The sequence below is a fragment of the Pteropus medius genome, unplaced genomic scaffold (genome assembly GCF_902729225.1).
Source record: "Pteropus medius unplaced genomic scaffold, Ma_sr-lr_union100, whole genome shotgun sequence".
Classification (NCBI taxonomy): Eukaryota; Metazoa; Chordata; class Mammalia; order Chiroptera; family Pteropodidae; genus Pteropus; species Pteropus medius.
In genome coordinates this window covers 4,238,907-4,527,264 of record NW_024342470.1, presented here as the reverse complement: position 1 = coordinate 4,527,264, position 288,358 = coordinate 4,238,907, and the positions used below count along the sequence as shown (strand labels likewise).

Sequence of the window (288,358 nt, the reverse complement as noted above, 5' to 3'; positions counted from 1 at the left end):
TAATTTTCTTTTTCTGTACCATCTTTATCTAGTTTAGGTATCAATGTTTTATTAGGCTCATAAAAACAAATCGAGTATATAATCTTTTCCTTTTCTTTTGAAAGTTTATATAAGAAAGGTTATATCTCTCTTTTTAAAGGTTGTGTAAACTTCACTCACAACATATGGTGCTTTTTGTGGGAGAGAGATTTGGCTATTAATTCAATTTCTTACATAACTATTAGTTCAGTCAAATTTTCTATTTCTTTTGGAGTCAATCTTGGTAATATATTTTGCTAGATTGGTAATTTCATTTGGATTTTATTAGCATAAACTTGTTCTCGATATTCTCCTATGATTAAAACAAATCTGAAACAATCATTCTTCTGGTTATTATAAGTATCCAATCAGGTTCCTGAGTTCCAAAATAGTTTATTCAAGCAGCTCCTTCCAGCTCATATGTGCCTTTGGTGAAGGGACCAAATCTTAGGGTTCCTAGTCTACCATTTTGTATGAAGTCACTTTGATCTGAGTAGGCCTCACCTTTAAGAAAACTGACGCCAGGAACAAAAATGTTGGGCAGTCTTCTTCAATTTTACTTTCTCGCTGGTATTTCTTGTGAAGTATATCTACTAGCAATAAATATGCTTAGTTTTGTTCATATGAAAATATCTCACCTTCATTTTTGAAAGATGATTTTTTTAATTACAAGATATTTGGTTAATAGGGTTTTTAAAAAAATTTTGATCAGCACCCTGAATATTTCATTTCATGTCTTATGACTGCCACTCTTTCTGATAAGAAGTCAACAGTTAATCTTAATTGGTGTTGTCTATTACATAACCTGCAGTTCTTCTCTCCCTGCTTTTAAGATTTTTTCTTTGTTTTTTTAACATTTTGACTATAATGTGTCTGGATATGTATCTCTATGTATTTATTCTACTTGAAGTTTGTTGAGCTTCATGGATGTGTAGTTTAATGCTTGTCATCAAATTTTGGAAAAATTCAGCCATTACTTTTTAAAAACATTTTGGTCCCTTTCTTTCCCTCCTCTCTGATACTCCCACTATATATATGATGATGCACTTAATGATCTCTCATATTCCTTTGAGATTCTATTTATTTTCTTCCTTCTTTTTCTTCTGTGTTCTTCAGATCACATTCTATCTATTGATGTATCTGCAAATTAGTTGATTCTTTCTTGTGCCAGCTCAAATCTACTAACGAGCTCTTCCAGTGAATTTTTCATTTTGATTATTGTACTTTTCAACTTCAGAGTTCTATTGATTCTTTTAAAAATTTTCTAACTCTTTGTTGATATTCTCTATTTGATGAGATATTGTCATCATACTTTAAAAAAAATTTTAAGTTCGGTTTCCTTTAGTTCTTTGAACATAATTGTAATAACTTCTTTAAAGTTTTGTCTGCTAATTCTATCATCTGTGCCCCTTCAAATGACAGTTTTTATTGTCTGTATTTTTTTGCTGTATATGGGTCACACTTTCCTGTTTCTTTTCATTTTATAGTTTTTTATTGAGAGTGGGCCTTTTAGATTTCATATTGTAGTAACTTGCCTACTTATTGCCTTCTTCCCAAGGAGTTGTTGTTGTTTATTTTTTTGCTTGCTTATTTCTTTAGTGATTTGGCTGAAATAATTATGCAGTCTATTTCCTTGAAGTATACAGCCTCTAATGAACTACTCAGGTTTTCCTCCCTTGTTTTTATCTTTTTAACCTTGATATCTAAGAGCCACTCCTTTGTCAGTATATGTTACTTATTGGTCAAAGGTTATGCTTAAACTCCCATAGCCAGTTGGATTCTTTCCCATTTACTATTAGATGTATGTGGTTTGAAGTCCGCTATCACAATTCAGGAAGTTTATTTTTGTACCACATTCAGCTAGGGGCTGGTAACTTGGAAGTTTCCTCTCTGATCACCCCTGAGAGGGTGCGGTCTTGTGCACCACACATTCTTCCAAGTTGCCAAGAATGAATGTGATTTTATTTTTAAGCTTGGCTTCTTAGGTGTTGCCTCTGGAGCAGAATAGCTTATTGTTCAGTCACTGCTTGGTTGTATTTAACCCTCTTGCTCCAACAAAGCTTCACCTTATGTTGATAGGTCTGTATATGACTCAGGGAATGCTTTCAAGTCTGCCCCATCTTCTGTTCTGATTGCGCCAACATAGGTGCAGCCATGCACATACATATGCCTTCCTGACCCCAGAGTTGACTGTGATCCCAGAAGGCTTCTTCTTAGCTACCTCTTTCCTTGATTCTCTCTATTAAACTTTTGTCAGCTCTGCTGTTTGGCTTGTATAATGAAACTACCAGCCTCCTCTTCATTGTTCCCCACTTGATCTTCCTGGCTTTCACAACCTCCTTAGGCATGGAGTTCTCCATTCTCTGGTCCAACCAGTCAGTCCTCTCAGGCAGACCTGCAGAGTTCTTCTCCATGGCATACCTCTCCCCCAGGTATAACCCCTGTGCCATTGCACTTGAATTGGGAGTAGAGACCCACTTTTATTTTGGTGACACCCCTGCTGTTCAAAAGGACACTGGAGGTAGGGTGAGGGGAGTGGCAGTCTCTTATCTTCTTGGTTGAACTCTCCTGGCATGAAAACTCTGTGCAATGAGTACATGGAGTAGGGGTGATTGGAGCCCTGGTATTCTCAGCCTTCCATGCCTAGGGTGGAGTTTCTATTCTATGACTAAGGGCTGGATGGTCCTCTTGGCCATGTCTGCCTTGAATAGAGTTTCTGCAATACAAAGCTAGTGGTGAGGAAGGAGAGTGGTGGTAGATGAGAAACCCTAGCAGCATGCACCTTCCTGGGTTGAACCTATAACTCCAGACTGAGAAGTGGGAGAAGAGGGATTTCTCATTTTCTTGGCTGCTTCTTAACAACTACTGCTGCCTGGAGTTGAACACCTGAGCTTCCATAACACGGAGCTGGGAGTGAGTAAAGAAGTGGCTGGTGGCTCATTTTTCCTAACAAGATTTAGTAAATATTCTTAAAAGAGTGTTTCTCCATTCGCTGTATGTCTTTAGGACAATTTTCAGAGACTTTAAATTATTTTCTTAAAGTAATTTTCACCAGTTACATTGTTGTTTTGCTGGGGAGAGGGCCCACTGAAATCCTCACTCTGATATTCTGAAAGTCACATCCCCAAAATGATCTTTTAAAAAAGGAAAACTAACAATGATTTTTCTGCTCTGAATCTCTTTCTCCTCTCTAGCAGTTCAATGATTTCCCATTGCTTTTAGAATAAAATCTAAAATTCTTAAACCATCCATCCTGTATCATCTAGTTTATTTCTCTAGCCTCAATTTGAGCCAGTTACTTTCTTACTCTTTTTCCCCTCCGGCCACATAAGGTCTCTCTCCTCTGCCCAAACATGCAGATCTCTCTTCTGCCTCAGGACCTACTCACACTTTCATGTGATTGAAAATCCATGTCATCCTTTCTTTACCTGCCTAATTCCTACTCATTGTTCAAAATTCATTTTAAGCATCACACTTCAGCAAAGTCCTCTCTTTGTCCCCTTCAGCTCCTGTAATACTTGAATTTAATATGAGTTGATTATTATTTAATAATGTTTCTTTTTCTATTTGATTGGAAGCTCCCTGGGGGAATTGTTTTCTATTGTGTGTTCCCAAGGAGCTCAACAAAGACTTGACCAATAGACTGATTGATCTTCTGCAAAGCCTTTACACACATGGAGAGCAATACTGGATTATTCTGTAACATAAGGTAGAGGACTAATACAATGATTACTAATATTTATTTTTAGCTTTTCATCCCTTCACAGTTTATGCAATTGTTCTAAGGCAATTATATTTTGGTCAGGGCATATAGATTCTTTTGGAGTTTAGATGCCCAATTTAAGCACCCTTAACTCAAAGAAGTTGAGTGGGATGCTTCTTCTAGTATCTCCAAAACAAAGGAGAGCTTCCCTCTTCCCTCCTTTTCCCAGATCTCTCTCTGAAATCAAACACAAGGTATCCTGGCTGAAAGGAACTTGTGGAGGCCAACACAGTGGATATGCTGACTCCTATCTCTTCCCTAACCCCTTCTTTCTTTTATTCATGTAGAATTATGAAAACGTGCCTGTCTTCTTTATTGGCACAAGTAGACACTTAATAAATTCCTCTTTTTATTTCTTTTCCAGCACATAGGTAATCATTTTAGTTCCATTACATACTTGTGAACTCTTTGAGTTCCTGCCATTGTTTTCTAGCTCTTGCCCAGGTATTGCTGGAAAATTCCTCAATAATAATCTGGGTTCCATTTGACTCATAATCCCCAGAATGGCCATGCTCATGCCAGTCAGTGCATGAATAATGTTGGTAGTATACCTGTAACAAGGAAAAGAGAAACAATGCATTTGAAAGTGAAATTACTCAAAAGAAGAAGCATAACTCTCTGAGTGCCTTAACAATACCCACAAGATCCTTTCAGAATCTCTGCAAAAGTCACCAACATGTTTTTTACCCTTTTCTAAATAAACGCCCCCGCAAAAAAAAAAAAATGGTTTTTGAATGATGAAAGAACAATACCTGCTTATCCTCAAGGACTAGCAAAATGAGAGAAAATAATTTTCGTATTGAATTTTGTTGCTTTCTATTTTGTTTAATCATCACAAATGTGGCCACTGAATATACTGTTGGAAATATACAGCATGTTATCTTTAGCATGTGTTTCTCCCTTCACTGGATTTTCTAGGGGTAGGAGGTGTCACCTCCATGTGAGTATGGGAAACATCCCAAACAACTAACTTATAAGTGGATTTTTAGAATGCACTGGCTCTGAACTTCAAGACTACTTATACCATACACAGACATCAAAAGAGTAATTTCTTTGGGCTTTCTGAGTTTTCTTTACTTGATCTTTTTCTTCTATTTCCATTTCAAATTATTATTAAATGAAATATAGAAGCCAACTCCACTGTAACAAATCATATTTCTCTGTCACTCAATGGTGCATGCTGTATATCAGTTGCTTGTCATAGTACTTGTCCCTGAGCAGGCAATTATCAAATGAACAGATAGTTGGCTGAATGAATGAACGAATGAATGAATATCACATGGAGCATAGTTGAAAGGATTGGAAATTTTAAATTAGAGAACATTTAGATAAAACTTTATAATTTCTTCAGATATTTGAAAGTCTGTTTTTTGTTTTTCTGTTTACTTTTTTTCTTTTTTGTAAGATTCAACAGATTCATGAGGCAGATACACGCAGGACCAAGACACTGCACAAAAGTTCATTTCAACCCAACAAATACTTACAGAGGGCTTTCTATGTGCCATGTTTGGCCCATTTGAATTACTAAATGGACAATACTGTGCTGCTGCTTTGGGTTGAGTGGGGACCTATGGTAGTGAGGGAATTTCTAGAGAGGGAGCAACCTTGTTGGAAAGTGGAGTCTGGAAACTTGTCTAGAAGCTGAGTTTGCACAGTTAGTTCATTTTGACTTTAATTTTTTTCCTATTTGGAGTGTCTAGGGGAAAGCTAATGACGTCAAACATGTGTGTTGGGGGGTGTACAGTGGAGCCCTGTTTTGCTACCATCACTTATAAGGGTTAATAATTAATACTCTATGAATCTGTCCTCTCAAATCTTTTACTTCTTAAGACAACATGGTTGACTTTGATTATTAGATTAAAGGTCAAGAAGTTTCCAGAAAGAGAGACAAAGATTAATATTTGAGAACTTTTTCCTTATATCTTATTTGTAAGTAATACTCCTCCACATAAAAGCAACTTGCTAAATAATTTTCTTACCCTTGTGAGAAAATGTACTATTTTCTGAAACAGTACAATCAGAGATACTTTTACTTTGTTAGATGTCCTGATTGGGTTTGTTTGGACAATGTGGTCACTACATGTTTAGGTTTGCAAGGAGCCAACTTACAGCCATTGTCTCAGGAAAGCTGAGCCTTTGCTAAAGGGCCTCAGGTGTGCCTTGGCCCACAGTGTTCAAATTAACTCGAGATGTGGGAAGCAGGCTGATGTTTTCTTACTTCTATTAATACCCCAAGGGCCCAGGGAAGGCCTGCAATCTACCAGTTCCAAATGAGAAAGGCAGGCCAGGGAACTGGAGGTTGTCACATGCTGGAAGCAGGGCCAGCAAGCAAAGGGCGGGCTGTGAGCCCATGAGAATGTCCAGGGCAGGATAGGGAGGAAACGTCAGATAAGAGGGCAGGATCCTGAGTGCTCAGCGGCAAATGACTGACACTGAGCAAGAAGGGAGGCCTGCAGCTTAAATACTATCACACGGACTCTCTCTTGGTGTGAGGCCTTATCAAAGAGCCTCCTGAGCTCTGGAAAATTCCAAACCTCCAGGAAGGGGAAATTCACAGTCCCAGGACCTGGGGTCTCCCTTCAGGAGCCATTTGTCCCTCAACTAGCGGACAAGGCCCTGGGATCTAGCCGCCTTTCCAGTCATAGGAACGTCCTGGTTGTCCTCCACCACCAGCCCTGCTATTCCTGGCTTGGGGACTGTGAGCCAAGGAAATGCATGTGCAGTGACATTTGTGGCCACATTTTCCACACCCTATCTGAGGACACAAGGACTGACAAGCATGCATGTACTTGTGGGATTATGACCAGAATATATGTAATTAGAGCTGCCCCAGAAATCTGGCATCCATTGTGGCCAAGCTTTGGGAAGTAGGATCCCAGTTTCTATGGTCCTCACAACCCTAACAGCTGCCTTTTCTAATGCTATTGTCCAAGTTAGGTTCATTTCAGGTGACATTCAGGTGACAGTAGGAACCTGTGATGATGCCAGAGGTTCTGAGGCACCTCTACTGAATACATACTCATGCCTTGATGCCACCCCAACTTCAGTTAGGGTTCTCGATGGCGATGCTTTTCAAAAGTAATATTGGTAGTACAAGGCAATTTTTTGTATTTTAAACTAGTAACTTTTTTTTTTAATGATAATATTCACTTTGGTGAAGAAAGAGGGTGAGGTGGGCACTGCAGGGAGGACTATACACTAATGAAACTTTTATGAAAAGGAGTTTGCCAGTTTGTCTAAGGAACCTTAAAAAAATTAGTTCTGCACAGTCTGAACACACGTATTCTGTCTCATAATGCACTTTGGCCCAGTAATTAAGCAATCTCCTTTAAGGAAATGATCAGCTGTATGGACAAAGATGTGTGATGTTTATCCCATTATTGTTAATGTCAAAATGTGTCAAAATATCAATTCAGTGCCTAATAATTAAATTAATTACATTAAACTTAGACAGTGGAATATTATGCCTCCATGAAAAATGATATATTTAGAGAAAATACAAAGTTCACAGAAAAGAAAAAACCAATCCTCTTAAATACATTAAAAACGCCCTGGTTCACTGTGGGAGGAGAACACTTACAGATATGAATACTAGGTGAGGATTATCAGGGTCGTCTAGGAGGCCCACATACTCTGTATGTGGGAAAATAAATTCTACAACCTTCTTAGAAGGTGACTGACAGACAATAGCTATCAAATTTTAAAATGCGAAAATTTTTGGATCCAGGAATTCTACTTTTAGGAATTCATCCTGCAGACACATTCGCATCTGTCTAATGATATATGTACAAGGAGACTTACTGCAATACTGTTTTAATGGCAAAAGCTGGGAACAGCCTAAATGTCTACCAGTAGAGTATGGGATATATACTCTATGGAACAGCTGTTAAATGTAGTACACTATGCAGCTGTTAAAAAGAATGAGGTAGATCATCTAGTTAATAGTGTGTTACGAAGCTATATCCTAAATATATTAAATGAAAAAGTGTGGCATAAAAACTAATATACTACTAATAAGTACGTGTATATAAATTTATAGATTACCTCAGAAGGGACATAAATAATGTTAACAATAGTGACTCGAGGAATAGGAATGAAGGGAATATTTATTACTTACTTTATGTTATTTCATATTTTTCAAATTTTGTATCATGTAGACATATAACCTATTCAGAAATTACTTTTAAAAAATAAAAATTAAGAGTAAAAAAGAAATATAAATACATTTTTAAATTACTGGGAAAATATAGTATAAAAATAAATGGAAAAAAAACTACCATATTTATGGTATAATTTCATTTGTTTTGGAAAATGTATGTAGAAAAAAGACAGAAAAGAACACTGAATGATAGATAAATTTTTTTCTCAATATTTTTGTTTACTTTTGAGATTTTCTACAGTGACTATATGTATTATTTCTGTAATCAGAACAAAAAGTACACAACTTATCTCTGGTTAATGAGATTAAGGGAAAATTATTTTCTTCTTCATTCTTGTTCGTATTTTTCCATAATGGTTTTGTACTACTTTTAAATATTAAAAAACAAAAAGGAAAAAGAAAAAGCGGGGAGGAGGAGAAGCTCGGATCAGAGTTTCCAGAACTATGCCTGGGGCTTCTGAGCAGTGCCTTGCAGAGTGAGGGTCATCTGTCCCTGGACACTCGTGTGACCAGGCTGGGTTCGGCCCTACTATGACCACCCAGTGACTCTGCAGAGCCAGGCAGAGAACTTATTGTTATTGCTGAGTACCACCGTTTCCCAGTCAATGACCTCTCTGTTCAAGCAGCCGCCATTAGCGCTGCAGAGGGACCTTGGGAGTGAGAAGTGGAGTGGGGAGAGTTGGGAGGAGCCAGAAAAACAGAGGCCAAGGGGGAAAGCCAGGCACATAGCAGGTTCCAGGCTGCAAACATCTGGGACACAGTGCCGTAGGCTGCCGGAACACATCCTGACCATGCTCCTTCACTTTGCAAGGCTGCTTGATGTTTCTTGAATATCTGCCATGCTGAAAGTTTTTGCCTCCTCTGTTTCTCAGAGGGTTGTGCCTGTCATTCCAGATACACCATGAGTGCCTACAGCTGTGAAATTCCTGGCACAGAATCTTGACCCATTGGAATAGCAGTTTTCCTAACAAATAGCCATATAAATGTAGTGTATTAAATTCAACAGTATTAAAGTGGTGGGGGAGGGTGCGGCTGAAGATGGACAATCGGTGGGTACTGAGCTGAGATGGCTGCTTGTCTAGATTATACACTGCCAATCTTCTATTAATAGACACCATTAATTTGTGTATTTCAATTTTTCTAGAAGATGGCTATAAATTATTTAACAAAATTAGTAGATTATGACAATTTTCAGACATATAAAAGAAAAGTGCCTTGAGGAAGGGACACCTTTTTCTAGTTGGTCATATGGGTCAGTAGCAGCTCTGTTAGCAAATGCAGAATTTAAATTTAGGAATCACATCTTGCCTTTGTTTACAAACCAAAACAATCTGTTGAGAAACTCCTGGAGGTTAGTATGGGTGCCTGGAAGGTACTATTAAGATAGTTTCAGATACATATTTACAGATACTGAGGAGGCGGAACCATTCACCTTTTTTGCATCTTGAATGAGCATAGGAGAGGCTGTCAGTTCTGCCCTCACACTTGGATTTCTGGCTTCCCCAGTTATAAGAACTGAATGTTGATATGTGGATTTCAAAGCAATTATTGAGACCTGAGGGCTCTATTAAGCAGAAATTGCTATCTGACTCGGCAAGCTTCAGTAACTTGGTCGCTATGGTGTTTAATCCTGACTCATGGACCCTTGTGCTCTATTCCAAATTGCCAAGCAGAGATTCTGTGATTGACTACATCTGACTGCTCACATCTTTTGCACTGTGTGTGTGTGTGTGTGTGTGTGTGTGTGTGTGTGTGTGTGTGTGTACAAGCATACATGCAAGCTCAGACGTGCATAAGGAGTGCATATTGACTTTCTTCTGAAATTCTTGTTGAAATACTGATACAAATTGCTTTGAGCCACATTCACTTTCAAGGTGGGGAAAAACAGGTAGTTCTGCTGAGACAATTATAGCTGAAATGTGTCAACCACCTTGGACTTCTGTGTTGGGAAAGTTTTAGTAACGAGGGGCCTTAAGTCTGAGAATGGCCCTAGGTCTATCACATAAGGCTTCTTTCTCTCTTTCTTTCCTCTCTGCTCTCCACCTCCTTAACTAAACTATTTGTATGAAAGAGCTGAAATCCTGGGGTTCCCTTAGTAGGGGTTCCCTTAGTACTGTTAATATCCTTTAAGGAGATACCTGAGACTACTTTTCTCACAAATCTCAAGGGGTCACTCTCTAATGTCTTTTCTGAGCAACCTAGAACCACTCTTGAATTCTAGCCTGTATATTTTGCAGGTTGCCAAATATCTAAGAGGAGAAGATGTATCAAACTTCATATTTCCAAAAAGTGAACCCATTAGCCAGCTTCCCTGTTTACCACAACTTTCTTCTTTCCCCATATTCCCTATCTTGGTCCAGTGACTATGAGAGAACCTAGTAGAACTCCAACTACAGGGAGTGTAGTTGAACAAGGGCCCAGCTTCTGTGCTCTGAAACGTATCACCGTGTTTGCACTGAGACCCTGCTTTCCTCAGGCTGCTCCCAGCAATGACCGAGCATGGCAAGGAAGGATACTATGGCAGATCCATTCCTGGGTGATGTGAGACAACTCTTGATGACTGACTTTGGCTTTGAGCTCCTTGATGACCTTGCAGAAACTTCCATAGACTGCATGGCAGTCTGAGATGCTTTTACCCAAACTTTCCTCCCTAACTTCAACATTTGGGGTCTCTTGCATCTGTGGTATGATGGCTCTCCTAGGTTTTTACAGCTCTTTTTCTATTTTCTTAAATGAGAATCTTCGCACATTTAATCCCATCTTGACATCTTTTTCTCAAGGACCCAGAAAAACAACGGTAGTACTCTTAGAGGTAATAATAAGTACTATTGGCCCCTTTCCATCCTGGTAGATTCAGCAATTTGTCCTCATGGTGATAAATACTTATTCTGAATATGGGTTTGCCCTTCCTGCCTCTGGGTCACGGTGTGGTGAGTGGTATGATGAGGGGCTCACATTTGCCAGGAGACACAGCCAGGATCTTCATTTACTATGGAGTATTGACATTCAGACCCTCTTTCTCCAAAAGACACCATTAAGAGACTGAAATAATCAAGTCCACACAATGGGAAAATACGTTTGCAATATATGCATCTGATAAACTTGCATATAGGATATATGAAATCTTATAATAAGAAAAAAAGCAGATAACCCAATAGAATAATAGGCAAAGTATTTGAACAGGCCTTTCACAAAAGACAATATTCGAATGGCCAATAAATATTTGAAAAGGTGTTAAACCGAAATGTAAATTAAAGCCTCAATGTGTTGCCATTAGAAATGGCTAAAATGAAAACACCAGGCAATATGAGAGAACCTAGCAGAAGTCCACCCACAGGGAGTGTAGTTGACCAAGGCTCAGCTTCTGTCTAGGCCCCGTCAAAGTAACTGAGTTAATAAGTAACTGGAGTCAAGTAACCAGAACTCTCACACTCTCTTAGTGGAAGTGTGTATTAGAACAATTATTTTGGAAAACTATTTGACAGTATCGACTAAATTGTATGTACACGTTTTCCGTGAACAGCAATTTCATGTGTACATAAGTTCACCAAAAGATGGAACAAGTGTTCCTAGCAGCACTACTCATAATGCCAAAGCAAGTAATAACACAATTCTATTTGTTAAGTGCTTAAAAGCAAACAAAACTAGGCTAGACTGTTAGAAATCTGAATAGTGGTTATCTTTGGGAGATAGTGGCTGGAACTGAGCAGAAGGGTGGTGTCTGGGGTGCTGGAAAGTTATGTGTCATGATCAGAGTGCTTATTATATAGGCATGCTCACTTTAACAAAACCCATCCAGCTGTGCTAGGATTTGTGCAACTTCTCTTTGTGTATGTTTTGCTTCAATAAAAGATACCAGAAATGTTTACTTTTTTCCTAAATATTTTTGTTATCAAAAATTAGGACATACAGACTGGAAAAATAAAAATTTCTATGAGATTACTCATTTTGAACATTTTAATGGTTATCCTTTTGGCCTTTTCTCTATGTACTTAGATGTCCTCTCTACTCCTCCTTCAGATAAAATCAGGACCATGTTCTAGGTGTTATTTTGTAACTGCTTCTTACAACTTCAAATATATATATATTCAACTATATACATAGTAAATGTCATAACCATTCTCTTACCACATTTAGAGGGCTGCTAGCTGTCCACTGAATCAGAGTTCCATTGTCTATATATGAACTCATTTTTTGTGTTTAAATTGCTCCGTTTTTCAGTATTATAAACAATAATACGATGATATTTCTTGTACCCAAATCTTTGCCCTACATCTGTGATTATTTCTTTAGACTCAAGACCTATAAGTTGAGTGTCTGGGTGTAAAGGGATGTATACTCTTGAGATTTAGATATCTCACAGTTAATTTTTTAACAACCATGTAATAATTTTCACAGAGAACCTGCTTTAAAATGGGCTTCTATCACATGGTCCTTGGCATCCTTAGAGCCACAACAACGATAACAGTAACAACATTAATAATTATCATGGTACCTATTATATCACTTTATTTATTTCCCACCCAAATCCTGGTTAGGTGGGTACCAACAGCTGCCTTTTACAAACAAAACAAGTTCAAATGAAAGACCTTATTCAACTTCTCTCAAAAGAAAGCTGGACTCAAAGTTAGGCCTGTCCAATATCAAAGCCCTCGCCTCCACTCCATGCTGTTTCCCAGAGAATGGCAAGTCCTTTTACTGAGCTGTACCAAGGAACCCAACTAGACCAGTGATTAAGCTATAATATCAATAGTTAATAATGATCATAATGAGGGCTAATGCTCAATTTATGCTAATAGACTGATCAGAAAAGAAATTAGGATTGAGACAGAAAAAGAAAATGAGTCTGGAAGGGTGGATACATGTGGGGAGGTATTCTGAATCTGATGGAAGTTGCCAGAAGATAAAAAATTAAAATCCCATGTCAACCCACTTGTTGATGACATGTCACAAGCTTGTACAAGCCTCCTCAGCCACCAGGGCACCAGGCTATTTGGCCTCATTCCCCTGAAGTAAGATTGATAAGCACATTCCACTAAGACCAGATGTAGCTGGGAGAGGCCAGAAGCCAGTTTATGAGAAGATAGAGAGGGAGTGGAGAGGTCTGTGCAAGCCTCTTGATTGTGGCTCAGAGTTTTTATGAAAGGCCAAGGAACTAAGACTTTAGGGGGTTGTTTCAATGATAATCTGGATCGAGCTGTATCCATTTTTTCATGAAGCTGTTAGGGCTAGCTACTCAGAAATAGCAAGAAAACTTTGCATGTGTGAGGGAGCATGTGTGTGTGTGTGGGAGAGAGAGAGACAGACAGACAGAGACAGACAGACAGAGACAGCCAGAGAATGATGAGCATAAATGAAGGAAGTGCTGTGATTGACAAATTTAGGAGAAACTGGATGTGTATGCCTTTTGATAATTTGATCTTAGATCTCCCTGCTGACTTACATTTTACTATATACTCTGCTTGTCAATTAATAGGGTAAGTAATTTGGACAGGTAAAGAAGAGAGAAAAGGTAATATGGGGGAGTAGAAGATAAAGCTTTGGAATGCTACTGATCCAGCTTCTACGCCAAATTTAGCCACTGGCTAGCTTCACATAAGAGTACCAATAGCTAAGATGAATTCCAAGATATGAGCTAAGTGCATCTCTGTATCTCATTTAATATTCAAAACCACTCCACCACAAAAGTTCTCCTTTTGTCCCTGTTTTATAGAAGAGGAAACTGAAGTTTGGAAGGCTTAGGAAACTTATGGGAGATCTCATAAAATTTTCTATGAGACAGATTTGAACTGAGGCCCATCTAAATCCATGTTTGATTTGGAGAGAATTTTTTAAGCGAGGCCTTAGTTTCCTTTCCTTTAAAGTGGAAATAAAGTGACCTAGGCATTATCTGGAGTTCTAAATTAAACATGGTATTTTAGACCAGAAGAATCCTCAATGAATGTTACTTTCTCTCCCTGCCTAGGCCTTTGAAGAAGGGAGAGAGGATTAAAAAAAAAAAAACACCCTAAACCATGGTAGCTTGGATGAAACTAGATTATACAGAGCACAATGCTATAAATAAGAAGAAGGATTCAGATTCTGCTAAGAGTACAAATGGGATGAAGGACACTGAGCTTCAAACTGCAAATATGTTCACTTGGCTATAAGCTTGGAGCAATGATGATACTGTGTCTGTCAAATGAGAAAATTATGTCTAAAGGACTAAATACTCGCCTTGAGTCATGCTGCTGGCATTCTCTCTAAGGGGCTGAGCATGCCTTTTATGTTTTTATTATTTTTTAAATTGAGATAGAATTCATATAGCATGAAATTCACCCTTCCAAGTGTACAATTCAGTGGTTTTTAATATATTGACAAAGAAATACAACCATAACCTCCATATAATTCTCCAATTCCAGAGTATTTTCGTCAACTCAAAGAGAATCTCCATATTCATTAACAATTACTCCTCATTCCTCCCTCCCTCAGACCCTGACAATCACTGATCTGCTTTATATATCTATTGATTTGCCTTTTCTGGACCTTTCATAATCATAGAAACATAGAATATGTGGCCTTTTATGTCTGGCTTCTTTTACTTAGCATAATGTATCAAAGTTCATCCATGTTGTAGCATAAATCAGTATTTCATTCCTTTTTTTTGATTCAACAACATTCCATTGTATGGATATATCACATTTTGTTTATCTATTCATCAGTTTATGAAAGTTTTGGTCGTTTCTTCTTTTTGGCTATTTTGAATAAAGTTACTGTGAATATCCACATACACATTTTTTGTATAAACATGTATTTTCAATTATCTTAGGTATATATACCCAGGAGTAGAATTACTGAAAGGGTGTTGGATTTTGTCAATGCTTTCTCTATATCTATTGGGATGACTATGTGGTTTTGTCCTTTATTTTATTGATATGGTATTAATAAGTACCATTCAAACCAACCTTGGATTCCGGGGATAAATTCCCATTTGTCATGATGTACAATCCTTTTTACATGCTTCTGGATTTGGTTTGCCACTATCTTGTTCAGGAATTTTGCATCTATATTTATAAGGGATATAGTTTTCTGCAGTTGTCTTTCTTATGAATTCTTTGTCTGGCTTTGGGGTGAGGATAATGCTAGCATTAAAGAATGAATTAGGAAGTATTCCTTTCCCTTTTATTATTGTTGAATTGTCTATTTCTTTTAAATCTGTCACTTTTTAGCTCATATATTTTGGGGATCTGTTAATTATGTTTATAATTGTTTTATATTCTTGATGGAGTGACTTTTTTCTCATTATAAAATGTCCTTCTTTATCTTTAGTAACAGTTTTTGCCTTAAAGTGAATTTTATCTACTGGTATAGCTACTCCAGCTGACTTTTGTTTACTGTTTGATATATGTCTTTCCCATCCTTATACTTTAAACCTATTTGTGATTTTTAATTCTAAAGTGTGTCTGTTGTGTACTGCATATATTTGGATCATGCTTTTTAAACTATAATTCTAATTTCTAATTGGAGTGTTTAATCCGTTTATATCTAATGTAATTACTGATAAGGTAAGATTTGCACTGGCATTTTGTTACTTATTTTCTACATGCCCTATATCTTTTTTGTTACTTTATTCCTCCACTACTGCCTTCTTTTGTGTTAAATAGATATTATCTAGTATACCATTTTAATTCCCTTATTGTTTCTTTTACTGTATTTCAGTGGTTGCCCCTGGTATTATAATTAACATCTTAACTTATAACTTATTGCAATTAATTAATGCAAATTAATCTAGTTTGCATTAATATCACCTTAATTACAACAGCATACAAAAACTTTACTCTTATGTGGTTTCATTACTTACTCTCTTATTTGTGCTTTTATTTTCATATAAATTACATCTTTATATATTGCATGGTCATTAACACAAATTCATAATTATAGCTATCTCTTAGAAAGGAGGAAAGGAGTTCCAAACAAAACACACACCACACACACACACACACATTTATACTGTCTTTGATACTTAACTGTGTAATTATCTTTATCAGAAATCTGTATTTCGTCATGTAGATTCAAGTTACTCTTTAGTATCCTTTCACTTCAGCTTGAAGGCCTCTCATTCTTTTTTTGTACAGCAGGTCTGATAATAACAAATTCTCTCAGTCTTGTTTATATTCGAATATCTTAATTTTGCCTTCATTTTAAAAGCATAGTTTTGCTACATATAGAATCCTTGGATGCGAGTCTTTTTTTTTTTCAGCACTTTGAATATGCCATACCACTGCTGGCTGGCTTCCATGGTTTCTGATGAGAAATAAGCTGTTAATCTTATTGAAGGGGTCTTATAAGTGATACATTATTTCTGTCTTTCTGTTTTCAAGATTCTCTGTTTTCGTCTTTTAATAGTTTGTGATGTAACTAGGTATGAATCTCTGACTTTATTGGAATTTGTCGAACTTCTTAGAGGTATAGATAATATTTTTTCATAAAATTTGAGAAGTTTTTGGCCATATTTCAAATATTCTTTCTACCGCTTTCTCTCTTGTCCTTCTGGGACTCCCATTATTAACATATTGGCACCCTTGATGCTGTCTCATAGGCTCTGAGGCTCTTTTCATTTTTCTTCATTCTTTTTTTTTTCTCCATCCCTAAACAGTGTGAGACAGACTAGAAGAGGATGCATATTATGGAAAATCCTGCTCAGTAAAGGTGTTTACATGCTGACAGGGCCTTCACCTTGTCTGCTTGAACATGATGGGTCCAAAGCAAATAGATACAGAAAGAGTTTCCATTTTCCCTTCACTCTCCTTGAAAAATATCCTTAAATTCCATTGCTCCCTACAACCTCTGAGATTCAAATTCTCTATTTTTAGCTCAGTCCTTTCTTTTGAAGCCTGGGCTTTTTTGTCCAATATTCGAGGTTCAGGTTCAGATCAGTCTGACTCCAAATTCTATGGAGTTAATTTGATTCCAAAGTCTCTTTTCAACTGTTTTTTTCAAATCCTCAACAGAACCTCTTTCACAGTGACTTAGCTCCTTGATGAAGAAGGTTGTGATGGGATAAGATGAAAAATGAGGCAGGTGAGGAGAGCTGCCTGGCTGGGACTGGATAAGAAGCCAACTCAACTGAATTTATAATTTCGTCCAAGTCTGTCCTGGCTGTGCCTGTTCATGCCTTTTGGAAGGTCCCCTTTGCTTTATGTGCTCCTGATTACCAAACCAAGCTTGGCACAGTGGTCTGGAATACTGACTCTGATGAAGGTATAGGTTGAAGCAATTTCACAGAATAACATGAGGAGGGAGTGCTCTCCTTCCCTGCTGCCCACTCAGGTGGCTCTGTGGATAGGCAATGTGGGAAAATGGAAGAGTCATCTAAAAATCCTAGGATACACCCAGTTTAATAGTCTGAGAGCTTAGAGTCATCTTCAACCTCTCTTTTCCTCTTTTCTTCCTTTTTTTTCTTTCTTCCTCTTTCAATACTTTTATTTTTCCTTCTCTCGCTCCTTCTCCATACCTTCTAAATCCGATAGGCATGAATATCTCTCTTTTCTGTTCTCTCCTTTCCAAGCCTCTGCCTTAGTCAAAATCTCATTGTCTGTCCCGCCTGGAGAAAACCTCAACTGGTTCTTAACTGGTCTTTACCTCCAAACTCTAACTCTCTATCCTCTACACCAAATGTGAGAGGTAATTCTAAAACTCGAATACATCCAAATATCAGATATTTTAATATATACATTTTTCAAATTTTTTTAGGTCAAACTCATTTTGATTGATCACAAATGGTCCTTCCTAATGTATATGGTTGTTCTCATTAAATTAGTAATGTACCTTCTGACATCTGGTATATTAAAAACAACTTTATTTTGGGCTACAATGGGCCTATACATTAGATATAACTGACACCCATGGATTTATGCTGGTTATCAGATCTCAAAGTACCAAAGAAGATGCCATCATAATGTAGAGTAGGTAAACTGAGTACACAGCCAATCCCATGCAGTCAATAATACATTTCCAGCCTAGCTGAAACAGAAAAACTCATCTTGTAGCAACTGCTTAAAAGGATATCAGCACACAACCTCTTCCTGTTTGCAGACTATCTTTGGAACTGCATCTCACGCTTCATTTGATCTTCATGGATTCTCTTGGCTAAGAACCACAAAACTCGTTCACCCATTTCTTCTCCTAGGAGTTAACGACATCTTCCTTGTCTGTGACTGTTTCCAGTCTGATTTTGTTTCTGTTCAAGCACCGCATGTCAAAATATCTCAAAGAACTCACCTTCTAGTTATCTTTTGCCCTACAAATATCCTCATTCAAGAGACTTTTCAGGGGAATTCAAGCCTAAAATGTCGGTGGAGGGCCCAGACAGTTTATTGAGTGTTGACTAAGAGAGAAGTAAGGTGTGTGCTGGATCATACTGTGGGGTCTTCATGGACCAGACACAGAATTGACTTGAACCTTGAAGTATATGAAAGACTTGCCATGCAGAGAAGAAATGGGTCATTCCAGCTTCAGGAAACAAAGTAAGAGCTTCTCAGCCATAAGTTGAGATTTTGCTGCATTTGTGTAGCAATGAAGAGGTAACCTGATTGGAACCGTGTGTGGGAAATTTGGTAAAGTAGACAAACATGCAGAGTAGTTTTAGGACTAGTGTTAGGATTCTAGTTCACCATTCCCCAAACTACATTTTTTAGTACACTTGTATCCCTGTAAGTATTTTTTATTGAGATATGATTGACATATAACATTATATTAGTTTCCGGTGTACAACATAATGATTTGGTATTTGTACATACTGTAAAATGATCACGACAATATGTTTAGTTAACATGTATCACCACATATAGTTATAAAATATTTTTGTCTTTTGGTGAAACCTTTTAAGATTTACTCTCTTAGCAATGTTCAAATATACAACAGTATTATTAACTATAGTCACCCTCCAAATATTAATAAATGTCTCCCAATTTTAAAAAACTTAAGAGGTTTTGTGGCCAAATCCATCTGGTGAATAATGTTAAAGTCATTATGGAATGATGTCTAAAAACCTTCAAGTGAATACAATTATGAATCTACAAAAGGGGTTGCAGTGTCTAAAATTTTCCTGTGTTATTTGGTCATGAAGTGTTGTTTTCAGGAAGATTCAAGAAATATAGCTGAGATAGGATGTTCCAAGAAATATAAGTTATAAAATGTTGATCTAATCCAAATGTTTGATCTTTCAAATGTGGCCTTGAGAGAAGTGCTTCCTTAAGGTCATACATTAAGTCAGAGACTGTACTGGAACTAAAATCTAGGTCTCTTGACCCCGACTAAGATAAATTGTGGTGAGTCTTGGTTGTCATATATGTCAGTTGGGAAAAATACTAGATGCTGTAACAAACAAGGCCAAAATTTCAGTCTTGGCTCAACAGAAGTTTATTTTTTATTCATGTGGTAGTCAAATGTGGGAGTCTGTGGCCAGTGGGTGACTTGCTTCCGTGTTGCTAATCAGAAACCCAGGATACTATAATTGTGTGGCTTTGCCATCCCCTGGGGCCGCAGAGTAGATAGAGAAGCCCCATTTGCTTTTTAAAGGCCCTAGCACAAGAGGAAGCATATGGCAGTGTTTAAGAGTATGGACTCCGGAATTAGACTTCCTGGGTTAGAATCCCATCTTTGTGTCTTATTAGCTTTGTTCCTCTATATTGCTCAACTACTCTGACCCTCAGTTTTTTCATTTGTAAAATGGGGACAGTAATAGAACTTACCTTACAGGATTGTTATTTTCAGTAAATGAGTCAATGTATGTCAAACACTTATCTATACCTGTTACACAGGTGCTTTGTAAGTGTTTTCTATATAATAATAACATAAAAAATAACTCCTGCTCATATTTTTTTAGCTATACTTGGCTGCCGGGAGAGCTAAGCAGCTATTTCCCAGTGACAACTTCACACTCTGGAAAGGGAAAGGGGAATTTTTGAATTTTTGGTAGGGAGCTAGCCATCTTTGCCAAACTAAATATTAAAATTTGGATCTGAACAGATAGGGAATGGAAAAGATTTCGAGCAGAGAGCTGATATAATAATAATAAACCACTCCAGATATTTCTTTTCTATCTCAAATATCTTTTCTATAAAATTTGAGTCATTAAAGATAAAACTATATATAGTATTCTAGACTGAATATGTGAATTTATCTCATTGAGAATATGTGAATTTTCAATTGTTATGAGTAGTTAAAAATAAAACAAAACAGGATCCTGGCTAGAATGAAATAATAGAAAAATGCCTTTTCATATACATTATATTTATATAAATTGTATGTGTATATATATTTCATATGCACTATATATACAAAGCAAAATTAACATATAGCTAACACTGAAACTACTGAGGAAAAAAATTTAAATTTTCCAGAGAGAAAACCATGATGATAGGAAATGGATTGTATAGAATCTTTAATTATAGTTTAACATGTATAAAAACTAATGCTATTTGGTGTGCTGAAATAATTGCATTTTTATTAAAAGTTTAAAAATATTTACAAGATATTTCAATAGTCCTCGCTCTACTTCCCATGAGGTCGTACATTTCTCTCATTTAAATCCTGCTATTACAGAAGTAGAAGTTAGTTGGGGCGTCCACGGTATTCTATTTCTCTCTGCAGGCACATGGTAGGATAGCATTTCCCTGCCCACTTTTGAAGTCAGGCATAGCCATGTGATTTGCCTTGGCCAAAGAAACATGAGTGGCCATCATGGATGCCACTTTCAGGCAGAAGATTTAAGTGTGTGATTTGTGATGTTCCCTTCCTTCAGCTGTGGGGATCATGACCAATTATAACCTTTCTCCACCTGCCTCCAAAGAACACAATCCCGCTGTCAATCAGTACTGAACATGCAGCATATGTAAGAAATAAACTTTTGTTATGTTAAGCACCTAAGACCTGGAGATGTTTATTGCCTCACCATAACCCTAACCGAGCCAAACTGATGCAAGATCTATCAAATTGGAAGATGGTTGTTTATGAACCAGGAAGTGGACCCTCACCAGACAAAGAAACTGACCATGCAAGCACTCTGATCTCAAACATCCAACCTCCAGAACTGTGCGAAGTAAATTGTTGTTTATAAGCCACCCAGCCTGTGGTATTTGGTTATAGCGGCTTGAATGGACCAAGACACATGTGTTAGGTGACAAGGGCCTGAACTAGGCTTACTATAGTGGGAAAAAAATGACCGTAAAATGTAAAAGCATTACCCATACCATGTTCTTAAATGCTCTCCATTAGGCTTTAGCCAGCTTTAGATACAGAAGTGACTTATGGATGCACTTGACAATCATAACATCTTCTCAGGGAATGACTTGACTTTGCTTCTGAATACATTTTTAAAATCTAAGGCTAATTATGTTTAATTCACTGATATAGTTTGGTTATCGGTTTATTGGATATTATCTAATTGACGGGATTTCTTCCTATCTTGCAGACTGAAATCTCTTTAACACAATAATTATTACTGAACAATACAATATTCAATTTATTCTGAAAGTAATCATGCTATAATATCAGGCTTTGCTTTTTGTAATCAATGCAGATAATTTTTTCATTATAACAGAAAGAAATACTAATTTCAGGAGCCACAAAAGAAAGATAAGGTCCAATGGAGCCATTATTGGTATAAGCAGCTGATTTCAGATTACTAGCTAGTACTGTTTGCTGAATCACAATAGAGTCAGGTTCCAGGGACATTTGTGTAGATAAAAGTACTGATGTAAAATACACACCTACCCTGAGGGAATTACCGAATGAGCTATGTGCTTCTTAGATATCAGCTGAAGTACAGAATTGGTTCCACTGTCATCTTGGTCTATAGATCATTAGATTGGGGAAAAGCCTTCATAGAAAACTGACTCATCCAATATTCAATATCTAACATCCAAGTTTAGTATATGATCACTTATCATTTCCCCAAATCACCATTGAACATGTTTGGGGAGGTATTAGTCCTTTTGTTGCTGTGATATTTAAAAAATTGCCAAGAGAACTGGATTATGAAAGTCAATTCAGCAAATATTTTCTGAGTACATACTTTTTCCATTTATTATAAACAGAAGCCCTCACTGTGATAAATGTGCTTACTCTGGAAAATGAGGGATAGTAAGTGGGAAAGATATAATCTAAGTGATATGCCTATCTGGTCTCCCTGTACACATTAAAGTTTTAAAATGCTGCTTTAGAATTCAATTGCCATGTCACTTTATTTATAGTTTTAACTTTTTATTGATATCTAGTTGTTTAATTCCTCCAACTTTGCTCTTTTTTCAAGTTTGTCTTGGCTCTTCCCAGCTTTTACATTTTCATATAATTTTTTTAAGTGTGTCAATTTCCCCCAATAAAACATTGCTGACATTTTGATCAAGATCGAATGCAATTTATAGATTGATTTGGAGAGTATTGATGTCTTTAACGTATTAAGTCCTCCATTCATGAAAATGGTATATCCTTCTGTTTACTTATATTTATTTTCATATCTTTCAATAATGTTTTGTGGTTTTCAGTGTAGAGGTCTTGCACATCTTTCATTATATTTATTACTAGATACTCGATGTTTTTTGATACTAAAAAGTGGCCCCCCAATGATGTTGGGTCCTAATTCCTGAAACCTGTAAATGTGTCCCTTTTTGGAAAAGAGTCTTTGCAAATGTGATTAGATTAAGGGTCTGTGGGTTAGGAGATTGTCCTAGATTATCTGGATGGTCCCGAAATGCCATCACAGGTATCCTTATAAGAGAGGCAGAGGGAGATTTGACATAGGCACACAGGGGGAAAAGTCATATGAAGATGGAGCAGAAAGAGATTTGAAGATGCTGGCCTTGAAGATTGGAGTGATGTTAACACTAGCCCGAGAATGCCAACAGCTTCTCGGCATTCTCGAATGCTCTAGGAGAGAATCTGTTGCTCTCCTAGAACAGATTCTCTCCTAGAGCATTCAAAAGAGATGTGGCACTGCTGACATTTTGATTTTTGTCCTAGTGAAATTGATTTTGGACTTATGGCCTCTAGAACTGTAAGAGAATAAACTTTTCATTGTTTTAAGATACTTCTTCTGGAGTTGGCTAGTGTTCCTAGGTTAAAGTGTTTCTAGGTTGATACCTTCATATTTCTATCTTCTCCCGCATCTTGGTCTAGCAAGTCTTCACTGTCTTTTGAGTTCTCCAGTGACTCTAAACAGGTTTAAATATTTTTTTTTTTGAATATAGCTTTTATAGATGTTCTCAGCAGAAGAGTGGTTTTATTATCTAGTCCCACATTGCTCAATAATCTCACCTGTCTTTTTCTCATCTGTATTATAATTTTTAAAAGTTTATTCATTTCCCGAATTATTCTAATATCTCTCTCTCTCTCTGTCTCCTGCCCCCACCCCCAACTGGAGATTGGTGTGTGTGTGAAGTGGGGAGGTTGTTTGTAGAGTTCACAGATTAGGGGTAGCCTGGCCATTTCCTTGAGGGTAAATCAAAATGCCCATATATGTAGGTCCTTTCTCTTGAGCATTGGTACACTCCTGGCTTCCAATGTCCCGAGAAATCTCACCTTTTACTTTGATGATGATTCACATTCCTTTAGTATTCAGGCCATTGCTTCCCCCACTTCCTTGAGATATTCCTCGAGTTGATATTATCTCAGCCAGGGGGGTCAGTCTGACCAGCTCAACTTCTGGCCCAATGTGACTGGGGGACCTGGTCACATAGTTTATAGAGTTGCCACTTTTGCACTGAGGCTAAAGTATTTTTACAAGAAGATATTGAATGACAGGACATTCTAAACATATTCTTCATAAGGTACCTATTTTAGCATCCTGATTTACATTCCTTGAAGTAATTTTGAAAGTGTATTTCCAGAGAAACCACTCCTCTTGACTTGGGTGGGTAGGTAAAACATCATGCTACCTTGGATAATCAGCTTCTTCTTGTCACACTTAAAAGGTTTCATAAGGCCAACCAAAGACACATTCCAGGCGACGGAATATCTGTCTGCTCATGATGGTTAGTACCTGGGCTCTCTCAAAGCAACATCATCTGTGGGAGATGCAGGGGCAATAAGATTAGAGCAGAGACTTCCTTCAGTCTTTAGGTGAATTCCGTCAGTTTCTAATTTACCTGGGGAGACTTAGGGATCAGCAGAGTCCTGCTATCTGTGCATAATTCCCGGTATCAATTTGGTATAGTCGAATAAGAGAGAATAAAATTTAGTCAGAGAGACTTTAATTTGAATCAGAGCCACTTACTAGTTGTGTGACCTAGGGCATGTTATTCAAACTTGGAGGTTCAATTTTCCCCTATCCTTAAAATGGGAGAATAAAGAAACCTTGTTCTGCTCAATTCTGTGAAACAGTAACCATGTTAAACACACAGTAGTTTTTTCTTACACTCTTATGGCTTACATAATTTCAGTGACTTGAAGGCACCTTGTAAAGTTTTCACCCTAGAAGTACAGCTAGGACATTCCTGGATCCAGCTATAGTGTCCATGGAACCTGGGTCATTGACAGGTTGGAGCATCCTACATACAAAAGCTGAAATGGATGGTCTGAGGGAATGACTAGAGAGGAAGCATCTTGTAGAAAAGGTAAATTAAAAGCTGGACAGTCAATTTGTCGATTCAAAGGAGCTGGGTCAAAAGTGAGAAGCTCAGTTGTGTACAATTGGTCTAAAACTTGAAAATCAATCATGGATATAACTTTGAAGTGGGCTTGGAAGGCAGAGTCTGGAGTAATTCCCAGAATCACTAGATATGGCTCCTCTGCTCCAGGCAGGTCATGGCCTGATGGCTTAAAGGCCAGGCCCTGAAATAAGATGGTGTTATAATTTGTATTTTTCTTTCTTCTTAGTGAAAGTAAAAGCCCTCCTCTCTCTTCTCAAATGCAATGCAAACATAATATATGCATTTACATAGATACAAAATACTTTTTTTACATAAATGAGATAAAAATATTTTATATAATAATATATTGGAGATTCATTCACTCAATGAATAGTGATCGTGCACTATTTTAGGTGATAGAGATATAGTAGTAAATAAAACAGACAGAAATTCTTCTCTCCAAAGATCTTTTCATGTTGATAAATGTCATTTATTTTTAACTATGGCAAGATTATTTTATAGTTTATGAGACTTCTATTGTTTACTCTGTCCGAGTCTTGCCTTTGCATTTGAAATGGTGTTTTTCAAGCAATAGTTTTTAACTCTGTTTAAGTCCAATTTATGATTTTTTCCCTTTTATGATTAGTGTTTTTTAGTATTTTATTGGAGAAAAACTTTGCCTATTCCAAGGCTGTAAAGATTTTATCATATTTTCCTTTAGAAATTTAATGATCTAGGCTTTGTATTATATCTGTCCCTTGATTAAGACTTGGCCTGGTCTGAATCACAGGGATTTGTTCAAAACTAGGCAGCCATAGCTCAAACTAATGTCTGAGAGGCTCTTTACCTTTTTGGGGTGGTGAATTCTGTTAGATAAAAGTCTGAGCTACTACTGTTGGCTGTCTTTGCTGCCTGAGAATGAAGCCTATGCAGAAGAAACCAGAGACAAGAAACAGAAAGAAGCAGGTTCCTGACATTGTTTGAATACCTGGACCCCATTGGACCTAAAGCCATATATCCTTGAGCCTTTCAGTTTCATGAGCTAATAAACCCTTATTGGGCCTCAGGCAGTTTGAGTTATACTTATTTCAACTACAATTGAATTTTATGTGACTAATTAACAAAGTAAGGATGTAGCATAACTTATTTAATCAGTCCTCTATGGGTAGACATTAAAGTTGCTCCAAGTTTTAGCTATTATAAGCCCCTTGAAGAGGGCTGAGGAGAGGAGAAGAGTGGAAGAAGATTTGGGATAAATGGAAGGGCTAGGTTTTGAGGAAGATGCAGTGGATTTTAGTGTAACTGAGCCAGAGAGAGGGGGCTATTTCATCAGGCTCTCTTAGAGGACTGGAGACCTCTGCCCAAGGGCAAAGGAGTGGCCAGGGACAGATATGTTGTTCCACAAGCCTCAGTGCCAAATGAGGGGAGAAGGCAGGGGGAAAAGCCACTGCCATTGTGTGTGTATTCCTGAGCCGGGCTCTGATCAGGCCCTTGCCATGCTCATAATCACTGTCGTGGTTCTAGCCCTCTCCACAGATCTCTTCCATCATACATAGCCCTCTGTGGAATTGACTCTTAGACCCTGAAACAAAAGGTCTTTCTGTGACCTTGAATATAAGAATCTTGACAATAAATCTTAAATGTAAGTAATCATTAGATTAACTTTAAACTTTGTGATTCAAAATATGTGACAATGGCATTATTATTATTATTATTATTAATTACTACTATTAAGGCTCATTTGAAAAGTGAGAGAGTTTTCTGGAAATAGAAGGGTGCTTCTGCATAAACTTGAGTCAGAAAGATCTCAATGACTCTACTGGGCTAAAACCTTGGACAAGTTACTTCTTATGCCTTACTTTCCTAATTTATAAAATTGGGATAACAAACACTTCCTTCATATAATTGTTGTGAGGATTAAATGAGATAATTTTTGGTAACATGACACATGGAACAGAGCCAATGAATGGCAATAGACATTATTAGTAAACAAAGTCTCAGAAAAGTAAAGACATGTCGAAGTTTTCATAAGTAGGTTGAGCCCAGAACAGTCTTGAATCCATGACTTCTGACCCTTGTTCTTTCCACTGAACTACATAGCTTCCGAAATGACTTTTAAAAGACCCATCTGGAAGGCACAGACTAGCTTCTCGGCCAGTGAAGGAAGAGTGTGGAGCTAATAGGAGGTTTTTTAATTCTTTTACATCCAGCGCTTGACAATTTTCCTTTCTCAAACATTCTCTGAACACTTGTCTGTTTAGAATGAGATCCTCACAGTCACTGCCCTGAGGCCAACGCAAGACTTCCTACTGCAACGCAGACCTCAACAGTTGTCCAACTTCTCAGAGCTCCGGCCCAGGCTCCCCCTAGCGGCCGCCGCGGGACGTGCCCAGTGCCAACTGGGCCAGAAAGCCCTGGTGCCCACGGAGGAGAGGGGTCATTTACTAAGCCCAGGCAGGACAAACACTTCACAGAACGTATCCAGCTGTGATGCAATGCTTCCCCGGGCACGGGGGAAGGGGTGCAGGGGATGAGGAGGACATTCCTTCTGCTTTGGGATTCCGGAGCTAAAAGAATAAACAGTAGTTGGGGGACCGAGCTGAGACCCTCCAGGAAGAACGCGGCTGAGGTCGGGGGTGCCGGAAGACAAAGCCTTTCATGACCCAGTGAAGTCCTCAGCAGCTCCCTCATGTCCCTCAGGGCCGCGATGCCTTGCCAACTGACTGACGGAACGTTCTCGTCCAATCTGGACCTGCCCTTGAGGGACCGGCTACGAGTTCTGTGCCGCCTGTGCCTGTTCTTGATCATACATTCACACAAACTCCTGTGTCTGACAGCCACGTCTCTAATAGATTTTGGTTGAAGCCTGTGCCGTTTAATCCCCAAGACACTCTATGAGCTTGATTCTATTATCCTAGCCTTAGAGATGAGGATCACACACCCATGGAATGGAAAAATTGGCATTTAAGCCCAAGGCTGAGAACTTCAAAGGCTGTTCTCTTTCCACCAGGCTACCCTGCACTGAACACTGTAATTACTTGTTACCTAAAGACACCATCGATCATAGAACTGAAGAAAAAATCTTGGAATCGCAGCAGAAAGGAAAAGCCTTATTACTCACAGTTCTACTTGTATCTTCTTTCCCTGCTTCTTACCCATCTTCCTCCCTCCCTCTCTTTGGTCTATGGTTTGTTCTACATGTCTTCCTTTCATCTAAGAACCACTGCCAAGCCACAATTTCCTGTGTTTTGTCTTATTATTTAGGGAAGAAAGTAGTGTCTGCTGGCCTGATCTGTGACTCGGAGCCATAATTACTTCTGGACTGTTTGGGTCCAAAGGGCTGGCTAAAGAGCTCACAGAAATGCCACAGCCTTCCTGTTCTTTCATCTCCTTGGTAGAAGTTAAATAGAAGGGGAATAACATTACTGGAGCACTATTAAGTATCATATTTTGAAAAACTATATATGTATCAATTTATATACATATATATATATATATATATATATAAATTTATTCCTCACCACCACTGTTTGATGTAGGTATCAGTACTCTCACTATATACATGAAGAAACTGAGGATCTGAGAGGTAAAGTGACTGTCCAAGGCCACATATCTGGGATACAAGAGCTGAGATTTGAACGCAGTCACTCTGACTGTGATCTATGATCTATCTATCTAGGTCTATGATCTATCTCTTACATTATATTTCCTTCTTGTTAAAAACATTTTTCTTTATAAATCAACTCTAATTAGATATAATTAACTTATATTTTTAAATGTTCTCATTTTAAGTGTACAGTTTGATGAGTTTTAACAAATGTATATTCCCTTCTAACTGCCACCACAATGAAAATATAAAATATTTACATTATCTTAAAAATCCCTTTAAGCCCCTTTGTGGTCAATTCCAGCCCCAGCCCAGGTAACCACTAACCTGATTTCTGTTACTATAGATTAGTTTTGCCTTTCCTAGAACTTCATATAAACAAATCATAAAATATATTCACTTTTTGGTCTGGATTCTTTTGCTCAGCATAGTGCTTTTGAGATTTATCTATGTTATTGCATATGTCAGTAGTGTTTTTCTAAATTCCTGAGTAGTATTCCATTGTGTCAATATACAACACTTTGCTGCTTTATTCACCATTCCTTTTGATGGACATTTGTGTGGCTTCCGGTTTTGAACTGTTTTGAAAAATGCTGCTATGAACATTCGTGTACTTCTTTTTTTGACATGTTTTTTTTGTCTAGGGTAAATACTTGTGAATAGAATTTCTGAGCTACATGGAAAGTATTTAACTTTTTAAGAAACTGGCAAACTGTTTTTCAAAGTGTACCATTTTACACTCCCACCAGCACTATTGGCATTTCAGTTAGTCTCATCCTTGTCAACACTTAGTGTTGTCAGTTTTTTACATTTTAGCCATTCTAGTTCATGCATAATTGCTTCTCATGATTTTTATTAGTCATGTTGAACATACTTTTCATGTGTTTGTTGGATATATATATATATATATATATATATATATATATATATATATATAATCTCTTTTGTAAAGTGACTGTTCAAATCTTTTGTCCATTTTATAAAAATTGGGTTATCGGTCTTTTTCTGAATGAGTTATAGGAGGAGTTTTTAAAATATATTCTGGATACAAATTCTTGTCAGGTGTGTATGTGTGTGTCTGTATATATAGTCACACACATATACATATATAGGAATAAATATATAACTATACATTGTATTTGTGTATATGAAACTTGACTTTTAATTTTAAAAAATGGTGTCTGTCAAAGAGGAGTTTTTAGTTTTAAGTCCATTTTATCAATTTTGTTCTTTTGTGCTTAGTCCTTCTTTGTGCCTTTTTTATCAAAGAAATCTTTTATATAAATGTTGAATAACTATGGTATTCATTGTTCACTTGAAATTAACATAAAATTGTATGTTAGCTGTCTTTTAATAAAAATATATTTAAAAGGAAAAAGAAGAAATCTTTGATGACTTCAAGTTTGCAAAGATTTTCTTATATGTTTAAAAGTTTCACAGTTTTAACTTTCTTGTTATATCCATGATAATTTTTTAGTTAATTTTTATGTATGTTTGAGGTAAGGGTCAAGGTCATGTTTTTCCAAAAGGATATTCATTTGTTCCAACACCATTTGTTAAAAAGATTCTTCATTCTCCATAGAATTGTCTTGGCAACTTTGTTAAAAACAAACAAACAAACAAACAAAACGATCATGTATATGTGGACTTAGTTCTGTACTATCAATTCTGTTTCTTTGATTTATAGATTTGTACTTATAAAATCACATTGTCTTGACTATTGTAGCTTTATAGTAAATCTTGAAATCAGGTAGTGTTAAGTCCTCTAACGTAGTTCTTTTTCAAAATTGTTTTGGCTATTCTATATCCCTTATAAATTTTGGAATAAGTTTATCAATATCAAAAATAGTCTGCTCAGATTTTGATAGGGATTGAGTTAAAGCTATAAATTAATTTAAGGAGAATTGATATATTAACAATATTGAGTTTTCCAGTCCATGAATATGATATATCTCTCCATTTAGATTTTCTTTACTTTTCTCAGCAATAGTTTAGTTTCCATTTTACAGGTCTTTCACAATTTTATTAGATTTAACCCTTAGTAGTTCATCTTTTCAAATGTTGTTATAAACGCTGTTTTAGTTCTTTTTCCAATTTTTCGTTGCTAACATATAGAGATGCAGTTGATTTTTGTATATTAATTTTGTGTCCTGCAACCATGTTCAACTTATTTATTAGTTCTAGTAGGAAGACTTTCAGATTTTCTAGGTCTATAATCATTTCATTTGGGATAAACATAGTTTTACTTCTTTCATTCCAAACTGTATGCCCTTACTCCTCCTCCTTTTTTTGCATTGTTTAGGACTTCTAGTATAATGTTTTCTTGTTCTGAATTTTATAGGGGAAAATATTCAGTCTTTCTCCATTAAATATGTTGTTTGATACTATATGGGTTTGTTCTTTTTTGGTAGATACTGTTAATCAGGTTGAAGAAGTTCTCTTGCTATTCCTAGTCTGCTGAGAGTTTTTTTATATATTGAATGGAGATTGAATTTTGTCAAATACTTTCCCTACATCTATCAAATGCACTATATTCTGTTAATATGATAAAGTACATCAATGTATTTACAAATATAAAGCCAAGCTTGAATTCCAGGAATAAATTCCATTTGATTGTGATTTGCTATCCTTTAAAAATATTCCAGGACATAATTTGCTAATTGTTTTATCGAATTTAGTGTCCATATTCATAAAGGATAGCAGTCTGTAGTTTTCTTGTAATATCTTTGTCAGGTTTCGGTAACGGAATGCTGGCTCATTTTCTATTTTCTGAAGAGTTTGTGTAGAATTTGTATTATTCTTTCTTGAAATGTTTGAATATTGAATGTAGAATTCACAAAAGAGTCATTTGGCCAGAGATTTCTTTGGGTGAAGGTGTTTAGACTATTTGGGCTGCTATAATAAAAATACTATGAATAGGTAGCTTAAACAACAAATATTTATTTCTCACAGTTCTGGAGAAGGGAAGTCCACGATCAATGTGCTGACAGATTCAGTGTCTGGTGAGGGCCTGCTTCCCGGTTCATAGATAACCATCTATTTACTTTGTTCTTACATGGCAGAAAAGGAGAACTCTGGTTTCTTCAGCCCCACATAAGGGCACTAATCCTCTTCATGAGGGCTTCGCCCACATTAACCAGTCACCTTTCAAAGGCCTCAATTTCAAGTACCATCACATTAAGATTAAGCTTCAATATATGAATTTGGGGGGACAGAAACATTCAGTCCGTAGCAGTGTTTAATTACAAATTTAATTTATTTGATAGGATATAGGTCTATTCAGATTTTCTATTTCTTCTTGAGTCAGTTTTGGTAAATTATATTCTTTTAGCAAATTTATCTATTTCACCTAAGTTGTCATATTTGTTGACATGATGTTGTTCATATTTTCTTATCATCCTTTTGGTATCTGCACTACTATGGTTATGCACCATCTGTAGTGATGTTTCCTCTTTCATTCCTGAACTGGTAACTTGTGACTACTCTCTTTTATTCTTGAAAAGTCTAGCTAGAGGTTTTCAATTCTATCGATCATTTCAGAGAGCCAGTTTTTACTTTCATATTTTTTGTCTATTGTTTACCTGTTTTTTATTTTATTGCTTTCTGCTCTTGGTTTTACTATTTCTTTACTTCTACATATCTTGGGTTTAATATGTTCTTCTTTTTCTAGCTTCTCATAGTGGAAGCTTATATCATTGACCCCATTTTTTGCCTATTGATTCAGAGTTTACATTTTGTCTGCTTTATCTTTCATAGTCAGTGCTTTATAAATACTTTCTCTTTTATTGTTCATTATTTTATTATTTTGGAATGTGTCTTGTTTTCTCTACTCTAATTAATCTGTTTTGATAGATTTGATAGATAGAATCATACCTTTTTTCTCTTTGCATCCTACATAAATATTAACATCATGTTCTGCATGTAGTAGGCACTTAATAAATAATTATTAAAAGAGAAAATAATATTTTTGTGTATTTCCAAGCATCAGAAATATATGGAGAGTGGAGAACAGTGGCTTAATATTCCTGTTTGATCATCAGAAGTCAGCTCAGACATCATCTCTACTTGGAAGGAGTCTCCACTGGTGAGAGCCCTGCTCTCTCATTCAGTTTTATTTATCTTGCATGTACTCCTATTGTTGTATTTATGGTGTATAATAATATTTAAAATTTAATTTACAAGTTTGTCTCTCCTACTCTAATCTTAGGGGTTTTTTTTTTTTTTTGACAACAGGGACCCTGTCTTGTTCTTCAGTGCCCAGCACAATGCCTGACATAGAAATCATTCGATAAATGTTTGTTGGGTGAATGAGAGAACAAAAAGCCTTTCTCTGCCTCTGAAGTCTGGTGAAACATTCAGAACATATGTAACAATCTGTGCGTTCTGTTGTGCTATATTTCAGAGAATAAACATGCAGGCCTATTGTATTGTTAAAATACATTTTAAATGGAAAAATGTTCAGCATGTGTTGTAAGTTACTGCTCTCACTCCGAGTAGGGTCCGGAATCAATCAATGTCTAGAACCCAACAGCAAATGGACAACACTGCCACTCCTCCCCCACCATTTCCTTTGTCTTCAAAGAAAATAACTGGTTTAAACCAAACTAACCTCTCCTGTCTTTGTTCTCAGAGATGAGGACTGTTTCACAAAGAAAGGAGGGTCTGCATCTTCACCATTTCAGAAATACTGAGTTCAGAGTAATTACATGACAGGAAATGTCCCTAAACTCCAGCCAGATCAATTTGTTCCCCCTCCCCAGGGCTATTATCACAGTGCCCTTGCCAAAGCTCTCAACAAGTCTTCATAATCTCTTGCATGCTTAGTTCTCTGTGGAGTTTTCCAAGCACTTTCCCACCCATTATCTTTTCTAATCGTCACAACAGCTGCTGTTATGTTCCAGAGGGCACCGAATAAAGGAAAAAGATCCAGCTCTGGAGCCAGCAGCAATGATTCCAGTTCTGTTCTGCCACTTACCGGTGTGTGTGTGTGTGTGTGTCAGTTAGCAAATATCGTCATCTCACCTAACCTTTGTTTTCTCATTTGTAAAATGGGGATAATAATACTTACCTCACAAGCTTCTTAGGATTGTTAGTGCTAATATGTATAAACCATGTGGCATGATATTAAGCACATGATAGGTGCTTGCTATTATTATTGGTAGTTATCATTATTTTCATGTTCTGTAAATGTTGTAATTATTTTGGATTCTTGTAGCAATTCAGAGTGAGATTAAACCAGGTGCTAATGGACATCATATATACCACCAATTTACTGCCTCTCAGCACAGCACAAGACTAAAAGGAACTTAAGCAAATACCACTCTCCCGCTCCCACACACACACACTAAAATGGAACAAAAGGAGGCCCCATAGCTTAAGCAATACTGGGGTGAAATTAAATCTATTCTGGAATCTGCGTAGACCTTATCCTTAAAGTGGTTGCTTTGGAGAATTTGGTACTACTTAATCTGTTTCTATGAGTATAATTTAATAAAAATTGAACTGGCACTTACCCTGTGCTAGATGCTAAGTTTAGAGAGATAAACAAATAGATATATAAGTAACTGAACAGATCTTTGCTCTCCAATAGAAAGCTGTACAAAGTGCATAGAAGATGGAATCACTAACTTTGTCCAGAGAAAGGCTCCACAGAAGAAGCTTAAAGAATTGGTTGTGTTTTCCTCAGATGGTGCCATCACTGAGTCTTACAGGTGTGATGAGATTTTGCGAAGGTCAGCTGTGGTGAGCAGTGGAGTTACAGGGCTTAGCTTGGCATCATGGTCAAGTGTTTGCTTTAGAGCAAACAGAACTAAGTGAGAATCCAAACTCTGTTGTCAATAAGCTGGGAAACCTTAGATAACTTGGCTCAGCACTTTTGTTTACTCAGCTTAAACCGGAGATACCAATAATATCTACTGTGGGGATTTTTAAGGGCTCAGCAAACAATTTCCCATCTCTTCCATATAAGTTTAAATTAATCAAAAGGGCAGAAATTAGATGGATACCAAAATCTCATTCTATTCTAATAAAACTGTATTCAAAAACTTGGTTGCTTAGAAATGATGGGCTTCCTATTCTTGTACCCCAACTTTAAACATACACTCTAGACACAGGCAGAAATAGAAACTGCAGGCCTCTGTCCTGGGGCAGATCTGCTCCACTAAACTTACTGTGAGACACAGCAGGCGGACCAAAATGCATTCTTTCTCTAGATAGGCAGATCAAAGAGTTGTCCTAGGTGTGGCTAAGCGTGTCTAATTCATTTTTCCCAACCAACCAATGAAATGAGTGACCCTCCCCAGAGAGAATGAGGGGGTGAGCAAGAGGCCAAGAGTTTTAATCTAATAGATATCCTTCCACATGAAAACGCAAAACCAGAGGGAGGTTGCCTCTAACACTTACAGTAAAGTATGGTTATGAGGATGAAATATGATGTAATATATACAAAATACTAAGCACAGTGCCTGACACAAATACTCAACAAATGTCAGCCTTTATTGTTGTTGTTATGGTAGTAGATTGGCAGGGCTCAATATATTGTCTGATATCCTCCCATTAAAATATTCATGAAAATATGCAAAAAGATAAAAACTGGAAGTGAAAGAGAAAACCATATGCCAAAGTCTAAAAAGTAATTTCTTGCAGCTGTACTGTTGATAAAGATACACATCCTGCACTATACTCTCCTTTAGAAGGCATGGAACCCCCTTTTGGGCAAGAGTCTCAACTGATCCCAGAAATCAACAAACCCTGTGCAGCTACATCCCTTCTACATTTGAGAATTCTCTACTGAGCTTGACAGAAGTAGTCCTATCTTCTCATTTCCATAAATTCCTCTCCACACATACCCAGAAGCTGTAAGTCTCAGGACATGTGATATATTACATCTTGAAATGAGTAAATAGCCAAGGGAAAACATTCTGATAGAAATGGTAGAGTTCTGGGAATAGTGCGGTGGGAAGAGATGGGGTATGGGTGACGAAAGAAGCAGGGAAAAGGAGGTGGTCTTTTGTGCTCTATCTGACAAAACAACTAATAAATCGCATCTGACCCAAAAGCAGAGATAGGGGAGATCTCACCTCAGTCTTGCTCAGTAAGTTGAGATGATTGCCTGTCTGATCCAGGAATAGGGGCCATGTATATCCACCCCTATTCTAAGTCTACATCTTAAAGAATACTCCAGCACCCAAGTGCACTGGAAGAGAAACCAAGGAGTTACCATGGCCTCTACCTGTTAGGAAAGATTGGGCCTTGTTCAAGGATAAGTCAACAGTGAAAAAGAGCCCTATAAGAATTATAATAGCATAAAAGAAATGGAAAACTATTCTCTAGGCTCAGAGGAAAATTATAGCTCTAAAAATTACTACAGGAGTCAGAAGAGTTTTTGGAAGACATTTGCTTGTTATTTTCGATAAGATGGAAGAAGTCATGATCTCTCTGAAAAGGAATAAGTGAGCTTTATCAGCAATAGTCTGAGATAAAAAGGGAGCTTGCAAGTCAACTCCAAAAGCAAGCCTAATAATAATATCAGGGTAGGCATGCTTTTACAAAATTAAATTTTTCTTGAAGAAAAGATTAGAACAAATAAAACAAACATGAAAAGATCTAAGTCTTAATAAAAGAAATGATTCTCTAGCGGAAGAAAAGGGCAGTGTTTGGCAATCGATATGGTTTGGTTTGTTCCAGTTAACATTATATATATTTCTGATAACTTTTTTGAATTTTAAGGAAAACAAAAAGTTCTATAAGAATCCATGCAAACAAATAACCCCCACCACACACACACAAAACTCCAGATTATCTACAAAAGGGCAAAAATTAGACATCTCTTTGGCAACATTAAATAACTTAAGAAAATAGAGCAATATCTGCATAATTTTGAAGGAAAACATGTGAACCAAATATTGGTCACAGAAACAAGTGAGAGATGAATCTGAAAGAATTCAAGAATGTAAAATTGTAGTACAATAGGATAGGTGATAAGCGTTAAAAAACGGTGAACATTTGAATATAAAAACAACTTTAGTGCCATTTAAGGTTCTGTGAGGAAACAGAAACCATATAGGGATTTCAAATAGAAGGAATTTAATACAGGCTATTTATTATTTAAGGAATAGTCTTTCTGAAGACACAAATAGGGCATTACTTCTCGAACTTTAATATGTATTCAAATCACCTAGGATTTTTGGAAAAATGCAGATTCAAATTCAGTAGGTTTGGGTTGGAGTTTAAAGTTCTGCATTTTTAAGACGTTTCCAAGTAAAGCCAATGCGACTGGTCCATGAACTACTTTTTGAATAGCATGGAAATAGGGAAAGTCGAGGCAACCAGAAATTAGCAATATCAGGAAGCCACAATTTTCCTTAGAGTTGAAGGAGCACTGAAAGGAGAAGTTGTTATGAAAGCCATAAAGCTGTAGCTGGCAACATGGCCAGGCCTTCCTGATGGGAGCTGCAACCAAGAGGGGGCTGGCTATCTGGCAAGATCTAAAATTCCAGTGGAGATGTAACTGCTGCTGGAGACCTACCTAAAGGCAGAGATAGAAAGTAAGTACCTTGGTTTCTCCCTTCCTTCTAATCTCTGATCTTCTGCAGACTTTTCCTACTAGCTGAAACTACCTTCCCCAGCACCATACATGGCCTCTCTGATTCTCAGCTTCTCCCTCTGAGTCATTCTTAAACTTCTCATTCATTTAATATCAACCAATTAAGCTTGATCTCAACTTGGTTCCAATTTCTACCTCTAAACTAGTACAGTCAAACATATCACAAAGAGCTTTCTAGGTGTAAGATCTACCGTTTTAGAAAGCACTGGAGAGGTGTCATAGGGGGTAAGGAGGAAATAGCAAATATAGTTTATATTAATAATAACCATAGTTTTTCTTGTATGTTTATTACACTTTGTAACTCCCACCATTCAGAGTCTTGAACACACCAAGCTCTCTTCTATGTCAAGGCTTCAGCAAAGGCTAATCTCTTACCATCAAATGCTTTTCCCCATAATCTGTGGTTGATTAACTCCTGCTCATCATTTAGATCGTAGTTTAAATGTCTCTTACTAACAAATAGCTCCTCTAACACTCCAGACTAGATAAGATCTGCCTGAAATAATTTCTCATAATAACTTTTCCTTGCTCTTCAATTTCAATGTGAAATTATACATTTGTGTGATTATAGTCTTTGTTCTCTACTATGCCATAAATTCCACGAGGTCAAAAATTGTGTCAGCTTTGTTAAAAGTTATATTTTTCATGCCTGGAAAACTAGTCTAATAGATGGGTGTATCGCTCTATCACATTAGTAAGAAAAAGCAGGTTAGATATTTTGATGGCTGAAGAACATATTTCTGATTTTAATATTTGAGTGCTACTATTGAAATAATCTGATTTTTGGAAGGCATTTTGCTTTGGTAATGAGCTAGTTAATCAGGAGTTTATACTATTTTAAACTTTCATAAGTTTCATCATATGTGTATCCAGATAAAGCTGGCCTTTAAAAATAGATAATAACAATAGTTACCATTTGTTGAACATCAACTCAACGCCAGATACTGTGCTGTTTTGTAGACATTCTTGCATTTAATATTCACAACCACCCATGAGGTTGCTATTATTCCCATTTTTCCTCCCTCTTTAATTCTCACCCTTCTACTTTCACCCCTGACTTATGGATGTTGCCGTATCCCTTTAAGAACTGGATCTCTGAAGGCGGGGCATCTCTTCCCACTCACTCTAGGTGTGCACCCAGAGCCTGGCAACCCTGGGGCATGGCGACCTCCCCCACGCCCGGGGACATGGTGGGTGGCTCCACCTGAGGCACAACCTGGGATCTTCTGCATATAAAGCAGATGTGCTAACTACTACACTATGGAGCCACCCTCTTATTCTCATTTTTTTTTTTCTGTTGAGGATATTGAAACTCAGAGAGGTTGAATGATATCCTACGGCTCATAAGTAGCAGAATGAGGATTAACATTCATGTCCTCCTGTCTTTATCAACCAATGTAACTAACTGTTATAACTTCTAAATAACTAGTTTTAAGTTTAATTTAGTAGGCACTCCTTCCACCCTTTTCTATCTGACTTGAAGGAAAAGTAGGGAAATGACCTAAGCTGTGAATAGCATAGTCGTCAGGGAATGTTCTTACCTGTTGGTGCAGAGGTGTGGCAGCTGCCAAGGAATCCACTGTGAGTATACACACATCTTCCAGCTGCAAAGAGCCAATAAAGGTCTTTGTGGGAAGTTAAGTTCAAATTGGAATCATGAGAAAGTTTAGCAAGTCAAATCCAGCGATGTGCCAACTCGCAAAAGCTGATTGTTAAGCTTTCGATAATTTTGCAAGCTGGTTATTAGATGCCGCCGTGCTTAAAAATTAAATTTTATAAACTTACAATTAAAAATCTTATTAAAACAAAGATAATACAAACTCAAAACTCATCACTTACTAATTATTTTACTACATTTTACTATGTGCTCTTGAGTTGTTTGTATCTATTGCAACAGAATGGTGGAGATACTGCCTAGTGGTGTGCTGCTGTGCTGCTTTTCCTAATTCCGTGTGCAGAGATAAACGCAGGCGGCCTGAAATGGTCCATTGTGTAGTATTTACACCATGGAAATCAGCAAATGCTACAAATCAGCCTCTACCCTCCTGAAAGCTGGTTGCTAATCATTTATCAGCACACCCTTGGTTTAATGCCTGGGTAAAGGGCAAGGTTCAGAGCCAACGTCGAAAGTGTGAGCATCGTCATGATTAAAACTGCCTGCGATTGGGCCCCTCTGTTATTTGGGAGAGCCAGCAGTCAGGGAGTTGAGGATGGGGTTTTGGTAATTACAAATAGAAATGTTTGGTATAGGTATTCTTCACTTAAAAAAGAAAAGAAAAAGAAAATGCTGACAAGAATGTAGTTATGGAGTAGAAATCAGGCGCATAAACTCGATTGGTAAAAACTTTAGGGTATAGAAATCTCATCGTATTAAATAGCTATAGACAGGATAATGGGATTTGTTTTTATTTTAGAGCTGATTAAACTTGACGGTGATGTGCGAGGTTTAATCTATGTTTGCAACTTTTACATTTGCCACATCCTGCTGCTGTCATGCCCTGCCTCATTTTCCATGACTCTGGCAAGCTGTAAGATGTTCGTGTAAATTTTGGAGTGTCTTTGGTTCTTGATATATTTACAAAAGGCCCTAGGATGTGTCTGAAGAAGCTGAGAATTATTTATAACAGACATAGTTAACTGTGATATAATGTGGTGGTGGGACTGCAGTTCGGGCTCTTGTCAGCACCAGAATTTTGGCTGTGCTTGTATAATAGGTTTTTCATAAGGGCTACAATTGACCTTTGGAATCTGATTCTTAGCAACTGGGCAATATGGTAAAGAATTTGAAAGTTTATGAAAATGTTCAATTTGAATTGTTTGAGTGAAAGTTGGCTAGCTTCAATGCCTGGTACATTTTTCCTGAAATGATGTTCTTGATTGTTTAAAAATCTTACTTATAATCAATTACTAAGTAATATGTGCTTATCATAAAAATTCAGATAACATAGACTATGAATATCTTACAAACTCACAACTCAAAACCCCAGAGGTCATATCCCATTAATTAAGAAGTTTATGTAATGTTCCAGAATTTTCTATTCATTAGCACTTACCATATGTATAAGTATGAAAATTAAATGCAAACATATTGCTTTACAATCTGATTTTTTGTTCTTTTCTTTTTAAGAAGTTGTGATATGTTGTCATACCTCCAGATGATTATGTAAATGGATGTGTACATCTCAATGAATGATAATTAAATGTATACCAGTGCAACCGCTACTCAAGTTAAGAAATAGAAAATTGCCTACACCTTAAAAGCTCTCTGTGCCCCTTCATGACCACAAACACTTCTCAGTCTTCCATAGGAAACCATGACCTTGATTTCTATGACAATTGTCCTGTTTTTCTTCACATTTGCACCCTACACATATATATTGCTAAATTAATTTAGTTTTGACTATTTGAATGTTATATAAAAGGAATTACGTTGAATGCATTTTTCTGTAACTTTCTTTCATTCAGTATTGTTAATGAGATTCATTCATATTGCTACATATAGCTGTAGTTTATTTTCAGTAATGTATAATATTCCATTGCATGGATATAAATCAGTTTGTTTAGTCATTGGACTGTTGATAGATATTTGTGTTGTTCCTAGTGTTTTGATATTATAAATATTGCTACTATAAGTATTTTATATACATCTCCTGGTGTAAATGTATAAAAGTTTTTCTATGACATGTACCTAGGAGAGGGCTTGTTGAATCATACGGTTTGTATATATTTATCTTTATTAGGTAATCCAAATTATATTCCAAAGTGGTTTTACCAATTTACTCTTTGACCAGCAGTGGATGAAAGGTTCTATTTCTTCACATCTGTGACAACATTTGGTATTGTCAGATTTGAAACTTTTTGCCTATCTGTAGAATCTTATTGTGGTATTATTTACATTTACCTAATTCCTAATGAGGTTGTTTCTTTTCACATGATTATTGACTATTTTGGTTTTCTCTTTATAAAGTGTCTATTCAAGTCATTTGTCCATTTTTCTCTTGAGTTGTTTGTATTTTATTTAATGATTCTTAAGTATTACTTACATTTTTCATCAAATCTAAGATGGCATTGATTAGAAAATGTGCTACTATTTTATATTACATTAAGAAAAAGAACACTGTCAGTTAAATTATAACTTGCCATTGATGACGATATGCACCCAATTTTCATGATGGTAAATGTGGAAAAATGTATGCCTTAGAAACAAAAAATATACTAAGTACTATAACTTTGCCAGTTATACATGTTGCAAATACTTTCTCCTGATCCATGGCTTGATATTTCCCTTTGTATATAGTTCCTACAATTAACTGAATTTCTAAGTTTTGATGAAGTCAAACTTTATCTTTTTCCTATAATTTTTTCTTCTTTTTTTTCTTTTTTTTATCTTTCTCATCTCATCTTTAATTTACCTAGAATTAATTTTAGGTATGATCTGAAGTAAGGATCCAATAATGTATTTAGCATCATGGCCTATTTGCTTATGAATGAGTTTGATTCTGTGTTCTATTCTCTTCCATTATTTGTCATCCTTTGTGTCAGTATGGTATTGAATTTCCTGTAGCTTCACATCTGTTAGAGCAAGTCCTTCTCCATTTGTTCTTCTTCAAGGTCATTTTGGTTATTCTTGACCCTTTACACACATTTATCACACACACAAAAAATACCTACCAAACAAAAAATTGCTAAAACTTTTGGACTGTGTTAAATTTATAGATAAATTTGAGAAGAAATGACATCATCATAATATTTAGTTTTATGTCATTGGTATGAGATGTATCTCCAATTTGTAGTAGTCCTTATTAATTTCTTTTGATAATGTTTTATGGTTTTCTGAGTATCTTGCACATTTTCTATATGATTTATTCCTGGGTATTATTTATTCCTGGGTATTAAATATGGCTGTTAAAGCCATATTTATGTTGTTGTGGGTTGTTGCTATATATAAAAATATATAAATATATGACATTATATACATTTACATATAATTTATATATACTTATATATAAAAATATAATTCAGGTTTGTATATTATCTCTGTATTTAGTAATATTTTATTAATTCAAGTCCTGCTGTAGATTCCCTAACAAGCAGAGACTGGAGCAAAGATTAAGTGCTAATGCTTTATATGAGAGGTGTTAGACCAGGGTAGCAAGAATGAGTGAAGGGGAAAGTGAGGCAGGGAAGTAAGGGAAGCAATGCAAGGTAACGTCTTACTACCCCAGCCATTGTCTCAGCTACAAAGACAAAACCAATTGCTCAGTGGGTGAGCCTCTCTGCCAGGCAAGATGCCTCCAGGCTGAATGACAACCTGGGTCTCAAAGCGATCAGTGGGGAGGAGGGAGAGAGGGATTTTATCTTCCAGCTTCCTGTCTTTTCTTGGGTGTCAATATTTGCCCCACCGGACGTTAACTTTCCTTCACTTCTGGGTTGCATATTTAGGCATTTTGGCAGCTGTGGGCAACCAGATCCCATACCCTGTGAAGTGGTACTTCATCTGACTTGACAGGTTGTGGGAGGAGCCATTAGACTCTAGGTAAGTGGCTACCCAGACTCAGGCAGCAGAACCACAGAGGTCCTGCATGAAGTCCTTTGGCTGAGGTGGTGAGTGAAGCAGAGCAAATGGCTGAGTCAAGGAAGGGCTGAGAGACTCTGAGGATGGACGTGCATAAAATAGGTCAGTTTATGGGGCTGCTACTTTGTTGTGTGGGTTAAATACGTTACTAGTTGTAAAATGCTTAGAAAACTACCTGGTACCGAGTGAACTCTCAAATACTATTAGCTAAAATGCAATCCAATTTATCATCTTTTCCTCTATAGACACCGATCTTTGTGAAATGCTTAGAAAAGTCTTCTGTACTCAGCTATTATAAAAATAGCATCCATCTGGATTTTATTTTGGCATTTGAAGTGAGGTCAGAATCACGCTTTATGTTTTTCCAAATGACTTGACACCAGTCCAAATACTATGAATTGACTATTCCATATTTTTTCCTTTGCTTTGAAATTTGATTTATAATATATTAAATTTGCATATTTATTTGCTTATTTGCTAATTTACTATTTTTTATTCTATTCCATTGATATATCTATCTATAAATTCTTTTGTACTGTTTTAAGAATTGTAGTTTTGATAATAATATATTATATGACATATTCCATCTCTTGCTCTTTTTTTAAAAAAAGAGTTTTGCTGGCTATTTTCACATGTTTATAATTTTAAATGAGGTCAAGAATAATTTTTTCAGTTCCTTCTAAAAAAATTATGCTGAGATTTTGATGTGAACACATTGAATCTATTGTTTACATTAGGAAAAAAATGTGATGTTGAAATTCACTTTTAAAAAAACAAGATACATCTCTCTATTCAAGATTTAATGTTCATAGTAAAATTTTATAGTTTCTGACACTTCTCAAACATTTCTGGTTACTTATTCCTGAGTAATTTATAATTTCTATGGTTGTGAATGGAATGTTTTTTTCTATATTTTACTTGATTAATGTTTGTATATCTATTAGCTTTATTTTCCATTTTTTAAGCAGATTTATTGAGGTAAATTTTACGGTATCATTGAATTCACCCATTCAAGTGTGCATTTCAATAATTTTTATTAACATTACTAAGTAGTGCAACTATCACCATAAATTAATTTTAGATTATTTTCTTTCCTCCAATAAGATCTCTCACTCTATTTACAGTTAACCCCAGTTCCCTTCCCCAGCCCCAGGTGAATACTAATTCACTTTCTGTCTATGCATTTTCTGGATAATTCATATAAATGAATCATACATTATGTAGTCTCTTGTGTCCGGATTTTTTTTTTTTCATTAAGCATAATGTTTTTCAAGTTTCATCTATGACATAGTATGTGTTAGTAACTTGTCGTTAATGCTGAATATTTCACTGTATGTTTATACTACATTTTCTCTATCCATTCACGATGGACACTTAGGTTGTTTTCAGTTTTGGACTGTTACAAATAATGCTACCATGAACATTCACATAAAGTCTTTGTGTGGACATATGGTTTTATTTCTCTTGGGTAGATATGTAGGAGTGGAATTGTTGGGTTTATGTTTAGCTTTCTGAGAAACTGCCAAACTGTTTTCCAAAGAGGCTACACTATTTTGCATCCCCACCAGCAATGTAAGACAGTTCTCTATTGATTTTAAAGTATTTACTTTGTATATGATTATCTTTTTATTGAATAATTTTTTATTTTTTAATAGTTTTTCTGTTGATGCTTAGATTAGTATATAAGTATTGTAACGATGTGCTAGCATTCCAACTCAAAATATCTGAAGAAAAAAGAGAAATGTATTTGTTTATATAATTAAGGACAAATGAAGTGCCGATTATATAAAACTAGAATTCAGGGCCTTAAAAGGTAATCAGGAGGTCCCTCTCTCAGCTATGCTTCCGAATATTTATTAGTTTTGAACATCTTGACAGATGATGATAGAAGATGAATGATGATAATTTTTCTCCTTTGATTTCATTATGTAATGGATTATGTCAATCAATCTTTTGCTATCATACCATCTTTGAATCTCTAAAATAAACCCCAATCGATCACATTATATTATAATTGTGTATATTGCTGCATTTTATTTGCTAATATTTTGTTTAGAATTTTTCTTTCTAAATAAATGGGTGAGCTTGATCTTCTTTCTTTTGTACTATATTTAACCAATTTGGTTCTTGAAATGTTTGCTAGTAAAATGAGTCAGAGAGTTTTCTATATTTCCATATGACTTGGAATAATTTAAATAGATTTATAATAATTTGTCCTATAGCTTAGATGAAACTCAGTTCTAAACCTATTTGGACTTAGTACTACTTTTAATGGTAGATTTCTTGTCATTTTCAACTGCTTTTAAATTGGTCTATTCAACCTTTCTACTTCTTCAGTTAATGCTGGCAATTTTTATTTTGTTAGGAAATTGCCTATTTCCTGCAGATTTTCAAATTTGTGGCTATAGAGTTTCCCTATGATATTCTCTCTTAATTCTTTTAATTTCTATTATGTCTTTAGTTAGAAATCGGTTTTACCAATTTACAATTCCATCTAAAATATAAAGGATTCCTCTTTCCTTATATCTTCCTCCACTCTTGATGTTATCAGATGATTTAAAAATTGCTAAATTACTGTGTATAAATTTTATCATTTTAACTTCCATTTCCCTGATTATAAATGAATGTCAACATTTTTTCAACGAATTTATCAGTTTATGGTTCTCTCCTACTGCCTGATATGTTTATATCCTTTGCCTGCCTTAAAAACTTATTTGTGACTTTTGGTGCTGGTCAGGATGAAGTAAATCCACTATGGCTTATATTTCTCACAGATTACAACCAATAACTCTGAATGGAATTTTAAAAAGAACTTACTTGAAGGCTGTGAAAAATGAACAATGATATTCAAACTGGGGAGGAAAGTCAGATCAAGATTGTTCCTGAAGAACAATCAATGTGGGAATGAGTTTCCTGGTTTGGTTTCCTCCTTTGTCTCCCTTTAACCCAAGGGTGGCCCCAGTGATAAAACTGTAACAGGTATGAACAACTAAAACTCAGAGAAAACCTTTTCCTTCTCAAAGGGAACAAGGGGATCTGTGCTTTTTTATTTGAAACGAGTTTCTTCTAGGCAGCATGTAATTGAGCTTCACATTTTTAAATCCAATCTGACAATTTTTGCCTTTTATTTAGGGCAGTTAGACCATTTATATATGATTATTGATATGGCTAGGTTTAAATCTACCATCTTCCTTTTTTTTTTCCTATTTGTCCTATCTAGTCGTTGTTCCCCATTCTCTCTGTAACTTCTTTTGGATTAATTGAATATATTTTGTGACTTCATTTTATGTCCTATTTTAGACTATTAGCTATAACTTTTTATTAGTTTAGAAGTTGCTTTAGGGTTTATAATACACATTTTTATCTTATTACATTCTACCTTCAACTGATATTATATTACTTTAGATAGTATACGAACTTTTCAATAGTATGCTTCCATTACTTTCTTCCTCAACTTTGTGCTATTGTCATGTGTTTTACATCTGTTATAAAACCCACATTAACAAGTTATTGCTTTTGTTTAAAGAGTCAGTTACCTTTACAGGCATTTATATAACAAGATAAAAATCTTATATATTTACCTATGTAGTTACTATTTGCAGTGCTCTTTCTTCCTTTGTGTAGATCCATATTTTTATCCAATATCTTTTTTCTTTTGCCTGAAGGACGTCTTTTAATATTTTTTGTAGTGTGGGTCGACTGGTGGTGGATTCTTTCATGTTTTGAATATATGATAAGAGGCGTATTTCACCTTCATTTTTAAATGACATTTTTGCTGCCTATAGAAGAATTCTAGGCTGACGATTTATTTTTTTTAAGTATTTAATAAATGTTGTCTGCTATCTTCTCATTTGCATTGTTTCTGGCAAATTATCTTTGTTCCCCCACATGCTACATCTTAGTCTTTTCTCAGTTTAATTGAAGAATAATTGATAAATAAAATTGTAGGATTTTATTTATTGTAATATATTATAAATCAAAATTGTAGTGATTTGATATATGTATCTACATGGTGAAGGGATTCCCGCCATGTAGTTAATTAACACATCCATCACCTCACATTTTGTGTGTGTATGTGTGAGAGAACATTTAAATTCTACTCTCTTAGCAAATTTCAATTATATAATACAGTGTGACTAATTGTAGTCATCATATTTTACATTAGATCCTCAGACTTTATTCATTTTATAGCTGAATGTTTGTACTCTTTCAACAACCTATATTCCCAGCCCCAGCCCCTGGCAACCACTTTTCTACTCTATGAGCTTCTATGAGCTTCACTTTTTTTTGTTTGTTTGTTTGAGATACACTTATAAGTGATACCATGAAGTATTTGTCTTTTTCTGCTTGTTTCACTTAGCATGATTTCCTTCAGGTCTATTTGTGTTGTTGCAAATGGTAGGATTTCCTTCTTTCTCGTGGCTGAATAATGTTCCATTGTGTATATACTTACCACATCTTCTTTATTCATTCATCCATTGATGGATACTTAAGTTGTTTCCATATCTAGGCTATTGTGAATAATGCGGTGATAAACATGGGAGTGGAAATATTTCTTTGAAATCCTGTTTTTATTTATTTTTATTTTTTGGATATATACCCAGAAGTGAGATTGCTAAATCATATCTTAGTTCTATTTTTAACTTTTTGTGGCACCTCCATACTCTTTTCCATAGTGACTACACCAATTTACATTCCCACCAACAGTGTGCAAGGGCTCCATTTTCTCCATATCTTTGCCAGCTCTTGTCACCTCTTGTTTTTTTATGACAACTCTTCTAACAGGTGTGAGGTTATATCTCATTGTGGTTTTGAATTGCATTTTCCTTTCCTGATGGTTAGTGATGTTGAGTACCTTTTCATGTGCCTGTTGGCTCTTTTTGTATGTCTTCTTAGGAAAAATGTTCAGTTCCTCTGCCCATTTTTGAATTGAATTGTTTCTTTTTTTCTATTGTGTTTTATAGGTTCTCTAAATATTTTAGATTTTAACTCCTTATCAGATATGTGATTTGCAAATATTTTTCCCATTCTTCAGGTTCTATTTTCATTTTGTTGATGTGCAGAAGCTTTTTTAGTTTAATACAGCCCCCATTTGTTTATTGCTGCTTTTGTTGTTTTTGTTTTTGGTGTCAAATCCAAAAAATCATTGTCAGGACCTATATCAAGAAGATTTCTTCTAGGATTCTTATGGTTCCAGGTCTTACCTTTAATCTTTTAATCCATTTTTAGTTGATTTTTGTATATGGTGTAACATAGTGGACCAGTTTCATTCTTTTGCATATGGTTGTTCAGTTTTCCCACACCACTGATTAAAGAGACTGCCCTTTCATAATTGTATATTATTGGCTCCTTTGGCATAAATTAATTGATTGCATAGGCGTGGTTTTATTTCTGTGCTCTCTATTCTGTTCCATTAATCTATGTGTCTATTTTCATGCCAATACCATGCTTTGTTGATGACTATAGCTTTGCAATATAACTTGAACTCAGAAAGTGTGATGTAACATAACGTGTTGTTTCAGTTTATTTTTAATATGGCTGTTTTTAAGTTGTTTTTTTTTTAATTTTATTTTATTATTAGTTTCAAGTATACAGTACATTGGTTAGACATTTATATAGTTTATGAAGCAATCCCCCTGACTGCTCTTTCTTTCCTCTGGCTCTCCACCTAGCCATTACATTAATGCTGACTGCATTCCCTATCCTGTGCTTTCCGTCCCTATGACCGTCTATCAACTACTAATTTGTACTTCTTTAACCCTTCACCCCTTTCTCCCAACCCCCTAAACCCTCTCTCCTCTGGCCATCACCATATTGTCCTCTATATTTGTGTGTCCATTTTTTATTAGTTTGTTCTTTTTGTTCCTTAGATTCTGCATATAAGTGAAATCATATGGTATTTATTTTTCTCTGTCTGACTTATTTCACTCAGTATAATAACCTTTGGATCCATTGAAGTCATTGCAAATGGTAAGATTTCATTTTTTAATGGCTGAGTAATAGTCCATTGTATATATGAACCATAACTTCTTTATCCAATTGTCTGTTGATGGGCATTTAGGTTACTTCCATATCTTGGCTATTGTAAATTGTGCTGCCATGAACAAAGGGGTGCGTAGATATTTATACATTATTGTCTTGGTTTTCTTTGTATAAGTACCCAGAAGTGCAATTGCTGGGTCAAAAGGCATATCCATTTTTAAGTTTTTGAGAAACCTCCAGACTGTTTTCCATAGCGGCTGTACCAATTTGCAATCCCACCAACAGTATATGAGGGTTCCCTTTTCTCCACATCTTCGCCAGTACTAGCCATTCTGACAGATGTGAGATGATATCTCATTGTGGCTTTAATTTGTATTTCTCTGATGATTAGTGACCTCGAGCATCTTTTCATATGTCTATTGGCCATCTGTATTTTCTCTTTGGAGAAATATCTATTCAGGTCTTCTGCCCATTTTTAAAAATTTGTTTGTTTTTTGTTGTTGACTCATATGAGTTCTTTATATATTTTAGATATTAATTCCTTATCAGATGTATCATAGGCAAATATCTTCTATTCATTCTGTTGTCTTTTCATTTTGTTGATGGTTTCCTTTGCTGTGCAAAAACTTTTTAGTTGATGTAGTCCCATTTGTTTATTTTTCTTTTGTTTCTCTTGCCCGAGGAGGTACATCTGAAAATAAATTACTAATGGCAATATTAGAGAGATTACTGCCTATGTCTTCTTCTAGAAGTTATATGATTTCAGGTCTCACATTTAAGTCTTTAATCCACTTTGAGTCTATTCTTGTGTACAGTGTAAGAAGGCAGTCCAGTTTCTCTTTTCTTTTTTTGCTTATATCTGTCCAATTTTCTCAACACTATTTATTGAAGAGACTGTTTTAACTCCATTGTATATTCTTGCCTCCTTTGTCATATATTAAGTGAGCATATAGGCATGGGCTTATTTCTGGACTCTCTATTCTGTTCCATTGATCAATGTATATTTTTATGCCAGTACCATGCTGATTTGATTACTGTAGCCTTATAGTATAGTTTGATATCAGGTAGTGTGATACTTCCTTCGTTCTTCTTTCTTGAGATTGCTGTGGCTATTCGGGGTCTTTTATAGTTCCATATAAATTTTAGGATTATTTGTTCTAGCTCTCTGAAAAATGCCATGGGTATTTTGGGATTGCATTGAATCTGTAGTTTACTTTGGGTAGTATGGTCATTTTAACGATATTGATTCTTCTTACCTATAACCACGGTATATGCTTCCATTTATTTGTATCTTCTTCAATTTCTGTTTTCAATGACATAATTTTTTGAGAACAGGTTCTTTACCTCCTTGGTTAATTTGATTCCCAGGTATTTTATTGTTTTTGATGTAATTGTAAATGGGCTTGTTTTCTTAATTTCTCTTTCTAAAAGTTCATCATTGGTGTATAAAAATGCCACTGACTTCCGAATATTAATTTTGTATCCTGCTACTTTACTGAATTCATTGATCAGTTCTAACGGTTTTGGGTGGAATCTTTAGGGTTCTCTATATAGAATTATGTCATTTGCAAATAACAAGAATCTTACTTCTTCCATTCCAAATCTAGATGCCTTTTATTTCTCTCTCTTGTCTTATTGCTGTGGCTAAGATTTCCAATACAATGTTGAAGAGGAGTGGTGAAAGTGGGCATCCTTGTCTTGTTCCTGATCTTAAGAAAAATGCTTTCAGCCTTTCCCCATTGAGTATGACGTTAGCTGTAGGTTTGTCATATATGGCCTTTATTAAATTGAGGTATGTTTTCTCTGTCTCCACTTTGCCGAGAGTTTTTATCATAAATAGATGCTAGATTTTGTTGAACGCTTTTTCTGCATTGGTCTATTGACATGATCATATGATTTTAATCTTTTGATTTGTTAATATGGTATATCACATGAAATGAATGCACATATTGTACCAACCTTGCGTCCCAGGAATGTTGTTCTTTTTTTTTTTTTAAATATGACTGCTTTTTAGTTTTTTGGGTTTTTTTAAATCACTTGTTCTGAACAATTTTATTATGATGAGTCTTGGTATAGTTTTCTTAATATTTCTTCTGCTTGGATTTGCTGAGATTCTTGGATCCTTGGGCTCATAGTTTTCATCAAATTTTGAAAAATTATGGTCCTTACTTCTTGAAATATTTTTTCTGCTCTCATATTTCCTCTTTTTCAAGGACTCCAATTACAAATATATTAGGCCACTTGAAGTTTTCCCATAGCTCACTGATACCATGCTCATTAAAAAAATTCCCTTTTCTTTCTGAGTTTCTGATGTTTTCTATTGTTTCATATTCAGATTTATTAACCTTTTTCTCTACAAAATCTAATTTTCCATTAATCCTATCCAGCACATTTTTCATATTACACATTGTAGTGTTCTTCTCTAGAAGTTTCATTTTGTTCTTTTTTTATATCTTCCATATCTCCACTTAACTTTTTTTTTTAACATGTAGAATATAGTTATACTAACTGTTTTAACGACTATGTTTGCTAATTCTAATATTTGTGTCAGTTCTGGTTTGGTATCAATTTTCTCATTATGGGTCATATTTGTCTCCCCTTTCATATCTGGGAATTTTTTTTTATTGGATCCCAGTCAGTGTGAATTTTTCCTTGATGGGTGCTGGATATTTTTGTTTTTTGCCCTTTGTCCTGAGACAGTTAAGTTGCTTGAAACAGTTTGATGCATTCAAGTTTTGCTTTTAAGGTTTATTAGGCAAAGCTGGAGCAGTGCTCAGCAGAGAACTAATTATTCCCCACTACCGATACAAGAGTCTTCTGTGTATTCTCCCTCACACTCTGAGAATCATAAGGTTTCCCTGGCTGGTAGAAGCAGGCACCATTCCTAGCTATGTGTGAGCACTGGGCACTGTTACTTCCAAATTTTTTGGATGGTTCTTTCCCCAGCCTTGGTGAATTTCCTCACACATATATGCTTATCACACTCAGCTGAATACTGAATACTCAAGGGAACCCTCTGCAGCTCCCTGGAGTTCTCTTTCTGTGTCTGTATCTTGCAAATACTAGCCTCCTTGGTTTCCCCAGGCTCTCAGCTACATCTCTTCAAGTCAAATATTATTTATTTTTGATGAATTGACCCCTTCATTATTATTAAATGTCCCTCTTTATCAATCACAACATTTTTTTCTTCTTAATCCTGTTATTAATGAGGTAACATCCTTCTAAGTGTTCTACTCAATGCCCTTGAATTATGGGGTTTTCATGCTGGCTAGTGGGACAATGAACTATTTCTGTCCTTGTGTGAGCTTTGGGAATTGTCCCCTCTACTCTTTTGGGTTGATTCTTTCCCCATTCTTGGGTAATTTTCTCAAAAGCGTGTTCTGGTCTGTATTCAGCTGAAGACTCAAGAGTCTCTGATGAACACTGGAACTCTCTCTTGTGTCGTTTCACCTCTCTGGTTCTCTGTCTTGTGAGCTCCAGCCATGTCAGCCTCTCTGTCTTCCAGCTCTCTCTTCTTGACTCATGGTGACTTCAAGCCTCTGCCGCCATTCTCCCTTCCCGTGTTGCGGCCTGGAAATTCCCTCCAAGCAGTAAGCTGAGGCAGTCGTTGGGCTCACTTCCATAATTCCTTTTTCTCAAGTGTCACTGTCCAGAACTGCCAGATGTCCAATATCTGAGAACCATTGTTTAATATATTTTGTCCTCCTTTTTGGTTGTTTCAAAAGGAAGGGCAAATCCAATCTCTGTTACTTCATATTGGCCCCAAGTGGAAGTTCTCATCTTTAATAACTTTAAAAGTATCTATTTTATGCATGCAGACTATATCTAAGATTCTCGGTGATTGTATGTGTTTTTGTGGTCCATACTGTTGTTTACTCATGGTGAATTATGTTTTAAAATGTTTAACATTGTTATTTTTTATTATGAGCTTCTCTTCAGGTTTTGTTTTTTATTTTTTTATTTTTTTCTGTCAGAATCCTTTACAGCCTTTGCTGAAGGTATATCTGTCCAGAGTACTTTTGTGTGTCCTCCTACCAGATTATGTTAATTCAGCTGCACAGTATTCTCGCAAATAAAAAACACTGAAGATGAGCTTACAAAAATATATTAAATCATTGGACATTGTATATAATTATATATACAAAATATATAAAATAAAAAGACATTGGACATCTTTGGTATCCTCAGATCACATAGAGAGTGTAAATTCAAAGTCCAAACCCATGTATGGTAGGGGACTACATTTTTGAATTGTCAAGACAAAAACTTCTTTTTTTTTTTAATCCAGAGCCTAAGAAGAGATTGACAAATTTCTTATGATCCTTACATACTGATGGATAGTTTTTTTCCCACACTATAAGGTGTCGATCTTTATATAGATATCTCATTTCCAACTCCTAGCATTACATGGGGCTTTTCTGTCTTCACATGGGTATTGAAACCCAAATCCCTAGATTACTAAAACTAGTATCTCTTCCTTTCTGCTAGGACCTTCACAGAGTCAGTCCCCATATTTATTGTTCATATTTTCAGTTTCCTCTTCAGTTCTTGGGTGTGGGGATTTCTCTTTACTTATTGTGATGTTAACTATTAAAAGTACATGTATATTCTGAATGACTACATGTTTTCTTTTTGATTACTAGTTAGTGGCAACTTAGTGAGGCTTCCAGCCTTCAGTAATTTGAAGTTAAAAAGTAAGTACCTAAATACATATAAGAGAAAGGATATCAATAAAGATATTATCAGTTCCCAGAGTAGGTAACCACCGTTAGTTTCTTAAAGGAAATGGTGGTTGATTAATGTGACCAGGGAATGAAAAAAGCAAGAAAAGAAGAGTGGGATCCAGGCAGATGAGAGTAGGTATAGTAAAACTAATAATCACCATTTGTTGGGTGCTGACGATGTGCAGGGCACTGTACATGTGGTCTCATTGATCCTCTCTTTAAGGAAGGAAATAGTATTTCCAGGGTCCAGAGAAGGGTAGTGGTGTCCAGGGAATCAGAATGTGAGAGAACTGAATTTAACTGGATCAATCTGCTCTTTCCATTAAAACAGGCTGCCTCCCTTAGGTATATAGAACACATTGGAGTCTTGTGAAAAAAAGAATAGGGAAAGATTATTATTATTCTCTTTGAATGAACAACTTGTTCCTCAATTACTGTTGTTTTAAAGACTGTGCTACTACACATACACATACACATACATATATGTATGTATATACATACATATACACATATATATTTATATATAATATTGATAATGTTGTCTATATCTATATCCCCAAAGCAGTCATTTTAGTGGTGATTCAGCCTACATATGCTATCATATTTGTCTGATTTTGTCAGTGGAAATCAGCTGGATGCCAGGCCCAGATACTCTTGAGCAGAGTACTGTAATTTTTTTTTCTTTTTTCCTTTTTTTGTAAAGGGCTAAATAGAAAATATTTTTGGCTTTGTGGCCCATACATTCTCTTGTTGCAACTACTCAGCTGTGCTCTTGTAGCATAAAAGCAGCTGTAAACAATACATAAATGACTGGGTGTGACCATGTTCCAATTAAATTTTATTCACAAAAACAGGCTGTGGGCCATATTTGGTCCATGGGCTATAGTTTGCTGACCCCTGCTCTCGAGCCTATTCCATGTTTAAATGCCATAATCACATAATTGTATCCATAAACTAAGGCTTCCTCTGTACTTTTGGAATTCTCAGAGGCTGTTTGATTCAGGTAGAGAGAATTTGGATGGCAACTCTTGGAACTCCAGGAAGAGTTGAGAGAAAATAACACGGACTTCTCTGTCACACACCTCTTTTCTTTATTGCAGTCTGACTGTAAAAAGAAACTAAACAATGTTGGTATTGGCCAAAGAGCTTTTCGTAAAGGTAATTATACAATTTCATCGACTTTTTGAATCATTCTTGTCTTCCCAGAGGCTGGTCAGGCTGGTAGAATAACCAGGCTAAGTTGAGTTTTTAGATTATTATATGTTATATAGAGAAGTGTACAAGTTTTACAGGAAGTTTTTTTTTTCTTTTTAATAGTTGGGTTTAGATTTCATTTTAATAGTTTTGTAAGTTTACAAAAAAACAAGGTGGCTGGACCAAATAGTGATTTTTCCAGTCATGATTACCTCTCTTTTGGATGTCATTGATCTTCATTTGGTCAAGGTGTAACAGGCTGGGCTGAATTTAAAATGGAACCTAATGACCTGAATTGACTGCTCAAGAATCTGGGACCCAGAGAATAGATGAGTCCTGAATAATACTGTACTAAGCATTGAGAGTAAAGGGATTCACTTTGCATATGGAATATCATTTACAGAAATCATGATGAATTTTAGTTTGCTTTCAGTTTGGACAAGGACTTTCATGTTTAGCTTGTTTGTTCACTTGTTTGTTTGTTTTCTTCCTGGAGTTCTAATTGCCTTTCTGTTTTTGCGTTGATAAAAGGATAATGTGCCTTCATCTTATAAACCAATCTATCCAGCTTCCATTTTTAAATAAAATTTTCTATTTAATTTTTTGGACATGGAATGTATTCCCAAAGGTGAAATATCAGGAATTCTAAAACAGCCTCCTTCCCACTTTATTCCTCTATTTTCTCAGTTCCCAGAGTAGGTAACCACTGTTAGTTTCTTAATAATCTTTCCATTGAATTTTTATGCATATGCAAGCTAGTGCACATAATTTTTTCTTCCCCTTTTACACAAAGGATAACATAAATTCCTGCGTCTTGCTTTTCACTTAACAATATATTTTGGCGATCTTTTTGTCTTAATCCATAAAGAGCTTTTTCACGTACTTTTATAGCTGCAGTTTTCCATTGTATAGCCATAGTATATTCAATCCTTATGTCATTTTAATCTTTGGTTAATGCCAACAACATTGCAATGAATAACCCCTGTCCATTGATCATTTTGCATGTGCTTAGTATAGGACAAATTCCTAAGAGTAAATTTCTAGGTCAAAGGTTATATCCATTCAAATTCTGATAATTGTTGGGAATTTGTCCTCTATGCAGGCTGTACCAATTAAAACTCCTAATAGAAAGGTATGAAAATACATGTTTCCGCAAATCAGCATCATCATATCATTACAAAATCTTTTGGATTTTTGCTAGTCTGATGGATGAGCAATAATATCTAAGTATAGCTTTAGTTTACATTCTTTTACTATTAATAAATTTGAGCATCTTTTCTTATGTTTTATGAGCTGTTTATATATTTTTTCTGTGAATTTTTCATATCCTTTTTCAATTTTTTTATTAGAGTTTAGTTTTTTCTTGTCTATGTCTAGGACATTTTGTAATCTGGAGAGATTAGCCTTCTGCTCTCCTACAAATTACAAATATTTTCCTGATTTGTCACTTATCTTTTGCTATTTTGGTTATTTAGTAAGTTAAATTTGACTTTGGTTATAGTAGTTCTTTTTTTGTCTTGAAGTAGTTTGTTTTTGTTTGTTTATTTACTTCAGTCAAATTTAGCCATCTTTATTTGAGGCTTTTCGATTTTGTTTCTTAATTAGAAAGGTTTTCCCCATTCCAAAGTCATAAAGAAAATTCTCCACTATCTTTTCTACCTCTTTATGATTATTTTATTTTACATTTCAAGATTTGATTCTTTGAGATGTATCCTAGTGTACCATATAAGAGATGGCTCTAATACAGTCTATCCTCATTATTCACAGATTTTGTAATTACAAATTTATCTGCTTGCTAAAATTTAATTGTAATTCCCAAATTAATACTCTCAGTGCTTTTGTTGTCATTTGTGGACATGCAAAGAGCGATGAAAATTTGAGTTGCCAGCTGAGGCAACTCAAATTTTCATTGGCGGGCGATGCTCTGCTTTCTTTTTTCAACTCTTGTACTGTAAACGAGTTTCCATTTTGTGGTTTACGTAATACCACATTTTTCGCATTTCCGTGCTGTTTGTTTGGTGATTTTGCTGTTGAAAATGGGCCCAACATATACTGCTAAAGTACTATCTAGTATTGTCAAGCACGAAAAGGCTATAATGTGCCTTCTAGAGAAAATATGCATGTCAGGTAAGCTTTGTTCGGGTGTGAGTTATAGTGCTATTGGCCATAAGTACAATGTTAATGAGGAAACAAAGTATACTAATAAGGCGTCGTTACACAGAAGCACACTTGTAGTGGTTAGTTGATGAAAATGTGACCAGACACTTGCAGAAACCTAATCCTGTATTTCTTCTAGCAAAAGTGGTTCAGCATTCGCTAATTTCATGTTGCAGAATCTTTATAGAATATAACTACTGCTGATAAGAATCATCTATATATGGTTTTCGAGATGGCTGCTAACTGCTCCAATAGTTCACCTTTTCTTACTGATTTATCGCCTTTATCACACATGAAAGGCTCATTTCTTATTCTAATCTATTGGTCAGTCTGTGAATTTGTGTATCAAGACCACATGAAGCTTTATAGAAGAGTTTTTCAATCTGCTAAGCATAGTTCCCTCCTCATTTCTCTCTTTTTTAAGAGTTTTCCAGGATATGTTTGTTTTTATCTTTCACATAAACTTTATAATCACCTTATCTAGAAAAATTTATTGGTATTTTTATTGAGTTAATTGACATTCTTATGATAGGGAGTTTTCCTTCCCACTTAGGCAAATCTTTTGTTTCTTTCAGGAAAGTTTAAAAGTTTTCTTCATACATGCAAATTTCTTTCTTTCTTTCTTTCTTTTTCTTTCTTTCTCTTTCTTTCTTTCTTTCTTTCTTTCTTTCTTTCTTTCTTTCTTTCTTTCTTTCTTTCTTCGTAGTAGTAGTAGTAGTAGTAGTAATAGTAGTAGTATTTTTACTACTAGTATATCTATGAGATAATCAATCTCAGAAATCTGCAGGGCATCTATGGAGGATGGGAAAAAAACACGTATTCTGAGCCTTGTTGACATAAAGAATATTTTCACATGAATATGGAATGAGAGAGAAACATAAATAACAAACCAGATTTTATGTGGAGTAAAAGGAATGACATGGGAAGATTAATGGAAATGTAGGAAAGGCTTTATGGATCATTTTACTTATTTTAGTAAACATTTCCAGGGTTTAATTATGTGCCAGGCACTGTTCTAAGTACTTTACAATTATTAATTTAGTCTCACAACAACCCTGTAAGTGACTATATTATCATCATCACCCCCATTTTACAAATGAGTAAACTGCGGTAGGCAGAGAGTTAAGGTTGCACAGCTTGTTGAGAGGGCAGCGGGGTCCAAACATAGCTGACTGGCTTCCATGGCCATGCTCTTAACCAGATGCTGTACTGAGTTATATGGAGAAACAGTTGGAACGGGGACTAGATTATTACAGCCACAAATGTTAAAACACCAATGTGTAGAAAATAGGTAACTTGCAAAATAAATTTAAGATTATTTTTCGCTATTTGAGAAGGATCTTATCGTGTCATTGTCACTGTGGAGACTAAACTGGACTGCAATATGGTGACAGAAGAATCACACTTTATTGGAGACAGACTTCTCAGAAGGGGCAGGGATGAAATGTGGGTCACTTAAGTGAGAATCAATGAGCCTGGGAGTGGCGAAGACACCTGTGGGGGTCTACGGCAGGCCACATGGCCACGGGGAGTCATCAAATGATGCCATCTGTCCCAACCAACAGAAAGGACACAAATGGCACATATAGCCATGACGGGGAGTCATCCCTCTGTATCCTTTCTCAAAACCTCAGATTCAGCTAACAGTAGAATAATTGACAAGCAGATTTGTGAATGATTTTCTCTCCAAGAACCCTAATAAGCAACCTGAAGAAATTCAATTGTTTCTTATTCTGATCAACGAAGAGTGATTGGCTGATTTAGAAGGAAGTTATATTATGTATAGCTATGTTGCTATAAAAATGATTTGATCAAGTGAGCACATCATCTCGCTTCATTAGATATGATGGTAGTCAGATGTGTACTCTAAAATTCAGGGTGGAAGATTCTAAATAGATTAAAAAATAATAGGCATAAATCTGTAGAATTGAAACTGGGTGAAGGAAAAGAATCTAGGAAGATTAAAAAGAGATGGAGAAGATAATTGACATTAATCATGTGCCGACTATGCCTTCATACTTTACATACATATTGTGGGTCAGGAATAGACCATTAAGACAATGAAACATGATAGAAAGCCCAGAAACAGACTCTTGTATTTGTAGAAATTTAATATATGATAAACATAGCACATCAAAGAATAATGTTAGGAACACTGGGTCTCCACTTAAAAAGTTAGAGCCCAAGTTATATCCCAAAATAGGTTCCAGATGGAATATAAGGTTAAACATAAAAATAAAATGTTAGAAGAAAAAAATGGAATATCTTGTCATTGTGAGTGGGAAAGCCATATGTAAAAAGAAACTACTAAATTCGATTATATCGAATTTTAAAAACTTTTGAGTGAAAAATATATAAATGGCCTAGGTGAAACTTTTTGCCAGATCTGCAATAATATTCAGTGTTCCTAAAAATAATAACTAAAAGACAAAGAACCCAATAGAAATAAATAGGCAAAGAAAATGAGCAGGCAAGTCATAGGAAAAATATAAATAGCCAATAATCACTGGAAGAAGCTCAGTGTCCCAGTAAGGCAAGTAATACAAATTAAATGAACAACAAAATATTATTTTTTACTTATATTTTTAAATGACTTGAAAACCAATAACATCCATTATTGGCAAAGGTAAACTTGGAAGCAGCTACTCTCAAACAATGATAGAGTGACTTCATTTGATGCAGCATTTTTAGAGTGAAATGTTCTTTCACTCAGACATAACAATTCATCTTCAAGATAACCATCCAAACAGAGGAACACAGCAATATGAACTCGGCCTTTGGAGCAAGGTTGCTTGGGCTCTGAATCCTTGCCTATGAATTTATTCCCTGCTGACTTTTTGGGCAAGTCACTTAACTTGTTTTTGTCTGAAAACTGAAAAATAGGAATGATAGTAATGGCACCAACCTCAGATGTCTGCTGTGAATATTACATAAATTAATGCATGTAAAGTACTTAGCATCCATAACATAGTGAGGACTCGATGATAACTATTTCTGATATAAAAACACAATGGAGCCAGTATATTCACTGTAGTATTTTTGGTAAAGGTAAAAAAGCAGAAAGTAACCAAAATCATTACTTTAGTGCGGAAAGGTTGAATTAGTACTATTGAAGACCATGTAGGCATTAAAAGAACAAAGGAGACCTGTCATTCATGAGTTGAGCCTTTCCCTATTGAGTTCCTACTATGTGCTATGTACTGTACTAGCACTAGAGATGTAGTTGTGGATAGAACAAAATCTTTTACTGAAAAGGAAAAATCTCCATGAAATTTTGTTCAGAAAACATTTACAGAACAATGTGCTTAGAATGAGTCTATTAATGATAAAAACTAACAACCATACAAAAATCTACAGATATGTGGAATGTAGAGAAAAGTATTTTGAAAGATACTCAACATACTACAATCGATGGCATTTCAGATGGCATGAAATATGGCACAAGAAAGGATTATCTTGGAGGTAGGATCTATGGTTGGGTAGGTATGATGAAAGACTTCTGTATTTATTCTATATGCTTCTATATTATTTGAAACTTTACTAAGAGAATATAAATATGACTTACTTGTGTCAGAAAGCAACAATAATAAACCCTTCAGAGTTTGTGGAGGAGGGCAGTCCAGACCAGGTAAGGACAATTGCAGTCCCATCCTTAAGCTCAGGTAGACAACTTTACCTTATAAATCTTACCTGAACACCCTCTGTTGCTGCCTTGGCCTGTGGACCTTCCTGTGCTTCTGCCTTAGCCATTGTTCTTTCGGTTATAAGTAACAGAAACTCACTCATATTGGCTTAATTAAAGAAAGGGGTGGGGGAGAGATTATTATAAGAATAGATGGGTTTTATAGAATCCAAGATGTGACCAGGCCTGAGCAAAGATTCCCTTAGGAGCCAGAGTTAGGATCTTTCAGGAACTGTCTGGCCACATGTGGTCTCTCTGTTTCCATTCACCTGGTCAGTTCATTCCCTTCCTTCTCTCTCTACAGAGAGGGTTTCAGACTTCTCTATCTACAGGACAAAAGGTGGTTACCCCACTGCTTTCAAATTACATCTCTTCAATTCTAGTGACCAACCAGTGCAAGGAACAACAGTCTCTCTGGATCTCAAATCTAAACTCCTGGGAGAATTGATTTTTTCAGTTTGGGTCAGTTAGCCTGGGGGCAAGGACCAGGATATATGTTCAGACAATGCTGTAGCCAAGGGCTAATTTTATGGCCAAAGGAATGCAGCCTCTCTGGAAGACAGATTATGGGCTGGACAGATGACTTCATCACTATAGCTCATTAATGTCATCTCCATCATATTCCATTTATTCTTTTTGTTCTGATCCTGAAGTCTTCTAAGGTTTTCATGACCTGTGGTACCCACAAAGCCAGGATGCTATTTCTCCCCCAAAATGGTCCCTTCTGCCTGGCTTGCTGCTGGCCTGAAGGTAAAACTTCAGGAACATTAATTAGATAGGACCTCACTAATAAAGCCAGTGACCTACTGCTTTCTCTCTTAGCCTTTGGGGATGGACTGGAAAGGTGTCTTTTTGTAAACATTGGGGATAAGATAAAACAAAGAGAAAAATCAACTCTATTATCTCTCATTGTCTCCATTCCCTCAATACCATGGCCCTGGGATAAAACGAAGTCTTAACCACTTGAGTTACTACTGTGGATTTAAAAAAAAAAAACTGTAATAAGTCATAAATTCCTAACTGGGCAGGTCATGGTGGGGAGTTACATCTCAGGCATATAATTTTTAGTAAAAGGGTTATCTTTGCCTTAAGCAAGCCCTGCCCATTGTTTCTGTGCATCCAGGTTAACACCCCTTTATAATGCCTCTTTTCAGACCCCTTCTTCTAACATGTAACCACCCTCAAGAAAGTATATAATCTTAGCTATCCTGTAATCCAATCCCGCCTTGCTTTCTCCCACTTTCGTGTAATCTTCCTTACACCCCTTCCTTAATTCCGAGTGCATAAAAGAAACTGCAAACTGTTATTCTATGGAACAGTTAAGATCTTGCTCCCTGGCATATATCATCAGTTTGGCTTAAATAAACTCATAAAAATTCTCTCCAGGTTTGGATGTTTCTTATGTCAATACTACAGAGAACTCTTCTCAAGTGCTTACCATTCCCTGGTACCAATGGCACCGAGTAGGACAGGAAAGCAGAATGTGAGGCTCCCTCCTCATGTTGGGAGCATTTCTCAGTATGACTGGCACAAGAGATGTTCGAGGTACACACAGAAGTCTCTGCGTGGACGACTCTAGGCTCAAGCTTCTTTTTTAGTGCGATGACAAGAGTTTTTTAAGTATCTGCTCTTTAGGGAAAAGCGTGAATATCACATTTCTAATTTTAAACGGAAAACCCTGTTTCTACTACCATCATCGATCAGATGTGACCTTTTCTAAAAACTGGAAGGAATTATAATACAGGATTCTAGTGAGTTCACCAGGTCTCTAGAGTACGTTTTAAACGATATAAGAAAGTACAATGGAAGAAAATAAAACTGCATTAGGTTTGAGTTCTCTTTCATGCGGAAGGACAGAGAAAGCTGCAGTGGTAGGAAAGATGAGAGAAGAGGAGATTGGGCAAATCCCTCTGAAGTCATTTTCTTGAGCATGAGAGAAGATGAAATAAGTATAAAGATCAGCTGAAGAAGTAGGACTCCTTGATCGGATTCTTATAATGAACTCACATTCGTAGCACTGCTATAAGTGGCCCATCCAGCTCAAGACCTGGGCAGCTGTAGGAAAGAATTAGACAGTGCTGATTCCAGTCTCTTGGAGCAAGGGCGGAGACTTTTCTGGTCCTCTGCAAAGCCTTCTTGGGCCAACAGTGCTCCATGCATTTTTCTGAGACTTTGGATCATTTGCAATTTGCCCCACAACTCCCACACACTTGCCTCTTAGTGTCCCAAAGCTCTCAGTGCTGCAACGTTCCCATAGGAATGTGGATGCCTGCCAAACGACCTCATGAACATTCCATTCATCTCCTTGGCTGGTTGTTTAACTGTTTGGATCCCAAATTCATCCTGAAATGAATGGCCAAGCTTGTTGGACTTTTCCAACAATCATGAAGAAAAACAGAAGATAAAACAAAAGAGAAATATTTATTATTCATATGATCCCATCTGAAAAGCAGCTATTTTTAAAGGTAGCCTAATGAAAACCACATTCTCCGGTTCTCCTTGTTGTGAAATCATCTTCCACCAGAAAGGCATTTTGAAGTAATGAGGCTTTGTGAGGTGTGACTAAAAACAATGTGACTAATTTTTTTTTTTAAAAGCAAACAGCAGAATACAGCCATCCAAATGAAGGTTGTTGTCTTCCAAGTAATCTCAGTGGGATGTTATCCTGCAGTTCCAAGATGCTCAAACATGTGTAAAATTCATTTTAGGGAATGACTGGCCAAGTCTTGCTCGCACTGTTGTGCTTTCTGTTTATCATTCATTCAGCATGTATTAGATACCTTCTGTGTGCCAAGCACTCTACAGGCCCTGGGGACAGAGTGACGAGGGAGATGCGATCTCATTGAATGTTTGATGGAAGAGGCCCTCAGGGGTCCAGTGGAAAAAGTTAGACTGACCTGAGTTTGAATCCCAGTTCAGCCTGTGCAGGTTGTGTAACCTTAGGCAACTTTCCTAAACTCTTTGAGTCACAGTGTCCTCATTTCTAAAATGAAGATGGTAAACTATACTTCATAGGATTGCTTTGAGGAGAAAATCAGATGACGTGTGTAGTAACCAGCCTAACAGAGGCTGATACAGAGTAATTGCTCAGCAAATGAGAGTTCTTGTGATTACAATTTTATAAATTATATAGCTAGTTCAACCATCTTTTTTTGGACTAGACTCTGAACGAACTTTTGAAAAAATTAATCATTTTATTATTGTGAGTATAGGTAATACAAGGTACAAAATTCAAAGTGTACCAAAATTAGGCGATGGAAATGGAAACTTCTTCCTTCCTTTGCCCCTCTGCCACTAATTCCCCTCCCCCAGAGATAACCAATATGACCAGGATCTTGGATGCTTCCAGATTTAACTATATCATTGGAGATGGGTCCATAACAACACTTGGTTCACATTGCATCATTTTTTAAAATGATTATATGGCATTCCATCGACTGGATATATCATAATAGATTTAGCCAGTCCCTTATCGGTTAACATTTGTTTCTAATCTTTGGCCATGACAACAATGCGGCCAACACCCTCCCTCCCTCCCTGTGCTTAGTTTAGACTGAAAATGATAAAGTCCGAAGACATACGATAGGCTCCCAAGGCAGCTCTGGGCAATATCATTGGAATAAGGCAACTGGTTGGAAGCAGATAATGCCGATCTGATTGGATACATTCTGGATTGTTTTCTCAAAAAATATCTCAAAGATTCCTGGAATATTCATATAACTCCTCAAATGCTACCTGCTTGAAAAGTACAGAGTCTACATAATAATATTACAAAAATGGTGGCATTTTAGTTCAGACATGTCTGTCTTAAAACCCTGCCAAGATACATAATAAATAGACGAGGTTTTCTCTGGTTGGCATTAAAGAATCAAGGATGCAGAGATTCCAGACCGACACTCTAGAAGCAGCTGCTAAGAAGATTCACACTCCAATTTGCTGCCTCAGCTTGAAACAGTGAAATGTATTAAAATGTGCCACATCAGTTAACACGGGTTCTATTAAATGAAGTCTGCCAGTTTGGAAGGAGGACAAGTGTTCCTTGGTGGCCATCTTTGCGGATGTCCAGGCCTGCACAGACTGTGTGTGGAGCTGAATCGAAGAGAACCTATATGTGAGGTGCTGGCACAGTCAAAGCACAAATAAAACCTGGGGTTTAGCCTTTCTGGGTGAATACTTATTTCTGAATCATGAGAAAAGCACACATGGACAGAAGGCAGGAGGATGGAAGTCTTTCTAAGAAGTCTCCTCTGTCAGAGGCGCACGCGGATCCTCAAATGAGCCCCATGTAAATGAAGGCCGGTCCCAGCGACATCTTGAGCCAAAGAAAATTCTTAGTCGGAGTTGAAAAAATGTCAGATAAATAGTTTCTCCTTGCTTCTCAGCAGGCCCCAGCTATCACTGCAATCCAGATCTGGCCTCTGAGCAGTTCTGGCAGGTTTATCTTGGACCAGCTGCTGTGATGAAATCTCAGTAATTCCAGGTTTCCCTCAAATCTAGACTGAGCCAAAGGCAATCTGGGCTCTAGCATCCGGCTTACTTCATTGCCTCTCTTCAGTCCCTTCTCAGCTTTCAAGCTTCTGATTTTTTGTTTGTTTGTTTGTTTAACAGAGATATGGGGTGGTGGAGAAAACCCTTCTAGTGCAGCCCAGAAATCTGGAAAATGTTTATTTCAGGTTAATTCAGGAAACCTGTATGGAGCTCTAGTGAATCCATTCAGGTGGGCTACATGGTGTGACACTGACTAACATGGAGTATATATCTGACAATATTCCAGGCTATGTACCAGGCTTCCTAACAAAATATCTCATTTAATTTACCAACAGCACTATGAGGCACTTATTATTACTCCTATTTTCCAAAAGAGAAAATCGAGTCTTAGAAAGGTTGAGTCTCTTACTTTAGGACTCAGAGCGTGTAAGTAGGGCTATCTGGATTTGAATCTGGATGTAGCCTGAATCTCGGGCCTCTGCTTATTCTTGCTATGCTACAGCACTGTCCATAAGCAGCATGGCCTTATTTAGAGTCTAGGACAAAAGAGTGGGATAAGAAAAAAGAAGGTGAACGGTAGGTAAAAAAACTGAGACCCAGATGAAAGAATAGAGAGGTAGGGCGGTAGAGTATACTCACCTCACCCTCAGCCAAGCCTCTGAATACCTTGTGGAATCTGGGAGCCCAGTGGGAGGTTGTGTTGTGGATGAAAAAGGGGTTCTATGGAAAGTAACCTCACAGGATGATGTGATCATAAGTTCCTAACTGGGCAGGTCACTGTGGGTAGTCTCACCCCAGACATGTAACTTCTTTAGTAAAAGACTTATCTTTGCCTTAAGCAAGACCTGTCCATTGCTTCTGTGCATCTAGGTTTACATGCCTTTGAAATGTCTCTTTTCAGATGGCTCCTTCTAAAGTGTGATCACCCTCAAGAGAACACATAATCTTGTTAACTATCCTGTAATCCACTCCCCCCCCCACCCACCTTGCTTTCTCTCACCTTCATGTGATCTTTCTTAAGTCCCCTCTTTAATTCCAAATGCATAAAAGAGACTGCAAACTGTTACTGTCTGGAGCATTTTAGATCTTACTTCCCAGTAACTGTTCTCAATTTTGGCTCAAATAAACCCATAAAAATTGTCTACAGGTTTGGACATTTCTTACATTCCCAAGATTATTGACCAAATTTCACCAAAAGTACTTATTTAAGGAGAAGAACTTCCAGCAACTAGCACAGAGATTGAGGTGCCCCCAAGGGAGAGCAGAAAACTTCCTAAATGTCTTCAGTTTAGAAGTAGTATGTGATCTAAGGGGTTTAGTTCCAGACGCGATGGCCCAAGGCGCTGAGAGACCTGCAGTGTGACTCACTGGAGTTTAGGGAGGGATGTTTATTCAATTTCTTGTAATTCCTTTAACACAGGCTTCGTGGGCTAGATGGGTGGCTCGCTGCCTCCCCACCCCCCCTCCCTGGATTCTGGGCTCCCAGGAGGATGGGGCCAAGTCTGTTTTAGGGCACAAAGCATCCTCAACCCAGAGAAGATGATGAATTCTGAGCAGAGCACACCTCAGCAACATCCAGCAGTTTGTGTTGGTGGAAGAGGAACAGGGATTCTTAGTGGAGCCAGTGGGATCCTGAACTACAGCACGTATCAAGATGGATGTTTCTGAGCAAAGCTGGCCAACAAATGTCTTTCATTTTTGCCTGTGGCATCTTAGAGCATGTTCTTTGGATCATGCCGAGGCAGCGTCAGAAGGCCCAGAGATAGCAGAAGGCTGGTGGTAACAAAAGTCTGACATTCAAAATGGAGGAACTGCTGGATTCTGAGAATGACTCATCGGTGATTCTGACCTGAGGACAATTCATGATCTAAAAATTAAAGAAGCATTCCACTTCCCTGACTGTCAGTTCTCTCCGGCTTAAGTCTCCAGCTGAGAGAGGGGAGACACTTTAATCTTTGAATTATTTTGTTAGAAACTTAATGTGAGGCATTAAGAATCAGAAGAAAATAATGACACGGCTGAACTTTGCATCTCTTGTTAGGGGAAGGGCAATCCCCACTGAGCAGAGCACAAAGGACAAGGAGAGACGAACAAAAATTGGTCTTATGACAATAACTGTTGAGACCTACATATCCCTATACTGGCTTAACGTCATGTTTTCTTTTTGTTGTTTGTTTGTTTGTTTGTTTTAATTGGTAAGATAGAACATTCAGTAGTGTGAGAGGCACAGAGAACAAGATTGACAGAGAGCATGGGCTCAGTTTGTTCTTGGGTCTGACACCAATGAGCTATGAGAATTTGGGCAAGCCATTCTTGTCCTTCAGTGTCACCTTCTTGTCTGCCAAATGGGATACAAAAAAATCATCCTGAATCTTGACCATGAACATTATCTATCTTCCCCAAATGCTTAGCACATTATGTATGCTGTGAATCTTAGTTAATAATAACAACAATAATATATAATAATAATGACCAAAAGATATCAGATTGTAAGCTCAAAGGTTGAGACTGCCTTGCTCATTTTTGTATGCCTAGCACCTTACAAACTGCTTGGCACATAGTAGGCAATCCTAAATGTTTGTTCCTGGTTTGGTTAGCACCAGCTACATGTAATGTATTGTTCTAGATACTTTTGGGATTATATAAGTGAGTGAGATGCTGGGTAAAGTCCAACAGACAAGGATTCAAATCATCTAGTTCTCAATCTCAGTTCTTTTCACCCATATGTCAGAGAAAATAGTATCCAGCAAGATCAGAGATAGTAGGTCAGCTCTCCCCAAACCATTCTCCCCCTTTTTTCTTGCTGACAGAACTCTAGTTGTATTTAGGGCTCTGTGCAGCCTCTTTGTGACTCAGGGAGGCATAATAAATCTTCACTGTTTCAGGCCAGTCATTCTGGTGATCTCATTCCCTTTGCCTGTGATTGGCCTAAGTATGTCCATGAGGCTCAGTCCTAGCAAAGGAGACATGAAGGAATGTCACTAAAGGATGCCAAGAAAGATTTCTTTGCTTAAGAAAGAGGAAGAAGACACACAGGAAAAAACGAAAACCTGTTTCTTTTCCAATGGCTATTGTTGAGGCTCCATGTGAAGCCTGGAGCAGAGGCAGCCATCTCAAGCCCATGTGGAGAACTGCCAACCCCCCTGAGGATGGCAGAGCTGAAGACTGGAAAGAACCTGGGTCCTTGATGACATCATGGGGCCACTGAATTAACCAGCACTGGACTTCTTGTTATTAGATGAATTTTTCTTACAGTTTAGGCCAGTCAAGTCAGAACTTACGCTTTTGGTAAGTGAAGGCAACCTAGATGATACACTTCATGGGCTTGTTGACGCTGCTTCCCCTCACTTCCCTTTATGTCAGTCATGTGGGAGGGCTCCCTGCCTTGCATGGGAAATGCAGTAGTTTCTTGCAAAGTCTGGAATTCTCTGCTCCCGTGCTCTTCAGAAGGGAACTCTGAGAAGCCATCGAGGGAGTTCCTTACAGAAGCAAGAGGCAGCATGGGGCACTAGAAAGCAAGACTGCGGACTTGGAGGTAGAAACCCTGAGTTTGCTCCTGGCCAGTCCACGGCGCCCTGCAGCTCTGACTGAATCACATAAGCTTCTATAACCTTGGTTTTATTACCTGCAAAATGAGGATAAAAGTAGCCCCTACCTCAGGTTAAGGATTAGATGAGAAAATGTCAAAGTGCTTTACTATGTGAACTCCTATTTATAGACAATTGCACTGAAGAACGACCCAAAACAAAGAGCAGAAAAGGAAGGCTTGGATTTACCTTATGGGACACAGAAATGAAATATTTGTTGGGAAACGAACAATTCGGGGAAAATGGTGGTCTTCTCCGGAAACGATTTCATGCCCTCTCCTTGCCAGCTTTCCCAAACAACATAGTTCTTTCTTAGTCGTTCTGAAGAGCAGTGCAGCTGAGAACAGAGGGAAAAAGAGGAGCCCCTTGGACAGTGGCCTGTAGCCCTGCAGCCATGAACTATTAATAGCCTGTAAACCCTTGGAGTGGAGCCCCAGCCCCTCCCACTCTGGGGACAGCAGAAGGGTCAGAGTGCTGCCTGACATGGTCTCAGAATACTGGTGACCCTGGAGTTCACCCAGTTAGGGAATTTTTTCCTGCTAGGCTGGGCCTGGCTGGGCTTTCTTCCCTCAGAGACCCCAGCCTGAACTGCTAGTCAGGTTCACATTCTGCAGGCATTAATTGACCTCCTTCTGGGTCCTCCTCAGGCCACACACTAGCTGCCTTGACACACATGATCTCATTGCAGCCTCACAGCAATGAGCAAACTATTTTACAGAAACAATCCAGCTCAGAGAGGGGTCGTGACCTATTCAGGTCATTCAGAAAGAAATTTGGTCCCAGAATCCCACCCACCTGTCTCTAAGGCAGTGTTCTAATATTTGTGTTACACTGTGAAGGCCAGGAGACTTCTGGGCCTTCAACAAGACCATCCATCTCCCTTGTCACGTTAGCAAGAAGAGTAAGGAGCCTGGGGTAAAGTGTGAAAGAGAGCAAGGACAAAGCCAGCCTGGAACTTGGACTCTGGGTCAGAGGAGCCGACATGCCTATCACCACTGCTCTGGTGGGTAGGGAGCTAGGGACTCAGGGAGCAGGCGGGGTCCCCCTTGCCTTCTCTTTGCGAGGTCACACCTGATCTTATCACTTCCAAGCTTAGAGAATTTTAAGAGACCCTCTCTGGTTTCTGAATATAGGACAAAGGTAGTCCCGTAGCTTGACATTCAAGGTCCTTCGCAACCCAGCTCCTTCAAAATTTCCCTAGTTTGTGTCTTCTGTCCCTATCCAGACCTATTTACAGGTTCCAGGATAGTCATTTTGAGGGCAAAGATTGTGTCTTAGGCCTTTTAAGACCCCCCGGCATTTAAGAGCAGCTGAGAGGCTCAGAAACTTCAGAAAGAGCTGTCACTCTTGTCAACTGGGTCCAGACAGCTGGAATAGGAGGAGTGGGACATGGGCTGAGGAGTCTACAGACAGAAGAAGACCCAGACTGCCCATCTGACTATAGGCCTGAGTTCTGGAGATCCTGGGCCTGGGACGCTTGTCCTTCTCTCATTTAAAATGTGCTGGGGCCTGGGGCCTTGGTACTATCTTGGGCATTGGATCCAGACTACTTCCAGGAGTCCTCTGATGATTTGGGCCCAAATATTAAACCCTGAGTGTCAGTCTTCCTGGCTTCGGTTGGCAGTGCATCTCATGAAGAAATGAAAGCATAAATATTTACTGAGAATCAGCATAGGGCCAGGATGTATGCTGGGAGCTGGTGTCCCAGAAATCACATCCAGAGAAGAATTAGTCTACCTAAGATGTCACTTTTTTCTGACAACAAATAGGAAACTTTGTTGGTTAACTCTCTTGAGAACCAGTCCCATGAAGCTTATAGATTGATTCTACCTATGTTGGCTCTTCTCATTGCCAATACCTGGAGCTCTTGTAAGGGCAACAGAGGATTTTCTGGGAATGATCTCACACTAGACAGTGAGAATCGTGGGTGCGGGGAGGTCTGAGAGTTGTTGGGGGAGTTATCTCTGCAGGACTCAGGCAGAATTCCTCTCCTTCCAGCTTCCATCATTCTCAGCCTTGGATGTCCCTGCAGAGGTTCACTGGGATGCCCTTCCATGGACTCGTAGGGAAGTCTCAGCATCTGCAGTGATTCAGTCTGCTATGAGCACAGTCTTAGTGAATTAGTTAGCTGGAGGTCACTTCTGTCTAATCAGTCTGCCCTGCAAGTACCACTCCAAATCCAAAAATGACTTCAGTCCCGATGACCTTGGCAGACAGAGTTTTGGGGCCCGGAGGTCTGTGTTCTCAATCCCATTCAGCTATACTCCCTCTGGCTGCAGGGCTGGGAAGAGGTAGCCCTTCCTCTGCCTTTGATGGGAAGAGTCATTTCTCTACAGTCTTCTCTGCGTGCAGCAGTTTCTTGGGGAGAGCCGTAGGCATGCGGCACTGCTGTTTGATCACACCACACCCTTGGGTGCATATGGTTTTCCACATTCGGAGTCCTCATGGAAACTCCTTGAAGGGGAGATTATCTTCACTCCTATTCTGCAGATGAGAGAAGGAGACTCAAGGAGAAGCTGCAACTAGTGGCAGAGCTGGAAATGAATCCAGAACGACTGGCTCTGCATCCAGAGTTTTGTCCTCAGTACACGGTTCACGTCCCTTGTTCAGCTGAGGAGCTGGCCCCTCACCTAGAGGAGAGCACGTGCTCAAGGGACTCCTCCATGCCCAACATGCCTGTTACAACCACCAGGCACCTGGAAGCCACTGGATGCCCTTTGAAGGAGTATGTGCTCCTCAAGACTCGATGAGCCAGGCCCGGGGTACCTGGGGCTTTGGCTGGTACGTGCTTTGGACCACGAACGGTCCTCTTCTGCCTTGAGGCTGAGTCACTCTATGGTCTCATGTTACTTGTCTTACAGCATTTATGGGGTTCTTGGGGACTTTCTCCTGCCTTCCTTCAGGGTGACTGGTCTCGCAGGCAACCCGTCTCCTGAAACACGCTGAGCTCACTTGCTTTTTCACTTTTATTTTCACTTCTCACTAAGTCCATGCCTTTTTCTTCCATGTCCTGTGTTTCCAAGAAAGAAAGAGCCCTATTTAATGAGAACTCTTTGCATGCCAGGCACTGGGACACATCATCTCCTCGAATTTAATTCTTATAACAAGCCCGTGAGAGGGTATTCCCATTTTCACAGTTCAAGATGGTAAGACAAAGGGATTTAGTATCTTTCCTTAGCTAGTAAGTGGCAAAGTCAGAATTTGAACCTGGGCCTTTTAACCAAACCTTTCCCAAATACCCACAGTCCCCTAAGGAAGTTGGTTCCAACTGTGGCGGCGCCTTAAACTAAAACTTAAGCTTAAACTCTGCTATGTCTCCTGACTGGCTCTATCAAACTTCTCCAGAATTTTCTGTCCCAGGCACCCTGGTCAGTTCTTTCTAGTGATTGTAGTTGCTGAGAATCCTAGGCTTTGAGAGCTGAAAGGGACTTCAGAAGTCACCTCATCCTTCTCTTTTGGAGCTTGAATCTCTTGCCCAACCTCACGGCCTCTGTGGAGGTAAGCAGGACCGAGACTGGTTTCTTCTTTTTGTGGAGCTGAGGTAATGTGTTCAGAGAGGGAGTGCTGGATATTCTCTGATTACTTCCCAGACCTGCTTTCAGACTTTCTCCACCGGTCTGTGTGCCCCCTGAGACTGCAACAGCTGGGCCACCTTGGCCTCTGTCTTCCCACTGGGAGGCCTTGGCAGGACAGTCAAGGAAGGGCCTGAGGAGAAAAAGGGAGCATTTATCCCCCGGTTCCCTCCCTGGCCTCGGTTTGGCAGTAATAAGTAGATTCCTCCACTGAAAGCCTTGATTCCTGTTTGGTGGCCCTTTCTTATAACGATAGATCTTACTGGGTCACCATCAGAGCCCTCTGCTTCTGCCCCTGGAGTGGTACCAGTTGTCCAGTGCTACTCGTCTCCAGTGCTTCATCATCCCTTGTTGCTTTCCTCAACCCCGCCCTCAACTTTGAAAATAGTCCCTTTGTTAAATTCTCATTAACAGTCCCATTGTTAATCTTTCTAACTTTTTTTTTGAGTGTTCCATCCATTTCCTGCAGGACCCACCTAAGACAGAGGTGAAGTGACTTGCCCAAGGTCTCTCAGCAAAATCACAGGGGGAGCTGATTCTTGAATGTGGGTCTTAGGGCTCCTCGTCTGATGATGCACCTCACGGCGCTACTGGGCTGTCCTGCTGTCCAGCTCAAATGCTTCTAAGACTGACCACCTTTACGGCTTGTCTCTTGCATGCATTCCTGGGTAGACCATTGCCTACCTTGGGTCACTTTTGGGGGACTTTTTCTTGGCTCTTCTCAGGCCAGCGTTACTGAATACATGAATACCCCTGGGTCTAGACCCTGCACTATTTGCCCTGGCTTCACCTTCTTCAGAACTGCTGGCCCACATGCAATTCAGTCCTTTAGTCTAGGGTCAGAGCCCAGCCCTTGAAGCCTTTATGTCCTGGGGCTCAGCCCTGAATTCCAGAACCACTCCCCGCTGCCTGACATTGGATAGTGGACACCATACCTGCCTAGGGGATTGCCTCTTCCCAGATACACCCCATCTAAACCTCATCTGAGTTTCAGAAGCCATTTAATGCCACCTCCCCCTGGCCACCCTCCATGGTTGGGCTCCTCTGCCATCATCAACAGTGGCTGAGTTCTGGGAACTCTATCACTTTGAGGAAAACATCATCCGGAGGGCAGATTTTGGCATCCCCTACCCCGGGCCCCTGGAGAAGGAAGCCAAAGCTGGGCACGATGTCAGAACCTCAGTCAAGCAGACTGGACTCAAAGGTCAGCAATAATTCCTTTGGGAAATACGAGTCACAGGCAAGGAAACTGAGAAATTCAGGTATAGTAGGGGAATGGTGAGAGGCCACTGCTCAGATCCGTAGCCTCTTAGGACTCAGCCACTGGGCTTGAGTAAAATAATGTCATTAGGGCACTGAGGGTCCCCCTGTGGGCTCAGAGCCTTAAGGAACCTGAACTTACAGGTAGAAGCCTCATTGCCTGAGGTACACAGGGCCCAGGGGTGTGTGTGCTCACGTGGAAGCATTGCAGATGGGCCCTCAGGGGCCGGTAAGGCCTGCCCTCCTGGTTTTCCAACATTTCCCTTTCTCCCCTCTGCAGAGGTGGCCCCCTCCTTCTCCATCCTAACTGGTATATCTTGAGGCTTTTATATGCATACCTCACCCAATGTATATCATCCTGGAAGGTTTCTTCTGCCTCCTCAATGAGCTATGTCTTGCTTGAGTCACAACAGTTTTGACTCAGTCTAGTGTATAGAATATGTGACACATTGCTGTCACCTTTGGGGACATCCCTGGGGAATGGCAGGGCATTTGGCTTAAATCCTCCCTCGACAACCTCTGGCATTCTTAGACTGCCCTGAGGAATGAGTGGGATCTTGTTCTGCAAAAGGAGTGACTTTCCACGGGGACTGCATTTGGGCCAGGGCCCGCTGAAGCCTGGGAGCATTTGCCTCTTCCACAGAGGCCCTGCCTGAGGATCCTTCCCTGAGGTAGTAGGGGGACAGGACCCACGCAGGTCTCGTATGTGTCACAATCTGAAGACCCCGTTTTCTCCAAAGCACTAGAGGCGCTGTGGCTGGTGCAAGAAACACAGGCATGGGAATCACGCAGGCCTGAGCTGGAATTTGTACCCACCCCTGCCAAGCTGTGCAACCTGGGCAACTCATCTCTCGCATCCGTAAAATGTGAAAGGGATTACGCCTCCCTCAGAGGGTTGTTGTGAAGATTAGGGGAAATGTTTATATACAAAGTAGATGTTCGAACATTTCAACAGTTTTAATATCATCCCACAAAAGTGGAGGGCAATGGGGTCCAAGGCCCCCGGGGCCCGCTTTACCACCAGTCAGCACTGCAACCTTGGGCAGCTTGTTTCCACCTGTGAGCTGGTGAGGCTGGATGAGATTATTCTCAATGCTCTGAGCATCTAGACCCATGAGTCTGCCTTCTTTTTCCAAGCGGCTACAGGTGGGGCTCCTGGGAAGCAGGCTCTGAGATGGAGCTTTATTTGCCATCACGAGGCGTACAGGGCACGATCGCAGGAATACCTGTGAGAGAACAAGATACACCTGTTGGGAGCATAGATTCCAGAACCAACAGCTGTGAGGGATAATGCTTACGAGGGAGTGGGAGCAGGCGGGGGAGAAGCTGAACTGTGAGGCGGCTGCAAGAGCGGCCTCAACATTCTCATCTGGAGCTCTGAGGATGGGACGGCCCTTCTGAGACATCCTGGACGGAAGCAAGGTACTTGCCTTTGTACCCACATAGACCAGTCATTGGTCCCCTGGGGAGAATGTTTAAACTAGGACCCAGCAGTTTTCTTGGCAGAGGCTGATGTCAGAGTGTGAGGCAGCTGTGGGGAGGGAAGGGAGGAAAAGGGCAGGGAAGAGGGCCTGGGTCCTGAGGGGTTCTGGCTGAGCACCGTAGCATCCACTGCAGAAGTCCTTCCCACCTCCTGGACCTTTCTAGAGGAGGGACTTGGTCTGTTGGCGTCTCCGTCTCTAGGTGCTGACCTGGCGTTCCCCAGTGGAGGAGAGTCAGTGTCTGTCCATGAATACTCGCCCTCTGCCCAGGGCCGCCAGAACTTCTGAAGGCAAAAAGCTGAGGAATCTGAAGCATTTATGACTTAGCAGGATTGTTCCCAAACTGCAGGCTTCTCTAAAGAGCCTTCTGGATTTCACTGTGTTTGCTTCTCTGCTCTTAGAACCTATCCAAGGGCTGCCTGGGTCTCACTTTTCAGAGCCACCGTCTGGCTGCAGGGTCTGTGGGCCTCTGAGGTTGGCTGGGTAATGTGTGGGGGGTTTGGAAATCTTGCCACTGGCCCAGAGGTGAAAAGCACAGAAGCTGGAGTTGGAGAGGTCCAGCCCTTTCCAGAGGGTCATGTTGCCAGCACTGGGTGTGTTTGCTCTTCTCCCACGTGGCTTGGAACTACTCTCAGCACCTAGGGGAGTGCTTTTCTAGAAGAGAACAGAAGTTCTACCTGAGCAGAACAACATTCTTCTAGTAGGTGTTTCCTTCTCTTGAGTTTGGTAGCTACTACCTTCCGATAGATTCTGCATCCTGCCTCTACTCCCGGTTGCAGCCAGTTGTCCCAGGAGTGGGCCTCTGACCTAAGCAGGGCACACAGTTAGCATTATTAGGCACTTATCTGGAGACTTGTATTGGTATCTTAAGCTATAAATTCTCTGCAGCACCACAGTGACAAATAACTTTCCTTTCTCTATTTCTGCCTCCCTCCCAGCTCCGCTGCAGACGTCACTAATCAGTCTAAGAGGGAAGGGGGCTGGATTGATTAGTAATTTCTGCCACAGGTATGTGAGGAGCAGAGTAAGCATGCCCACTTTGGTCTTATGCTTGTAGGAACAACAATAACTCACATCTGCCGTGGAGCTTTTGGTTTCACTGAATGTCCACAGTGACACACTCATTCAGTCCTCTTGACAAGCACTGGTTATAGATTGGTCCCACTTGGTCTGGGATGGTTGTTATCATGGTTAGAGCCGTTTCAGAAGGGAGGCCTGAAGAAGGTGAGGTGAGGAAGAGATACCTTCTAAGTCAGGCAAGCAGAACCAAGCTCAGTACTCAACATGTGGCAAGCCCCTCTTAATCGTACTACAAAGAGGCTCAGAGAGGTGAAGCGACTTGCCCAATAACACACAGCCAGGAAGTACCAGGGCTGGAACCCAGGTCCTTTGTTCTAAATAGAAGTTTTCAGGGGTTCCTCCTACACCTGGAAACTGTGCTTGTGCTCTCTGCTGGGTCCGTATAACTCGACTCTGACACACTGAGAAACTCTAAGAGAAGAAAATGGTGGTTGTGTGTAGCTTGCTTTCCTTTTCCCCTGGAAATCCCTTTTGAAATATGATCTCGTTGAGTTATTGTAAATGTACCTCCATGCAGTGCCTTTAACTTTTCAAACAGCATTTGAGCGGAGGCCAGTGTGAGTAATCCTGGGCTGTGAATGAAGGAGGCAGTGGCGTCTGTTCGCGCGTGGGCACAGGCTACGCCAATGGTGTGCTCTTAGCTGGGCCTGCGCTGAGCCGGGGCTGCTGTTATCGCATTTCTTTGGTTTCTCATCGCTGGGTGCACTGATATTCCCAGCCTCAAAGTCCCTTACTGTGAGGTGGGAGGAAGAGGGGGTGGGGTTCATGGGCAGGCAACAGTTAAGGAGCCCTGAAAAGTTTTGATTATTAAAGACCCAGAGTCTAATTGGACATGTGGCAAGCCCCTCTTACATCTCACTATGGATGCTCACTTGGAGCACCTGGGCACTTGGATGACAGCGCCCTCTTCTCTGGCTCTCTTATCCAGCTCACAGGCCTCCTGCCTCCACCCCTGCCCTGCACCTGCCATTCCCCAGTGGGGCTCAAAAGGCTGCTCTGGCCAGTCCCCTTTCTGAGCCTGTCAGACCAGTCAGCCTGCTGTGAACAGTGCCACCTCTTCCTGATCTCAAGCCTTGCTTGCTGCCTGGGCTTAGCTCTACCTGGAGTGCTCTTGTCCCCCACTCCCGCCCCTGTGAGGTCTCAGCAGTTCTGGCTGCTTTACTCGAGCTCAGTATTGGTCAGCTGTCGCAGCCCCCAGCCCATCTAGGCTTTTTCCCTCCTTCCAGCCACATGCCTTGTGCTCTGCCAATCTCCTGTTTTGCTGAAGAGGAAGTGAGGCTCCCTCAGACATTTACATCTGTGCTTCTTCTCAGAGCACCCCGAATAACAAAGTGTTTGTTAAGAAAAGACATAGAACATATATCCTCAAAAGGACACCTGTGGAGTTCTGATAAACTTTTCTTCATTCAATTTCAATTTCCTGCAGTCAGGTAAGGAAAGCCCCACCATTCCCCTCTGCCAAACTATATAAATACATGAAGCAAAGTCAAGAAGATGTACAGTATTTGAGATATTAAAAGGAACACTGGTCTACAGTTGCAGTCAAACCTCACTGGCATTGCTCTTGACCCTCATCTTTAGCCTGTATGGCCTGAGGTGGCCTGGATTATAGGAATACGGAGGCAGCAGGGACCTGTGGAGAGAATCGAGACTTCTGAGTCCCAGCTGGAACCTCTTTGAGTCCATAAAACGGGGATAATAAAAAGCACTTACTTGAGACGTTGCTGAGAGGTCTGTAGGAGCCAACACTATGCCTGGCGCATGGTTGGAGTCCAACAATAGTTTGTCTAAAGCCTTTCCTTTATTGCTAGGGCTCATCACTGAATCACAGCCTCTTGAGCAGAAAGGGGCTTGGAGCTGAGTATTCTGGAGAGGGAGTATCTGTCATTTTGCCAAGCACCAGTTACGTAGGACACAACCAAAGGGGGTCTGATCCCAGAGATGAGATTAGTGGAATTCTAGCAGGGATTCTGTTAGAAGGAGTCAAGACTGAGCAGGAGCAGCTCAGTTCCACGTGGAGTCTGAACTGGGGGTCAGAGGAAGTTAGCAGGGCTTGAACATGACTAGAGCATGCACACATGTGAAAGAGGCCACGTTTGTTTTGTTCTCTGCAGTATCCTTCTGTACCTAACACAGTGTCTGGAACCATAGGCAATGTTTAAATATTTATCGAACAAATGAATAAATGAATGAATGACAACCTTATCAATCAGAGCCTTGTTGTTTTAGGAATTCCATTTAAAAACAAGGCAAAGAAGAACAGCTGCTGGCAGGAAGCAAAGGTTCCAGTCTGACAAACAGATGAATCTGCCTAGATGCAAAGAGTTAGTGATTGGTCAGGCAGAAGAGAACTGGATGTTAGAGGCCTCGAGCAGACAAAGGTATTCTGGTCTGTGGACAGTGGAAGCCACTAAAGGTTGTGAGAAAGATGTACCGAGTTCAAGAGGTTAGAACCTGAACCCTGGAGTCAGGCTGCCCAGGCTCGAAGCCCAGCTCTGACACTTATGAGTCATGTGACCTGTATCAAGTCACTAAATCTCTGTGCTTTCAATTTTTCATATGTAAAATGAAGATGAAATAGTACCTACTTTCATAGTGTCGTTGAGAGGATTAAATGGGATTATTTGTATAAAGAGCAGTGTAAGTGTTCAGTTAGCACCACTGTTCGTTATTTGAGAGGAGTATGAGATTATCTGAGCTATGTTTCAAAAAATTTAAGCAGGGAACATGTGCAGGATGGATTAATCCAAAGAGAAATTAGTCAAGAGGCCATTGTAATATCCAGGCATGAGAAGATGAAACCTAAATTAGGGGAATAATTGAGATTCTGAAGGGCTGGGGATCAATGCAGAATAAGTGGTTTGTGAAAAAGCAATCAATAGAACTGATCGACTGTGTTGGAGGAGGCAGGAAGGGAGCAGAAAATTCCAAACTCCCTCGTGTGTGTGAGAGCGAGGGTGCCTGGGAGATGGCGCCTCTGGACGAGACAAAGGCTGTCCAAAGAAGGAGCAGGTATGGGGAGGAGAAAAATTCAGTTTGAGGTGTTGGACTTGGGTTGCCCATTCAAGAGATGTTGTGACACTGGCCATGCCCAGCTGGATGGGTGGGGCATTGGGGCTGGAGGGAGAGCAGGCAGTAGTGGAAGCCAGGGAAAGATGTAAGGAGAGAAGTATGGAGGATGCCCCCAGGAAGCACTCACCTTTGGGGGTTGGAGGGAGGGAAAGAGCCCATCTTGGAGCAAACAGCAGCAGCCAGAGGGTGAGAAAGAAGTAGAAGAATGCAGTGTCTCTGAAACTTGGCAGTCAAGTTCCTGGAAGGAGACGATGGACAGCAAGGTCAGATGCAGCAAACAGGGAAAAAGGGGCCACGGCCAGTCCAACAGATAGAGAGCTAACCTCTCAGAGCAATGTCAGATTCTGGAGAACAAGAAGCAGGTTTTAGGGGGCCCATGATGGAAAGGAGAAAGGGAGAAAATAGAATCATTATGAATCCGTATTTTTCCAAGACAATATCTTAAGGAAAGAGTGAACTAGGGCAGAATATGGAATTGCAGGGAGAACTGGCTCAAGTGCAAGGTTATTTTCATCCTAGAAACTTGTATGGTTTTGAATGGGAAGTTAAGTTGCTGGAAGAGAAGAGAAACTTGAGTTTGCAGGAGGATGAGGAAGCTGGTCCTAGAGGAGGCAAGTGGAGGAAGAGGAAGCCTGGGAATTGATGTGGAAAGAAGGTGAGGGGCAGTGAGAAGAGATGCTGAGATGCTGTAGAAAGAACATTAAACAAACAGCTTTGATTTCTTGGTAAAGGAAGAGGTGTAGACATAAGGGTAGAGAAAGTGGGAGGAGGGGCATGGTGAAAAGATAGGGAATAGGTGTTTGTGGAGATGAAGTCCATGAGAGACGAGAGAAGACTCCCAGAAGCCAGAAGCACCCAATGGCAATTAAAGGATGACTGAGTGGTTAGCTGGTGTGTGTCTATTATATGATTTTCTGCAGCAATTCCGTCTGGGGATCAAGAGTGGTGATACCTACCAGTGGGGCTGACCAAAACGTGATTGAGAGAAGCAAAGTAACTTTGAGTGTGAGCACAGAGTCAAAATAGCTGGCAGTGGAACCCAGACTGGACTTTGGGGTCCTCGATGACTATTTGGAATCTGTGGAATAAAGACAGTGATTTTCTGGCAATAAGTAAGGCTTTAGAGAAATGACCGTAAGTCACCATTTGGCTTTAGGGTGAGTCGTATGGTTTTTGAAGCACCAAATCTGTATGGAACATGAAGTTTATGATCCTAGAGGCAAATGCCCCTAAAGTTTACAGACAGCTGGGGCTGGGGTATTTTTTGGGAGAATCTAACACGGACCTTCAAAGGCATCTGGTGCTATCTCATGTCACTGAATTATTTCAAGTGAGCTGCATCTGTCACCCCCATTAAAATGGAAGAATCTATTTGGGAAGGGACCCTGAACTGTCTGATCCCATTTTGTGCATAGAATGGGGCTGAACCCAGAGCAGGCATTCCATAAACATTCCCTGACTTGACTGCATTCTGATCATGAACAGTTTGGGGGCCTGCCCAGGGAGTTGACAGGGATTCTTTCTGTCCTTCGATGTTCGGTGTCCCAGTCATTAATGCTAGGGCAGGCCCATGCCACCATGGGTGAGGACATTTCATGTGGGGATTGGAATCATCCTGAAAAAGAACAAGAGAGAAATCTCTCTTATTGACAGATTGCACTGAAGGCGTGCAGGTCAGAAAGTCATTTAACCTATAAGCAAAGATGCATGGGTGGGTGAGTTTTATAAACTAATCTGGCAGGTCTCCTGTTTAGAGTGGTTGATGGTGAGCTTGGTCTCTCACAGGCAATGACAGACTTGGTCATGGGACTGGGCAACACACATTTCCAATGCGGACTAGTAGGACATTATGAGAATTAGCTGAGAGAACCAACGATGCAGGAAATACAGCTTCAGGTGCTGCGCAGAGAATGTATCCCTTCTCCCCTTTGAGTGCACTGCATCAACCAGAGACTCCAAACGTGAAAGAGATGAGCGGTCTAGGGCCTCAGTGACCCAGCTTATGCATGCTCACTGGTCACGACCTTATTGTCCATTATTTTAAGGCAAATGTCCCCAGTTTCACGAGAGTTTATATTCTCCAATATCATGACAAATAAGGAAAAATGGGGTAACTTCTGAAGCTCAAGTGGAAGAAGGCTTCCTCCTAGGAGCTGCTTTTCAGAAAAATGGGCAAATGTTTGCCAAGGGCAGGCACTGTGTCTACGGGCAGGTGGTAAGGCCATTGTCAGTTTCCAGGAAGACACGTAAGAGCCTGAGAGTCATGCAGTGCCAACCCTGCCTCCGATACTGAGAAAATGTGTAGCAAATTACATATCTATTGTCCTGTCCACCTCAATAAAACATGGCACTCTTTAAAGCAGTTACCTTAATGACGTTTGTGTGTCTTGGAATGCCGCCCTGGGCTAACAAATCACATCTGAAGATGTGAAAACATAAAAATCGATAAGAAGAGATGAAAAGTCTGTTTCACTGATAAAACATCATTTATCTCAATCATTGGGACTTCTTAAAATTTCCTAAGTGCCCTTTTAAATGCCAGCATCAAAGCTAGTGCCCATGTGTGCGCAGAAGGCCTAGGGAGTCAAGGCAGGAATATGGACTGCTCAGGCCACAGAGCCTGCTAAGGAGAAGCATCTTTCTGGGGCAGGCGCCCACTGGACTGGTTTCCAACCAAGGAGTGTCCAAGTGGGGCTTTCCAGGGATATTTCTGGTATTTCAAAACTCCCAGTGAAAATAATATACCTTCCTATAAAAGATATTTCTCAAGACACTAACTAAAGCATAAGTGACCCACTTTTAGTAGGCTTTATATAACGTGGTAGGCATTATAACAATAATAATTCATGCTAATTAATGTGAATTGCTAATTAATGTGAACTGAGAAAATGAAATTATTCCAAGAAGCCTATACTTGCCCTGCCCCTCCACCCAATCAAATCTTCATAGGGATTAAACAGCAGAAGTCCTCGATGGTGAGAAGGTTGGAAGCACTGGTCCCCCAGAATTGGCTTTCGTGCTACTAGTTTTCTCTTTTTCTTTGCAGCCTCATTCAGTTTTGAGGTTCTTTTAACTATTCCTAGGGGACCAAAATTTGGAGAGGTTGGAGGTGGTCTGGAAGTTCCTGCCCTCCCAGCAGCCCCAGGGAGGCGGAGTGTTAGGGCTGCCCAGCAGGCATCATCTTTGAAAGCACATCTATGCTTCCAGGCTTGAGAGAAGGTCGGGGGTGAGCAGAGGCTTAGTCTCTCCTGGTCTCCTTTGCTCTCCAGCCACGACCATGGAATAGATGGGAAGGGCAGTCTCAGACTTCCATATTGCTGACACAGCTTTCTCCAGTTTTCCTACACATTGGCCAGAAGGCTTTTAACATTGATTCCCATTTTTCTTATAATAAATTCTGCAACCTCTGATACCTCTGATCTGATGTTTCTTCTACCCCCACTCTTTGTACTCTAGCCATCCTGACTTTCTGCCACCTCCTCCAGGGAGCCAAGTCTTTGCCTGGCTTGGTGTCCTCACCTGGGCTGTTCTCTTGAAAGGCAAGCTCTTCACTTGAGTAACTCAATGATTCAGATGTCATTTTAATATAGCACTTTACCAGAGACCTCTCTTGACCTCAAAATTTAAATGAGAACTCTTTCATAGTTTTGTGTACTTCTCCACAGTAATCATCGCAAGTTATAAGTATAGTAGGTCCTTAAATAACATCGTTTCATTCAACTTTGTTTTGATCATATTGATAAAAAATCGTTTCCTGCCCAGGGCCACTGACTATGTGGAGTTGGCACGTTCTCCCCAAGTCTGCATAGGTTTTCTCTGGGTACTCCAGTTTCCACCCACATCCCAAATATGTGCACCTCAGGTGAACTGGTATGTCTAAACTGTCCCAGTCTGAGTGAGTGTGGGTGTGTGAGTGACCTTACGGTGGATGGGCACCCTTCCATCCACCAGCGTGGGTGGGTGCGCGCCTTGTGCCCTGAACTGCTGAGATGGGCTCCGGCCACCTGCAACCCTGAACTGGAATAAGCGGGTTGGAAAATAATTCTTTTATTTGTTTTTTATTAATCTTTCTTAAATGTATGTATAGCTCACCTTTATTTCGATGTTTAGTATTAGAAGTGTTTGAGGTCTTTATTTAGAAGTTTGGTGATGTTTTTGTGACCAGAAATATGACGTAAGAACTTAACTCTCATTTATATCAGTTAACCTAGGGTAAAATTGGTTTTGTTATGTCATTTTGCCTCAAGTTGCAGTTTCCAAGAACCTATGGACATTAAATGAGGACTTACTGTATTATCGATTTGTGATTATTTTCCATGCATCTTTCCCATTAGACTACGAGCCGTACGTGTGAGCTCCTAGTCTCATAGATACAGTCCACCTAACAACACATGGTAGACACTCGGCACATACTTTATATGGCTAAATAAATGGATGAGTTCCACGGGGTACCATCCGGCAAATTTCTCAAGAGGCAAACAGGTCCTGAAAACTTAAACTGCATATCATTCACCATAACCCAAAGGAGGCCAAACACGTTTGGGATGTGCCCTATTCTGTCTCTCCTTAGAGAGTCACAATATACATTAGTGTAGGGGATTCTGAGATGGGCTCCAATTAGAAAACAGAGCAAAAAATAAAACCAAAACCATAGAGAGGTTTTCTTTATTGTTTCCCAAACTTAACTGAATGTGGCATTTTTTTTCACTGAACATCTATTAACATTCTGCAGAATGGACTTTAAGAGATGCTTCATGGTGGCTTCTTGCCTGAGAAGCCTGAAACTCTCAAGATTGTCAGGTTTGGTGTGGGGGGTTGTTCATCTTGCATTGAGCTACCCTCACGGTTGCCTTGCTGTCATCATGAACACATAGTCACATGTGCAGTCACCACCATAGTAAAGCAGGAGCATGAGCAAAAGTTGGAGCTAGCTTGTGTTTATATTTTTCAGGCAAAAGAGAGGGGGAAGAAAAATTGAAACTTGGCGTTGGCAGACTTAATCTTTGTATTATGACAGTGAGCAAATCATGCATAGTAACTTGTCTTTTGCTGAGGCCTAAATCTGCAAATATTGAGAAGCTGGTGTGAAGATGTAGATCCTTTGGCTGGTGTGTCCACTTACCACCCAACATTTACATCTCAAAGCAGTTCTCTTGTTCTCAGTATCCACAGCAATTCTCTTGAATTTTCTAGTAGACTTAGATGAATTTTATGACAGGAGAGCGCATGTAATACTAACATTAGTGAAGATTTTAGGACCTCTCTCTTGCATATCTAGGATGTTTTATATAGGTAGGCTTCTTGAGGTGGGGTTTGTATTATAAGCAGTGTATCTCATTACTTTTGGTCAGCCCCTACTTAGGCAGGGCAGAAGTGCTTGACTTACCGACTCCATCTAGTCTCATTTTCCAGTGGAAAAATAAATTAGTGATAATTTGGGGGGAGTAGATTATGTATACATTTGCTCTAGCACTGGAGTATGGATAATTCTTATTTGAACCACAATGTATACATGTCTTAGAGTCTAGTTATTGGAAAATTACAGCCCCAGGATACCACCGATGCAAATAAGTTTCAGTATACTCCGTAGGGTTAACCAAGCAACCACAACAAAATGAATTGATAATGATAAAGCTAAGCTAACAGTAATTCATAATTAAAAAGTACCGTAAGAGTAGCAATTACAAATCACAACCAAAGCGGGTGACCCTGATGATGTGCCGATAAAGAGTCCTTCTCCCAGATTCTGGAAATACCTCCATGTGTGGAATCAGAGCCTTCTGATCAAGGAGATGGACTCTGCATAGTGGCTGGGCTTGCAACAGAATACTGTAGGGCACTTAGTCACCCTGAGTGCTCTCTTAGTTACAAGTTAGTAGCCCTAGCAATATGTACAAATGAAAACTTAAACTGCACACCATTCACCATAGTAATCCAAAGAAGGACTTAAAAATTTTTTTCAGTTCAGGGCACATGAGAATACCTCTGGTAACACACCCCCTCCCCACCGCCCCAATAAGTCTCAGTCTGACTTCTGAAATCGCTATCTAGGCATTACCTCTCTTTAATGAAAGGTAGCGCTTTCATTTCCTGGCTCAGGCAGACCAGAGATGGTCCTTTGGATTTACAGAGTGCTCAGACTCTCATTTTTAAAATGTGAAAGGTTTTAATACCCAGTGTAAAATAATCTCCAAGATATAACAAGTGAAAAAGCAATGCGCCTGACAGTATGTATAATATGCTATTTATGTAAAAAAAACCAAAAAACAAAAAAAAAACACCCAACAATTTTATATGTATGTCGATGCTTTTTATGGCTGGAGTATCTCTGGAAATGAATATAAGAAATGGATCAAAATAGTTGCCTCTGGGGAGTATTTGCTGCTGGGGGAGGGGAGGGAGGGAGATTTGTTTTTCACTAAATACCAATTCATGCTTTTTTGATTTTGTACCATTTATGTATCAACTATTAAAATATCAATGAATTTAAATTTAGAAAAGAAAAAAACAGCCTATAAAGGCAGGATTTTTTTTTTTTTTTAAGAAATGTGGGTTAAATTTGGTTTATTTATTGTTCTGATGTCTTTTCCCCTTTCAAAACCATGGTCAAGTATTGAGCAGGGGAATCTAAAGGAAAACCTCTAAACGAGATGACAGAGTTTTAAAACCAGGCCCAGTCCCTGGGATTCTGGACTGAGGCTAAGACTTCAGAATTGAAACACTGTTTTCTGATAAACTAGACCTGTCATTAAAAAATCTTCCAAGTGTCCCAATGTGTTTTCATACTATGTATATAAAGCACAAAAAGGAGTGATCTTAAGAGTACTTGTTAGACTGTACATTTGCAGCTTGAATATAAGAAAAAAGACAAAACGAGAAAATTCGTACAGCAAAGCATGTTTAAATGAATGCATTCTTATTTCATCCTGCTTTAGTATTGCTCAGGGAGATAAAGCAATGACTTGTCTTGATTTGCCATCAAGAATATAAAAGAGATCAAACTAATATTACACTAGTGTTTCCTAATGAGAAACATATTTCATTAATTACATAAAAAATAACCATATCCTTTTACATAAATTGACATCAGAGAATACATTGGCTCTATATCGTAAATGCTCATCACACTGGGTAACAATTCTTTCTTAGAGCAAAATATCCAAAGAAATACTTAGTATCTAAATCTCCTGGGTTCCAAGATAGACCATAGAGTAAGAAATGTTTAGGAGATAGAAAGAAATGTTTTGGACAATATGGGAGGCCTAACAGGGATCGATATGAATTCGTCAGACTAGAGAGGGGCTTTGTGCAATGGCCCTAAATCAGTGACAAACTAACAAAATATGCCAGGCTGTGTCTATCTGGCATATTTGAGACGATTCTATAAGGATCTATCAGTAAACGTTATTAATTATCCCAAGGCCTTGGTTAATTTACAGACTGTAAACCCCATAAGCCCCATCACTCTGAGGGTGTTCCATTATATGTTAAGTGTGTAAATATTTTCCCCATGCTTCTTGTCCCCCTAGGAGCCCCCACTTTAGCCCCTTTCCTATTCCTACAGGACCTGGAAGCCTGGGACAATAGAGCCTTGTATTTCAAAGTTGGGTTCACAGAGAGGGGATTCAAGTCACCACAAGCCCGCAAGTAGCCCACGCAAGGAAACCGCTGCTTGGCTTGGGTCTGAACAATTTAAGTTTTTCCTCGCCTGAATTAGTCGGTAACTGCGTGTGGGCAGACCTAGCCAGAAACAATCTAAATGATCAATTACAAGGTAAAAAGGAGTTCCTTTCTTTAAAATTCAAGGGTCCCTGCTGAAGAGCCCTACTTCCTAAGCTATGCTCACGTGGGCCTACGCCCACCTCTCTATGGTGCTGTAGTGTATTGTACATTTGCCTAATGATAATGAATTGAGTACTTATTTTGCAGGAAAATATAGGGCACTTCCATTACATGCAATCAAGCAAAAAGGCTGTAAAATGTGCCACTCCATTAATTTTAAACAGAATCCTTCCCAAGTGTCACCCTGAAACCAGAGTATAGGGTTATTACAAATCTGAAGGAATTAAGAGTAATTTTCATTTGTACAAAGGAGCTGAGGGACATGACTCCTGTCACATATACGCTATTAATTGGGTTAAATTTGATTTGCCAATTTTAGTGTGAATCACTAAGCCTTGACCTGGCCTGGCTGGTGGTGGGGTTAGTGGGTTTGTCTTCTTTGTGGGTGCATGTGCACATATACAACTATAAGACATGCAAAGAATGTGATGTAATTGGCTACTTATTAACAAAATATGTCGTTCAAAGAGGAAAATGCCAACTTCTGGCAAGTCACTTAACCTCTCTGGGCCTCAGTTTCCTCATCTATAAAAAGGGCATTATAATACCTGTTTCAGAGGGAGTTGTGAGGACTAATGAGTTTGAGTACATCATAGCACTTAGTGTGGTATCTGGAAGATAGTTTGCACCCGTTAAATGGTAACTATTATCTTTATTTTCATTTTCTGTGGGGGTCTCTTGGGCCTAAGCTGGTTCCCAAACCACAGTGAGGGAAATCTGGACCCAGCACCAGGATGAGAACGACTTTGCTAGGCCACTGCTGGGTCATGACGTTCCGTGGGTCCAGGAGGTGTGGGCCAGCCCACTGAGTTACTGATCATTTCCTTCTTAATTCGGTTCCCACTGTCTCTGGGTTGTAGTTGAACTCGTAGGAGAGCACAGAGCAGGAGACAGAAATAAGCAGGTTAAGGAGGTTTGGAGGACAGTCCAGTCTGCCCCTCATTCCACGTTCCGGTACTTGGTAAAGAGGTTGTACAACACTCGCAGTGTGGATTTCAGGTCACAGTTGACGATGTCTATATAAAAACAAACAAACAAAAAAACACAATGCTTCAAGTGGGGGCACATGGCCCAAAGTTGGCATCCGTTGTCCTTTTCTATCCTCCACCCACCTGTGTGTCCATCATGCTCCTGGGGTGGGTGACTACCCCTCACCCACAGGACATCATTTGGTGCTCTGGAAGAGCTCCCTGTCCTGCTGGAAGACAGGAGCATCCCCCAAGAGACGACCAAGGCAGAGTGTTGAAGGATGGGCGCTGAAGTGTGCAGTGAGAATTTGGAGCAGGGGGATAGTGAAGGGCAGAGGTGCTGGGGTGTGGGTCTCACCTCTCAATAAAATAAAGCAGGCTCCAGAGCATGCAGCCTTTGCCCTGGAAACAGAATCTCAAGGCAAGAGGGGTGCTGACCCTGACCCCCCAAGTCTCACCAGTCCATGGGGCCCCTCCACCACAGAGGTGGCCATGAGTGGTTGGAAGGAGGGAAAGATCTGAGGCTACAGTGGGGTAGGGATAGTGATTTAGGACTAAGCTGCCTCTCTCATAGGAAGGGAGGATCTCTAAAGGGCACAGACGTCCACCTGACAGAGTACTCAGTAAACGTACATCCTCAGGAGGCAGCTTCAGATTAAGGACAGCAAGGAAGCTGGATTTAAGGCTGGGAATTGGACTGTAATTTCAGGAGTTTACTGTGCATTGCCAAGCGTTTATACAACCATTTCCTCCGTTCCCTCCCTCCCTTTTATTTAGTGGTCATCTTGGCTGCCCCTCTAACCCTCTGCCAGCCCCTCCGCCTTCTCTTTCCCCCACCAAGGCCCCCTCTCTGCTCTTGTCCTTCTGTACTCATTCCTTTGGAGGGCCTCACAAGAACCAGAGTACAGAAAACTAAAAAAGGAACTCTTCCTACTATTTAGGAATGCATACTAAGGTAATAAAATTATAAGAAAAAGCAAAATAAATAAATAAATAAAAGCCTGCTGACTATATAAGTCAGCAGAGTGGTTATCTTTAGGGAAGAGATAAAGAATTATGTTTAAAAAAAAAAAAAAAGTTGAAGGGAGCTCTCAGGAGCTGAGGCGACTCTTCCCTGAGCAGGATGGTGGTTGCACTGTGGATCACTGGGTACCATTTCACTAACCTGCACACTGCACATTTATATTTTATGTACCTTTCTGTAGATGTGATATTTTTCACAATAAAAATGAAAAAATGTTATTTAAAAAACACCTAACTATGCAGGAGGTCAGATAAGGTAAATGATGTAAAAGAAAATAATAAACGGGATTCAAGGCAGAAGAGATCAGGCGGAGCTGCTGAGAAAGGCGGGCTGGGGGAGATACCGGGACTCCAGCAAGGCCCTGGTGCAAGGAATAGGTATCCTTCAAGACCACGCAGAGTGGAAGCCAGTGGCTTCATCAGGCTGGGCTGTGGCTCCCAGGCCTTAACCTAGAGACATTTGCAGCTTTGGCTGCCACAGCCAGGTACATGCAGGCCCCACTAAGTTGAGCACCCATCGGGCTATAGACTGAAGGCTCAGGGCTGGGGAACCTCCTTAGGGCTTCCCCCCACCCCTGGGCCGCCTCCTATATGCCCCTCCCTGGCCTTATCCCAGTTGCAGACGGACTCTGTTCCACCCCAGCTGGGCTCGGATTCTGTTCCAAGCTCTCCTACTGGTAGACCAGGGACCATCTGAAAGGTCTGGAGCTTAGCTTCCCCTTCTGCTCTCATGTTGGTTCATGCATATATCTGACCCTCCACCTGGGGTCCTGCCCATGGCTGAGCCCTTCTACCCTGCCCTGCTCATGCTGAATCACTCCTGTGCCCCGAGGGCTGATTCCTGTCCTCTCCTGACTGCTTGATGTTGAGTGTTTCTTAAACTCCACTCAAGTCAAAGATTAGGAAGTTACTCCAGGTAGAAACTTCTAGAAAGGCAGAAAGGAGAAAAAGTGAGCTCACCAAGGGAGTGTAAAGGAGAAGGCAGGGTGGCACTGGAACCACAGGAACAGACTCCCTAACTGGGCTCCCTAAAGCCTCTTGCCCTCTCCATTCTGCCCACTGTAGATGGACTTTTCAGCCTCTGGGTATGGTTGTGTTTCCAGGGGACTTCAAGGTACAACAGAGCTTTGAGTGTCAAATGGCATAGCAGAGAATGCGTTTTCCTGAACTTAAAACCATTTTGCCATGAAAAATGCCTCTACCGTAGCCAATTTGATTTTGAAACGCCTTCAAAGAATTACCCACATTGGCACCTTTTATAAAGTCTATAGCTATTACTGCTGACTCTCCTCCCCTTCCAGAAAGAAGCACAGAAACCAGAGAGAGTGCTGGAGTATACTTTTCACAAAGTACAATTTCACAAAATACCATTTCAGTTCTCCTTTACGTGCTAGAAATCTTCAGCATGGGCATGATGCCCAGGGTAATAACGAATAAAACAGATGTTTTTCCATTGACATTGGTCAGGATGTTTCATATTAAGCAGTTCAATAATTGCACAAGAAATATTATCTATATCCCAAACTATCCCTATAGGTGAATCGATACTGGGAAAACTGTCCTGAGGGAAATGATGTCTGAAAACTGAAGTATAAGGAGTACTTCCAATCTGTAACTAGAAAGCTTCATATTAAGCAGCTCAAGAAAATAAGCAGAAATGCTGGCCAGAACTCTCCTACTATGTCTCTTCTCCCCAGCAGCAGGGTGCTTATCATCTGGCCGCAGGATATTCAGAGTCCATTCCTAATGGCTTTAGGATGCTAGAGTGGCCTTGCCAGGGACAGAGCCCTGAGAGGGACACCAACCTTGCTAGAGGTCCTCCTCTAGCAGTGACTAGGCACTTAGAATAAGGGGTGGCTTTTGTTGGCTAGGGCTGATAATTATTGAGTTCTGGGATGAGGCATGAGACAGGGACCCAACCAACATCTACACAATCCACTTCTCTCGTCTGAGTTACCTGCTTTCTCCTCCAACTTTTATAAGTAAAGGCATTCCCACAACATACTGTCATTAACCCTTTCCTTTACAGCTTTCCTGTTGTTCCATACTTTCTCAGCATGTTGGCTTCCAACAAGTGGAAGACTTCCCATTATATAATCACAGTCCTGATCTTTCCCCCACCCCCAGTTCTGCCTGGTCCATGCCTAGGTGTCAGCCTCAAGGTTTTCAAAGCTGACATCCTTATGTCTCTCCCCAAGCTTAATTTCCCTCCTGGGCTCCCCAGTGCTGCTGATGGTGTCCTACATCTAAACATCCGTTCTTCACACTGCCTTCCAAATGATCTCAATGGAACAGACCTCTGAACATGCCACGCACCTGCTTAAGAATGTTCCATGACTCCCACTGCCTACAGAAAAAAGTCCAAACTTTCTGCCTTGGCTTTAAGTCCCTCTAGGGCCTAACATCGGCTTGCTTTATCCTCATCAACCATTACTCAATTCATACTCTTAATATTTCAGCCAAATAGGTAACTGCTTACATTAATTATTAGATGTCAGGCATCATATCTAATTCTGTAATGTGCATGTCTCCAGGAGTTCCATTTTTATAGACATGAACAATAGGCTCAGGAAGGGTAAGCTGCCCAAGGTCACGCAGCTGGTGGGGTAGGGACTAGACCTAGGGCTGTATCACATGCTCTTTCTGAGTCCCTCTCCATTCCCCAGTGAGGACTCTTACTCTCACCACTATCCTGTTGCAGAAGCCTGCACCTTTATGCTTTAAAAATTTTTTTCAGTTACAGTTCACATACAATATGTTAGTTTCAGGAATACAACATAGTGATTAGACATTTATATAATTTCTGAAGTGACCACCCTGATACTTCTAGGACCCATTTGACATGATGCATTGTTATTACAATGTTATTGACTATATTCTCTATGCTGTACTTTACATCTTCGTACTGTATTATAACTGCCAATTTGTACTTAATCTCTTCACCTTTTTTCACCTAACTCCCTTCCCATCTAGCAACCATCAATTTGTTCTCTGTATGAGTTTCTGTTAATTTGCTTTTTTAGATTCCACATATAAGTGAAATCATCTGGTATTTGTCTTTCTCTGACTTAATTTCACTTAGCATAACATCCTCTAGCTCCATTCACGGTTTCACAAATGGCAAGATTTCATTCTTTTTATGGCTGAGAAATATTCCACTGTATATATGTACCACCTCTTCTCTATCCATTAGTTTATCAAAAGACCCTTGGTTGCTCCTTTGGCTATTGTAAATAATGTTGCAATGAACATAAAGGTGCACATATCTTTTCAAATTAGCATTTTTGATTTCTTTGAATAAATTCCCAGGAGTGTAATTGCTGGGTCACATAGTAGTTCTATTTTTAATTTTTTGAGGAACTTTCATATTGTTTTCCACAGTGGCTGCACCAATTTGCAATCTCACCAACAGTGCATGAGGGTCCCCTTTTTTCCACATCCTCATCAACACTTGTTAATTTATTAATGATAACCATTTTGACAGGTGTGAGTAATAGCTCATTGTGGTTTTAATTTGCATTTCCCTGATGATTAGTGATACTGAACATCTTTTCATGTCTGTTGTCCCTTTGTATGTCCTCTTTGGAGAAATGTCTATTCAGGTCCTCTGCCTGCTTTTTAATCAGATTTGTTTTTTGGTGATAAGTTGAAATCAATTCCTTACATATTTCGGATACTAACTTCTTATTTGATGTATCATTGGGAATAACCTCTCCCATTCAGTATGTTGTCTTTTCATTTGGTTTCCTTCACTATGCAGAAACTTTTTGGTTTGATGTAGACCCGTTTATTTATTTTTTTCTTTTGTTTCCTTTGATTGAGAAGAGATCCCCCTCCCCCAAAATATATTGCTAAGAGCAATGTCACAAAGTTTACTGCCTATGGTTTCTTCTGGGAGTTTTATGGTTTCAGGTCTTAAGTCTTTAATCCATTTTGAGTTTATTATTGTATATGATATAAGAAAGTGGTCTAGTTTCATTTTTTTGTATGTCTGGTTTTCCTGGCATTATTTATTGAAGAGACTGTCTTTATCGTATTGTATATTCTTGCCTCCATTGTCACAGAGTAACTGACTATACGGATGCGTATTTATTTCTGGGCTCTCTATTCTGTTCCATTGATCTATGTGTTGGTTTTTATGCCAGTGTCATGCTGTTTTGATTACTATAGCCTTGTAAGATAGCTAGATAGCAGGCAGCGTGATACCTCCAACTTTGTTCTTCTTTCTCAAGATTGCTTTGGCTATTGGGGTCCTTTTGCAGTTCAATATAACTTTTAGGGTCATTTGTTCCAGTTCCATGAAAAATGCCTTTTTTTTTTAAACTTTTTAAAAATTAAGTTTATTAGAGTAACATTGGTTAATACAATTATATAATTTTCAGTTGTACATTATAATTTGACATCTATATATTCTATTGTGTGATTACCACCCAAAGTCCAGTTTCCTTCAGCTACCATATATTTGATCCCCTTTACACACTTCACTATCCCCTATCCCCCTATCTTTGACCCCCTTTAACCGTCTACCTACCTCCCCGTCCCCAACCCCCTACCCTCTGGTAAGCACTAGTCTGTAGTCTATGTATCTCTGTTTGTCTTGTTCATTTGTTGCTTTTAGGTTTATATCCCACATATAAGTGATATTATATGATTTTCAACATTTTCCATCTGGCTTATTTTGCTTAGCATGATTAGTTCTCGGTCCATCCATGTTATTGCAAATGGCAGTATTTCATCTCTTTTTATGGCTGAGTAATATTCCATTGTATATATGCACCACAGCTTCTTTAGCCAATCGTCTATTGTAGGACACTTTAGTTGCTTTCATGTCCTGGCCATTGTGAATAATGCTGCTATGAACATCGGTGTGCAAATAACTTTTTGGATATAATTTTCAAGTCTTTGGAGTAAATACCCAGTAGAGGGATTGCTGGATCATATGGTAGATCAATTCTTAGTTTTTTCCATAGTGGCTGTACCAATTTGCAGTCCCACCAGCAGCGTATGCGGGTTCCTTTTTCTCCTCATCCTCTCCAACATTTGTTATTACTTGTCCTTTTGATTATAGCTATTCTAACAGGTGTGAGATGGTATCTCATTGTGGTTTTGATGTGCATTTCCCTAATAGCTAGTGATATTGAGCATCTTTTCATATATTTGTTGGCCATTTGTATGTTCTCTAGGGAGAAGTATCTGTTCAGGTCCTCTACCCATTTTTTGATTGGATCACTTGTTTTTTGTTGTTATTGAGTCGTATGTGTTCTTTGCACATTTTGGATATTATGCCCTTATCAGAGGTGTTGCTTGCAAATATATTTTTCCATTCTGATGGTTGTCTCTTTACCTTGTTGACAGTTTCTTTTGCTGAGCAGAAGCTTTTTTTGTTTGATGTAGTCCTATTCATTTATTTTAGCTTTTACTTACTTTGCCTTTGAGGTCAAATTAATAAAATCCTCTTTAAGTCCAAGGTTCTTGAGTTTCGTTCCTATGTTTTCTTCTAAGCATTTTATTGTTTCAGGTCTTAAATTTAGGTCCTTAATCCATTTTGAGTTAATTTTGGTGTGTGGTGATAGACAACAGTCTAGTTTCATTCTTTTGCAGGTGGCTTTCCAGCACCACTTATTGAAGAGGCTTTTCTTTCTCCACTGTATGTTTTTGGCTTTTTTTTGTCAAAAATTATTTGTACATATAAATATAAGTTTACTTCTGGACTCTTGATTCTGTTCCACTGGTCCGTGTGTCTGTTTTTCTGCCAATATCATGCCATTTTGATTACTGTTGCTTTGTAGTACAATTTGAAGTCAAGCAGAGTGATGCCTCCAGCCGCCATTGGTATTTTGATAGGGATGACACTGAATCTGTAGAGTGCTTTGGGTAGTATGGACATTTTAATGATGTTAATCCCTTTCCATAAACATGGTATACGCTTCCACTTGTTTGTATCTTCTTCGACTTCTTCAGTGTCTTATAGTCTTCTGAGTAGAGGTCTTTTACCTCCATTAAATTTATTCCTAGATATTTTAGTCTATGTGATGCAATTGTAATTGGGATTGTTTTATTCATTTCCCTTTCTGATAGTTGGTTACTGGTATATAAAACTTCAACTGATTTCTGAATATTCTGTATCCTGCTACTTTACTAAATTAATTTATTCTAATAGTTTTTGGTGTAATCTTTAGGGTTCTTTCTATATAGCATCATGTCATCTGCAAATAATGACAGTTTTACTTCTTTTCCAAATTGTATGCCTTTTATTTCTTATTGCTGTGGCTAGGATTTCCAAAACAATGTTGAATAAAAGTGATGAAAATGGACATCTTTGTCTTGTCTCTGATCTTAAAGAAAAAGCTTTCAGCTTTTCACCATTATGATGTTAGCTGAAGGTTTGTCATATATGGCCTTTCTTATGTTGAGATATGTTCCATTTATCCCCACTTTGTTCAGAGTTTTTATGAATGGATGTTGAAATTTTTCAAATGCTTTTTCTAGATCTATTAATATGATCATAGAATTTTAATCTTTCATTTTGTATGTGGCATATCATGTTAATTGACTTGCGAATACTGAACCAAACCTGCAACCCAGGAATAAATCCCACTTCATTGTGGTGTATGATCTTTTTAAGGTACCATTGAGTTCAGTTTGCTGATATTTTGTGGAGGAATTTTACAACTACATTTCTCAGAGATATCGGCCTATAATTCTTTTTATTGTAGTGTCTTTGTCTGGTTTTGTTTATTAGGTTAATACTGGCCTTGTAAAATGAGTTTGGGAGCCTTCCTTCCTCTTCAGTTTTTTGGAATAGTTTGAGAAGAATAGGGATTAATTCTTCTTTCAATGTTTGGTAAAATTCACCTGTGAAGCCATCTGGTCCAGGACTTTGGTTTGCTGGAAGTTATATTGATTGCTGATTTGATTTTGTTTGTAGTTACTGGTCTGTTTAGATTTTTTGTTTCTTCCTAATTCAGTCTTGGAAGATTGTATGTTTCTAGGAATTTATTTCTTCCAGGTTGTCTGAATGTTATTTGGCCTCCATGTGTTTGCATTTTTCAGTTTTTTTCTTTTTATTTCTAGTCGCATATTACTGTGATCTTATTGGAGAAGATGCTTGATATGATTTCAATCTTCTTAAATTTATTAAGGCTTGTTTTGGGGCCTAATGTGATCTATCTTGGAAAATGTTCCATATGCATTTGAAAAGAATGTATATTCTGTGGCTTTGTGGTAATATATTCTAAAAATATCCGTTAAATCTATCTGGTATAGTGTGTCATTTAAGGCAACTGTTTTTCTTGATTTTTATGTCAATGAGGTGTTAAAGTCCTCTACTGTTACCGTATCACTGTGGATCTCTTTATGTCCATCAATACTTGCTTTACATATTTAGGTGCTCCTATGTTGGGTGTGAAAATGTTTACAAGAGTTATGTCTTGTTGGATTGGATCCCTTTATCACTTTAAAATATTCTTTTTGTCCATTGTTACAGCCTTTGTTTTAAAGTCCATTTTGTTTCACAGAAGTATTGCTGCCCGGCTTTTTTGTTTCCATTTGTATGAAATGTATTTTTCCATACCTTTACTTTCAGTTTGTGTGTGACTTTCAATCTGACAAGGGTCTCTTAGAGGCAGCATATGTATGGGTCTTGTTTTCTTATCCAATCAGCCCCCCCGTGTCTTGTGATTGGAGCATTTAGTCCATTTAAATTAAAGTAATTATTAATAGGTATGTCGTTATGCCCATTTTATGAATTGTTTTCTGAATGTTTTTGTAGTTCTTCTCTATTCCTTTCTTACCCTCTTGCTGTCTTCTCTTGTATGCTGATGACTTTCTATAGCGTTATGTTTGAATTCCTTTTATATTTCTTATATAGCTATAGATTTTTTGTTGTAACTATGTGTGTCACATATGCCAAGCTATGTTTATAGTGGTCTGTTTTAAGTTGATGGCTGCTTAAGTCCGAAAACATGCTAAAATCACTACAATTTTTACTCACCCTTTTTTTATGTTTTTGTCATTCCTTTTTACTTGTGTGTGTGTGTGTGTTTCTCTTCATCCTTTAATTTATTGTGAAATTACACATGATCTTCCTACTTTTATCTTTTAACCTTTGCACTAGCTTTATAGTTAGCTGATCTGCTGCTTTCACTAAATGTTTGCCTTTGTCAGTAAGAATTTTTTTCTCTCCTATATTTTCTTATTCATATGTTTAATCTTTTCTTATTAAAGAAGCCCCTTTACTATTTCTTGTAATACTGGTTTAATGGTGAACTCCTTTAGCTTTTTCTTGTCTGGGAAGCTCTTTCTCTCTCCTTTGATTCTAAATGATAGCCTTGCTGGGTAGAGCAATCTTTGTCAGGGGTCTTTGCCTTTCATCATTTTGAACATTTCCTGCCATTCCTTTCTGGACTGCAAAGTTTCTGTTGAGAAATCAGCTGCCATTCTTATGGATGCTTCCTTGTACGCAACTTCTTTTCTCTTGCTACTTTTAAGGTTCTGTTTTTAACCTTTGACATTTTAATTATGATGTATCTTGGTGCGGGCCTCTTTGAGTTCATCTTGTTTGGGATTCTCTGCGCTTCCTGGATTTGTATGTCTAATTTTTTTTTTGCCAGGTTAGGGAAGTTTTCAGTCATTATTTCTTCAAATAGGTTTTCAGTCCCTTGCTTCCTCTTCTCTTCTGTACCCCTATGATGCGAATGTTGGTATGCTTGATGTCCCAGAGGTCCCTTAAACTAGCCTCATTTAAAAAAAAATTTTTCTTTTTGCTGTTTCAGTTGAGTGTTTTCCACTACCTTTTCTATCAGATCACCAATTCAGTCCTGTTTCATCTAATCTGTTGTTGATTCCCTCTAATGTATTCTTTTCAGTTATTGTATTTTTCATTTCTGACTGGTTCATTTTTATGTTTTCTATCTGTTTATATTTCCTATCTTTTTGTTGAAGTTATCACTAAGTTCATCTATTCTCCCCCTAAGAGCACTGAGCATCCTTATAAGCAGTATTTAAAACTATGTATCTGGTAGATTGCTTGTCTCTATTTCATTTCATTCTTTTTCTGGATTCTTATTTTGTTCTTTTATTTGGGACATGTTTCTTTGTCTTCTCATTTTGGCTGACTCCCTGTGTTTGTTTCTGTGCATTAGGTAGACCTGCCATGTCTCTAGGTCTTGGCAGAGTAGACTTATATAATATGTGTACTGTGGGGCCCAGCGGTGCAGTCTCCGTGGTCACCTGAGCTGAATGCTTCAGGGGTGTCCCTTGGGTGTATCGTGTGTCCTTTTCTGTTGTAATTGAGTTGTGATTGCTGTCAGCACATCAGTGGGTGGGACTGACCCTCAGGCTGGCTGTGACAAGCTGTTGTGCAAGGGCTGACCCCATGGAGTAAGAGTCATTTTAGCAAGGCTCTGATGCCAGCCGCGTCTGCACTTTGGGTATGTCACATGTAGAGCTGGTTGGGAGGTGCTCTGGTTGGTCTAAAGCTGCCCATCAGGTGTATTGGTTTTGGAGCTTCTTGGAAGGGGTACCAGTTCAGGTAAAGTTCAGCCACCACTTGTACTTCAGCCCCTCTATCTTAATCTCCAAACAAAAGTCCTACACGATCCTTATGGTTTAGCACAATTATCAACATCTCCATCAAACCAACCCCCACCCCAGACAGAAGCGAGCATCACCTCCTCAATTTTCACACCCTCTTAGTTGCACATCTTTCATGGCAGTTATCAGAACTGTCCTGTTCTGGTGACTGGATACATCTTTTCTCTTCCCTGGGTGGCTGCAAGTGCCTTGAGGTCAGGGATGGCCTACCCCTCTTGGCATATCATGATCTATGGGGCCTCAGGCCCACTGGACAGTTGGCAAATGAGCCCCCTCTATGTGGGGGTTTGGGTAGAGGAGCTTGGAGCAGAGGCAGCAATGAGGAGTGAAAGCACACAAACCCTACTTGTCCACATGCCTTTGAACACCTAGGAAAGTACAAGCAAAGGGCCCACACACGACATTATTAATGTTCCAAATTGACATAAACAGAAAATGGTCTGTAACACAGCACTGACGCACTAGCACGATAAAATGGAATATTTCACTCAGTGAGTGGCACAAAATAAACATCCGTACCAAGAAGACTACTGAAGATACATGCCTCCTACATGCACAAATGCACACATAGCTCCAAGTGCCAGCACAAGAAGGCTGCTGGAGCATTTTGTTCCTTGTGCATTTTTTTTCAGTCTCACATTTTCAACCCAAACCCAACAAATCATTCTTGGACAGAATTGGAGTGGGCACAGGACAGGAAAGGCAATTATGCTCAGAGCAGAGCTGCCAGTGATGCCTCCTGCAACTTCCCCCTCCTGGCTGAGATACTGCTCTGTGGCAGATCAGCACTCTGTCCGGGGACTGAAGATCCTGGAAATCGGGCACAGGGCAGTTCCTGAAGCAGCACCTCTGACCTGTGCCATGTCTGCTCAGCTCTTCACCTTGTGATCCTATGCAAGGGATTTCAGATTCTTTTTCATCATATGACTATATGATTTGCAGCTCAAAAAGGATCTCCAGGACTAGGCAGTTGTGCCCCGTCCCACCTTTTCCTGAAAATGGAAAAGCCTTCAGGAAAGAAACTTCTCTCTGCTATCAAACATGAGCCTTGCCCTCTGCCCCAAAAACTCGCATTCAGGAAAAGGGTCTCGTCGTCTTGTCATAAACCCAAGGAAAGGGCAAAGTACCTTCTGGCCTTGGTTTTGGCTTTTCCAACCCTCCATCTTGCATGAGCTCAAAGGCAAAAGAGACATTCAAGACCTGAAAAAAGAAATGCAGGGCATATATCATTGCACACTTATTCCTGGACCTTTGGGGCTCCTGGGACATGACCCTGGGAAGTGATAGAGCCAGCACTGTAATGAGAGGGGAAGAGGCTGAGCTAAAACGAGGCTCTAATGTGAAGGAGAAACGAGGCTACCAAAATGAGTAGGCCATGCAGAGTGTGAGCTGGCCAATCCCAGCCTGCTGTTGGTGAGCACTCCCGGAAAAGTTCAAAACCCTCTTCCTGTCCTATTGTGTTCCTATGACAACTGCCAGGACTTTAAGGAATATCAGTGCATGCAGTTGAAAGGATGAGATAGTAAGACATGGTTAAGAGGCAGAGAAAGGCTTCTGCTTTGGACCAACTGCCCTTTGTCTCACATGTAGGCTGTGGCAGCCTATGAGAGGCATTAGGTTGAGTGCGTGTCTTCAGGTCTGACCAGCCCTGCAACCACTTTCCCTGTCACCCCTAAGGAGAGATAAGGCAGAGCTATGGCACCTGGTAGGAACATATGGCTAGGGAACCAGGGCCAGGATGATCCGTAGTCTGCTGTTAGCTCTTTCCTAGCTCCACTACTCATCAGAATGGGCCCCTCATCCAACCACTGAAGACCCTGGACAGACAGATAGGAAGCTGCTCTCTTTTTCCCAGATGGCCCCAGCATAAGTGTAGGCAGATGAATCAGGGCAAGTGGACTAGGACCTCCTTTGACATCACCTCCCCTTACCTTCTGTTCAAAGCTGTCCGGGGTCAGGAAGAAGCTGTGCAGGGGCACGAAGTAGCCCTCCAGGAGCCCCATGAGCAGCACCAGGTATACCCCATCTGCAAACTGGAGGGAGGAGAGACAGGTGAAGGCACTGGACCCCTGATTCCCAACCCAAGCCCCGCCCTGGGGGCTCGTCATTGTCCATGCTAATCCCTCAAAGGCTACACCCCCAGGCAGGCCACTGGAAGGGGGTGAGGGCCAGTGGCCAGAGATAGGAAGGTGTGCACTGCAGCAGGCCTGGCCCATGTCTGGCTGGTCCAGATCTCAGCTGATGAAGCATTTTTTGAGCACTGACCATGCATTAAGCCCTGATCTGGCATGGGGACCACAGAGATGGGTCAGGCGTGGCCCCTGCCCTTAAGGAGCTCACAGTGGGAAGAATGATGTGGAACAAATGCAGCAGCTACTCTGATGGAGGGAAGCATGTTGGCCTGTGTGAATGTGACAAAGGTCACTCCCTTCCGCTGAAGGCAACAGGAAAGGCTTCTGGAAGAGGCACTGTCTGAATGGAGATCTGAGGGATAAGCAGGAGTTAGCTAGGGAGGGACAGAGGAAGGAGGGAAAGGGGATGTCCAAGGCCAATGGCATGAGGCTACTAAGGGTGACTTTTGCTTTATGAATAGAGAAAGAACTCTAGTGTCATGTAGGTCTGGACATTTTCCTTTCTCACCTCTCACTTTATTATTGCTTGAGAGGCAGTAAAACGTAGTTGTTACGAATGTGGACTCTGGAGCTAGGCTTCCAGCTCCACTAACTGGCTGTGTGACTTGAGCAAATTATGCAAGTTCTCTGTGACTCATTTTTCTCAGCTGTAAAATGGAGATGACAATAGTATAGTATCTACCTCATAGGGTTATTATCATCAGGACTAAGCCAGTTAATATTTGTAAAGCGCCTAGAACACTGGCATGTAGGCTACACCTAATAAATATTAACTATAGCAGGTCCTCGAAAAACATCATTACTTCATAATGATGATGAGAAAAAACAATTGATGACTGGCCAGGGCCCCTGTCTGTGTGGAGTTGGCGCATTCTCCCCATGTCTGTGGTCTGTGTGGGTTTTCTCCGGGTACTCCGGTTTCCTCCCACATGCTGAAGATGTGTATGTGAGGTGAACTGGTGTGTCTACATTATCCCAGTCTGAGTGGGTATGGGTGTGATGTGCCCTGTGATGGAAGGACATCCGGTCTACGGTGGGTTCCTGCCTTGTGCCCTGAGCTGCTGGGATGGGCTTTGTCTACCTGTGACCCTGCACTGAAATAAACAGGTTGGAAAATAATTACTTGTTTTTATTTGTCTTCCTTAAAAGTACGTATAGATCAAATTCATTTCAATATTTAACATTAGACGTGTTTGGAGTCTTTATTTAGAAGTTTGGTGATATTTTTGTGACCAGAAAGATGCTGTAGGAACTTAACTCTTGTTTATATCAATTAGCTCATGGGAAATTGGTTTTGTTATATGCTGTTTGCTTAAAGCTATAATTTTCAAGAACCTATCAACAATGTTAAGTCAAGACTTACTGTATGACTATTACTATCCAGGAAAACAACAAAGCAATCAGGACACAACTTACTGGCTCTTGTTGACAAAGCACAACTGTGTGCTGAGCCCTATCCCTTCCATCGAGGACAATAGAGTCTGGACCAGCTGGGAACCTGGTCCAAGGGACAAGAGATGCCTAGACTAAGCATAGGGATGCAAGTCTTCTGCTCAAGAGAAGGCAGAAGGCAGTGTGTGTGCACTTGGGGCAGGCTTTGTGGGGAGAATGGAGGCCTGTGAGATGAGGAGAATTTGGAAGGAGTAGGTGTTCAGGTATGGAGGATGGCCTGAGCAAAGATATAGAGGTCAGATGCATATCTGATATTCTAGACCTTTCAAAGGAGGCAGGGCCACTGAATGTTTGTGGGCATAAACAGTAGTTGCTAGGGTTTGCAAGAGGCCATAATTCTTAGAATTGTCTTAAGAAACTTAAACAACAACAACAACAACAAAAAACTAGCCTACATTGCCTGGAATGTGGATTGGGCCTAGAGTCTGAGCTCTGCTGGGTGACTGGCTGGTGGGCCTGTGGCTCAGCCTTTGTTATGGGCATCTGACCCTGAGCACAAACTTGACTTGGGAGCAGCTTCCTCCCTGCTTCCATCCATCTGGCCTTCAACTCAGGCAGTAGGGCTTGAGCGTGACTCATCCCAGGCCACCCCGGGATGAGAGAGCAGACCCCAGCATCTGTGTCAAAACCAAGGAACTAGTTAACTGGGCCTCATTCTGGCTGAGGCTTGACTGGATCGAGAATAAAAGAATCCAATCTGTCAACTCAGGGGAGGACCTTGGGTTAGGGTCAAGGTTAGTCACAGCTCTGAGTGCCACTGGCTTAGACCGCTCCCACCCCTGACTGCTCTTTCTGATGACTCGATATTAACGCCGCAGACAGACACCGCACATGCTTGGCAGGGCCTCCTTTTGTAGTGATCCCTGAAATGAAAGTTCCAGAGCCCATTCTAGCTCACCCAAGGAAACATCACTTTTCCAGAGCATTCTCTAACTCCTAGAAGAGTATATAAAGCTCATTTTACAGAGCATAGACACACTCAGACATACAGCTCAGGCACAGACCCAAGAATTCCTTTTTAAAATAACAGGAAGTGCCCATGTGCTCAATAGAAAACCACACTTTAGAAATTCATCACAAATGAAAGAAGTTTGGGAAACGGGATACATTACACAGTCTTAAAGTATCTCCCAATGAAGATTAGTTATAAAGTATGTGTGTGTGTGGGGGGGGCTTTACAGTAGGGAGATCTGGTGGACACCAACTTACTCAAGTGATCAAAGTCATTATCACCAGTAGTGGGACTAATGGACAAAAGTGAGAAGAATACAGCATTGCTTAGGTGGTGGTGTTACTGAAAATACATAACCTGAATCTAATTCTGGGGGAAAAAAATTTAGAGACATTCAGTGAACCAAATGGCCTGCACTCTTCAAAAATAGCAATGTCATGCAAAAAAAAGCTGAAGATCTGTTCTATAATAATAATAGTAATAATAATAATAATAATAATAATAAAAGACTAAAGAGATATGACAACTAAATGCAGCATGTGAGAATATTAGGACAACTGGCAAAATTTGAATATAGAGTGTTTCCTTGAACTATATATATGTCATTGTCAAAAGTAGCCAAATGTCAGCAATTTCACAGTTCAACCTAATGTATTATATCGATGTTAAAATTACCAGAATTTAGTCCTTGGATTGTGATTAAGAGAATGTACTTGTTCTTTAGCGGTTCGCCTGAGTGGAATAGAATATCTTTCCTCCTGGAAAAGCTTCAGGGTCAATGTGGAAAGCTCTCCTGGCAGTGCAGGGACAGGGAACTCGGAATGGTGGCTGTTGAGCAGGACCTTGCCCCTTACCCTGCACTCACAGCTGTCACTCACCTGGGTTTCCAGTTCCGTGACCTCCAGGTTCAGTTTATTCAGGTGCTTGTTCACGAAGGTGATGAGAGTCTAAAAGAGAAGCATAGGCTGGTGACTGAGATGGAGGCTCTCAGCAGTGGCAGACCCTGGAGGCTGCCACTGTGACTTCACCATGAGGACAAGGACCTGTGTGATCACAGATGACAAGGCCCAGCCAAGAGAACTCATTGTGCAGGGTGATCACTGTGTTGAGCTGAGTGAGGATGAGCAGCTTATGAGGTTCTTCTGCAAAGTGGCTTGAGTTCACAGGAAAGGATGGTCTTCAGAACTTGCGGTCCCATACACTATGTGATTCAAATGACCAGTTTTAGGACTCTGAAAGGAGCAGGGAATCTTGAGAGAGCAGAGTGAGAGGTGGAGTGTCTGGGCCCAAGGGCAGGCGGCCGAAGGAAAATTAGGAAGGGGGCCAGAGAAGAAATGACTCCACTGAGTCCCTCCTCTGAAACCCCGCCTAGGAGGCAGGGATGGCTGGGGGAGGTATCCAGTGATGAGACAGGTAAAATGGACATCGAGCAGGAAAACCCCGTGGTGGCAGAGATCCAAGTTTCAGGAAACTTGCAAGCTGCAGGAATGGCTTTTCCTAAAATGTTTTGCTACATCTCACTCCCTCACCCCCATGCCTCCTTCCTTCTCACCTTACCACATTGAGCTTGTCTGGTGCATGGTCGAACAAGGTGTCGAAGGCATCACGTTCTGAAAAAGAGGGAAATGTCAAGTGGAATACAGAGTTGATTCCTGGTGGGAAGCTCACCCCAGGTCTCAGCCACAAGCCTTTAAAGGTCATGGTCAGCTACGGATTCCTTTGGAGTATGAGGCTGTGTTGGGAACTCCGAAAGCTAGGTTTAGGGCAGAGATTTGGGAGTTGATTCTTTTTCTCTCTCCCTCCCTCTCTCCCTCCCTCCCATTGTCTATGTGTCTGTCCATCCGTCCTGTCCACCGCCTATGTCAACCCTCTTTTGAACTGCGGTTGGGGCCTTTGTCAGGCACTTTGACTTGGAACTGGTCATTTCTTTTCGATCTCTGTATTTCATTACATCATAATTTAATCATGGTTCTAAAGTGTTTCTGGAGCTTTTTGTAGGACAAATGTTATCCAAATATCAAATCACTTCACCTCCTAAGTTTCAAAACCAGAACGACCAAGACAAACTTCTTGGTAGAACACGTAGGTAAGCGGATGGGGCATCAGGGAGCCCGAGGACAGGATGTGAATGCTGCCTCCTGAGTGATGTCGTCATTTCAACTCTTTGTGTCTCAGCTTCCTCTTCTCTGAAATGCCATCTGTGAAATGAACCTCCCCAGGTGTGTTATGAGGATGAAAGACAAGAATGTATGTGTTTGTGCTCTGTAAACTCTGAGGTATCTACCAACTTGAATTGTTGTTGGCATTATTGGAATAGTTCAAAATATGATCTGTAGTAAATACAGGATCATAGAAAATAGCAAAGCCATGCCTCCTGCAGGGTTTCTCCTTGCTATAGAGCCCATGTTCTCTGAACTGAGAGGTGAAATAGTGGAGGGGATCTGAGGCAGAGAATGAGAAGAGTCTCTAAGAGGAGGCTGGGGCTGGGAAGGTCTGTGGTCCTGGGGCCTGCCTTTTCCTCCTCTTGCACCGATGGGTAAATCTGAGACTGCCAGGAAGCTGATTGAGATCTCTGACATTCAGACTTTATAAACAAACTCAAAGTTCTGGGAAATGGGAGAGGCAGGAGGTGTGATGAGGAAAGAGGGGAAAGGCAGCTTCTAGAAGGGCTGGGCAGAGTAGGGAGAAGGGACAGTTCAAGCATCTAAATACACCTCCTTCTTTTACTCCCACAATACGCTTAGAGCAAGACTGCTCTGCAAATGCCCAGAACCCGTCAGAAAGCCCGGCAATGTCAATGGTCTGGTTACTTGTGAAAGGACTGTGCAGCTGTGGTTAGTTTTCCTCTTCCCACCAGTAAACTGACCCTCCCTACCAAGTGGCCCTGTCACCGGGCTGGTGCAGACACACGCAGGAAGCAAGCTGAGTGCCTGTTCTTTCCAGCTGCTGCAGAATTAACTAGACCCCCGTGGCAGTCACTAGCACCAGAGGACAATCTTATGCAACTCACCATGCCTTCCGGAAAGAGCCCTGTAGGAAAAGGGGAAAAAATTTGTGAATCTTCTCTCCTTGCCCTTGGTTAAAGAGCTCAGAAAGCTTCCTTCCTCGGCATTTTATTCTGCATTGTCTTCAATTACCAGTGGTCTTTACCACATTACCTCCTATTCTCCCCTCTGCTCTAGCGATATACTAGTGTTTGCACAGAACCTAATATAAGAAATACTTAAAGGACCTTAAATAGAAATCACACTGTTGCTTATAGTTGAGAAAGAATACTGGACTCAGGAGCTCAAGATTCCTAACCCCGTTTTAGGAGCAGAGCTCAAGCACCACCCCAAGGTGGAATTTCACTGCCCAGACTGCTGTGGGCATCTGCTTAAGGAGATCAGGTTTGTCTCCTGTCTGTCCTGTGATATCCACCAAGCTGCATCTGCCCTTGACCCAGGATAGGTTTTCTTAAGGAGGGAAGAAACTGGAACTACATTCACAGTAGTGAAGCAGTAAAGTACTAAGAAAGAGCACAAGCATTAAAGACAGATTACTTAGGTTTAAATCCCACAGAGCCATTTGCTTGCTGTGTGACCTTGAGAAAGCTACCAAACCTCTCCGGGCACCAAGTGTCTTATCTCTAAACAGAGGACAATAATGGTACACACTTCAACAGCATATTGTGAGCATTAAATAATTTAATATGTAGAAAGTCTAGCATAATTTCTAGTGTATAGTAAATGCTCAATACATTTTTTCTCAATATGTGTTTGGTTCTTATACTGGTTTATTCCAACTGTGCATCTGTCACCCATGAAATGACGTGCAGGTAGTGTACTGGAAGGAATAATGCATGTGGAGTTAACTGTTGGATGGACCAGTGATGGTCTCTTTCTCCACCTTTGAGCTGTGGGGTTTTAGGAGGGGTAATCATTGCTTCAGGTGTTTTTTATGAACATCAATAGATACAAAAGTGCTTCATAAACGGTACCATGCTATCAATATAGGAGTTCGCAACCACATTTATGTCTATGGGGCAAGATGGCAGAGAGAGATGATAGAAGGCATAATGAGCAGCTGAGAGATTGCTCAGAAAACCGAAACTTCATGTTCCCTCATTTGGGAGTTGCTCAGAGGCCACACTCCTCTCAGATATGTCTTCCTCTTTTCCAGAAGGTGAAATATAGGGTACGGACAAGCCCAGCAAAGGGGAGGGGAGGTGTGGGGGAGGACAGTGAGGAATTCTGCTCCTCTCCTGGCAGGGCTGAAACAGGGCAGCTCCCCTCTCACCCCTCACAGAACCAGGGCCAAGAATTAGTGTGCCTTATAGATCAACCGTCCCTTCAGCTGCCAAGACTGGGCCCTGGAGTGACATGGAGGCTGCCTGACGGGGTGTCCGCAGGCCATAAACTAGGCATCTGGGGAAGAGTCACTCCACACGTCTGTCCTATCCTGGCCCCGAAATGCCCATACCTCTGGGCCCTTTATAAGGCATATGCACAGTGTGGTCCAGACAGACACCACCCTGAGCCCCCATGAGCCACAACTGGGGAGGGGGAGTGTGTTTCCTAGAGACTAGATAAGGCTTGGATGGTGTGGATCAGCTGTGATGAGGAAAAGCCAGAAGGGCAAGGGAAAGGGGGCAAGGCTGTTACCATGTTGGGTCCTTGTAATCTCTCTGGTTAGGAAAATGCTCCCCACTTCAGAGATGACGAAACCGAGGTCAGAGAGGTTAAGGGACTCACTGGTGAGTAAGTGGCAGCTTCTGGACTTGAACTCAAGTCAGGCTGGCTTAGAGGGCTCTGCTTTACTCATTGAGCTCTTGTTCGAGGGAACACAGAGGGAAGGCGGGGGAGCAGAGGATGATGAAAACGAATTTGACTGTCTGTGCATTTGGCCAGGGCTCAGGTCTGCCCAGCGATCTCAAACCCATACTCAGCAACCTGCTCTTTTTGCTTAAGATCAAAACCTGTCTTCCCCATGGCAAATCTCTTATGTTCTGATATTCCAATTTCTTAATGTAAAAGAAAAAAGAAAAAAGAAAAAAAAACCACTCTGAGGTAGGGGCTTTCTGGGTCATGGCACATGACCAAATAAATCAGATTCAGAAAAGGAAGAAAAATGTCCTTTTGAAGGTTAACAATTTAAATTCAACTCCATGTTTATGGCATGATGATTTCATGCTGGTTGGCTTTTGGGGGTACTTTTTTCCTGGAGTGCCACAAAATTAGAATTTTTCAATCACTACTAATTCTCTCTCCCCACTTCCCCACCCAAGTTTGTACCTTAAGCATTGAGAGGCATGTTTTGAATGCATGGAAAAGGCTAAACTATAATCATTGGCTGAAGTCTAATCCCTCTTGCAATCCCAATAAATGAAAACTAAATATCAGCAAATGGACGAATTTCGGAGAAACATCTGTGTTCCATTACAGAATCGCTGGCAACAATGGTGTTGACATACTCTGTGTTACCAGTTATTTCCTCTTGGATTTGCCGAGACTGGAGGATTCCTTCTCGTTTCTGAAACGGGGGTGGGGAGAAGGATTGGGAGGAGGAGAGAAAAATATGCTTTAGTAAAATACAACAACTGATTAGCATTCCTGACACTGAGAAAGTTACTGGTGTTTAAGAAATGACCCTGGAGACGAGAGACTGCTAGAAGTGAACCGAGGTCTCTAACTTCCCGGGTCTGGACCGTACCATTCGTACTTAAGTGCAATTAGTGTTTAGTCCAAACAAGTAGGCTGTTTCTTGGATGGTGAATCTTTTCTTTCTTTATTGGAAGACATTCTGCTGGAAGCAAACTGTTTGCCTCCTGGAGTAATCTGCAGAAACCAAATGGAAATGAAGGCCAGGGTGTGTCTGCCTTCCAGCTGGGGCCACAGAGGGAAGCTGAGAAACACATTTAGCTGGGGGCTGGGGCGGACCAACCGAAGCCAACTTGGATAATTCAAATAGAGGGAGAGTTTGTTTGTTTGTTTGTTTGTTTGTTTTTTAATGATAAATATGGGAGCTTTTAAATAAGTAGTACAGTCCTCAGGTCACTAGTTTATCCTTTGAGAAAAGGTTAAGCACTTTGGAAGCCCCCCTACCAATCCATCCATCCACACACTCATCCATCCATCTGACATCTATTCCATCTCCTCCTGTCAATTCATCCTCTCTCCTTTATTTCATTCACCAGTGCCTTCTATGTACAAGCCCTTGTGTTAAACTTGGAACGAATACTATGGAATATATGACAGTTTCTGGACTTGCAGAGAGGAAGTGCTGAATGCAGGATAAAAGCAGGTACTTTTAGCTGGGATGGTCAGGGAAACCTGCTCAGGGGAAGAGTCCTTGAGCTGGAACTTATAGGACACATAGGGTCTAGCCGGTCACGGAGGAGAAGCCATTATGGCCTGAGCAAAAAGAGAGCACAATGTATTCAGAAGGCCGTTGGGAGGGAGAGTGCCATTAGTCAATGGGGAGTCAGCTAAGTGCTGGTTAGAGTTTAAAATTCATTGTGTGGGTATGGGAGCCACTGAAGGAGTGTTAGCATTCAGGAAGAATGGGTGCGAGGAGGAAGATTAATTTTATCAAGTCCCTTCTCAGTCAGGTACCAGACAGAGGACAGTCTGGCATGAAAAACAGTGGTCAGAGCAAATTCATCTTCCACAAGGGCTGAGGAGTCAAGAAGGACTATTCCAAGCTCTGGTGTCTCGGCGCAAACCAGCGTTGACTCCACCAGCCAAAACTTCCAGAATTTCTTTTCACATTCCCAATAGCCACAGAATCTAGTGTCCTAGCAAAATACTTTTACAGAAGGAAAGGTAGAGCTGGATAAAGGCCAAGAGTATATCTGGAGTAGATTAAGAAGAATGGACTATCAAAGCAAAAAAGGAAGGAAAAATAGTCATTAAAGGCAATCCAGTGAGGATAAATCAGAACTTTTTCCAAATTCAGCTTTTAACATATGTAAAATTTTCACATGGGGCTAATGGAATCTGTCCCTGTCTTGTGAGGCTATTCACAGACATAAAACTTCATCTTCAACTTCATGCAGAATTAAATGCTTTTTTATACAGAATGGAAAAGAAATCTGGGTTAAATAACCCCTCATACAGCATCCAGATTCACCTCAATCCATTATTCGTTCCCTAAAGAGTTCTTTCTATAGCTCAGTGACTCACAGCCAATTTTGAGTCCTGCTTCTGTGCCTGTTTAATTTGATAAAGCAAAACACCCCATAAAACCTGATATACATTGATGCCATTTTATGTAATGCGTCCTCTTTCCCACCTCATGCTAACAGAACTGCCTACAGTAGAAATTAAACCAGCCTTCAGATAGCCCATAATTGAGCTCAAAATAAGGCATGAGTCGTGGGTTTGCAGTGACCACTGTTTCAAAATAGGAGCCACACCTTTTTCTAGTTCAGATCTTGAATCGTAATTTAAAAAAATATAACGGATTTACACATTGCTTGGTAAAAATAACACAAGCGAGACGGTCTGGATTCACCAGGAAGATGCCTGTTCCAGGATGCTCTGGGCTGGCCACATACATATCCACAGCAGACATCAAATGCTTAGCACCATGCCTGACACGGTGGAGTGCTCAATAAATGAGGCCAATTAGTCTCTTTCAGTCAGCTGCACTTAGTGTCTGACCCACATACATTCTCATTGACTACAGGCTTCTGATAGCCCTCTCTACTTCTTATCTCTTGGCAGGCAGGCCAAGGTGTCATTCCTTTTATACCCCCTTGATGTTTAGCATGTTCAGAACCCAGAAGGTGTAAAAAAAAAAAAAAAAAAAATACTTTTTCGTTAGGGCACAACTAAGCAACTGATTGAGCAGCATCCCCAGGTCTTCTTCCTCTCCCATTAATATCTGATCCCTGAAAAACTCGGCTCAAAGACCTTTTGTCCTGGAAACTGGCCTGGCCTGCTCAAGCAAAGCTTATCAGCCTTCCAGGCTCTTCCTCACCAAGGGACAGCAGAACTGCCGTACGATTCTCTATTCCAGAACCCTGCATAACCAGGGAGCTGCTTATGAGGGGAGTTCTCCCTTGCAGTGTGTTTATTTGGAAAAGAACAGAAACAAGCAAACAAAATGATGACCTTTTGCTAAATGGCATAAAGTTGGAAAATAAAATTGAATTTGAGTATCTAATGGGGTTAGGAGCAGAGTGAGGTAGTCACAGGGAGAGTGCACACCCTCATTGTGGAAATTACACAGCCATATGTGAATGGAAATTCCATCCAACAATCTGGAAAAGATGACTTGAGATCCCAGCTGTGCTTCTCTGGGCGGGTGAAAAGTGACAGTTCCCCTCAATACAGGCATGGACAGTTGGGGTGTTGGGGTCTCGGTCTCTCTGTCTCTCTTCCTGTCCCGACTCACGCGTGCGCGTTCGCTCCCTCTCTCTCTCTCTCTTGCACATGCACACACACTCTCACATACAGAGATATCTGTCTCTTCCCAATACCTGTGTGTCATTTAATCAAAAAATGATTCCCTGTGGCTTGCAGGGCATGTGCATGCATGCACACACACAGGGATACATCTTTCCTCTTTGATCCTACTACACACACAACACACCATGCACCCTCAAATATACATTACATAGACACCCTCCTGACAAAAACATGTAAACCCTAGGCACATGCCCACACAAGGCTATATCTCATACACAAACACATACTCTTCTACCCTTTGTATACTTATCAGGGAGGGACAAGCTCACATGCATCGGTAAGCTCACTCACATGCCTCCCAACGTGTAGCACACCCAAGGACACTCAGCATTCTTTCAGCTGTCCTTCTAATAAGCTACCCAGTGTGCCTTAGCTCTCATAGGAACTCAGCCTCTGAGACACCCGTTTAAGTGTTCAGATATTTGTAGTGATATATGTCTTACCTGGACCACAACCACTTGGATGGAAACATGGTCTGGGAGTCGGATTGGTGCCCTGAAATACTGGGAAAGAGCAACCAGCAGATGCAAGATGGCTACCAGGCTCTTGGCATGAACAGCTGAAATAAAAGGTGATTGAAAAATTAGAGAATCTTCTTCGAGGTTCTAGGCAGATATATACAGATATCCAAAATGTAGCACTCCCACACCCATTGCCCCTTTTATCCCACCGCTAAGGATCAGGGGATACACTTGGTCATCATAGCCCTCATCCTAGGCCCCCTCATTCTTGGCCAGATCCCATGGAGCTGCTTCTTGGATCACGTTATTGCTGGATTTCCAGTGTAGTGCCTATTTCCTCTAACCCAAGGTTTTCATAGAGACCCTGACAACTGCTGAATTCTGGGTTCAGATCAGTTTTCTACCACCTCTATGTTCTTGTTCATTCTATTCTAATAACCATGGGCATGTCTGCTCTGCACCCCCCTTCCCTTTCCACTACTACCTGTGTCCGAAGGCTCCACCCAAAGCAGTCCCTCAATAAATGGACACTGCGTCAGAAACACTGGATCCCTTCCTAAGATCCCTGGAGGAAGGCACGAGAGACATCTAAAGGGCTTTGTTGCTCTCTTGAAGGCCATGTGTGGTCAGCGTAGGCAATGTCCCTTAGGTAATAATGGGAGAAGATGTTCATGACCCAACTGGCCTCTACAGCTACCGAGCAATGTGCTGGATATAAAGTCATTTACGCTACAGAAGACTGGGCAACTACAGGGTTGTAGTTTTCTCAGTAGATGAGAGGAGAAAAAGACTGATGTAGTGGGGCACGCACATGGTCGGGCAGACTGACTTGACCACTCTACCATTTATTTACTGCCTCATGACCTTGGGGAGGCCACCCACGGCCTCTGAGCCTCCATCTGCTCATCCTCACAAATGGGCATAACCATTCCTGTGAAGAAACGTATGTTGTAAGAATTTTCAAAGATAATGTAGGCAAAGCTCTGAGCCTGTAGCAGATGCCTAGGAATGGTTGATCTTTTTTATTGTAATTTATGAGAAAGTGCCTAGCATCTAGGCAATTAAATCACATCAACTTTCTCCCCTTTATTTTTCATAAAAGGGAAGATTCACCAGATACTTTGCCTGCCTTCACAGTCCTACAAGTGTCATGGCTCTTCATTACAGGGGGCATTTAAGGAAAGAACAACAATAAAAATGACCATTTTGTGTACTTAGCATTAACTGGGCCCAGTATTAGGCTGTTATTCTGTCTGCCCTGGGATTGATGAATCTACTTTAACAGAAGCTTTGAGAAAACACCGAGAAAAGGATATGAGTCAGAATTTCCTTGGGAACTCATTAGAGTTTCTTGTTATCACCACTACTTCAGAGGAGGTTTTCTACTGACTATGAACAGCAGCTCAACACCACCATCAAACAGCAGTTGATCTGCTTCTAACTCCACCTCCCAGAAGTTTTCAGTTCTGGGCTTCTGGGTGTTGTCAAAAGTTTCGTCCACAGTTAGAGCCTCAAAAAAGGCTCCCGGCATGAGACCGACCCACTGACGTAGTGTGCTCACCGCAGACAGGCAACGTCAGCTTTGCCCTTCTGATCAGAATTGCCACACCATCGGTCCAGTCACTGAGAGTTGTAGGACATTTGCTACCTCTCCTTTAGCGACAAAACATAATGCTAGAAAAGCTGTGGTCAAAAAGGTTGTTCTTACACACTGGTAACATTGTATATCATCTCCACTGTCTTGGTGAGCAATACAGAGCTATTTCGTAAGAACCATACAGAGGTCAGACACTTTCAATGAGTGCTCTGTCCTCCTGGGAATTTTTTTTTTTTCAAAAGAAATAATTACACAGTTTCTCTCTCACACAATACTACATGTACAAAGATGTGAATTATTGTGTAATATATTATTGCTGAAAAAAAAATCTCAAAAACACTATGTCCAATAGCAAGAGGAGAGTTTCGACTAGTGGTTTTCAATTTTTTTTTTAAGCATAGAAATCCTTTGTTTTAAAAGCCATTAGGCAAAACATGGAAAAAAGTAAAACTCCTCTGGTCCCTGTGTCCTAACTGTAGCTCACCCACAGCTGCTGCTCCTCGCCACCTTTATCCTGCGGGAAAGACAACACAATGTCCTCAGAAACTGCCAGAGATGATAACAGGAGGGATGGAACTTCCCCCAGGAGCTGTGCCTGCCTCATTCCTTATGGAAGAAACCACTGTGCTTGTAAACAGGCCCAGCATTTCTGGAAGCCCTGAGGCATCACAGGGAGCTAGCCATTGAGATAATTACTCCCTCCGACCTAGTAATTCATCTCAGTTCTGGAAATCTATGACGGAAATAATTCAAGACAAGCAAAAAGAAACACAACCTACGACATTCAACTTGGCACTATCTGGTATTAGCAATAGGCTGGCAAACATCCTAACGGAATCAACGTCAACGCAGGGTTTAAGTTAACTATGGGATATCTACCCCATGAAATAGAGCAGCTATCAAAAATAACTTCAAAGTCCACATGGGAATACAGAAAATACGTACGACATACAATTAAGTGAAAACAAAACACAAGATGCATATGGCTTCATCTAATAAAAATATGTATTGATACGGGTAGTGGGCAAAAAATGAAACTAGCCAGATGAGAGTAGTAGTAGAAGTGATTATTTTGCTCATACACATTTCTCTATGAGAAATGAAAGTAAACACGAACCAAGCAAATCAGTCGAAACCAATGATGGTCCCCATGAGGGTTTTAAAAATTTCACTCTTCTCCCTCAGCCCTTCCCAAATTGGGTCCCCTGGTAGGTTAAAAGGTTTTTTTTTTTTTTTTGGAAGGGTTCACAGAGATGGTCCATAGTCTAAGGAATAGGAAATAGGATCAAACAAAACTAAGCAAGGTCCTTCATGAGAGCACTTTAATCCTTATGACTTTATGCTTTAATGCTGATGACGATTGTGGATTTCCAAAATGCAGATACATTTCTCAAACTAGTGATTAAGCCCCCTTGCCCCGCGCCCCAACACCCCTATCCCACTGAACACTAGTAGCATTCCTGGGGTACAGGATGGATAGCATCTAGGGCCCAGGCCATGGCCTCCCTACTCCTGCCCTTATATGTCTCCCTCAGCAGAAGATGCCCGTTCCAAGAGCTGTGCTGTGCAAGGCAGCTTATCATGCGGTACAAGCAAAGGTATAATTATGCTTAAGGAGGTACTTGGTGTCTTGCCTCCAATGTCAGATGTTAGAAACCTGCTGAAGAGATTGCGACTGGCAGCTACTGGGCCTCTAAGTTGAGAGGTGAAGATTCCTTTTTCTTTCCCAATTTCGAAAGGCGTTTTTATGGGGAGGATATGTCTATTTTAAGCTGTATAAATTGGATGCAGTAAGGTATAGTATTGAATGCCTTAATACTTAAAGGCAAAGAACACAATCTAAATCATTTTATCTAAATTCATATTTTCATCTATTGCAAAGAACAAAACAACTTTGGGCTTTTTAAGATAACATGTTGTCAACCTGCTGATTTAATGTGGGTTGCGATATGGAGTCATTAAGTCTGTATTAGACAACCAGGCCCTTCAGGAAGCAAAAGAATGAATGGTTTATGCTTTCTGAGATCCTTGAGCTATAGTAGCTGTCAAACCTGAATTTAAAAATCCTGTTCCAGTACCTACAATATCCACCATATCTTTGCTTTCCTGGAAAATGAAGGGGTGAGAAGAAGGGCGTGGGCTTTGGAACAGAACCATATCCTTGCTCCCCAGCTTCTCAGCTGCCTAAATGTGGGGATCTCAGCTTTCTCAAGCCTCTGAAAGCCGGAGACAAAGCATTTTTAACAGGTTGTCTAGAATGCAGAAATATCTCAATGAATGAGTTTCCTTCCCTTCTCAACCTCACAGGAGCTTGCTACAAAAAGCCTTTTACAGAAAAGGTACCCTGGGTTTTGACGTTTTGTTATTTTTCCCAGAGCTATGTAGGATAAGTTCTCTCTGTGTGAGATGCGTTCTTCCTTAGAAGGATAAATGGGTTTGCCCCCACGCAGAGACTGCCAGCTTCCCGGAAGGCTTCTTGAGGAAACCTCACGGTGGGGATCACAGCCAGCATTTAACAGACCCGCTTCTCTTTGTGAAACTCACAGTCCACGTTCCACTTGATGCTTCTGGGAGGAAGTTTCAGGGTTTCGTTGATCTTCTCCAGGACAGTCTGCAGCTTTTGCTTCTGAGCAATCTCTGACTGGGTGACCTCAGCAACGTTCAGCTTCTCACTCTCAAGTTTCTCTGGGGTGACAAGGGGAAAACAGTTGTTATCGCCAGCCACAGACAACCCTGACTCTTACGCACGCACTCACATATTTACTCACTCAACAAACAGGCACAGGCATACCTCGCTCTATTTGAGCGTTGTTTTATTGCACTTCACAGATGTGTTTTTTCATAAATTGAAGGCAAAACCCTCCATCAGCAAAAAGAATATGACTCTTATTGTGGTGATCTGGAACCAAACCCGTAATATCTCTGAGGCATGCCTGTATGTCAAGGACACTGCTCTCCCCTCCTCGTCTGACGGTGGCACCGGTGGCGCCAGTATTGTGAAAACCTTGTGATTGTGTCTTGAATCCCTAAATTATAAGATCCCTTAGAAGAGGAGCATTTAACCTAGCCTGTCATATTTGAACCCTTTTCTATCATTTTGGGGTTTTCCCTCTTCTTTTCAATTCTGCCTTCTCTAAGGACATTTCTGTGCTCCAACTGGATAGCCTTCTGTCCTTCCCCTGGGCAGTGTTTGTCCTTATTCAAGGCATTTTGTACATTCCTTGTAGTATAATGTGTGTCATGCTAAACCATATTTATCTGTTTTAAGCACCTTCTTTCCTTTAAAACCCACCTAAAAAGTAACTTATTTGATGTGCCTATGTCATTAATTCTAAGGCACACTTTTTTTCATGTTTTAACAGCTCTGAAATCAGATTGTCTTAAAATTGATGGTGTTCTGCAACTTCTGTCAGACAGAAGATATGAGTCTGTCACTGCTTTCACATGTGTGTGTTTGGTCATAGCTCTGCATAGTGTGGTCACCGCCATGTCTCAAGCCTACAAGAACACTTTCAAAAAATGGAAAACAAAAATTCTAATCAATAAGAAAGCTTTGTGTAATACTTTTTTTCTCTTTTCGAGCGGTACTTATATAATGGTGTATTTTAAAATCAATGGTTCTTGTATGCAGTGACATAAACCCTTAATAGTTAACATGATTAGACTGTGTTTTGCTTTCATTAGTCTAAATTTCTATTTTTATCTATTAAAAAGAACAACTTTGGACTCCATAAAAGGAAATATGTTGTCTTCTATTAGATTCACCTAATTCACCTTCCACAACTCATTCAGGATTAAGAGAACTGATGCTCTGAAACATATTTAAAATCATTTTCTCTCACTTTTAAGGGCTGTAATACAAAGTAATTAAACTTCACCATATATCAGTGATTCCCCTATTGCTTACATTACTTTATTTTTAATAGCTCTAGTTTATCCAAGTTGAATGCCCTGTGGGTAATACTTTGGAGATGAGTTTGCCCACTGGAGAATTTCTGTAGGTTCTTGGATTTAAGAATTCTTTTCGGTACTTTAATAGGATGATCTCGAGCTATTTTCTGTGACGGCCTGAAATGTTATCTTTCTCTTTAGTTGCTTAAAGCCATCATTCTTTATTTCTAAAGTTCAGGGATTTAACAGGTATATATCTAAATGTCTTCCTCTTGAATATTAAGCCCTGAAGAGACCCTGTGTGCCTTTTCCATTTTTAGGCTGTGAATTCTTATCTTAGATCCTCTTCTATTGAAGAAATGATGAATTGTTTTCATCTTACATTGCAACTACAATTTTGGTACTTTGGTAGAGACTGCCCAAAGTGCTAGGTTAAGGAATCTTGCAAAGCTTTGCCCTCAGAGAGAAAGACTGGTGGGACGGGTTAGTGATGGCTGTCTTCAGAGTGAGCAGGGAAGGTAGGGAGGGGAAGAGTGGCAGCAGAGAGCAGTTTTGTTTTGTTTTTTTTGCTAGCCCTGTTGTATTATAATATTACTTATGAATTTTCATATTTATAACCTGCTGGCACTGGACTTCTTAGAGTAAATAGCTTAGGCCTCTGAGTCTGTTTTCTAGGTCAATAAATTTTGTTTTTTGCACTGTTGGTCCATTCCGCTCTCGTTTTTTAAAAATTGGATTTTACACATTACTTACTGGAACACTGTTTTTCTGTTTCCACCAATATTTTTAAGTAGTCTATGGTACTAAAAATTATAATGCATTCTTCCTAAAATTAAAATCTGTGTTTTTCCTTTTTTGGCATCTGGCATTGTTTATTAAGAATGGTTTTTATCACTTTGCTTTATTTCTTTTGCATTACTAATTTTTTAGAAAATGTAATTCCTTTTTTTTTCCACTTTAGTTATTATGCTTTGGCTTTATATTTTTGCTGTAGGATATCTTATTTTCGGTATTGACATTGGTAATATGTGGACGTGAGGAGAGAGAATATCTTGAAGTAACCCTGATTAACAGTTTTAGATGTAGCTCTTCACGCTCATAACACACACGCAAACAGAAAGCGTCCTCACTCTGTTAATGAAAGTCAAATTACCGTGTATACATTTTCCTGCTAGTTTTTTTTCCCATTCAAATCTATATCATAAGGATCTTTTTATGTCAATATATGGATATAACTCATTCTTTTTTTTTTTAATTTTTGTACCGTTGACCACTTTCACCCATTTACTCCCTCTCCCCCACGCCTTGTTTCTGGCAATCACCAATCTTTTCTCTGTATTTATGACCTTCTGTTATTTTGTTGTTAGATTCACCATATAAGTGAGCTCATATGGTATTTGTCTTTCTGTTTAGCTTATTTCAGTTAGCATAATGCCCTCAAGGTCCATATCCATGTTGCTGTAAATGGCAGGATTTCATTCTTTTTTATGGACAAATAATATTTCATTGTATATATACATCACATTTTTTCATCCATTCATCTATTGATGGTCACTTAGGTTGTGCCCATATCTTGGCTAATGTAAATAATGCTACGAGGAACATGGGGGGTGCATATATCTTTTCAAGTTAGTGTTTTTGTTTTCTTCAGATAAATACCCAGAAGTGGAATTCTGGATTATATGGTAGTTCTATTTTTATTTTGATGAACCTCCATATTGTTTTTCAAAGTGGCTGCACCAATTTACACTCCCACCAATAGTGCACGAGGGTTCCCTTTTCTCCACATCCTCACCATTTCTTATTTCTTATTTTTGGTAACAGCCATTATAAGAGGTGTGAGGTGACAGCTCATTGTGGTTTTGATTTGTATTTCCCTAACAATTAGTGATGTTAAGCACATTTTCACGTACCTGTTGGTCATCACGTACCTGTTGGAAAGTGTCCTGTTGGTCAGATCCTCTGCCCATTTTTTTAGTCCACTTGCTTGCTTTTTTGCAATTGAGTTTTATGGATTCTTTATATATTTTAGTTATTAACCCCTTATCAGGTATATAATTTGCAAATACTTTTTTAGTATGTTGTCTTTTCATTTTGTTGATGGTTTCCTTTGCTGTGCAGAAACTTTTTAGTTTTATGTGTCCCACTTGTTTCTTTTTTGTTTTGTTTTGGTTTTGCTTTCAGTGTCAAATCCAAAAAATCATTGTCAAGACCAACATCAAGAAACTTACTGCCTTCCTCTGTTTTCTTCTAAGAGTTTTATGGTTTCAGATCTCATGTTCGAGTTTTTAATATGTTTTGAGTTAGTTCTTATGTATGGTGTAAGGTAGTGGTCTAGTTTTATTACATGTGGCTGTTCAGTTTTTCCAACACCACTTATAGAAGATAATGTACACTCTTGGTTCCTTTGTCATAAATTAACTGACTATGTAGGTGTGGCTTTATTTCTAGGCTCTCTGTTCTGGTCCATTGATCTCTGTTTCTGTTTTCATGCCAATATCATACTGTTGTGACTACTATAGTTATGTAATATAGTCTGAAATCAGGGAGTATGATGCCTTCAGCTTTGTCCCATCTCGAGATTATTTTTGCTATTCAGAGTCTTTTGTAGTTCCATACAAATTTTAGGATTTTTGTTCTATTTCTGTGAAAAATTCCATTGAAATTTTGATAATGATTGCATTGAATTTGTAGATCACTTTGGGTAGTATGTACATTTTAACAGTATTAATTCTTCCAAGCCATGAGCACAAAATATCTTTCCATTTATTTATGTCTTCATCAATTTTGTTCATCAGCGTATTACAGTTTTCAGTGTACAGACAGGCCTTTCAATTCCTTGGTTAAATTTATTCCTTGGTGTTTTAATCTTTTGATGCAATTGTACATGAGACTGGATTCTTAACTTCTCTTCCTAATAATTATTAGTGTATCAAAATATAGCAGCTTTTTATATATTGATTTTGTATCCTGCAACTTTACTGAATTTGTTCATTTGTTCTTAATAGTTTTTTGGTGAAGTCTTTAGGGTTTTCTATATCTTATGTCATCTGCAAATAGTAGTTTTATTTCTTCCTTTGTGATTTGGATGCTTTTCTTTCTTTTTCTTTTCTAATCAAGACTTTCAATACTATGTTGAATAAAAATGGCTAGAATGAGCATCTCTGTCTCATTCCTGAATTAGAGGAAAAGATTTCAACTTTCACCATTGAGTATGGACTTGTTATATATGGTCTTTATTATATTGAGGTACGTTCCTTGTATACCCACTTCATTTGAAGTTTTTAACATAAATGCATATTGAATTTTGTTAAATGCTTTTTCTGCATTAAGATAATCATATGATTTTTATTCTTTATTTTTAATGTGGTGCATCACATTGATTTTGTGGGTGTTATATCATCCTTGCATCCCTAGAATAAATCCCACTTGATCATGGTGTATGGTCCTTTAAATGTATTGTTGAATTCAGTTTGCTAATATTTTGTTGAATACTTTTGACCTGTAATTTTCTTGGCATCTTTGTCTGATTTTTGTACGAGGGTAATGCTGGTTTCATGAGTTTGGAAGTGTTCCCTCCTCTATTCTGGGGAAGAGTTTGAAAAGAATTGGTATTCTTTTTAAATGTTGGTAGAATTCACCAGTGAAGCCATCTAGTCCTGGGATTTTGACAGGAGGTGTTTGATTATTGATTCAATCTCCTTCCTATTAATTGGTTTGCTCAGATTTCCTATTACTTCATGATTCAGTCTTGGTAGATTGTAAGTTTCTAGAAATTTAATTTGTTAGGTTGTCCAATTTGTTGGCATATAATTGTTCATAGTCTCATATGATACTTTGTATTTTTGTGGTATCAGCTGTAATGTCTCCTCTTTCCTTTCTGATTTTGAGTCTCCTTTTCCATGCCCACATGCTCCCTCCTGCTCCCTCTCTAGCTCCCATCTAGCTAAAGTTTTGTCAAATTTGTTTATCTTTTCAAAAAAAGGTCTTAGTTTCATTGACCTTTTCTATTGCCTTTTTAGTTTGTCTCTATATGTCTCACTCAAACATAGGAGTATCTTTCTACATCAATACATCAGTATAACTCATTCTTTTATATGACTTATAACTTAACCATTTCTTTATAGATAGTTATATCTCTTTTCCTATTTGTAATAAAGTTGCAATAAACATTGTATGTGTATATACCAACTGATTATTGTCGATAAGAAGAAAAGCTTTGTTTTCCTTGAATACAGTCAGCTTACCAAATTCCTTTATTAGTTCTATTATTGTTTATTTGACTCTTTAGCCTTCTTTGGGTATGCAAATAAGATAAAACAGTTATCTCTCTTTTGGAAGCTTATATCACTTATTTAAATTTTTTGACATTTTAAAATAAAAGATTTACTTGAAAATCTCTTCTGCTATTCTTAATTCCCTATTTTTAAAATATGTGATGCTCATAGTTTAAGAGATCCACTCAAATATTCCTATAGTTAAATAGTAATTTCACTCAGTGTTGCTAAGGATTTAAAGGTGATTTATTTTTCAAGACTCCTGGTTTTCCTCTTTTGTTCTTTATTAGGCAAATTACACCTAACGCTATGAAAATTTTCTATTGTGGAAATTTTAGTCTTCCAGGAAATTGTTTCTCAAGTTTCCATAGTTCTGAAAATTGTTCATCATTAGTTTAACTTGTTATAAAGTAGTAGGCATTATTTTGAAATAGATTGCTTTTTAGAAAATTTTCTCAGGTAGAATGATTCTGTGAATCTTTCAGTTGTTTTTAAAGTTAGCATCCAAATATCCTTTTGGAGAGATTATTTTCAGAAAACAATGAAACAATATTCAAAAGTTCTTAAGTATCAAGACAGGGAAGAATAAACTCAATTACTCTGGTAAAAGAACTGAGATGTTCTAACAAACAGTTGCCATATAAATACTACTTACTATATTAATAAAACCAGCTCTCAAAGTACTAGAATACATAAAATCATCTTTCCAGGAGTGATTCCTGAGTTATTATATTTTTGTTTCCAATTATATGGGGAGGGTTAGTTAAAAAAAAAAAATTTTTTTTTTCACTGCATCGTGGTCAGAGAATTTCTTCTATGTAATAATTTGTTGAGACTTTGTGGACATTGTCAAATTTTGTAAATGTTTCATGCGCAGTTAAAAAGAATGAGAATAATCCAGTTTGGGGTACAGCTGATTAACTGTATTGTCCAAAGCTTCTCTATTCTTTATAAACCTTTTTCTTAATGTGTTATTAAGAGAAATATGTTAGAAATCTATCATTGTAATGGCAGATTTGTCGTTTCTTTTTTCTTTTTTAGGTAATTCCGATTGTCATTTTTTATTTTTATATATGATGCACAAAGGTGCATTTAGGTTTAAAATATCTGTATTTTCCTGGTAACTTTAGTCTCAAGAATATGTAGAAACTCTCTGTAGCAATGCTTTTCGCCTTAAAAATCTGTTTTGTCTGATATTAAAATAGTCACCTCAGCTTTCTTTTAATTAGTATAAGTGTAGTATGTATATTATTTCCACTCTCTTCTTTCAAACTTTGTGTCCCCATATATTAAGATAGTCTCTTGTAAATAGCATATAGCAAGATTTTGTTATCTAGTCTGGCAATCTTTATCTTTTAAATGGATAAAGTTAATTTACAATAATTAGGTTTATCACTATACTTGCATTCACTTCCACAAACTTATTTTGAACTTTCTATTCTGCTTTTCAGATTCTTTACCCTCCCTTGCATCATTACCTCCTTTGGATTAAAATTTCTATTCCTTCTCATTTCATTTTCTCCTCATTTCTAGGGAGGTTTAACACACTGTTTTATTATTTTAGTGGCTACTCTAGAAAATTTATCATGTGTATTTAAGAGAATCTTAAGTTAATTAGTAGTTTTATCAACATACTAAAGGACCTCAGCATACTAACTCCAATCACATTCTTTCTGACTTAAAGTGCTATAATTGTCTGGGAATCTGATTCTATCTTAATTATTTAAATTAAGAAATTAGACATTATTGTGATTGTTTTATATTCATTCAAATATTGCTTCGATCTACTCACCATGATAATCTTTGCTTATCATTTTTTTTGTTGCATTTCAGATCTTTCTTTTGGGTTCATTTTCCTTTTTCCTGGAGTACATCCTTTAAAAATTCCTTTTAGTGAGAGTCTGTTGGTAGTAAACCCTGTGCTTATGCTTGTTTAAAATGCTGTCATTTTCTAATTTTTTAAAACATTTTTTTCTAGGTATTAACTTATAAGCTGATAATTTTTTCCCTGAACTTTGAAGATTTCATTTCAATATCTTTTGCCTTTTACTGTTCCTAATGAAAGATAGCTTTCAATTTGTTTTTCTTTTATAGGAAATCCATCTTTTCGCTCTGCTTTGAATCATTTATTTGTCTTCAGTGTTCTTAGGTTTCATTATGAAGTCTCTAGGTATGGATTTGTTATTTATCTTGTTTGGAATTCCCTGAGCTTCCTGAACCTGAGAATTCATATATTTCATCAATTCTAGAAAATTCTCATTCACTATTTCTTTAAATATTGCCTATATTCTATTTCTGTTTCACTGCTAGAATTCGAGCTAGCTATATGCTGAATCTTCTTAGAATCTCTGTCTTTCAATTCTTTCTGTTTCCCACACTATTGTCTCTCTACACTGCATTCTGGGTATTTTCTTCAGCGCCATCTTCTAGTTTACTCGATTTCTACTTCAGCGGTGTCTAATCCATTGAGGTTTCTAATTTCATTATTACATATTTTTCATTTCTGTAAGTTCTATTTGGTTCTTTTTCAGATATACCTGCCATTTTGTTACTTGTTCTTTTTTTCAAAAGCCTTTTAAAACTTTTACTTTGACATATTAAACATACTTTATATTCCATAACTGATCAATTGCTAATATGTATAGTATTTGTGGGATGAATCTACAGTTCATTATTTCTGTTGATGCTTCCTCATGGTGGCTTGCTTTTCATGCGTGTGGTGATTTCTAATCTTGAGCTCATTTTCTTTGGAATTTTATCTTTGGGAGTTCTCTTTGTGGCCTTGGTTTAAAGTTCATTCTTCTATAAAGAACATGTTTCTGCTTCTGCCTTGAGGAGCGCTAATAAACTGGGACAACTTTAAACTACATTTTCAGCTTAGGGCTTTTAAAGCCAAATAAGTAGTGTGAATCCCAATTCTAAATCTGTGTGAGAACAGAGATTTGATAAGGAATTATCAAGAGCAGACTTTTTCTACTTTCTGTTCTACTCATACCATAACTCTCTCTCTGTGGGACAAGATTTTCTAGTTTACTCACAGAAAGTGTTGCTTTCCAGAGACTCTGGCTTCACTCAGGAGTCTCTGATCCAACCCCCTTTCCTGCTTAGTCTCTATCCAGGCTTTGTCCCTTGACTCTGTATGTGTGACTCAATAAATCTCCAGCTATAAGCCTTTAGGAATTAGCACCTATCTCACTGGATTTACACTTCCTTGTTTTTGGCATCAGAAGAATTTCCTTCCATACCAGTTTAGCCTTGCAATACAAAAATGTGTTTTTAAAGACTTATACAGATTTTTTTTAAGTGTGCAGTATCAAGAGAATGTGAACATCCAGTTAGCCATAATGTTGAACACGAAAATTAATTATTTTCCTGTTTTATTACATTAACTAGTGCATCATCTAAAATACTTATAATGGTGGTGGTAGCCATCATCTCTGACTTGATCCTAATACCATATGTTCACTGTTAGGTTTTGTATAATGGTCTTTATCATATTTAGGTAGTTTCTTTTTCTTCCTATTTTACTTGGGATAGCTGTTGAGATAGATCAAGTGTTATCTGACATTTACTAGTAGATTAACTCTTTTAAATTTACTGAAATTTACACATAAGATTCATAACATACAAACATGGAAAAATTCATGCTGTGAAAATTGTCTCCTCTTTCCACTGTAGTCCGAAGTTACCTAGTCCTATTCTATGGAAACAGTTTATTGTGACTATTAACCAGAGATATTCTCGGTATATTCAAGCATTAGATGTATCCTTTAATACACACACAGTGACATACTACACACCTAGTTCTGCACCATGCTTTTTTCTTCATTTTTTAGAGAGCTTCTCTAGATAAATAAGACTTTCATCCAACTTTTGAGTTTTTTAGAGATCAGAAAATGCCTCCTCCAGTATAATACTAGTAGTATACATTCTCTTCAACTATCCTAGAATCAATGACTATTATAGTGCTGTACAAAAGAACTTACTGCTATGATGGAAATGTTCATTTCTGTACTATCTACTTCTGGTAGCCACTAGACAAATTTGGCTATTGAGTGCTAGAAATGTAGCTGGTGTGACTAAGTAAATGCATTTTTAATTTTAATTATTTTTAATAGCTACATGTGAATGGGTACTGTCTTGGACAGCTCAGCTGCAAGGTTGTATAGGCCACCTTCCTGGTTTTACAAAAGATTGATATGTGCCACAGAGAAATATATTAGTGGTAGAACCAGGATTGAAACTCAGATCTCATGTCTTTCTCTTCATTCCTCTTACAGTTTTAGCATAGCTGTTATTTCAGCCTAAGTACTTTTTGGTATAAGAAGGCAACTCTCAAAACCTTTCAAGATGCTGCTCCTCCTAGGATTCATGGAGTCATTCCCATTTGACATCCACGACTGGGCATCAAACTGGTTTACTTTAGCTGCTCATTTCCTACATCACTAGGTTCTCTTAAAGCTTTTCCCATCTATACTGCCACTCCTCTAGTTTGACACCATCATTATCTCACAAGGAGATACTGTGCTGGAGTTTCCTCCACTGCCTCTGAGCAACCCTCCTCCTGCTCCTAGGTCATCTTCTGAAAGCCCCATTTCTGATATTGTCACTTTGTTCATAAACCATCAACAGTTACCACTGCCCACTGAATATAGTCTAAAATCCCTAGTTTAAGGTCCTCTATGATGCAGTCTCATTTTCTTTCTGTAAAAAAAATTTTCATTTTAGAAGGATTTTAAGATTTACAGCAAAGCTGAAGTGATAGTTCAGAAAGTTCTTGAATCAGTTTTACCTATTCTTAACAATTTACATTACTATGGTACATTGTCACAAGTAATGAATGGACATTGGGATATAACTATTAACTAAACCTCATATCTTATTTATGTTTCATTAGTTTTTCCCTAATGTCATTTTTCTGCTCACACCTACTCATCATTGTTCCCTCAGTCTCCTGTTTTGTGATACTTTTTCAAACTTTCCTTGTTTCTCATGACCTTGACAGTTGTGAGAAATATTTTGTTTTTCCCATGATTACACTGGGGTTATGGGTTTGGAGAAGGAAGACAACAGAGGTGAAGTGACCTTTTCATTGTACCATATCAGGGGTACATGCCATCAACATGTGATGTTAACCTTGATCAGCTGGCCAAAGTCGTATCTGTTCAGGTTTCTCTACTGTAAAGCCTCCCTCCACTCCATACCCTAATCATTGGCACCAGTTACTAAATGCAGTCCACTCAAGGGAGTTAACCTCTACCTCCTTAAAGGGGTTGTAACTACATAAATTATTTGGTATTATTCTGTTAGGAAGCATTGTCCCTTCTCCTCTTTTATTTATTCAGCCATTTATATCAATATAGACTTAAGGATATTTTAGATTTGGGGTTATAATCTAATACTATTTTTTTCCCCTCAAATTATTCCATCTTTAGCCATTGAGAGATCTTTCAGGTTGGTCCTGAACACTTTCGACATGCTGCCCCATAGATTTTTTTTTTCAGAACCTCTTTTTGTAACTTCAAGATGTTCCAGGCTCATCTTCTATATATCCTACTCTAATCCTAGTGTCTGCCACTTCTTCAGAAGCCCTTGTTTCTATCATTGGAGAACAGTGTTAGAAACCAAAATCTGTGTTGGGTGTTATCTTCTGTGTAAGCCACACACCCCACTCAACCAATCCTGATGATTACCTACCCACTTGCTCCTCTCTACAACACTCTCCCTTCACTCACACCAAAATCAGCAAGGACTTACCAGCAACACCTGTGCTGACTAGAATGTTCTTGTCCTTCCTCATCTGGCTGAGATTCTTCTCTTTCCATAAGGTCCCCATGTGCCCACTTCCACGGCACCTTTCCTAAATTTCTACTTGATATACCAGGTTTTGAGCTACCCGAAGGCAGCACTGTGACATGTTTACCTTTATATCCCTAAACTCAGTAGTTAGCATATAGCAAATCAAATGGTTGTTGCTTAATAAAAAATATTGACTAGATTAAGGTCGGTGTAAGATGATCTCTCTAGGGTCTATCAGAGAGAAAGCCACACACACATCAAAATGAGACAAAAATCCTTCCTGTAGAATCTTTAGGCCCAAGGGACCCTTTGGTCTCATGCCTGAAGATATCCTGTTTCAGCCATATGCTATTGTGAAAACCAGAAAGAATTGCATTATGACTTTCATCACTCAAAACAGGCCTTTTCTGTTCCCAGTATGTGCACATGTTCAAAGATAAGAATCAGTTGAATAAAACATACCATAAGGAAACTTACATAGATGTCCCAGGTCAGAAAACCTTGGTAAGAAACACGCGGGGTTTCACGTTCAGTGGCCCACGTTTGAAAGAAATGATTATCTGGTGTAGGGTTTTTTTTTGAATCCTCTCTTGCCTGTCTCACTCAGTTACATCTATCTCCAGGTGTTGGGGAAGCAAATATAACAAGGTGACCACAGATGCAACTGCACAACTGAGAGGTTGGGAAATTCTGTGACTTTCCTGTTAGCACCACAGGAGAAGAGTATATCCAGAAGGAATTGAGGATGTTGCTTTTATCAACGCCCTGAGGTGACTAATCCTGGGATAAGAAATAAGGTGAATTTTTGGCATGGGGTAAGAACTTCATTCTGAGGTGCGGAAAGGGCTGGAGCCATTGCTATGAGAGGGTGGGAGTGAATATTAAAAAGAGGCAGAGCAGTGTGGCCAGCATCTGATTTTTCCCTGGCAGCATCACAAGTGGTACAGAGAAAGCCAGGGTCAGCAGGAGCTACCCCTAAAGCAGAAGTTGTACCGCTGGTATTTCTAGATGATGATACTGCCTCTTCCTAGAGCTCCCTGGCCTGCAGCTGCAGACAATTCCTAGTACACTGTTAGTTCCTATCTTCAGCACTCAGGCTCTCTCTTTCCCTACCAGAAGTATAAACTAGAGGTTCTTAATTCCTACACAGACAATCCTTAACCATAGGGTGATAGGAGTCATAGAAAAATGCCCCTGCCTCCCTCTTCTGGGAAGGTGATTTTTGAGGTGTGTCGTCACTTGGTTTCTCAGAGGGATCCCTGCAGGACTGAGCCCTGGTTACAAACACAGAGCTGCTATCCTTATCAGTACACTGTCAACTAGTGTTTTTCTTTTCCCCTATATTCCCCACTTGATTGTACTTAAGACTACCTCCCATATAAACTTCTACCCAAGTCCTTGTCTCAGCATCTGCTTTCAGGAAAACCTGAACTCAGCTCTGCTATCCCAGGGCAAATAGGAAGACTCAGAATAGAGGCAGCAGTGGGAAGCTGTGTTAGGCATCTCAGAAAGAAAGACTGGAGGAAGGCTGTTCCAGGAGAACCTCCTAGATATGCCCAGGGACTCTGAGAAGGGCAAGCAGAGTAGACACTGCTGCTGAGCAAGTAGCATCTGGCCAAAGGTGAACCAGGTATGACGCTGCCCTCACAGAGCTCCTGATCAGAGAACACCCAGCCAGTGTTTTTCGGCCAAGTTCATCTATCACTCAGGGATGCTCACCTACTCAGGCTTTCACCTAAACACAACTTCCACCAAGAAATCCTTGCCTCAGCAAATTGCTCATCTCTAGATTCTGAATCTTTGCTCCATGATGCTATCAACACGGCTTCCTGGACTCCAGATCTTGCTACATAGATATGACTTGATACAGCTGAACTTCTGGAGGTAGCTACACCTTTTTCATTTTCTTCTAAGTTCTAGCGGTTCATAGTTTACTAATCCCAAATTCAGAACCCCCTCCTACTCTCCAGGACCAGCTCCAGTACAATTTGAAGTTAAATTTCTGGAAATGATCATACCTGATTCTTCTACCAGATAACAGTACCATACCTATGCATAAATGTTTGTGCTAAAGGGAGCAAGTTAAAAACACTAATAACTTCTAGTCAAAATGGTGGAGTAAACACTGTGCTTACCTCCTCCTATGACAAGAAAATTATAACTAAGGATATGAAGCAGCAGTACGTCGAGACTGGTAGGATGGACTGAATGGACAGGTCCCACACTCACATGGTTAAAAATTGTGAGGGATATCTTGGTTGCGGAGGTCCCCAGTGAGGAGTGAGGGGTCTAAGCCTCACATCTGACTTCCCAGCCCAGGACCTAGCATTGGGAAAAAGAGTTCCCATAACATGTCTGAAAACCAGCAGGGATTATGTCTCATTGAGACAGAGGCCTGCTAGAGCCAGAAGTGCTCCTCCTGAGGGACCTGCACATTAACTCACTCACTTACAAACTCACTTGCTCTGGGCTCTAGCACAGGGGCAGCAGCTCAAAATGCCAGAAACATACAGGAATCACCCTAATTAGCTTCAGGGTGAGGGGCAGGGGACGGTACAGCTCTCCCCTGAAGTGCTGGCAGGTGCCATTTTCCATCACTGAGCTCTCTTCTCACCCAGTCAGCCCGGAGCAGACAGGTGCCAAATCTGAGCTCTCCATTAACCTAGCTAACAACATTTTCCCTGCCCAGGTGAATCCCTAAAACCCTGCCCCACCCTAACTTGTGTGCTGGATCTGAACCTCTTCCAGAGATTCCTCCACACAAGCGGCCTGCCTCTGCTCATGCTGTGGACTTTCCGAAATTCTCTCAAATGTTCACAAACCCCAAACAGGCAGCAGTTAGCCTCGCCATGCCCTGTACCTTGTGCTAAATGGCCCCAAATGCAGCAGAAATGGCAGTCTCAACTTATATTGTAAATCCCAACAGGTGGCCACAAACCCAGTACAAGTGGTAGCTAGCTTCACGGGATCCTAGGCCTGGCACAAGAGGCCGCTGACCATAGCTTACACATAAGAGGCCTCAGTAACCAGCTTCAGAACACACCATAGCATCACCCAACCAGCTTTGCAAGTAACACACACAAAGGATGGACTAGGCTGGCACCAGAGCCCTGCTAAAGCAACAACAACTCATCCATAGTAGTCATTGCCAGATCTCGGAGCCAGTCAGACTGAGAGTCAACCCCACCTACTGACAGGCCAACCTCAATCAAAGCTCTACAACAGGAGGACACAAAAGAGAGGCATCCTTGGAGCACCTGGATCAGGTGACCAGTGAGACTGTGCCCCACAGGACACCTACTACCTAAGGCTACACTGCCAAGATGGGAGATGTAGCAGATCTAATATATATAAATGTAAGGAGCCAGCCAAAATGAGGAGACAAAAAAACATGTCTCAAATGAAAGAACAAGACAAACCTCCAGAAAAAGAAATGGAACAGAGACAAGCACTCTACCAGATAGAGTTCAAAAGACTGATGATAAGGATGCTCAGTGAACCTGAGCATTGAGCAAGGGGAAGAACAGATGAACTCAGAACAAAAAGGAAACATAGAAAGAACCACTCAGAACTGAATAACTGAAATAAAGAACAAATTAGATGGAATTAAAGGCCGATTAGATGAAGCAGGGGATTTTTCAGCAATTTGGAAGACAAAGTAGTGGAAAACACCCACTGGAACAGCAAAAAAAAAATTTTTTTAAATGAGGATAGTTTAAGGGACCTGTGGTACATCATACGGCTACCAGAAGACGATGAAAGAGAACAAGGGATTGAAAACCTCTATGAAGAAATAGTGACCAAAAAAATTCCCTAACCTGGCAAAGAAAATAGACCTGCAAGACCAGGAAGTCCAGAGGCCCAGCGAGATGAACCCATAGAGGCCCAAACCAAGACACATCATAATTAAAATGCCAAAGGTTAAAGACAAAGATTGAATCTTAAAAGTAGCAAGAGAAAAGCAGTTAGTTACACACAAGGGAGTGCCCATAAGATTATCAGCTGATTTATCAACAGAAACTTTGCAGGCAGAAGCAAATGGCACAAAATATTCAAAGTGATGAAAGGCAAATACCTACAACCAAGATTACTCTACTCAGCAAGGGTATCATTTAGAATCAAAAGAGAGATAAAGAGCTTCCCAGACAAGAAAAAGCTAAAGGAGCTAATTCCAACCAAACCTGTATTACAAGAAATATTAAAGGGATTTCTTTAAGATTAAAAACATGAATAAGAATATACAGGAAAGAAAAAAATTCTGACAAAAGCAAACAGTAAAAGCAGTGGATCAACTAACTATAAAACTAGTACAAAAGTTAAAAGATAAGTAAGAAGATCATGTGTAATTACAACAATAAACTAAGGGAGAAACACATGGACAAAAGAAGTGAAAAAGAATGACAAAAACATAAATGTGGAAAATGAGTGAAAATTGTAGTGATTTTAGAATGTGTTTAGACGTAAATGACCATCAACTCTTAGATGGCTATAAACACAGCTTTGTATATATGAAGCAGATGGTAACTACGAATCAAAAATTTACAAGGGATATACGAGAAATAAAGAGAAAGGAATCCAAACCATCAACACGCAAGAGAGCAAGAGAATAAGAAAGGAACAAAGAACTACAAAAACAATCAGGAAACAATTCATAAAATGGCCATAACTACATACCTATCAATAATTGCTTTAAATTTAAATGGGCTAAATGCTCCAATCAAAAGACACATCTGACTAAATGGGCTGAATGGATATAAAAAAAGAAAAAAAACAAGACCAACATATATGCTACCTATGAGAGACCCACTTCAGATTGAAAGACACAAAGTAAAGGGATAGGAAAATACATTTCATCCAAATGGAAACAAACAAAAAGCCCGAATAGCAATACTTATGAGACAAGATGGACTTTAAAATAAAAGTTGTAACAATAGACAAAGTATTTTATAATGAAAATGGGATCAACCCAACAAGAGGATATAACTCTTGTAAACATTTACACACCTAGAGTAGGAGCACCGAAATATATAAAGCAAATATTTTTGGATATAAAGGGAGAGATCCATGGTAATAGAGTAACAGAAGGGGACTTTAACACCCCCGTTGACATCAGTGGAGAGATCGTCCAGACAGAAAATTGACAAGAAAGACAGTCACCTTAAATGACACATTAGATCAGATAGATTTGACATTTTTAAAACATTTTACCCCAATGCAGAATACACATTCTTTTCAAGTACATATGGAACATTTTCCAAGATAGACAACATGTTAGGCCACAAAATAAGTCAATAAATTTAAGAAGACTGAAGTTATATGAAGCATCTCCTCTGATCAGAGTAGCATGAAACTAGAAAGGAATTAGAAGAAGAAAATTGAAAAACAAATACGTGGAGCCTAAATAACATGCTACTAAACAATAGGTTAACAAAGATCAAAGAAGAAATCAAAGATACTTGAGACAAATGAAAATGAAAACACAATGATCCCAAATCTGTGTGGCACAGCCAAAGTAATTCTAAGAAGAAAATTCTTAGCAATAGAGGCCTAACTCAATAGACAAGAAAAATCTCAAACTAACATTATACCTAAAGGATCTAGAAAAACAAGAACAAAGCCCAAAATGAGTAGAAGGAAGGAAATAATAAAGGTCACAAAGGAAATAAATGAAACAGTAGAAAAAGATCAATGAAACCAAGAGCTGGTTCTTTGAAAAGATAAAGTGGAGAAACCTTTAGCTAGACTCATCAAGAAAAAACAAGAGAGGGCCTAAATAAAATCAGAAACGGAAGAAAAGTGACAGCCAACACCACAGAAATAAAAAGGATTATAAGAAAATACTATGAACAATTATATGCCAACAAATTGGACAACCTGAAAGAAATAAATTCCTGGAAACATACAATCTTCCAAGACTGAATTAGGAAGAAAAAAATTTGAACAGACCAATAACTACAAACAATATCAAATCAGCAATCCAAAAAACTTTCAACCAAAGTCCTGGACCAGATGGCTTCACAGGTGAATTTTACCAAACATTCAAAGAAGAATTAATACCTTTTCCTCTTAAACTATTCCAAAAAATTGAAGAGGAGGGAAGGCTCCCAAATGCATTTTACAAGGCCAGTATTACCCTGATACCAAAACTGGACAAAGACATGACAATAATGAGAATTATAGCCCAACATCCCTTATGAACATAGATGCAAAAATCCTTAATGGTAGCAAACCGAATTCAGCAATAGATTAAAAAGATCATACACCATAATCAAGTGGAATCTATTACTGGGATGCAAGGTTGGTTCAATATCTGCAAATCAATCAATGTGATATACCCCATGAATAAAGTGAAGGATAAAAATCATATGATCATATCAATACACATAGAGAAAGCATTTAACAAAATCCAACATCTATTTATGTAAAAACTCCCAGCAAAGTGGGGATAAATGGAACTTACCTCAACATAATAAAGGCCATATATGACAACCTACAGCTAACATCATACTCAATGTTGAAAACCTTTTTCTTTAAGATCAGGAAAAAGACAAGAATGTCTACTTTCATGACTTTTATTCAACATAGTATTAGAAGTCCTGCGCACAGCAATCAGACTAGAAAAAGAAATAAAAGGCATCTGAATTGGAAAGGAATAAGTAAAACTGTCATAATTTGCATTATATATAGAGTACCCTAAAGATTACACCAAAAAACTATTAGAATAAATAAATTTAATAAAGTAGCAGGATACAAAATTAATATTCAGAAATTGGTTGCATTTTTATGTACCAGTGACCGACTATCAGAAAGGGAAATCAACAAAACAATTTCAATTACAATTGCATCACGTAGAATAACATACCTAGGAATAAATTTAATGAAGGAGGTCAAAGACCTTTATTCAGAAACCTATAAGACATTGAAAGAAGAAATCGAAGAAGATACAAATAAGTGGAAGCATATACCCTGCTTACAGAAAGGAATTAGCATCGTTAAAATATCCATACTACCTAAAGCACTCTACAGATTCATTGCAATCTCTTATCAAAATACCAATGGCATTTTTCACAGAGCTAGAAAAAGTGATCCTAAAAGTTGTATTGAACCACAAAAGACCCCAAATAGCTAAAGCAATCTTGAGAAAGAAGAACGAAGTTGGAGGTATCACGCTGCCTGATATCTAATTATACTAAAAGGCTATAGTAATCAAAACAGCATGGTACTGGCATGAAAACAGACATGTAGATCAGTGGAACAGAATAGAGAGCCCAGAAATAAACTCACACCTATATGGTCAATTAATCTATGATAAAGGGAGGATGGATATACAATGGGGTAAAGACAACCTCTTCGATAAATGGTGTTGGGAAAACCAGACAGATACGTGCAAAAAAAAAAACAAAAAAAACTAGACCACTTCCTTAGACCATATACAAGAATAAACAAAATGAATTAAAGACGTAAATGTGAGAAGACCTGAAACCATAAAACTCCTAAAAGATACCATAGGCAATAAACTCTGTAACATCAATCTTAGCAATATTCTGTTTCCTCAGGCAAGGGAAACAGAAGAAAAAATAAACAAATGAGACTACATCAAACTAAAAAGTTTCTGTGCAAAGAAGGAAATCATCAATGAAATGAAGAAAACCTACTGAATGGAAGAAGATATTTGCCAAGGATGCATCTAGTAAGGGGTTAATATCCAAAATATATAAGGAATTCATTCAACTTATCACCTAAAAGCAAATAAACTGATTAAAAATTGAGCAGAGGACCAGAACAGGCATTTCTCCAAAGAAGACATATGAATGGGCTACAGAAATATGAAAAGATGCTCAACGTCACTAATCTTTAGGGAAATGCAAATCACAACCACAATGAGATATCACCTCACATCTATCAGAATGTCTATCATCAATAAGTCAACAAACGAGTATTGTGAAGGATGTGGAGAAAATGGAACTCTCGTGTACTGTTGGTGGGATTGCACATTGGTGCAGCCACTATGGAAAAGAGTATGGAGATTCCAGAAAAAATTTAAAATTTATCTTATGACCTGGCAATTCCACTTCTGGTTATTTATCCAAAGAAATCCAAAACACTAATTTAAAAAGATATATTCATCCCTATGTTCATTGCAGCATTATTTACAATAGCCAAGACATGGAATCAACCTAAGTGTCCATCAATAGATGAATGAATAAAGAAGTTGTGGTACATATATACAGGGGAATATTACTCGGACTTAACAAAGAATGAAATCTTAACATTTGTGACAACGTGGATGGACCTAGAAGGTATTATTCTAAGTGAAACAAGTCAAAGACAAATACCATATGACTTTACTTATATGTGGAATCTAAAAAACAAAATAAGCAAAACAGAAGCAAACTCGTAGATATAGGGTACAAATTGACGGTCGCCAGGTGGGAGAGGGGTTGGAAGGATGGGTGAAAAAGGTGAGAAGGATTAAAATGTGCAAGTTGGCAGTTACAAAATAGTCATGGGGATGTAAAGGACAGCAAGGGAATATAGTCGGTAATATTATAATAACTATGGTGTCAGGTGGGTACTAGCCTTATTAGGGTGATCGCTTTGTAAATTATATGAATGTCTAATCACTGTGTTGGACATCTGAAATGAATAACATATTGTATATCAACTGTAATTATTAAAAAAAATCACTACTAATATGCCCAGATATTGATTTCTAAATACCATTTCTAGTAAAAGAAACCAGGGCTCCTTGGAGAAGTAGTTTGATTCCAGGGCCAGAGTAAGTAAAACATAAGATGAGCCTAGAATGCCTTATGATGCCAGAAAGTAAGGAAGAGCTTAAAAAAAAAAAAAAAAAAGGAGAGACAGCATGTTGAAAGTGTCCAGGGGCCAACCTGGAAGAGCTTACAAGGGTCAGAGCTGGAAGTATGTCAGCAAAAAATGAATAAGGATACTATTGGTTTAAGATGTAAAGTATAAAATAAGAATCCTTGTGTCCATACTATTAGAATAAGTAAGTGGGGAAGAAGGGACAACATTTCCTTAAAGAATTCCAATCGATAAATGTAAAAGGAATAAGGAAAATAGAAAATCTCCCCTAGACCACCACATTAATAATTGTGGCAGACATGCACCACCCATTTGCAATTAGTGGGAGAAGTTTAAGAAGAAACAAGATATTTGCAGACTTAAACTACCTCTCCCCCAAATCAATTAATTACAAAGAGAAAAACAGTAACTTTACAATGAAGAAATCTGGCAGACACCATCATAACCAAGTGATTAAGGTTCCCATCACTAGTAATAAGATATTAATGTTATGTGCTCCCTGCTATGCTGCAATGAGAAGGAAACATCCTTTCTGTGGTTTGCTTCCCCAAAATACATAACTTTAATCCAATAACCATTTTCTCTTGTCCAGACCTCTGCAGTGGGAGAGAACCATGCATTCAGGTGCCTGGTGGGCAGTGAAGAGTGGAGTCTAGAAATCGGAGCAGAGGTTTGGACAAGAGAAAACATGGAGGACAGTGAGAAGTCCGAATTCATTCAAGTTGAATTTGTCCCTTCAACACTATGATCACCCCCGAATTCTCCTTTCCCTCCTCCCACAGCCTTACATTTTTATATAAACAGCTGTGAACCGATACAGAGATACATACCTCACAGAGGTGACAAACACAGAGGCCATACATCCCACAGGCACATACTCTCACATACCTGCACCCAACCTAGAGAGGGATACACAGAGGAACACACACCCAGAAGTCACAGTGGTACACATACACAGCTCCATAGGTCACAGAGATCCATACACATGTACTCACACACATACACATGTCCATGGGTGACAGGTATACAAACCCATACATGTACCACCCGCCACACACACACACACACAAGTAAACCTACAGAGGCCACAAGTGCACAATTTTCTAAAGCAGGTGAGGCATGTTTTCTAGTATAGTGTAGTCTTTTCATCTACCAAGCTGATGACCCTCTACTGCTGGGGGCAGCAGACCCACCTGGTCATTGAGACCCCTTCTGCAATTCATTCATGTAAAACAGATTCTGAGAGGACATCTAAAGGCTCCACTGTTTTCCCACACTACTGTACACAGTCCTATTCCAGTCTAGGTAAACCGCTGTGAACTGAGAACTCACTAGGAGTAAGTGATCCATCTACCTGCTATTAAAGAAATCCACTGCGGCATTCAATTCTCTTACCAAAAAGCTTCTGCAGAACTTGTCCATCATATAAATCTTCAGCCAGGTCTTTCACAATGATTCTTTCTCCAACCAACACATCATTAATCCAGTCAATTAATACCTAGAGAGAGAATAAGAGTCACAGGGTATTTTCTTAGAGACCAGCGTTCTTATCCTGGACAATTAAAAGCTAAATAAACTTCATATTTTGAAAGCAGCAGAACTATCCATATGACCCAGGCTGTGGACAAGTAGCCTTTAAGTGTGAGCCCCAATGGTCCTGATAATTTTCAGGTATAAGCTCTTCTAGTGCTGGTGGCACTAGTGTCCCTGCTAATATATTCCGGTTCTCTACCAATCCTTACCCTAATGGCAAGCGACATGCACACAGTGTTTGGCTGTGTGGCTTCGTACTGGGCAAGGTATGGGCTTTGGAGTTACACAAACTAGGATTGAAACTCCAGCTTTACCCCTAACTCTGTGTGTGTACCTCCCTCCCCTCTCTTCCATTTCCTTTTTTCCATCCTTCCATCCATCACCCATCCATTCACCCAGCATTATTAATACCTGCTACATGTCACACGCTGTGCTGGATCCTGGGGGTACAATTATGAAAGAGGCAGTCTAACTCCTATAAATTCACTGTTTAGAAAAGACAGAATTATCATGGGGTAACTAAATGACAGAACCAAATGCAGGGACCAAGGCAGCCCACAGAGGGGCTGAGCAATAGCACTGGGGTTTATAGAAAGCTCCTTGGAGGACGTGACCCCATTTTGACCCCACTCTGAAGAGTGGTTGGAAGGACCTACATAAGTAAAGGCACAGCAGTGAGAAGTGGCAGAAGCAAGCACAGTGTGTATGGGGAGACACCACAAGCAGGTCTGGTGTCCACATGTTGCTAGGCAGGGGATAATCTCAGGTTGAAGAGGCAGCTAGAGCATGGAGACCCCAGATACCACCCCCAGGAGTGTGGGCTTCAACCTGCAGTTGATGGGAAACTGCACATAAATTTTGAATGGGAAAATGACATATTCGGATTTGCATTTTGAATGAACCACTCTGGCATCCACAGTACCTTTTTGTCTTAAGTGGAGCTTGGAGAAGTTGAAAAACATGGGATGAAGAAATAGAAGGAGGATGAAATAACACTTTTTGAGGGGTGACCACATGCCAACCCCTGTGCCAGGTGCATCATGCACAATATTTCATTTAATCTCATTTATTTCTTTTTGAATTCCATCTCCTCTACTCAGCCGTGACCAAAAACAAACCAGTTAACTTTTCTGAGACTTAGTTTTGTCATCTGTAAAATGGGAATGATACCGATTCTTACTTTACAGGGAGTTTTCGAGGGTCCTTGAGAAAAGCAGTGAAAGGGACTGTGTGACCCTAGCAAATGTGAGCTTATTTGCACAAACTTCTCTGATGCTTATGATCAACATAACTGGTTAGGCATTTTTCATGTCCCACTTTTGTTAAATTTTAGATGTCCATCTACTGGACCTTGAGCTGCCTGCAGGCAGGGACTGTCATGACTTTACTCTCTGCAGTGCCTTGTGTGGCGCCTGTACAGAGCAGGTGGTCTATAGACACTTGTTGAATCTGGGAAGCACCAGAAGCCCCTCCTAATTTCTTCTTACCTTCATCAGTTCTTGAAGTTTGGGGTCGCTGCGTGAGTTTGGATCCACCATCGTTCGCACTTCATTCTCCTCTTTAAAAAGAAAAGGAAGTCAGTGGGGGTGGTTCCACTTGACGGCATCAGGCCACCCCAAAGAACAAGAGGCCCACATACCCAGCATCGTGTCCTCAGGGTCCAGCTCAAAAGGGATCGGGCTGAGAGGCAGGTTGATGGCGTTCATGCCCTCCTCTTGAAGCTCTGACACTGCAAGGAGAAGGAAGCACAGTCACATGACAGCAGGTAAGTGGATCTCTAACAAATATGTTCTATACTGATACTGAGAAATAAAACCATGAAGGTTCGGTTTCAGCTGTTGCTTTGCCTGCAATTGATCCTCTACCTCTTCTTGCTAAAAGGACCAAACTGTCCCTTTCATCTCACCTTTTCCAACTATCACTGCATTCCCTCGGAGAAAACGGGAGATGTCTTCCTTCTCTCAGAAATGATCTCAGAATAAATGGAAGTGAGGTGGGCATTGACATCTTTCTTAAGTCTGCCTTTTGCCTCCTTGCTTGCTTTCTGGTCACGGCTGTTGACTGGATGAATGAGGTCACCACGTTAAGGCTACATTTATGTTGTAACTCATTTCCATTCTCGGTTCAAGCCTTCTGTGACCTCTCTCCTGATTTGGCTTCCCTGAGGATTTTCTGATTATACTACCTCTTTCACCCCACCCCAGCCACTGCTTGAGAATGTCTCAGTCTGGCCTCTTCCCTGGGCTCTGGTCCCGTCCCTTTGGTCGTAATGAGCTGTGGGCCCCGGGGGTGGGCACCTCGCCTCTCTAGGCCTGTTTCCTCAGCTGAACACGAAGAGCTCAACTGGATGACCAGCAAGTTTTTGTAGTTTCCAAACCCTAGAAACCTACAATGCTACTTTCCTCAAGAAAAATAAAAATAGGTCAATGACCACTAAAGACTCCCAGCCTGATCCCTTCCCTGCACCCATCTCCCACATGAAGCATTAAAAAAAAAATAAAAAAAAAAAATCCTACCACAAAATCAGAAGACTAGTTGTGCGATAGACACTGCTGAGTACTGACCTTGGATTACCTCTCCGAAAAGCAGTGACTTAAATCCTCTCACCTCTATTCAATTCTAGTTTGGATAATTACTTTTCACCAACTAAGCATAAAAAGACCATTTTCTCTGAAAGCGTTGGTCAGAAAAAGGTTCTTAAAGAGCTACCATGGCAGCTGCAATCAACCTTAATAGAAACAATGTCCCATCTTTCCATTTTATTCTATTTTTTATTGACTCTGGCCTCACCGATTGCCAGTATATACTTGCAAGAACTCTTAAGCACAAGGCAGCTGCTTACAAAGAGTTCTTTCATATTAGCAAACTCACTGATGGTTGCAGTTGGATGGAGAATGAGATTGCCTAACAAAGAGTGAAACACAGTCTACCCCAAAGAGACACAACTCGCATTATGAAGCTGGCATTTAGTCCCGTGGCTGTGGGCCCTTGACATTCATATGGCAGATCAGCCAGTCACCGTCTTGAATCTCCAAGTTCACAAACACCGACCACTCTATATAATTCTCCCTCATAAAACATAATGAAAAATATAAGCAATACCTTCAAGGCTTAAATGATTCTATAAGTATAGGACTGCATTTGTTTTCTAGCAAAGAACTGATTCCTTAGACTTCTGTAATTTCTTCTAATATTCCTCGTAGGACTGGCAGCTTCTTTTCCAGGCTGTTTCTCACCAAGAAGCAAGATTTCCATTACTTAACAAGCACTGCTGTGCAAACAATGGGCAGTGGAAATAAGGTTACGCTTAAAGGTGGGTGCAAGACTGGTCTTACTGGATAGAGAATAAATTAGCTGCAGACCAGGACCTTCTCTATCTGCATTCTCCCCCAGGTCTGTGCTGTCTAAGATGATAGACATTAGCCATATCCGGCTATTTCAACTTAAATGAATTAAAAATTCAATTTCTTAGTTGTACCTATCACATTTCAATTGCTCAATGGCACACATGTAGCTAGTGGCTACCATACTAGATAGCACAGATGTAGAAGGTTTCCACCATCACAGGAAATTCAACTGAATGGTGCTGTCCTAGGTGAGCTCATATATCTAAAGGCTGATGTTCACATTTAAATCTCCAGCCTAGACTTGATCCTGAGCTTCAGGCTTACTTGATGTCTCCTCTCATGTCTACTAATAGAGGTTTTAAATTTACACGTCCAACACAGAACTCATGATTTTCAATACCCTCACTCCCACCATAACAACAATGATACAAGACTGTTCTTCCCCTGTTCTTATCCTCCTTAATAAATGGCCCCACCATGTATACAGTGGTTTAAGACAAAATCCGAGGAATCATCTTTAACTTTTTTTTCTCATCTTTTGTAGCCAATGCATAGGTAAGTTCTGTGAGCTCCATCTCCAAACCAGGACCCAATTCCAACCACTTCTTACTACTTCTACCACTACTACTACTTCAGCCTGGTTCAGGTCATCTTTCACCTGGACAACCAGAGCTACCTTCTAACCTATCTGCTTTCTGATGCATATTCCCTACCTCTGTCTACTTTGTATAGCAAATCAGAACGATATATAAAGACATAAATAGGATCATACATTCTCATGCTTTAAGACTTCCCGTGGCTTCTCATCACACTCAAAATAAAACCCCAGCTCCTAAGACCTATAAGACTCTCTGATTAGCTTCCTGTCTCCCTCTCATTTTATTTTCTTCAAGCACTCATGATCTGAAATTATTATTTACATGTCTATTATCTATCTCCCCCCACCAGGAAATAAGCTGTGGGAAGAGTGGCCCTTTTTCTCTTATTTACTATTAGATCCCCAAAGAGGAGCCAGACTTCCTAGCTTCAAATCCAGAATCACTAGCTATATGATCTTGGGCAAGTTCAGCAGCCCCTTATACCTCAGTTTCCTTATCTGCAAAATGAGAATGATAATATTGCCTACTTCTTAGGGTTGTTAAGAAGATTAAATGAGTTAATACTTGTAACACGCTTAGAAGAGTCCCTGGTGCCTGGTAAGAGCTATGTAAATGTATGCTATTATTATTAATTAAAACACTACCTCATGCACAGTAAGCACTTAAGAACTATTTGTTAAATAAATGAATAATCAAAACTGTTCAGATCATCCTTCAATAGCACAAATTACGAGTTGAAGCACAATTTGCCAAAGCAGTACATAGAGTGCAAAGAAGGATTTCAGCTTGTCCTCAGGAAAAAAATTATATTTTGGTCTGACCCTGTGTATATGTGTGTGTGTGCACATGTGCGTGTGTGTACATTTCGGAGGCAACATTTTCAGCTTATGTTTTGTAAGGAGAGAAAAGCCGCATCTCTCCCAAGACTGTTGTACAGCCAGAGCCAACTTGTGACTATAGAAATATTTACACCTCTAACATGTGACTAGAAATGCAATCTTCACAGCCAGGACTCCTAAAGGCAGGTCTGAAAGGGATCTTTTTTTAACGTGAAGATCATTGTTAAAAATGTTTTCAGAAACCCCCAATCAGAAACCCCCAATCAGAAACACTCCCCTCTGTCCAGCCTCTTTAATTCACTCAGAGAGACAAAACAAGCCCGAAAAGAAAAGCTGAGATGTGTTTGCAACTGGAAATGTTTTTTGCAGGAAATGATTTGGTACAGGAACATCATTCCTGTCCCATTAACTGCTGACTCCGAGCCAACTGTTTGTAAAAGTGAATATGCAAACTGCCCAGTTCAGGCCTGGCCCCTGCCCCATGAGGCCGCATTAGTGGCCACTTTCCCAAAACAGCCCGCCTGCTTTGGAGGTTTCATTTCTATTAAACCAAAGCAGGAGCCAGCAGAAGCCCCTCACCAATCCTGCACTCTGAAAAAGAAAGAGCTGCAATTGAATTTTCTCGGCATAGAATATAAATATGATGTTTATCCCTCGAACCTCCTCTAACAATCTAAAACTAGGTCTGAATGTGCAGCCTTTGGTGTCTCGCAGTGCCATTAGTCATAACTTAATAAACAGATTAAATGCCCAGCTGAAGGTCGGCTTGGGAAAGCAGGGTGATTGCCTTAACTCCTGAAGCGCTCGCCATGAGAAACGGGGCTTTGGCTTTTTTTGGAAAATGAAGTCTGGCTCTGAGTCCAGCTGTGCAGCAGAAAAAGTACATGGATGGGCTTTGGAGTTTGAAGGGGCTGGATTTAAATCCTTCAATTTTTATCAGCTGTGGGACCTTATATGAGTGACTTAACCTGAAATTCAGTATAAAATAATTCTCTATGAAAAAAGGATGGATATAGCTGACACTGAGGGTTTCCTCCCCAATATTTATTTTACTCTTTTTCCCTGCTGTAAGAATCATCATTTTGTTCCAGTGTATATCCCCTCCCTCCTTTGCCTCTATGTGAGATGCTGATTGGTTTAAGCTAATCATGATAATCTCAACTTCTTTAGCAGTGACTGGCTCAAGCATTGTCATATGATACAGTTCTCACCAATGAGCTGTGAGGGGAAAGTTTTAGACGCTTCTAGAAGTTTTCCTCCATTTTAAAGAGAGGCCCATGAATGAGAACAAATCTTTCTCCTTCTAACCATTATTGTATCAGGATGTTATGCCTGGATTTGCTGCAGCCATTTTGTAGCCATGGGGTGAATCAGCCCAAAGAAAAAGCTAATATATAAAGTTGGCAGAAAAGAAAGAAAGAAGGAGGTTCTTGCTGATACTGTTAAGCCACCATCCCTAAAGCCACCCTAGCTTGATATGTCTTGTTACAAGAGATATATTAATTTCTCTTATTGTTTAAGCCAGTTGAGTTGGCATTTTCTGGGATTTGGATTCTGAACTCCCCAAATGATACAGTGGACACCAGGATTATAAAGTTCATGGATGAATACAGTAGATCTGTAATGAATGATAATTTTCCTTTTTTCCCATGAGAAACAGAATAGCTGCAGGCATCTCTTACATTCCAGAAATAGGTATAAGGACTCGAACACCAGGCAGAAAACAAGTACAGAGGGAAGAACAGACAGAGGATTCTAAGAGTGTAAAAGGGTCCATTTATGCAAGGCCAGTAATTTCATTCATTCAACCAATAAACATTACTGGGCACCCTCCTCTGAAGCAGACCTTGTGCCAGCATGGGAGATAAGGCTGTGGAGATTGGACATGGGTCTCCCTCAATCTGCTCACAGGTGAGTGAGGCAGGCACATAAACACAACATGCAGTATGCTGCACTCAGTAGTGAGTGACATGCAACTGGAGGGCTGTGGGGGCTCAGGAGAAACAGGCTGACTTTGGATGGGAAAGACAGGGAAGGATTTCCAGAAAGGGGGACATTTGAGTTGAACTTCAAAAAACATAAATTTTCATCTGACACAGGTGCCTCACAAAAGGCATGCATATTGTAAAAACAGCAAAGTATGGAGAAACAGGGCATGTATTAGGAGGCTGGTGCTTATGTTTGAGCACCAGGAATGTAGGGAGAGCGCAGGGGAAAAGTGGGGAAGGAACAGAGGGGCAAATAAGTAGGTGGGGTCCAGAGTGTAAAGAACTGTGAACTTATCTATTCTCTAGTACTCCCTGGACCATGCTCCCTGTGTCCACAGATAAAAACAAACAAACAGCATACCAAGGAAGGGCAAGAGAATAGCCAGGATGTTTTTTCTCCTTCAGTGCAAGTGGGGCCCAATGAGATATTTAGTCTGTTCTAGATCCTTATCAGGATTTGGATGATGGATTTCTGGTCTTTTTGAATGCTAGTAAAGCTCCCTTAATTTCTAAATGGCTCAAGGGCTGTCAAAGAAGATCTTGGCAGCTAGAGAGAACTACATTGTCTGATAAGCAAATCTCAACAATTTTTTCTTTATGTGAAAAATTAACCTGAAAGAACATTTACCAAAAACTACAGCTAACATCATACTTAATGGTGAGAAACTAGATGTTTACTCCCTAAGACTGGGAACAAGGCAAAGATATCTCCTTTCACCATGCCTATTCAAAATCATACTAAAAATTTTAGCTAATACGATATAAGAGAAGGAAATAAAAGGTATACAGGTTGGGAAGAAATAAAACCATCTTTGTAGATGACATGATTGTAGAAGATCCCAAAGAAATGATCAAAACAAAACAAAACCCAAATTCCTAGAACTGGTGAAGTGCAAGATACGAGGTTAATATACAAAAGTCAATTGTTTTCCTATACACTAGAAATGAATGATAGGAATTAGAATTAAAAAAAAAAACATTTCAGTAGCATCAAAAATGCAATACTTAGATATAAATTTAACAAAATATGTACAGGGATATGCAGAAAATTATAAAACTCTGATGAGAACAATCAAAGAAAGTCTAGGTAAATGGAGCGATTTTCAGTGTTCATTCATTGGAAGGCATAATATCGTTAAGATGTTACATCTTTTCAACTTCATTTATAGATTCAATGCAATCTCAGTCAAAATCGCAGCAAGATATTTTGTAGATATTGACAAACTGATTCTAAAGTTTATAAAAAAAAGGCAAAAGACCCTGAGTAGCCAGCACAATACCGAGGAAGAATAACAAAGTTGGAGGATTGACATTATTAGACTTCGAGACTTACTATAAAGCTATAGTAATCAAGATAGTGTGGTATTGGTAAAAGTATAGACATGTAGATCAATGGAACAGAATAGAGAACCCAGAAACAAACCTGTACAAATATATTCAACTGATCTTTGACAAAAGAGCAAAGGCAATTCAATGCAGTAAAGACAGCCTTATCAACAAATGGTGCTAGGAAAATTGGGCATCCATATGAAAAAATTTAATGTAGACATAGACCATACACTTTTCACAAAATTTAACTCAAAACGATCACAGACCTAAATATAAAACACAATACTATAAAGTTTCTAAAAAGAGCATAGGAGCAAATCTATGTGATTTAGGGTTTGGCAATGAGTTTTTACATACAACATCAAAAGGACAATCGATGAAAGAAAAATTGATAACATGGACTTCATTGAAATTTCTACTCTGCAAAAGATATTGAGGAGAATGAAAAGACTAGCCATGAACTAGGAGAAAATATTTACAAAACACATACCTGATAAAAGACCTGTATACAAAATATACAAAGAACTCTAACTGAACAGTAAGAAAACACAGCTAAAAAATGGGCAACAGATCTGAACAGACAGATCACCAAAAAAGATATACAGATGGCAAATAAGCATATGAGAAGATGTTCAACATTATTTGTCATCAGGGAATGACAAAACAACAATGAGAGATCACTACGCACTTAATTTAAATGGCTAAAATCCAAAAGATAATACCCAATGATGTGAAGCAACAGGAACTCTCATTCATTGCTGTTGGGAATGCAAAATGGTACAGCCATTTTGGAAGGCAGTTTTATAGTTCCTTACAAAGCTACAGTCTTACCACATAATCCAGCAATCATGTTCCTATTGACTCAACTAATTTGAAAACACATTCACAAAACACCCTGCATGTGAACGTGTGTAGTAGCTTTATTCTAAATTGCTCAAAACTGGAAGCAATCAAGATATCCTTCGACAGGCTAACTGATAAATTGTGGTACATCCATATGATGAAATAATATTCTGTGATAAAGAGAAATTAACAATAAAGCCATGAAAAGATATGGAGGAACTTTAAATGTACAATTCTTAAGTCGAAGAAGCTATTCTGGAAAGGCTACATAATGTATGATTCGATTATTTGACATTTGGAAAAGGTGAAACTATAGGGACAGTATGATCGCCAGGGGTTTGGGGGCAAGGTTGAATAGGCAAAGTACAGAAAAATTTTAACATGTTGAGAATGTTCTGTATGATACTACAATTGTGGATACATGATTGTATGGATTTGAACTTTGTGGTGCAAGAAGTAAACCTTAATGTATGTAAACTTAAAAAAGTCATTTAGGAGGTTGGAGATTCAAGGATGGAATGTAGATGTGATGATAGAATCTAACTGTATTACAAATGGATGAGACCACCTCATTGAAGGTTAGAGGAACAGTGCTGACCTAAGCATCATTGGAAATAAGTGGCGTCTGTGAAACCAAAGGCAAAAGGAACTGCACATAAGCACTGTATTCTAGTTAATAATTTCACATGGGGGTATGGGTTAACAATTCTGATATTGCTATACATGTATACTGGAACTGAACAATTAAGTAAATGGATGGTGGTTGGTAGAAACCAGGTTTCTCACTGTTAGACTAGGAGGTTACAGGGAAGCAAGTGGAAAGGCTAGGATGATCCATGTGGTAATAGATTAGAGTTGGAGACATCAACAAGAACTCATATTTAATATAGGTACAGATGATTACATATAGAAATATTTAGAGATATGTGTTAGTACTACGGGTTAGTATACACATATATGTCCTTGCTGTTAGCTAAGAAGGCCTAAAAGAAATGACAATCCAATAGCAGTAAACATAGCTAGTACCCGGACCTTGATTTCTAGTAGATTTTTATTCGCTAATAAAAGGAACCAGGCATCCTTATAAAAATGGCTGATTCTATGACTAGAAAGGAAAAATACAGGAAATATACAATGTGAGTCTGGAAACAGAAAGTAAGGAAGCTGAAACAATTTGAGCAACAAAATAAAGTAGTATTGGATTATAACCCAAACCACAAAATAAGTATCCATAAATCCATACTGATATAAATGACTGAGTAAACTAATAAGTGGACAGAGGAGACACATCTTCTTTGCAGAATTCCAAATAACTTATGTAGATCCTGTGCCCTCAAAGAGAGAGAACATAAACCCCCACTCTTTAAATGTGGGATCTGCAGAGTGACTCCCTTCTCAAGAGTGCGATATGGAAAGGAGGAATGAGAGTAACTTTATAGTAGAGAAACCTGACAAACACTACCTCAGTCAGATGATCACGGCCAACATCACAGTCATAAATCGTGGGATTTGATGAGATGTGATGAAAACAGCACTTCTGTGATCTTCCTTCCCAAAATCCATAACCCTAGCCTAATCATGAAAAAAAGCATCAGACAAATTCTAGTAGTGGGACATCCTAAAAAATACTGCATTAGTACTCCTCAAAATTTTCAAGGTCATCAAAAACAAGAAAAGTCTGAGAAAATGTCCCAGCCAAGAGGAGCCTAAGGAGATGTGATGGCTAAGCATAATGTGGTGTCCTGCATGAGATCCTGGAACAGAAAAAGAACATTAAATAAAAACTAAGGAAATATAAATAAACTATGGACTTTAGTTAATAATATATCAATGCTGGCTCATGAATTGTAACAAATGTACCATACTAATGGAAGATGTTAGTAAGAGGAAAAACGGTGTGGGGCATATGGAACTCTGCATTATCTTTGCAGTTTTCCTGTAAATTTTAAACTATTGCAAAAATAGTCTATTTTTTAAAAAAATCAACCCAAATTTACTATTTTTCAAACTACACGTAGTGTTCACTGGGGAGAAATCCATGATTTTAAGGAACACATATGTTCTCTTCCATCCCCAAGGAGACAGAGGTAATTTATCCACATCAGCTGAGCCCTATGGAAGCATTTGTACAGGAGGCAAAACACAAAGACCATTTCAAAGCCCTACAATGCAACTGTATACATTCCCAAGTGAAAGCCAGGTTTCTAGGAACAAGTGCATGGTTGGTTGTTTGTTTCCAGGGCTGAGAATGGGAAGACAGGGCTTCCTCATTACTTGGAGGTCAGGTAGGGTCATTTCTGCTTTCCCAAAAAGGGTTCTGTCCTACCATCTGTGCAACCATCACTGAAGGTACAGTGCTCTCTTTAATAATCATTAATTTCTGGAAATGATATCTATCCCTGGTCCCTGATTAGGGTCTTCACACCATGGACTTTTATATTAGTTTTCTATTGCTGTAGTTACAAATTACCATAAAGTTGGTGGCTTGAGACAGCACAGATTTAATAACCTTATGGTTCTATAGGTTAGAAGTCCAACATGGGTCTCACTGGACAAAATCACTTTGGTGGCAAGGCTGTGTTCCTTTCCGAAGGCTCTAGGTGATGATCCATTTTCTTACCTTTTCTAGCCTCTAGAGGCCACCTGTATTCCTTTGCTTGTAGCCCTTCCTCTGTCTTTAAACCAGCAATGGAGGGGAATGTCAAATCCTTCTCACATTGCATTACTCTGACAGCTTCAACTTTTAAGTACCCTATAAGTACATGGGGCTACTAGAATAATCTCCTCATTATAGAGGTTACCTCATTAGCAACCAAAATTTAATCAGCAACTTTTATTTGCCTTTTCCATGTAAGATAACATTCACAGATTCCAAGGATTGTGACCTGGACATCTTTGGGGGCCATTATCCTGCCTATAACAGCCTCTCTGGTTAAGGGGACAAGTTCTGTTCTCAGTACTCATTCTTGCCTACAACATGTGGGTTCCTTTTTCTTCTGTGTGAGATTGCCAAAAGAAAATGAAAATCTCAACCCTCTCCACCTCGGCCTTTAAACCAGAGGAGTCTTATTACTTTTAACTAAAAGGATACTTGATTCAGCAGCCATAGTACACGAGCATCAGGTAAACATGGGAGTCAGCCCATGGTGGCCTCAGCAGACTGTCAGGGTCTCACCATACTCCCCTCTACTTGATACAGCTGTTATGCACCAGGCTCTGACATCTAGCCCTTGGAGTGAAGCCAAAAAAGGGAACTTAGAGGCTAGTGTTGTAATGAGAGCTGACAGGGGATCTACAGTCCTGAGTCTTATCGTTTCCATGAGAGTCTTTGTCTTGGTCAATTTTATAGTCTCTGCAGAGTTGGAAGGCTGCCAAGGCTGGACATTTATTCATTGTTCAGCCAAGCACATGATTCAACTGCCCTCCAATTGCCAGTAAGCACAGAGGGAGATGGATGTGCCATTGGCTAGCTTTGGGCAGTCAAAATAATCTGCATTGAAACATTGGTGGAGGTCTCAAGTAAACCATGGGAGTTTAATTAAAACACTGCACAGGCACAGAGGGTCTTCACCAAATACATTACTGTTCTTTGTCTTTTGCCATTATCTCTTTAGATTAAGAACCAGAACCATTTCCTTGGTTTTAAAGGTCTGCTCCTACTTAAGCAAAAGATGGTGTGGATATGCCATCCTGGGAGTCTATAACAGAAAATGCCAAGCCATTGTGCATATGTGTGCATCTGTGTGCCTCCATGTACCCTAAGCACTTGTAACAGCCTTGAGGAGTACACAGAGCTTGATCTGGGATGCTGGCTAATTATGTGTGAAGGGTAGCTACAACGAACGACCAAGACAGCCAATGTAGAACTGGCACTATTTCTTCCATTCATAAACATGTGTGGACATCTCTGGTGCCAGGGGCTGGGTCAAGAGCTATGGATACAAATATAAACAAGTACTTCTTTTCTGGGGTAAGTAGGTTCCTGAAAGGCAGCCTCTGAGTGGCCCTCAGAGCCCGGCACAGTGCCAGGCATACAACAAGCACTCTATAAGTGTTCAGAGGATGCTTTAGTTAGAGGAGGGAGGGAGGGGAAAGACTGGTACAGAAACTGCAATGCAATATAAGGACCTCCACCCAGTTCTGAACCAAGTCCTGAGAGCAGAGTGCCTTTCTAAGGTAGAAGAAGCAATAGAGGAGCATGTGGGGGATGCAGAGGCCACCAGAAGGCCAGTAGGGCCCCAGGCACCCGGTGTGCTTGGATTTATCTTTGGGTATCACCTGAGTCAAGTGTCTTCATTTCATTCTCTGTGGCTCTTTGACCTTCCTGTCTATATCCTCATTTATAAATCCTGAACAGCCGGTCACTTATTTTTGCAGTGGCTCACTGCTGCATAAAAAATGCCACATCAAATATTAGTCCACTTGAATTCCTAAGTGGTGGCCTCCATTGAAACAAGGGCTCTGGGTGTAGCTGGTGAGTGAGCACAGCATTGTGTTTTGTTTGGATCAATTCACTGGTCTATTCTGGGTTTGTCTGAAGGTCTGTCAGTGGTTTATCCTGAAGGAGTACAGTTTGTGTCAACTCTTGAAAACGAAGGATGATGATGGTGGTGAGAGAACACACGCACTGCACTTCCTTTGTACCAGGTATGTAGATGTGGCACTTAAAAAAAAAACTCATTTAATCTTCCAACGATTCAATAAGTAGGTACTACTATTATTCCCATTTGACAGATAAGGATACTGAGGCTCAGAGAGGTTATGTAACCTGACCCAGGCCACACAGATAGAGTGAAAGCCAGATCTGATCCCAGGCCAGCTAGCTCCAGGGTTTACATCCTTAACACTACACTGTATATTGTTTCAGTTTTATATTAGAGCATTTTTTTTTATTATTATTTATGCCTACAGCACCTGGTCTTCCTAGGTGGTCTCCCATCCAAGTACTAACCAGGTCCAACCCTGCTTAGCTTCCAAGATCAGACATCGGGCTTCTTCAGGGTGGCATGGCCATAGACCATGGACCATGACTCTACTGGGGTGCAAACTCAGGACCTTCTGCGTGTAAAGCAGACGTGCTAACCACTATGTTATGGAACCACATCCTATATTAGAGCATTTTTAATGACCATGTCTAAAACATGGCCACTTCTGCATTCCCACATATGGCCAGAAGGTCTCAAAGCCAGGTCTCATGGGGAAGAATCTTGTGTATGCTAAGTCCTATGGGTTGTCTGGTCACCCTATTAGGGCTCAGCCTCTGTAAGGACGGATTAAAAAGGTGGTGATATTTGAGCAGTATTTCTGTTTTTTTAAGTAATGGCTTGTTTTATTTCTGGCTAGAAAAGAAAAACATGCTTATTTAAGATAACTTTGAAAATATTAAAAAAAAACTAAGAGAAAATCCTACTGCTTAGAGATAAAATGTTAACGTTATATTTTTTACAAGATTTTCTGTTTTCTACACACACACGTGCACACACACAAACATACTGGATAAACATATAGCCTTTTATAATAGTATGTAATCTTATTATCTTTCCGTATGCCACCAAAAATATCACTTTCAATGGCTTCCTCAATCTCTCTTGAAGGTACGCACATATGCTACTTAATCGTTCCTTAACAGTGGGACATTTAGGTGGTTTCCAATCTTGGGGAGAAGTGGCTGAGTCTGGAAGGTTGAGTCAATTGCCAGCCATGGAAGAAGCAAATGAGAAGGGGTGGGCTGCAGAATCCTGTTCTTCAGATTATGACACTAGGCCGCTGCCACTCAAAATACACATTTCCTTAACCCCGACTCTGAGGTGCCCGTGCTGGAGACTTGGCGATGAGCAGGATGTGAGTCCTGGTCCTGACCCTGCTCAGGTCTAGTCTGACAGGATGCCAGGCAATGGTGGGTGGGCAGGTTGCTTTCACCAGAGCACAGCACGATCTTGAGGAAACTTCTGAAAACAGGGGACAGGAGGTAACCCGAGCTGATCTCCTGCCACCAGCCAGGCCCTATGCCAAGGGTTTCTGTTTATTATTCATCACCTACAATACTTTTGGAGAGGAGACACCTTCTTCTCGGGGACAGAGCTGAAGTTTTAGAACTAGTTCATCACCACACCATCGTGATCACGGTGCTGAGAGAAGCCTGGGACTCCTTCATCTGATAGAATGAGGACTTGTAAAATGTGCTCATTCCCTTCCTCCTACTCTTAAACACTGATTGAGCACCTGCCGTATGCCATACACTATTCTAGGAAATATCTAACCCTTGTCCTAGGAGCTCAGTTCTATATACCTAGAGTCTGAGTGGGCTGTGGGCTGACACAGGCATGGCTCCAGGTGACAAGGGAGCACCAGGCTAGCCTTGCACTGCCAGGAGGGACCACAGAGGGCTTCATAAATAAGGTGGTACGAGACCCTTTTGTAGACAGGACAGATCTCTGTTCTCTCCATCTCACTTACCACCATTTGTAAATATACATCTGTATGTATATCTGAAGACCTCTGTCTCCATTATTTTGAGTGCTCCAAGAGGATTGAGGCCTTGCCCACCACTGCACTGCCAGGACCTGCCACACAATAAGTGCTTAATGTGCATTTACTGAATCAATCAATAGTGTGGCAACGCTGGGCTCTGAGCAGTCCTCCCCTTCCAGCAGGGTTCCCGGCCAAATAAATGGCTCTACCTCCTACATCGGAGCCAAACACTAAACTTGGGTGGGTCTGGGCTTTAAGAAGAGAAAGATAAGGAACTGGAGGCAGTAAAACAGAGAATAGAGAGAGAAAAATGTGTGCTAGTTCTGAGTATAAGGGTCTGAGTCACTTAGTTGGAAGCATTTTTACTTCCTGTCCCAAGCTGGAAATCTGGGGACCATCACATTAGAAGTAAAAATATGCTGCCAGACATTGTGCCTCACAAGAGCCATTGCAGCGCCCTGTTGTTTTGTTTTGTTTTTTTCTAAACCAACAATCCATGTTGACAGCAAATCTCTACAGAGGACCTATTAAAAGACATTGTAGAAAATCGGAGATGCTTTAACTGTCTGTCTGGCATCCTGCTGATTGCATGCCTGACACTTTCACTGTAGCTTCCTTTTGTACAACTTCCCATTTAATTCAATTCCATGGATAATTATTGAGTCTTGACTATGTGCAAGGCAATGCATCGGGGGCCTCATTCCAGTTTCGTCTTCCAGGCCCAGAGCATAATTTAACTTATGGACAAAAATTACCACGCACAACAGAAGCATAGAGTGACAGAGGCCACCAGAAACTGTACAGACTATTTTAAACAAAGTAAGTTTTTACCCATGTGAGCAAGTGTGGGATAGCTGGTACCATGCACTTATTCATTTGCTTAAATAGTCATTAAAAGCACTGCCGAGCAACTTTACTGGCCCCGGCCTGTGCTGGATCCTGGGGTCAAAGGGATGAATAAGACTCTGCCCAGAATACAGCATGGTACCTTGTGGGAACCAAAGCAGTATCACTTAGCTCATCTGGCAGTGGAAATCAGAGAGGACTTCTTAAAGGAGATGCTTCATTTGCTTCTTAAAGTAGAAGCAGGAGGAGTTCGCCAGGGAAAGAGGGAGCAAGACATGTGAAAGAGCTGGCATGTTTTGGGGAAGATTGCTAAAGATTAATGCTTCTATGGGGTGTCAAAGTTAAGCCAAGGGCTAGAACACAGAAAGTGTGGATTTAATCCTGAAAACAATGGGAAGCCACTGAAGGATAAGAAAAGCAGAGTTATGTGAGTTTGCAGGATGCTGGGGAAAGGTTCCCTAGTGTTCCCATCTAAGCAGAAGTCTTCCTGGGATGGGACGTATACCGGCATAAGGCAATCTGAGCTGGCCTGGGCTCTGGCCAATCCATGGGAGATTTTGGATTAATCTCAGCTCTGCCTCTTACTTAACTTTCTTCCCTTCTGAATAAGAGTCACAATCAATAAGCTCACAGGTTTGTAAAAGTGTAGATAACATAATACAAACACACAATGCCCAGCCTAGTAGGACATGCCTTAGTAAGCTTCAGTAAGCTGTCAGTCTACCCTTCCTCACATTTCCCAGTGTGTGTGTATCAGCACCAGGGGAGAGAGGGATTGCTCAGAGATGATCTAATGAAACAAGAATGACTTTGGCAAGCCAAGAGAGCTCAAGAGCAAAATTAGAGAAGACTAAGAAATTATGACCTATCCCCTTGTCTTGGGTTTCAAATAGATAGAGAGGATAATGATAGAATAGAAAAAGGCCCATGAAATGTTTTACAAAGCAGGACATTTTGGAGCTAGTGGCATGGTTGGAGGAAAAATATTTTATGGATGTTATGGAGACTGGAAGGTGGGACCTGGAAGAAGGTGGGTACCGCGTGGAGATGGCAGTCAGGGTGACAGCGGTGGTGGTTTCAATGGGTAGTAGTGCTGTCAGTCACTAGTGGTGACTGGTTTCGATGAATTTTCGTAGGTGGAGAAACATGGTGCTCAATACCCATAGCACCTAGATTGCGGCATCTAAATAATGATGCCATCTTCCATTAAAAAGAATCAAGGCTCCTTGGAGAAATGGATGATTCTAGATCTGAGGCAAAAAATATACAAAATGAACCTGAAACAACTTATTGTCAAAAACCAGCAAGTTATGAATTTCTTCTAGGTCAGGTCGTATCAAAGAGGCTTCTACTGGCCAAAGACAGAAAAATTAGAGCACCAATAAGGATAACAACTAAAATGGATTGAAACACATTGAATATATTTAAACTCACGAGTTCATAATGATACTAGAAAAAGAAAAGAACACCTCTCTCATCACCTCTGGAAGATGCTAAGAAAACCACTCATTTTGAAAACTGGTAAATAAAAGAAAAAAGCTAATATTTTTTCCTGTCATTCTAAATCAAATAGTAACTGTGGCTGACTAAATACTTGAGGGAAAGTTTATCTTTACAAAGCATTTTATCTAATAAATGACGATGTAATAAATGAATTAGGATATAACCATTTGGAAACCCCTAACGAATTAATGTATCTAGGCAATGATCACCAATGGCTCCTCACGAATGAGAAACAACCAAATGTAATGCCTCCCCTTGCCTCCTACCACCACAGAGACACACTGCCACCAGTCCTAGAGCTACTTACCGATTTTCAGGAAATGCAATTATCAGAAGAACATGTTAACTGACACCATTAAGATACAACCAGCAAAATATAGACTGTGGGACACTCTCTAGATTTCTTCAATAAATATATTTCAAGGAATACATGGACCACATTTTGATCCTGACTCCAACAAATTGTAAAAATGATAAATGAAATCATCAAAATTAGAAGACTAAATAGCTGAAGATGTTAAATTACATTTTTGTCTACATGTCATATAATTGTGCTTTAAAAAATAATTCTTATCTTTAAGAGCTAGAACTGAAATATGTATACTGAAATGATATGTCTGGAATTCACTGTGAAAGAATTTTCTGGCAGGGGCTGAGGGTCAGATGGGAGGTATAAATGAAACAAGATCGGCCATGGATTAATCATTGTTGAAAAGGGTGATGGGTTCATTGAGGATGTATTACACTATTTCTTCCTACCTTTGTATAAGTTAGACATTTTCAACAGTAAGATTTTGATTTTTTTTCATGGTATTTAAGAACTACATTCTGAATGAGGGGAGCAAACCACAAGCTTGTTTTGTAAAATGAGACAGATCAAGGAAAGAAACTAAGAACAAGGTCAATCTGGAAAAAATAATGCAACTAACGTGGTAAGCATAGACTAATATTCTTAACATATAATGACTTCATTATAAAAATCCGTAATAACAGTCTACCAAAGCTCCTAAGGTGAGTTAATAAAATACATTAAGTGGCAATTCGTATAAAGAAAAAAATATATATATAAGTAACTAGTAAATATCAAGGAAAGTATTCCTCACCATTGGTCTCCATAGAGACGTAAATGAAACAATGAGATGCCTGTCAACAGCAGCCCAGGACCCTCTCAGCACCTTTCTTCCCTCGGCGTCTGCTCCACCCACCACCCCAATCAATCAAAGGGCAAACACCAGAGCTGCTTAGGAGCAATCCAGGAGTCAAAACCTCTGGATCTCTTAAAGTCTCCTGCTTTCCTCCCAGAGTTGCTATTCTCTCTGGCTGGGATGTTCAACACAAATGCCTTCCCAGGGGTGCAAATGAGTGAATTTAGGGGTTTAAACATTCATCAGTTGGGAATTGGCTGTTAATCTGTGATGAAAGCATGGTAGACCCGAGGGGGTTCCGGGGAGCCAAGAAAACTCACTCACCATGGCCATCCCTTGGGCTCCCATGTGGCTGAAATTTCCTCATGGCCACCCCTACTCCTTTATTAGTTGTGGTCTTTTCAGAACTGCGATCAAGGAGCCCAAACTGTTGTAACCTTTAACCTGTAAACTCCACGGGGAGGCATTTCAGCCCAACCATAAACCCAAACAAGTGAATTTTCAAACCATGTTTAATTTTGGTAGAAACTGAGTGGAAAGTCTTGCCAAGAACTTGCATGTGCATCAATCAAAAGCCATTTCGATTCCTGTCTTAATCTATTTATTCCAAACTATTTGGGAGAATTGGAAAAGCCCATTAAGCATTACCGATTATGAGCTCTTAAAGATATCTGTCCTGTTCATATTGCTATCACTAATGAGAATTACAACACCCTCTCTGCTCCAGCATAGAGTAGAAGCTAGGTGATAAGTCTTAGGAAAAGCATTTAGCAGGCTAATAGCTCACAGAGGCCAAAAGCTTCTTTCTACGCTTTCAGAATGCATACTTAGATTTAGCATTGAGTAAATGCAGAGGACAGCAAGCAGTGAAATTAGGTAGAGCTTTGCTTTCATGAGTCTTTCGTCCCTTTGTTTCTTTGTTCATCTTCACCTCCTCCCTCCATCCTTAAACATCTTACACACACACACACACACACACACACACACACACACACACACACACACTCCCTCTAAGCCTCCCTCCCTCCCCAGCTATCTCTAACAACAGAGCTAGGCTAATGCAGGTCAGGACCATATTAAAAAACCTTCCAAAGCAAGCAGAATGGGGAAGGCACCTACCATCTCAGAAGCCGAGACACCAGGGACGAGCCAGAAGCTGGCCAGGGCAACTCCAACAGAAAATTGCTCCCACGGTAGCATGTTCGACTTTGCCCAGGCTTTGACCTACCTTTAGGGCAAAGTGCCCCGCAGCCCATGGTCTAGGATTTCAGCCACAGTCATGGTATCTTGTGCCCAGAGCTGACCTCTCCCTGTGGTGGCCCACACCCTTCTGCTTTCAGGCTAATTTTCAGAGGTCTGGAGGTCTGCGAAGCTATAGGATCTTTTCAACCGTTTCCTGAGGAGAATGCTGCCTGCTCGACACAACTGTCAGCTCAGTACATCGGTTGAGAACAAGTGGCTGCCTATATAATTTAATATGATGCCACATGAGACTCATAGACCGGCTGCAAAACAAGCAGGATTCTGCCTCTTGCCTCTTGGCAACTGGAAATCTGGAGTTCCTGCTTGTTTCTGCTCAGCCTAGGTATATACCTCAAGTTACCTGTCAGAGCTGGGCACAGGTAAAGATTGGGCTGGGTATTTTTAAGGGGTCAACTGATGGGAGCCACTGAGAAGTCAGTGTCATCTGGGGGGATCTAAAATTTCTTAATCTACCCACAGATTCAAGGTCATAAGCATCTCCTCAGGCAGAGGGGCAAGTTATAGTTGCAGCTGGGTGACTCCAGGCAGCCCTGGACACATAGAGGCTATGCTGTGAGGACATAGCATAGCCTTTTCTCAGTTATGGGGGAACCTGTCCTTTCAGGACAGATAACCTAAACCTGTAGTTAGATGGTGAAGATGTGAGGGCCTCTATATACACATTAGAGGCATGAACTTAGAATTTTAGGTATGTGTTAAGGACAAGATAAACTTTCTTATATTTGAATACTCGTCACTGTGATCCTTTGGGTTTGTTGGCTGGTTGGTTTAATGCAAAGCCCTGCTGGGGAGGAAGGCCCTGGTACTGTGCACCTGTTTTACTTGTAGATAAAGCAGGGAAGTGACCTAGTACCAGCAACAGGCTAAAGAGACTCCTCAAACACTGGGACCAGTTCACCTGTGCCCTGACGGAGTACCCCTGCGTAGACCCAGGATTGGTTCCCAAGATGCCAGATCTTGGGGCATTCAGCAGGGATGTCCACTACTGTGGTAAGTCCTCCAGGACCCTCTGCCAAAATCACCCTGCCCCAGGGGTGGGCAGAAACTAGGCAAGGTAATAAGGAAGATGGTCCTCCCGAGAGTCAGTCCTAGGGAAAATCTCTGAGCTGAAATGAGGCACCACACCATTCTTACCTCCTGCTCCAACTAACCCCAAACACCAAGGTATAGATCGTGCTGAGAGACAGTGCTGCAGAGGTGCTCAAGGATGCTCAAGAGCCCAGGAGCATCAGATACCTAGAAAGGGCTACAGATGCATTTTCCCAGACGTGGTGCTTTGTGCACTCGAATGAAGGGAGTGGGTTAAGCTCCAGAGATTGACCTAGACCCTCCTCTTCAGTCCCCTCTAGTGGGCTGGCAGCACCAGTGATGGATGAGGTTATGTTGTTATTTGGGGTGGGGTGGGGAGTGGTGAGTAGCAGCAGGGAGAGGAGGGCTATCTGGGGAACACTTTCCCTTTTGGAAAAAGGTGCTACTACTCTAAGGCTCTGCAGACCACCCAAAAGCCCTAGGAGAAACCCTGGGACGTAATTACTATGCTACCCACGAACATTTGAAAACGGAGCCTTTTCATAACCATCAGCTTTCTACTTATCATCTAAGAAGCATCATGTTCTTCAAATAGCCAATACCCAAAGTATGGAAATTCAGCTCACATTTTTTTATTAATAATTATTATGTGGCTGGGATTAAGGTGACCTTGCACACATTATCTCATTTAATCTATGGGATGCAGAATTTATAGAAGTGAATTTATGTCATACCTGCTGCCTAACAGATCAGAGCATGTAAAAGAGAAGTCTAGAAATAGCACTGTAGGACTGGACTAAAAGGTTCTGATTCACAGCAAAGGAAATTTAATTAAAGTATATAATGTCAATTACTGTCATTTATAATCATATTATACCTCCCCAGAAATAATACAGATATAAAAGTCTAGAGTTACCTGCATGTTTGATGTAAATAGGATGAAATTATCTAAGTTCTGAAAATGTCCAGATATCAGAAGGAAGAAAGTATCTCTACCTAGTCTCATGTGTCATCAAATTTCATTAGCAAAGGACATGAGCATCCAGCTACAAGGAAGCCCATCCCTCCTCTGAGAACAGGTCATAAAGACTTTCAAAGGTGCCTAGAAATCTGGGGTTTAACAGGTCATGATGTTTTTACATTCTGTAAATAATCATTCATTCCCTGATTGTTTTCACAAAGCCCAGGAGAGGCCAGAGAGCTGATGCTCTCACCCCATCCCGATCACTTTTTGGATTCTATATGGTGATAAGGACCAGATCATTTCATGGGGTAGCTTCGATGTCCAGGGGAGGGAAGGAACCACAGGAAAGCACCAGGGCAGAGAAAACATGGCACAACTGCCAAGCCACAGGTAGGTCTTAAAAGGTGGGCATCTAACACCAGACTACTTCGTTCCGTTGTCCCTTAATCACTTTTGGAGTGTGCATTATTGCCAGATCCTGAGCTAAATAGTGGGGTCACTATGGAGAGCAAGAGAGCAACAAGGTCCTTGCATTCTTAGGGTTAAGGTGCATGGAGGAGACGATCGCTAACTTTAAAAATTTATAAATTCATAAATACGAGGTAAGCTCCACCAAGTCCTAGTTTCTGCATATCTAAAATGGGTTAATACTAAGGAATATCTATTCTGTGGGGCCACAGCAAAGATGAAATGAGGCAATATGTACAAAGCCCTTGGCTTAATACAAATCAATAAAAATTGTACAGCTACAACTATTATTATGCTTACTACTAATGAGTGGCTTCACCAGTTACTAGTTCTGTGACCTTGGGCAATTTTATTTAACTTCCTCACATTTCAGGTTTTCCATCTGTAAAGCTGGATAACAAAAATTCTTAAAGAAAAAGATCGAATGAGTTAATATGTAGAAAGTGTTTGGAGTTAATATATAGAAAGTGTTTGGAGTTAATATGTAGAAAGTGTTTGGAACAATGCTGGCACACAGTTAGAGTTTGATAAATGTTATTTGCTAGTAATGATTATTATTTTGCTAGAATCTTAAAATATCATATCAGCTCATGATATGCTCACACTCTAGCCCAGGGTTTCTCAACAGAGGCACTATTGATGTTTTGGACTGGGTAAGTCTTTGTTGTAGGGGGGCCGTCCTATGCATTGTAGGGTGTTTGGTAGTATCCCTGGCCTCTACCCACTAAAAGCCTAGAGCATCAGCCCTTGCCCCCAAACAAGAGACACCCCTGGGCCCCACAGGACACCTATTACATAAGGTCACTCTGCCAAGACCTGGAGACATGGCAGGTCTACCTAATACATAGAAACAAACACAGGCGTCAGCCAAAATGAGGAGATAAACACTTCCCAAAAGAAAGAATGTGACAAAATTCCAGAAAAACAAAATGAAATAGAGACAAACAATCTATCAGATGCAGAGTTCAAAACACTGGTTATAAGGGTGGTCGATGATCTTAGGGGAAGAATAGATGAACTTAGTGAGAACTTCAACAAAAAGATAGGAAACATAAACACAGAGATAGAAAACATAAAAATGAACCAGTCAGAAATGAAAAATACAATAGCTGAAATGAAGAATACATTAGATGAAATCAACAACAGATTAGAAAAAAAGAGAACATCAAATTAGCAATCTTGAAGACAAGGTAGCAGAAAACATCCATCAGAACAGCAAAAAGAAAAAAGAATAAAAAAAAATAAGGGACCTCTGAGACAACATTGAGTGTAGCAACATTTATATCACAGGGGTGCCAGAAGGAGAAGTGAGAGAGCAAGGGACTGAAAACATATTTGAAGAAATAATGACTGAAAACTTCCCTTACCTGGTGAAGGAAATAGACATACAAGCCCAGCACGCACAGAGAGTCCCAAACAAAATGAACCCAAAGAGCCCATACCAAGATACATCACAATTAAAATGCCAAAAGTTAAAGACAGAGAGAGAATCTTAAAAGTAGCAAAAAAGAAGCAGTCCTATAAGGGAACTCCCATAAGACTGTCAGCTGATTTCTCAACAGAAACTTTGTAGGCCAGAAGGGAATGGCACAAAATATTCAAAGTGATGAAAAGCAAGGACCTACAACCAAGATTACTCTATATGGCAAATCTATCATTTAGAATCGAAGAGGCAATAAAGAGCTTCCTAGACAAGAAAAAGCTAAAGGAGTTCATTACTATTAAACCAACATTACAAAAAATGTTAAAGGGATTTCTTTAAGAATAATTTTTTAAAAAAAGAGATAAAAAATATGAATAAGAAAATGTAGCAAAAAAATTCTAAGACAAACACATAATAACAGCAGTGGGTCAACCAACACAAAGCTAAGTACAAACATTATAAAGCAAAGGTAGGAAGATCATGTGTAATTACAACAGTAAATTAAGGGATACACAACACACACTAAAGAAGTAACGACCACACACACAAAAAAAGTCAAAAATGTAAATGTGGAATGGGTGAGAAAAAATAGTAGTGATTTTAGAACTTAAGCAATCATCAACTTAATAATAGATGCCTATTAACATAGCTTTATATATATGAAGCATATGGTAAATAAGCACAAACCAAAAATCTAACAATATGTAAGAAATAAAGAGAAAGGAATCTAAACACAACACTATAGAAAGTCATCAACATACAAAAGAAGAGAGCAAGAGAATAAGAAAGGAACAAAGAACTACAAAAACAATCAGAAAACAATTCGTAAAATGGCCATGACTACATACCTATCAATAATTGCTTTAAATTTAAATGGGATAAATGCTCCAATCAAAAGACACAGGGTTGCTGAATGGATTAAAAAAAACAAGACGCACACATATGCTGTCTACCAGAGACCCATTCAGATCGAAAGACACACACAGACTGAAAGTAAAGGGATGGAAAAAATATATTTCATGCAAATAGAGATCCCCCCTAAAAATAAACTGGGGTAGCAATACTTATGAGATAAAATGGACTTTAAAGTAAAGGCTGTAACAATAGACAAAAAGGGTATTTGATAATGAAAATGGGATCAATCCATTAAGAGGATATATAACTCTTGTAAACATTTACACACCCAGTGTAGGAGCACCTCAATATGTAAAGCAAATATTGATGGACATAAAACTCCTATAAAAAAACATAGGCAACAAAATCTTTGACATTGCTCTTAGTAATTTTTTTTTTTATATATGTCTCCTTGGGTAAGGAAAACAAAAGAAAAAATAAACAAATGAGACTACATCAAACTAAAAAGTTTTTGCACAGAGAAGGAAACCATCAATAAAACAAAAGGACAACCTACTGAATTGGAGAAGATGTTCATCAATAATACATCCAAAAAGGGATTAATATTCGAGGAATTCATATAATTTAACACCAAAAAAATAAAGAATCTGATTGAAAATGGGCAGAGGACCTGAATAGACATTTCTCCAAAGAGGACATACAGAAAGCCAATAGACATATGAAAAGATGCTTACCATCACTAATCATCAGGGAAATGTAAATTAAAACCAAAATGAGATGTCACCTCACACCTGTCAGAATGGCTATCATTAATAAATCAATACAACAAGTGTTGGCGAGGATGTGGAGAAAGGGAACCCTCACGAACTGTTGGTGGGATTGCAAATTGGTGCAGCCACTATGAAAAACGGTATGGAAGTTCTTTTAAAAGTTAATAATAGAACCACTGTATGACCCAGAAATTCCATTCCTAGGAATTTATTCAATCTCAAAAACTAATTCGAAAAGATATATGCACCCCTACGTTCACTGCAGCATTATTTACCATAGCCAAGATATGGAAGCAACCTAAGTGTCCATTGATAGATGACTGGATAAAGAACATGAGGTATACATATACAATGGAATATTACTTGACCATAAAAAAGAATGAAATTTTACCATCTGCAACAACATGGAAGGACCCAAAGGGTATTATGCTAAGTTAAATAAGTCAGACAAAGTCAAATACCACATGATTTTACTTATACGTGAATGCAAAAAAAAAAAAAAAAAAAAAAAAACTAAACAAAGAATACCCCAAATTCATAGAGAATAAATTGATGGTTGCCAGATGGGAGGGGGTTAGGTGGCTGGATGGAAAAGCTGAAGGGATTAAGAAGTACAAATTGGCAGTTATGATATAGTCATGGGGATGTAAAGTACAGCAATGTGAATTTAGTCAATAATAACTTTGTATGTATCAGGTAGGTAATAGACTTATTGGGGTGATCACTTTGTAAATTATATAATGTCTAATTGCTATGTTGTACACCTGAAACTAATATAGTATTATATGTCAACTGTAATTGAATAAAAGGAAAAAAAGTGATTTAGTAGCACTAGCTGTGGTAGGCAATATAACGGCCCCTCAAATATTTCCATGTCCTAATCTCCGGGACCTGTGAATATGTAATCTTACGTGGTACAATGGACTTTGCAGATATGATTAAGTTAAAGATTTAAAATGGCGAGTTTATTCTGGATTATCCAGGTGGTCTCAATATAATCACAAGGGTACTCGTAAATAAAGGAGAGAGTGGTAAGAGAGAGAGACATGCTGCTGGTATAGAAGATGGAGAAAGGAGCCTCAAGCCAGGAAATGCAGACAGCCTCTAGAAAAGGATGGAAAAGGCGAGAACGGATTCTCCCCAGGAGCCTCCAGAAAGACACACAGCCCTGCTGATATATTGAATTTAGCCCAGTCAGTCTCATGTCAGATTTCTAACATTCGGAACTAAAAGATAATAAACGTGCCTTTTAAAAAGCAAAACAGAACAAGACAAAAACTTTTGTTCATTCCCTAACACCAGGATTGGTCTTTGTGATGGGTAACTGGAACCCTACTGGGTTTCTATCCTTTTTTTTTTTCCTTTTATAAGTTTTCATAATATACATGGCATCTACTTTCAGAGCTAGTGACTGAACTCAGAGCACTCACACAAACGGTCCTCAGACTCCTCTTCCAGGTTTTTTCTACTATGAAACTTCATCTGTCAAGTGCTTTGCGGAAGGTCACACAGAAAATGAAATGTGGAATTCCAAATACTCTCAAGGGGTCTGCATACAAGTGCTTATTATGCCTTTACAGGAGCTGCTGCCCCAGGGAGCAAGGTAGCAGTGGGACCTGGATTTCCCAGACAATCAGAGCACCCAAAAGAATTCGGACACTGCAGGGCTCGGGGTTTGTCAGTGCACTCCAGCCCCTCTGTCTCGGCTGGGGACATGAGGTAGGCCAGAGACTGAAGAGTCGTATATACACCAACCCTTACTAACTACACATTGATAGCAGGGACACAGTGTACAGTATTTGCAAATTTCACATTTGCACAGTGAACTCTCTCCCCCTTCTCCTGTTATTTTTAATACATCAGCATTTAAGGCTTTGAAAATGCCACAAGAATATACAGTAGAGATTGTATTGGCTTTCCCCTGCACTTGCAGGTAACTAGATTGATCTTTATGTGAATGAACGTGAAGCAATTTTATGGTTGAGTATAAACTGCTACATTTGAGAATCCGAGTAACACATGGAAAGACCCTCATCACCTGTTAGAACCAGGCATCTGGGCATTCATGGGTCACATTTAGGAGAGAGAGAAAAGAGACAGAACAGAGGGTTCCTCAGCCAGTGAATATAACACTATACTGGAAGCAGCCACTCATCCCATACAGAGACCTATCTAAAGAAGCAAACGGCATTTACCCCTGAGACATTCTACAGACTGTAGGAGTCAGAGCCATGTTCTTATTTTTCTCATTATCCTTATAAAAACCTGACTACGTTTAGAATGTCTAAAATCAATAATAATGAAACAATGAGCCAGAAACCACAGAATATATTTTTACCATAACTGATGAACTGCACAATTCAAAGTCTTATCTGATCCTTATGATTAGACAAAACTAGTTTTCACACGTGACTATAATTATTACTGCCAAAGTTTCATTGTATTTTTGTCACTTTACATTTAAAAATAAATCTTCCCTCATATTTACAAAGTGAACATATTTGATATTTTAATGATACAGTAATACTTATTAACCCTAGACAATTATAACATATTAAAGTCATCACATGGTTGTTGGTAATTTGGGTTAAGTATAGGTTAAACTATATTGATATATATTCTTTTTCCCTAATGCTATTTCCTTGAGAAATATTTCTAAAAGTGAAATTGTTGGGTCAAGGTGAATTGCTTTTGCAATCTATTTTACATATCATCACACTGTTCTCTAGGAGAAAAAAAGATAATTTATAATGCCTTCTGTAATGTATGAATATATGTGTTCCCACAAAGTCCGAACCCATGTTATATTTTATACTTCTATCAGAATAGGTGTAATATGGTAACTCAAAGTTGTTTTAACTTTAATTTATTCCATTACCTCCCTGGGATTTGTTTATAGTGAATGTTTCTCTTGTGTCAAATATCTACTCATATCCTTTGACCATCTGTCCAATGAAGTCTTAATTGTGCCCTTTAAGATTTACATAAAACTCTCCCAAAGTGTCTAGATATTAAGTTCTTAGCTGTTATGTTTATTGCAACTATTTCCCTAATCTGTTGCTTTGCTTTTTACCTTTCAGTTTTGATTTTCTTTGCACAAATAAAGGTGGGTTATTTTAAATGTAATCGAACCCATCAAACTTGTCACTGATAATTTTTTCAATTGCTTCAATAGTCAGAAAATTGTCTTTTCTCAACAATTGAGAAAAGTATACCATTAAAAAAAATTAGCTCTTTAAACCATCTGGCATTTGTTGTGGTATAGGGATACAGTGACCATATTTTCTGAATCAAAAATTGGAACATGTGATCTTACAAGTGCCAGTATTCTTATGGGCAAAATGGGGCAGAATATTTGAAATCGAGACTGTCCTAGAAAATCGAGGACATATGGCCTCCGTATGTATGGAGCAAGCTGTTATTTTAAAGGTACAGTTCCATGCCCTGCTTTTCTTAGCTCCTGTCAACTCTAAGCAACAGAGTATTTTTAGCCTGAGACCCACCTCACTGGAGTCCTGAGCCCAACCCCACTAGGCAGGACGTCAGTAGGGTTAGTCTCACCAAAAGGAAGGGCCCAGGATTAGTCATGTTCAAAAGCGCAGTGTTTGCCCTCTCAGACTCGTCTCTGCCTTCCCCACCCTGCTCTCTGTACCAGAATGGCTACATCCGGAGCACACTTGCCTTCTGCCTTCAGCTTAAAGTAGATCAATGGGAAGTGCTCCCAAGAAGACAAGAGAGAGAGGAGCTTGGGGTATTGATTTCTTGATTCCCTTGCTGTGGATTCACCATGACCAAAGACTGTTTATTGCATGGCTCTCCTCACACCACTTTCTCTGGAATTCGGTAACCACTCAGATCTAGGAGTGGTAACAGCTCCCCTGGGTTGCCAGCCCAAGGATGGAGTATATGTAGCTTACTTCTTTTAAATACGCCTTTTATTAAGCTGTATTCGAGTTGTACGATTTGTGCGTGCAGGGATCCTGACCATATACCCAGGATCCAGGCTGCCTCCGTGCACAAGAACACATGCAATCGCAGATAGTTTTCCGCCGACCCTATTAGCAGTGGTTAAAAGTCTCGTTTTCTTCTACAAGTAGAGCCTTTCCCTAGACCACAGTCTACCTGACAACTTTGCTAGCTAGGCCCTTCCTTGGGGGAAAGGACCTCTCAGCTCCACTCACTGATTACAGGGCTGCTCAACCCTAGACAGACCACCAGGCACTGCAATCTAACTGCTCATAGGATCGTGAAATCCTGAATTCTCTGTCCTGGTTTTACCCTATCCTAGCCTGTACTCTCTTCCCTCAGGCCATGGCTAAGGTCTCAGAATGCCTCAGCGTTCATCTATGTGGCAGCAGCCAGGGGCTTCTTTTTTCAGGGGCAATCAGAATGCCAGAGACTAAATAACATCTATAAGATACACTGGCCTGAGTGTCATTCTTCATAAAAATTCATTCAGTTATCATAAGCACTGAGTGGTAATCATCTGAACTGCCTATTCCTGGTCTCCCATAGATCCTCTAGCAGGGACCCATTTCATCCTGGCTCTTGAACTTGGGCTCATGGTGCTGCCTGGTGTACTTTGAAATGCCTCCTCTTTCTACTGGCCCACCTGTTACCGAGAACACTGCCTGGTGCCCTATTAACAATACAGATTCCACTTCTGCCATGTCCATACCACTTGGGGACAACACTGACATGCCCACTCTATGGGGAAACTGTGAGCAAAGAGAAGCCAGGGAGCAGGAAATTTAAACCTGTCTCCTTGCAGTTGTCACACAGCCCCGGAAGTGATGACCTTTAGGTTCAACTCAATAAGCACCAATGGAGCCAGGCTCAGGACCATCCAACCATTGCTGAAAAGGATGAGACAAACAGGAATGAGATAATGAGACAGTAAACTTGGGGCACAGATAACAAGGAAGTGATGACCCACGCACATGAGATTTGGTAAGGCTTTGGAGGGGAAGCAGGCCTCCATCTAGAACTTGAAGGCAGCAGAGAGGAAGCAAGTCCAGAAACAAGGCCTTAGGGACAGGAATCAGCAGCAATAGTGACTATTTGGAATCACTGTTGGCTGAGGGCATTGGGGAGGGAAAGCAAAAATTATACTACACCTGCTTCCATCCCACATCAATGTGCTCCTGACACCCACTAGACTTTATCTCTGAATCTCCAGGGGAATTCTAGGGGACTCGTAGAACAGGGTTGAACAAGAGCAGGCATCAATAAACACTTGCTGAAGAAATGAATGAATAACACTTAACTTTGTTCAGCCAAAAGCCAAGAGTTCAGCTTTCTATTTTTGAATCCTACATCTCCAGGGGGATCTCACCCAAGACAGGAAGCTGTGTCACCCAGAGATGGATGCTTTTAAGAAGTTAAATCAATAAGCATCATGAAACACCTGGATACATCTTCCTAATGCCTATGAAAAATGCCTTTCTTTTTTTTCATTTAGGGGCTGTGGCAGCCCTCTGCCTTCTACCTTCACATAACTCCAGGGCAGGCTCTTGTCCCCTCCACAGGTCTTCAGACTCATACTTGGCATCTGGTTTCTCAGGGATCCTGGTGAGTAGCTCCTAAGAGCTCTGCTCTCAGGCTGCATAACTGAGAACGCAACTGGTGTACCTACGTACCCCTGAGCAGTATGGGCTTTCTGTCTTGGGCCTGAGGCTTCTGCCCTACACAGTGGCTGACCCCTCTTCTCTTTTTAAGGCAGCTTCGAGATCCTAGTGTTAACAGTTATTGGGCCTGAAAACACGTCTATCCCTGCATTTCTATACCTGTCTTGGGCTCCATGTCTTTTTTCCTCAGGTATTGACCATCCAACCATTCTGAGAATCTCGATGCCTTCCTATTAAATAGTACTAATACAATAACTTACAATTGCTTAATGAATTACAAAGCGTACACGTCTTATTTAATTCTATAACAACGCTGCTACCTAGGTATCATGATCTCCAAGTGACACTGAGGCTCAAAAGTGCCAGGTCCCCCCGCAGCAGCACCAGGCACTACCCAAGGTCCAGGACTCCTTATTTTCATTTATAGTTATTGCCTTCTTATTTCTTCTCACTCACTCTAAAGAGGAGGATCAAGCCATGCTGATGATCTCCTGTCCCATGCTATTGAGTTGGTCTGTGCATCGAAGTGGACTAGGCTGTGAGGGGTGGGGCCCCCTCAAACTCTGAGCCTCTCTGATTCTATAATCTCACAATCTTTCAACCTGCTGGCGATTTTCCACAAAGTAAGCTTCCCCTCTCAATTCCCAACTTACCACATGCTATGTTTTGACACTCAATTACTACTATACATTTTTTGAAGCTGGGCAGTGAACTGGATAGCAATTCCATATCTCCGATTTCCTACAGTGTTCTGGAAAATTGTGTTACATCAGGCAAATGGAAGAGCTAACAGCAGCGGGGGGAAAAATCATAAAAATGTAATCGTTTTTGTTTCATCCTGCCTCCTCAGCAGATTTGGTCAATGACCTCTCTCTGAGTCATGAAAAGCTTTTAAAACTTGCTCTGATTTACATGTGTAGGAAACAAAGTTTACGTCTTGCATTTTTCTTAAAAAAGTTTTTTTTTTTTCATTCCCAAACCATAGTTTATTCCCTTCAAAATGGAATTTCTTGATAATACCTCAGGATGAAAATATACATACATAATAGCTTTTCGGCTTCATGGTGTGGATTAACCAAAACCACTCATTTCAACAAGAGCCTGGAGGCTTTAAGCCAATTACCCCAGAATGTATTCTGTGAGATTTAGCTGGGCGGTCCTCGCCTCATCAATTAAGTCATGGGAAAAGGCTCAGGATCGCCAATGATCTCACTTGGAGAGTGATCTGCAAGGAAAAGCATTTTTTTTTTTAAGTTTTCTACCAGAGTTTAGAAGCAAGGGGCTATTTTCATTATTTTTGGCATCTGAAGTAGGGCAGATGGTCTAATCCTTAGCGTCTCTCTATATTCTCAACTCTATTCCAGAGGAAAACTGAAGAACCACAATTTAGCACAGGTCACGAAGACAAAGTTTATAACTACAGCCCGCTCCCCACCTCAGTCCCTCTACTCCCCAAGGCTAAGCCTCTGTGGATTATGGCCACTGATCTTTAGTTACAAGCAAAAGACCCTACCCTCCTTTCAACCTCGCCTCCCCAAGCTAATTAATTAAAGGAGATTAAAAAAAATAATGGGGTATCAGAATCCTAAAATGGTCCCTCACGTTTTTCTCTCTTAATGCTAGGACTATGTGAGACAATCACATGCCCTGACGATGTTAGGTTACAATGCAAAAGGGATTTTGCAGATATCATTTAAGTTATTGGCTAATTGACTGAGTAAGTCAATAGATAGTCTGGGGAAAGCCTAACCTAATCACACGATCCCTTTAAAAGCAGAGTTTTTTCCTGCTGGTAGCACAAGAGGCAATCAAAGAGACTGTGGGAGGGATCCTATGTGTGGAGGCTCTCTGTGGCTGAGGTGGATGGGGCCACACGGCAAGAAGCTAAGAGTGGCCTCTCGGAGCTGAGGGTAGTTCCTGCCAAAATCCAGCAAGGTAACAGGGACCTCAGGCCTATAACAGCAAAGAATTAAACATCCCCAACAAGCTGAATGGGCTTGGGAGCAAATTCTTCCCCAGGGCCTTCAGAGAAGAGGCCAGTCCCGCCAGCATCTTGATTCTGGCCTTGAGACCCTGGGCAGAGAAGCCAACCCACAAGACTTCTGACTTACAGAACTGTAAGATAACAAATGGGTATTACTTTAAGCTGCTAAATTTGTGATAATTTGAAAAATACACATACCCAGACAACTCAGCGGGCAAAAGAAATACAAATAAGGTCAGGCCACAAGAAGAAGAGAGAAGCCCCTGGCAGCAAAACTTTTTCCCCCCCTTTCAGGGACACCTGGAATCTCTCTCCCTTCATCTCTTCTGATCTTGAACAGAGTCCTGTGCTTATATGTGAAGAACATGGCTGTCAGCCCCAAGCCTGACTAATCCCACAGGGCCAGGACCTATCACCAGCCAAGAAAATCACTGTGTCCTTAGTTCGGATTCATGAGAAGCTGAACACTGATCATTTATTCAGCAAATATTAATTGAGCACATACAATGTTTTAAGAATTGTTCTGGGTACTGTGGGGATAGAGGAAAGAACAAGAAAAACTCCTGCTCACAGGGAGTTTACATCGTAGAGAAGGGGAGAGACAATGAAAAGGCAAGCAAACATATGTGCTATGTCAGCAATGAGTCATAAAGGAAAACAGAACATGGCAATGGGATAAAGAGAAACAAGAAATGCTATTTTTAAATAGGTGCTCACAGACCTGGGGGAGAGGGGAGCATATGAACCAATATTCGAGTGAAGGAGCCAGATATGCAAATAGATGGTGGAAAAAACATTCAGAAAGGGAAAACAAAGTGAAAATGCTTTGGGGTGGCAATTTACTTGGCTTGTGAAGGGAGCAAGGAGGCCAGTGAAGCTGAAATAGAGAAAGCAATGGCAGAACAACAGGAAATGAGGTGGGAGTGGCAGAGTGGGCTTATAAGCCATGGTATGGACTTTGGAAAACCACTGGAGAGTTGACTACGAGGTAGTGACATTGATTGGCTAGTCTTAGGTCAGAGATCCAAACAAGGTCTAAGGCCTGGCCTTCCAGGCCTGCCCCTTCAGCTGGCCTCTGGGTTCCCAAAGAAGGGAGTGATGGCTGACTTAGGTTAGTCATCTATTTCATGCCCCCATTATAGCTAAGAGCAACATTCATTAATTCTGTCATATTTCAACCACCTGCCAAAGTGGAAGCCTGAGAATGAAACAAAAAGAGTGAAGCCTACAGGCAGTATGGATCATTGGTAGGTGATGCAGTTAACAGCTTCTGTTACCAAAGGCTCTTCTCTGTAGAGAGCTGGGCCCTCCTTCTATCGTCTCCATTTCCTTAAAGAAGAATCAGCAGAACCACTGGCCAAGGAGTGGTCCCATTCCCTGTCATCCTTGTGGCCCAAGAAAGAAGAATGAATGAGACCCCATTCAGCTCAGAAATCAGAATTGGGACTTCCAAAGAGTTATTGTTCACAAAGAACCTCTGGGATCAGAACTAGTAGAGTCTCTTTTGCCATACCCAAACCTGTCCACTCTCCATCCTAAATACAGTCTTACTCATGCAGCCTCTTTCCCAGAGACATGAGCCATTCTAGGCTGCACGGTGCCTACCCTAACCCTGTTCTTGCTCAATCTTTCTCTGAACTGGCCGAACAGATCCCTAACCCTGAACTGCCTCTTCTTTTCTCTTTATTCCTATCCTGGTCCAAGTTTTCATGAAACTGATCTAACAAACATTGATTAAGCATCAGCCTCAGAACATTGTGCAAAGCAGGAGGGATTCAAGCTCTGGGTTCAAATCTTGATTCTGCCACTAACTAGTTGCTTTAGTTTGCACAAAACAAAAATAAAAAAACCCTTAACTTCTTGAGTCTCTCCATGAAATGGAGACAATTATACCTATCTTGAAAGAGTGTTCAGGGGTTAGGGATAATGTAAGTAAAGTCTGTAGCATGAAGCTAGGCAGAAAGTAGGCCCTTACTAGGTATTTATTGAATAAATGAATTACAAGGTTTGAAGTATATTTGATAATTGGATATTGATGAAGAAACTATGATAAATGCTTCAACAGAGGTATAAGGAAGCAGAGAACATGATGCTCTTTTCTTCTATTCTCTCTCTCTCTGCCTCCCCAGCACATTCTCCACACAGGCTGCTCGACTGTTTCTGTGCTTCAACTTCCATGTCTTCCCCACACATCCTACTCATTGCAGGTAAATGGCCTCCTCCTTCCCTAAGGAGATCTGAATATCAAGCATGGTCTTGAGGCTTTTATCTTCACCCCTGCATATCGTCTCTATATCCACCCTGCAAATCCACTCTCTAAATTCAATTCTATCCACGTGAATGAACCTTCATTGACCATCTGCTGTGTGCAAGGTAATGTGGATACAGAGGTGAAAAGCCATGGTCTCCACTCGCAAAATTCCTATTCTAGTCGGGGAGACCAACAAGATGGCCAGTTCAGATTGCACTATGACGGCAGCAACAGCGATGTGTCCATGGTACAGGGGCAACATAATGGCTGATTAACGCCTGGTGAGGCTTGGGAGTTTGGGGGGAGGTAGAGAAGAGAAGGCTTCTTGGAGGGAGGGACCCAGAAGTTGAGTTTTGAGAATGAATAGGATCTTGCCCAGCAGAAGAGGGGAGAGAATGTCCTTCCTATACCTCTTCTCTTCCTTCCCAAAGACCCTATAACTTTCTCATTCCTCCAGCAGAGTGTTTCTCAAGCAATTTGAAGAAAAGGACCAGTTTTTTTTTAATTTCCAAAACATTGCAAACTGATACTTTGTAATATGTGATATATTACTTTAAAATGTTAATATAACAAAGCATACAAAATTGAAGGATACTGATCACATGGTCAGATGTCAGAGCAATGGCAAATTGCTATAAACGTTTCTCCTCTGGTGGTAATGGTAGAACAATGTGAATATACGTAATGCCACTGAACTGTAGTTAAAATGGTAAAATGTATGCTACGTAGATTTTACCACAAAAAAAGTTTCCTTCATTTTTTATAATATCCCTGCACTGCTTCAGATTAGGTTCTGGTTCCTCCAACAGTCTGTCTGATATCCTCTGTGGCCCCATCCAATTAAAAATGTCACACACACACACACACACACACACACACATATATATGTGTATACATATATATATATGTACTAAACTAATCTTCCTAAAATATTGTTTTCACCATGTTCTCCCTCTAAAATATTCAATAGATCCTTGGGACATTGACATCAATTTTAACTTCCCCACCCAACTTTAACAGAAGCCTATAACTGTATCACTAATTACTCACTTTATACTAATACGACATTTTTACTCCAGATGGCCAAAGGTTCTCCAAGGCTATTGTCTCATCTATTCCAGCTCACACTTGTCTCTCCATCTCCTGAACTTCTGCTACCCAACATCAGCGACACCTGGTTGAGAGAGTGTTACTGTATGGACTCTAATTGCATTGTGCATGATCAGGCTGAAATAGGGATGGGTTCTGCTCATTCTCTTCCCCACTCTTGATGCTAGTCCCATAAAAGAGGTTATTCAGTAAGTTTTGGTGAGTTGTCAAGTTTGTCAGGTTTATAGTTAGTCTAAGAGAATATCACTATTCGGCTCAATTATCCTACAGAATTAAGGCTAGCAAATAATGTCTTCCTATTATGTGCATTATCCCTAATCCTTGGAAGAGAAAGATAATATTATCTATTTTGCATTTGAAAATATTGAAACCCGGCCAGGAGAGAAGCCAATTGCCCAAGGTCACACAAATGGTAAGAAGAGAACAGAATTCAAAATATAATGTCGAACTCTAAACCCCACACTGTTTCAATCATACATTCCAGGTTTTGAAATGGCAACACTTCTCCAGGTTTTAGGAATGTCCTATTCATCATCCCTGATGGCCTATGAGAATTCGAACACCCAATATGGCAGTTCAAACCCTCTGCTAACACCATGAGCTTACCCACCCAGAGCTCAAAGGCGCCGATACTTGTTATCACCAAAAAAAAAAAAAAACCCAAACACTTTTCAATGCTGGGACTCATGCCCATCATCTCAGAAACAGACTGTTAAGCACCATCAGTCATCTGGGGTGTTTGGCTTCCCATCTGCGTTGAATGAGGAGGATGTTTTCAGAAGTGGCCTTTGGTGTGGTCAACCGTCTTTGTTTCTTCCCAGGGTCAGGGTCTTGTTGCAGGATCAGGGTCTTGGCAAGAGTGAGAGGACAGGAGGCAGATGATACGAACTCAGGGAGCAATAATTTTTACATAGAAAGAAAAGGGGAATCAGAGGGGGAAATGAAACAAGTGTTCGGAGAGAGGGGGAACCTTGAGAGATGCCTCTTGCAGCTGAGGAAGAGGAATACTCCAAGAAGCAGAAGTTGACGAGAGATCACGGGAGATGAAGAAAGAAAATCTGGGAATTGGGAGGTCACAGGTAACCTACGCTGGAGCAATTTCAATGGGAGCAGAAGCCAGACTGCCGTTTGGTGCATGAGCGGAAGTGAAAAGGCAGTGCTAGAGATGAGTTTTCAAGACATTTGTTAAATAAGGGAAGAAGAGCTGAGCAAGAAGGGACGGGGATGTGATACTGGGGTTGGGGTAATGTCAGAAGCCAGGCGTTTGTCCCAAGTCATTTAGACAGATTAAGTGATTATCTCCAGAAGCTCTTAGCAGGCCCCTAACAGGATCAGGAGAAAAACATCATGAGTTGATTCTGGCTGGGGACTGCTCAGTTGGAGCAGTGAAATCACAAAAGGGGTGGCATAGGTTGGAAGAAACTAAGGAAGCTGGAGAATGTGGCTGAAATAATCTACAACTGACCAGGCTAGATGGGGAAGGGGGGGACTGAGGATCTGGGAAAATCAGAGGGTCAGGAGCTAGAGGCTGATGAGCACATCTTCGTGGGAATTACAGAGCAGCAGAGATGCTGAGACGGAAGGCTGTGGTCAGAGATGAGAAGCTCGGAGGACAAGTGTTCGTGATTCCAGAAACGAACGTGGGAGCTAAGTCATGTGGTAGAGTGGACGGAACAGCCACAGAAGCAGAGAAGACGGAGGAACTACATGGCTGCGGGACAGGTCAGTGGGGAGGCTGTCGGGTTCACCAAGGAGGACTGGAGGAGTGTGTGACAACTCCAAGTGCCAAAGTCCTCAGTGAGTGCAAAGAAGCATCCAGGGGTTCATAACAGATGGGAGTGGGCTGATCAAGCACCTCAGCTTAAAGAGGAGAGGTTTCAAAGGGGTTGTGGGGGATGGTGAACTTAAAACCAGGGAGGCATGAGAAGAAAGCAGTGTCCCAGGAGACCAGCCTAAGTTTCCAGGAAAATGTGTGAGAAATGGATTAGGATGTCCCATGTCAGAGAGTTTCTTGACAGTAGAGACAGGACACCAGAGAGCGCCTGGTGGAAGGGATAAGTAGGGAAGCCTGGCAAGAGAAAGGACAGCTGAACTGGATGAGAATAAGACAGAAAATACACGTGACCAGGAGTGAGTCCCATCTCACGTTGGGCCTCGCATAAAGGGAAGGCAACCTAGATGACCACACTGAGAAATAGCATCCGTTTTCCAGAGGTCTGGAGCAGCCCGTGGGTAATTCTGGCCCTCACTGCCTCTAGCAGACCTGAAAGCAGAGGTCTCGTCACCTGATTGTTGTTACAGCCACAGGCAAGTGCCACTGAGAAGGATGAGAGGCAAAAGTCAGTGGTGGCCTTGGCAACGGTGCCCAGAACTGAGGAAAGTGGAGAAGAGGGAGTGAGTGAAAATAAAGGGACTTCATAAAACCTAGTTTATTACTTTAGTGGGACAATACTCCTCTGAAGGTTTAAAAAGGCATAAATGACTTTATAATCCTAAAAAGCACGCTGTAAAGGAAAGCATAGGCCTGTCTCCACAAGCTCTTTGCTACGCTGGGCCCATTCTGGGTAGTCAACTCTTTTGTAAACTCAGAAATACATTCTCAGAAATAACGAGAGCCTAGTTCTAACTAATCTGACCCAGCCTGCGGCTGAGATAGCAATCAAAGAAACGGGGATGCAGAATTTATCCATGTTCCGCAGGCTGTAAAACGCCACTCACTTCTCTCCTTCAGGGAACGGAGGGCTGCAAAATTGCTCCACGCCAGTCTGCTGGCCTTGCCCCCTGTCTTTCAAAACAAGATGGAAAAACTGCTTACGTGGTACAATATTTTAACTGGAGGGCACTTGGAAAATCAGAATTCGAGGGTAGCCTGCACAAGTCTTGAGGCTGAGTTTATGAAAACACAGAACAGAGGGCAAAAGGTGCTCAGACCCGAGCCATCGAGGTAAGGCAAGCTATTTCTCGGCCTGCCTCCCGTTTCTCTCTATTTTTATCTGCAGGATCAGGCATGTTGGAGAGAAAAGAGGAGGCCTGGTAACAACAGCTTCCCCGTCATTCTTGGTTACTTACATCTGTGGTCAATTTTCCACACTTTATTCCATAAAAGGTAAACGAGGCACGGTACTTGCAACAGGATAATCTAAACAATATGAACCATGTTACTGTTAAAGACCATCTGGTTGATCAGGCTCAGCCCTCGACTTTTAACTCCTTGAGGTAAGAAAGATGCCAAACCCAGAGAGGCCGAGGCCTCCTTTCGTCTTTTACTCCCAAATCTTTTCCTCCCTTTTCAAGTCAATTAAAACAAAGACCTCTAAGTTCTCTGCCAGCCCTAATATGCTAGGCTGGCTGCCGGGGAAACTCTGCGAGCTTTGTGAATGAGCAACTTGCAAATGCTTCTACCAAACGCCTCTTCTCTTAAAACGATAAAGAAACACAGCTTAAAAAAAAAAAAAAAAAAGAAGAAGAAGAAGAAAAAAGAAAGAAAAAAGAAAAGAAAAAGCCCTACGTAAAACCCAAACAAAAATACTCTCGAGTGCTGAGGTTGTTTCCTTAATTTCTGTTTCTCCTACATAAAGCCAAGGGATCATTTACATAATTTTAATTTTAAAAAGCAACCGACACCAGTGAAGACACAGTAAGCCCATGCTTTGCTTTTATTTGGGCTTACACATTTTCTGGCCATCTGTTGTTCAAGAAAGTTGCAAACTCAAATAAGAGATGGGGAAACTGGAAATCAGATGGTGTTTTTCATCTTTTGGGTGGAGGAGCCAATGATAAGAGATTCCAGGAAAGTCTCAAGTGGGTAAGGTCATCACAAAAATGAGACTTGGCTTCCCTTGTAAGGTGTAGCAGTTCCACCTGCAGAAGGAATTCAGCATTTGACCTAGAGGTTCAAGTGCATTTTACTCTTCAAGTCAGTCATTAAGAACACTAGCTTTCCCCAGCAACCTCTAAGGGTATTAAAACCTTCTAAAACAATTTAATACACATTTCAATATTTTAAAGCACTCCTTGCAGTATTCCATTAAGGAATCATCTTCCAATATCACAGCCAAAACAGAGCCCTCATTTCTAGCTAACATGTCCTTTGTATATAACCACAGATCAGATCTAAACTGTCAGTTCTGTGGAAAAGGTTTTCAGAGGTCAAGGTAGAAAACAAGCTCAAATACAATGGCTATGCCAGGCTTCAACGATAACGCCTAAAAACAACTGTGCTAGAACTACTACTAATTTCCGCTTTGAAAAATGTTCTGGAAAATCTCAATGATATAAATGGGTAAAAAAAGACATATAAGCCCAAATGAAGACCAGCTGGCATAATACACACATGATGGTATGTGGCACTTAGTTTGTTAAACCACTTTAACTTCCAGAGGCCTAAGTAAAGCAGTGGTTTTTATTTTGCTTTGTTGACTTGCTAAATACACTGCAACATCTTTCCTTCTTCCCCTATCGTCTTGCAAGCTGCCCCTTCTGGATGCACAAGTACTGAGTTGAAGGAGTTAATGGTCACCAGCAGAGCCCTTGGGAGACAAAGCTTCATATCCCATGATCATAAATCTCTTTCAAGGGAAGTTTGAACCAGGACTCAATTTTACTACAGCTCCCCAAATTCAGCATTCATCTTCAATTAGATAAAATGACATTCACCTCTATTTATATTCTCATTTCCCAACACATTTATCTCCTGAAATGACAACTGGAAAAACTTGCTGTTCTAAACATGCACATTATTTTTTTAAAAAGCTCCTGAACCAGGCTGAATAATTTAATTAATAGGCCTTTTATTGGAATTCACTTTTAATATAAATTCTTAAACATCTCTGAACAATGTTTTCAAAGCAACAGCAAGAAAGAAAATGAGAGAGGGAAAAACCTACGATTCGATCATTACTCAATTGTAGTAGCGATTTCACAACCCAAAGCAAAACAGGAAAAAGTTCATGTTAACTGGAAAAATGACTTTATGATTGGATATCGATCACAGTACAGCTCCTTTGCAGAGCCCTTTCCTTTTGGAGAAATAGGTTCCATCTCTTTTATGATTTTGGTCAAAGGGACAGGAGAGCCCAATGTAAACTGGTAGCCTTACCTCTGTGAAGACCGGGGGAAGCTGAGAATTCCCAACAACTGCTGGATTCAGATGAGTGCTCAGATTCAGAACCCACAGCAGATGAGAAAAAGTCCCATGGGCAAATTAGGCACTTTGACTAATTGCTGATGGCACAAGGGGAGCAGCAAGAGTCAGGGAAGTCGGTAGAGAGTGAAGAGGGGCATCGGCCTCAGCAGAATCAGGACACAGGCATGACAAGGCCCAGTTGGGCAGAGGGTGAGAGTTTGGAAGGTCTAATATTAGATAGTGAGGCCCTAGCATGGGACAGAAGGATATGTCGGAGTGGGTGAGGGCACAAAGGATTTCATAGGAACCAGGATGTGGGGATAAATGAGTGAAGCCACCTGGGAACCAGCCAAGAACTGAAAATGCAGAGCAGACACATTAGAGAAGGGACCTTGGGTTCTGAAGACCCTCTCCTGATTCTAAGCTGCTGAGTTTTTCTCTATTAAAAGATGAACCCCACAGCCATGTGGTGGGCTTGAACCTTCTGGCCAGTATCTGGAGGTGGGATGAGCATATAGGGTATTTTGTGGCTCAAACCCTGTGATTGGGAGGACGTAGGAAAGAGTGATAGTCAAAAGATTAACATGGGCAACATCCAGGCACTGTCCAGTCAGATGTGGGAGCCAGTATGGAGTCACCTGCTATCGCATGATTGTGGGAGGGCCTAGCAGGGCTGGGGAGAGGCAAGGTTGCCTGCAAAGGTGGGGGGCACTGGTGGGGATGGCAGATCAGCTATTCACCAACTGGTGCAAAAATAAACTGCCGTGGGTCAGCCAGGGGAGTGAGGCAGACAAGTTATTCCTGCCTCCCACTTGGCAGATTTTTCACATCTGTGTGAAAGGGACATTACTTAAGAAGGTAAAATAAGGCCGAGGGTGGAGCTAGGGGAGCTTGCTTTTGTCGAATTTCTCAATAAAAGTTTGCTTTGCTGATTAAAGTTTGAGCTTTTGATAACAGGAATTGTGTCTCCTTGTTCCGGTTGACAGACAAGAAGGTCACCACCTCTCAAACCTGTCAGGCAAGTTTGGGGTTCTTTTAAGAGGCAGGACAGGAGGGAACTTTTGCAGAACACTGTAGAGTAGCTAATTTGACAGCTAGCCCAAGCGCTGTTTATAACCATCCTCTCCCACCGCCACACGAGATCGTGCTTTCTTGTTTTTATTTTTAAAGAAAGATATAATGGACATAAATGTGAAATGTAAAGTTATTAGGGAATACACTAAATGTCACGATTAGGGTGAGTAATGCAGTTTAGGCAAGACCCATGTCAAACTCCCCACAACACACTTGGTATCAGATTCAGGAAAGAAATGAGGCTCTTGAGAGTTTTCCTGCTGGAGGCAGTATGAGCAACTCAGACCCGTATAGCTGGGAAGGGCAAAGTGACAAAAGTACAGAGCTCCTCGCCCAAAGAGGAAACTTTTACTCTCATTAGAAATGAAGACAATGGGTGTGTTGGAGCCGGCTCCTACCAGCTGTAAATTATTAAATTTTCAGAATTCATTGAGCTGGTTGTTAAAAATAGCCATTATTAAATTTTCAAACATAAACTTATAATTAAATAAATTATGCTTAAAAACAAAAGCGATGAATATTCAAAACTCTTCACTTAACTCTGTTATCTATGCTCTTGAGATTATTTACACTTCCAGGATCTGTATGGTAGAAATACTACCTAATGGTGTGCTACCTTATCTTCCCAATTCCACGTTCAAAAATATAACAAAATTGGCCATCGTGGGAGCATTTACACCATGGAAATCAACAAACACTACAAGTCAGGGCCTGATTTCTTGCTTTGTTGATTATCTACAGTTAAGAAAGTGATGGAGGAAATGTCAATAACGCAGATTAAACTTTGTAGTCATTACATTGTGACTAGCATTAAAAAGAGGGAAATACTCTCCCAGTATTTGAAAACTATTTTCTGCTTCAGCAAAGGTATTCACGTAATTGGTAAATGAATAAGTTCTGACATACTTAGTGCTGAAGCTGAAAGAGATTTCAGTTTAATAAATATAATACGTACAATGGTGAGAAGCAGTTTAGGAGATCACATATCAGATGTAATGACAATAAATGTATTGGGAAAGAGCAGATTGGGATGAAATTCTACTAGTCAAATAGTGGTTATAAACTGCAACCACAGGTTAACTATGCATATAAGAGCTCAACAAAAACCAACAAAAATATTCTGAGAATCAATTGGCTCATGAAATTTATAAGAAAGAATATTGGATATTTTATTATGATTTGTGGATTGTGTGCTACAAATCTTTTGTCAGTAAAATTTAAATTTATATATGCATTCGTACACATACTTTTATCTAGAGAGCCAGTCATTGAATATTTACCAGCATACAACTGCAAATTCATGTCTTGGGGAGGGGCTTACTTTCCCCATTCTCACTGGCAAAGGGTTAAAGGGTTAGCACGTCTTTTGAAACTCTGAACCCGATTAGATTCTAGATTAATATATTGTCACACTCTCCCTACCAACCCACAGAATTTTCTCCTCCCCTAAATTCCTGAAGCTTCTGTTTTTATTCACTTGGCCCTTAGCAAATGCTACCCCGGTATTGGCTTTTCAATTTACAACATTTTTAATTTATGCCCCATCTCATTTTAGGACAAAGGTTAGTCTCAGAAGCTTTCTCCATGACTTATATAAGTACCTGCATGGAGTGAATGCTCAAAAATGTATTCATTCAGCCAATGGGTCAACATACATTCATGGATTCTGACCTCTGCACTAGACACTTTGCCAATTCAAGGATTCCGAGATGCATGAAGAACCCGCCTGTCCTCATGATCTCACAGCTTCATGAAGGTGATGGTGATGTGATGATGACAGGGGTTGCTAAATACCAAATACGTGCCAGATGCTATGCCAGGGACTTTGCATACATTATCCAGACATATTAGTATCTGTGAACACGTGGCTGACAATCCAAAGAAGGTACGTTGAGACTGTGCCTTGGTCTTCTCAGCTCTCAGGACCTGGCTCTGTCCTGGCTTAGTAATGTTGAATGCATGTACGAGTGCATGAATGAATGAGAGAATGGCCTACTATTAGCATCTAACTATCCATCCTCTGTTTCTTCTCTTCTTCCTTCCGCTTACCCTACTTTTCCTTCCTTCCTTCCTTCCTTCCATATGAAGGATTCTATATGGGAAAGGATACTGGAGTGCCTTGAACCTGATACATGAAAGTGAAATTGCTTTCCTAAAACCTGTCATAATCTGGCAATGCCTAATGCACATGGCTTTGAGACTCCACCTCTGCCCAGCTTTACTGCTCCCTTTCCACCATCACTCTGTAATTTCCCAATCCCCTTTAAATTGGTACCATTTAAAGGGGCTGCTCATTCTTTAAGAGAGGTCCCATAGGCCGGTAGTGAGCCCTGTCCCAAATGTTAGGAGACTTCTCTCAGGATGAAGGAGGCTTGGAGAAGGCAATCGTGAGGTGGGAACTGGCAGCCACATTCGAGATCTACTCTCTTGTGCCCTTGTCACACACCTGGACTGGACATAGTCCCCACTCACCCAAAACTAGCAACAGGTTTCCTTGCCTCTCGGTTAGACAACCTAGTGGAAATTGACTTCTAACCACTGTCATTCACCTTTTCTCAAGAGAATAAAAGTTAGTGACATGGCAGCTTTATTTGAGGTTTTTACCTAAAAGCTTACAACCTAAATTCACCCACAGACGTTTCATTCTAACACTATTCAGCCCACTTGATAATCCACATAATGAAAGTTTCCAGACAATTTTTATGCCTTTATGCTCCAAAATTTGTTTTTTAAAAATGTGTCTGTTGTGGTAGAAAACATTTCTAAAGTAGATTAAACCCATCCCTGCTCTCTGCAACAGAAAAGGCTGAACACAAGGTAACCTTTGCTTCCAGTCCCTCAGGACCATCTGTACTGCTGGTAATTGTCGATTTGGGTTAAAATAACCATGTATTCATGTCAATGGTTTTTTCTAATTTAGGAAGGGATTTGAAAAGGGCCATGAAGACTGGTGAGACTTCAACAGGCAGGGAAAAGAGAGGGGAAGAAAGGAAAAGAGTAGGCCCCATGGAGGACAATAAATCTCATATAGGATTTCATGACAATAAAGTTTTGACCACTTTCACTATCTCGCTCTATTTAAGCAGTTATCTGTTTCAGCTTGGGTAGCTAATTTAGCAAGAAGTTATAAATTCCAAACAAATGACATGTTTCTTTTATAATTATCATATTTCCTTTCTCACTTATTTTCTTTCCACTGCATCAATTAAAACCAAAAAAAAAAAAACAACTTGTTTTATTAATGTGATTTGTACTTCATTTTTAATCCAATTTTTATTTCCTTTTCATGCTGTGCTTCTGCTGATTGCTTTGTTTCTTTTCTAAATTCTTTAAAATGAGACCTCCAAGCCTTTTTAAAAAATCTAAATAAATCATATGTATTTATTCCCTTAAATCATGTTTCCCTCTTTGCCCTGACCTCAGAATATCAATATCTCCCCAGTTACACAGCAGCCCCTCATAGCTATGACCTCTCACCTGGACTGCTGAAAGAGCTTCCTAATTTATCTGCCTGTTCCTACACTGCCTAATTCCATCAGCCACTCAGTGGCTGAGTGATCTTGTGGCAAGGACACCCAATAGTTAGAGCTTGGGCTCTGTAGGCTCAAGACAAATTAGTTATATAGTGGCTTTTTCACAAACATACTATGTGACCGCAGACCAGTTGTTTAATATCTCTGGGCCTTGGTTTCCTCAACTGGAAAATGGGCATATTAAAAGTATCTATGTCATATAGATGCTCTGATTATTAAATAATATATGTATATTACTTGAAGCAGTGCTAGGCACATATATTGGCTTAGAAAAATCTCTTAAAATGTACACCAGATTGATTTAAACCCAAATACCCAATCCCGGATCATAAGTGCCCTTTGGTTCTGGGCCTGCCTTAACCCATGTTAATTCTCCCTCATTCCCTGTGCTCCAGTCACACACAGGCCTCTGGCTGTTTCTCAGACTCATTAAGCTCTTTCATACCTCAGGGCCTTTGCACATGTTATTCCTGCTGCCTGGCTTCTTCATTTGGCTCTCAGCTTAAATGTCATTTCCTAATCTAACCAAGGCCCTGCCTGACCAACCAGACTAACTTTAATTTTCCATATCCTCATCTTTCTTTATAGTGCTTAGCACAATTTATAATGATATATTTGTTAGTTTACTTGTAGAATACCAGTTTCCTCTACTAGACTGAATACCATGAAGCCAGGGACCATGTTTATTTTGTTTAACCCTGTATCTCCCACAGCTAGCACGTGGGTGCCACTCAGTAGTGATCTGTTGAGTGTGTGGAATTAGTGGCCGAATAAACAAACCTGGAAGATGAGTATGGTCCTTTGTGGAAACTCTTTTGCCTTTTTTCCAAATAGGTTATACCAGTTTACTACAGCTAGTAAAACCTGCCTTGGCCACAGATTTTACTGGCTGTGCCTGGTAATGAGGTAAGAGTCATTAATTTATCAACATACTTATTCAATAAGTATCTCTTAATGTCTGCCACATTCTTAGCACAACAAAAGAAATAGAAAACCTAAAATCCCCCCCACCCAATTTCTACCCCTACAGGGATATTAGACATATGAGATATACATAACAACAGAAGATAATTAGATAATATGACAAGGCTGTGAATAGTTATTTGCCAAAAAAATGACACACTCAAGGAATACATTAAGATGAGAGCAGAGAGAAATCACTCAGGGAAAATCACAAAGACGGGAACTTTGGGTGGGTCCTCAGGGTGAAAGAGAGGTGAAGAGGAAAGGGACATTCTCTGCCAGGGAAACTGGGAGTTGGGAAGAGGATAAGGTCAATGTATTGGGTGGGAGGATGAGAAGACTGACCTGGTGATTCATGTTGGGGATGTACAGTTGGGGTTAACTGAGGGGTGGAGGAGAGACTTGAAGTATCGAATGGGGAGGGAATATGAAAATCCTCATTCTTTCTGATGGCCAATAACACGTGCATTTTGTCATCTAGCATGTCACCTAGTGCTTTACAGGAGATTTACAATCAACAGTGTAATTATGAACTAATTATGTTGAATTAAAAATTAAAAACATGTATAGACTCATGTCAGAAGAACTATTAGGGAAATTTCTGCCCCTTCCATACATTTTTTTTTTCTTCCATACATTTTTAAAAGAAGCCCCTAATGGATTCTTAGGAGAACATCTCCAAATTTTTAAATACCAGTTATATAAAAGGTTTCAAAATATAGAAAAGATTGCATGTTATATAACTCATATTAGGAAGTAAATAAAATCTTGATTTAAAACACCTAATAAGGACAACACCGAGAGAGAGAGAATTATAGGATTATCTTATTCAAAACTATAGTTTAATAAATCATCAATAATATCCTATAAACAGAAAGGGGAAATGTTTCAAAAACAAATAAGTATGAGTTACCCTACAAAGACAGAAATACATGGGGAAATTATTAGGATAGTTCAACATTTAGAAAAAAATCTATTTTTAAATCTAAGAATTATTTTGGTGGATGCCGAGAAAGCCATCATTAACATTCAACATTAACTCCATAAGAACGCTTTGAAATAGAAAGAAGTTTATTCTTTAAGATAAAAAGATTATAAATTTAAACCTGAGTTTCAATATTATTTTTAATGTGGAAATCTTAGATGAGGGTTGTCTATTAATATTTTCAGCAATGATAAAAATACTTATTCCTTCACTGTCCAGTATAGTAGCAACTAGTCATGTGTAGTTATTTTGTACTTGAATGTGGCTAATGTGACTGAGGAACTGAATTTTTATTTTATTTAATTTTTAATTTATTTGAATTTAAATTGCAATAAGCAATGAGTAGCTACCATAGTGAATAGCACAATCCTAGAGCTTCACTTTGCAAACACAGACAGAAGCCAAAGATGCTCCTATCCTATAGCACGCCTTTTGGAAGTAGTAGTAGAAAATACTCCAGGACAAGAGGGGGAAAAAATAGAGAATAAATATAGGAAAAGCAGAAATAGAAATATCACCTTTTTTGCAGATTATGTAATAGTGTAAATAGAAAATGCAAGAACAACCAAATGCATATCAATGATATAAAACTAGAAAAGGCAATGAAACCTAGTGCTGCTCCCAATACTAGAAAAAAAATAAATAACCTTGAGAATTTATATATCTAGATATTTAGTAAAGTAAAAATTATAAAATTGTAATGGAAAAAAAAAACCTAAATAAACAAAGTTACATCCATTGCTCTTGATTTAGAAAATTTAGAGTAATAGCAGTAACATTAGTCCATAAAACAAAAAATAGATTAATATAAGAACAATTAAATTCCTGCTAGAATGCTCTAGGATATAATAAATCACTGGCAAAATTAATAAGAAAAAATAAATACGCAATAACACCAAAGAAGATTGGAGGAAGACATAATAATCAAATTTAAAGATATATTATAAAGTGATCTTTATCAAAACTGAATTTCACTGGATCGAAGCCAGGACAAAGTCTCTAATAAAATAGTGACTTCAGAGATGGATTTAAGCACTTGTAAGTCCTTAGGATACAGCCAAGAAACAAATGAATCCAAAAATCTAACAATCACAATAATGAATGAAGGAATTGCCATTTAATAAATGCTAGTGGAACAATCTGGTATCAATATGAAAAAAGTAGATTATATCCATAACTGATCAAATAAGATAATACTTTCCAAATTGGTCAATAAACTAATTAAACACAAAGAACATTTTTAAAAAAGGATAGTATGTTTATCCCAGCTGTAGCAGAGAGATAAATTCATGACAATTGAAAAATAAAATAGTATTATAAGGCTGGAGGAGAGTAGATTCAAATATTTCAAAGTCTATTTAAAATCTTCAGTAATAAAACAAATACAAAGAGGGCAACATAGTTTTAAATTATGATAAATATGATACTTATAATCCAAAATAGGAATGAAATCCTATATTGTGATATAAACATAGTAACATAAGTAATGAAACCCTATTTGCCAAATGGCTAAAGAAGGAAAAGAAAAAAGGAGAGAGAAGGAATATTAATAAGTGGCAACTCTGTGCCAGGTATTTTATATATATGCATTATGCACACTAGAAAATATACCTGATAAACCAACACGTGGGAAGATGTTCAGTTTCACTGATTATCAAAGCCCTTATCTGACTGGAAAACCGTCCAAATACAGGGAGAAGTGAGGTTAAAGGAGCAGCATCTGGCTTCCACAGCCACCTGGTAAGGCTTTGAATTCTATCGATAGATCTTGAGCTACTCAATCAAGAATGCTGCAGGCCTGACCTGTTCCAATATTTCTAGATCTTAGATTGTTTGACTTCAAAAGAACATAATCAGAAAAAGATTTGATCGGCCCCAATAGTTTTTGAATGCATCCTTCTGGGTTTTCCCTTTATTTTATGGATTAAGGAATGGAGTATACAAACTCTATTTGTACAATTCCAGTTGAAGAATTTAAGTCATTGTTTTCCATGAAAATACATCAATGGCTAAAAGCACTATGACTAGAGCATTGCCAATGAGAGCTTGATTTGTAACTGCCCTTGCAATCACCGCCAGCCTGTCCGTAAAGCATGGCCTGGGCAGTTCAATATCACTGAGTTGAGATATGCCCTGGTGGATATCCTAAGACCCTGTGAAGTCCATTTCAGTGAAACCATTCTTTAATTACTGCAAAAATAGATTTTAAAAGGAAAATTAAAGAGAAAAAAATCTCTTTGGGGGATTCATCTGGTATTTAGACTCACAGAGAATCTGATAAATGTCATTGGGAGTCAGCACATTGTATACTCTCTCTAGGAAAGTTCATTCACTCTCATGGCTTACTGGCCACCCACCCCCTCCCACCTCTCCCCCCACCCCCCAACCAGAGTTCTAATCCTGTGTGTTTGCCTTAATTCTCCAATAGGATATAATGTAAACACTTCTATATGGGACAGGGGAGTCTATAATCCCTCTGTTACCATGCTTGGATGTCCTAATCTGAGCCACTGTTTATAGCTGGGTCAGATCCTCAGTAGCCCCTCTTGCCAGCCCACCTCCTTGCTCTATCCCACGTCAAGCAATCCATAATAGCAAGCACAAGAGTCCATCAAGATATAACACAGCAAATTCAGGGTAGTACCACCTCTCCGAGCTGACACAGATTGAAAAATATAAACAAAAAGTCCTAAACAGGTTGATATGAACAGATGGTTGCTTGGGGCAGGGCGGCAGGGGCGGGGAGCATTGAAGGAAACAAGAATTTAAGACCTCTGGCAGCTAACTCCTTCCTTGTTTGCTGGGAGGCAATAGGGTAGTATGAAGGGCACAGGCTCTGGAGCCTACTACCTGGACCTGAACGTTGGTTATGCCACTTACCAGCTGTGTGACCATGAATGAACTGCTTTGCTGGGCCTCAGTTGTTTCTATCAATGGGAAGGATGCTGGTCCTTGCCCCATAAGATTGGTAAGAAGTGATTTAAGGACTGTAAAGTGCTTAGAATAGTGCCTGGCACTTCGTAGGCACTCAATATATGTTAGCTATTATTATCATCCTCATCATCCACTAAGCACAAATCTTGGGCTCTGGATCTGAGCCCCCAGAACAGGCTTGACTTCAAGCAGATAGGATGGGTAAACAGAAGCAAAAATGGAGAGAAAAGATACAGACTAGCAGGTCAGGAAACCATCTGGTAGAAAGAGAACAAAACAGGCACTTTATTGGTAGCACACAAGACTGGAAATCCAGAAACTTCCACCTCCATGGCCTCTCCTGTGGTCTTAGGTTCTGAGCACCCTTCATGCTCCTTCCTCCTTAAGGTCTAGTTGTCATGTAGTGGCTGCTCAGCCTGTGGTCTGACTTTCCTGCTTTTTCAGAGTTCTTATCAACGTGCATCTTTAAAATAACTCCCCATGACTAGAGATCATTTGAATAAGACTCTTTGCCCCTCTGAAACTAAGACCAACTAGCTACAGCCTTTGTTTTCTAGATGAGGATGTAAGGAAACCACTGAAGCAGAATAAATTCATGACAAAGCTGGGCCAGCGCAGTGCTCTCTCTAGCTGAACTTCCTCTTGGCCGTGGAATTGTCTTCAGGTAATACTGCTGTTTTAAACCTGCTTGCCTCAGACTTTTAGACTCCCCCTCACCCCACTCCACCCCCCACCCCCCGCCGAATGCCCTTCGGGGGTTTGTAGCAGCAATCTTGACCGGGGTTTTTCTTGCCAAGGTGCAGTTCTCTCCATTTTTAAAAAATAAATAACAGAAACCGAAGGACGTGCATAGGCTTCGGATACTCCTTCCCATGCTCTTTAGCACTCTTATTCCTCCTGTTCCATTGCCTACTCTGGCTGTGCCGACTCATTGTCACTGGAACCCCTTACAGGGAAGGCTGAAAGGGACTAAGAATTTAGCTCTGCAGTCATTTCCTTGGGTCTCTGAAAAGCCCTCTCTCTCTTAATTAGCAGCCTCAGCTTCCTCCCCGTCCTGCTTTTTCTCCTATACCACTGCAAAATCCATTTTACCCCAGTCAACAGAACCTCCTTTTTCCCCAGCCAGGAGAATTTACCAACTTCTCTGCCTAGATTTCAACCCAATAATCCTTTCCCTAATGCACACCACCTTTTTTCCCCCCTTAGATCGTCAAAGGCCCATCATTTCCCCATTTCTCCTAATTTTTTACTCTTATTTGGACTTTTTGGCTCTCAAACCTTTAGAGCCCTTTTTTCTGCCTCAAATGGTATCTGGTAATACAGTACTCTTAGGCTTTTTCTCTTGATTTTAGGCTGCGATCCAATCCTAAATTGCCTTCCCTTAGTTATACTTTATTATCTTTTTTATTAAGTCTCTCTGCACTGCTCAAGACCATGCAGAGTGGTGGCTTCTGTCTTCATGTCTTACTTTCCACACAAAATGGGTAGAATCTGTTTTTCCCCCTCATCTTACCTCAACTAGAGATTACTTTCTAAAGAACCCCTTGGTTGGTTATGACACCAAAAAGCACAGGCAACAAAAGCAAAAATAGGTAAATTGGACTATGTCAAAAGTTAAAACTTCAGTGCATCAAAGGACACAATCAACAAAGTGAAAGGCGACCCATGGATGGGAGAAAATATTTGTAAATCGTATATCTGATTAGGGGTAATATCCAGAACACATAAAGAACTCCTAATAATTCAACAACAACAAAAATACCCAATCTGCCTAAAAAAGGGGCAAAAGACTTGAAAAAACATTTCTCCAAAGAAGATATGCACATGGCCAATAAGTACATGAAACGATGCTCAAATCACTAATCATTAGGGAAATGCAAATCAAAATCACCATGAGATACCACCTCACACTCATTGGGATGGCTACTATCAAAAATAGAAAACAGCAAGTGTTGGCAAGGTTGTGAAGAAATTGACTCTTGTGCACTGCCAGTGGGAAAGTAAACTGATATAGCAGCTAAAGAAAACGTATAATGGTTTCTCAAAAAATTAAAAATAGAATTATCATATGATCCAGCAATTCCACTTCTGGGTATATACCCAAAAGAAGTGAAAACAGAGACTTGAATAGATACATCTGTGTTCACAAAAGCATTATTCACAATAGCCAAAAGGTAGAAGCAACCCAAGTGCCCATTGACAGGTGGATAAATAAAATGTGGCATATACATATGATGGCACATTATTCAGCCTTAAAATGGAAGTAAATTCTAACACATGGTACAGCCAGCGTACACCTTGAGGACATTATGCTAAGTGAAATAAACTGGTCACAAAAAGACATATTCCAAGATTCCACTTATATGAGGTACCTAGATAGTCAAATTCGTAGGGATACAAAGTAGAATGGCGGTTTCCAGGGTCAGAGGGGAGGGTGAATGGAGAGTTGTTTAAAGGGTATAGAGTTTCGGTTTTGTAAGAGGAAAAGTGTTCTGGAGATTGGTTGCAAAACAGTGTGAATGTACTTAAGATTACCGAACTGTACACTTAAAAATGGTTAAGATGGTAAATTTTAGATTATGTGTGTTTCACCACAATTTAAAAAACAAAATAACACCTTTTTCACAGCCTGGTTACTTCACTAATTCACTTACTAACTTGGGCAATTTATTCACTCTCTCTATGGTTCAATTTCCTTATCTGTAAATGAGATTAGTTAGTATCTACCTCAGAGGCCATTGCGATGATTATCACACATAAAGTGTTTATAAGAGTGCCTGGCACAAAGTACTGTTCAATAAATGTCAGTTATCACAGCAGTAATAATAATCATTACATGTGAACAGAACTATTCAAAGCAATTTCCTATGTTATGGCATTTAGTCTTCAACCCCACCCCCACCTCCGCACCTCCACCCCCAATAAAGCTGAAATTTTACAGATGAAGAAATAGAGGCTCAGGGAGGTTAAGTGATCTGCCTGAGTCACAAAGCCAGTGGGTGGCAGGATAAAGATTAAATTTGGCTCTGATGAGGTCCAGTTGCCTTACTGAGAAGTAAGCAATCATCACCCTGGCTCCAGATCAAGTCAGAACTAGAGCTTATGTCCCAAATATGAACTGGGGTCGGAGAGGCTGTGGTAGGGATGGCTGAGAAGCTTGGCTCAACTCCAGGCCAACAACCCACCAGCTAAAGCATCCCAACTGTCTTTGTCCTCCTCCCACACCCATCCTGCCCCAGGGATGAGACCAGCTGGATTCAACAAAAAGAACACAAGACAAAAGGGGGATGCTGGTCTCAGAGGTCACCCCAGCCCCCAAGCAAATAGAAGAGCAAGATCGAGAGGGGAGGCCTGTGGTCAGGGCCCGCCAGGCATCTCACCATGCCCAGACTGAGGGAACAATGCCTGCGTCACCCAGCCAGAGAACAAAAGCCCAGGTAGATGGCCTGTGCTTCCACCTTGGATGCTCACGGGGCCCATATCAATCTCCTTGGAGAATTTCTGAGAATGGGGCAGGAATTCAGTTGTGATTTTTTTCAGGGCCCAGAAGGGTGTGCCAGCAGGAACCTACGAATGGCTTGCACTTTGGAGGGTTTTTTCCCCCTTGCAAATAAATGATTTCTTCTCCTCACCCCATTGTAAGTCTTTTAAAACACTCAAGCTGGCCTTGGGTGACCTATGGTCACTTCTCATCAGAATCTGGTAGTGGTGGTGTCTCCAATGCAGAGGAAATGACACCACCCCATCAGAAGTGCCTTGCTGCCCACCGCCCACCCCAGAACTGCTAGAAGGGTCTCCGCTGCCTCCAGCCCTCCAAGAAGAATCAGGTCAGGCTATAAGCAAGAAGAAAAGCTTGACCCTTGAAAGAAAAAGATCCAGAGCAGGATTTTGAAATTTGGGAAAGTTTTTTCCCCTCCCAACATCGCTGTAATTACAAACTTAACTTGGGTCCTTCTCAATGGAGAAAAAACTTAAATAAATCCGCTCTCACGGTGAAAAATCCTCCTCTCCCACCAATTGTTTTTTATATTAGGCAAGTAATACATATTCATGGTAGAAAATAAATTAGAAATTGTAGACAGAAAAATTAAAATCACTCCAAACCCTGCCTCCCAGATTTAATCACTGCTAACATTAGGTATAAATTGCCAGACTTTGTTCAATGCAAATATAAACATATAAATTTATGTAGATATACATATAAATATGTGTAAATGCTCTGAGTTTCAATTTTTTAACATACTGTGAAAATCATTCCATGTCAATAATATAGAACTGTACTGTATTTTTAATGTTATAGTAATATTATTATATGATATACCATAATTTATTTAACTAGTCTCTTCTTATTAGGCATATAGTTTATTTCAAGGTTTACATAAGTATAGATAATGCTATTATCTATATAGAGTTTACACCCTTGTCCAATTATTTCTTCAGAATAAATTCCTAAAAGTGGAATTGCTGGATCAAAATGTTTTTGTGATATGCGTAAATCTCCCTAATCAGGCTTTTAAATTGATATACAAGTTTCCTTCAAGTGACAGACCTTTGCACTGTGCTTGTAATCTGAACCAGTCCTTGGTTTTCTCAAACACAGTTCTTCATTATAAGTAGTTCCAAAATAAAACTCCTTAAACTCCTTGTCTATGAGCTCATAAATGACTCAGTGGCATTTAAAAAAATACACAATTTTATTTTGACTTCAGGAATCTACTAAACAGAGACCCACATGACAGATGTATCAGGATACTTGCCACACAAAATATATTTGTGCAAAATTAGACTTAATTACCCACCTTCTGATCACCCTTTATTACCTGCCCCTCCATCCCTCTAATCTTCCCCACTTCCTTCTTCCTCCCTCCTCCCCTTCCTTCTTCCTTCCATCTTTCTTCCTCTCCCTTTCTTTTCAAAATTGCTTCCCTTCTTTCTTTTTCATTCCCTCCCTTCTTTTTCTCCTCTTTTCTTTCTTCCTATCGCCTCCTCCTTCCTGAAGCAGTAAGATCCTTCCTTGAAGCAGACAGTGCCAGGGTTGGGCAAAGGCTCCAGCTACACAGAGAGCTGTATAAGCTGTCTGTGAAATCTTCAGTTTTTGGTATTCATTATTTAAGTTCTGTGGAAATGGGTTAGCTTTGAAGTCTACTGACTCATCCTTCTCTTTAACTTCTTATTTCCTGTAAATGATCCATTAGTTTTTGGCAAGGTTCATGTCACATAGCATTCCCATCACAAGGGGCTGTTCTATATAACCCTGGATAACTTTAACACTGACTTTTGTCGTGGAACTGGAAGCAATATGGGGACATGTAGACTCCGCTTTCTTACAAGTTGCTTCAACCACCCCTAATGCTGCCTTGAATTAATAATGTGAAACACATGCTCCATCTGCCTGCTAACTGGTGACAAAGCCATTTATGTTCATGATGGTGAAAATTATTCTACAGATGAAAATTTTTCTAAAGCTAGTTACATAGGCTAGTCAGTCAGTTTCACCACGGGGGAAAAAAAAAGTGAAGACTAGAAACATTTCTTCTAAGTTTTCAAACTTTTTGCCCCTAATAAGGCATGCACAGATGAGCGCCAACAACTAAGTGGGAAAGGCCGTGTATCTCTTCAAAGATCCAGGGAGCTATGCAGCTCTCTTGTAGATTTCAGAGACCAAATAAATCAATTACAAAGCTGCTTCTTTAAGAAAAAAATTAAGTTGAGCTGAAAAAGTACTATTATCAGCAGAATGCTAAATCTTTCTCTCTTTTTGTCTCCCCTGGCTGACGGGAGCAGAAAGATAACCCTTTGATATCAGAGCAAATAAAAGTTTGAATTATTGACTGTTCATGTTAATGCTAAATTTTACTACCACCATATTTCAAAATGAAATTATTCTACATCTATGCCTCGAATTAAGATCTGTGATAATATATATTGCAGTCCAGAAACTGTCTTAGGACCAGATGATGTAAAGGCTGATACCCCTTGAGAGTAAACACTGGCTGTTGTTTCTCATTGGCTAAAACTCTCATCTTTCCAAATAAATTTCAGTATTGATGACATCAGAGAGTGCTGCCTGATTATCAAAGCACATTTGGGGGTGGAGGGCAATGCCACTTAATAGTCGAAGTGCTTGGTACGTCTTAAACGCAGAATTGTCAAAACAGCTTTCTCCTATGATTTGCTGAGATGAAAGGCCTTGGAGAAAGCTTAGCACTTAGCACACAAAACTTTACTCTCTTCCCACTCTGTCATCTTGGAATCCTAGTTTCAAGTCTCTCATTCCATCTTTGCTCCCATGGGCCCTACAACGCCTTTTGGGAGTACTCACAGATTTCCAGTGCCCAAATACCCATTTGTATAAGTACAGCCAGCAGCTCACTTGTCAGAAGTAAACCCTCTTCCCAAGTCCCAAAGTCCTCAACACTGCCCTCCTGCCCTCAGCACATCATTCATCGAGGGGGTGGGGGATATGGGAAAAGCAAAGAGTTAAGCCAGCCCACCAGTGCCCAGGGAGGTTCCTGTGTCCAGCCTTCCATTCTGAAAAGAACAAGGCCCTTTCTCATCTGTGGTATTAGTTCCTCTGACATAACAGGAAGATGCTTCTCCCACCCCCCACCCCGCAAAAGCCTTCATGTAGCAAAGCTTCACCAGCTTCCACCAGGCCCACTAATGAGAGTTTTGTTGACATCCATCAAAGACCAGCCACACCCCACAGAACTCCTCTCCCACCCCATAAATGGATTCGCTGGCCAAACAACATTAAGAATCTAATTCCATTTTTAAAATTACTTTTCACAATTCCTTTCGCTTCTTTGTAAGGACTCGTTTGAATATATTGTCACTTTCTAAACACAAACTAGGGGACAAAAAAATTCTCGGCAGACACAAGTCAAGAAAGTCTAGCCCCTTCACCCCCGCCAAATCAGAGCATTATGCACATAGAAAGAACATGATGCAATAAAAAAGCCTCTCCAAACCCTTTCTGATATATTCTCATTTAATCTTGCAAATCCTTGATGTTCACATTTTAATTGCAGTTTTAGAGCCTTAAATTCCTCCAGAGGTGTTAAAATACACAAGAATTTGAAGCATTATTTATTATCGACTTGAAGCAAAAGAGAAGGCATTTCAGACCTCTTAAAATTAACATTTAAACCACTCAAACGCCTCAGAGTCTGCATGCAACATAGCTAACTAAGTCTGTGGGATCTTTGACTGGAGAAGTAGGCTGCTGTAAAATGTAAATAACTCATTGGCATCTCTAGCTTTTTGTTGTTGTTGTTGTTTTAATTTTAAAATTGGAGCGTTATTATCTCTTATTTACTAGAGTAACAAAAACTGCCAAAGGGAAAATAAACCACTTCTTTTGGGATGAAGTTGCTGACAAAGGCTTGACAAAGAAAAATAATTCAGGGCTCCATCCTGGCACAGGGTGAGTCTTGGAGCACGGGAAAGTGAACTTGCTGACAATGTGCCGGGCGCGACCACCACCCTGTGATCTGCAGAAGCCTAGGGCCTGGCCGAGGGCACGGTGCATACCCAGTCCTGAGATCCTTGGTGGCTTCTAGAGGCACGCAGGTGATCATATGAGACAACAGTCCAAGGGGTTTTGCACATCCTCCTGTAGTCATGGTTTTGTGCAAAAATTGCTTTTCTCTACAGTTACAAACTTTCTCCTGTTTAAGAAATCTGTCCATGGACAACGAATGTCTTTCAGCCGGGGGCTCGAGCATTCTCCACGTTTGGGTCTGGGCTCTGTCGTTTAGCATTCTTGTCTTCAGAAATGGTGGGCAGAGAGCCCTTGGGACAGGGAGCCACCGGTGCTAGCTTACCTGATGGGCACCTCACTTGATCACTATTGCACTTGAGGGGCCCAAACAGAGGAGGGGTGTGGGAGGGTCACATGCAGTTGGGTTAAAACCCTTAGAAGGAGACTGCCTCTTAAAACATGTGATTTTAGACGTTCCAGCTTAACTTTGCTTTTAAAATAAACTATCGAAGTCCTTTGAATATGAACAGTATTAAATTCTAGCAGATATACCTATGTATTTCCATTTGTTTATCATGATTGCGAGGAAGCTCATGACCCCGGAAGAGTAAGACAGTATCATTATTATTAATGATATACTTGTAATGCTTATAGATTTCTTTCTCTTGTGATTATCTCTTTCCTTCCCTTGGATCACAGTTATGTTTTATGACTGGAAACTATTTTAGATCTCTTCGGGTGTGTTTGGGTGATTGATAAGAGTTCAGGTCTTGAAGCCAAACAGAATTTGATTTCCAGCCTTGACAAATCACTTAATGGGCCTGAGCCTCAGTTTCCCAATCAATGAAATGGAGCTAATGTCTCTGTAGGCAAATGGGCAGGAATTACACTACTAATTCCCTTGGACGTCCAAAGACAAATGCCTGGCCCTGGCATACATCTCTACCCCAATGCCTGGCATGGAGTAAGTACCCAATGTGGTGTATTGTGATTATTATTACTGTTAATAATATCGGCTGCAAGAACAAAATAATAGATGTTATTGACCCCAGAGAGCAATTTTTAATTCAAGCTTCATTATCTTAAATTAACTCCTCATAGAATTCGAAAAAGCCCTGAGATTTTGGCTCTAACTTCTCAGTAATAATTTTGGCTTTAGGAATAGCCATTAAGAGTTTCTGAGCCAAAGAGAACTATTATCGCTGAAGTGGAGGTAGAAACTGGGAAATCTGAACGAAGTGAAGGTCTCTGGCAGCTGTAACAATATCATTTGCTCCTGCAAATATTATTTCTTGGCTATCGGTATCTTTTGTCTTGATTTCTGCAGGCAGAGATCTCTGGGGGAAAGAGACTGTCCGGGGCTCACATATGTTTTCAGAACAGGCTGGTACATCTGTCCTTGCTACAGAGCCTGGCATATCAGTAGCAAAACAGACCTCTCTTCTGACACACTTTGTGGATTCTGCCGAACCTATGGCTTGTTATAAAAGCCACCTCTAAGACTTCCTCTGGGGCTGGGCTGATGAACTGCTTCCTAGAGCCCCCTGGTGGCCCTTGCCATGTTCACGCCACATTCTCACACCCCATTGGGGCAGGGAGAAAGAGGCTTTAAAAGATCTACCCAAGTATTCATCGCTGGGGCACCCCGTGTTCTTAGGACAAAGGCAATATGCCTCGTGTTAAGGCTAGTACAGAAGCAGCGCTTCTAATGTCAGAGTCATTCACTAAGCATTTCTTGAGCACCTACTGTATGCCAGGCCCCACACTGGGCATGAGGAATACAGAGAGGATTATGGGTCAGTCCCTGCTCTCAAGAAGCTTCCAGCCTAGAGGAAGAAGCAGAGACGTGACTCGAAAAGGACAATACAAAGAGATGTGCCAAGTTTTATGGGAATCTTGGGAAAAGCAACAGTCTCCTTAGGGGAAGTGGGTAAGGGATCGGGGAAGAGGAAAAAGTTAAACCGAATCTCTGAATCTTCCTAGAGACCAAGAGTGTTAGCCAGGTAGAGAAAGGAAGGTAGACATTCCTGGTAGAAGGATCAATATGTGCCAAAGCCCAGACCTATTCAGGGACCATGAAGAAGCTGGGGTGCTCACGGCAGGGCAAGCAAGCTGTTGAAGTATGCAGGACAGACTGAAAAGGACCTGGTAGGCCACACCAAGGAGCATGGACTTCACCTTCCCCATTGTGATTTCCCAAGCTGTGCTTGAGGCTTCCCATAGACATTCGATTCTAATTTCATGGATGCTGAGGCTATGAGAAAACTGTAGTAGCTATCCATGATCCACTGACTTCAAATTGCTGCACTCAACTCCAGTCTAACCAGGAGAAAAACATCAGACAAATTCCAGTAGAGGGGCATTCTACAAAATAACAGCACTCCTGAAAACTGACAAGGTCATCAAAAGCAAGGAAAGTCTGAGAACTTGTCACAGCCAAGAAGAGCCTAAGGAGATGTGACAACTGAATATAAGATGCTATCTTGGATAGAATCCTGGAGTAGAAAAAGAGCATTATTAGATAAAAACTAAGGAAACCTGAAAAAGTACAAACTTTAGTAAATGATTCTATATTAATATTGGTTCATTAATTATCACAAATGTGCTACATTCAGTTCATATAAGATATTAATAGCAGAAACTAGGTGCAGGGCATATGGGACCTCTCTGTACTATGCTCATAATTTTTCTGTAAATCTGTTTGAAAAAAATTCATTTTTTAAAAAAAAATTCTGTATTCATTCAAACAGCCAAACTATTGTCCCTGATGGGCTTTATGATAATTAATGTTATAAGAACTTTAAAAATTTATACTCTAGTAACAATATCAACATTTATTGAGTATCTACACTGGGCCAGGCACTCGAAGTACTTTATGTGCCTTGTCCCATTTGATCTCCACAACAGTCACAAACTAAGTACTGTCAGCACCCCCATTTCACAGATGAGGAAAGTGAGGCACAGAGCAGTTAGATAATTTGCCTGAGCTTATATAAATGGCAGAGCCTGGATTTAAACCCAGGTTCTGCTGCCAGAGTCCAGATGCTTAACGACTTAAATCTACTTTATTACCTCCCGACTTTCAATTTTATATACTGATATTTCACTGGAAAATGTTCTGTACTGATTTTCTTTTTAACATTTGCAACCACAGCTACATATCGGGTGAGTAGGAGCAGGTCAGAGCTGGCAGCCACAGTGTGAAGGATGGGCTGGTGCAGGCGCTGGGTCTCAATAGCAGAGATTTTTCTACCAATGTCTCCAAGAGGAGCAGGAGCATCCAGAGAAAATGAACTTCCTTAAAAGGATAACCCTTTCTTAGCCCCAACCAATCAAACTCTTAAATGTGTGCATGGCCCGGGCCTGCCTCCAGGAGCTCTCTGTCTGCAGACTCCACAGATAGGACCTGAGGTTAGTAAAGGAAAAGTGAGTGTAACCCAAGCCATGGAGCTGGAGTGGGCCAGCTGCGAGCCCCTGCCAGGGGTGCGGCCAGGTCTCGGAGGGAGTACTTCCTGTGGGCTGGGCCCTGAAGACTGGGAAAGAGCACACCGGGGGACTTTCGGTGGGGCCCAAGGCCAGCGCAAGGCAATCCCACTCCTCACTGCAGTCCCTGTGCATGAGTCGCTCAGCCAGAGGGTACTGGGGCTGAGAACCCAATCTCTTACCAATACCTCTGTAGCTTCTTTTGCCTTCTCAGGTTAATGAAAACCAAGTCTCATTTCACTAGTGTGCTTGAGAGGCTACTATATGCCACCTAGAGGTATATCTGGAATTTGGTACCACTAGAGGTTACAGATAACACCAGCAAGTCTCCTAGCTGGTCAACTTACTAAAAGCACAGATGCTATTTTTCATAGCCTGGCATGTAGTAGGCATCGATTCATAGATGGTAAACTAAACATATTTTAAAATTCATGGGTCATAGGTCATATGGTAACATACGAAACTGGATTTTAGAATATTTCGTGCAAAATCCTTGTACTTGCTTCCTATGGCTGCTGTTACAAATTACCACACACTTAGTGGCTTAAAACAACATAAATTTATTATCTCACAGTTCTGGTGGTAGGGAGTCAAAATTGGTTTCACTGGGCTAAAAATCAAGATATTGGCAGAGCTGTAGTCCCTTCTGGAAGCTAGGGGAGAATCCATTTCCTTGCGTTTTCCAGCTCCTATTGGCCTCCTGCATTTCTTGGTTCGTGGCTCCTTACACCATCTTTGAAGTAACAATGCAGCTCTCTGAACTTCTTCCATGATCGTGTCTCCCTCTCACTCTCTTCTGCCTCCCTCTTGTGATTACACTGCCCCTGCCCCTCATACTCTCCCTATTTTAAGGTCAGCTGATTAGTAACCTTAATCCCATCCGCACTCTTAATTCTCCCTTGCCAGGTAAGGTAACATATTTCTAGGTTCTGGGAATAAGGGCATGGAGATTTTGGGGGCACCGTTATTCGGCCTATAGCAAACTTCATCTTTAAGGTCAGATTATAGGATAACCATTCTTTCTCCAAAACATGAAAACAATAATTACTACTTATTATATACCAGGCATACCACTAGGCATCTTACGTACATTATATAATTGCATTTAATGTTCAATGAGGCAGGCACTGTTAATAAAACAGACTGTGTCACTCATCTGGCTGAAATCTCCTACTAGTTTCCCATATGTCCTTGGGAAAGACTCACAGCTTTATGATGGCCTGGTTAGGTCCTATGGAATTTAGACTTGGCCCACCTCCCAGCCCCATCTCCTGCCAGCCTCCTCTTGACCTCCATGCTTCAACCATGTGGGCCTCCTTTCAGTTCCTTGAACTTCTGTGGCTGTATTTGCTGATACCTCTTTCTGGAACATTCATCCCCAATATCTTTACATAGCTGGCCCTCCTTCATTATTCAGATCTCTATCCTATTCTGTGCTATATCCCCAACTCCTCAATAGCGCTTAGTATACAGTAGGCACTCAATGTATATTTATTAAGTGAACAAATTTGAATTATGTTAAATGAGGAAACAGTGATATTGCCAAGTTCACAGAGCTGGTCAGCTAGAATTTTAATGCAGAATATACTCTACACCTCAGCCTCTTAAGGAGCACCCCGACCCCTAAGCTCCCCATCAGAGACCCATAGTCTAGCTGGGAGGCACAGGAATGAAAACATTGGGTCCAGCTCTCAAGCGATCCCCTGGCTCAGAGAAACAGTGACACAGGCCTGCCGACCAGGCTGCCATGTCCTAATCAATCAGCAAGCATAACTGAGTACGGTCTTTGTGTTCGGCAGGGAGGGCTATGGGACAAAGAGAGGACATGGTCACTGCAAACCAGGAATTTCCAATCAAGTCAAGGAAACCAGTCTGAAACATTAAACAATCAGATGTACCAGGAGGCATACGATCCAGGGTTCATTACTATGACAGGAAGAGCAACAGGGCAACACATGTGAGAGCAAATGGGGGTTGCAGTAGCTGGGTTTAACTAGCGGGGCCTGGGTGGGAGGGGTGGCAGGGGAGTGCACAAGCAAAGGCACAGACCCTAGTGTTGGCAGGACACGTGCGGAAGACAGTCAGTAGAAGATGCATATTAGGAACCAGAGGAAAATAAAGTCAGGCTAAAGTCAGACTCTGGAGTCCCTAAAAGCTGGACTGAGGAATCTATACTTTATCCTTTAAAAGGATGGAGAGTCCTGGCAGGTTCCTGAGCAGGAGAAAAGCCTGTGTTTTAGGGAGACTTATTTTAGTAGTGGAAGCCAGCCTGGATTGGACAGCAGGAAGACCTGTTCTTTACTAGGTAAAGTAGGTGCTAAAACAGCCTCCAAGCACAAAACACCTCTGGACTGCGAAACCTTCTGTCAGGGCTCTATTCTCTTGGGTTAAAAGTATTGCCCTCATGCTAAGGGTCTTCAAGAGGGCTGAAGGATGATACTCTGAGGACGATGCAGAAAGAACTGCTTTCCTCTGTGGTCATGATCATTGGGGCAGCTAGGAACACCTGGGAGGGTATTAGAAGCAACCAGGAGGAGAAAAAAATTGGGATTTGTGACCTGTAATGAAAGCCTAAGTAATCCCCTCTTCTCTCACCCCCAAAGTGAATATTTAGTTTCCTGATTTTAGAAAACAATTTGAAAGCTGGCTGGAAAGAAGTTTTGATTCACTGAGAAAGTTTTAAATGAAACGTTTAAAAATATCCCTTTATAGTTTATCTCTTCTATGCTTCAACTCCAAAGAATAAAAATCTATATTTCTATGGCCTTTCCCAAACATCAGTTCTACTTATAATGCCCACGGTAGGAAACTACTCACATGCTATTGCTATTTTTCCTGAAAACACTCAAGGTAAAATCGAAGCTTTCGAAATAAACCTTAAAAAGGAAAAAAAGGTTGGTTCTAACTTCCAAAGGAATTGATCTCTCTGTATTCTAATAATCAGATATACAAATTTGAAACATCAGAATTTTCAGCCCACTTTGCTGTCATTTGTGGGGAACTTCAATAGACGCCATGGTGTTTTCCTATGGGCAACTGCAACAGCAGCCCTGAATACCATTGTCCTAATGGGTGATGGAGAGCCCACTGCATCATGGATTCCACAGACTGAAATCCCGACCAAGCTCACCACATTAAAGAAATATTTAAAAATTCCCTGCAGGGCCTCTGAAGAACCAAATAAGGGGCATCAGCCATGAGCGAGCCAGCCAGCAACAACAATCTGGAGAGCATTATAACAATGGCACCAATATTGGAAGATTTTGTCCCTTCTCATTATATTCTTTCCTGCTCCCGTCATAGACAAGAGAAACAGGAGAAGGAAGTAGAGAAAGGATGAAAGACCACACCAGGCCCACCACCCACTCCCCGTAGTCCCATTGCAGGGGCCCAAGTCTTGGGACAGGCTGAGCAAGGAGAAAGAGAAGAGCATAGAACTCGATGAGAAACTGAAGTTTCGATTTCAGGATTAGACCTTCATATCTATAAGTGAGTCATGATTACCGAAATGAGGCTGTCTTATAGCTGGAAGAGACTGGAAAGTTGTGAGATGCGTCCAAGATGTCACAGAGAATATTTTAAGGAGTTGTTTAGGAGGAAAAAAAGGTTTTTTCCTGATTGAATTTCTATAGAAGTTAGCCTATTCAGTAAATTTGTTATAAAAAAAATTTTTAATAGACTATCATTTTTGGCTAGCAATTTAACAAAGATGAAAAACAAAATTAGGCCCAGTTTTGACGAGAGTGAATAAACAATTCTCTCTCTATACTTTCAGTATGTCTTAATCTATTCAGATTGCTATAACAAAATACCATAGACTGGCTGGCTTATAAGCAACAGAAATTTATTCCTCACAGTTTGGGAGGATGGAAGTCCAAAATCAAGGCACCATGATGGTCAAGCTCCCTTCCTGATTCATAGCTGGCGCCTACTTGCTGTGCCCTCGTATGGTGAAAGAGGGTCGAGATCTCTCAGGAATCCCATTCCTGAGGGTCTCCTCATGACTTAAGCACCTCACAAAGGTCCCACCGACAAATACCATCACATCAGGAACTAGGTGTTCAATAGATGCATTTTGGGAGGATACAAACATTCAGACTATAGCATGGTAAGATTATAATTCAGTACAAATTCTCTTGGGCAGTGCCTCTCAAACTGTAGTATGCGTACAAGTCATGAGGGAGACCTATTAAAATGCAAATTCTGATTCAGTAGGTTTAGGATGAAGCCCAAGAATCAGCATTTCTCACAAAGAACTGTAAGGATTACAACTTGAGAAGCAATGTCCTAGAGAAAATTTGGCCATGTATATCAAAAGCCTTCAAATCTTCCTAACATTTGACCCAGTAATTCTCCATTAATGATATATTAATGATGATGTAATAATACATAAAAAGAAAATGTACCCAAAGATTTTTATCAGAATATTATATCTACGGTAAAAACTGGATACAACCTAAATATCTAACAACAATGAAATTTCTAAATAAATCATAGTAAAGCCATTTGGTGAAAAAACAATGTAGTCATTATTTATCAAGTTCTTACAAAATGCTTGATGCTATGGAAAACTATTTGTGATACGTGAAGTAAAAAATCAAAATTCAAAATTGGAGTATACTATATGTGATGGTCAGTTTTGTGTGTCAACTTGGCTAGGTTACAGTACTCAGTTATTTAATCAAACAGTAGATGTTACTGTGAAGGCATTTTGTAGACATGATTAACATCTTTAAGGAAAGATGATTACCCTCTGTAATGTGGGTGGACCTCATTTAATCAGCTGAAGGCCTCATGAGCAAAAACTGAGATTTCTCAAAGAAGAATGAATTCTCCTTCAAGACTGCAGCATCAACTCCTGCCTGAGTTTCCAGCTTGCTGGCTTACCGTACGGATTTTAGGTTCTGTTTCTCTGGAGAACTCTGATACACAATATGAGTCCAATTTTGTAAAAACAAAGCTAAAAACATACAGAGATGCTTCGCGACTTACAATGAAGTTACATCCCGATAAACCCATAAGTTCAAAATATCATGTCGAAATGCATTTAATACACCTAATCTACCGAACCTCATAGTTTAGCCTACACTATCTTAAATGTGCTCAGAACATTTACATTAGCCTACAGCTGGGCAAAATCATCCAATACAATGAATACACTGTAGAGTATGGGTTGCTCCCCTTCGAGATCATGTGCCTGACTGGGAGCCGTGGCTCGCTGTCACTGCCCAGCATCACAACAAAGTATCCAACTGAATATCACTAGCCCAGGAAAAGGTCAAAACTCAAAATGCGAGGTATGGTTTCTGAATACTACTTTCACATCACTATAAAGTTGAAAATTGTAAGTCGAATCATGGTAAGTCAAAGACTGTCTGTATGTGCATAAATTACATCGAAAAAGCTTGGGTCTCATAACTGAATATATAGTATGATTCTAACTTCATTATTGAAATATTGAATATGTAAATAATAAGAATTAAATATTAACAGTAAAAAAAATTGTTTAATTTTTCTCTTTATACTTTTTTTCCTAATTTTTTCCCCTATCGGCATGCTTTAATTTTGCAATAAGGGAAAACATAATTACAATATGATTTGAAATCAGCAAGTGATTTCAATGTTCACTAAAAGGTATGCCGTGCAATTATAGGCAACCTGGAGAACACACCTTTCTTTACCATATCACCTGCTACTCCAATCGAAACTGTATTCTTGGCCTTGCCTCCAGACCCACTTTTTTCATATGTCCCATTCTGATTCCTGTCCCTTCCCTCCTTCACTCTCTTGAATGAAAAACCCATTAAATGGGCAAGGCAGTGACTTTTATTATCCCTGTTTTATAAATGAGGAAACTGAGGCTAAGAGGGTTTAAGTGGTTTGTACATAGATACCCAGCTGGTAGTTAACACAGCCCAAATTCCTTCCTTTGTAAACCATAAGACTAGGCACATGTGAGTGATTTTCATTAATGTTCCCATATGCACCATGTGAAAACCATGGCAATTGTACTGTGAGATCTTCGACCTGGCCTTCCACGGCCTTCCTCTGTGACTTCACACGATGGCGCATTAAACTCCAGAAAAGGTGAAGATGGCCAGGATCAGGTCTCCGGACCAAAAAGGCTCTGGGCTCTGTTACATGTCTGAAGCACCCCAGCCAGAGCTCCTGATGACTCGAGCTCCACAACTGGAAACCAGCAAGGCCACCTACGATGCCCAAAATGAGGCCAAAATCAGCACTTTCTTTCCACTCTCAGCAGTCTGTAGTCTCCACCTAATTACCGGCGCAAGGCCCTGGCCAGCTGCCAACCCCGTGCCCACGAAGGGATGGCTCCACTGCAGAAGACTTAGGGTCCAAAAGCAATTACCACTGCCGGCACTTGCAAGTTCTTGCATTGGGCTCCAGCACCGAGGACTTTCCCTCTTCCTTCCCTCTGAGCCTGCCCAGGCTGAGCGTAATCTCAAACCCCTTTAGGACTAGATCCTTTTCCTGGGGCCCTGACACCCTTCTTGACATCCCCAGCGAGATGGACTTTATTATACCAACAACCCTGTAACAAATGGGCTGATCTCCCCAAATCATGACCCCTTCTTCCCAAGCACTGGTGCTCCAGAATATCCTGTTGTAACCAGCAACCCTAAGACCCAATGGTAATTTAGGCTGGAACGATACCCAGTGTTTGCTGAACAAATGGATAAACATGCAATGCATTGGCCATAACTGAGGTCCCAGTAAGTGTCCTTTCTAAGCATCCCCCAATGATTAAAAAAAAAAAAAAGAGCCATATTAAATAGCGAGCCATCTCGGCAGGTGCCTGGGGTATAAGTTTATAAGAAATGCTAAAATATCCCTGGAATAAGTTGGATATATGGTACCAGTTATCTCAGGTTTCCACATATTGCTTCTTCCATAACTGATAAAAGTGTAAATTGGTCCCGCTTTTGTCAAAGAAGGTAATGCGCTTTGGTGGGAGGAGATAAAACAGGCACAGTCCTCTCTGAAAGGTAGTTTAGGTAAAAACGTTTGTACTGCCAAATGTGCAAGTTGCAAGGTGTCACTTGGGGCCAGGCCACCAACCCCAAAACCAGCCAGCTGATAGGAACCTGAAGTTATCACGTACAGGTCAGTTGGAATGCTGAAACCAAACTAACCCTAAACATTAGAGCTATTTAGTGGAAGTATGTGATGTCTTGGAGTAACTAAATTTTAACTCCTTTACTATATTCTACTATATTCTCCAAGATGTTCCTTAGTTCAGAAATTCACATGAAATAAACACATGTAGCCCCTTATTTAGACTATAAAGAAACAGCCTTACTAGCTTTATCTAAATATCAGTTTCTCCCCACCCCACAACATAAATGTGGAATACATACTTCAGGTATTCGGCCTGATACCATCTGGGTGTCAGAATCTCTCAAGGGCAGTTCATTGCTCAGAGCACTGGTTGGCACTGGGAAGGTGAGGGGGCTCCTATCACCAGCATGGGAAAGCCTCTGGGAATCAGCCCCCCTGAGGGTCATGTAGTGTCCCATCACCCACTAAGGGACTCATTGGGGCACCTTCTCTCCATCCGGTGACCTCAACACCAGGCTGCTCATGAAAAAACTGGAAAAGCGAGAAGATTTCTCCCCACCCCTCTCTGCTGTTATGATTAATAGATATGGCAGAGGAAGGGGAGGAGGGCACAAAGAAGGCAGAGTGGAGTGGGGATTTCACAACGAAACCTCGGAAAAGAGAGGGAGCGAAAGGAAACGGAAAAAGTGGGCAGGACCTTAGAGCTGCCCCACACTGGCCTCTGCAGAGAGGGAGGGAGAAGGCTAGTAGGGTTGACGAGGTGCTTTAACATGGGGTCCCCAATCCCCGGGCCATGGAGTGGTACCGTGGCCTCTTAGGAACTGGGCCGCACGGCAGGAGGTGAGTGGTAGGCAATAGAGCAAAGCTTCATCTGTGTTTGCAGCCGCTCCCCAGCACCGGCATCAGTGCCTCAGCTCCACCTCAGATCAGCAGGCATTGGATTCTCATAGGAGCACTGGTCCCTGGTGCCACAAAGGTTGGGGACCGCTGCTTTAACACAAAGATTTAATGAAAGAGCTAACCACAGGGTATAGAGAGAGATTGAGAAATACTTGCTCAGCTGTGCCAAGTACATTACAGAAAAATTACCATAAATATCAGAAAATGTATACAGGTTTCTGGGACTGAATTGAGGCGCAGAATGGAAACTCAACAAGTGAATCACAAAATCAGGTATTAAACTTTCAGATAAAAGGCCAGAACCAGAAGAGAGATAAGCTCCTTCTTAGATATATTTCTGTATTATCTGCAACAAAGCAGAATGTACACATCGACATCTCTTTGAAACTAAGAGGAAGGGAAATAGCTCATCACTTCACATTTATTGAGAGCTTATTATGAACCAAGCACTGTTCTGACATGCATTACCTCACTGTCTCACACCATGAGAAAGGTACTAGTATTGCCCACTTTCTAGAGAGAGGGGGAAACTGCAGCACAATAAGGTTAAGTGATTTTCATAAAAAAAAAATCATTGATACTGATAGTAAGTGACACAGATGGTAAGCAAGAGCAGTCATGTAGAATTTCTTGTGACTAAAGGAAATAAAGGGAAATTAACTGCATAGTATCCATCAAAATTAGTTAACACGTACTGAGCCCTTACCCTACGAGCTATCCACTTTGCTGCTCCACATCCAGTGTCTATCACAGTGGGGTTTGGCCAGTGGATGAGGTCAGGATGTTTATTCCCAGGCTCCCTCTGTGCTGGGCCATGAGTCGGCAGTGACTGTTGGGATCTTCTCTGATAGCCACAGCTTTCTCCCTAGCTGCTGGTCAGTACCCTGACCCTTTGCCCCTTAAGGCCTATGAAGAGTAACTGTTCCCTGCTGTTGTCAGCCTTGGGGTGCTTCACTACCCTTGGTTTCTTTCAACCTCACCCATACCTTTGTAAAGACCACTTCACTACTCTCTTCAATTACTCCATGGAGAGTGCCAACTGTTCCCACCAGGAACCACACTGATACATGAAATTCTGAGCACTTTACATACATTTTTAATGCCTACATTAACCCTACTAGTTGAAATTATCATCCTTATTCTATAGTTGAGGAACTTTAGAATTATAATGGGTTGACTAACTGCCCAAAGTCACATAGCTAATTAAGTGGCAGAGTCTGGATTTGACACAGAAAGTTGTACTTCTGTGTCTATACTTAACTCCTACGTGATATTGCCCCTCTAATCTAAGTTGTATAAAATGTCTTCAACTTACTGGGCTGTCTTGATCTATTTTAGTAGGAGGAAGAAACAATTCTAGTGCCATTTAAGACTTGACTTGTGATCATGGTTTCCCAATCCTTATTGCTCCCCCAAGGTTACTGGTCTGCTAGTGGGTAGAAAGGAGAGTTAGTGGTGAATAACTACATTTCGAAAACCAACCCTTATAAAGTATGGGCTGTCATTCCCATTCCTCAAATGAGTCTCTATTTCAGTACAACAGTCCCCAGCTTCTTAAGATTCGTGACCGATGTGAACATCGATGCCACAGAAGCTGGACTGGCTTCAGCATTTTCCACTGTCTATTGTGTGCTACAAAACACTATTTTGTAAAAGGTTAATGGAAACGTCTTGAAAAATAAGCTCCTATAGGTGAAAAAATGTTTTGGAGAAAGTGTACACCATACCTTACTTTGACACTGCTTTGGAAATTGAGTGCATTAAGCCTTAATAAGAGAAAAAAGCTCCTTGAACCCAGCTCTTCCCAGACTAATTTGAACATAGCGTAGTTTTTTTGTGGACACTTATTAGTAGCTTTCTAAATACAATTAGATAATCTTTCATTCTAAATTCCTTTAATGTCCACATATTTTTGCTAGTTATAATTATTTGCCTATAAGGTCGCTATATATTCCAATTACGGTCTTTTGCATTGCTTGAAACTATCTACTGACCCAGGGAGGGGACCTGAGGCTTGCTGGGGTGGGACGCACCACAATGAAATACGCCGGTGGTACCACCACCGCTACACTCCACCCCAGCACACACTTTGAAAGGGTGCGCTTCGGGGCATTCTGAGAAAGCACTGTCTTATTAAGAAGTATCTCCTGCTGTTATTGAAGAGCAAACAAGCCCTCAACAAGTCTCTGTAAGGAAAATATATGTCAACATTTAGTGCTGGACTCCAGCCCAAGCTTTCCTCATCACTCCTCGGGCCTCACTTTGCCCACATTGCTAGGATAGCACACAGCACACAAAGGATATGGTTAAATATTTGTGTTCTAGAGGCCTCTAGAATTTCTTAAAATCATCCAGATTTCAAAAATTCTTCCTACTTTCCCCATACTTAACAAAACTACATCAGAAATTCCAATGCACTCATAGTTTCCAGAATTGATTAATTCAAGCTGGCCTGTAATACTTACAAAATAGGCTCAAATCATATCAGAGAAAGAGAGAAAGAGATAAAGAAAACAACACATCTACCTATCTATCGATCGATCGATAGAGATAGAGATATATAGATAGCTGAGGAAATAATTGGAAATAAGAAAAGTTCCTGTCTTACTCTATTCAGGCTGCTATAACAAACTACCATAGACTGGGTGGCTTAGAAACAATAGATATGTATTTCTCACGCCTCTGGAGGCTGGAAGTCCCAGATCAAGGTTGGTTGTGTCCTCACCTGTGGGAAGGGAAAAATGGCTCTCCCTAGAGCCTCTTTTATAAAGGTACTAATCTCCTCCAAATCACCTCCCAAAGGCTCCCACTCCTAATACCATCACCTGTGGGGTAAAGACCTCAACATTAAAAATTTTGAGAGGATGCAGACATTCGAACCATAATAGTCTCACATACTTGCTACATTATTGATGCATAGTATTTGGTATGAATTCAGATGGGTTTTTTGTGTGTTTGTTTTTTTTTTAAAGATGTGGACCATCAAGATCATAAAAAAGCAGATCTGGCAAAAGAAAAAAGGGGAAGGACCTAGACAATGGAGATACCACACATCAGCGGTCCCCAACCTTTTTGGCACCAGGGACCGGTGTGCCTTTGAGAATCTAATGCCTGATGATCTGCGGTAGAGCTGAGGTGGTGGTGCTAACACTGGAGAGCAGCTGCAAATACAGATGAAGCTCCATTTGCTCACCTCCTGTTGTGCGGCCTGGTTCCTAATAGGCCACAGACTCATATTTGTCCGAGGGTTGGGGACCCCTGCCATACATCAATAGGTACAGACTTTATATATGGATTTACTTGGCTTTCAATCTAAAGTAGTTTGAAATCTGTTCAAAGGAAGACAATTTTATGCTCATGTCCAACTGAGTATAAAGCAAAAGAGGAAATATAAATGGCTACAAGCATGGAAAATGTTCAACCTCACCAGTAATCAAAGAAATTAAAAACAATTAAGGTTGTTTCCATTAATTAAATTATGATAATAAATGCAGAAAAGGATGTAGCTAAACAGGAACTCTCATAGACTACTGCTGGGAGCATACATTGGCACATCCTTTTTAGAAATTTGGTAATATCTATCAAGAAATTTAAAAAGCTTCATATCGTTTTACCCAGGAATCTCATTCTAGGAGATCTACCCTATGGAAATAATATTAAATATGGAAAAATACTCTAAAACTGTTTACCATCATATTTTTATCAGTGCAAATAACTGGAAATACACCACAGTCCAAGACAGAAGGAATAGTTTGGTAATCTATGGTACGTCTTCCAGATGGAATATTATTATTATTATAGTCATTAAAGATTATACTCAATTGTTGTTTACCGTAACATTGTAATGAGAAATGCAGTGAGAAAGAAGAAATGTATATATAGACTAAAAATAAAAATACACATAGAAAAATACTGGAAATAAATATGCTAAAATATAAACAGTGTTTGTCTAGGTCTGTGCTAATCAGAGTGTAATTCACAGACCAGCATCAGTCTGTGAACGGTGTGTTACCTGTCTATCACGAGAAGAAAATAATTTCATAGTATACGTTTGGAAACTTTTAGCAATTTGACATTGATGCAACTTCCAAGCGCATGTTCTATGAAACTGTATAACTGAATAGGGTATAGATAAGCTTAAATGTCATCAAACTTGAGAGTCACAGGTTATTCAAGTTGTACTGTAGTTGCACACAGTAGGACATCACAGTCCACAAAGGAATAGAAATAAAAAAGCACTGGCCCTTCATCTAGACCACTGGTTACGTGGTAGCACTGTAGATAAATACTTTTATTTTCTTTTATATTTTCCAATTTTTTTTATAATGCTATATTTCTATTATAAGAAATGTCAATATAGTTTTTTCTTAAACACTAGCAGAAAGAAAAAAATAAATGCCACTTGACTACTATATTTTTTAACTTTCCTACAGAAATGTACAAACATTTGCTGAGAGGCAAGATGATATACTGGTTAGGAAAATAGATTCTAGAGCTGACAACCTGGGTTTGCAATCCTGGCTCCACCATTTACTAACTGTGGGCTCGCTGTTCAAACTCTCTGTGCCTCAGTTTACTCATGTGGAAAATGGGGATAATAGTAGAATCTATCACATAGCTACTTATAGGATTTGACAGAATTAAATAAGTCATTATACATAAGGCTCTGGAAAACAGTAACCTCTACAGAAATGTTCACTATTATTATCACAAATCAGGGGCAGTGGTGAGAGCCACAGCCAGACCATATTTCTTAATCTTTTATTAGAAAAATCGATCAAGAGGAACAGCAGAAAAGGTAGTTATTACAAGTAATATTAAGCGCTTTCTGTGTGCCAGGTTCCATGATAAGCACTTGACATGAATTAGCTCTAATTATTAATAACCCCAGAAATTGGAACAAAATTCTCTTCGCTTCTATTTCGTAGAAAGGAAAACTGAGGTTCAGAGAAATGAAGTGACTTGCCCAGGGTCACCAGACTATTAGGTCTGTCTCTCTCCAGGGCACTAGGCTAGGCACTAGAGGACAGGGGTCCCTGGAGGCTAGACCTTGAGATCCTTGAGAGCATAAATGTACTATGCCTTGTTTCCTGATGGAGCCAGGGTCACCAGCCTATTCAAAAGATCTGGCCAAAAGAAAAAAATCCAGGACTCACTGGGTCCACTTCACCTAGGCCAGCAAACAGCAGCTGGCCTTCCTCCACAGCCTGTGCGGGGTGTTGCTCCTACTAAGTGATTTAAGCACTGAGGAAGGCAGCTCTTGGAATGTAACAGGAAGATACAGGGGCTCATGAGTCATTCTGCTGCCCCTCCTTACCACAGTCCTGGACACAAATTATCTTCGTCATTTAGTTTTCTGCTCCTGGTTGGCTAGGGGTTGATGGAGCAGCCATCCCTAAAAGGAAGTCAGTCTGTTAATAAGTCCCATCTTCCCCTGCCAAAGGACTAGAGGCAAAAAGAAGGTCACTGGCAAGACCCAGCTGTGTCTGGGCCTGGAGGAATTCAAGGAAGCAGAAAAGTGCATGCTGGGCTTGTGGAACACTTAAGGACACTGGCTTGGGGATGCTCCTCCTCCAATGAGAAACCTGGGCCCTCTGCAGCAGATAGGGTCCATTCCAGGAAAGTGTGAAACCTCTAAATGTTTATCCTTAAAGCTAAAGGGAGAAAACAAAAGTCCTCCTTTCAGAGAACAGGGGCAGGAAGCCTGGGAGTGGGGAGACAGTTAAGAACACACAGGATTTTGCCTTGTAATCCAGAACATTCTGTCTGTACCAGAAGCCTGAGAATTTGATGCCTAAAAATTTGTGGCCAAGGAAAAGCTTTTCCAATAAAACTTAGGATTAGGATAACTTTTATTTTCTACCCTCTTTTCATGACTGAATTCTTAACAAGAAATAAGAGTTTTAAAGTTTGGTTAGGCATTTTTCTTCCCTCGCGTTTCCTTTTTGGAGAGCAATTTGGTAATACCCAACGAAATTCAAGCCTAAGAAATTTTTGACTCAGCAATTCTACCTATAAGAATTTATTGAACAGATAAACAGGTAATGAATGTTTTACTTGTTTGCAAGCACGTTAAATGCAGCATTGTTTGGAGTAAGAAAACACTACAAAAGAACTTAAATGTTCACTGATAGAGAACTGGTTAAATTTAACTATGTCATATCCAGACAATGCATAAAGTGTTTTAAAAATGAGGTAAATTCATATGTGAAAGATATTCAAGACAAATAGGTAAGGGGAAAAATATAAACTGCTAAATGTTTTTGACAGTTGTATAATACAAAACAACTTATATGCTTGCAAAACATTTCCTATATTATGCTATTATTGCTACTTATACGCTATTATCACTATGATTATTGCTATTATAATAGGCTATGCTATTATCTCTAAAGCCTGAGAGTAAGAAAGTGAAAAGGGGCCCTATTTTACATTTCTGGTCTCCTCAAATTTTTTACCATAAACATCAACATCTTTAGCTAGATTAATAAAAATAGACGCGATAATATCACTAGCTAAACGTAAGGGGTAGGTTCCATGAAAGCAAAGACACAGCTTTTTCTCTAGGACCTTGGCAGTGTCTACCAAGGGATCATATTTACTGAACGCCAGGCCCTCCTCTAAACGCTTTACAAGTACTAATTCCTTTCATCTTCATGACAACAACTCTGTGAGGTGGTCCTAGTAACATCGCATTTTGCATATAAGGAAGCAGGAGCTCAGAGAGGCTGATGAACATGTGTGGTGGAACCAGGCAGTCTGGTGGGCTCCAGAACCCAGACACCTCCCCATCAGGCTGCCTCCCAGTAATGTTTATTGAACAAATGGACAAAGTAGAAAAACTGCCAATACGTTTTAAGACTAGAAAAAAGTGAATAATTAAACAGTGACTACTGTACTGTTTATTCATCACTGTTAATTATTACTGACGAATGAAAAACAAAGGCTACTCAGAAAAACAAGCCTGTTAAAGTGGGCAAAGCACTGGACTTTAGGACAAAGAAACTGATTCAAATCCCTGCTCTACCATTTAGTAGCTGATAGACCTTGGGCAAGTCACTGTACTTCTCTGAGCCTCAGTTTCCTCATCTGTAAAATGGGGATGACAAGAACTCCTGGGGTTACTGTCGGGATTAAATGTGACATCATATATGAAAGCCCCTAGGTGCTTGACATATGTTGGATATGTGTAAAAATGGGAAAAGATGCTGAAAATGGAATAAAGTCTGCTCAGAGCATCACCAAGAGGACCCCATCTTTCTCAACCAGCTGACTTTTAAAAGTGAATTGAAAAACTTATATTTATATATATTCCAATAATCTGAGGAGAAAATCAGGGTTTTTAATTGTTCTGATCTTGCCTCTAGAATATTGATTTAGGACATTTAATACCATCTCTAAATGCCAGGCTTAATTTGCATCGGATCAGAAGCTGGGCTGCTGAATGTTGGCTGTTGATTTTAGGCAGGGACTTGGGAGAGCCTGCAGCCCACCTCCCTCCTGGCTAGAGGCCAGCCCAGAGCCAGCTTCACCTGGGACTCAGAACTGGCTGGCTGAGGAGGCTGAGTCTTTGATGGATTTTCACTGTTTAATTAAAGTGCAGCTGGGGCTTGGGGCCATGCTGTACCTTTCAGTAAGCTATTCATCACAGGTTGCACAACGAGCCTGTGCTGAGAACCATTTGGCGAAGGCAGAGCCCAGACTTTGGTGGGGTCTCTCCCTTGCCCAGGAAGCCTGTTCTCCTCCCTTTTGGAGGCCCCCAGGGCTCATCTTCAGAATGTCAGTTCTCCAGGCACTAAATGCTGACCCCAGGGGTATCTCAGAATCAGAATTCAAAAACTGGCCAATGGCAACCAAACAAAGTCCCTAAAGATTCCCTTTACAAAACATTCCAGGCTGCTAATCTGTTCTTCAGCAAACATATTCCATGCTCTGAGCCCACCATCATTCCACTTAGCACCTAGGGGGCTAAAGAAAGTCCATTCATTAACATCTGATTCATCAAAGTCTTCTTTTTTATAATTATTATAGAAAATTTCAAATATATCCCAAAGTAGAGAGACTAGTACGACAATTCTCCATGTACCCACCGTCATTCTACGACAATGAGCAACTTGTGGCCTCATTTGTTCACACCTACACCTCAACCCCTACACTGCAATATTTGAAGCCAGTCCTAGACATTTTATCACACCATCCATAAACATTTCAGTATGTGTCTCAAAAAAGATAAGGACTATTTTCTTATTTAACATAACCACACCATCATTCTTACAGCCTACAAATTAACGATGCCTTAACGTCATCAAATCTCCAGTGAGTGTTTATATTTTCCTGATTGTCTCATAAATGACTTACAGAAGTTGATTTGTTTGAAGCAGGATCCAAATAAGGTTCTAGCTCAGTTGTGATTTGTACTTTTAGTGGCTTTGGCTTTCTTATCTGCTCTTCCCTTCGACCTACACCTAGCACACTGGTTTCACGAGAGGGTGCTCAAAGCCCAGAGATACCACTCGCGTACAAGGCCGTGGACACATAACCAAGCTCTCTAGCTCTCTGCTTCAGCTTTCTTACCTGGAAAATGAGAATAAAAATTCCCCATCTCATGGGGTTATTGTGAGAATTAAATGAAACAGAAGATATAAAAAGCTTAGAGCAGTGCCTGGCACTGAGTGAACACTCAATTAATACTAGTTCTCATGGTTATTCTTTTCTGAAAGACAAAATTCCTAGGCACACCATCCAAGCAACCAGAGTTATATGTGGGAAGAAAACTGAGTAAAAACTCGTGAAATTCTCCACATTTTTCTCAGACTTTGAGCTACTGTTCACAGCAAGGTGGTAGAATGTGCTAGTTAAGAGCAAGTCTCTGGAGCCAGACTGCCCAGGTTCAAATCTCATGTCTTCCACTTGCTGGCAATAGCAAAACAATGCATGTATTTGCCAAAACTCATTTCCTTTCCCTCTGGGCAGACAACTAAACTATGTTTCCTGGCCTCTCTTGCACACAGGTGTGGCCACATAACTAAGTTCTGGACAGTGGTAAGTAGGCAGAAGTGATATACATCATGTCTATGCCTGGTCTGTAAAAACCTCCCACTGCAGTCTTGTTCTCTCTCTCACACACTGGCTGATCAGTAAGGACTTAAAGAACCCAGAGGAAGGCAGAGCCATGAGATGAAAGGGGCCTAAATCCCTTAATGACTACATAGAATACAATCAAAGCAAAGATGATGCCATGGTTCTGCTATAAGCAAGAAATAAATTTTTATTATGTTACGCTCAAGAGAATTTAGGGCTTATCTGTTACAGCACCTAGGGTTACTTTAACTAGTACATTAGCCTTGACTTTGGGCAAATTATCTGTCCTCTCTGACCTTCACTTTTCTCATCTGTACAGGGGCAAAGATGCTAATGATACCTATTTTGTGAGGTTGTTAGGAAGATCAAATAAGTTTACATAAAGCACCAGTTATATTGCCTGGCCCATAATAGCACTGTGTAAATGCTTATCCCTTATGTCATTATTACCGTTGATGTTATCATTATTATTTGAAATGTCATGATATATCAAGACTTTCCACATTTCATTTAAATGTACAAGTTCTAAATCTTTACTATTTTCCTGGTATGATTTTTTTTTTTTAACAATTTGCAGCTAAAACTATATTCCAGCCAAACAACTTCCAATTTAATAATGAAAGCCAGTGATATAATAAGATTATGACAATTTGCTTAACAGGAAATATTTCAGGAATACAGTCATTCTGCAAAATGAAATGCGCCATTATAATACAAGATGCAGCAAGTCTCCAGTGCTCCCAGCCAATGTTAAAAAAGTGGAAGAATGAGACTTCCTCAGCATGCACCTTTCTGCGTTAGAGGCCAGGGCTCTCATCACGTTTAGGACTGAGGAGATGTGCACTAAACTCTATGGAATCTAAAATCCCAGTGCCCAAAAGATCTATAAATAGCCAAAAGCACATGAGAAGGTGTTCAACATTATCAGTCACCGGGGAAACGCAAATGAGAACCACAATGAGATACTTCACACCCACTGGGATTGCTATAACCAAAAAGACAGACTACAGCAAGTGTTGGTGAAGATATGGAGACATCAGATTCCTCATATACTTCTGGTGGGAATGGAAAATGGTGCAGCCCTTTGGAAAACAGCCTGGCAGTTCTTCAAAATATTAAACCTAAAGCTACCATATGACTCAGCAATGCCACGCCTGGGTATATACCTAAGAGAAATGAAAACATACGTCCACACAAAAACTTGTACTTGAAAATTCATAGCCATATTATTCTTAATAGCCAAAAAGTACCAATAGTCCAAATCCAAATGTCTATCGATTGATGAATGGATAAACAAAATGTGGTATATTCGTATAATGGAATGTTTTCTGTCATAAAAAGGAATGAATTACTGATACATGCTATAATATGGATGAAACTTGAAAACGCTATGAAAAGTGAAAAAAAAAAAGTCAGTTATAAAAGTCCACATAGTGCATATCATTTATATGAAATGTTCAGAATAGGCAAATCAAGACTATAGATTAGTGGTTACTTGAGAGCAGGGCAATGGGGAAGGGAGGGGAGTGATTGCTAATGGGTACAAGGTTTCTTTTTGGAGTGATGAAAATGTTCTAAAATTGTGTCATGATTGCACAACTGTGAACATACTCAAAAAAGTCACTGAATTATACTGTTGAAATGGGTGGAATGTATCACAATAAAGTCACACTATTTTTTAAAGTGTACACTCCTCCATAAAGACCATCTTTCCTCTGGACTTGAGCTGCCATCAGAAATTGGAGCACATTCCCACTTCATCAGAAGCCTTTGGGAATTATATGCTCTGTGTTAAAACCGAGGTTCGTCTGTGTGTGTAAGTGACAATGCCATGATACACACATGCTAATGAGTCAGAAGCTCAGGAGAGAGGTCATGGCTAAAATGTAGCTTGGGACTAGTGGTTACCAGAGGGGAGGGGTGGGGGAGGTAAATGGGGTAAAAGGGGTCAAATATGTGGTGACAGAAAGAAATCTAACTATGAGAGGTAAGCACACAATGTAAATATATATATGCCTTACTGTTAAAATGTACAGCTGAAACTTACCAGATTTCGTTAACCAATGTCACCATAATAAATAAATAAATAAATAAATAAATAAATAAATAAATAAATAAATAAATAAATGATAAAAGTGTAGCTTGGGGAGTTACCAGCACATCCAAGTAGCAGATGAAATTGTCATCCACGCTCCTATGAAAGCTGACAACCCATTGATACCAATCCTGCACAAATACAACCACCCGATACCAGAGATTCGAGCTTTTTTTTTCTCCCCAAGGAGCATAAGCTAGACTATGAATCACACTTCCCTGAATCAGTAATACTGAAAGGGCTACGTAACTGGAAGCCCAAATTACTTAAATTGATGTCATATCATTTGAAAAGCTGACATTCAGGCCCTACAAATTGAACGACAATTGCCATCTATCCAATTCATGGCCCTGGACTCCTGTTACCCACCTGCTCTAACACCAATTTAAGCAATTCTGAACTTTGATCTCCATGGCAGAATATCTCTGATTTATTGAAGTGTCAGATCCCAACTGTGCTAACATCCACCCCTGGCAGGGCCATTACAAGGTGTGAAATCTGGGTGCCCATCACCCCAGCCACGTTCAGCACAGTGACAATCAGAAGGAACAAATCAATCTGCCTCTCCATAGTCATCATGGAAGCCTTGTAATTTACAATAATGACAGGCATGGAGGAAAAACGGGCAAAAGGATCATTCTGTTCTCCAGGCACTTAGGAATGTGTTGGAGGGGCTACTGAGCCCCTCAAGAGAGGCCTTGCAACCCTCAGCCAAGAGGCAGTTGCTATGCCTTGCTAGAGGCCAGTATCCTGAGTTGCTTTAAAATGGAATTGTGTTACCCTCCTTCTGTGGTCTGCAAACAGCATCAAAACTGTCGGTTCCTGCTGCCCCTGATTCTCCCAGCTTTCATGATTAAGTACTTGTCCTCTGCAGGTCTGTCATAGGGAGCCAGGGATAGTTTAGCCTTTTGGTAAATAGGAAAACCCCTCCCCACTAAAGAGGAAAGTTTATTTACACGCCTGGAGTGTAAGGGGATGAAGTGAGAGGCAAGACCTAGGTTCCTGTGTGAGTGCTGGCAGCCTCCCCCACCTAGCTCCCCTCAGTGAGCCAGTGAACCCTAAGTCCACGCTGAGACTGTAGCCTGCCATGGCCCCTCACCTACTCAGCTGCAGTCCTGATTTGCCTGCTAAGTTCTGCCAGCTTTTGTCCCCAGGGCCCTGAATCTGAGAGTCCAACCTAGACTCAGATGAGCCTGATTCAGGACTCAGGCACCCAACAGATACCAAAAGTCTCTGTACCCCACCTCCTCTGTGCCTGCCTCACCTGACCTGGACTGTCCTAAGCAGACCCTCTTTCTGACTCCTCTCTCATTTCTCCTCCCCACTGGGGCTCCGAGCCTGCCCCACAGCCAAAGCCATGTTGCCCAAGACAAAAACTGCTTTAGGAACAATTGTTTTGAATTGAAAAGCCAATGTAATGCTGCAATTGGTAGATTCATTATTCTCCCAATGAATGTACCTTGTAAATCGAAACGAGTGGAGCTCCTGCTCCACTGAGCCCCTTGATGTAATCGGGAGCCCTGCCACCTGGGTTTATGTCACTGAGGGAGCAGAAACAGGCTGACAGCCTTGCCCCTTTATAGTCCAACATCATCATCACCAGGAGACCTCCTGTGTTTTCATCAATAGCATTATTCATGGCTCCTCAATGTCAGGCTATTTTTCACAACATAGAAGAGGGGAGTTGCCTCTGGATTTTAAGAGATAAGGGAATGAGTGAAGGAAATGGGGTATGATTCAATGATGAAATAAATACCCTTGACACATCACTCCCAGGGAGGGTGTTTGCCTCCATGGGCGACTCCCCAGAAATACTCCCTGCGGTGCTGGGTGTGATAATTACCTGCTCCAACAGGTTCAGAGCCATTCTTAGGAGACAAACACCTGACTACTGACTCCTAAGGCAGATTGAGGAAACTGAGCCCCTGAGGCATCAGCCCAACCTGCTGTTAAAATCCAACTGAAACTCAGAAGGCTCCCAAATCCTGTCCCTTCTCTTGTCAACCTGGCTTCAAGCATGTGTCTCCTAAGGGTCCCTCAACCCTGTGAAGCTAAATGTGTCTACTGCAGTGATTAGCCTGGTGTCTTGCGATGCCCTCGCATTTGTCTGTGGTTATCAGGTTGTGAGACAAGTCAAGAATTCAGAAGTTGGGAGGTGGGGAGGAAGTGGTCAAGAGAAGGAGGAACTTCTTGACCAAATCTCCACTGGGCCTCGCTTGGGAGTGGTAAGAACTCAGCGGGACAGGGGGTGGGGACTGTGACTCCCAGGGGAGCTTGAAGGATGACTATTCTCAAGATGGCCATGCCTGGGACCTGTTGTAAGAAAGAGCAGGCACCAGGTATGACATGTGGGGCCATAAACGGACGGAAAGATGGCCATGAGAGAATGTTCTGAAATAAAGATTTGCCTATACTCTGTACGTGTTACTACTAGGCTGGAAATGTGCCGGCCCCTGACGCCTGAACCTCCCACCCACCCACCCCTGTAGGTAACTTAGTGCTGCCAGCCAGGAGCAAACAGAAACCCTCAGCCTAACAATGTTGGTTTTAACTAGGAAGACTACCCAGACTCAAAAGCATACGTTTTTCCCTAATTATCAATTGTAAATCATTGACAGTAAGCAAGCCAATTGTGAGCCTTTGACTATGTAATTGCACTTCTGGGGCTCCAAGCAAAGGAAATTATTCTGAGTAATTGGGGGCGGGGGGAGCTTTAGGCAGCGTTATTTCTAGAAGGAAGGGGGGAAAAGAGGGCTAAAAGAAATGCTTAAGTAAACCATAAGACACTCATTCAATTATGCACCTAAAAAGTGTTTGAAAAGATCTGCAATAACATGAAAAATATTTACCTTATAATACATGAAAAATGATACAGAATATTTATATACACAGTATACTCACAATTATAAACCAGGAAAAAGTTATAATGAAGAAAAAGAACAGAAAGAAAGAAATCAAAATTCTAATTGTGATTTGCCTTTGGGAGCTGGAACTTCATACGACTGTTTTCTCTATTTTCCCATAAATCCCACAAGCATGGGTTAATTTTATAATGGGAAAGAAAAAAGTTTTTATTTAAAAATATCTCATGCTAAGTGATACGGCTCACTCTTCTTTTCCCCAAGAGAATGTGCAGTAGTGGTTCAGAATACTTCCGCTTAAGCCAATTAAGTCCTCTGCTTCCTCCACCCAGGGCATAACATTTCCCTAAGGCTGGTTTGCAGAGAAGACAAATGACACTAGTCACAAAGTTTGGTTTCCCTAAGACTTTGTCAGGCGGGTACGTTCCAAGCACACAGAATTATCACTTAGTAAACGCTAACAGAACTAGGTTTTAGGTGAGTCCTCTAGTGAGCCCCACACCACGCAAACATGAGTCTCAGGCCTGAGCAGAAAAGAAGCAGCTGCAATAAACAGACGCGAGGCAAAGCTCAGTGAAACCGTGGCATCAAGCCATTCTCTCCTTTTGGTGGTTCTTTTCTTGGTGTTTTGAAGGCGGGGTGGAGTTCCTGTGCGGGGGCTCTCCCGCGGAGGGGTAATGATAGTGGCCTTGCCTCTGGCTCATTTTCAGTTTTCCTTAACTATGTACTCAGTGAGGAAATGAAGCTGAGATGTGCAGGGGAGAACAAGGGGTCAGCGTGAGGGAATTAAAGGAATTCTGAATCTCTCTTGTAGAGTTTCAGTCTGCTCTCTTCTCTCATCTCCCCCAAATGTTGCAAAGAGGCTGTTTCACTTCAGTCCTGGTTCACTTAAGCAAGCTAACGTGAATATGTGAGACGCCGTTTCCACAAAGCAAGCTTTTCTGGATGAAACACAAAGAATGCTGGCCTCTACACTCAGCCTCCTCCCCACCTTTGACCAGCGGGCCTCCTTGCAGGCTCACTGCTGCCAGTGCATGATTGGTGCCCGCTGATTCTAGGACCCAAACCTCTGGTCTCGGAGGCCTTTGTGTGTTTGTCAAACAACAGGGCTGCGAAGTGATAATGTCTTCCCCAAAAGAGTAGATTCCTGGAGGGAGGGAGGAGGCAGTTTTTATTACACACACACACACTCCCCCCCTCCCCCAAGAAAATGAGGAATCAAGGGACCAGAAGAGTCATCTGAGGTTAAAGCAGAGTTTGAAGTAACCTGGGGACATCCTTATTTCTTATTCAGTAGGAATAAGATGCCCATTGATGATTTGGGCAGTTAATAACCATTTTGAGGGCATCTGGTAAGTACCCGGTGCTGTGCTAGGCACTGGGGATACAAATGAGAGCAAAACAAACACACTCTTGTCCTCCTGGAGTCTGCGGGGGGAAAAGGAAAGGGAAGGATGAGGTCCAGGGCCCAAGGCGGAGGAGGCCTCCTTGCCCTGGGCCTCGGGCGAAGCCCTCATTTGGATTTCTCAATGATTTCAGGCTGTGGAACATAACTGAAAACAACAGAATGTTTACAGGTTTTTAAAGTATTTTATTTTTATTTTTAAAAGTCTTTTAAGTTGCAGAGCTTTCCCCAAATGTGTTCTTTTTTCCCTGTAACAGTGAGTAAAGATTTTTAGATGCTTACAAATGTTTACATGAGGATCTCATCCCTCCTCCTGTACTAATGGCTAAAACGTAATTACGAACTGTGCTTGTTAACCAAATAGAGATATTCCATGAGACAAGGAGACCGATTCCTAATACGGAGGTGTCCTTGGGCCAGGGCCCACTTATCCTGGTTTCCATCTCCTCCTCCCGACACAGAGGGGCCTTCATTAGTGGAGGAAAGAAAGAGGTCTTTGTGATGATGTCATTCCCAGACCACCCTACACAGACAATAAAACTGAATTTGAGAGAAGCCTGGTGAAATGAGAATGCAGAAATCATAGAATACCAGAGCTGCAAGGGCCCTATGAGGTTATTTAACCTAATCCCCTGATGTCAGAAATGGGCAAAGGGGAAGAGACTTGTCTTAAATTGTACAATCAGTTTATAGTGGGCTATTTTCACCAAGGTAAAAATGGGGAAATTCATTCCACAGAAATGCCAACATTATTATGGGTCGAATATTACAGGAGGCAGGAGGGCTACAGGAAGAGGGCTTACACCCACAAATGGCTGCAGGCGATGTGGCCAGTGCTACCACAGAGGCAGGGACAAGGTGGTGGGGGGCCACAGAGAAGGAAGCATCTCACTCCTCCAGGCAGAGCTACGGAGGGCATCAAGCAGAAGTGGATATCTGAGTTGGATCTTGATAATGGAATAAGAACTTGTTGTATGGAGAAGGGGAGAAGATCATTCCAGAAACATGGAACAGCATGTGTAAAGGCTAAAACATGTGAAAGAACACGGTGAATTTGGGGAATAAAGAGTGGTTTGGTATGGTTAAAATGGAGGCTTCTTGCAAGAGAAATAGCAGAAATTAGACTAAGGATCAATCGCGAAGGTCTCGAAGGCCACACTAAGAAGTCTGTCCTGGGGGGACATTATCTTTGTGTTTTAAAAGATGACATATTGGCAAACGGATGAAGGGTGGGCTGAACAAAAAAGGGCTAGAGATAGACTAGTGGGGTAGATACTGCAATATCCCAGGTAGAAAATAAAGATAATACTTTCTTCAAAAAATAAACAATCGCAATGAAAACAAAGAGTACTCGTGGGGCCTGAATTAAGGCAGCAAAAAAGAACAACAACAACAAAAAGAATATTTTGACACATGAAAACTATGTGAAATTTAAATTTCGGTGTCCATAACTACAGTTTTATCGGACCACAGCCACACTTGTTCATTCACCTATCATTTATGGCAATGAAGGTAGAACTGAGTAGAGACCAGAGGGCCAGCAAAGTCTTAAATATTTACTTTATGCTCTTTAAGGAAAAGTTGCTGACCTCTGAAATAGAGGTGGATGGTCGAGTAATAGAGCAGATTCGAGCATATGGGGCAAATAATTCCACTGAGGGCATGCTGAGTTTGAGAATTCTGTGACATATCCAGATGGTGGAAAGATGCATCTATTCTACAGGTAAAGAACTGGATTTGAGAAACATCAATGGGTAGATGGGAGAAAAAGAAACAGAGGGCAAAGCAAATGACGTCAGAACCCTAGGAAATGCTGCTGAGGGGGCAGACAGATAAGAAAAGCCTGAGAAAGAGTCTGAAAAAGAGTCATCAGTGACACAGGGAGTAAATTCAGTGTGGATAAGGTCAAGGGAGAAGAAAATTTTAAGGAAAAAAGAAAGTCGAATAACGTCAAATGCCACAAAGAGCCCAAGTGGAATCAGTGTTGAAAAGGAGACAGTGGGTTTGGAGGCCTTAGTCCACGAAGCATAAACGATGGGAACGGAAGGGACTCTGCTGCTGGCTTCCAGGACTCCACACTCTCCCGGTTTTCCTCCCCTCACATGGGTCACTACTTTTCAGGCTCTCTCGCTTATTCCTCATCTCCCAGCTTCTAAATGTTGGAAAGCCTTTGGGCTCAGTCCTTGGACCTCTTTCTTCTACTTTCTATCCATATCCCCTCCCTTAATGATCCCATTCAGTGTCGTGGCTTTAAATACACCTACCTACACACCAATTGGGATATGTCTCCAGCCCAGACCTCCCCACTCCCAACTAGATCCCTAAAACCGACTGTGAACTCAACATAGGAACTAGACGTCTAGTTCCTATGAACTCCAGCTTTCTCTTAAAAACAAGCTCTTCCTGCAGAATTCCTCACCTTAGCTAAAATCAGTTCCATCATTCCTGTTGTTCAAACCAAAATCCCTGGAGTCATCTTGATTCTACTCTCTCATCTTCCACCCAATCTTTCAGTAAATCCTATCCACTATACCAGGGGTCCCCAGTCCCCAGGCCAGGAACCGGTAGTGGTCTGTGGCCTGTTAGAAACCAGGCCACACAGCAGTTGAGCAGCAGGCAAGAGAGAAGAAGCTTCATTTGTATTTCCAGCTGCTTCAGCACTAGCATCACTGCCTCAGCTCTACCTCAGATCATCAGGCATTAGATGCCCATAGGTGCACCCATCCCTGGTGCCAAAAAGGTTGGGGACCACTGCACTATACCTTCAAACTATATCCAGAATTTGATGCTCACCCCCTCCACTGCTACCACTCATCTCTAGACCATGACCATCTCTCACCTGGATCATGATGGCATCCTCCTAACTCGCCTCCCTTCTTCCACTCTTTCCCCCTCAGTCACTTAACACCATCAGAGCAATCTTATTAAAGCTGAAGTACGGTCATGTTATTTTTCTGTGCAAAATTCTCCAAAACCTCCCCATCTCACTTGGAGTAAAGGCCCTGGTCTCACAATGGCCTCCAGGGCCCTACACAACCTGTCCCACCCTCACTAATTGCCACCATTGTCCATAGTTGTGTTCACTCTCTCTTCTAATAACAGCGACCTCCTTGCTAGTCCTCAACACACCCGGTCCACTCCTACCCTTTGAATTTGTTATTCCTTTCACCTGTAACATTCTTCTCCAAGATACACACATGGCTGTCTCCCTTCCTTCCTTCAGGTCTTTACTCAAATACACTCTTCGCAGTGAGGCCTTCTCTAGCCATCCCCTTTAAAATCGCCAACCATCCCTCATCCCACAACATTCCATCTTCTCTTTTCCTGCTTTATTTCACTCTATAGCACTTGTCACCACTCTACCAAAATACACATATTTTACCAATTTATCTCTTTATTATCTGTTTCCCCTACTAGAATGTAAGCTCCAAGAGGGCAGAGAGTTTTGTCTGTTTTTTTTCCCACCGCTATATTCCAGCACTTAGCACAGAGCCTGGCACATGGTAGGCACTCAATAAATAACTGGAGCAAGAATGGGAATAGCGGATCAGGAAGCGACTAGGAGATAAGAAAGGGAAAGCCAGTATAGACAACTCTTCCAAGACCTCTGGTAAGTAACTTAAGAGGAAACCAGTATCAGATTTTCTTCAAATAGGAAAGACTCAAGCATATTTATAGAATGTTAGGGGAATAGATCAGCATGAAAAAGACTGAGGATATGAGAATAAAAGATATCTGGCTATGCCAAATCTGTGAGAAAGGGGAAATGAATGGCCTCGGGAGAAAGGAGAGAAGGGATTTCCTTGGAAGGGACTAGGGCAGGGAGGAGTGTGAAAGGAGCGGTGTAGATAGGGGCAGGGAAGGAGGGCAGTGAAGAGAAATTGAACGACCTCATACCAGGTACTCAGTTTTCTGTCTCGAAGTCTTGGAAAGTACTTGAGTGGTGAGGGTTTGAGGAGGCACTTTGCAAAATGAAAATTCAAGCTGATTAGGAGGAAAGAGAAGGATTGCTCATCCATGCTGAGGGCTCCACTCTAGAAACCATAAGTCTGTTGCAGAGTTTGGAGATTTCCCCCAGTGATACTGGACAGCCAGTGTGAACCAAAGTGATAAGGATCCTTATAAAAATTATTAAGTTAAAGCCCTTACTAAACACTTCAGGCACTGGATGAAATGTAAAACTCTGAAGGAGAATAAGTAAAGGGTAAATGACAGGAATAACCATTGCTGCTGACCTAATTTAGTGCACCTTCAGCTGGCAGATGCAATTCAAGATGGTGTTCTTGGAAAGACCAAGTCTCAAGGATAGATCTAGAGGAAGGAAAATGAAAAGTAGCCTTTTGGCAAATGGACTCTGAAAGGCTAGTCTAAGAACCTACACAGGAGGGCCGTGTATGGCATAATCGGTGACTGGAAACCCCAAAAAGACGACCCACAGAGAAAAACAAAAGCCTCTTAGCTTCAACTCACTAAAAGGGGCTAGATATTTTTAAAATGCTGAAATGTGACATTTGGAAACCAGAGGATCTGACTTGCAAGGAAAGATCCCTAATTTCCTAAGGGACCTAAATAGTGCTTAGATGAGCTGCATACAGTCATAGGCTACTAGCCTGTTTGTAGACCTGTAGAATCTTCTGCAGTCCATAATGAAAAAACTATTTCAAAATTTAAAGACTATATAAAATCGAGCTATCAATTTTAACAGCTATTATTATTTGTGCCATGCTACGCATAGCACATACTTTATCTAATTTAAGCCTGGCAACCTCCATTAAGGAAGCAATTTTTATTCCCATTTTATAGATGAAGAAACAGAGGCTTTAAAGGATTAAGGAACTTGTCCTAAATCATAGCAATAAATAAAGAGCCAGATCAAAAATCAAACCCAAATGTCTCTACCAAAGACCATGCTTTTAACCTGTATTCTCTCTTGCTCTCCAATGCTATTTTTTCTTATGAAAACACTACAGTGATGACAAGTTTTAATGTAGTCTCATGAAATTTATAGTCATTCTGTGATGTACATCATAGGTGTTCTTAGGAAGACATATTGTTATATGAAATCATTGACCTAAATATTCTAACATATATTATGTCTTTCTAATCCATGTCCTACAATGGGACACAATAGGTATCAAAATGAATGAATGGTAGTCCTTGGGCCCAGGAGAATTCTATGCCAAAGCACCAAAATAATCTGTGGACAGACCAACATCAATGATCTTGAGGAATCGTGAAGAATGGGAGGTTCTAGAATACTAGCGGTAAAGTGGAGGAAGGTAGCTTCTGCAAAGCACAGAGCTGAGAGATTATACAGAATCCAGAGCAAGATCTAGCCGTATTGTTACTGAAGTGATGGTTAGTAGGCCCCTGACAAAGTAAAGCACTGATCACTGAGACGCAGCACATGCTCACTAAGAACAGGTCATTTCAGACCCACCCACTGCCTTCTTTGACCTTGGGCTCACAGAACTACTAGGTGCAGCAGCAAGCAGTTGGAGCTGAGTGATGGTGGGCCCCTTTAAGAGAAGCACATGCTCTTCAATTCACCCATTTACATCCCCTGGATTAGCTAACAGACTGAATGACAGAATAAGGACTTAACAGTTAAGTATAACAAGGATTAAAACAAGATCTTGCACTTGGTTTCAAAAACCCAATAGAGTAAATCTGAGATAGGGAAGGGAATGCTTGAGAAGTACCAAACAAAAATATCTTTCGGCTGATAGCAAGCTCAATGAGTGATAACAGTATGATATAGTTGGCAAAATAAAGAAAAACAGCCTTGACTGCATTAATAGAACATGATGTCTGTGCTAGAGCAAAGGAGGTGACAGCCCTGTTCTAACTAGGACTAGCTGGACGGGATTACTACTGTACTATGTTGACTTCTGAGCACCTTGCTTTGAGACGATCTGCTAGCTATTCTCCATTGCCCCCACCCCCACTCCCCACTATCATTTATTCTCTGCACTGCTCTGTCCCTAAAGGAGCTGACCCCTACATACAACATCACCCAGATTCCCTTGCCCTGGTGACTTCCCACTGGGTCTAGCCAATTTTAAGTACCAGAGAAAGATTCCGGGCAAAAAGAAAGAGAACACGCAGTCTCTCTTGTGCCATGTCTCCCTGCTCCACCTTCACATTTCTGACACGTGTCCCTCTACAGCTGCAGTTTGTCAGGCAGCCTCTCACAGCTCCGGCTCTCAATGGGTTCCGATTTGCTTCCCTTGTCCCTCCAGGTCTAGGGGTGGTAACAGTCCCCTGCCACCACTGCTAGAGCCTACGTTCCTCATCATCTCTTGGGGCTCCCTTAACTCTGCCCACACTTCTGTAAATAGTCCTTCCACTACATCGTTTTCAAAGTCCCAACTAAGTTGACCTCACTGAAAATGAAGAGATAGGATGTCAGTGTGCCATAAAATCATGTCTACGAGGACCAGCTATAGGAACAGAGGATGTTTGGCCTGGTGAAGAAAAGGCTGAAGGAGACAGGCTAGGCCACCTGAAAAAAAGTGAAGGGCCACCAGCAGACTCATTCTCCTGGCTCTTGGAATAGAATAGTAGTAGATACAAAAAAGACCAGCTTTTTACTTTTACAATAAACTTTTCTAAAGAGTTGGCAATGGTGGTGTGAGTATTCCCAGTAGGTCATGAGCTTTAAAAATTGAGTTGCCCAGTCTTAAACGAGAGAGCCCATATCAGGGATACTGAGGGGAAAAAGTTAAAAGAGTAGTCTAGAAAAGGAATTTCTAAGCCAGGATTTGCTACCAACTGCACATTACTTAATGGTTTGCCAAAATAACCAAATAGAGGGTGGGGGGACATTTTGGGGTATATGTTTTGCTGCTTCTCATTTCAATATAGAGAATGGAAGGCTAGTCTGTTGTGTTAAATTTAATAATTCTCAACAATGAAATTTTTAAAATTCTTTTTTATGCTTTAAGATAACTCAGGAACATGAAACTTATTTTACATCTCATATCACAATCTTCAAAAGTGCTATTCCTACACCAATGAGCAGTCTATATATATTAAAAAATGAACCAAGCAACTTCTATCTACCCATCTTTCACTACTCCTTCTTCAGGACCGTGACCACGTTTTTCAAACCCAAAACCAGGATGCGAAATCTGCCCTTTAGACAAAACATTTCCCACGCAAGCTCTTCTAGAAAAAAATAAGATCGCCTCAATTCACCTGGGCGGGGGAAAAAGGAAATGGTTTTTGCAAGAGCTCTCAAGTTCACAGAAGGGTCATAGTCATGATGCAAAGTGTGTGTGTGTGTGTGTGTCTCATCCAGGTTTTCTCTTGGGGTGAGAGTTTGTCATCCACTACACAGCAGGACCGCTAGGAAAGCCAGCTTTTCACTCATTCATTCGACAAACATTTGATGTTGATCTACTCATTAATACAGCCACACCGGGCCCTGGGTATGGACAAAAGATCTAAAGAGGCCAACGCTGCATCTGGACTTCAGCAGGTCTGGGAAACGATCTGATTTCAAAGACCAACGAAAGGCAAAGAGTGACGGCGCCCAGAAGTTTCAGTAGAAACTTGAGAAACGCCAGCCTTCGGGCGCGTAAAGGGCGGGGACTTGGGGCCTACAGGAGGACGCCGCCTCCAGGCTGGCGGGCCGGGCGCCTCCAGGGTCCTTGGGCCAAGCGGCCCCGGGACCGAGAACAGGCGTTCCCCGGTTCCAGGCCCGGGTGGCCCCAGTCAGTCGCCGCAGGGCCCTGGAGAGCAGCGCGAAGGCGACCACCAGCAGGGAGGTGGTGGTGGCCCGCGGGGCGCTCAAGGCCCCGCCAGACACAACGTTCCTGGAAGCGCGCGCACGCGTCGCCGCGCCCCCCTCGGCGCGCTCCCGCCGGCCTGAGCCCTGGCCCCAAGGCCCCCGGTACCCGATCTGTGCGGCTCGCGCTGCAGGGCCATACTCACCCTCCTTGGCTTTCTTCCTTCGGGCCAGAGTCCCTCCGAGTTTCCCTAAGAAGGAGTCATCTTTTTTCCTGGACGGGGGCGACTTCGGAGTGGGGGACTTGGGGACAGAGGGCGACTTTTGCGGGGAGGTGGCCATGGCGGCGGAGCGGGCAGCTGCGGGCCGGTCGGGACGCGGAGCTGGCGCTGGGCTGACGCGGCGGACGCGGCGGGACTGAGGCTGCGGCTTTCCAAACGGAAGCGGAATTATTCCAAGCATTTAAGGCAGCTCGCACTCGCCTTTCCCTTCCCTCTCTCCCTCCCTCGCGCCGCCCTCCGCCCTGCGAGGAGCTGCGCGCTCGGGCCCTCGCCCTGGCCAGGCCTGCGTTCCAGGTCCCTTGGCTACCGGTAGCAAGGGGGATGGATACCGCAAATCCGCCCCTTGCAGAACGTGCGGCCTTATCTCGTGTGTGTGAGACCCTCCAGCCTGGGAGCCTCATTTCCCCTGGCTCTGCACCCAGCACAGATCCTCACACAAATCAGGAGTTCAGTGACTGCTGAACCGAACCCACCTGTTACTCTCTCCCACTGTCTCCACCCGGCTACGTGTTGAGGTGCTTGCACTTCCCCTGCATTTCTACCTGTACAGTTACTAGGCCCAGGTTTTGAGCCTACGAAAGAGAGTGAGCCATCTGGGAAGAAACAAAGTGAACCGAAACGTGTTCAAGCCCCACCAACTGGGTACATCCGACCATTCCTGCATTTATCCGTAGCTGTGCCATAACTGGGCACACCCACCCTCCTCTTCACCCCACTCCAAGACTGAGAAGTTTGTAATTCATGAGCACAGGGCCAAGGCTTCTTAGAGACATCCCTATTTCTAGCAGCTCAAAGATTTGTGCAAAGGAGGATCCCAAATATTGGTGGAAATATGAATGGGAAGGTACAACAATCGGCTCCTGTGAGACCCCTGCCCCAAACTTATCCAGCCCGAGTAAAAGCAACAGAGTGACAACCAGACTCATTTGGCATAACAGAGGAGTCTCATGGTGGAAATGACTAAAAGGCACATTTTATTGTGCTTGCCCACTTTAAGTTCTCACTTGGACTCTTCTGTCTCACACTCACACAGCCCCTTGGCAGTGTGTTTTCTCCAAGTAGCTACAGCTGATTGACCTGACCCAAAGGACTGCTAATACTTGACTGGAGAGCAGCCAGATAGTCTCAATCAAGAGTCTGAACCAAGCTAGAAAGACTTGTCAGAAGTTGAGTTCTCAGTGATGATCATGTAGACTTAGCACCGGGGTGTCCATTTTTTAGCCACATGCATGCTGATGAATAGAGAAACAAAAGAATGGGGCAAAGAAGTGTGCTCAAAAAGCCATGTGATCTGGGTAATGAAAAACCATGGGGAGTAGCTTCCTAAATCTTGAATCTCTTCCCAGCGCCCACCTGCAGTTCCTCAGAGGGCCAGCTGTGTGTCCTTCTGAGGACACGTTCCTAAAGCCTTTTAATAACCCATCTGTCTTTACTTGAGCTAATCAGAAAACTAACAAGCAGCAATTTGAGAATAAAAAAGATGGTCAATAGATTCAGCAGAGTATATGTTCATTTTATCCTCGCTTACGAGTCCTACTTTTATCTTTTTTGAAAATAATACTTTAGCTGGTGCCTCTCACCTGACAGAAAGCAGGGAAATCATGATGACTGCTAGAACATTTACCCAGGAGCTGTGGAAGAGTATGACAACCACACTCCCCTCCCACCACTCCACTGATGAATCTTAGAGATGTTGAGAAGCCAAAATAGAATTGTATTCTGATTACATCATCAATTATTCTTGTTCAGGGTATTGGATACATAAGCCCATCTCCCAAATCTGACCTCCAGACCTAGGAACTTTGTCAAGGAATCGTGAGAAGCACAGCTCAATAACTGTGTGATCTTTGGCAAGTTTACTCCTGTTTCTGAGTCTCTATTTCTTCATCTACAAAATGAAGTGGTGGAGGAGAATAGTGGTTCTCAAACCTGTTGGTGCATCACAATCCCTTAGGGAGTTGTTACAAACATTCCCAGGCCCCATCTCTAGAAATTCGGATTCAGTACAACCGAGAGGTAAAACCAAGACAAGTATTTAACAGGAATTACATCAGGTGATTTTGATCCACGTACCTAAGCTCAGTCATTCTTTATTCTTCACCAATTACTAATATCTGTGTACAGGGCTTAGGTCCTAAATACGGCATGGGTAAAATTATACATAGAAATCTCTTAAATCGCTCATGCATACTTTTGCATACACAACACTCTTCAATAATTTTTATGCATACTAAAGTTTGGAAGCAACTGAACAAGACTAAAAAGAACAAAGGAAAGTCTTGATCGTTGAATTCTGGATCCCAGAAAAAACCTGCAAAATAAGCTGCAGAGAAGGCAAAGCTAAGTTTATCGTACACCACGGTAAGGAGAATCCTCCTGCCTTCTCAGTCTTAGTAACATCTTGGACTGGGGAAGAGCAGGGGCAAAGTATGAATATTTATAAGGTTTGGGGATCTGATTTAAGGAAAGTCTTTCAATGAGGTGGTGCTTAGTTAATTTGGCTAAAGATTGTGATTAAATAGTTTAAGATTAATGAACACAAGCCACAGCTTTCAAAGAGTCTTCGAGATTAGTCTTTTAAATTCTATATATTGAAAAATTTAAGAGTTTTATGTTCATTTCAATGAGATTTGAGGGGAAGTTCTTGAAAAGAACAATAAAGTCATTTGTAACTTTTATCTTTTATCCATACTGTTGAATAAAGTCATGTTGATAAAGGGTGGGGAATGGTAAAGTCCCAGGAATGTAAACTATGAATGGTTTCCAGGGTCTCTGGTATAATGCAGACGTCTTGTTATGCAAACCTTTCTGCCTCTAAGATAATTATTAACCTATCTTGATAAGCCAAGGGGGAATGGGTGGTAAATTATAAACCAGTGCTATTCAAAAGGTAGTCTGAAAACCAGTGTTGATCTGTAAACTGTGTGCTATTCATCCTCGATGATATTAATATAGAAACTAAGAGTGTTTCGAAACTTTTATAGTAATTTAACAATGTAACTTTTTATTTGTTTAATTTAATAATAAAAAGCGGAAGCTTATATTTTGAATGTCTTTTCATTTTATTTTTCTAACATTTATTTTTTATTTTATAAAAATATTGATCCTTCACCATAGATTGGAAAGCACCGTTCTAAAATGCTCATTTTCTTACAGAGTTTACATACTCTCTTTTGAGACTATGTTGGTCCTTATGGTTGTGAATTGACTTGGTTTTTATTCAGGAGACTAAATGAAATAACATATGGGGGAAGCACTTTGCACAGGTCCTAGCCCTAAAGGAGACTGAATTTAACTCTAGTTTAAACAGGACACACATTGCACATGGTTATTCGACAAAATGCAGAGAAGAATCTGCTCTGACTCCCTCCAATCTAAACTGGTATTTGCAATTATGGCCCCACTGATCAGTTGCCCCTCTTGTGCTTGGTCATTAGTCTCATCTTACCCGACGCTTAAATGATAAGAGCTCATAAGTTAAATGTGTGTTGCATGAGAATGCTGAATCTCTAGGCCAGAGTGTGCTTGAAATCTAGGCCTAGACAAACTGCACAAGGAGAGAATCACCTCAGGTTCTAGGCCTGGCTCAGAAGCTGGGTGACCTTGGACAGATCTCTGCCCTTTCTGTACTTTCATTTCCATCAACGGTAAAGCAAAGACAAGACAGTACCATATGATCAACAATTTCAATCTAAGTTACACCCCCCAAAAATGAGTACATTTGTGTGTCCACCCAGATACATGTTCTAGAAAGTTCACAGCAGCACCATTCAATTCCCTATTAACAGTTGAATCGATAAATAGTGACAGTCACACAAGGGAATATTACACAGTGATGAGAACGAACAATTTGTAACTACAAGCAGTAACAGGAATGTATCTCACAAAATAATGTTGAGTGAAAAAAATCAGGCACAAAATAACAAATACTCTATCATTCTACTCATAGAAGATGAAAGACAGGCAAAACTAATCTCTGATGTTAGAAGTCAGGATAATGATTAGCCTTGGGAGGGGTAGTGACAGGTGTAGGCCAAGAGGGTGGAAGGCATGAAAGAGGCTACTGGAGCTGCTAATGTTCTCTCTTGATCTAGGAACTGGTTACGTTATATTCATTTTGAAAATTCATAGAGCACGCACTTAATAATGTGAGAAATTTTCTGTATGTATATTGTTCTTCAATAAAAATTAATAAATGTATCACAAAATCGATTAATTTATAAAAATAAAGCCATGGGACTACACGCTCTTTAGGGTCCCTTTTATCTCTATGATCTCCTCTAACTTCCTGGGTGATCCGCATCACTCAAAAACCCATATGTACTAAACAAGTCCAGTTCTGTTCCCAGACCTTCCCTTAGGAGACCATTTTTCTTGCTATAAACACATACTGCCCTCAGCCAGCTGGCATCGTTCCAGTCCTGGTCCTGTCATCTTCCCTCAGCAATTCCAACAGGCGAATTTTGTGATTTACAAGGCAGGATCATGTAGTGGTGAAGGCTTGCCATTTGAATCACCATTCTGCAGCCAAATATCCTATAATCTTGTGCAAGATATCTAATCTCTCTGCCTCAGTTTTCTCATCATCATGAGAACAAATGAGTATTTACTTCATCAGATGACTACCAGGAGGACCACGGTAGTCAGTGTAAACAAACGACTCAGCTAAGTGCCCAGCAGATAAGCATTCATTATTAGTTTTTCATTTGAGACTCATAAATGATATTATCATTACCTCCATTTTATAGATAAGTAACTTGGAACCTGGAATGTTTAAGTAACTTGCTTCAGATTGCATAGCGAGTAACTGAAAAACTAATATTACAAACCCTAGGATCTGTTCAACAAAATATCCATAGAACCCACACTTTTCAGCTAGGATTATGGTCTCTTAGAGTAAAGAGGGTATTTCCCAGCTAGGTGCAGTCATATGACTAAACTTTAACCAATGGGATGTAAGCAAAAGTGTTATAAAACAGCTTCCAGGAATCTTCCTAACAAATAGATAGAAAATGGCTATTTGACTTTTTGTACAGTCAGATGTAAAATACAGGCCAACCTTCCCACTGAGAACAACTAGAAAAACTGGACAAACCTAAAATAAATCTGCTTGAGAGCACTGGAAAGCTAATTAAACGTGTAGGACCAAGAGCTTGCCAAAGGAGGAACTCCAGAGAAGTGAGCTTGTCACTTGGAACTACTTTCCGCTAGGGCATCTGCCACTTTCTGAAGAGGCAGCTGAGAAGCTGAGAGATTGAGCTGGGAAGTTGCCACCCTCCTAAGGATAAATAGACAAAACTTCAGGTGCCTCTAAACCGAGGGCCTCCAGTAAGCCCTCCTTGCTTTGGTTTGGGACTACAAAAGATTCCACTCTAGTAGACAAAAAGTAAATAAAGGCACTTGCAGAAAAAAAAATACAACTGAGGGAAATTTTTAATAGCAGACCCAAACAAAAGAAAGGAAATACTAAAGTGTATGGCAGAAGGAAAATCATTCCAGATGGAAGCTTGATGACACATGGAAGAATAAAACATAAATAAACAGGTAAATATATGGGAGTATCTAAAATAATATTAACTATATAAAATAATAATAATGTCTCATAAGGTTTAAAAACATAAATCAAATTAAAATACACAAAAGCAAAAGTGTTTAAATTGGGAGGTAAGTAGAGTTAAGTGTTCTATGGCATTGTCTGGGAAGAAGTAAAAGTAACAATTTATATTGGACTTTGATAAATCAAGAAATCATGTTGTAACCTCTAGGGTAACAATTAAAACAATAGCAAAAGAGTACCTATAACTACTAAGATAATGGAGAGAAAACTAGAGTCTTTGTATTCCATTCAGATTTCCTAAGTTGTCTTTGTAATCTACATCTGTCATATTTATTCTTTTGTATTCTGTTTACTTTTTATTTTGCCTCGTTACTTTTTTCTTAAAAACCCAGGATAGAGATAAACTAAGCATCTCAAAATCAAATTAAGAGAAAACTCAAACTCTTCTGGAAGAGGCTTTCACTGAGGAAAGTGTCACATTTCTCAAATGTGAATACCACCTGTTATGCATTGAACTGTGCCCCCTAAAAAGAGATGTGTTGAAATTCTAACCCCAGAACCTCAGGCTGTGACCTGCGTTAGGAATGGGGTCATTGCAGATATAATTACTTATGTTAAAATAATGTGTTAAGTCATATTGGAATAGGATGGGTACCTAATTCACTAAGACCAGTGTCCTTAGGAGAAGGGGAAAATTTGGACACAGACATACACAGAGGAAAGATGATGTGAAGACACTCAGGAAGAAGATGACCAATGGAGTGATGCTGCCATAGCCAAGAAATGCCTGGAGCTACTAGAAGTTGGAAGAGGCAAGAAAATATCTTCCCCTAGAGGCTGGGGAAGCAGCATTGCTCAGCAGACACCTTCATTTTGCAATTCTAGCCTCCAGAACTGTGAAAGAATACATTTCCATTGTTTTAAGCCACCTAGTTTGTGGTACTTCGTGATGGTAGCCCTAGAAACTAATACACCGTCTAAGGAACAAAATAGGAGGCTCCGGCAGATCATAAAGATAAAGAGGGTTTTTCAAAGGGTCTGGATCCCAGTCAATGATTGGAGGTTATATAACTACATCAAAGCAGCAAGGGTGGGGGGTTGTGGAAAAAAGCCAGCTAGATACTCTTGAGGACCTCCTCGATCACTGAAAACAAGGTGTGCTCTTGGAATGAAAAGAATGTGTGAAAGAAGCAATAGCTCTGGGATGAGAATCTTAAGTGAGAATTCTCACTGCATGCCCCCTTGGGAGCTCTGAGATATTAGTAGAGGCCTTTGAAGGCCAGGCTGCCCATGAACATGTCCTTCAGGAGTCCTACTTGCCTAGACTAAGGCAGCCAAGATGGCAGGGTTGGGGTAAGGGAGCAGGGGCTTCTTTGGGTGGGCAGAGAAGGCATTGGGGCAGGAGAAAGTTGAATGGCTTTAGTTTTATGGACTGAGGGAGGGGAGGTGTTTTTGAAGTTCACACAAGATGATGCCATTCAAATGGCCTCTGAATCAGACACATGGGGGAATGAGTCTCAAGTTCTTTGAGGCCGGTGACCTGCTTACCTCTCCTTCAGGCGTCCAGTAATGAGCTGTAGACATTAGTAGGGGGATTTCCTCACCTGCGCATGAGAGCTGAGTACCAATTACATGTTGAGGTGAAGCTCTAAGGTCAGTAGCTCCTAGTGGAGTTGTCTAGCAGAGGAATGGAGAACACTCCAGAGGAACAGCAGCAGGGGCGAAGCTTTTAAGAATAGAAAGGAGCAGCTGTCAGCTACTTCACACCCAGCCAGGCAAGAGTACCTAGGGTCCCAGTGATGCTATTGGTCCATGTCACAGGCCACTGAGATTACTCCAAAGGTCTCCCCTTCCCCTTTCCCAGACCAGAGTGATTGGAGGAGCACAGTCTCCTTGTCATGTTGTAACCCACCTTCCTCTCACACCCACTTCCAGATTCGTGTGGCCTGGAGAAACAAAAGTCCTCGCTTCCATCTTTGCTGGGGAAGACATTAGGGTGATTCCTACCTCAGATATTTCCTTTCAAGGAGGAAGGTCAGAAGTATTACGCCTGACAATGAGATGCAACCAAATCACCAGGGCCAGATGGAGTCTTCAGGGTGACCATTGGCCAAATGGGTCTCCAAGAGACTGCACATCTGGTTGGCAGAGGCCAGTTCAGAGAGATTCCAAAAAGGTGACAATGCTATGAGAAGCGTATTTCCTGGCCTAGTTTACTGCTTACATTTCCCCTCATGGAAACGGCCCATTCTTACCTGCTCTGAGATTTGAAGTGTTTTTTGTTTTGTTTTTGTTTTTGTTTGCTTGTTTGTTTCTGCTCTTGGAATTCAAACAGTTTGAAACTCGCCATAGTCATTCCAATTAAAAATTTATGTTCTAGCCATTTCCATTTTAAAATCGCGCTCTTTCAAGGAACCCGTGAGAGTGGAAGAGGGAGGGAGGGAGAAAGAGAGGGAGGGAAGATTCCCCCATCTCACAAATGAAGATACTGAGGCACAACTGAGTTGCGCAATATCATCCACTGTGCAGTGGCAGAGCTGGAATTCGAGCCCTGAAGTAGTGACTCAGTTTACTGTGTATACAATGATTATACTGGTTGAGTTTTGCCTTGAGGTATTGATTTGTTTTCAAATTACGTACTTATGGTTGTAGGACTACTCTATACACACATACACAATTCCCTTACATGCTTATGATGGAAACATTTTCTATTATTCTGGGAATGGGAAGGGAATTCATGTGCCACTGATACATTCGAAGTCGCTGGCGCAGTATCAGGTTGTTTTAGTTTCACACACGACCACAGGTAGCATTTTTCAGTGACTACTGTCCTGCTCCCCACCCTCCTTGCTCCTCTACCCCACCTCTGCTCGATCTCCCTAAGGGCCTGCAGAAGTCGCCTTACTCTCAGCTGGTCCCCAACACACTCCTAGATCCTCCCTCTCTCATGCCCTCAGCCCTGTGCTCTTGCTTCCCTACCCCTGGGACTGGAGGTTTAATTATGTAATGTCATGCTTCTCAATTTGGGGTAAAAATGTACCTCGAGTGTCCACGGCAGTGTGTCAGGGGTACTTGGTCACCCTGAATAAACAGCAAGCAGTTTCCTAGAATATCATGTTTATCAAAAGATTTTCGTGAGGGGTGATGGAGGTTAAGTGATTTAACTGCTCTAAACGATTGTTTTCATGTTAGAGCATGTGAGGTGGTACAGAAGGAAACACAAAACACTGCGAAATGGCAGCTTCGGCTTCTATACCCAGATTTCCCCTGAGTAAGGCTCTGCACTGGTGTCTTGGGGGAGGGTGGCAATGGGAACTGATCTAGGAAAGGAAGGGAAGGAACAGGTAAGCACAAGGAACAAGTCCAGGTGGGGACACAAAGCAAAGCCATACAGCCTGTGGGTCGAGGGCCCAGGTTCTAGAGAAGCCTCTGTGTCTCAGTCTTATCATTTCAAAATGGGGTAATGTTGGTCTTAAGGGTTTTGCTTTCAGGATTAAAAGAAATAATAATGCACGTACACAGCTTATGCCAGCACCTGGCAGGTGAGGGGAGCTGAATTCACAGGATCCATTACCATCATCAGGGTCAGAGCTTCTCGGGGGAGCCATGACGGCATCTGTTTTGCTTGTTGTATTTCTAGAAATGAGTTGGGAGAGGGAGTGAGCATGAAATTACCAAGTGTGCCCCGAAGGCTGAGGGATGGTGAGTTGCAGCTAACAGATCCACTAAAGACTGAGAATCTGTGACTCTGTGAGCAGGAGGACACATGAGCCCCAGCATGGGCACAAGTAAAACTCACAAAGCACCATCAAAGGTAACTGGCCTTTCCTTGGCACTTTTCCTTGGCATGTTAGCGCTTCCAAAACAGGAGCTCTCATCTGCAGTTATGTTTACTTTTGGTGGATGCTCAATGGAAAAAAAATGAATCGTTTCAAATATTCTATGAGCAGACAAAAGCTTTCAAACAATGGGGAAACATGGTGTGCAATGATGAGGACCAACCACTTCATTAATCTGATGTGGCAATTCTGGTGTATTATGCACTCACATTTCATGAATTTTCATGCACTGGGATTAAAAACAGAAAACAACAATAACAATAAAAACTGGGGCCTAAAAGAGTGTGAGCTGAAGAAGAGGCCAGTTGTGCGCAGATGGGAGCATCCTCGTTGAGTGAATAAAATACAAAACCAGGTAAGTAAAGAAACAAGAGGTGGAACTAGGCTAGGCTCCACCTCACTCCTCCCCAGTCCCAAGAATAGCTTTCTTTGTTGAGAGAATACACCTGAGGTGAGCTTGCTTCACTCCTCCTCCACTTGAATCCAATTTGCTGGTCAGGTAAGTTCTTCCAGGTGCCCCAGTGGGAATAGAGCCTCCAACGTTAACTCACAGACTCCCACATGAAACCAAAGCTTTGCCCAGGTCCTTTCACTGAAAAGAGAGAAATGAAAAGGACGCTGCTCTCAGGAGGGCCAGACGAAGGCCGCTGGAAAATGTTTTGATTCCTTAGACACAAAACCATTTATTTGGGGTTCATTTGAGTATTTAGAGCAGTGTACATGTAACACATTTCAATCCACGTGAATGGTTCCCAATTGTGGGAGCAAATTAATCTTTTACAAGGTACTCAGCAGTGAAGTTGGAAGATAAACAGTAGGTGAAATAGTACACGCTCCCCTGTATGTGAACTGTCTTATTACATAAACTCCTACACTGGAGCTCACCACATCCAATGACTGCCAGCCACTCTGTTGATGCGGCAGCCCCAGCTGCCCCCTGCCACCTCTCCTCTGCTGAGGGAGTTGTCTGATCAACCACCTGGGTGGGACATGCTGCCATTTTCAGTTTGGAAGGGGAAAAGCCTATAAATCTGCTTCCTGGGAAGACAGACATTGCTGAATTGTTATTGGCCTCCAGAATGCAGAAAACATCAATTTCATTGCAGCTCATCAGAGCTGGAAACACCTGCCACTTCCTTTCTCAGTTGCAATTAACATGCTGCATCTCAGCATTGATTCCAAGCAGCCTAACACTGCCAAAGTCAAGGTTTAAATGAAAACAGTACAGCCTGATATTATTTTTCAGTTTTAAAAACACCAACTTATTCGTTTTTATTGCTAGAGAAGCACAATAGTTGGAGATACGTCTTTATACTTGAGATAAATGTGAGTAGAATAAGTTCATGCTTATAATAAAAATAGTTCTTTATCTTTGTATTTATTTGGGAGTGGTATTTATCTGAGTGTGTGTGTGTGTGTGTGCGTGTGCATGCGCGTGGATGCACGTACAGAAGAACAACATTCTTTCTATATCCCAGCACCTAGCACAGGGATGCAGAACCCCACGAGGATTCAAAAAAAAAAGTTTATTAAACGGATAAATAAATGAGAGTGAACTTAAGAACTGTCCTTTTGGTCCGACTTATGTAAAATTCTGAATTTATAACTATCGTGAGCCTTTGGTTTAACTTTGAAGCTGTGAGAGACGATGAAATATGACCTGAGGCTGGGGCTTCATGTCTCATTCAGAGTCCTAAATTGTTCAGACTTGATGACAAGTGTTCCTTCATGCGACAGTAAAGGCTGTTTTCATCATAATCCTACTCATACTGTATATAAAGAAACTGTCTTCAAATTGTACAATATTATAAATTTTGAGGGTTTTGGAGCATTCTCTATTGTGAATAAGGAATGGAATCATTTAAAATAGCTCAAAAACTACAATATTTGTGTCCTTTTGGAAATAATCATTGAAATAGTTTTTATATACTGGTAAAACTGAAAGTTAGTAGATAGATGACTATACATATTACTTTTTACATATTGATAAAACATAGATAGATAGATGAGAGACAGACAGATAGATGATACTTGTACATATTAAGTAGAAGCCTGTTAAGTATGAGGTTTATGTTTTAATTTGGCCAGATAAGACATAGTTTTAAACCACAGAACATAGTCTTTGGAAGAGAAAGTGAAAAAATTGTTTCTTTCACCTATTAACAGAATACTAGGGCCAAGAACCACCTCCTTTGTTGGCCGTCTTGGGAGAATCTTTCTTTTAGATGGAAATAGAGCAAATTAAAATAAGTGGCAATTAATTCTGTTGCACAATAACAAGCCAGACACTACATATTTGAGCATCATCTGTTAAATGTATGCAAGCATCCAATTGTATACTTTTTTATAACTGACAGAAAAGACTGAGCTTGAATATTTCTACATATTCTAGAATGCAAACTGAAAATGAGTTATCATTCTCGTGGATCTTTTGTCTTACCTCCAAATGCCTGATGCTTGAAAACATTATTTTGACTCTCTCCATAAATCTTTAATACTATACGACTCACTGCCCCAAACATCTGGGTTATTTGTATATTAAATAGCTTATATACCAATATCAGAGTGATAATAGGTCTTCTCCAAATTATAACACAGAAAAACAAGAATTATGAGGAAATCATGTTAGCAATTTTCACCAAATATACAGATAAATAAAAACAGATAAATAGCCATAAGTGGCAGTTTTCATAGCTAGATGATAAGGATGGAAGGATGGAAGGATGGAAGGATGGATGGATGGATGGATGGATGGATAGATGGATGGATGGATGATGACAGACGATGGACCTGATAGATAGATAGACAGATAGACAGATAGATAGATAGATAGGATAGATAGATAGATAGATAACAGATAGGCAGATGCCTGTACATATTTCCTAATAATAGAATTGTACACTAAAAGACCTAATTTTAAAAGGAAGGAAGAAGGGAAGGAAGCAAAGGAAGGAAGGAAGGAAGAAAGAAGGAAGGAAGGGGAGGGAGGAGGAGGAGGGAGGAGGAGGAGGAGGGAAGGAGTGTGGGGGAGGAGGGAAGAAAAAAAAGAAAAACAAAGAAAGAAAAAAGAAAGAGGAAAAGAAGGGGAAAAAACCTACAACCTTAGGAACTTGGTATATCATTGCAAGGTTGTGTTTTAATACCCCCCAAAACACTGGCTGACTTGGGAAATCCAGTTACACTTCTAATTTCCAGTTTGTCAGCTGGCCAGGCTGGTGTACGCTGACAGCATCTCAGATGGAAGTGGTTCGTGGGTCAATTTATATTGAGGAAAGTTAGGTCTCCGGTCAGATCCAACGATTGCAAAGCACCTTTTGTCCAATAACACATTTAAATGCTTGCAGAAATGAGAGAGGCCCAAGATACAACAAAGAGGTTCTTCAGTCTGCCTCTTGTCAATGTCAGCCTGAATCTTCAAAGAATCCCATTGAGGGAAAACAATAAAATACTTTATGACAACAGATTATCATTTGAAATCTTTTTGGTTCCATACGAAAACATCCAAACACCCAGGAATCTAATGTCAGTGTACACACTCCACCTTCCAGCTTTCTTTGCACATTGAAAGTGTCGTAAAAAATCCATGACCCAATTTGGGATTTCGTAAATGGGATCACTGCCCTCAGCTTCACCATGAAGTCAGAAGTGGTTCTGTCCTTGTCCTGTGGGGTTCCTGAGCAACTCCTGCAGAGCATCTCAGAGGCTCTTCTCTGTTTGGATCCAAAAAGGCCACCACTGGGACGTAACCCTTGCTTGGATCACTAGTGTGTTCATTTTTAGTAGCAGCACCGACCTCATCCATATTTTATCAACAAATGAGTTTCCCTTTTTGCCATTACCAACGATTATAAAACAGCACTTCAAAATTACTCATTTTCTAAAAACGCTTTTCAGGGCCATAAGGACAGTGCTCTGAGAATAAAAAGCTTTTCTAAATCAACAGTATTTGGTGAAAACTAACGATCCTTGTGGTATGAAGTTAAAGTTTTATTTCCTTTTTTTCTCTTTTTAATAAAATTAAGGCTCCAATGTTCTATTAAACTCTCATTGCTTATGTATATTATATTAAGGCTTATAAATACACCTGGTAAATTAAATTCACCCTGGATTGAATTAACACCTGCTATATGAGTTATTTGCTTTATGTAATCAGTAATCTCAAGGTTTCTCCTCTTTCTCTGGAAACACAATTTAAATATTAACCTAATCTTTAAACTGCTGCTGCTTCCTTCTGACATTTGGAAACCAGTCATCCATGTAAAAAAGGCAAATATGGATATATTAACGAAAAGGCAGCTTCTTTGAAATCTCAAGATGTGTAACTCAATGAATTGGGAAGATAGACGGTAAAAGCAGCAGGAAAGTTAATCTCTCTGTCACTTTCTAAGGAAAACAATGCTAGTCATCTGCCAAGGTCACATTCGATTGGAGAGACCTGCTAAAGTTGACTGCCAATTTCAAAAGCGTCTTTATATTTTCTTCATTATAATCTCTGGAAGGATCTGGAGCAGCTGTAGCAAATATGAGAGAATTTTAATTTTAAAAAACATATTGCAGTAGTGTATAACTTAAGTTGCAGGTATGACAAATCCTGCAAAAGGAACTAGGAGTGTGTGAGGAACTAGGAGTATGTGAGGTGTTGGCCATATCCCCTCCTTGACTTGCTTCAAGGGAGAGGGCCCCTGTGCCTGCTCACGTCCTGCTCAGCTGACAGCCCCTGGAGAACACGAAGCTTTCAAAGTGCTGGTCTTCAGCCTTTTCTTTTATGCGTTGCTCCTCTAAGGAATCCACAAGTTTGTCCCTCTGCTCAATCACTTGCATCATCTTGGTGAATATTTCTCTCTCCTCACTTAGATCTTTCTCATCTTTCTGGCTCTCTAAAGGAAAAAACAAAGCAATAACAATAACAAAAAAAAACACGTTGGTCCTCAGGTAAGATTTGGCCCCAAGAGAGGTCTTAGCCTGAGCATTCTTGATTGTTTTGGACTTGTTCTGCCCTTTAATTTCCACAGAGAAAATAAAGAAATGAATTGAACACCAGGGAACTGCCCTCGAAGCCACAGATTAGAAAAGTGGGTGCTTTGTGCTGCAATCAGCTCAGTTTCCATCTTGAGAATACACGTCAAGTGACAGGGGAGGACCCCTTTGTGAGAAAAAGAAGTTAATACCAGCCAAGCCCTACCAAGTTCTCCAACCTCCCCTCCCCTGCAAAAAGAAAAAAGAAAAAAAAAAAAAGAATAAAAGAAACCCACAAAATGTATCTGAGCTATAGCAAGAAAAGTTTCTAAGTAAGCTATCTGCACCGATGGCTTCTATTGCAACAATGAGAATCCTTTTTTTCATTTGCAGTTAATGACAAATTGTAGCCCTTTGGGTAGAGATCAGGCAGAAGCAGATCTCTGGCCAATAGGTAGATGCTTCCAGACTGTGAATATGCTTTCTGGTTTTGTCTTTCAGAGTAAGCTGCCTTCTTCCTGAATAGCTGGGAGCATCCAATTGCCTGGGGGAGGTAAGATTGTTATAAAAGCAAGGGCAGGAGTAAGAAACAGGTACTGTAGTAATGACTTTCTGACATTCAAAATAGAATTTTAAAGCCAGATTTAAGTCTTGTCAACCAGATTATTGCCTTGGGAGAGGACTTCATAAATTCCTTTAGTGCTTTCCATCTAACACACCGGGGCCTGGGCAGGGAGCCCAACACAGAGTAGAGAAGGTGCCACTGTCTGTCAAACAGGCTTAGCTCTGAGGTGGGGTCATATGACAACAGAGAAATAAAGAAGCACCATTCCCTTTGTACTTCATGTTTTATGGGAAGGCGAGAGCCCTGTCTGTGCTCCGGTCTCTCCATTCTGGGTCCTAGAAGCCCCCATGGCAGCAGAAAATGTCGTATCAGTTGATGGGAACACTGGGGACCCAAGGACTCTTGCCCTGTCCTTTGTTTGGAACTCTGGGAAGAAGCCAGCAGGAAGGGCGCTTTATGTATAAACAGGGGGCAGTGCTTTGTGGTTGGGCAGAGAAGTAGGGTGTGAATGTGGCTCCCCAGATCTTGATCTGCTGTGTGTGGCATGGGTAGAGCCTAGAAGTGTCCACTTGCCCCAGAGCTGCCAAAGGCAGCTGGCCAGTGGGCCTGCTGTGGGGTCGCCTTTGATGAAGAATGAAGTGGCCCCCCAGTGGACACTATACTGTAAAATGTCTAGCCAAGTTGAAGGGAGGACATGCTGAGGAAAGTCTGAGTAAGCCAGGGAACACCACCAGGCACCAAGCACATTGAGAGAATGGCAGGCTGTGGATCACACCAGCCACACACCTTCGCTGCAAATGCCAGCAGAGTGGCATCCTGATGACGGGAGACAACTGTGTGGGGACTCAACGAGTCAGCGCAACCCACACAGATTCCTAATGCCAAAAAGTCCCACAAACCTGCCTCTCCCCATTACCTGGCAGTCTTCTTAGGGACAAAAGCAGAAGGAAGGGGTGGCCATCTTCAAGACTGAACATTTTCATCCCAAAGAGACTACGCATTTCCTACAGGGACTGTTTAAATCATTGCATCAGACTAAGTTTACCAGAGAGGGATAAATAACATTCTTTTTCTTTCTTGCTAATTAATGGGATGAAGCTTTTGTGGAAGATGAGCTCAGGTACAGACAAAATGAAGAAGCTACTTTTTTTTTTTTGTATACTTGAGAGGAGTAAGAAAATGTATGACCATCACTCTTTAATAAGTTTTTTTTAGAAAAAAGAATTGAAGGTGGCTAATAAAGTCTTGGTGGTATTTATTTTACCAACCTGAAACAGAGCTAATTAAAAATTTTATCAGATGTATTAATCAGATACCAGTTATATACTATGGTTTGTTAATTTAGAAATATCCCAATTTTGGTGCTTGTTATTCAATAATTAACATAGAGAAATTTAAAAATTCCTCTCTGAATTTTGGCTTGTCATTGATGGACTAATCTGAGCCCTTTCCAACAAATATAAGATGATATACACCACTTTCCTCTGTCCTGTGTAGTGCAGCTCTATACAGATTTCATTAGAAAAAGAATTCTATTGCTATAAAGAAAGAGTCTACAAATCACTGCTATATGGGAAAGAACAAGAGCCCTTGAATCTATGGTTGAAGTTCTCAGACTTAGTTTTCTTATCTGTAAAATGGGGGTGACATATCTAAATAAAAATATTCATTATGATGACATCTAATATTTACTAAGTACTTGCCCCACAGATAGGTGCAAAGTTTGGTCCATGAGGTATAAAAAAATTATTTCACTTATTCTTTTAGACCTAGGTCTTAATATAAGAAAGCCATGCCTGGGTCTAGACCCACAAATACACAGGTGAAAAACAGCGTAAATATGCTTAGCTGGCTAGAGCCAGTGAATATGTAAGTCAGTATATCATGTCAGTCGAGTTTATTTCAATTTTCTGTCCTTCGTGGCGGAAACAGTTTTCTCACGTGTGATGCCCGGCCCGGCCCATGCTGAGAAGGACGTCTCCCTCACCATCACCTCTCCCAAAGCACCTGTGTCGTGGCCTTCATCGCACTGTGCTGTAACTGCTTGTCTGGGTGTTGGTCTCTGTAGTGAGACCACAGGGCAGAGTCGACCTTCTCTCTGTGCCAGGCCCACACTAGATTCTCCACAAATATTTGTTAAATGGATGGATAAGTGAATGAAATGTGAATTAATGACTTTGTTCCTTTGCCACTGGGATGGAGCAAGGTGCTGCCTTTATAGCCCAGGGAACAAAGCTAAATGGGGACTTGCTGGGCTGGCAGTGGTGGGCAGAAGGGAGGCTGGCTTGGTGCTTTTTTCTGACTCCGAGGCCGGAAGGACATTTCGCTCTGTGATTTGCAATGGTCTCTCTTCGACTATCTTTCTGGGGAAAAATGTCTTAACAAGGCCCCCAAACATATCACCATACTCACCTTCCTTGAGCATTTTTTCTCTTAATTTCTGCTCCAGTCTGCTTTGGTGATCTTCCAATTCTAGTTCTTGGGCCCTGGGGATGAGAAATGTTTAGACTTTGTAAATTCTAGAGGTTTGTGTAGACACATTGACAAATAAGCCCACTGACAGTAGCTACTGCATTCTTTTTTCCTTATTAAAACTGCGATCTTGAAATATCTCTAAACTAAAAGTTTTACTGCTGCTGGGGCCACTGAAGGTGCCAAGAAGGATTGCTGAGGCAGGCTGAACTCCAGAGATGATGGGGAGTAGCTGAAAGTTGTGATGTGACCTCAGCAGGCTTTTGGAAGGCCACTCAGGCCACTCTTTAGGGATAGATCATGAGAAAATGACTAGAATAATCTGGAAAATGAACAATGACAATTTGAAACTCCTCTCTCTTTTAGGGGCAACATCACTTTAAGTGTCACCTCTAACCACTCCCCAATCTCTGATTGTGGTGGACAAGAAAACAAAAAGGCAGAAACAGGAGTGTGACATTTTATCCAGGTGGAGGCACTAACACTCAGACAACTATCTGGTTGTAGGATAAATGGATAGAAGACTCAGTGATGCTTTCAGTCGTCAAGCCAGAGTGCTGGGGACTCAGTGTTTCCACTGACAAGAACAACAAAGTTGAGAAAAGAAGTTAGTTCTTGGTGAAGGTCAGTTAGGAACTTCTTGATCTTTCAATGCCTACAGATATCCCATGCATATCACAGTGTGTGAGCTCCCCAACACCAGGCCATGTGGTAACATGGGGTCCTCAAAGCTTTGGGAATGCAGCTCTGGAGTCCTTGGGAAAAAAGATGACTGCAAACAGAGGTGTCAGGGGTCAGAGGTGATAAGAAGTCAGGTGATTCCTAAAAGGGAGATTATAGAGAAAGAAAAGTTTTGAAGGCAGAAGTTTGGGAATGCTTACATTTAGAAGGTAAACCAAAGAGGTGGAGCCAGGGGAAAAGCAAGCAAAGGTTAGAAGGATAAAACAAGAAACGCAGCATCACAGAAACCAAGAGAGGAAAGTTTTGAGAGAGAAGAGAGAGGGCTACAGAAACACTGAAGAGCTGAGGGCTGAAAACTAGGTCTCCAGGTTTGACATGGTGGGGCCTTCCCTTCCAGCCCCACATGCTGCCGGCACGTGTATCTTCTATAGTGTCAGGATCGCTTTGCTATATCCTATTGTTGCTGTCATTATTTTTACTACTTCTACTACTGCTTGGGCCAAGGTCCCTGCCTTGTTCAATATCCTACCTTTTGTTATTGACACTGAACTTCTTTTGGCCCAGTGTGGTAGCCAATAGAGTTGAGGCACTTAGATTTCCCTTTAAGAGAGACCTTTCCGGGAGGAGTGTAGTGAGCTGACTGCTACTGCAGAAGCCGTTCAGTGTCATGCTGGAGCCCATGCCATCCCTGGGTGGGTCCCCGCCAATGACTGAGGAGAGCAGAGGTACTAGAGCTGAGCCATTCCTGCCCAACTTTGGACTCTTTGCTCTGGTGTGCCCACTGGCCTGGCTGAGACTTTCTCACGGCTGCACTGCCATCTGAGGCTCCTCGTGCCCAATTCTCCTTCCTTTTAGCCCTTTTACAGGTATCGGAGCTGCAGTGGGTTCAGAAGACATCCCTCTTACTCCTGCTGCCTTTCCCTTTCATCCTTCAAGCCTTTCCCTAACATATCTCTTATACTTCTAACTCTGTCTTGGCATTGGATTCCCAGAGAACCCAGATGGACATTTCTCTTGTTCATCTATCTTCAAACTAAAACCTGTCCTTTAACAGAGCTCCTCCCTGCCTTTGTCTAGCTCACATGCCTGAGTTCTCTTTGGCCTCTTTCAGAGAAGAAAGTTCCCTCTGCAGTAGTAACTGGGGAAGCCAGTCTCTGAGCAGCAGTAACACCAGCCAGCGCCTCCCTGACTCTCCCAGGGAGACCCTCTGCACTGACTGCTCCTTCTACAAACCTTCATGGAGCTCTTGCCATGTTTTCTCATTACTATCGTGCTATGTTGTTTATATGTCTGTCTGCCCTGAAACTATGAGATCCTAGAAGATGGGGCCTGTGGCCTTTTTCATCATTATTTCCACAGTACTCAGCACAGTTCCTGGCACATAGAATTTGTTTGATACATTTTTGTTGAATGAACTTGATAATTTGAACCTGATTCAAAGCAGATGGTATTGTTGTATAAAAAGGGCTTTGTAGTCAGGTGGACATGAACAAATTATTTAGTTTCTTTGAGTCTCAGCATGTGCATCAACTTCAAAAATAGTGATAGGAAAAAACAATTACTACAGACGACCCCCTCTTCCCCATTCCTGGCATTTTCTTCTATGTCAGTGGAGCTCAATGAGTATAACTCCTGGCCTCCTCCCCTAGTCTCCACTCTTACTCATTTTCACCCCAAGGGATGTAACCTTAGGAAGAATGGACTAGGTAAATTCAGCCCACACCCTTTCTCTCCTGGGATCAGCCTGTCTGCAGTAAACGTATTCTCGACTACTCTGAGCCTTGCCATATGTCTAGGATAAGATTTCTCAATCTTAACACTATTGATATTTTAGGCTGGATAATTTTTAGTTAGTCACGGGGAGAGGGTGTCTTGTGCATTGTAGAAGGTTTAGTAGCCCCCCTTAGCCTCTGCTTGCTAACTACCAGTAGTACCTGCTAGTTGTGACAACCAAAAATGTCTTCACATATTGCCAAATATCCCCCAGGTCAGGGGTGTGTGTGTATGTGTGTGTGTGTGTGTGTGTGTGTGTGTGTGTGTAGGCCACACACAAGACATGTAGGCAAAATAATCCCCAGTTGAGATTCACTGGTCTAGGGTAAAAGCCTTGCCCTTAAGAAGCAAGTGGGTCCATAACCTTTTGCGACTATATAGGTATGTCTAATTCTGGGGTTTGGTTAGTGTCATGGGTTGAATGGTGACCCCTAAAAGATATGTCCATGTCCTAAACCCTGGAACCTGTGAATGTGACCTTATTTGCAAAAGGGTCTTTGCGGATGTAATTAAGTTAAGGACCTTGAAATGAGAACATTCTGGATTATCTCAGTGGTCCCTAAACACAATGACAACTGTCCTTATAAAAGACAGAAGAGGAGAAGACACAGATACACAGAGAAGGCTGTGTAAAGACAGAGGCAGAGATTGGAGTGATGCAGCCACAAGCCAAGGGATGCCTGGAGCCACCAGAAGCAAGAAGAGGCAAGGAAGGATTCTCCCCTAGAGTCTGCAGAGGGAGCGCGGCCCTCCTGACATCTGAATCAGACTTCTGTCTTCCAGCACTGTGAGAGAATACATTTCTGTTGCTGTAAGGCACCCAGTTTGTGGTAATTTGTTATTCTAGCCCTATGAAAATAATATAGTTAGCAAGCCCACCTGGGCTCTTAAATTTAGCCACGCCATTACTGGTAATCGAGGTGATTTTTTTGATATTCCATCTATTGACCTGGTTGTCTTATTCCTTCCTGGTTCAGAACCCAGCCAGGGGAGAGGAATAGAATTTATGAGACCTCTTCAAAGACCGCCCCCCACCGCCCCCGCCCAAGTTACCTCTCAGGATTGGGATGAAAACGATATGAGACAGCATAAGCAAAGACACTCAGTAAGGAACTTCGTTGCTTTATATTAAATATTACTTTTATTTCCCTCCAGAATGGTGACTTTTTCAGAATGTGTTGAGACTCATCTCTACATTCTGATCCCCAAACCAGGCTGCTACCCCTCATTCAAAGAGGACAGTCCGACATATTTCAGTCCTTCAATCTCTTAAAGACACAAGGAAGTGCCCAGGCAGCTCTCACCAAGCCTTTCTTGTGGTTCACACTCAGAGGCCAGACATATGCTTCCATGTTGCAGGTGACTACAGGTCGGTGCCCCCGGTCTGGGTGACAGGAATGGACTGAAAATACTTTATCCAAATGCCCTCCAGCTTCAGACCCATTACCTTAAATCTATTTTAGCCAAAGGACTCCACAGAGAAAATACACAACTGAAAATTCTCTGTACTAATGCCAGCATGATATGCAAGACATCAAATATCAATTTGCGTCAATCACAATTCTGTATGCACAGGAGAAAAAATCCTGGGACTGCAACCTGGGAGGCTGAGCCACCCCACTCCCGCCCCCTCTGCCTTTAGGACTCACTGTTATCTGTGTTGCCTTACTTACATGATCAGTAGCTCTCGTTCATATCGCATTAATTTATTCTTCTCCAGAACCAGCTTAAACCATTCCTGCAAAAGCTGTGCTTCATCCTGTGTGCCTGAATCTGCTTAAGAAATCAACAGCAAATGGGTTAGATTGGCGTTTCTCTCCACATGATCAAACTGCTTTGGACTACTTTAGCAGACCATGTTTGTAGGGAAAAGGGCTCAGCGGGCGGCAGCCCCCTGACGGCCTGTTGATGCCGCAGGGTCATGGGCATGAGAAATAGAACCCACCTGTGCATGCTCCATGGGAGGTCCCCTTGGACATTCAGAGCACTAATACTTTAGTTCCAAGGTCATATACCCTTGATAATGTCCTGGCATAAATGACTCTTCTGCCTATTTGTATGTTCTCCGTAAACCTTCTGTTTGTGTATTACATCCTTCACTAAAGAAAATTCTCATAACCCTGCTGGCTACTAACTCCTCTTCCTTTTCCTTCCCCTAATCAAATGCCTACTGAGTGCCCAGGTGGGTTGTGGCTCTCTTTCGGGGCAGAGAAGCTCATACCACATTTGCTCATTAAAGAGTGACAAGTGGCATTTAGATTTTTTGCAAAAAGAAAAGGCAAATGATGGGGAAAATGTTATTAGCTTTGAGACTCATAGGAAGAAAGTTGTATCCATATATTCTTATAATTTAGATTATGACCTCTATTAAACAGAAGAATAACCATGAGAAAATTGGCACTCCTTTTAGATACTCAATGTTAGATGCTAAACGTATAGATATTAAAATGTTAAAAATCTGGGCATATTTGAGAAGTAGCAATATTGAGATGGCTTTCTAGTATTTCACCCTGAAATGAGAACAGTCTGTCTGTATTGCAAGTTTCACGGCCATTCTAGAAAGATATATACTGGAGGGTCCTGTAGGCAGAGGGGGAAACAATGCAGACAGAAGATATTTGTTACTTTGGGCAATTGTTTAATCTCTTGGAGCCTCTGCTTCTTCATTGGTTAAACTGGATAATAAGACACACAGGCAAAATAATAATAATGAGCTACTGTTTATTATGCAACTATTATGTGCCAGTCAGTGGGCTACATGCCTTACGTGCACCATCTCATTTAATCCTCACAACAAACTCTCAAGTAGGTTTCCTTATTATCACCACTTGATAGCTATAGAAACAGAGGTTTAAAAGGTTAATTTGCCCAAGTTCACAGTAAGTGGCAGAGCCAGGGTTTGAACTCAAGTGAGCCTTATCCTACACCCACACTTTTCACTACTTGTGTAGCATGCCCTCCTCTTTCTCCCTCCCTCCCTCCATTATCCTCCTCACAGGCATGTAAGGTAAATAATGCCTCTAGCACATTGTGTTACATATAGCAAGTCACCCATAGAAAAGAGTTCCCTTTTCTCCCTGTCTCCTTCACCACCTTTTTACTGGTAAGAAAAATGGGTCCAGAGAGATTTATATGCAATGCCCCAAGTTATATATTTAGTTAATGTGCAAACAATGCTACAGTGCAGGTCTTAACTTATGGTGAATTCATTCATTTGTCATTTATTCATTCAACAACGCCTATTTACAAAATAGGTGTTGCATACTGCCTTAGGTACTGGGGGTACAGTAATAGATAGTGCTACATATCACAAGAAATTTGGAGATAGTAAAGCACAGGACCTGCTGAAAGGGTATTTATTGTTAGGTAATCTTTTGGATCAGATGGACCCAGAGAAATAGAATAAAACAGAACATTAGAAAACAGTCACCACAACAAAGCAGCAAAATAAGACTGTGGAAATACAAAGAAGGGAGGGCTTTCCTGGTCATGGCATGAGATTGAGCTTCCTGAAGCAGGTGGTGTTTGAACTGGGATGTTGAAGAATGGAGAACACTTTGAGAAGAAATAGTGATGGGAGAGGACTTTTTCCAGAAGAGGGAACAATATGAGCAAAGGCAAGGGGATGGGCCAGAGACAGAGATGGTAGAGACAGAGATGGTTAAGGGCTAAGGAGGTACGGAGGGGTGGGAGTGTGTGACGATCTCATTGTAGAGGCCCTTGAACATCATGCTCGGGCTCACGTACTTTATGCTATAGAACACAAAGGGACGCTTTGTATTCTATAGAACGTGAAGGGTTGAGTAGGAGAATGATATATAGAGTTTACACAGGAAGGATTAAAGTGGGGAGAGAGGAGGGAGGGAAATAAGATGTTATTCTTTCTTAGGTTTCTTGATTGACTGAATGAATGAATGAATGAGTGAACAAACTTATAAACATGTTGAGTACCAATGTCTCTGTGGTGCTGAGGGATGAGAGTAAATAAGCATTAGTTCCAGCTCTTCAGGAAACTAGGAACTTGCAGTCCAGTGAGAGAAACCAACACTATATGGCCAAATGGAATACAATGCCCCTCTGTGCTATGCAACACAGAAAGGAAACAACAAATCTTGGGTGGAGGCAGTGTGAAAAAAGCCTCAGAAAGGAGACTGAGTGAGTCAAAACAGATGAGCAAGAGTTTTCTAGAGAGAGGAGGTGAAGAACAAGGCATTCTAGGGCATTAGTTTTTTAATAAAAGAATGAAGTATATTGATTAGAGATCATATATAACATAGATGTTAAGAGCATAAAATTTAAACTCAGATCTGGAATCAAACTTCCATTCTTCCACGTGCCACCATGCGGGCCTGAGTACTTAGCCTTCCTGAGTCTCAGTCTCTTCACTTTCATGAAGATGCCGTGGGACTGTTCACACAAAGACCTTAACCCAGCCCTGGCACATAGTATAAGCTCAATAAATGGTAATGGTCATAATTCAAATTATAAAACATACATGGTGGAAGAACCCTTAGGGGCCATCTGTTACAGCCATGGAGGCACACAGCCTCCCACTCCTTCCACTGATGGCAGAATTCCCTGCTGTCCGAGAAGCTCACTGCAGGGTTGTGAACTCTAAGTATTAGACACTTCTTTCTATTCGTCTTTGATGGGCTAGCTGCTAGGCAGAGTCCAGTTTTGTCCTCTAGAGGAAAGTAGAGAACACATACTACATATTTGACACAAAAGATATTCAGACATTTCAAGACAGGTCTCATGAACTACTGAACTGTTCTTTTTTCAGAGTCAGCACCTCCGGGTCATCTATTATTTTGTCATAAAAGGGCTGCCCACCTCTGCTTGCCCTCTAAGTTTCCAGGATGCTTCTTAAAGAAAATGCAGAATCAAAATATCCACAGCCTAGAGTAGAGAGACTCTCTTGAAGCTTTCTGTGCCCTAGGATTGCAGAAGTCTCTTTAGCAGCCATGTCTCCAATGGGCTGTTACTAACTTGCAAACGAATCTCATCTTCCCACACAAGTGATGGTGAAGTCTGATGACTTCATGTTCTATTTATGCAACTGACCTTTTTCTTAACCTAATTCAAGGCTTTATATGAATCTTCTTGTTTATTTAGTTCCATCAAGGGGAAATCTTTTGAATATTTTATCCATCTGACACATTTCTCCTAGATTTGAGATTTCTGCAAAATTGATAAATGGGCATGTTGTACCTTGATGCAATATTGAAAAACAAAATTTCAGATGAACCTAAGAACAGAGCCTTCTGGCCCATTAGAGACCTTCCTCACCCTTTGGGTGACACTGTTCTAGAGACTCTAGCCCACATTTCTATGTCTTATCCATTAGATCATTATAGGAAACTTTAGTAACAAAATAATTTCCTGAAATAAAGTTTCACAAATGTCTGCCATGTCCACTGGCACTGTAAACTTCACAGCTCCACCCAGAAAAAAAAAATGACATTTGTTTTTCACAGCTTCTCAGTAAATACCAGTGGTTCCTTAGTAATCTCTAAGTGTCTTTGTAAATGTTCACAATTTCTTTAATAATCCTTTCTAGAATTTTGACAAAGATCAGAATTCATGTATCTTTCTCATGTGAAAAGTAGAAAATGTATTCATCTCTAGTCTTTAGGCTCTGGAATTCTACATGGGTTTTCAAATACTGAGGTTATTTCAACACCAGGGGATTAATTCAGTTTATTTGACAAATTCTGACAGTAATGTCACATCCAAGACACTACTCGATGTATGTATCATCTTTCACCTGAGCTTAGAATCCTGAATTCATGCTCTCCCGTTTTTCTTCTGGATAGTTGTTTAATATCTCTAGATTGAGGACCATTTGCCTTGAGAAAGAAAACAGAAAAGCTGAGAGTTGAAAATCCTGCTTTTCTCCATCACGTAACATGATACCATCTGCTTCAGCACAGGGCTTATCCTTTCCTTGTTCCCAGTCCAAAAGAAACAGCACTATTTTGCTGTCTTCAGAGTATTTTTGTTGTTTTTCAGATTCAGCCTCTTTGCTGCATTATACCCACAGGGTCCAGCCAGACTTTTATCCTGGATTACATGTCCTTTTTCAATCTTTCTTATGTGTACTTCTAATCTATCAGCAAGTTCCCCGTGTAGTCACACTGACAGGTTGAATTGAATTAATTTTCCTTTACAATGGAATAATTTGCAATTTTATAGCCTATAGTTCATTTTTTCAGAGTCTTCCTTTCCTCAGTAGTCAAAATCCCTTTTGGGGATCTTTGAACATGGACTCCCAGGAAATCTGCCTTCCCAAAGCATTGGGTACAGGTGACTGTGCCCAGGCTTGCCTTGCTCTCAATGCCAGTAGTGCACTGAGACTTTGCTCCACGATTTTCCTTAACTCACTACCATCCATCAGATAGCTTCCTTATAGGTCCTGATGAAGCCTAGACCAGTGTCACCTCTCACTGTAGATGCAGTAGAGTGGAGTGGCAGAGGGCCTGGGCTCTGAGGTCAAACTGACCTGGCTCATCCAGTTATGAATGTGTCAGGTAGGTAACTTCACATCTCTCTGCTTCGGTTTCTTCCTGTGAAGAATGGGGATGATGATAGTACCTGCCTCATAATTGGTTATGAGGATTAATGGAGATGATGCATGTAAAATGCTTACTATAGTGCTTGGCACATAGTAAATGTTCAGTAAACTGTACCGTTATTACTATCTTGTTTCTTCCAGTGTCTAGTTCTATATAGTTCCATGTGGATTACTTTCTGTTCATCTTTAAAACTCTGGAGTATAATCCTTGACTTGATTACACATGCCTAAAGTTTATCTTGTAACTTCACTTGAGGTTAATAAAAACTCTTAAACAATTTTCTTTTCTTTTCTTTTCTTTTTTTTCTTTTTTCTTTTTTTGCCCCATGTAAATGAAAAGGTCCTTGGCTGGCTGGATCATCAGCACCTGCTTGGGAAGAGCCGAATATGCTGTGCCTACATGGATTGTTGGCTCAGCCATGTCTCCATCTGGTTCTGTGGCTGCTGTTGAATTGAAAGCCCTTCCAGGGCAGAGATGTGACTCCTACATCTGGGAACCAGAATGGTCAAATGGTGCAGCCAGAAGGCCAGCAGCCCCAGGCTGTGACTACAATAGCTCAGTTACCTAACCCTTACTGCCACCCCTGCTTGAGTCCACCATCCACTGGTTCTTTATTAGCTTCTGTGTCCTCATATCGTGCTTTTTCTTAGACAAAATACAAGGTTTCCACTTGCTCAGGTGAAGCAAAGTAATCAAAACTCAACACGAAACAACTTTTTATTAATGAAATTATTTAAATTGACTGTTTTTCTCTAAATGAACTTCCAAAGATATGAAGCAAATTTGGTTGCTCCCTACTGAAATTCTTCAATAATTCCCCACAGTCAAGTTCAAATCACGTAGCCCGACAACACTTAGTCCTTGCTTACATTAGAGCGACTAACACTTAATGGGCAATAACTCTTTTCCCAATGAATAATAACAGAATAAATGAACAATCTATTCTTCAAAGTCATGGCTTTTTAACCTTTTTGTTGCTGTTGTTGGTAATGCTGAATACTTCTCTGATTATGTATTGGTGTGTGGTTTTCCAAGTTGGGTCTTGTTTTGCTGTCTGGTTTTCAACTATCTAATTTGTTAGATGTGATTCCCTACCTCCTTAGAGTCTGTAAGAAGTCCTAATTTGGTGTTTGTTACAATTTTGTCAATACTCTCAAAGTCTTCATTGATGATCTGGGGCATAAAAGGTCATGAGAGTAATTGCAGTCAGAACCTTTGGTACATGGTGCAGGGCACCTCCCCTCGACTGGCTGCGTTTCAGCCCCTGTCTCTTATTTCCTGGCCTGAGGTCAGCTCTTAACTCCTGTGTTTATCCATAGGCATATTTCATTTAAATCTCTAGCCAGGCCTTCTGTACCCAGCGCTCTGGGTATATTGACCTCTCTCAGGCACCTTACATATGATGGTGATAATCCAGAAAGCTGTACTGTGGGCCTGGCCTGATTCAGTCTTGGCAAAGCCAGGATGCTGGAAGGCAGCTTGCAATTCCATTCAGGGAGCCAGAGGCTATAGCTGAAAAATAAAATGTCTAGTCCTTCTTTTGTAAATACTTTTTTGTTTTGTTTTGCTTTTAACTACATATCTATTTGTTATAAAGTTTTTCTTGCTTTTGAATTTCATTGAAATATCATACTGTATGTAGTTTTCTAAAACTTGTTTTAAATTTCATATTATGTTTCTAAAATGCAGCCATGTTGCCATTCATTTTCACTGCTGGGTATATAATATTCAGTTGTATATAACACAGTTAATTAAACAATAGTTTATCCATTTTCCTGTTAAGGGATATCTAGTTGTTCTTAGTGTTTTGTTATGAATGATGCTGCTGAGAACATTCTTGTATATGTCTTCTGGTCCAGGTGGGCAAAAGTTTCTCTGGATTATACACTGAGGAATAAAATTGTGGAGTAGTAGGGTAACAAATGTTCAAGCATGAAGCCAAATTGTTTTCCAAAGAGTTGTGACTCTTTACACTCCCACTAACACCAAATAAGAGCCTCTCTTTTTCCTTATCCCTGCAAAATACTTAGTATTATCACATTTTATAAGTTTTGATAATTTAAATAGTTTCTCATTGCAGTCTTAATTTACACTTTCCTAATTACTAATGAATATTTTACTGTGAAATGTGTATTTATATCATTTGCCTATTCTTATATTGAGTTCTTGTCTATTTCTTATTGATTTGTAGGAGTTCTTTACATATTCTAGAACACTGACTCTTTTTTGGTTATATTTGTTGTCAATATTTTTTCTGAATTAGTGGTTTATCTTTTCTTGACAGTGTTATAGACTACCAACTTGAGGTCAACAGATTCTTAACTTTTCAGCTTCATTTTTTATATTAAAGCTTTTAAATCTTTGTGAAACTGATTTCTTTGTATGGTGTAGGGTAAGGCTGAATTTTTCTTTTTTTGGGGTATAGAAAACCGATTGTCCCAGAATCACTGATTTCCCGTGATCTATAATGCTACAGCAGGCTTACATCAGGTTTTCAAATATGTAAGATTATATTTAGGTCTTTTGGTGGACTTCAGTAAAGTATTAAAATTGACTTCATAAAGGTCGTGCACACTTTTCATTAGATTTACTCCCAGGCACCTTATGTTCTTAATGTTAATGATATATCTTTTTTAAAATTTCATTTTCTAACTGCTTGATACTAAGATATAGAAATGCAATTTCTTTTTAAATTTTGATCTTATAGCCAATCACCATCATATAGGCTCTTCTTATTTTTAATAATTTGTTTGTATATTCTTTGGGTTTTCCATGTGGATAATTCTATCATCTGAAAAAAAAACCCAAAAAATTTGTTTCTTCCTTTCCAAGCCTTATGCCATTTTTTCCTTGTCTTAATACATTGGCTATGGGCTCCAGGACAATGTTGAATAGAGGAGGTGATGGTAGGCATCCTTCTCTGATTATTGATCTTTAAAGAAATGCTTCTAATATATTTTACTATTCAACAGTGATGCATGCTGCAGGGTTTTAGAAGATATTCTTCAAATTAAGAACATTCTATCTTCTTCTATTCCATTTTTGATAAAAGTTTTTATCCCAAATGAGTATTGAATTTTGTCAAATAATATATTTTTCTTCTATTAAAAAATCACATGGTTTTCCTCTTTAATTTGTTAATATGGTGACTGTTGAATTACCCTTAGATTGCCAAATTTTGAAATTAGATCACATGTTCATTATATTATTTTATCTTTTTGTATCTTTGCTATACTGGGTTTATATCTGCCCTTTTTATTCCTAATTTATTTTTGTCTTCTATCTTATTTTTAAAAATCAATTTAAGAGATTGCCTTTAGTCTTATTAGTCTTTTTAAAGAACCAACATTTCGCTTGCTTGATTCTCTCTATTTTATCTTTATTCTCAATATCATTCACTTCTGCTCATATATTTATTATTCTTTCATTAGATTTATTTTGTTTTCCTTTTTCTAAATTAAATTGGACACTTAGTTCATTAATTTTCAGCTTTTCTTCTTTTCTAATAAAAGTACTTAAGGCGATACCCCTAAGCACCACAGTCACTACATCCCATACCCCTAAGCACCACATTTACTGTTTTCTTTTTCATATTTAGTATATTTAAATTTCCAAGTATTTATTTTTGATTCGTGAAAAATGTATATTTTTACTTTCTAAATGCCAAGTATCTTTGAATATTGCTCAGTTAATTATATTGTAGTATAGAATGGGGTCCGTATAATAGAGTCTCTGAGATATACTTTGTGAACTAATATGGTCAATTTTTATAAATCACTACATGAAATAGAGAAGAATATACATTTTCTAATTTGGGGGAGCAGGGTTTCTAAGTGTCCAGCAAATTGAGGATATTAGTTGCATTGTTCAAATTTATACTAATGTTTTGTCTGCTTGACTATCATTACTTGAGAGATGGACTAAATTTTCCTGCCTTGATAATAGAAATTTCTCTCTGTGGTTTTATCTTATTTTGAGCCTATTATAGTCAATACACACACATTTAAAACTCTCATATCTTCTTGGGGAGTGGATCATTTAAAAATTTTGTGGTGACCCTGTTTATTCCTAATTATGGTTTTGGTATTAAAAGCGATTTCACTGCTTTTAATATAATTACCCCAGCTTTATTTAGTTAGTATATATTTCGCTATCCTTTTACTTTAAAACTTTCTGTGTATTTATGTTTTATACGTGTCTGCTAAACAGCTTGTAATTGGGTGTTGTTTTGGTCATTAACTGTCACTACTATTACTGAGATATAGGCTTGTTTCTTCTACCTTTGTGCTATCTTTGAATCTTTGTTTTTTTCTATGCTTTATTTCTATTTAGAATTGAGTTGGGGTTTTTGTCTTATTGTTTTCTTCTTATTCCTTCTCCCTCTGCTTCCCCCAACTGATTTGGAAGTTATACATTTTATTTATATTCTTGTAGTGATTACACTTAAACTTAAATAGGTATTTTTAATATCTTAGCAAAGTCTAAATTAATCAACACTTTAGCCTCTTTTTAAACAATATAAGGACCTTGGAATACTTCTAATCACTCAACTCCCAACAACTAACCTCTATTTTAAGTATAACGTATCTTTCTTAGTACATCATAGCAGGAAGGTCATGATGTTAAGTTTGATTATGGTTATGCTGGGTTCAGGTTAGGGTGGTATTGCCTCTTCACTTTTACATTGTTTTTCTCCTTGATCATTTTTGTATGCATTTTCCTATTTCTATGAGGTCGGAGTTCTTTTCTGACCATATCCCTCTGTATTATGTGGTGAAATTATAATTTCTGTGCTTCCAGTTTTATGGCCACCCTGTATTCAGACAATCAGTCTCCTCTAGGACCACAGAAGGATCTCAGCCCTTCCTCTGCCCTGATGACCTTTCAGAGCACAGCAATCAGCCACCTGTAATGACTGACGAGCCTTGAACTGACTGCTTTGCAGTACAGGTATGAAACAAATCATTGTGAAAGGTTACCTAAAAGATGTCCATTCCCTGAAATTTGTCCCCAAATTATGGCAGGCTGTCAGAGAAGTACGCCTCAGAATCAGTATTTTTTTCCCATTGTTGAACTTCTTTCATCAAAAAAAAATTTTTTTTGGTGGGGTTAACATGAGTCTACACTGAGATCCTAATATGGACCAAGCCTGTGAAATTTATCTATTTTATGTATTTTAGAAACTAGTGTAAATATCTTCTAGGGAGTATCATTATACATGAATGTGAACGAATGGACAAATAAATAAATGCAATCTGAGAAATCGCTGACCATCTAGCCGTATTTTATAATAATAGGGGTACGAAAAAAGAAAAGAAATTAATCTTTTTGAACATCTATTACATGCTAGCCAATTTTTAAGGTGCTTTACTAACATTATTTCATTTAGTCTTGTTTTTATACCATCCCTCTAAGGTTGGTATTATTAGTCCATTTTATAGGTGAGAAAGTTTAGCACGAGGTAACTTCTGTATAATGACCACATTGGAATTCAAACTCAAAAGTATGTGACTTTAAGTGAATCACAGAGTTGTGGCAAACCAACCCAAGTTCCTTGCTTGCTTAGCTATCAGTTTTGGAGTCTTGTTACTCCCGGCCATTCTCTATGAATGGCATGAGGATTCAAACTCAGGAGCATCTGACTCTAATATCTGTGTTCTTTTCAAGACACCTCACTGTTACATTATCCAGGAAATTATTATTCCTTCTGTTCCTCAGCAGCAGTCAAGATAAAAACCACAGAGTGTAAGCCAAACTACTTCCCTCTTCCTGACTAGCTTTTCATTGCAGTTTCTCTGGTCATAATATGTACTCCTGCTGCCACCTCCTGGCAGCCTCATGTATTCTGATTTTTCTTTGTAAATCCTTCCATGTTTATGAAGCAGAAGCCATCTGGTTCTTTAAAAAAAAAAAAAAAAGCTCAATGCAGACAACCATCTGGTAAAGCTTCCCTGAAGCCTTTAAAGTTATAAGGGAGAAGGGAGGAATAATTCCCACACACCTCCCCGGGGGATAAATCCTTCCTTCTTCAAAATCGCTCTCAGTTTTCATCAGATTTTACCTGTCTCCAGGTATCGAAAGAAAGCACAAATTCTGTTATGCAGGCTATCTAAATTTGAATGGTGGTCTTTTGCTAAGTTGGGGTATTCCATGGCCCCGGTACATAATACTGAGCACAACGTTGACATCCGAGAAACCAGTAAGTAACAGGGCCGTGACCAAGAAGAGTCTAAGTAGCTGGCCAAGCTCGGGTTGGCCTCCTTACAGAAGGTGAGGCCCAGGGCAATCAGGTCACTGCATATGCTACTCCTTTACTCTGGGCAGCCAGGACCACCAGGGGAATCCATTCCTTTGTCAAGGACATCCATGCATAGTGTGCACATGCATGCGCGTGCACACACACACGCACATTGCAGAACATAATGACTTGTCTTCTGGGGTGGATTGGTGGATTTTTCTTTGTTTCCTTTTCCTTGACAAAATGGGGGAAAAACCCTTCCCGGGGGCGGGGAAGCTTATTTCTGACTGTTGGGAAAAAAGAAAGCAGGAATTGTTGTCACGACAATTAGGAGCTCATCAAAGCCTCATTTTGCTCATCAGCCATCATTGCCCTCCGTCCCGCACCCCCGCATGTTCCTCTAATTCAATGCCTGCCTAATGAATAACTCCTAGGAACAAAAGACCCTTTCAGGCTGGCGCACATAATTATTAGAGGAGACTTGCATAACTGTCGCAGACTACTCATGTTTTCAGGCCTGTCTCTAAATTTGGTTATTCACAACCTTTATAACTCAGTATTATTGCCTAACTGTGATCATTTTCTAATTATCCTAATAATACCCATTAAATAATTCCCATTAAATTACTTGAGCCAGAACAGCACAGGCCAGCTCAAATACAACTTAACCTAATAAACATTGGTCATTCATTAAGCACCAGGGCAATCTCTTAAAGGGGCTGAATAGAATATTAAACTGTAAAGGAGTATTATTATTGCACAAATGTTATTACAAGTTAGAGTGTATTAATTTTGATGCCTGGTTTACAGATCTTCCATTTGGTTTCCTTTGGGGCCTCTCTCCATGACTTCACTCTTTCAGTCTTCAGCCCCTGGTTGATGTGCCTCTGTCACCCACACAAGGACAATCAAGGAGGAAAAGACCCATAAACTCAACAGGGGAATTAAATTACCAAGGGCATAAAGAGAATGAATGGAATCCATCTTCTGGCCAGGTTAGCACACCTCTGAAAATGCCACAAGCTGCCCAGGTTTCTTTAGCGGATAACTCAAAATAGCCTTTCTTTACATTTGGGGTGAGGGAGATTTTCAGAAGCTTTAAAAATTTAGTTTACAGAATTTAAATCTCGAGCACTAAAGATTAGAGAATCAATTCTTTAAAAGTGTGTGTATGTGCATATTTAGTAATATTTTGTAAAGTAATATCAGGTAGCATTTATTGAGTGCCTACTATGTGACAGACACTATGAGAGACACTTTTCCTACCAATACTCTTCTCAAAATGACCTGGTAACGTGGAGATTATTAGCTCCATTTTTCAGATATGGAACCTGGGGCTAGTGAGGTTAAATGATTTTCCTAGGAGCACACAGCCTAAATGCAATGGAACAGCATTTGAACCCAGCACTCTTCGATGCCTATAATACTACTTGCTCCCCACTATGCCATGCTGCCTCTCCAGCAAAATAAAACATGCCCTAGTTTTACCGGTTTATCCTTGTTATTTCTAAGGCTCTCACTGAAATCAGTGGATTTTAAAGAAAAGTGCCAGAGCTTTCTTGATTGAGAATATGACCAAATATCAAGGAAGGGCAGTTGACTGTGCTAAAGGTCTCAAAAGCAGTTGTAAAGCCAGTCAGTGACTCTCACTCCACGCAGCAAGAAATAGCTATCATTTCTGTAATAAAGCCTACTTCTGATGAGTAGATTTTGGTTTTCTTTGCACGGAAATGCAGTGTATTTTAGTAAGAAAAAAAAAACAAAAGTTATTAATCGTCTATCTAACAGGCAGTATACGAAGGCTTTCACATAAACTGTTATAGCCAATCCTCACCACAAATCCAAGAAACAGATATAATTATCACTCTTACTTTACAAACAAGGAAACTGAGGCACATAGGGGTAAAGTCAGACCCCAACATTTCCCTGATATTCAGAGACAAATTAACCATACAGCTGATAAAGCTGAAACCACAGAACCCCTCACTTGGATGGGCCCTTCCTTGCAAGGCTCTGGGAGCAGTCCTCACAGTTTCGAGGACATGACTTTGTATGAGCTTCAGGCCTCACAAAATCTGAGTTTGCCCCTGCTAGCGTCATCATTCTCGAATAACTAAACTTTTAAGAGAATTGAAATCCTAACCCTTCACTATGTGTTTAACAAGTAACACATTATTTTCACGGTTGTACAGACAGATACGTGTTTTTGGTATTTGGTTTTTCACACTTTAGATCCAAAATACAGAATGCTAAAGACATCATCACATCACACAGCTAAAGAGACAACACTCCCCAGAAGATCTAAGGGCCCCCTCCAATTCACTAGCCACTCAGCCACTGGGTGATTTCCAAAAAAAAAAAATGTTGATTTCTTTAAGTCATCCCTCACCACAAAACCCTTCACTGGCTCCTCATTCATTAAGGCATTTCATATCTTTTCGCATTTTACATATGGCCTTTGCAGGTGCTGCTCCCTCTGCCAGCACAATCTCTTCACCTCACTAGTTAACTCCTGTTCCTCTTGTTTCTCATCTTAGTAGATCACCCCTTCCAGGAAGCCTTCCTGACTACCCCTCTTCCCAGATCTCAGTTAGGAATTTCTTGATTCTGTTCCCCTTGCACCCTAATGCTTGCTTCTATCACAGCACTTGTCTTCCTGTATTGTGGTTTATTTCTTTACATGTCTGTCCCTCGATGGACTATAAACTTCTCAAAGGCAGAAACTGTGCTATGCTCATCATTCTAGACAGACTATCTTCATGTCCAACTTATGGTAAGTCTTCACCAGGTAAATTCTGTTTGACCCTGAAGCTATCCATGGAATAGTTATCATTTAGTGCTTTATTGTGTACCAGGCAATGTGCTAATTCATATTTACACATATATGGATTAAAAAATTATATATATATATTCTTCTTTAATCCTTACATCAGCTCTATAAGGTAGAAAACCACTATTATCCCATCTTCAAGAAAAAAAACAAAGTTCATAACAATTTAGAATGTGACTGGCCCAAGGTCATATAGTGAGTAAAGGGAGAAACCAGGATTTTGACTCCAAATCCGGGCTTTGAATCACCACCAACATTGCTCGAATGCCCAAATATTTCTCCAGAATTTATCTTAACCTCTGAATTGTAAAGAATATTCGCACTAGCAGAGGATAACTGGATGGACCAGAAACCCAGTGGCAAGGCCCACAGGCAATTTCCAATGGAACCGCCAGGTTGATTGTGAAAACGTGAAGCAGTCATGGATTTAGCACTGCACGTTGCTGTTGACAGCTCCACAGAAAGTGACAAAGAGTCCCTGTTACCCCAGATGGTTAAACCGGCACTGTTTTCAGACCACAGACAGGCCCAGGAGGGGGGCTGTGGATCCGCCGGGAAGCCTACCTGCTTCTCCTCTCAGCGCCTTTTCCAGCCTCACGCCCTGGATCTCGGAAGCCCTCTGCCGCTCCTCCACCTCCTCCAGCTGCCTCTGGATGGCCTGCAATGCCAGGATCTTACGTCATGTGGAGATCTCGATGCGCAGAGTCACACAAGGGGGCCAATTCTACCACTTATTTTCCCAGAGGAAGAAGCGCTTTAACTTGTGATGTCACTTGCTTGATTAACTGGGTCAGAAGCTCTGAATTCTCAAACAACTAGAACCTGACATTTTCCTTCTCTAGTATGAAAACGTAAAGCAAGGAGTCTGCGTGTAAGCTCAGTTTGCCCCAAGTAGACATTAGAATAGGCCCCTTTGACCAGGCCGATCACCCAGGTCTGCTCTCAGGCAGAGGCTGCGAGGCTAGGCAGGTGGTCCTCATGGCTCCTGGACCCCTCAGAGCCAGCCTCTGACTATGCGTATGGCAGAACCACTGGAGCTACAGCCACTACTCAGAGTAAGACAAGGGCTCTGAGGCCAAACACAGGGCACACTCACATTCCATTTTCCTACAAAGAACCAGCAGATCCCTCCCAAGAAGCTTGTCTGGAGCAGGAGACCTGGGCCAACTTCTGGAGCTGGGTGTTCCTTTCTCGATTTGTCCGGCTCCTGTCTTCAGTTGGAGATCGTATCTATTCCTTCCACACCATGATGCCCAGGGGTCTTTTACTACCAGTGTATGTGGCTTTGTTATTAGCAAGTTATTAAGATACAAGATGTTTACCCCATTAAGGGGCAACCTCACACCCTCCCTTAGACTCACCACGGGCACCTATTAAGGTCTGGGGCCATGACTGGGTTCGCATTCTCACCTTTACTTTCCCCATTAGCTATTCCTCTCTTGTGTATATTAGGAAGAAAAATCATTTTGCACATTTTGTTCAGCCTATCAAGTTCCTCTGCTTTCAGACACCATGCTGCTAAAAGGTACACCTCTTGGCAGAACAGACTTTGCGCCTGGCAGGCCAGGTATATTAAAGGAACTGGCAAGTGTCGGGGCAGGTAGAATGTGGGTGTATTTCCTCCTCTGCCTTCCTCCAGCTCTCTCTTGCTTCCCTTCCTCCTTAACTCTGTATCTTTCTGAGTCTCCCCTGGATTCAGGGATACAATCCCCAAAGCACCTCCAATATCATGAAGAGGCCTGGGACCTGAGTAGCCTCCTGGCTCTCTCGTGCTGGCTAAGACTGCTTAAGCCCCAAGCATAAAATCTGAAATAGATGGAAATTCTATCTAAAATTACTTGTAATTTCACGCCCATTTCCTGTCTCTCTTTTAAAGATAATTATATCTTCATAAATCCATCTCTTGCTGGCATGGTATAGAATTGCTAAAGGAAGGAAAACAGTTAAATAACTTTATTACTGATTACTTTGCAATTATGGCTACATGGTTGTTATGGATTGAATAGAGTCCCTCCCCCACCACCCTCAAATATTCATATGCTGGAGTCCTAACTCCCAAAGTGACTGAATATGGAAACAGGTCCTTAAAGGAGGTAAATAAGGTTAAATGAGGCCATGAGGGCCCTGATTTGATGGGACTTGGTATCCTTATAAGAGAAAGAGATACCAGAGATTGATCTCTTTTTCTCTGTATGTGCACAGAAAAAAAGGTCACATGAGGACACAGTAAGGCAGCTATCTATAAGCTGGGAAGAGATTCTCCACAAGAAACCGACCCTGAAGGCATCTTAATGTTGGACTTCCAGCCTCCAGAGCTGTGAGAGAAAACATTTCTAATGTTTAAGCCACTCGATCTATGGTATGTTGTTAAGGCAGCCCAAGCTAGCTAATATAGGGGTTATTCTTTAGGAACTAGGGACGAAAATCTCAAAGATTAAAAAAGGCTGCAAATTAGAACTCAAAAGGCCATCATAATCCTTCTCTTATCACCACTTATTGTCTGGAGTGAAAATAGAAGGAGGGGAAGTTGCTGAGTTTGCCAGTCCCTATCATAAAGACTGATCTTGTTCTCAAAAGGGAAAGTTGAAATGTTTCAAAGAAACCTGTTTCAGAAGTTGAGAGTGGACAGAGGGGGGTTGATGGGAATTTTCCCTGTCCAGTAGGTGAAAGGGGTCGCTCCCAAGTCAGTCACTGTGAAGGGTAAGGAAGGTTGGATTCAATGACTTCCACCTTGTCAGAAACAACTCACAGGACTACCTGGCTAGATAAACGGAATAACTGGAAAAAGGCATGTAAGTGCATTGGATTGAAATGAGTGGTCGTTCTAAGTCCTTCTGTCCTAAAACCTAACTGTCCCTCAAGGCTAGTTCTGAGGTTCTCAGGGAGAGGGAAAATGCCTTGCCTTTTTGTTTCATTTTGCCTGTCTGCAATAGAGGTGGGCAGATCAATCCGAGCAGAAATGTTTGGAGTAGGCCAGGAAATCTGTGTCAGAATGCTGGATGCTTATGTTTCCAACTAGCTCTGAAATAAAGACAGTTCCTAATAGTTGTCGATTCAGCAAAGACACTCTCAGGAAGTTGGGGAAAGAGTCCTGACAGAGGACAGAACTAAGGCCACTGCTATGTGGCACTCAAAGCCTGGGGCGGTTTCCAAGGCTATGTGTCGGCTGCCATTTCAGGCTCACTTTGCAGGAGACATGCCTGCAGATGGAAGGGTAGCTGGGAGTGGGCCAGCTCCACACCTGGGCTCTCCAGGCCCCAGAATCCCACCAGGGATTGAGCTAGGGCCTTTAGAGTGGCCACGAACCTGGTCACTCAGAGAAGAGAAATTGACCTCTCTCTAGCCTGCCTCTCCCAGTGCAATATAGACTTCCAAAGGGCTTTCAGATCCAGACCCCCAGGATATCAGACCCACTCACTCATCTCAAGTTTGTTTTCTTACCTGAGCTTTATGAAGTCTTTTTAATTCTTCTTGCTTAACCAATCGTTTTGTTGCTTTTTCCAGCTTCCGTCTTCTTCTAAGTGTCTTCCTCTCCTATAAAAACCAAGAGAAGAAAACTTATGTCTATTACATGCGTGTATGTGTGTAGGAGTATATACATATTTATACATTCTGTACATACAAAATAAATGTTAAAATTGGGCAGGTTTTTTTTGTGAGTTTGCCTTCTCTGAGCATACACATTAGATTAAGGATTTTCTACATTAGAATAAGGATTAGAGCATGCTAGAGATTCGTTTTTAATGCTGGCAGAAACAAATGTGGAATTAAAAATTTGCTACAACTAGGCTGGTGCCTGGGTATTCGATAAGTGTGGGTGAACTGAATATTTGTACGTTAAAAGTACCACGGATCCACAAGTGGGAAATAGACCTAACTAGCCTGGCCCCAGATATTGCCAGAGGAATCTGGGTCCATGGCAGAGGTTAGAGATTGTGCCTTAAAAGCATGTGCCTTTCCACGGCTTCATGGACCCTTTTCACTCTGTCACCCATTCCATGGAGACACCATCCCTCTCCTTAGGAAAGCACCAGCTTTCAGAGTTCATGACGTCTACAGATCACCAGTGAAAACAGGTATCTCAGTGATGAAACTTGTTTTTTCCGGAATTCTTCTTAGGATCTAGAATCCCAAAGAATTCATCCTTTTCTTCATCCTTGGAAGGAAATTTTGGCTCTCAGAACTCAAACTTATTCCATATAATATCGTCTCTATTTCTAGGGGATGACTTCCAGATTGACTATCAATCTGAACAGAGGTTCCAGGCCATTTGGGAGGGGGAACCCCGTCTATTAGGCATCCAGGACCTTTCTGAAAAGCCAGCGGGGAGGGTATGGTGGAGATCACTGGTAGTTGTTATCCAGAGATTGTCTAACTCGATCTATGAAGAGTCAGTTCATTTATTTAGCAAAAAGCTCTTCAGTTTACGATATACTAATTTTACATAATCCCAGTATTTATTGAATACTATGTGCCAGACACTGTACTGATTACTTCACATCTTATTTATCCCTTAAATTAGACTTATTTTACAGATAAGGAACTCAAAACTCAGGGAGTTAAATAACTTGCCTAAGATGACACAATTAGTGATTAGTAGATGCAGGAGGTAACCCCAGGTAACCCGAATCTAGCATTCACATTTTCGTCTCTTAATCCACCTTTCCTGTGCCAAATACTGTGAAGACACATCAAAGACCTCTGCTTTACAGAAATTGCAAAGTTTCCCCTAAATTAAGACCATTTAATACAATTTCAAGGGAGGCTGTTTTAACAGCATCTCATGGTCTTAGCACTTCCCAGCAGCAAATCTCAACTGCTTTCTCAAGGGTCAGCAAAACAGAACCAAGAGGAGGTAAGAAAGTCCTTTATGACATTTTATTAAAAGATGTTGACATAGAAATGAAGGATGATTTATTAATACTCTTATAGCCTTACGATGTACCAGGCACAGGTCCTATATCCTCAGTGATGGTGATGATGGTGCAGAGAGAAGAAGAAAGACTAAGGGCTAAAGAAGAAAAAGATAAAAGACAGAGAAAGGAGCAATTTGGCGGGACCGGGAATGCTGCCTGCCCTCGTCTCTCAGATCCAGGCACTGGTTTGGGAGCAGAGGCAGCGGATGGGGAGGGGCAAAGCAAAGGGAAGAGGTGGAGTGTGGATATCCTGTCTCTAGTTTCCTGTGGAAAGGTTCATTTGAGCCGACATGGGCTCTGTGCCACATGTCTGGGGACACACCTGTGTGAGACTGAAGAGATAAGGAAACTAGAAGGGAAAAAACTATCTTCGTTCCTTCAGTGTGAGCCCTTGAAAAGTCGTAAAGAAGAAACCCTTCAGCCAGCTTTCCTTCCTGTAAGAGTGGGCCACATCAGAAGCCAGGTGAAGCAGGTAAGCTTTACCTTGCTGCAAGCTGAAGTGGTGCCTGGCTCTGTTCTGGGCAAGCAGGGAATAAGGGGCTATTTGCAAGGCTTGCCCGAGATATCATGGTTTTGCTATTTCAACGTGTTTGGGCCACTCCATTCTTTTATTCTACATGAGTGTCAGGATGGCTGACGCCGGGACCTTTACCTTATTTGAATACAGAAATAACTCAGGGTCACTCAAATGGATGAGAGGGACAGTAAGGAAACCCCAGAAATCAACAGAACACAGAATTCATTTGTTCTGAGTAACGAAACCATCAGAGATTGGTTCACATGTATCATCTTATTTATCCATCAAATTAGACTTATTTTAGAAAATTGGGAGTCCACACATACTCTCTCATTCTCTCTCTCTCTCTTGTTCGCTCTATCTTACACTTTACACACACACACACACACACACACACACACACACATGCATGCCATGCCTCAGCCCCCTCCTAACTTGCTCCAGTCTGGGCCATGGGGAGCTGAAACCCCTGAGTGACTTGAGATGATGCCAAAGCAACTAGTGCCAGATATGGAAAAGTTGAGTCTAAGTAAATAAATTTGGTTCTATCCCTTTCTCCTCAGATCCTCACTGCTCCAAAAAATAAACAAAGCCAGAGCAGTGAACTGTGCCTCTGTCTACCCAGGAATCATTTTCAGTCCAGCCATTCAGCCCCCTCAACCTTACTGAGCTGACATACAGATACATTTAAATACATATGACAATGTTTGTATTTTTTTAATCTATGGGAATGAGAGTTGCTTAAAGTGTTCTCCAGAAATATTAATGTTCATTAAGTAAGGAGGAGCACTGCCATCTCCCCAGTCAGCACACAGCTAGTCCCTTCCACAGCAGGGATCCTTGGAGTATTCATGTCTACATGCAACTGCATGGTTCATTTAATATTTCTGATTAGAATAAACATAACATTTTCCATGCAATCTGCCTCAAGTGCTTCTTAAATGAAGCTGTGCTTCCCCTAGGGAAATATGCATCTGCTTGTTGTAATTTTTTCAATAGTTTGCTTGTTGGACCACAAATTAAATCCACTTTAAGAGCTGCAGTCGCCAAATGGTTTCAAGTTAATATGTCGGTTTTTTTCCCCTCCTCAAATTTACATCTCTGAGAGAGGCAAGCTTATAAAAATTAAAAACAACAAAAAAGATAATTCTTGGGGTCTTCCAGGTAAAAATAAAAGCAGTTGCTGTCAGATGCAATGAAATGCGATCCTCCTAATGAAACCACCACAGCTGGAGCCCACATTGGGTTTGAAATCTGGATGGTAAACAGCCCCACAAGCCAAGGCCCCCTTTGGTTTGCCAAGTGTTGTTACCTTTGACCGCAAGGAAGGCTGGGGATCAAACTCTTCATCTGCAGAGGAGGAGGTAGTGGAAGAGGTTGAAGAGGTAGCCCCTGTCACCTGCGCCCCGATCAGGATGTGCTTGGGACCTGAAATGAGAACAGAAAACTCACTGAACTCCTAGCTTTTTTTTCATATTTAGTGACTCAAAGCTGCCTCTTCCTCCTCCCTTCTACCCCCATTCTCTTCCTCTCTGCCCTCTCTCACTGCACCTGCCGTAAGCATGAGGCGGCAGTACCTAAGGGCAACTGAGAATTTGGCCCTCCACGTTAATTACATTTCTGGGTCCCTGCCAAGAGCTTTGCAGCTCTCTCTTTATGTTAAAAATAAAGGTATTATGCAGAAATCAATTAATTCCTTAAACACCTTTTATATGGTACATTGCTTAGAATGCACCCAGAGATGAAATCTATTATTAAAACGCTTGTCTGAAGTTAGCCGAGTTACCTAAATGCTTGTGTAAGGTTTGTTCTGCAAAGTAATTGAATGCAAAAAAGTCGGAGCCAGCTCTTAAACAAATCGCCCTTCTGCGGCTCACAGCATCTGGCACCCATTTTTACTACATGACATCTGCTCAGTGTAAAAGAGCTGGCGTCAGAATGTCTGGTCATAGAAAAAAAAAAAAATCCCAAATGTAATCAGAAGCAAAAGGACTCTAAGCCTAAGGTTTTATCACATAGTCTCATGCAACATAAATATTTCATTAATTATGGCTAAACAAATGCCACTTTTATTTTCCCAACTTGCAGATATTATCACATCATCGAAGTGATGATCCAAATGCCAGGAAAGGCGGTTTAAGATAGGGAGGGCTCGACAATGCAGGGTCTGTGGGAGAGCTGAGGTTGAGGGGATATGCCAACTTCCAAACAAGAGGTAGATGGTTAGAGGCAGCAAAGTGCCCGTGCTCACTAGAATCTCTTTGTGATCTGGCTGGAGACCATGTGTGATAAAGTCTTCCAGGTACCTTAGGAGGCTTTTATTCTTCTCAGCAAGAATATATGCCCCTACACCTGATGCAGAGTTCATGATTAATATCTGGATTAACGCACTCTGGACATTGACTATCAGAACCAGCTAAAACTCCGTGATAGGAAATTTACTAATCTTTCCTCTGCTATGGCAGCTTAAATCTGAACAGAAATATGTGTCGGGTGAGAAGGAAGGCAGAGAAGCATTCTCTCCAGTCTGCCTTTTCCTCTCCATAATTTTCAACTATTTACCCCAGAAGGAGAGGCCAAGTTTTAAAAAATAAAAATAAGTTTAACCTCCAGAAGCACATTTACATATGCTGTTATTCAAAGCAAAATAATGCAAAACATCTAATAACACAGCCTCTCTGGGGAGGGAGTTAACTGTTTTCCACTTTAATTTGCCAGATGGGAAAGCTCAGGTGAAGATAGAATCAGGGAACAGCATAATAATGGAGGAGGCATTGTTAGTGGTGAGCTGAGATTGTTTCTCAGTTGCAGCCAATAAATTACCACTGGGTAATTTATTCAGAGTGTGTGAGTTTGAGGAACTAACTTTTACCTCCCTGAGTTTCTGGGGATCATAATTTCTAACATGAAGATTTGCTATACAAGATTAAAGACAATCAATGTAAAGAGTCTAACACAGTGCCTGGTTCATTGGAGGTGCTTAAATGAATGTTGTTATCGGCATTAGAAACAGCCACTGCTTCATCATTGTTATTGATCCAAATTAACAATACTGCAATATTAGTTAAACTGCCTGATTAACCTTCATTTAATGGAAGAAGTATAATAACCTAAGGTTGAGACTTTTTCTAACTCTCAAAAACAAATTTAATATTTCCATTTTGACAACAAGGAGAAAATGTTCCCAAATATAATGCACCTCTTAAACTTATGGCAAAGTTATGTAAAGTTACATATGTGCCTCTGAATCTCTTCCCCTTTACCCTTTTCATCATAGAACCATCTATTCTAGGAGTTTACATTTCATTTGCAAAGTTTAAAAAACTTGGCAGCATTGTTTCACTCTGGCTATAATGAAGTGACTGATTCTGAGATTGATTTCCCACCACAAAGCCCTAGAAGTCAGGACGAAATATATGAAGCAGCTGTTTCCAGGCATTGGACAATGGGCAGGGCAGAACTGTGATAAAGGCAATAACAGAAACAAATGAAGTAAGCCGTACAATCACAATAGCTTCCTCTGCCTAGAGGCACTATTTTCCAGACCACAGTGCAGGTAGGAAGAACCTTAACAGAACATGAGCTGACTCATTGGGTTGAGAAACAGATCAGAGTTTGAGTGGGCTGGGGCAGTTGGAATGTGTGAGGGAGGGTACTGGAGGGGAGGGAGCTATGCAGAAAAAGAACTTCAGAAATGAACACAGAGGTTCCCTTGAGTCTATTGCTTAACAGTAAACTATAGATGCATAGAGAGAAACTGCATGAGGTTGGGCAAATAACTGCTGGGGAGTTTTAGGCTAAATTATCTCCAAAGCTTTTCCAGCAGTGGGAAGTACTCAAGTTTTACTCAACCAGGGTAGAGCAAACATTGGCGTACATTAGTAGAGACCATAGAAGAGTCTCACTTTAGCAATAGGACAAATGAGCCCTAGAGTAAAGGTTATTATAGACTCACCTGAATAAGCTGAAAAACAAGCCTTGAAAGAAATTAACTGGTCTGCAAGTACTTTAGTGCCTTTCCATACATTTATTGCCTACTTGATATTCTTTAAGTAAAGAAACAAAACCTAGACACTCTATGTAATGCAACAGTCACAAAATCTAGCAGCCAGTAAACAATTGCTAGATATGCAAAAAAGAAAAAAAAAAAAGACAATGAGTCTGATAATCAAGAGAAAAATCAATTAATAAAAGCAGACTCAGAAATGACAGAGATGATAGAATTAGCAGACAAGGCTTTCAAAGTAGCTGTTATAAATGTGCTCAAGAATGTAAAAGAAAACATGAAAAGAATAAGAGAAGTATTTTAAAAGAACCGAATGGAGCCTATACAGATAAAAAATACAAATCTGAAATACAAATTTCACTGAATCAGCATAACAGTAAATCAAAAACATTCAGTGAAATTAAATAATAGCAATAGAAATTATCAAAAATAAACAGAATCTTAGTGACTGTGTGACAGTATCAAGTGGTCTAAATAAAATACATGTGGAGTGCCAGAGGAGACAGGGGGAGATAGGAACAGAAAAAAGTAGTTGATATAACATTGCTAAAAATCATGCAAGTTTAATGAAAATCATAAATCCACAGTTCCGAGACGCTCAATAAACTACAAGCAGGGTACAAACTACAAACACAAAGAAAAATTATAGCAAAGCTCATGATAATAAAATTGCTAAAAACCTTCTAGAAAAGTTGAGAATCAATGCTCTAAGATCTATTTCAAGAAGCTGGAAAAATAACCACCAAGTGAACTTAAAGAAACTAAAAGGAAAAGAGATAATCAAGAAGAAATAATGAAAGACAATAAGACAAAGCAGAAATAAAATAGAAAATTAACAAAGCGGAAATTTGGTTTTTCAAAGAAATAATAAAATTGATAACCTTCTAAGAAGAACGACCGAGAAAAAGAGATAGAAAACAAAAATTACCAATATTGGAAATAATAAAGTCCTGCAGAGTATTAAAGAAAGCTGTTATATAAACTATTTTATGACAATTTGAAAATTTACATAAAATGGAGAAATTTATTGAAAAACACAATTTACCATAAAAACTGACATAAGAAGAAATAGAAAATCTGAATACTTCTACATCTATCAAAGAAATTGAATCCATAATTACAAACCATTCTACAAAGAAAATGTAGGCTATAAGACTTCACTTGTGTCCAACTGTTTAAAAAAGAAATAACACCAACGTTAAGGCAGGCAAACAAACAAACAAACAAACAAACCTTTTTCAGAGAATAAAGATGGAACACTTCCCAACTTGTGTTACGAGGCAAGCATAAGTTTGATAACAAAACTTGACAAGGATATTGCAAGAAGGAAAACTTTCAGACCAAATCTCTCATGAACATAGGTGCAAAGCTCCTAAAAACAGTTAACAAATCAAATACAATGATACATGAAAAGATAATATGTTATGACCAAGTTGAGTTTACCCCAGGAATTCAATAACGGTTTAACATTTTAAAATCTGTATAAAAATGCAATCAAAGCAATTTAGCACATTACTGATTAAAGTAAAAAAAAATATATGATTATCTCATTAGACATAGAAAAAGCATTTGATTATTATCATTATTCATGATAAAAACTCATAGTAAGCCAGGTTAAAGTGAAATGTAATTCCATCAAAAGCAAAAAGTTGTGTTTAATACATTTAATTAAAAACATTTTATGCTGTTTCAGTTTTTAAATTTAAATTTGTTAATATTAAATAAATTAAAAATTTAGTTTCCTACCCTAGGCATATCTTAATTTTGAAATAGTGGCTACCATATTGGACAGCACAGTTCTAAAGGTAGTATAGAACAACATCTTTAGAACCTCAGAGTAGGGAAAGATTTCCTGAACAAGATGCAAAGTCAATAACAATAGAGAAAAACATTAATACATTTGGCTTTATTAAAATAAGTATGTTTTCATCAAAAGACACATTTAGAGAGTGAAAAAGTGAGCCAAAAAGTGAGAGAAGATATTTACAGTGCATATATCTGACAAAGGACTTACATCCAGTATCTACCCAGATTACAAATCGGTAAGGGCTGTTTACACACAAAAAAATATGAGCACAACACTAGAATAGAGACTTAATACAAGAGAATATCTAAAAAAGTAATGGAACATCATTACCAGGTAAAATGCAAATTAAAACCATAATGAGATGCCACTACACCTTCATAAAAATGGTGAGGTGACATTGGAAAAACAAAACTGACACTATCAAATGTTGGCAAGGATGTGGGTTAAGGGGAGCTCTCATTTCCTGCTGGAGGGTATATACATTGGCACAACCACTTTGGAAAACTGTTTGACAGTATCTTCTAAAGCAAACCATACATGCCTACACCATACCCGAGGTGTATACTGACAGATTCTCTTTGAACAAACTTTAGCCAAGCTCCTCCGAGCCCTTCTCTTGACTAGACCTTAACCTTGGCCTATAAAAAACTACAGACCCTCAACATAAATTTTTAGCCCACTCGCTCTTCCTACATTAAAAAACTAATATAGTTTCTAACAGCTCAAGGCCACATCTTAGGATGAGCCTAGCCCTCCTTAAAGTACTACTTGAGAAAAACACAAAAGGCTGACAAAAGAATTTACTGTTTTTACAAATACTTTCCTGACAGGCCCCTGACCACCCACCCGTTCTTAGAGTTTACTATAAAGGGCTTGCAAATGAGAATCCTTCCTTTGTCCCTTTGAGATGAATATATATCTCCTATCACTCAGGAGTGTCTTTCTCAAGAACCCAAAAGCCAGTCCTTTAAAATGCAACCATCAGGAAGGTTAGAGCCTCTGTCTCCTGGTCTCTGTGGGAGGATAGAGTCCTAACTTCCATAACTGCCAGCTAACAGACACAGCAGGCCTAATCGGCATTTGCAATGACAAGCCTTTCGTAACTTTTCACTTCTGCCTCTGCTGAGCTCTCTACCACTATTCAGCCTCTCTCCCTACTCCTTCATTCTCCCAGTAAAACACCAAGCCACTTCCGTAAAAATCAAAGCTGAGTTCAGTTCATGCTGGACTTTCTTCCCTATTGCAATAGTATACTATAATTAAAATCTGTCCTTACTACTTTAACTAGTATATGGCTTTGTTTATCATTGAAATTACCCAAAAGAAAGGATACCTAGGAGTGCTCAAAGCTGCATTACTCACAGTAGAAACAATTGAAAACAACCTAAGTAGCCAGCAACAGAATGTACAAATACATTGTGGCATATTCATACAAGAAAATAAAAATATAGCAATGAAAAAGAATGAACCACTATTGCATATAACTATATGGGTATATCACACCCCCACCCCATACATAAAGTTTACTGAAAAAAGTCATGCACTAAAGAGTATATATTTGTATAATATTAGTTTTCTATTGTTGTGGAATCACTGAACACAAATTTAGCAGCTTACAATGACATCCATTTATTATCTCACGGTTGTGTAGGTCACCAGTGCAGGCACACTTCAACTGGGTCCTCTGCTCAACATCTCACAATGCTGCAATCAAGGTTTCTGTTGGGCTGGGTTCTCACCTGCAGCTCAGGGTTCTCTTCCAGCTCACCCCGGTTGTTGGAAGAATTCAGTCCCTAGTGGTTGTAGTACATAGGGACTGTTTTCTTACTGGCTGTCAGCTGGAGGTTGATCTTAGCTCCTAGAGGCCTCCTATTCCCAGGCCCTCTCGCAATAAGACAGGTTCCTTCTTTGAGACCAGTGGGATCATGTCCCACTTGTGCTCGCGTTTCTGACTTGAGGCATGGCCCAGGCCTTGTTAACAGTTTGCCCAATTAGGTTAGGCCTACCTAGGATAACATTTCTTTTCATTAACTCAAAGTCAATTGGTTTGGAATGCAATTACATTTGCAAAATCCCATAACTTAATCACAGATGTAAAATCCATTATACTCTTCTTTCCCCCATACTCAAGAGGAAAAGATTATACTGGGCAAGTAAACCAGGGGTAGGAAACATGAGGCCCTCTTAGAATTCTGCCTACCACAATACTAAATGATTCAATTTTTATAAAGTCAAAAATCTACAAGAATAATCTAAGATGATAAAAGTCAGGTAGTGCTTTTCGTTTGGTGGCACATGTATTTGGGAAGAAGCATGAAGGAGTCTTCTGAGTGCTGGCAATGTTCTGTATCTTGATCTCAGAGGTGATTACGCATATGTGCACTTTGTAAAAATTCATCATTTGTGTACTTAATATTTATGTATTTTATTGCAATAAAAACTTTATGTAAAAATAAAAAAGAGAGGTTCTCAGGGTGCCTTCTTTAATTATATGCAAGAATAATAATTAGCATTAAAACGATGTGTATAAAATAGGCACTGGTAAGTACCTGAAATCAGTTCATATCCCTAAGTAATTTAAACACTGAGAAGTTTATGTATACTATTAATTTACCTAGAAAATTGTAAAAATTAGAAAAATTAAATTTCAGCTGGCCTTTATGCAAGTGATCATAAATTCAAGATATTTCAATTTGAATGACTTTTGAAAGTTTCCCACTTTCAATTTGAATAATGTTTTCTCTCTCCATTGCATAGAAGTATACACTGATAATTTAAGTATGGAGAGAGCCGTGTCTATGTGTTTGGTGGTTTGAGCAGGGAAATAAAAGGAAACTAATGAGTCTAACCTGATAGGGTAGATAAATCTTAACTTTCTTATGATATTGACTTAAAAACATCTGAGAGAAACAAAAACTTTTCTATGACATGGGCCTAGGCACTATTTTCAGAGCTGGTCAACCATAAACTAATTCCATTCTCTACATTCCCATTCTGTTCCGAGCCAAGGAAGTCATACTATTTCCCAATGAATATAAATGAATGCAGCTGTCCATGATAACTACATAAGGTAAACGCATTTACCCCAACTTATTGTAATCACACATACAGAAATCAAACAAACATAAAATAAATGAACTAAAAGTCAATCTCACCTATGAATTTGATGCAAAAATCTTAAATAAAATATTAAGTAAATGGAACAGAAAAGTATTTCAAAATAAGAAAACATTATGACCAAATGGTATTTATTTCAGCAATGCAAGGATGGTTCAATATTAGTAAATCTATCAGATAATTCATATTAATCAAACTAAGGAGAAAAATATCACATGATCATCTTAAGAGGTGCCAAAATGATATTTGATAAAATTCAACATCAATTTGTGATTAAAAATGTAGTTGACCCTGTTTACAGGTTAGGGGTATCTACCACCCATGCATTAGAAAATTGGCATATTAACTTAAGTCAGCCCTCAACATATTTGGATTCCCAATTGCCGGTTGACCCTTGAACAACATGAAAACAAATCTGCATATACAGTTGAACCTGCTCAGAAAAACAAATCTGCATATACAGTTGAACCTGCTCAGTTCAATCATGCATTCCTCAAGGGTCAACTGTATTTTTAATAAAATAGGACTAGATGGCTATTTCCTTAAAATTATTAAACATATCTGGGTAAGCCCAGAAGCTAGCCTCATGTTTAAGTGAGAAAACTTATTCTCACTAACAAGACACATTCTCATTAAAGTAAGGAATGTAATAAGGAAATCATTGTCATTACTTTTATTTAATAGTATTCTGAAGGTTCTGGAAACCAAAGAAATTCAAGAAACAAAATAAATCAGATATGTACAACTTTAAAACAAGAGATAATATTATCATTATTTGCACATGTTATGATTGTATACTTAGAGAGGACACAGGAGAAGTCACTAAAAAATTTTTACAAGCAAAGTGGATTCAGTAAAATGAATGAGTACAAAATCACTACACAGAAATCTATAACTTACATATATACAACCAAGAGTAACAAGATAAAATGGAAATATTTATAATAGAAAAAAAACTCTAAACATATCTAGCAATAAATATGCAAGATCTATATGATATAAAGTTTAGAATATTCCTGAGGGTGATGAATAAAGATATGAACAAATGGAAAGTCAATTCATATCATAAGATTGTAAATTCTTGCCAAGTTAGTTTGTAAACAACTTAATCTCATAAAAGTACTCACAGGTTTTTTTGGTGGGGGGATACAAAGACAGGCTGATACTAAGTTCATATAGAATATTGGACAGGAAGAGCCAGGAAATTTTTGAAAGATCAATGATAGAATACTCTATCTGATAATGTAGTACATAGATTTAAAATATGTATAAATATATAAACTAATTAAAACAGGTGCTACTGATACATAACAGACAATTCAATAGAACATAAAAGATGGTGTAGAAATCAGTCCGTATACAAGAATCTGATATATAATCAAGATGTCACCTCATATGAGAGAGGAAAAAAGATGGATTATTCACTAAATTATTTTAGAATAACCAAAAGACATCTAAAAAAAAAAGGTTGGATCCATATCTCACATTTCATAGTAGGATAATTTCTTGATGTAACTATTTAAAAGCAAAAAAATTAAAAACAAAAGACTAAAAAGCACTGTATGAAAGTTCTTCTGTAAACTTGGATGAAGCTCTCTCTGAACTATTATATAAAGCCCAGAAGCTATAAAATGAGAAATTACTTACAACTACTATATAAAAGTAAAAAATATATATGACAAAAAACACCATAAACAAAATTAAACACAAACAAGAAACTCAGAAAAGTATTTGTAATTTATATCACAAAATAAGGCTAAATTTCTTTTAATAGAGTTCCTACATATCATTAAGAAAAATACCAGCAACCCAACAGAAAACTAGATAAAGAACAGAAATAATAATTCACAGAAAAAAAATACAAATGACTCTTTCATATATAAAAAGATGTTCAATCGCCTATCAGATTGTTAAAGATTAAAAAAAAAAAAGTTAGGTAACACAGTGGTTAGTGCAGGCATAGAAACAGCATTCTGATACTTGGCTGCTGGGAGTGTGAACTGGCACCTCTTCAATGGAGGACAATCTGGCAATATCTATCAAAATTCTCAATTCATACATCCTTTATTCCAGCATCTATTTTTAGGAATTTATTCTACAGATAAATTTTCACATATGCCAAATGGCCTAAGTTCTTAATTATGGTACACTTTGCAATAGCAAAAGATTTGAAATGACTTAAACTTTCCATCAGAGAGGCCTGGCTACATAAATTAAGGCACATGTACATAATGGAATACCATGCAGCTATAAAACAAAAGAGAAAGCTCTTTATGAACTAACATGGAATGATCTCCAAAATAAAAGTACATAAAAGTGTGTACAATATGCTAGCATGCTGCTATTTGTGAAAAAGAACATGATATGCAAATTTGCTTATATATTCATAACTTCTGTCTGGAAGAAAGCCTAAGAACATGATAATAATATGTAGCATCAGGGATAGGACCTCAATGGCTCAGGGACAAGGAAGGGAGATAGGATATTCTGGATATTCTGTGCCTTTTGTACCCTTTTATTTTGAACCATGTGAATGTATTATCTATCAAAAAACACACAACACATTAAAGTGTATGATGTGATCTAAAGAACATAGTTTTTCAGTCTGTCCATGCTTATCCTAACTTGGCTGAAAATAAAGTCTCTTGTTAATCTGTATAGCTTTTTGATGAAGGCACCAAAGGAGAGACATAATTTTTTGCTTGAAAACTAAAGTTCCAAAATAAAAGTTAAGAAAATAAAACATTAGAAAAACAAAGTTGCTCAACCATAGGGATAGTTAAATCACAATTTGTTTAAAATAAACAAACAAATACCAACAACAGAAAGGAATCATGTGAGTGTTTAAACTTTGGCAAGGAGGAGAGGGGGTGAGAGAATACACGTTGCTTTTTTTAGATATTTCCTCACTGTTGAATTATTCTGATTCTTTGGTGTGCTAATTAATTTATAATTAAGAAAGATTATAAACAGATTTAAACATAAAAACGCCTAAGTTTCCATTGGTAACCAAATATACATAAACACACTTAAGCTATTGATAAAAAAAAAAATACAAGTTTAAAAGAGGCACCATTTTTTGACTAGTAAAATAGCAGCATTTAAAAAATATGATACTCAATGCAGAGTATGGTGAAAAAAGTACTCTCATACATCAGTGGTGGAATATTAACTGGTACCTTTCCCTTGTTTTTACTGAAATTTACAACATGCAAGTGTAAGAAATAACATGGAGAGTTCTCCTGTATCCTTTACCCACAGTTCTCTTTCAAAGAACAATGTATCCGTACGTTAAACAATAAGAAAACAGTTCATTAAATGATAACATAGCCACTAGATAGAATATTCCACAGCTATTTAATCATATTTATTTAGACTGTGAGGTAATTAGCTTAATATCTATAATTTAATATTGGTTTAAAAAATACAAAATTTAAAGCACAACTTAGTAAAAACACATGAACAATGAGTGGGAAAGTGGTTGAATTATGGTTAATTCATTGTCTCTTTCAAAACTTCTTATAACATAATTTCGAATTTAATTTTTTAAATATTTTTTCCTATTTTTCAACTTTTCCTACTTTTGCGAGAATTTAATTTGAGAAGCAAAACTAAGAGAAAGATGCTTGCTTATTCATCCAATAAGGATAACTAACCGCCCAGCATGAGCTGTAGACATGAATAAGGAAAGAGCCACTCACCTGCATCTCTCTCTGGAGAAGGATGGATCCTCTGCCCCAGGCAGGCACTACTGAACGGGGGCCCCGGCCTCTCGGGGGGCTGGGCAATGTCCCCGGGTAGCGCCTTCCCCTTGGGGCTGCTAAAGAGGTCGTGGAGGTCCTTTCTTTGTATGGATTCTTGGAGGAAACTCTCAAAATATTTGTCTTTGAGTCTGAGGGAGGAAAAGAGTGGGATTCTTTTCTTTGGAACCCTAGAAGCATCTGGGAAGGTCTCTTGCAAACTCACTTTCTCGAGGAGTGTGGGGACATCTTCCATCTTGTTGCAGGATGGGGACGCGAATGCTGGAAACATCTTGGATCCCCGGTTGGGCAAACTACGGGTGCGGAGGGCAGGGTCCAGAGGGCGAAGGTCCGAGGGTTGGGCAGCCCTGGCATTTGGGGTGCCCAAGGAGAAGAAGGCTGAGGCCCTGTTTGCTGAGTCTCTCCCAGGGGACTGCTGGTCCCAGTCTTTATTGGAGCTGGGTTTCCGCAGGCTGAACGAGCGAGTGCAAGCGTGCGGCTGGCTGGTGGTCAAAGCCTTTGATTCTGGCTTGGCCCAGGCCTTCCTCCCACCTTCAGAGTTGGGCAGGAGGGGCCCCAGCGACCTTCGGATGGCATTTGCTATGAGCCTTAGTGGAGACTTGGGTGGAGCCACACTTTGCTCCCCTGGAGTCCTTTCAGCTGGGGTTCCCATCTTCCCCTGAGCCTCTGTCTGGGCTGTTGGCAGAGTCTCTCTCACTGTCTGAGGGAGCAGCAAGGGCCGTACTGGTTTCAGCACACGGGCTCCTCTACCATTCTCAGCACTTTCCTGGGAAAGTCTTGCCCCAGCTTCCAGGAGCAAACTCTCAGGACTGGAGTCATTCCAATCCAGCAACCTCGTCTTCTGCTCCTGAGTGAGGACCAACTTCTTTAAGTTGAACTTCTTCCCCTCTGCCAGCTCTGATCCACCCTCCTCTCCCCTCCTGTGATCAGTATGCCCTTCTTCTAGGTCCTCTCCAGCCCGGAGAGACAACTCTTGATCTGGCAAGCACTTGTCCTTCCCTGCAATGGGGTGCAGGCCTCTGTGGATGCTTCTGGTGTCCACAAGAGGGGCCTCTGCTTCCTGACATCGATCAGAAGCCATCTCTGCAGGGCTGGGTGGCCTGGGGCTTGCAAGGCCATCTCCACCGGGCCTCACCAGGCAGTATTCTGCCCGCTCCAGCACTTGGCCATGAGGCAGGTACAGAGGGATTTCCTTTGGTGCTCCTTGGGCTCTGGCTCGCCTCAGAAAGATAGGGGTAGGAGTGAAATGACCTCTTGAGACCTGCTGGGCAAAAAATAAGTGATTTAAAAATTTCCAGCACTGATTTATATGAGGAAGGCACATTTCAGTCTATAGCCCCCTTCCCTCCCTCTCTTTGAATCTCAGATACCCAAGTCAAAAAGAATTCTGCCTAGGGTGATTTCCAAGTGCTGTTCTTTGTTCAAGTGGCTGCCTTGGGACCTGCCGAGATCTGCCTGGAGCCCCTGTATCGGCACTGATCAAAGGCTTTTCTGGGTCTTGGATTAGGTGTGTAGGAAGCCAAAAGGCAAGGCAAAGGCACTGAGAAGCTCCTGCGCCAGTAAAGGTAGGGCTGACACAGCCCCTGTGCGTGGCCAGCATGTAGGGGAGGACAGAGGCCCCTTGGCTTGCTCAGCCATGGTCCCCACTAACAGGCGCATTCTGCCCACAGGTATATTCATTCCTCCAGCTACAGAGAAACCAAGGCTCCTTCCTTGGAGCCTATGGAGGTAAGGAGAGACGGCTACGCTTCTGGGCTGGAGCTGTGATGGTGGGATCGCCTTTAGGATCTTCCAATGACTTTTAAAAACCTGGCTCATGTCTCATTTCTAGCATGACTCTTGGAAAAGGAAGACCACAGGTGGATTCTAGCAGGAGTGGCTATGCCCTGCCAAGAGGTCTGACCGAGGGGCAGGTCATATGACAGGAGCATCACGAGAGCATCACAAGAGCATGCACCCTTCTGTCTGTGTACTCTACTTCCCACAGCCTACAGCAGGGTCTGATAGTTCATGGAGGCCTGATAAACCCATGAAGGAAAGAGTCCAGCCCTGTGCTTCTCAGTGATGCCATTTCTATTTAAGGCGGATGTTGCTTCCAAGGATCTCAGCTGCTCCCAAAGGTACCCTTAGGTCTATGCCTGCCATCCTGCGGCTGCCAGCTCCTTAACGCCCCTTGGTGAGGTCCTCCAGGGCACAGCATATACCCTAGCATCTGTGCATCATCCCACAGCTCAGCCCAGATTCCATACCCTGTAAAGTTTGCTCAGTGCGCGATGGAGTGGTGGTTCCCTGGCGGGTGGCTGAGAAGGAGCAGAATGAGCTTTTGTGAAAGAGACTCACGCAGGAGGCCTGGGGGGCGGACTCTTGACAGAGCAGCTCTCCGGCCCTGCCTTTGCAATGGGGTGACCTAAGAGTGCTAGGAATCCAGGGGAAAGCGTGGAAGTGGGAGGAGGAGAGGCAGCTCGCTTTCCTAGCACCTGTGCAGGGCCCTGAGGAGCACTTACGTAAGGCGAGGAGGAGCCATCCAGAGTATTCCCTGGAACACTGCCTGAAGAAGATGGTGGGGAAGACGAAGCAGACGATGAGGACGGAGAAGGAGAAGCTTCCTTTGGAGGCGACGCAGTTCTTCTGTTGTTTATCGGTGTCAAACCTACCAAGGAAAGAACACGCTGTCCATTACAGGGTTGTTATTACCTTATTTTACCGTGAAAAGGGGAGGTTTTAAGTGAAGCACCAACTCTATAAATGCAGTCAGAAGGAGGGAGCTTTCAGAGGTGGATCAGAGGCCCCGGTGCCCACAGATTGGGACTCGGAGGGAGGGGAATAGGAATGGCAGCTCCTGTGGGGACCAGGGGTCCCAGGATGAAAAGTGTAAACATCGCTGTGTTTCACACTCATGTGAGAATATTCCTGAGATGAAACAGGAAGCGCCAAGGTGTTTCTTAGAAATAAACGTCTACTGCGAAGATCCCCCTAAAGCCATTGTGGCCAGGGGTTGAGGCTACATTAAGTCGCTTAGTCAGTAAACCACCTGAGGCCTTTTCCCATACATAGCCCAGACCATTAGCTGCGGGCACGGACAGGATAGGCGGTCACTGCTAATGAAATGAGCTCTTCTTTCTCACTGTGCCAAGCGGCTCTCAGACGAGATGGTTAGTTTGAGATTTTAAGAGAGCACAAGGGAGAGAGGTTATAATGAGTATCAAATCATTTGAAGCATATGGAGTGGAGTTTGTGCCAAGCTCTTATTGGTCAGGGAACAAATGAGATGTAGTGTATGCGCTCAGAGTGACATGAGAAAGGAGTGTGGCCAGCCCGGAGGACGAGCCTAATTCTGAACTGTGGGAAATGAAATCAATTAGTCTAGTGACGGCAGAATTCTGGACATTTGTAGCCTACAAGATTCATCTCTTTTTCTTTCTCTCTTTTGACATCTCTCATGAGCACACACACACAGACACACACAGACGTGCACACATATACCCCCTAGTAACCTTAAATCTAAAATCTTAAGCGTTTTGTTTCCATATTGGACCATTTCAGTAATCTGCCCTCAAAGGGATTCAGGAAATGCCATGCTCTGTTTCAGATCTGCCCCCTCAGTGTCTGATGCTTCGGCCCAGCCAATGTTCCCCTGAACCCACCCCGCACGTGGAGGCTGCC

The 288,358-nt window shown here is 40.2% G+C and overlaps 2 protein-coding genes, 1 long non-coding RNA gene and 1 pseudogene across 8 annotated transcripts in view; 1 reads left to right on the top strand and 3 right to left on the bottom strand.

Moving 5' to 3' along the window:
• Positions 1 to 85,494: 85,494 nt before the first annotated feature.
• On the bottom strand, positions 85,495 to 231,267 carry PARVA (parvin alpha). Its single transcript, XM_039863455.1, has 14 exons — positions 231,011 to 231,267; positions 139,056 to 139,145; positions 138,904 to 138,974; positions 137,279 to 137,381; positions 115,632 to 115,772; positions 111,473 to 111,588; positions 108,029 to 108,087; positions 105,587 to 105,606; positions 104,129 to 104,186; positions 103,579 to 103,729; positions 103,455 to 103,523; positions 99,972 to 100,073; positions 99,168 to 99,240; positions 85,495 to 87,471 (listed from the first exon to the last, which is right to left on the bottom strand). The coding sequence occupies exons 1-14, from the start codon at positions 231,264 to 231,266 to the stop codon at positions 87,395 to 87,397; spliced, it is 1,386 nt and encodes a 461-aa protein (XP_039719389.1). The 5' UTR covers position 231,267; the 3' UTR covers positions 85,495 to 87,394.
• On the top strand, positions 140,319 to 158,961 carry LOC120603216 (uncharacterized). The gene is made up of 3 exons (XR_005652979.1): positions 140,319 to 140,729; positions 150,902 to 151,008; positions 155,004 to 158,961. It is a non-coding gene; the product is annotated as an uncharacterized LOC120603216 (long non-coding RNA).
• Positions 151,264 to 151,379, bottom strand: LOC120603286 (uncharacterized; annotated as a pseudogene).
• A 12,356-nt stretch (positions 231,268 to 243,623) lies between the features above and the next one.
• Positions 243,624 to 288,358, bottom strand: part of MICAL2 (microtubule associated monooxygenase, calponin and LIM domain containing 2) — a 200,410-nt gene continuing 155,675 nt past the window's right edge. For 2 of the 6 annotated variants that reach the window (XM_039863626.1, XM_039863627.1), the window contains 8 exons: positions 287,200 to 287,345; positions 284,636 to 285,956; positions 273,317 to 273,432; positions 270,013 to 270,105; positions 267,136 to 267,229; positions 252,602 to 252,704; positions 248,415 to 248,488; positions 244,440 to 245,358 (listed from right to left, as the gene is read on the bottom strand). In XM_039863626.1, coding sequence (XP_039719560.1) covers positions 245,174 to 245,358; positions 248,415 to 248,488; positions 252,602 to 252,704; positions 267,136 to 267,229; positions 270,013 to 270,105; positions 273,317 to 273,432; positions 284,636 to 285,956; positions 287,200 to 287,345 — 2,132 coding nt within the window. In that variant the 3' untranslated portion in view covers positions 244,440 to 245,173. Of the gene's footprint in view, positions 245,359 to 248,414; positions 248,489 to 252,601; positions 252,705 to 267,135; positions 267,230 to 270,012; positions 270,106 to 273,316; positions 273,433 to 284,635; positions 285,957 to 287,199; positions 287,346 to 288,358 lie in introns of all 6 variants that reach the window. The other 4 variants (XM_039863625.1, XM_039863629.1, XM_039863630.1 and 1 more) reach the window with 3 other exon arrangements.

Excerpts from the sequence above, each read along its gene's own strand:
- PARVA (XM_039863455.1), bottom strand. The coding sequence starts at position 231,266 with ATGCTTGGAATAATTCCGCTTCCGTTTGGAAAGCCGCAGCCTCAGTCC. Across the intron at positions 115,773-137,278 it reads AGTTCTGCAGAAGCTTTTTG|AGAAACTTGAGAGTGAGAAG; the intron begins GTAAGAGAATTG and ends TTGTCACCCCAG. Across the intron at positions 111,589-115,631 it reads CATCAAGTGGAACGTGGACT|CTGTTCATGCCAAGAGCCTG; the intron begins GTGAGTTTCACA and ends CTTTTATTTCAG.